General features: G+C 40.5%; 5 protein-coding genes and 2 long non-coding RNA genes across 15 annotated transcripts in view; 3 read left to right on the forward strand and 4 right to left on the reverse strand.

Moving 5' to 3' along the window:
* LOC144699538 (putative cleavage and polyadenylation specificity factor subunit 4-like protein) overlaps window positions 1-15661 on the forward strand; it is a 16495-nt gene extending 834 nt beyond the window's left edge. Inside the window, exons 2-8 of the mRNA XM_078570585.1 lie at window positions 1405-1455; window positions 2799-2951; window positions 4418-4513; window positions 8216-8309; window positions 10160-10202; window positions 14829-14924; window positions 15587-15661. Coding sequence (XP_078426711.1) covers window positions 1405-1455; window positions 2799-2951; window positions 4418-4513; window positions 8216-8309; window positions 10160-10202; window positions 14829-14924; window positions 15587-15661 — 608 coding nt within the window. The remainder of the gene's footprint in view (window positions 1-1404; window positions 1456-2798; window positions 2952-4417; window positions 4514-8215; window positions 8310-10159; window positions 10203-14828; window positions 14925-15586) is intronic.
* A 10180-nt stretch (window positions 15662-25841) lies between these two features.
* On the reverse strand, window positions 25842-38038 carry LOC144699779 (uncharacterized). Of its 4 annotated transcripts, XM_078571010.1 has the most exons (5): window positions 37876-38038; window positions 34063-34411; window positions 30941-32715; window positions 26822-26938; window positions 25842-26536 (listed from the first exon to the last, which is right to left on the reverse strand). In XM_078571010.1, the coding sequence occupies exons 3-5, from the start codon at window positions 32430-32432 to the stop codon at window positions 26508-26510; spliced, it is 1638 nt and encodes a 545-aa protein (XP_078427136.1). In that variant the 5' UTR covers window positions 32433-32715; window positions 34063-34411; window positions 37876-38038; the 3' UTR covers window positions 25842-26507. The 4 variants fall into 4 exon arrangements, with proteins under 4 accessions (XP_078427136.1, XP_078427134.1, XP_078427137.1 ...); XM_078571008.1 differs by lacking the exon at window positions 34063-34411; XM_078571011.1 differs by lacking the exon at window positions 34063-34411 and having other exon boundaries at window positions 37793-38038.
* Window positions 38039-38292: 254 nt separating this feature from the next.
* LOC144699780 (uncharacterized) lies at window positions 38293-46556 on the forward strand. 2 transcript variants are annotated; one of them, XR_013580613.1, is made up of 4 exons: window positions 38293-38468; window positions 42480-42803; window positions 43702-43813; window positions 46530-46543. It is a non-coding gene; the product is annotated as an uncharacterized LOC144699780 (long non-coding RNA). The 2 variants fall into 2 exon arrangements; XR_013580614.1 differs by lacking the exons at window positions 38293-38468; window positions 42480-42803 and adding an exon at window positions 38482-38645 and having other exon boundaries at window positions 46530-46556.
* Window positions 46557-53955: 7399 nt separating this feature from the next.
* tepsin (TEPSIN adaptor related protein complex 4 accessory protein) lies at window positions 53956-88061 on the reverse strand. Of its 5 annotated transcripts, none has more exons than XM_078571012.1 (14): window positions 87930-88006; window positions 83616-83781; window positions 83419-83491; window positions 81728-81819; window positions 76430-76523; window positions 69831-69898; window positions 69538-69622; window positions 61448-61519; window positions 60004-60204; window positions 59523-59691; window positions 58689-58802; window positions 57588-57666; window positions 56693-56827; window positions 53956-55457 (listed from the first exon to the last, which is right to left on the reverse strand). In XM_078571012.1, the coding sequence occupies exons 2-14, from the start codon at window positions 83658-83660 to the stop codon at window positions 54690-54692; spliced, it is 1995 nt and encodes a 664-aa protein (XP_078427138.1). In that variant the 5' UTR covers window positions 83661-83781; window positions 87930-88006; the 3' UTR covers window positions 53956-54689. The 5 variants fall into 5 exon arrangements, with proteins under 5 accessions (XP_078427138.1, XP_078427139.1, XP_078427141.1 ...); XM_078571013.1 differs by having other exon boundaries at window positions 87926-87943; XM_078571015.1 differs by lacking the exon at window positions 83616-83781 and having other exon boundaries at window positions 87930-88061.
* Window positions 88062-88130: 69 nt separating this feature from the next.
* ndufaf8 (NADH:ubiquinone oxidoreductase complex assembly factor 8) lies at window positions 88131-91680 on the forward strand. Its single transcript, XM_078571018.1, has 3 exons — window positions 88131-88292; window positions 89967-90077; window positions 91221-91680. The coding sequence occupies exons 1-3, from the start codon at window positions 88212-88214 to the stop codon at window positions 91236-91238; spliced, it is 210 nt and encodes a 69-aa protein (XP_078427144.1). The 5' UTR covers window positions 88131-88211; the 3' UTR covers window positions 91239-91680.
* Window positions 91681-102885: 11205 nt separating this feature from the next.
* On the reverse strand, window positions 102886-225008 carry slc38a10 (solute carrier family 38 member 10). Its single transcript, XM_078571019.1, has 16 exons — window positions 224727-225008; window positions 219189-219306; window positions 214402-214447; window positions 205932-206025; window positions 204852-204995; window positions 199705-199829; window positions 193548-193650; window positions 191753-191938; window positions 191264-191375; window positions 173372-173478; window positions 160299-160452; window positions 111948-112103; window positions 110295-110759; window positions 108532-108669; window positions 107330-107497; window positions 102886-104918 (listed from the first exon to the last, which is right to left on the reverse strand). The coding sequence occupies exons 1-16, from the start codon at window positions 224814-224816 to the stop codon at window positions 103690-103692; spliced, it is 3435 nt and encodes a 1144-aa protein (XP_078427145.1). The 5' UTR covers window positions 224817-225008; the 3' UTR covers window positions 102886-103689.
* LOC144699784 (uncharacterized) lies at window positions 139892-159772 on the reverse strand. The gene is made up of 3 exons (XR_013580615.1): window positions 159720-159772; window positions 146559-146610; window positions 139892-139974 (listed from the first exon to the last, which is right to left on the reverse strand). It is a non-coding gene; the product is annotated as an uncharacterized LOC144699784 (long non-coding RNA).
* Window positions 225009-288358: the final 63350 nt, after the last annotated feature.

Genomic DNA, 288358 nt, shown 5'->3' on the forward strand with positions numbered 1-288358 from the left:
AGAAGGGTTGGGGTAATGTTTTCCAAAACGTCTGAAATTCCTAAAGGAAAATGATGCCTCCTCTTATAATAAGTTATCCTATTATTCATTGGTTCAGATTTCATCCATTACTTTAAAGCTGAGTTTCAGATATTTAGAGTGGACGACAATCTCATAATGATACCATCTAACTAAAGTCCACAGGATCTGTTTCCCCATATCCAAAACTCCTATAAGCTTGGACCCCCTAATTCAGTTTGTATTTTGCTTTAGCAACAATTCCTGAGTTATTTCATGAGAAGAGGATCATATTCAAGGACCAATTCCAGCTGTTGTAAATTGGGTCATTTAATGTTAATTTGAGAACAGAAATTTGAACTAATTAAAAAAAATTCAGGTTCTATTTTCTTATTGTATGACAAGCATCAAATAACAAAAACAACAAAATGCCAGTTAATGATTATGGTTCCAAACTATTCAGCAATATTAGTTGTCCCTTAGAGGATGTTGTTCTCCTTGGAAACAGGAATTGGGCATTAGAGTCTTGTTTGGGCTGGACTGACTCCAAGGTGATAGGCCTAGAATTAGATGGTTGTAAACAAACCTAACCTTTGTGGCAGGCTCGTTACATCAAGGCCTAAGTCGCACAGATCTGGAGTAGGCCACTGCACTTTGGCTGATTGTCCAGCCAGTTCAGTTTATCGATGGGGAGGGATTCTAATTTTTTGGAACCCCAGAATCCTGCAAGCCAATTCCCTAAAGCGGAGAGCACTATTTGCTAGCAGGAAACTTACTAAATGAGCTGTGTGGTTGTGTTCCGTTAGACATCAGCAGTGTCCCAGCACGTATTTCAGAAGTCACTGAACCTTTACTCTTGGATCTTTGATATAGATATATGTTAGCTGTGAAAGGAGAGACTGTGGACTCCATATTAAACAGTGAAAATTCAAGTTACGTGGATTTCTTAGTCATTTTTAAACTCTTAAATGCATTTTTGTGCTTGTCCTGCAAAAAAAGTACTTATTTATCCTCTCTTATAATGAGATGCATCTCAACTGAGGTATAGTAGAATGTTAGATGTGTAAGTCTGTATGCATGGGCAGAGTGCAAATTTAACATCTTTATTATGCGCTTAAAATGGTTTTCAATGGTTTACTTTAGGACAGTGTTAGAACCTGTAGAAGGCTGCTGTCTCTATAATGCAGTGAAGGGAATAGCTATAGATGAATGGTACAAAATGTTTGCTGGTAGTAGGTGTTTGCAAAAAAAGTTGGTGTCAGGCATTAACTGCAAAGATGTGAAAAATCCATTAACTTAGGTGCTATATGGAAACTCGCTGATTAATTGAAATATATGCAGAACCAAAAGGCTGGGTTGAAGTCAGTAATCTTGCAACCCTGTAAATATTATCATCTTTCTTTGCAGAATCTAGTTCAGCAGTCTGTGAGCTTTTCATTAAAGGTAAATGCTTGAAAGGTAAGATATTAATTGATATGAAGAACATCAATCAAGTACTGGGAGTGTGACCTCTTTATGTTTACAAATGTGTCTTCAATTATAGCATTACTTTTGATTCAAGTTTGAATCTTGAATGGAAAAGCCCCCACAGATGTAGCTTGAGTTGCTCTGTGACATTGTCATTAACATATGACTTTAGGAATATAAGAGAAATGTTGACCCACATGCTAAGTCTGCTTGATGGTGTCACTAGTGCAAAATGGAACTACATACTATTTTTCAAAGCAATTTCATTGGTCACCAGTCATTTTGGTTACCGTATTTTTAGAAATGTCTTTTTGAATGGGGAATTGGTAAAATAAAATACATACCCTTTTCATGAAACATGTGATATATAGAATTGCTAGTGTGTAGAGTTACAGAAACATGGATGTGGAGAGTATTTGGATTCTGATTTAACCATAATGAAATGTTACTGGCTTATTATAGGTTGTTCTGCTCAACTCTTTATTTAAGAAAGGTATCATAGTTAAGCATTGTAGAAATGTACATTTTCACTCTGTGTACCTACTATTACTCCCCTGGGTGATATTAGATGTACTCAGGGGCTGAACCATCTTAGCCCATTTACTTCATATGATAACCCATTCCAGCACCTTCCAAAACCTCAACAACCTGGAAGGACAAGGGCAGCAGATGCATGGGAACACCTGCAATTTCCCCTCCGTATGATACACCATCTTACTTGGGATTACGCTGCCGTTCCTTCACTGTCGCTGGGTCAAAATCCTGGAACTCCTCCCTAACAGCACTGTGGGTGTGCCTACAGCACATGGACTGCAGCAGTTCAAGAAGGTAGTTCACCACCACCTTCTCCAGGCAGTTCGGCAGGACCATAATATCCCACCGGGCGGGAGGGGCCATAAAATCCTGGCCCATGTTTTAAAAATCAAAATCAACCTTAAACCATCGCTTTGAAGTTAATTGCGAAGGGTGACAATTATAAACTACAAAACTAATTAAGGAAGCATTTGATACAATTTACTAAACAAATGATTGCTAATTAATTCTTCATTGCAATTCCTATGATCAAGATTACTGTCTTAGTGACAGAAAAGGTCAAATTCTGGTTTTATTACTTGCAATTACAGGATTATTCAATGTTTTGGAAAATTATATTCCATGAGTGTCAACATTTCAATATAATGAGGCCATCCCCATGACATCATCTTAGTAATGGGCCTCACTGCAGACTGAACCAGGTTCATTTTTCTCCTGTTGCCTTAGTGCACCCGTTCCAATACTTCTATGGTATTCCAGTCTTACTGCAATTGTAGCTAATGCTATCTTGGTTATTGCAGAACAAATGTGCCCGTTTCGACACACTTGTGGTGACAAAACCATTGTGTGCAAACACTGGCTCCGAGGTCTGTGTAAAAAGGGGGATCAGTGTGAGTTTTTACATGAGTATGATGAGACCAAAATGCCACGGTGCTACTTCTATTCAAAATATGGTAAGATTTATTTCTATACATAACTTTAGGATAATAATAGTGACTGACTTGAGATGCTTAAGGTTAAGTCTGTAAGGGGGGTGGGGGGGGCGGGGTTTGAAAAGAGATTTTCCTAAGATCTGAAAAGACTTGATAGGACTGCTGAATGAAAGTAGTCAGCAGAGAACACAATCAAAATTAGTTGCTATAAGCTTCTAATGTTGAACCCTATAAATAAAATAATAGGGGTGGAATTTTGCCCATTGATAGCTAGAATTTCTATCTATTAAATGTCTCAAGCATTTAAATTAGTACATTTCTATATTGTGATGCAGAAAATAAGTCTAAGTGTACATAATTAATTTTTACACTTCCCTGACCAGGATATACATAAAACGGGAAGCTTATCAGTTAGTGTTTCTGTAAAGAGTCTGATTTACTTCTTTAGTACAGCTCCTAATTGACCAGTATCACTAGGAGGAATTCATTGGTCTGAGAGATTTTACATGAAGTATGTTCATGAATAACTTTTATTGTATTGCTCTTAAATAGAACTTAAAGAAGTTTTTAAATGCTTCAATGGCTAAATACCATTTGGTGTTGGTATTAAATTACACAGACTGCAAAGGCTTCAAGTTCAATTACCATCAACCTATACCCAAGGTGGCATTGCGGCACTACGATAGGCATCTAAAGAAGAGAAAAATCAGCTAAGATTGCTGTCCATGATCATTATGAAGTAACTTATACAAATTTGATGAGGCAAAATAGAATTGGAGTTGGCTGCGATGGCTTGCTGCACTTCAACCTAGACTCAACTGATGAGAGAGCTCCTATTGGAAAGCTGAGCATATTTCTCATTATTTTCTTTCCAATAAAATTAATGGACAGAAGTCATGAGCAACACTTGTTTGATTTTTTTAATAGGTACATCTAGGTGACAAAGCTCTATACTGGGATGATGGTGAAAAGCTAGGCCGTATTTTTAAGTGCACGCATGACAAATGGGTCTAGCCAGGCATTGGAAAACTTTTGTAGCTTGTGGATCTTTACCCCAGCAGGAGTTGTTGCCTTCAGAGATGGGGAAAGGAGAGAAAATTTTGATTTTTTTATTTTTAAAAGTTAGAATTTCATAGTGCTCCTCCTTTGTCTTGCTCCTTTGCAGAGATGGTGAATTTAAAAAAGGAAGCTGTAGCAATTCCAATTAGGCCAAAATTATCTGTGGAAGAGGAGCATAAAGAGCTATATGTTGTTATCATTTGCATCATCCAATCCTTTTTCTAAAAATAGCTTGTTCAAGCTGTTCATTGCCAGGAATCAAATTATCTTCATCTTTCTTTCTCGACTACTTCCCAGAAGACCTAACTAAGATTGAACTTTTGGTACGGGGAATAGAGGCAGAAATCTGTTCCATCACTATCATTGCACAGAATAACACTGGTACACTGAAATGCTGATCCCACATAACTTTCCTCTTTTGGATGCAGGTGAATGCAATAAGCAAGAGTGCTCTTTCTTACACATTGATTCGCAGATAAAAATTCAAGACTGTCCCTGGTATGACCGAGGATTTTGCAAACATGGTAAGTAACTGCTGATCTTATCTTTCATTATGGTCAATTTCGTGTTCATTACCAATTTCTCTAGAGATTCAAATATGTTAAAAGTGCTTGCAAAGACTAACGGGCTGCAGATTCCTTTTTATTCTCTACGTAAAATATTTTTCATTCTTAAGTAGGATTGTCCAGCAGCTGATAAAATTAATAACATCAAAGAGGCAGATTATTTTTTTCTGTTGCTATTCTACTTTTGTTTCTATTCATGTGTTACTAAAAATGAACAGTTTTGACTCATACTGGCTGTCTTCAGAGCAAGTACATAGAGCTATGATATCACACATTCAATCCTTCTGGAGTTTGGATGTGGAAATAATATGGTGCTAGCCTGGATGTTTGTTCAAGTGTGTTTACAGGTAGGCCATTCTAAAGCTGGCTTCAGGTTGGGCACTATCAAGGTGTATAAAAATGAAGACAAGGAAAGAATATAATGATGGGTGTTCACTGTTGTCCTATTGCTGGCAAGCTAATGAGAATTGAAATTAGGAAATCGGTAGGCCAAAGAATGATGAACCTTTACAACAAAGAAGGAAGTTATTCAGCCAACCAGATATCATGCTGGCTTTTTGCTGGAACAATTCGGAATGAATGACACTACCCTGTTCTCCTCCAATAGACAATTGACTATCAAGTGGCACTTGCTTAGCAATAACCTGCTCACTGATGCCTAGTTTGGGTTCCGCCAGGGCCACTCAGCTCCTGACCTCATTACAGCCTTGGTTCAAACATGGACAAAAGAGCTGAACTCCGGAGGTGAGGTGAGAGTGACTGCCCTTGACATCAAGGCAGCATTTGATCGAGTGTGGCATCAATGAGCCCTAGCAAAACTGGAGTCAATGGGAATCAGGGGGAAAACTCTCCGCTGGCTGGAGTCATACCTAGCACAAAGGAAGATGGTTATGGTTGTGGTTGTTGGATGTCAGTCACCTCAACTCCACAGCATCACTGCAGGAGTTCCTCAGGGTAGTGTCTGAGGCCCAACCATCTTCAGCTGCTTCATCAATGACCTTCCTTCTGTTATAAGGTCAGAAATAGGGATGGTCGCTGATATTTGCACAATGTTCAGCACCATTCGCAACTCCTCAGATACAGAAGCAGTCCATGTTCAAATGCAGCAAGACCTGGACATGGGCTGACAAGTGGCAAGTAACATTAGCGCCGCACAAGTGTCAGGCAATGACCATCTCCAACAAGAGGGAATCCATCCATTGCCCCTTGATGTTAAATGGCATTACCATCACTGAATCCCCCACTATCAACATCCTGGGGGCTACCATTGAAACTGAACTGGACTAGCCATATAAATACTGTGGCTACATGGACAGGTCAGAGGCCAGGAATCGTATGATGAGTAACTTACCTCCTGACTCCCCAAAGCCTGTCCACCATCTACAAGGCACAAGTCAGGAGTGTGATGGAATACTCCCCACTTGCCTGGATGAGTGCAGCTCCCACAGCACTGAAGAAGCTGGACACCATCCAGGATAAAGCAGTCCGCTTGATTGGCACCACATCCACAAACATTCACTCCCTCCACCACCAAAGCATAGCAGCAGTAGCAGTGTGTACCATCTACAAGATGCACTGTAGGAATTCACCAAGGCTCCTTAGATAGCACCTTCCAAACCCATGACCACTACCACCTAGAAGGACTAGGGCAGCAGAGAGATGGAAACATCCACCACCTGGAGGTTCCCCTCCAAGTCACTCACCATCCTGACTTGGAAACATATCACTGTTCCTTCACTGTCACTGGGTCAAAATCCTGGAACTCCCTTCCTAACGGCACTGTGGGTGTACCTACACCACATGGACTGCAGCGGTTCAAGAAAGCAGCTCACCACCACCTTCTCAAGGACAACTAGGGATGGGCAATAAATGCTTGCCTAGCCAGTGAAGCCCACATCCCGTAAATGAATTTAAAAAAAAACATCAGGGGTTATTGAGCGTATTATTTAAAATTTTCAGGGTCAGTGACAAATTTTGGAATATTATTCAGCTCATTTCTACGTCTGGAATATACATAAATGAGAAATCTCAATGCTTAGCATGAGGTCAATTCAGGTAAAAATTACACAATCATCCCTTTGAGACTATAGATTACAGCAAATTCCTGCAAATTTACCACAGTTGGAAAGTACCATTCCTTCTAGAAGTTTGGAATACTGATTTTGAAATACTAAATATTTGAGAATTCCTCTTCACACAGGTGCTGAACAAACATGGCTTGTAGTGAAGAAAATGCTGATAGCCATTAATTACGATACTCCTGCTGTTCAGTTCCATGTATGCAGTATTTTTTATTAATCCCAATGTGCTTTCCTGCTATGCTGTTTAATAAATCACACTAGTTACTAGTAAATAGAAACAACTTTATAGAATATAGAATAGTATATAGAAAGAAATCTGCTTCCACCACACTCTCAGGAAGTGCATTGCAGATCCTAACCAATCACTGCGTTCAAAGGTTTGTCCTCAGGTTGCCATTTCCAGTCACCTCAAATTGGTGTCCCCCTAGTTCACAATCCTTCCACCAATGGAATAAACTGTTTCAATTTCCACAGACTGAACCTACAATTAGAAATTGCTTACAATGTTCGTGAAATTGTTAAGCCTAGCTTGATTATCATTCCCATTCACTGAGAAACACCATGTATATAATGAAACCAGCAGTCTGGCTAGCAATTCAGATGAACGCTGAGCACTTGTACATTAGTTTCCCTCAACTAAATACTTCAGTAGAAACCTTTAAAAAAAAACAAAATCCTTCTAGAAAAAGACCAAAGAAAACTTTATCCTTTTTATATCATTAATCTAAGTTTGCTCAGATTCAACTGAAGGTATTTATACAAAGTAAGATGGGTGTCTGTTGGAAAGGAATTTGCATGGTTGCTTAATAAATCACTTGTATATTGTAATCAACTCTTTTTTTAAAAAAAATCATTTCTTTAAGAATATTTCAGACTATGTCGTGTTCTACGCATTCGCATTGCTAATAAATTTGCTTGTTTGTCAAACTCTTTTCGAATCTCTTTAGCTTCGGACATTTCAAATATAAAAACAGAAAATTGTCATTTGTAGAGGGACATGACAAGTTAATGTTTCTTGTTGAGATCCTTTAGTTAGAACTTTAATGCAGGGTTTCAGTACAAAATAGCAACTTCTCTTTGTTGGCTGACCTGTGCATTCCCAGAATTTGTAGTTTTTCTTGTTTCATCTTGTATTTATTGCAGATGGTCTTAGTTCATTGGGAATGCTGACAAAAAACCTAAATTTCATGTTATTTGTTTTGCACTTTGAAGAAACCTTTTTTTAATTTTCATTCAACCACGATCATAGTTTGATCTGCTGAATGATGGTTCTTTTCCTGTGTTTATTATTAGTAAATTGTATACTGGGGACTAAGAGCAGCATCAGTCACAAACAGAGGGCTAAATTTAAGATGCATTTGACATCTAGACTTTGTAATTAGCATTTGTTCAATAGTCTTGGTTATTAGACAAGGATTGAAATTTATCTATGCAGCTGCACATTTTTTTAAAGCAACAAAGTGGAAATTGACAAAATATTGATTTTTTTTTAGAATGTGTTAAATTTTAATTTTACAAAAAGTGAGAATTTACAAGATAATATATGAAATCCACCCCACTTGAACTGTTTCTGTGGCAGGCCCACTTTGCAAAAATAAACACACCAGGAAAGTAATGTGTGTGAATTATCTGGCTGGTTTTTGTCCTGAAGGAACAGCATGTAACTTTTCACAGTAAGTATTGTACAAGTTATATTAAATAATGCCCTCCTTGGGTTGTTGAAACAGCTATGATGCTAGACCAAGGTCATGTATTTCAGGTGATATCAAGTTAGGTAGAATCCTACCATGTAGTTCAATGTTAAGGAAATCTTATTAAAATGTCAGATGACAACTTCAAATGTTTTATTCATCAAACATTTGAGCACATTATGATGTGGCAGGTGGACCAAATCCACAAGGGAAATCTGGCCACGCTATCACAATGGTTTTGCAATTTGTATTTATTATGAGATTTGTGCACTGAATTCAGAAGTAAGAGTCCACTAACACCTTTAGATATTTCAAAATAATTTAAAACATTTATTAACAAAATAAACGAATTCAAACACATACATTAGTTACTTGATATTATAACAAATCCCAAAATTCCTAATTAACCTGGCTCCCAACTACACACCCCCTTTAAGGCAACAGTCCAAAATAGATTTTAAATTTAAATAAGCAACCCAGTAAGGTTACGGGCCATGAAGGCTCGAAACGTTAACTGATTTCTTCTCCGCCGATGCTGCCAGACCTGCTGAGTTTTTCCAGGTAATTCTGTTTTTGTTAAGGTTAGCACAGCACCCACTCGACAGTGGAATTCCAAAGGCTTTTAGCACAACTTTAGTTACTGGAGCAGTACTTCTTCAGAGTGGCTAGAGGCTTTTCCTAAGTCTGGTTCACATGGTGTACCTTTCCAGATTTTCCACGGCCACACCCCACTGAGCCATTCATCCTTTCTTTATATATGCTTTTCTCTCTCTTTGATGTGTAAAATTCCATTGTTCTACATGTCTTTAGAAATTTACTTTTCCCATAACATAAAAATCTTTCATGTTGTCAATATGGCCTTTTCCTTTTGGTGAAAATAAACATATTGCTTTGCCTCACTTATCTTGTTAGTTGTAAATATTATATAATCCCTTTGAAAATCAAACAACCCCTTCACTTATCTAAAATTGCAAATTTCCTTCACACCCCATCTGTGAAACCCTGATCCTTAGCTTATCCATCTCCATTTCAATAGTCTGCTTTACACCTAAGTTTTCTGATAATTTCAATCTTTACTTCCAAGCGTCTCTAGTCTAATTAAATCAGTCACACAGACAGAATCATCCACACACACATCCATAAGCCTACAATAATATTATGAAAAATATGATAGCTCTGTGACAACATGCTTGGTGGCAGCTTGGATCAATAAGCAACAAACACATCTGACTAAGAAGGTTGTGGGTTCAAATCTGATTTCAGTGCTGAAATGGCATGTCAGTACACTACTGAGGGAAATGCTGAGTGCTGCGTTGTTGGCAATGTTATCATTCATATGAGATGCCAAACTTTTTGGAGGTTGGGGAGTTCTCCCTCAGCCGACAAGAATTGGTCATTTATCTCCTTTGTAGTTTGTGGCATCCTGCTGTACACAAATTGGTAGCTGTTTTTGTCAATTTAACAAAAATGGCTGCAGTGCAAAAGGAAGTTAATCAAGTGTGAACTGCTATTGAGATGTTCTGAGGGTGTAGTAATGGCCACATAGTTACAAGTTCCTACTTCATACATCATATTGTAGAATGTCTGTCCTGGCTGCAAAATCATAGGAATGCATACATTTCTTCCGTTATCTGAAAAACGCATGCCCAAGTACCCATCCCTCTTCAATTCAACTGCTGATGGCAACATGAATTTAGAGAGCACCTGAGGAACCTTTTAACTTACCAACAGTAAAAAAAGATGCAGGAAGAGGGGTTAAAAAAAATCATGCTTTAGTGCAGCAATGATTTTCTTCTGATGCCAAATAATTATTTATTTTCTACTTTTATCAGTCCAATTAATGAATTCACTGACTGGAACAGCAATCTAAACAAGGTAAGTTTGAAGAATATATTTTCCCTTGAACTGGCTTCACTGAAGTACTGGTTGGAGAACCTATGTATTGTTAGCAATAGTAAAATTAGGTTAAATGTATTTAATAACTATCAAAGTTTGGAGTTAGAGATACGCTGACAAAACAAAAATGTGTGCATTTAAGATGTATGCAAATGTACTTCTTTAAAATTGGATTCAGGGACAGCCAATTCAACTAAGAATCAAGTGTGTTACTCATTTAACTGTGGAATGTAGTGACTGTGGAGCTAGTTGTGTTGCTTTTGGAATCTTAATGCTGATGGCTAAATGTTCTTTTACTTCATTATATATGGTACACGAACACTGCAGAATATATGGAGAATAAATATATAAGCTTTTGAATTAGCAGAATGCTAATTTATTAACCACACAAGAGTCAAGGACAAGAGCCAGGAGCTTCCACTAACATGACAGATTGCTTCAGCATATTTATCACTATTTCTAATGTGTTTTATAATTATTTTTCACTAGTTTTTAAATTTATGTCTGCTTTCCTAATTTGAAACCCTTAAATTCTAATTTTGATCTAGCGCAAATGCCTCATTTCAATTACCACAAGAACAGAACCAGTAACATAATTCAGCTGGTTGTTTAAATTACACCACAGTCATCTCAATCAGTGGCATTCATGCTGTTTATTTCATTAATTTAAAACAAGGAGGTGGCAAAAAAAAATGACACTGCTCACCCCCACCTTCAAGTATCAGTTGGAAACATTTCCAACTGATACTTGAAGGTGGGGGTGAGCAGTGTCATTTTTTGTTCTCTTTGGGGGAAAAGGATTAAGGCAAAATCCTGACATGGAAAAAATAAACAAAGATGAGGACTGGAGTTGAGTAAATGTCGAAGGGTGAAATAAACAAGGAAAGCAGAAAGGACAATAAGTTTCCAAAATTAAATTGGATTACAGGAGTGAAAAGACTCTGGTGTGCACACACATACAATCAGAAATACATTTTCACAGTTAGAACTAAACTCCATGCTACTTATATAAAAACAAAAAGCTAAAAGCTACTGCGGATGCTGGAAATCCAAAACAAAAACAGAATTACCTGGAAAAACTCAGCAGGTCTGGCAGCATCGGTGGAGAAGAAAACAGTTGACGTTTCGAGTCCTCATGACCCTTCGGCAGAACTGAAGTATAGTTAGGAGAGAGGTGAAATATAAGCTGGTCTAAGGTGGGGGTGGGGGGAGAGAGAAGTTGAGGGTGGGGTGGTTGTAGGGATAAGCAAGCAGTGATAGGAGCAGATAATCAAAAGATGTCACAGACAAAAGGATCAAAGAGGTGTTGAAGGTGGTGATATTATCTAAGAAAAGTGCTAATTAAGAATGTATGGCAGGATACTCAAGGTACAGCTCTAGTGGGGTTGGGGTGGAAAGACTAACAAAGTATTAGTTGTAGATTTAAAAATAATGGAAATAGGTGGGAAAAGAAGAATCTATATAAATTATTGAAAAAAAAGGGAGGGGGAAGAAACAGGGTGGGGATGGGGGGAGGGGGAGTTTAAGATCTAAAGTTGTTGAATTCAATATTCAGCCCGGAAGGCTGTAAAGTGCCTAGTCGGAAGATGAGGTGCTGTTCCTCCAGTTTGCGTTGGGCTTCACTGGAACAATGCAGCAAGCCAAGGACAGACATGTGGGCAAGAGAACAGGGTGGAGTGTTAAAATGGCAAGCGACAGGGAGGTTTGGGTCTTTCTTGCAGACAGACCGCAGGTGTTCTGCAAAGCGGTCGCCCAGTTTGCGTTTGGTCTCTCCAATGTAGAGGAGACCGCATTGGGAGCAACGAATGCAGTAGACTAAGTTAGGGGAAATGCAAGTGAAATGCTGCTTCACTTGAAAGGAGTGTTTGGGCCCTTGGATGGTGAGGAGAGAGGAAGTGAAGGGGCAGGTGTTGCATCTTCTGCGTGGGCATGGGGAGGTGCCATAGGTGGGGGTTGAGGAGTAGGGGGTGATGGAGGAGTGGACCAGGGTGTCCCGGAGGGAACGATCCCTACGGAATGCCGCCGGGGGTGGTGAAGGGAAGATGTGTTTGGTGGTGGCATCATGCTGGAGTTGGCGGAAATGGCGGAGGATGATCCTTTGAATGCGGAGGCTGGTGGGGTGATAAGTGAGGACAAGAGGGACCCTATCGTGTTTCTGGGAGGGAGGAGAAGGCGTGAGGGCGGATGCGCGGGATATGGGCCGGACACGGTTGAGGGCCCTGTCAACGACCGTGGGTGGAAAACCTCGGTTAAGGAAGAAGGAGGACATGTCAGAGGAGCTGTTTTTGAAGGTTGCGTCATCAGAACAGATGCGACGGAGGCGAAGGAACTGAGAGAATGGGATGGAGTCCTTACAGGAAGCGGGGTGTGAGGAGCTGTAGTCGAGGTAGCTGTGGGAGTCGGTAGGCTTGTAATGGATATTGGTGGACAGTCTATCATCAGAAATTGAGACAGAGAGGTCAAGGAAGGGAAGAGAAGTGTCAGAGATAGACCATGTGAAAATGATGGAGGGGTGGAGATTGGAAGCAAAATTAATAAATTTTTCCAGGTCCCGACGAGAGCATGAAGCAGCACTGAAGTAATCATCGATGTGCCGGAGGAAGAGTTGTGGGAGGGGGCCGGAGTAGGACTGGAACAAGGAATGTTCCACATACCCCATAAAGAGACAGGCATAGCTGGGGCCCATGCTACTTATGCCTGTATATATGTTTCTAAAATTAAATTACTTCAATTGTTGTTTCATTGTGATTGTTAAGTGAAGCTGATAGTGGAGTTTTATAAAAATTACTCCCATACCATTTCCATTGGTTCTCTCTATATACATATATGTCAAAAGAACCTCCACAGCTGTATTGTTGCTGGAATCAGAGAATCGAGATATCAAGAAATCGTCAAGTGGTGATGTAGCAAACTTAGAGAGATACCGTTGTTAGGGGGAAATCCAGAAAATTCATTGTTGTGAGCAGAGGGAAAAGGGAGAAACACATGTTAGAAGATGGAGGAATAAAAGTGACAGATCGTTGACTAAAAGTAAAACTGGTCCTATTGCTTGACGGAAGGTCATTATATCTTTTTTTTTTTGAAAACCTGTTTTCCTCCATGCTGTGATTCCTGTGTTTAGTGTGTGGATGGATGCTGAACCAGGACTGGGTGTGGGCACAGCAGGAATTGGCCAAAGGTCTCTGCCCATGCCCCAGGGCACTGCCAATAGTGCAAGATGACAGGAATTGAAGTATCTGAAGCTGCTAAAAATGTAGGGCTTCTAACAGATAGGTTTTTTTCAGTGCAAGCAGCTTTGAATCTGTGCATCTTTGGAAAACTCCAATGCTAGTCAGATGCAAGGGATACTTGGTTTTAAAGGATACACAAAGCTTCACAAACTACACATACACAAAGTAGTACGCCATCTTACTGCAGCCTTAGCTTTTAGTTTCTTAAAAATAACAATTGAGTAAATTAGTAAAGGTTTATGTGGGAAACCAACAGGATACTTCCTTTAAACAAAGATATTTTACTGAGCTTTGCCAATTCATTTAGCCAGTACAAAAATAATTATCTTTCAGCCATATTACAGGTTGGAAAGTTTCCTGTTCAATTAAATTGAATTTTTGAAAGCCATTTAATGTTTGCATCGATTCGCTGATCTCTGGCACTCAACAGTGTCAATCATTAAATATTAACATGGTGTATCGATCCAAATATGCATTTTCATAATTCATATTGATAAATACAAAGAATCTCACCTCCGGTGGGAAAGTGCATCGGTAAAGATTTTGCTCAGGAACAAATGTAAAATTGGTCTATTTTAAGAGCGAAGATTACTCTTAGCAGGAACTGCAGCTGCTCTGAATCTTCAAACAGCGTTGTCTTAGCATATAATGATTAAATCATAACTCAATGCAAAGTCTGTAGGAAGTATTTATTTCCCTGGCAAACTCAGGACACTGGCTTTGAAATAGTTTTGAACGCCAGTATCAGAACGATTTCAGTTAGTGCAGGTATTTACACAGACATACATGCCGCCCATATTATACCCAAAAATACCTTGAACACAAGTAAATAATCTTACGAACAGATTTGTGGAAAATACACAAAAAAGGCTCACTGGCTTAATATGCATTTAAATAAAATAAAGTGCATGAAACATGATCGAAAGCAAACATTCATCAACGCTCTTTAACTGTGCCGCTTCCAAATCACCACTATTCTTGACATCAGCTCTCCAACAAACTTTAGCGTATATTCGCCAGAGGAGAATTGAGGTGCAAAGGTCTAATTTAGGGTGTTCAAGGACAAATGTTCCATTTTTTAAAAAAAACAGACTATGTATTATCATGATACTCTTCCAAAATCGATGCTTTAGAAAGTCATACTCTGGAGAATGTAAGAAAACTGCTGCAGATGATGATGATGATTTCACAAAATATTCTGAATTCCACAGTTGGAATTTAAAGTAATAATTACAGCTAGTCTGAATTTAAGATTGGAACATGACCATGATAATCATAGAACAATGGTAATAATGTGGCTTCGAATATTTCTCCTAAGACCCATGTGGCACTGATTTTATCTAACAGTAAAGGCAAAAATTCTGTTCACCTATAGGAAATGTCTGAGATCTCACTTTTCGCAACAGACAACACACCAGAGGCAAAGATTTTCGAAGGTCACAAGTCTATCGATAAAGTGAAGTGCTTCAAGGTATACAATGTTTATTTTGCATATCCCGGCTATAATTTCATGTTGACTACAAACATGCTGTTTTAAAATAAAATATATTTGCCATCTACTAATTGTTGATTTAACAACTAAGTTAAAACTTTTGCTGCAAATGTTAATGCTAGTTATTTGATAGTGGGGCTACTTGACTCATCAAATCTTAGCTTACTAGTTTAAATAAAGATAATCATATCTCTGATACAGCTATAATCCTACCGATATTGAGGGAGGGAGGAAAAGGAGGATTATGGGGAAGAAATCATGGGACGTTCAAATGGTTTTTGGACAAGTGTTTGCCTCCCACCTCCTCCTTTGCATCCCTGATTAGTAATGAGTTTTGTAACAAGTTGAAATTACATCTAATTGTTTTGAAGGGGAACAATATAAGTGCTTTATTCTTTGATGAAGCTGTGCTCATATCATGTACAGTTAGGAAAATATGGTACATCTAAGTTTGTCTTTGTAACAAAAGGAATTAGTTAAATATGATTCATTAAAATAGCTGAAATAAAATGGTTCCGTGCAAATATACATGAAAATAACAGCAGTCTATAAGCTAAGCAAATGTAATTTCCTAAATTAAAAGAAACACTATTGTGTAACTCGAATTTCTGATTCTTCTCTCCCTCTTTCCGTATCTTTAGTGTAGGGAGAAGGGGCACTATGCTAACAAGTGCAACAAGCGTCAGACAGTAAACAAACACTTTCTTGTTGACTAGAGCAACTGTGTAAATGGATTTGAAATCCAGGACTCTCCATGGATCTAATGAGCAGAATGACCTTTCTCCTATATCCAATGTTACAAAAGTTCAAAAAATTATCTTTCTAAATTGTATTCTTCTTGCCCTTAAGCAAAATAAAAAGAGATTAAAAATTCCATTGGAAACTAGATTATTGCACTTAATCATGGTTTCCATCTTTTTCTCTGTTTTACCAATTTTCTTGCCTTCCCTCAAAGGTATGGATTTGTTGATGGAGTAGTTTCATGACTGGGCCCTCACCCAAGTGTTCATTATCCATGATGACAAATGTTGTCAGACTATCCAAACCGATTCTCACCCAATACTGTGCTCCCTTACAATGGTAGTGCACTTATCACCAAATCTCACCTTAGCCCCACCCGCTACTGCTCTGGCAATTTCTCCCCCTTTCTAGCATCTCGCCTTGTTCCACCTCTCACCTCTCATTCGAAATCATCATTTTCTATTGCCTTCCCCAAGTACGATTTAAAAACAAACTTTCTCACCAAGATATCTTTACTGCTTTCCTCCCTCAGCCTCTGCACCAATCGACTTCTCGTTCTGTGATTTCAAACCTCCATCTCAAGTCATCATGCTCTCTCTCCTTTGTGTTCACTGCCCTCTTATTCTCTCTCTCAAGATATGAACTCCTCAATACATTCACAGCCACACCTTTGACCTGTGATCTCACGTGGTCTTGCTAAGCCCATCATACTCAATCAAAATAAGAGCATTTCTGATCATTTCCATGTATCACTCTCCACCCACAAACCCCATCCTTGCTCAATCCTTGTTTAGGGTTTTGAAAATGCAATCTTACTAAGTGTACTATTTGGCTTGCCATATTCATGTGACTCTGCCATGAGGCAAGCTGACTGTAGGCTGCAATTTCTAACTAGTTCAATAAAGCCTCTAACAGAGATGAACACTGATGATGACTGCTGTCCTTATACACAAAATATAGTGTCAGGAAGTGGAATAAAAATAGATTTTTGAACCCTGGAAATGATACAGAAAAGACACTAAACCCAGGAACATAGGTTCAAATCTGCAAAAAAAAAAAAACTGCTGAGAAAAGTACAAAAAAACCACTGCAAGTAACACAAAGGCTATAGAGAAGACAGAGCCTAGAAAGGCACATACAGGTTTAAATCTACAGAGAGCTACTAAATATAGGAGGAAGGAAAAACATTGAGCTGCAGAAAAAGAACAAAGGAAACACAGACAAAGGCTCCAAGTAAATTACTGAGTAAATAAAATGGCTGCAGTAAATTTTCCAATCCTATCTCCAGTCGAACTGAAAAGTGATGCATGGAAAAACTGGCAGTTTTTCCACTTACAATGGCAAAACTGAGATTGCAAGAGACTTGATTAACAAGCCTAAGCCAATAAGAATAGATACACTTTTTATACTGCTGGGGAAGGACTGCCGCAAAGTGTATACTACTCTAAATCTAACAGATAGACAAAGAAAAAAGACAACTGAGATTTTTAATACCTTGAACACACATTTTGAACCCCAAGTGAATGTGTTCAACACTAGAGTTCAAAGTGAAAACAAGACTGTTGAATGGCAGTAATTCAGCTTTGCAGGATCATGTGAGTTTGGACAGTTCAAAGATGATCTGATTAAAGATAGGTTAGTTTGGGTGTGAGAGACTCCTATGTGAGAGCAAGTCTACTGAAAGATGAGAAACTGATGCTAAAGAAAACGAAAGATGTCTGTTGAAATGCGAAGTTGTGAAACGTCAGCTAGAGCTTATGTATGGCAGAACAGACCCAGGAGATGCATCATGCTGAGAGATGGTCTAAGCTGAAAGAGCAGAGTAATCTAGAGACAGGGCAGGATGTAAATACTGCGGAGGACAGCATGCATAGGGAAAGGAGGATTGTCTAACATGGGGAAAGCAATGTTTTAACCACAAGAAGCAGACTCATTTCACACACAAGCGTTTGGCTGGAAAGAAGCAAAACAAGACTATACAGATGGCCATGGGAGAGATATCGGCAGACGAGTCTAATGAAGAACTATATACCATACAACAGGCTGGATCAGTCAAGTCTGTAGGCACCAAATGGTTTGTGACTGTTACCATGATGACCGCAAAAGGAGAGTATCAGGCAAACAAATGCCAAATATACACTGGTGCATCATGCAACACAATGACCGTCACAGGTCTGTGTGAAGTGGCTCAATATGGCAATCAGAAAATGAAGCCCTTGAAAGTAAGATTGAGGCATTATGATGGCACGACACTCGTACCGAGTAGACAAATGAGTCTGACAACCCAATGCAACAGCAAGAAGGAAGATCTAGAGTTCCAGATCATAGATGGAACACAATGACCACTCATTTCAGCTGAAGCAAGTCTAAAGCTTGGACTGGCAACTCTGAACGTGCCAGCAGAGATTCACAATGTGTTACAGCACACAAAACCATTGATTGCAGAACAGATCCTAGAGGAGTACAAAGATGTGTTTACAGGGTTCTACCAGGAGAATATCATCTAGAAGTAGATGAGTGTGTAAGACCAATTCAGCTGCCCTCAAGTCAAGCCTAAATGACAAGATAGAAAAGCTGAAAAAGAGAGGAGTAATCAAAAAAGTGACAACTCCCACAGACTGGATTAGCAGCATGGTAGCAGTGAAACAACCTGGAAAGCTGCGAGTCTGCTTAGACCCAAAGGATCTAAATAAAGCACTGAAGTGATCTCATTAACCATGCCAACCATTGAAGGAATTTTTCTGCAACTTGTCAAGGCAAAGATACTTGCTATACTAGAATCGAAGGATGGTTACTGGCAAGTGAAGCTGGAAGAAAGCAGCAGCTTTCTAACGACATTCTAGACACCATGTGGGAGAAACAGCTGGTTGTGCATGCTGTTTTGCATCTCCATAGCTCCAGAAGAGTATCAAAGCAGACAACATGAGATCTTCCTGGAGTGGAAGCCATAGTGGATGATCTACTAGTCTATGGATGTGGAGACACAATGGAAAAGGCCATAGGACTGTGATCAGAATTTAATACGACTGCTGGAGAGCTCGCCAGATGACTCTGAAGCTGAAGAATAAATTGCAACTGAAGATGCCTTTATTAAAGTACATAGGTCATGTACTGACAGCAAAAGGTCTTCGCCTGGATCCTGACAAGGTGAGAGCTATAGCAGCAATGCAATGACCAACAGATATGAAAGCAGTGCAACGATTTGTTGGATTCATGAATTATTTAGCTAAATGTTTGCCAAATTTGTCAGCTGAGTGGGAACCAAGCTCACTGCCAAAGATGTACTGTGGTATTGGGAAACAGTACAAGAAATGGCGTTCACTAAAATCAAACGACTAGTGATGACAATGCCAGTGCTGAAGGATTATAATGTCAATGATGAAGTCAACTTGCAGTGTGACGCCAGCAAGATGCGTGTGGGAGCAACTCTGATGCAGCAAGGACAACCAGTCGCATTTGCATCCAGGGCACTAATGCAAACAGAACGACACTATGCTCGGACTGAGAAAGAGTGCCTGGCTATTGTTTTTGCTTGTAAGCATATTCATCAGTACCTGCTTGGGAGAGACAAAGTAACCGTGGAGTCCGACCATGAGCCCCTTCACAGCATTTTTCGCAAACCGCTACTATCTGCTCCAAAGTGACTGCAAAGAATGTCACTTCGTTTACAAAGATATCATCTGGACATGAAATACAAGCAAGGAAAACAGATGTACATTGCAGATATGCTGTTGAGAGCAGCGATTCCCATGAAGAAAGTTGAGGAGGCTACAACAGAATGCAACATCTTCCAGATTCAATGTGAAGCAACAGCTAGACATGATTTGGAAGCCATCAACCCAGCAGGGACATTGAATCTGACGGACAAGTGCCTTGTTCAAATCAAGTGAACTGCCCAACATGATGCAACACTATAAGCACTACAGGACGTAGTGATGAAAGGATAATCTGAGAGCATTAAGGACACACCTATGGTCACAAGAGCATATTTGACATACCAAGATGAATTGACAGACCAAGATGGTATCTTGTACAAAGGAAGCCAAATGGTTTCCTCCAAATCATGAAACTTGGGTCATCCAAAATTCTGCTGCCTGTGGCTTAACTTGCACCAAGTCCCGGTCCTCCATCATCCAGGCATTCGTTAACTTACATTGGCTTCCAGTCAAACAACATTGTGATTTTAAAATTGTCATCCTTGTTTTCAAACTTCTCCATTGCCTTGCCCCCCTCCTATCTCTGTAATCTCCTTCTCTCGCCCCTCCAGAATATCTGCTCATCTAATTCTGGCCTCCTGAGCATCCCCAATTTTAGTCACTCCACCAATGGTTGCTGTACCTTCTGCTGTCTGGGTCCTAAGCTCTGGAGGACCCTCTCTAAACATCCACACCTCCCTACCTCTTTCCTCTAAGACATGTATCCAAATGCAGCAAGACCTAGACAGCGTAAGGCTTTGGCTGATAAGTGGCAAGTAACATTCACACCACGCAAATACCAGGCAATGACCAGCTCCAACAACAGAATCTAACCATCTCCCTTGACATTCAATGAATGGGTATTACCATTTCTGAATTCCCCCACTATCAACATCCTGGGGGGGGGTTACCATTCATCAGAAACTGAACTGGATCAGCCATATAAATATTGTGGCTACAAGAGCAGTCAGAGGCTGGGAATTCTGCAGAAAGTAACTCGCCTCCTTACTCCCCAAAGACTGTCCATCAGCTACAAGGCACAAGTCAGGAGTGTGATGGAATACTCTCCAACAAGACTCAAGAAGCTCGACATCATCCAAGGCAAAGCAGCCCATTTGACTGGCGCCCCATCCATCGCCTTAAACATTCACTCACTCCACCACTGATGCACAGTGGCAGCAACATGTATCATGTACAAGATGCAATGTACCAACTCACCAAGGTTCCTTCGACAGCACCTTCCAAACCCACGACCTCTACCACCTAGAAGGACGAGGGCAGCAGGTGCATGAGAACACCACCACCTGTAAGTTCCCCTCCAAATCACACACCATCCTAACTTGGCAATATATTGTCATTCCTTCATTGTCACTGGGTCAAAATCCTGGAACTCCCTTCCTAACAGCACTGTAGGTGTTCCAACAACACATGGGACTGCAGCAGTTATGGAAGGCAGCACACCACCACCTTCTTGAGTGCAATTAGGGACGAGCAATAAATGCTGGCCTAGTGAGCGACACTCACATCCTATGAACGAATATAAAAAAGACAGTCCGTAAAGCCTAACTCTTTGGCCAGGCTTTTGGTCATTTGACTTAATATCTCCTTATGTGTGGCTGTGTCACTTTGTTTAATAATGCTCCTGTAGAGTGTCTTGGGGTGTTTTATATATTAAAGGAGCTATATTAATTTAAGTTGTTGTTACCTACACAGGTGCACTTAAAGCAGGGGTCATTGGATGGTAATATGGGGTTAATCTCCCCAGCTGATTTTTTTCTTTCCCTACCCTAACCTGATAACAATGAGGCCAATTCCAAAATTCCTGTAACCATCCCCTGTTAACTAAGTAGACTCTTGGTCAAACTACACCATTAGGCTCTACGCTGCTTAGATACACAATGGATAAACTTATGGAGCCATTTAAGTTGCTATGATTTGTATTTTGAATATACTTAACCCCCATAATACAATCTAGGAAGCCCAATCATGTGAGAGAAATATCATTTGAAAAGATTTGGAGAGGCAAGAGTTCAATACTTCAATAAAATGGTGCCTCTTTCAAACTAAGAAATATGATTTGTAGGATTAAATTCATGTGATAACCCAATTCCTTGCTTCAGGATTTTTTTTTGGATTATTCTTTACTTATTTTCATTGCCAACTGTCCTATTTTTCTCCATTTATAAAACATCAGGTGTGAGAAATGGTTTAATGGTACAGTCCCAAATGACCTGACAATGGGTTAAGTGACTAGAACAGACCTTCTCATTTTTACTTATCCAATTGACTGCTCATCGTGTGAGATGGTCTCATTTCTCCTTCTGGACACTGATTGCAACACCTGGATGGTAACGCTGGTACTAGGTTTCAGCGAAATGTGATTTTTCTTTAAGCTAGAAGTTTCTTTAAGCTGGAAGCATCAAAAGCTTATTCTAACGTGAAGCCATGTATCACAAAAAATAAACAGCTGTTGGCACCAGCTGCATCTTAGGACTTGTTCACACCAGCTGATGAATATTTGATGTGGATATGTGTCAAATAGCAGCAGTTACCAGGGTCAACAGTCAATGAAAGTCAGTTGGCACAATTACACATGCACCATCAGGAAAGGTAATTCCAGCCTATGACCTGGCCAAATGCCAGTTACAACACATGGAGTGATTTTTATGCAGTGTCCTTCTGGCACTAACTTAGTATTTTATGTGGCACTATCAAGTTATATTTCTCATAGCTATGCTGAGAAAATAATGCTAGAGCCAACCTAAGGATACTGGCCTCAGAAAACAGTGTATCTAACTTGTAATGGTTGTGCCCGTTTTTCAAATGGTTCGCATTGCTACAATCCCCGTAGAAACTGATAACTTTTAAAGAGTGACCAACTGAAAGGATCACATGACAAGATGTCAAGTTTTGAGACTTTAACTGTAATAAACAAACTTTGTAACAGTATTTTTGTAGGCAACTTATACTCTGAAATTTAGAAAAGTTTCCCCACTTAACTTTTAAAACAACTGAAAATCCCCCTCCACAGTTATACTTTACTCAATCCCTTAAGTAGCACTTCATTCTCTAGGGACCAGTCCAAAGCTGTTCTAGGCTCCCAATGGCTTGCTCCTTTTCCCTTGTGCAGCTGGATGACTTCTCATCCCTAAACCGACTTTCATGGTGACATTTAGGCCAGAGATCCCTCCCTCTGGCCAAATCAAGATGAATCTTCCAGCCTCGTTTAAGTCCTCATGAATTTGGTCTCTTCAATCGAGCATGTGTTCCCACCTGCATTCTGTGGGGTGAACAGTAGCGACTGGTTGCCTCTATCTCAGATATTTGCAGATTGACCTGTCTGAAAGATTCAGGGAAATCTTAAGAAAATCCTGTAGGCCATTACTACAATGGCTTTCTAAGGCCTGTCCCCTCTCAAGGCCCATCTTCGTGGCAATGTGAATCACATTGGCCTTGTATCCAGGTTAAAAATGCTGATTAACTATCTTCTGAGCTGCCAACTACGTTTTACCTTGGAATTAAATCGGTCACAAAACCTTACATTCCTAACCCCTCCCTGTGCGACTGATTAACTGTCTATTAACAGTCTATCCACCATCCGCACAGTTACCCTAGTCATTGTTTACAGGTGTGAATTTCTCTCACGTTCTTCCCAGTAAGACAAACTGGGCCCCCATTTAGCCTTTAACAGCCAAGCCACCAATGCTTGTTGTCAAAAGAATTCATACCAGGTCACATGGTCTTCGTTCCTCCACTTCACCCTAAATTAAAGAGACCATCCCAAAACTTAAACTTATAAACTTTGTATTTAGAACATTGTGTTCACAGCTATTCCAGTTCTGTTCTTGAAAAATGGAACTGCAGTGTATGGGGTCTGGTATGAAAAGCTACTCACATTAGTTAAATATTAGATATGCTGAGGTCTAGAGGTGGTCATTTACCCTTCATAGTAATGTGATAAAGGAATGCTCAAGGCTGGGAGTATCTCAGACCAGGCCCTAGACTCCTTTATATCAAACCTGTAAAGATCCTGCCAATTTCTGTCCTGTGCTGTCAAATTAAACCTTGCAAGTCTAAAGCAGTGACATCTAACTATCCTAATCAGGAACTATTCCCTACTAGTTCTCCAGTTGTATTGATTTATTACATATGTTTGTAATAGTATACCTTTTGTGAATCATCTCAGTCCCAGGACATCGCTGCAGGAGTTCCTTCGGATAGGTTCCTAGGCCCAACCCATCTTCAGCTGCTTCATCAATGATCTTCCTTCCATCATAAGTTCAGAAGTGGGGATGTTCGCTGATGGTTGCAGTCACAACTCCTCAGGTACTGAAGCAGTCCGTGTCCAGAAGCAGCAAGACCTGGACAACATTCAGGCTTGAGCTGATAAGTGGCATGTAACATTTGCACCACACAAGGGCCAGGCAATGACCATCTCCAACAAGACAGAATCTAACCATCTCCCCTTGACATTCAATGATACAGATTCTTATCCTGTCACACGATGCAACTCTCCTCCAGAGGTCCCCAGCATCAAAGATGCCAGTCTTCAGCCAAATTGATTAGTTCCACTTGATATCATGAAACGGCTGAAGGCACTGGATACTGCAAAGGCTATAGGCTCTGACAATATTCCAGCAATAGTACCGAAGATTTGTGCTCTAGAACTTTCCACGCCCCTAGCCAAGCTGTTCCAGTACAGCTATAACACTGGCATCTACCTGGCTTTGTGGAAAATTGCCCAGATATGTCCTGTACACAAAAAGCAGGACTAATCCAACCCAGCCAATTACCGCCCCATCAGTCTACTCTCAATCATCAGTAAAGTGATAGAAGGAGTCATCAACAGTGGTATCGAGCAGCACTTGCTTAGCAATAACCTGCTCACTGATGCCCAGTTTAAGTTCTGCCAGGGCCACTCAGCTCCTGACCTCATTACAGCCTTGGTTCAAACATGGACAAAAGACCTGAACTCCCGAGGTGAGGTAAGAGTGACTGCCCTTGACATCAAGGCAGCATTTGACCGAGTGTGGCATTAAGGAACCCTAGCAAAACTGGAGTCAATGAGAATCAGGGGGGGAAACTCTCCGCTGGTTGGAGTCATACCTAGCACAAAGGAAAATGTGGTTATTGTAGGTCAATCATTTCAGCTCCAGGACATCACTACAGGAGTTCCTCAGGGTAGTGTCCTAGGCCCAACCATTTTCAACTGCTTCATCAATGACCTTCCTTCCATCATAAGGTCAGAAGTGGAGATGTTCGCTGATGATTGCACAATGTTCAGCACCATTCACGATTCCTCAGATTCTGAAGCAGACCATGTCCAAATGCAGCAAGACCTGGACAATATCCAGGCATAGGCTGACAAGTGGCAAGTAACATTCATGCCACACAAGCCAAGGCAATGATGAGAATCTAACCATCGCCACTTGACATTCAATGGCATTGCCATCGCTAAATCCCCCATAATCAACATCCTGGGGGGCTTACCACTGACCAGAAACTGAACTGGACTAGCCATATAAATACTGTAGCTACAAGGGCAGGTCAGATGCTAGGAATCCTGCAGCGAGTAACTCACCTCTTGACTCCCAAAAGCCTGTCCACCATCTACAAGGCGCAAGTCAGGACTGTGTTGGAATACTCCCCACTTTATTGGATGAGTGCAGCTCCCACAACACTCGAAGCTTGACTCCGTCCAGGGCAAAGCAGCCCACTTGGTTGGCACCCCTTCCAAAAATAATCACTCCCCCCACCATCAACGCACAGTAGCAGCAGTGTGTACCATCTAGATGCACTGCAGAAACTCACCAAGGCTCCTTAGGCAGTACCTTCCAAACCCACATCGCTACCATTTAGAAGGACAAGGGCAACAGATACATGGGAACACCACCACCTGGAAATTCCTCCAAGCCACTCACCATCCTGACTTGGAAATAGGACTTCACTGGGTCAAAATCCTGGAACTCCCTCCCTAACAGTGCTGTGTGTTAATCTACACCACAGGGACTGCAGCAGTTCAAGAAAGCAGCTCACCACCACCTCAAGGGCAATTAGAGATGGGCAATAAATTGTGAATTTATTATTCTAGCCAGCGAAGCCCTCATCCTGTGAAATGGATTTTTAAAAAATACTGCCCATTTTAATTGTAAACCAGAGTTTTGTTATTTCTCACTCCATTGCAACACTGAGAAAAAGTGTATGGTAGCAGAATTTTTAACACTTTAGATTCCAATCGTGCAAGTCCATGGTTCCGCCAGCAATGTGATGGTGTTGTCAATTAACTAATATGTTCTTCCGCATGTTAATAAAAGGTGAACAGTAAGGCATCACCAACATTGGGCATGCATAGTGGCAAAAGCCCCAATGCCATACATAGTCCAGAGATGATTAAATACAAAATAAAATCCAATAAAACTATATTTATAGAACATAGAAAATAAATATACAAAAATAAATATACAAGTAAAAACTTTATTGGAATATAACACAGTCAAGCTCCTAGTACAAATCTTATGAAAGCACAGGGCAATTTTCCTCGATGTTTCAGAATTTAACCAACTCCATCGTGCATTTCAGTGAATTTTAAGCAGAATGCTCTATGCTGTGCAGGTTTCTTCTATCTCAAGAAGTAATGATATTGCCTACATAATGCTGAATTTTCCTAGACATCTGGAACAAGGTTGTATTGGGGTGGTAGAATGCCAAGAATCTTGGAAGCAAGTAGATTTTGCTTATTGCCATTTAAGTAATACTCACAGGTCAGTTTTTTTAATACATGGTTAAAAGTCACAATTATTTTTATGATTTAAAAAAATTATGTTCTTATAAATACATATACAGGTAAATACATTTTTGAATCACGTTATATAAACATCCGTACAAAATTAATGACAAATGTGGCAGCCTACAAATAATATCTTTATTACAGCTTGTAATTTTAAAATTGCCTTCACAGCGAAGCAACTCAGGTATACTCACCTTATCCTTGCCCTCTCCTATACCAGGCAAGGTTCAATAACTAAAACCCACTGTAAAATGTTTGATATCTTTTCTTAAGGGAATGTCTCCATCATTTTTATTATCAGTGGAGTGAATCAGAAAAATAAACGTTGGTCTCTGGTTTTCAGTGGTGTTTTCTCCAGTAATCATGTTCTGAAAACAAAGGTTTTAATACTTGTTAAAACTTCAATGGCTTTTAGCAAGAACCTTCTTTAATACGTCTTCCAGATAATGTACAGGAATTGCCGCTTTGGATTTTTAATCGGGGGTGAGGGGATAGGAAGACTTGCAAAATGGATGTTAATTTATGATCATTCGCACACTAATAAAATAATTAGAAATAGAAAATTATAAAATCAAATTCCAGTATGATGGTTTAAATTAAAAATACATTTTCTACATTCCCATTGGACCATCAAAAGGTACAGATGAACTCACTGATGCAATTATAATTCCAGATGTAGTTGAATGTTGCACACCCCAAAAACAAAGTGATCACACCTCCGACGACTCCTCTTCTTGCGCTGATGTATTTATTGTAATACTTGCGATAACCTGCAGGAAACAAGTTCAAAATAATTCGCTCCAGTTTTACTGACAAATTTGTTTTTATTGTTTTTTTTCTCCCATTTCTTATCTTTTCCCCTGCCCCATGATGAATTTGCCAGCTATGGAGACAGATTGTTACCAGCTATGGAGTTTCAATCATCAATCAACTGCCAGCCTCTGCGCAGTGGTAGCACTTCTGCCATTTTCCCCTGAGTCAGAAGGTTGTAAGTTCAAGTTCCAATCCACAGATTGAGGGAGTGCAGCACTGTTTGAAGTGCTGTCTTTCCAATGAGACAAATGGTCCAGATCTTCCTGTCAGCAGCAAAGTTGTGGCTTACGTCGCTCACTGCATGTTCCACTGTGATTTTTGGTCGGCTGCAGTGGGAACTTCCTGGTCCAGCTGCAGGGTGGAACCATCGTCGAGGTGGGCCGGGGGGCGTAATGGTGAAGCGTAGTTGCAGCCAAGCCACCCCCCACTTTGTCTTCATGAACTGAAGGCGCGCCCCTTGAGGCCTGCCTTCAGTTCAGTATTTTCAATGTAATTTTACATGTATCCATCATTCCATCTCCTCCCACCCTTTCCTAGTGCCACTCACTCCCCTCCTGTCAGCATTCGCCACTATTGGCATGGAAAGATCCGAGCCATTAATCAGGGTCTTTCAAATCAATGTAAACATTCCCACGGTACGATCTGAAAGGTGGGGGAGCTCCCTTCTGATGTCCTGCTCAACATTTATCCCCCCCCATTGACATTACTAAAAGAGATTATCTGGTCATTACCTCACTACTGCTTGTGGGAGCATTCCACACTCAAATCTGCTGCTGTTTCCTACATGTGACTATACTTCAAAAAGTACATCGCTGTCTGTTAAGCATTCTGGAACACCCTGAGGTCACGAAAGACACTCAATAAAGTATTCATAAGATTTGTTTTCATGGGGCTGAGTATTCCAACAAGATTTTCTGAAGTTAGGGCAGATAAAAATCAAAGCTGAGATTCTGTAACATGTTTAATCCACAGAGCTTAGTTTAATATTTCCATTTCCACCCTTTTATAAGACTACAGCTTTTATACTGCATGACCATTTCAGCAACAAGAGGGAAAAAATGGCTCCATTAGAACAAAAAATGCAGAACCACTGATACTTAGGCCACTTCTGTTCCAGCCACAATTCAGCCAGGTTTCATAGAATACAAGACACTGCCTCAAAGGGATAAGGATAGACACGACAAGGAGTGGGTGATGCAAATCATATAGATGCATTTAAGGAGAATCTAGACAAATGTATGAGAGAGAAGAGAATAGAGAGTTATAATGATAGATTTAGATGAGGAAAGATGGGAGGAGGCTCAAGTGGGGCATACATAGCAGTATGGACTGGTTGGGCTGAATGGATTACATAGGATATATGTCACAGAAATAGGCCAATGTAGACATAATTTTCCACTACAAACTCATACTTCCACGTTAGCAGACACATATAATATCATTAACAAAGGGAACACTACAACAAATTTCAAAGTTCACTGGAAAAATGATTTGCAACAATTAATCTTTGATTTGTGATATTTGCAGTTAGAAATGGGTGCCATTTTTTGTTGATTTAAGTGTATTTGTCACAGCGTTCAAAAACTGCAAACATTACTACTTCAAAGATGCAAGGTATTGTATATACTTGAGTAATAGTTGATCTCGTAAAAGTTGACCCCCTGGGTTTTGGCCAAAAAAATCCTTAATTTTTCATATACCTTGTGTATAAGTTGGCCCTAGTTTTTGAGGGGTAGTAGAAAGATGTATTTTAAAATGTTTTTTGATGTACAACACCACCTAAGTTGTGTAAACACAAGTTGCTACCAGTAATAATAATTTCCTGATGTTATAGTTATACTACCAATACTACAAGATTACCTATGCTTTAATCACCATATTCTCTGGTACCACACTCCATATAAGGATACCCAAGATAAGAAATACCATCAGTTATGAATCCAGTCAGAGGCAGGACTCAAGAAAAACAACAACAGATGCTACAACGGTGTTGCCAGGTCAGAAACTGTGTTTCCGCCAATCCTGCCCTCTAAAGCAGCCAATGCTATGATAAATAACCAGTTACTACCAATCATTTTAATTTTCCACTATTATGGTCGCATCTACTAATTCTTTTGGATTATGATGACGATGATCCATGTGATGCTGCAATTCAGGAACCAGATTTGGACGAGTTATTTGGTGCTGAAGACGAGGAGGAGGGTGATTATTATGGATTTTAATACACGTTCAATGCCAAGTGGTATTTTTTTGGTACTAAGATAAAAACTGAATAAAATTGTGTACATTTGTATATGGATTTTTGGCTGGATAAATTTATTGTACACAAATTAATGCATGTCTCCGTGAAGGTTATTATTTTATAAATAAAAATTCAATAACTTTTTTCCACATCATCCTCTGCTATCACAACTCACATTACATCTTATTAAACTGTTTGAAAGGAGAAGAAAAATGTTGCCATTTGGCTACTTTTTGAGGGCGGGGTTGACAGGGGCAGTCTCCAACCTGGCAACTCTGTGATCAGCTGACATACTGCCACAAACAGGCAGGTAGTGAGGTGATGGGAGAGGATGGCACAACAATTAACATAAATTAAAGTGTGAGATAAATCTTTGTTTGTAGATTTCAAGTGGAATATGGCAATTGTGTGTGGTTTTATCCTCGTTGTAGCCAAGAAGAAATCTAGGCTACGGCTACTGCTGCTTAGCCTACTGTAAGCATGGTGTGATTGGTAAATATGTTTTATGTTTTAAGATAATAATTGTCCCTCCAACATGCATGGATTTCAACCTCTCGAAAATATTACTCATGTATCAGTTGGCCCCCTACTTTTTGCCTGAAGATTTGGTCTAAAAAATTCGACTTTTATATGAGTATATACAATTTTTAAAAATTTATTCTTTCATGGGATGTGGGTGTCGCTGGCAAGGCCAGCACTAGTTGCCCATCCCTAATTGCCCTTGACCTGAGTGGCTTTCAAGGCAATTTCAGAGGATAGTTGGGAGTCAGTCACATTGCTGTGAATCTGAGTCACATGTAGGCCAGACTAGGCAAGGATGGCAGATTTTCTTCCCTAAAGGACATTAGCGAACCAGATGGATTTTTACAACAATTGGTGATAGTTTCATGGTCACCATTACTGAGACTAGTTTTATATTCCAGATTTTATAAACTGAATTTAAATTTCACCAGCTGCATGGTGGGATTTGAAACCTGTGTCCCCAGAGCATTAGCCTGGGCCTCTGGATTACTAGCCCAGCGACATTACCACCTTGCCACCATCTCCATGTATCTCAAACATTACGTCCATAATTCTTGAAAGGTGCAATGGCAACTCCGAAGTGCATATTAGCATTACATGAAACAGGTTTTAAGTTCTATATAAATTGTACAAATTAAGTAAGATGTATAAAAGTGATTACCCAATACAAAAACTGATCCAATACAGCTTTGCATTTCCAGACTTCCTGACTAACCCTGTAAAGAAGTTTGGAAAGTTGACCTCTGTGGATTTTAGGAAGCAGCAGGAAGTATTTCCTTGATAGAGAAAAAAAAGAATAGCATGTGCTTGCAGCCAGTGGACCAGAATAAACCAATCCAACATGGTTCAGTTACTTACACAATAAGCACTTGTGTATTGCATTGGTTGGATTGGTTGTCAGGTCGGAGGGATTACATCTTTCTTATAAATATTTGTCCACCTGAGCATCCACAGTAAGGAAACACAGACACCGGTCAGTAAAACAGATGACAAAGAGATAAATTACAAGATACCGTGACAAAATATAAAATTAGATTATTTTGGAATTTAAATATTTGAAAATTGCATTTTTCCCCCCAAAGCAAATATGATTTTAAATGTGCGATTAGGTTACGTTACAGCAGGTAAATCATCAGCAAATACACAAACATGGCAGAACCGTAGTGAAACATTCTAAACATACAGCTGAATGTACCTTTTGTATTTTCACACCGGGAGGTGGATAGCCTTATGAGTGTTTCCAACTGTTTTGTTTGCTCAGGAAGCATTCTTAGTCCAATGCTCTGGTACCCTGGATAAAGTTCAGGAAACCAATCCATTCCTATCTCAGTTTTTGTGGAAAGGCTTGGGTGAAGTTCTTTAATCCTTCCATCCAAACACACTGTTTTACTGGAGCTTGTTGATAAAAACATGTCTTTATTCCAAGCATTTTCTTTCTGTAACAAATGCAAATTTTCAGACTGGACAGCACCATTTGTGTTCCAATCACTTGATTCTATTTTCTTCACAGCCACATAACCAGTACGTAGATTTCCTTCATGTTTATTTAAGCCCTTCGCATGCACAGAATCCATAATTTCGCTGCAAACGTGATTGTTAGTGGATGAGTTACGATGACTAGTCTCTAAATTGTCAGCTCTATAATCATCTTCCTTCACACTTGTGTTCACTTTCAAAATAAAATCCTGCTTTGCACTGGTGGTTGTTCTACACAAATTCTCTTTAATGTGATGCCACACACTAGTTTTGATGTTGGTTAGTGGACTTTGTTCAGATGTTAGTTTATTTGAGACCATTCCTTCTGTGACTTCATTCTGGTCAGTTTGACATCTTGTGTCAACCGGAGGAACCATATTCTCTTGGCTTATGAAGTGAAGTGAATGTGTTTTGCCAGCGCCAGATGACTGAGGCACGGTAACATCGGCCTGCAGATCCAACACAGCTGTCTCCTTCTCAAATTCTGGTCGAATCTGAATATCTTCTAAATTAAGAATTGACTTGACTTTTGGAAAAAATATATTTTTTGATATCAAGTCAGCACATCGTTTTTCATTCAGTGGGAGCCTCGATGAACTGTCCACACTATTTTTTTGTTCTTTCTTTATAAAATTATTACGTGCAATCTTTTGAGTACTCTTCACTTTTGCCCTGGTAGTGCTTTTTAACTTCAGATCTACATCATCTTGGTCTTGTTCTAAGGAATGTTCACTTGACTTTGTTTTTATGCCCATTTCTTTTTTTACCTCTTTAGCTTGTCCCTTCGTTGTCCAATTAACAGACTGTTGACTTTTTTTCCTGCTTTGCTCTCTTTTGTCCATCAAATCTCCTTGACTAGAATGTGGTTCATTAAAACCCTTACTCCAAACAGTTTGATCAGAAGTCCATGATTCATTTCCCACACCTATTGAATTATTCTGCTTTTTTGTTGATGCTGTTTGTTTTTCCTGTGTTGAAGTCTTTGCTGAGTTTGCTTTAACTTTCATCTTCTTGCTAGGTGATGCTGGAGATCCAACTGATTTGCAATTTAATTCTAGCTGTGGAACTGCAATAGGTGTCTCTGCCTCTTTGGAATTGGATTTACCATTCACATTTCTGGCCTTCTTACAGTGAGGAAGATGTGCTTTTAGCCGCTTAAAAGCTTTACCACAAAATGGACACACTTGCATTGCGGGTGAAGTATTTTCCATGATTAGACTGGCAAGAAAGACAGAATAGTCTTAAATCGAAAGTGTGATGATTGTTCTGGAATGATTAGTTGAAGCTGCTGACATTTTTGATATTTGTAACAATACCATGTTTAAAGACGAGAGTTTCCTCAAATCAGTGGTAGAGGTTTCGATATTCTTGCTACGAAAGCTGAATCTGTCTTTTTCCTCGGAGTTTTCATTAATATACTTCAAGTTTAACAAATGACCTGTTCGTCTAATATTTCTTCATCACAATATGACTGTTTTAGGATCAGTTCCTCCCCTGAAGATTAAATGTTTCCATTAAAACAGAAAGGTATATCAAGTTTAAGATAATGACTTAATGGATATGTCATGACAACTAGGTTACAGTTCAAAGCCACACATCATTCTTATCCACACTGTTGCACTTTCATTTTATATACCATGACTCAGATCTCTTGCACAAACAGGAAAATTCCAGAATCTGGTGGTGTTCTAAGAGGTTTTCAAGCAAGAATCATGTCCTTCACCGATCTATGAAATCACTCTTTTAACAACTTATATTTATATAACGCCTTTAGCATGAGAAAACTGCCCAAGGCACTTCACAGAGGCATCATAAAACCAAATATGGCACCAGGCCACATAGGGAGAAATTAGGGCATAGAGTCAAACGCTTGGTCAAAAAGGCCAAGCAAGTTAAATTCAGGGCTGCTCAAGAGGCCAGGATCAGAGGAGTACAAATATTTTGGAATGTTGTGGGGTTGGAGGAGATTACAGAGATAGGGAGCGGCAAGGCCATGGAAGGATTTGAAAATAAGCCCGAGAACTTTAAAATCAAGGTGTTGTTTAACCAGGAGCCTGTGTGAGCCAGTGAGCAGAGGGACGATGGGTTAACAGGATTTGGTGCAAGTTCTGGATGGCCTCAAGTTTATGGATGGTGTAATGAGAGAGTCCGGCCAGGTGTCTGTAAGAATAGTCAAGTCCAGAAGTAACAGAGGCATCAGTGAGGGCTTCAGCAGTAGAGCTGAGGCTCAGGCAGAGAAGCGCAATGTTACAGAAGTGGAAATAGGTGGTCTTACCAACGGCAGAGATCTGCGGTTGAAAGCTCTTCTCAAGGTGAAATATGACACTGAGGTTGCAAACAGCCTGGCTCAGCCTCAGACCGATGCCAGGGAGAGGGATGGAATTGTTGGCGAGGGAGCGGTATTGGCGGTGGGGACCAAAGCTTCAGTCATCCCAATATTTAAATGGAGGAAATTTCTGCTCATCCAATACTGGATGTTGGAGAAGCTGCTTGACAATGTACAGACACAGGAGGAAGTCGAGAGGGGCAGTGGTGAGGTCAGGCTGGGTGTTGTCAGCATAATGTGGAAACTGATGTTGTGTTTCTGGATGATGGCACCAACGTGCAGCATGTTGAACAGTTCCATGTGGTTCTTCTTTTCCCTATTTGCAGGCACAATATTGGCTAGTGCAGACCATGAATTCAAATTTGCCAAAGGCCAGGGCTTGTTATTTTGTACAAGACTTTGCAATTTAGAAGCCATCTTTCTTGGAATACTCTTTGATTTTACCATTCAAATGCCACAATGGGCGGAGTAACGCTTTACCCAAGACAGGATAAAAAAGATATTGAAAGCAATACCTTCAGTATTGTCAGCCATGCCTCAGTTGGTTGCAATATTCACTCTGATTTTTTTGCGTTGTGCACAGCCTGTTCACTTGAATTGTTTGCATAGTCATGCTAGTACGGTATCTTAAAAGGGACAACTTGTGACCGGCCTGTATGGTACCTTCCAGGTTGCCGCACAGCCGTGCACATGCAGCTGACAGGTACCATTGGTTAGTAGCAGTCGGGTTTCTGAGTCTGAAGGCTATGGGTTCAAGTCTCACTTCAGAGACTTGAGCACAAGAATCTAGGCTGACACTCCAGTGCCATACTGAGGGAGTACTGTACTGTCAGAGGTGCTGTCTTTCAGATAACCGATGCTTATCTGCTCTCAACAGGGCACAAAAGATCCCATGGTACTATTTTAAAGAAGAGCAGAGAAGTTATTCCGTGTCCTAGCCAATATTTATTCCTCAATCAACATCACAAACATAGGTTATCTAGTCATTATCACATTGCTATTTGTGGGAAATTGCTGTGCACAAATTAGATGCCACATTTCCTACGTTACAACAGTGACTCCATTTCACAAGTAGTCAATTGGTTGTAAAGCACTTTGGGATGTCCTGAGGTGGGGAACAATGCTATATACAGGTAAACGTAAGATTTTCTTTTTTCAAGCCATATTAAAATAGGAAGCAAAGAATGAGGAACAATTCAACATGATTGCAAAGCATTTGTATCTTTTGTGCAGTCGAGTCAGGTCGATGTTTGCTGTTCCATGTGGATTATTGGTTGATTATTAAAGGAACAAGAATATATTTGAGCATGATTTTCGGTAGAGCAAAGAATTCAAGGGGAGTGAGGGACACATAGGAATTAGTAAATCAATAGTAGCAAGGAAATGGGATGTAATTTGATTTACACAAAGGTTAATAGATTTGTGAAGTAGGTTCATGGAAGATTTTGCGGAAGGCAATTTAAATGATTTCTATCAAAATGGAATAATTTTGTGGCGTTATATTCTTACCATCCTGGGCAAAAATGGCAACTACCTAGCAGCTTGAGGTCTCGTAATCAGCTGGTTTTAGCTCTTAACCAATTTTAGGCTTCTCAAATGATTTAAGATCCTTTTCTATTCTTCAGCCAAGACTGTCAGCATTAGTGAGCTCAAATCCTAGTCAATCACTGTATCAGCCAGTGTGGAAGAACTTGGAGAATAACCAAACTAGCAAAGAAGTTAAGTAATTTTTGAATCAAAGGCTGAGGTGATTAAAGAACTTGGATAAAGCTCACAACCTGGCCAATTATCCCTGGTTGGTGGAGAGAACATATTTGATAGGACTTTTCTTATTTATCTTTCTCGTCATTCTACCCTCAACCCTATTCCCACTAAACTGCTGACCACTTAATCTCTCCTCCTGGTCCCCATACTAGCTGATATTGTTAATGGTTCTCCCTCTTTGCATGTGGTCCCTTTCGCCTTTAAATCTGCTGTTACCACCCCTTCCTCAAAAAACCGACCCTCGACGTCACCATCCTTGCAAACTGATACCCCATCTCCAACCTCCCTTCCTCTCCAGAGTCCTAGGTCATATTTGCCTCTCAAATCTATGCTCATATTTCCCAGAATTCCACGTTTGAATCCCCGCAATCAGATTTTCGCCCCTGCCACAGTGCCTAAATAGCTCTTATCAAAGTCACAAACAACATCCTACGTGAGTGTGACAAAGGTAAACTATCCCTCTTCATCCCTTCTTGACCTGTCCACAACCTTTTGGCATGGTTGACTACACCATCCTCCTCCAACTCTCCCCACTGGCATCCAGCTGGGTGAGACTGTTCTCATTTGGCTCTATTGCTATCTATATAATTGAAGCCAGATTATCTCTTACAATGGCTTCTGTTCCTTCTCCTGCACTGTTACCTCTGGAGTCCCCCCCAAGGATTGATCCTTGACCCCCCTCTTATCTACGTGTTGTCCATTATCCGAAGGCACAGAGTTAACTTTCACATGTGCACTGATGACACCCAGCTCTACCTTACCACTAACTCTCTTGACTCCTGCACTGTTGCTAAACTATCAGGCTGCTTACCGACATCCAGTACTGGATGAGCAGAAATTTCCTCCAATTAAATATTGGGAAGACTAAAGTCATTATTTTCAGTCCCTGCTCCAAATGCCCATTCCCTAGCTACTGACTCCATCCCTCACCCGTCACAACAGTTTGAGACCAAATCATTCTGTTTACAACCTTGGTATCATACTTGACCCCAAGATGAGCTTCCGACCACATATTTCTCCCATCAAGACCGCCTATTCCACCACCGTAACATCACCCGACTTCACCCCATTTCCGCTCATCTCCTGATGGCACCCTCATTCCTGCCTTCATTACCTCTAGACCCGACTATTCCGATGCATTCCTTGCTGTTCTCACATATTTGACCCTCTGTAAACTTGAGGTCATCCAAAACTCTGCTGTTTGTGTCTTAACTCGCACAAAGTCCCATTCACTTATCCCCCCTGTGCTCGCTGACCCACACTGGCATTCATACAAGCAATGTCTTGATTTTAAAATTTTCATCCTTGTTTTCAAATCCCCCATGGCCTCACTCCTCCCTATCTCTGGAATCTCCTGTAGCCCCAAAACCCTCTGAGATATATGTGCTCATTCTGGTCTCCTGACCATTCCTTATTTTAATTGTTCCGCCATTGGTGATCATGCCTTCAGCTGCCAAGCCCTAATTTCTGGAATTCCCTCCCCAAACCTCTCCCTCTTACTTTTCTACATTCCTTAAAACTTACACCTTTGACCAAGCCTTTGGTCATCTGACCTAATATCTCTTTATGTGGCTCGGTGTCATATTTTGTTTAATACCACCCCAGTAAAGCATCTTAGGACTTTTATTCTATTAAAGGTGCTGCTGTAGTCCAGAGAGTGAGATCCCAAATTTCCTAATACTTTGGCTCAGCCACTTTCTTCGGTCAATAATCCTAACATGTCTCTGTAAAGGACATGTTGTAAATATGGGCGGGGAATGAAAGAATCCAAATACATGGTACCTGGAACACATGCATTTAGGCCATGCTGCATCAACCTTCATTTAAAAAATAAATTTTGTGGAGGGGTTTGGCGAACTACTCAGTTAAATAGACATAATTCTCAGAATCAATGAATTGTTACAGCGCACAAAGACACCATTCTGCCAGTCATGCCTGTGCCAGCTTTCTGCCGGACAACTCAGCGAGTCCCCTCCACTGCCTTTTCTACGTCATCTTGCAATTTTTTTCTCTTCAGATAATTATCCGATTCCCTTCTGAAAGCCATGATTGAATCTCCCTCCACCACTCTCGGTCAGTGCATTCCAGATCCTAACCACTCGCTGTGTTATAAAGGTTTTCCTCATGTGGCCCCTGCTAATTTTGGCTATTCACCTTAAATCGGTATCCACTGGTTCTCAGCCTTTCCACCAGGAACGGTTTCTCCCTATCTAACTCTGTCCAGGCCCCTCATGGTTTTGAAAACCTCTATCAAATCTCCTCTCAACCTTCTCTTTTATGAAAATAAGTCCCAGGGCTTCTCCAATCTACCCACATAACTGAAGCCCTGCAGCCATCCTCGTAAATCTTTTCTGCACCCTAATACCTTCACATCCTCCCTTAAATTGCGATTCCGTTGATGGTGTTTCTCTTATTGCATCTCCAGCCTGGCTCCCAACCACTGACCTCACATCTTAAACTAAAACGTATAAAAACTGTCACACTTTAAATCCTTTCAATTGCTATTCCATTGTCATTTCTGACTTTCGCACCGCTCTTTAATCGCCTTTTTAAAACCTGAATACCTTTATTGTCCCTGCTTCATTTTGTTTTGAAATCAACGAAAGCTGAACTGCGAGTTTGTTTTAAAACAATGAAGCCATTTGTCTTCGACACTTGTCACCCATTAGTCAGCGGGAGAAGCGGAACCTTCGCAAAACACCGGGGGGGGGGGGGGGGGGAACTAATCCAGTCGGGAAGCTTCCGGTCCCGAGGCCAAACATCCGGTCCGCACGTTTTCGGCTCCCCCCCGATGGGGCGGGGGGCGCATGCGCAGAGGGATGTAAACAGGAAAGTCGGAGATTGAGAGGAGGGAGGGAGAGATCCAGAGTTGAAGACAGAGTTACAGCCAGCGGAATCCTCTCCCCGCGAAGTGAAGGCCGCCCTCGTTCTTTTTCGGTTTTATTTTTGATTGAGGAGTTGGCGGGCGGGCGGGCGGGGGGGGGGGTAGGGTGGGCCCCCGTGCTGACTGCGCAGCCGCATGATATGGACGGCGTACACGTCACTATTAACGCGTCACCGTGCGTGGCCCCGCCCCCTTCGCCTGGCCCCGCCCCCTGGCTGAGGGTGGCTCAGACACAGCGAGCAGCAGCCGGGGGTAGATGTTATCAGACGGCAGGTGAGCGCCAGCTTGGCTCCTTCACCGCCCTCCCCCCACCGCCCCCCAACTCCAAACCCAACCTTCACCACTTTCCCCTTTAACTCGTCCCGCCGCGTTCCCTCCTCCCGCTCCGTCGAGTCCCTGAGGGAAGAGGGTCGGGTCATAATGGGCGGCGGCCGGCTTGGAAAGGCCGAGGTACAATCCGGGGCCCGTTGTACCCGGAGGCAGGGGAGAGGGGCCCTCGCCCCTGCTCGGATTCCGGGGCTGTGAGCCGGAGGGGAGGCCGGCCTGCGGCTGGAGCCTGTTCTTCCCCCCGCCCCCCTCCCATTCCGCAGCGAACGGCCTTGGGGAGGCCGATGTACCGAGGCCCAGTGGCGCAGGCAGCAGCTTCTGTGTAAATAAATGTCTGCAGGAAACCTTCTGCTGATCAATCTCATGTCACATTTACCCCCTGTCCACCACCCCCCCCCCCCCCTTACTCTCGCCTCCAATGGAGATTTGTCAAAGGGACGTTTCCCCCTTTCCAGCCCTTGGAGGTATTGTCTTGAGTTCCTTTCTCCTCCTCCCCCAATATGGTGGCAGCTCATTGTGAGTTTGGGTTTTGACCAGTCTGCACGGTACAAACGATGTGTTCCTGCCTCTGTGGTCTTGGGTGGGTTGTCTCCAAGCCCGACGCTTGAATAAATTGATAAGTTGTGTAGTTTTAAACGACCAGGGTCACCTTTGGTGTCCAGCGATTTCCTAATGGATTTTGCATCATCATTACTTTCACTTTATTATTGTTCTTGGATTCAGTGGATGGACACAGCATGTTTGCAGGCAATCAATAAAACCCTTCCTACTAAATTATCAACTGGGCAAATTAAGGGTGACTAAGATTTTCCCCCCCCCACAGGATGAAAATGCACTTTATCTTGATATGTCATGTCACGTTTCAGCAAATTGTTTAGACATACCTCATGCTCCCCAAATCAAGGCTCACTCAGTTTATTTTCCAAAGAAGATATTTTGGAGGTGCAGTATAGTGGGCTTGAGTTTCCTTCGGAGAGTTAACTAGCTAGCTTCTTTTTTTTTTGGGTATTCTCACTGAGCAAAGGCTAGGTAATGTCAAGCTTTGGTCAACCTCTTCCTCATGGGCACGCATTGGACGAAAGGGCATATTTGATACTCCCAACAATTATATGTTTGATCATCAGGAGTAATGAATAAGTGACTCGACCCCATTGATGGGTACAGTTTCAACATCCCCAAAATTTTATTCATGTTCTGTGTTGCAAAATGGATCATTCGTTTTGTGGTGCTCTGACATTCAATTGCGCAGAACAAATCTTGGAAATCCCTCTAATTTTTACCCTCCAATCTTTGCTCGACCGACGTGGTTAAGAGGATGGTGCCAGCCTTTTTCCCCAGGATGCAGATTTAAATCCAGCACAGAATGGTCAGATGAACATGTAAGAACAATGCAAGCATGAGCAGAATTAACCTGCCTGTTCATTGGTTTCAAGTCCAAAGAAGATTTTTTTAATTGAGCAGCAGTTATATGGTCTTAACAGCAGAATTTGAGTCAGGTTTAGTTATGAGTGTTCTGAGGTGAGAATTTGTGCGTCTGACATTTGGTATCTCATTTCTTAGTGCATAACAACAGGATTGAATGTCCTGTACAGTTGAGATTCATGAATAGCACTTTGTGTCCGATGGTCTCAGCTTCAAAACTCAACCTGGGCTTGGTTCTCCAAACTTAAGCATCCTGCATTCAGGTTTATCATTGTATTCAAGTTTATCATTGTATTCAAGTTTATCATTGAAAGAAATCTTGTTGTGATAGTTAAAACCTTTTGCTTTTGCCAGCATCAGGCTTAATTGCACCACATTTAACACATGGCAGAGAACTTTCTACAATGCACTACACATTTTAAGTACGGAAAAACCCTTTCTGCACCCTTGTCATATTTCTGCTTTCCATCACCTTTTCAAGGAATAGTGCTGTGGACTTGTATCAATCAAGAGCTAAATTTAGGTTTCATAATTTATCTATAAAATTGCCATATTTTATTCCAAGATCCTTAGCTGCATTCAAAGCTGTGTTCCAGGGATAAAAGTATAATGATGTAGGTATGAATTATTCAGTCAAGTTACCAAAAACATCATTTTTTTTTTTTGTTTCAGTTGTACCTGTTCATAATTCCTAGTAATCTTCCATTTTTTTTAGGATAATGGGTGAAAAGAGTCTGCTAAAAATATGAAATATCCTCAATATTTATGACAGTGTATTTTGCTGTATTTATACTATATAGAATACAGAATTTCTTCTTTAATTCCCTCATTTGTATGGGGAACTGCTGAACCAAACTGCTTAATAGAGGTTTTAGGATTGTAAAATGCCAGTTGGATAATCAGTTATGGGATTGGTGCTACAGCTATCTGCGCATAAATTCTGTAATATATCTTGACTGTAATTTGGAAGATGTAAATGAATGGCTAATCTGGATCATGTGTAGCCATATACTCAGAGTAAAATACCTAGATGGTCAAAGCTCCTCAAAATGAAAAAATAACTTTTTTAGGGGACTGATCAGTTTTAAACATTTGTGCTAAATGACCAGTGAGGGGATGTAATTAACCTTTGACAGATACAAAACTCAATTCAGGCAGTTTTTGCTTCATCAGACAGGAAGGAGTGGAGCTAAAGAAGCTCCAACTATTGCAATAGTTGGCTGAAGGGTCAATGATGTTGGACATTTTCACAGTGAGAAATGATTATATGAATAATACAAACATTTGGTGATGAGTTCTGAGGTACAATTGTGTCCTATAATTAGACTGACATGATGACTTGTAAGTAATATCATTTATGAAGCATGGAGAGTTCCTCAAGACTCCTCACTGTCATTTATTTGGCTCGTCTCTTTTTAAAATTCATTTGATTTCAGATTTCCACTACCCATTGTTGAAGAAATGCTTTCTGTCATCACTCCTGAATGGGCTAGCTCTTAATTGTATGTTATACTGGCTATTTTATAACCAGTAACAATCCTATTCATGAGCACAAGGTAAAATCATTTTGCCACACTACAATAAGATGAAGATGTATGGAACTATAAAAATTAAACATAGTTAACAATCAGATTGCAAGAGCATGGTTAAAATGGTTTTTTTTTTAATAGTTTGACAACAATGGTAGAGCTTGTGGCAATTCATCAATTTTACTTGGAAGAAAGCTAGTGGTTTCACCAGTATACCACCCAACACTGAAGACTTCTAGTGATAACTCATATCCATAAGGACTGTTGTAATTTGTAGGGCAAAGACATTGAAGCTGTATGTGGGGGAGAAAAATTGCAGAACTGCCAGATGATAGTGATTTCAGGGTCCTGCATTTTGTTCGCATGAATTCATCATTTCCATAATATAAATTAGTCTCACAACTTCCAGATTTTGGCAGCATTTTAAGTTTTTGACACATGTCTCAATTGCTTTGAAGTTTGTGTTTGTGCAGAAAAATTAGAGCTCATTGCTTCAGAAAAAAAATAATTTGGAAGCACTAAGTAATATCAGACAACGTAACCAAACATTTTTGCAGCCGATTCATGCCATTCTTCAAGCTTTACCAACATTTTGAGGAGGAGGCAAAGATTGAAATGTTAAATAATAAAACTTGGGGCCAAACTGCAATTGGAAAAGCAGGAGAAAACAAAGTCATTCCAAGTATCCTTGCTAGCCAGGTTCAGCACTAGAATTTGGGTACAGTATGTACTTTCCAAGTAAATGATGCAGAATGTTCATTTGTTTCATCTAAGGAAATGCTCCTAAAACTACAATCAATCATGGTTGAAGCATTCTAGAGACTTGAGTTAAAGAAACAACTTGCATTTATGTTTTACCTATCACGACGTTGCAAAATGCTCCCTAGACAATGATATACCTTCGAAATGTAGTCACTGTTGCAACATAGGAAAATTGGCAACCAATCTGCACACAGCAAGTTCTCACTAACAGCAGCGGGAATAACGACAAGATATTCTGTTTCAGGTGTTATTTGAAGGATAAAGATCGGCCAGGAACCAGGGACAACTCATCTACTTTTTTTCAAATAATGCAATGGAGTCTTTTATGTCCACCCGAGAGGGCAGAACAGGCCTGAGTTTCGTCCAAAAGGTGGCAGGCAGTTTGACAGCGCAGCACTCCCTCAACCAGAGTGTTGGCAGGACATTATCATCCATAACAAGCAAAAACAACTAGAGATTGTTCAACAGAGCCAGCTGTTTCCTTTTTTTTTACTCTTTCCTGGGATGTAGACGTTACTGGCAGGGCCAACATTTGTTGCCCAGCCCTAATTGCCCTTGAAAGGTGACGGTGAGCTGCATTCTTGAACCGCCGCAGTCCACTTGGTGCAGGTACACCTACAGTGCTGTTAGGGAGTTTCGGGATTTTGATCCTGTGAAAGTGCAGTAATGGTGATACCAAGTCAGGATGGCGTGTTTCAGCTCCATCCATTGAATGCAGCCCAAATAGGACATTTTTCACCAAAATGGACACTAAGGGAATCAAGGACTATGAGGATCAGGTGGGCAAAATGGAGTTGAGGTGGAAGATCCTATTGAAAGGCAGAGCACACTCATGGGGCGGTCTAGCCTCCTCTTATTTCTTATGTTCTTCACCCCATTCAACAACTCTCCTTCCTGCAGTCACAGCTAAAACCCAGTGATGGGAGCTGGGTCTGGTTGACTGTGGGGTAGAGGGAGAGGGGTTGGAATCTAGATTTGGCAGAGTTCCAAATTCCTACTACTCTTTGTTTTTCACAGACAATGCAGTGGGTACTGGGTAATGCCAACTGACCCATTCCTGGGAACAAGATGGAGGCTAACTGACCTCAGAATGATGCCAGGGGCTGAGGGGGTCATAACCCAACCATCCTCTGTGACTTAAAAACCATTGCTGAGCACCATTTGGTATTGGGCTGGACAGCCTGGTGTTACTCTACAAAATGATCAGCTTTGTATGACACCAGCTCTGTGGGCATCTTCTTTCATAATTAACTTCCATGCTGAGCCTGAATAACTTGCTATTCTAAATCTTTAAAATTGCTGAATTATAGTTTTATAATTGTGTACCATCCATTCAAGGACCATCTTTTGAGAATCTCATGAAGCCAGTAGTTAAGCTGAAGGAATTGTGCACCTTAATTGGTATTTGTTGATATAACTTAAGGCCTTCTCTCTCTCTTCCACCACCCACCCCCACTCCATTTCAGGAAGCGAAGACGGAACTGTAACAATGAAGAAAACCATTCTGTCCCACCGCCGAAACGCCTCAGCAACAGTACTTTGTTGCAGGATCTACCAAGAGACACCTGGGACTGCGAGGTTAGAAACAAGTTGCAAAACTGTAGTATTAAGTAGCGTCCTTCAGTCAGTTTGCCAAAGCTAACTGTCCATGAATAGACACTTGGTTGAGGGAATGGTTTACTCTCGCTCCAGAAATAAAACCCAGCATATGTTACTATCTTTAAGAAAATGAAGGAGGAAGCCAGAAATATATATAATAAGACATACAACCCCATAATATTAGAATGGGATTTGGAATTTAACCATGTACAGTGAGCTGCTTTGGTAAACTTAAAAGTCAACTTCTGTCTTTTTTCTTTAACAACTTTTTTAGAAAGTACATATGGAGATGCTTTTACTAATTAACCTTTTCTCAAGCATGCTGTTCTGCACAATATGCAGTGAGTTTTGTATGGCCTTTAAAGGATATTGGTGAAAGTGTTAATTATGAAGATTCAACTCTGAGAACTGTATCAGAATCTGGATAAGAGAGTGGTTGAGGATCAGCAGTTCTTAATATTTGGGTGTCTTCATTTCAATTAGTTTGCACATTTCTCAGTGGGTACAAGTCCATTATCACAACTGACTGAACATTAGAACAGTGAACCTTGCAGCAAGTTCTAGGTGGTGCTGTTGTCATCTTCTAAATACAGTTTGAAAAGACTTTGTCTTAACCATGGAATTTGTATGTAAAATATGATGGCCTGGAGAGGTTTTTGTTCCTTTCTCTCCTCTTCATCCAGGAAACAAATAATAATTTTGATAATTCAGTGCACATTTTTGTTAACTGTCCTCATCTGTAATATTTTTACCTCGTCTCCTTCTGTACCTAAAATCAAACACGGGATAGATTTTGGACTTGGGTAAATTGGATCAACTGAGCTTAGTACATAAAAGAAAGTTAGGGTGGGAAAGATTGTACACCATTCCTGGAGCCCATCCCATACAATGTTAGGACCCCTGTTCTTCCTGATATTTATTAATGACCTAAACCTTGGTGTACAGGGCACAATTTCAAAATTTGCAGACGACACAAAACTTGGAAGTATTGTGAACAGTGAGGAGGATAGTGTTAAACTTTGAAAGGACATAGACAGGTTGGTGGAATGAGTGGAGAAGTGGCAGATTAAATTTAATGCAAACAGGTGTGAAATGATTCATTTTGGTGGAAGAACATGGAGAGGCAATACAAAATAAAGGATACAACTCTAAAGGAGGTGCAGGAGTAGAGGATTCGGGGCATTTATGTGCAGAAATCATTGAAGGTGGCAGGGCAAGTTGAAAAAGAGGGTAATAAAGTATGTGGGACGTTGGGCTTTATAAAAGCAGCAAAGTTATTTTAAACATGTATAAAACACTGGTTTGGCCTCAACTAGAGTATTGCATCCAGTTCTGGGCACCACACTTTAGGAAGAATCTAAAGGCATTAGAGAGAATGCAGAAAAGATTCACAAGAATGAGTTCCTCATCCCTGGAACCAGTTATGTAGATAGATTGGAGAAGCTGAGACTGTTCTTCTTGGAGAAGAGAAGGTTGAGAGTAGATTTGAAAGAGGCATTCAAAATCATGAGGGATATAGACAGAATAAATAGGGAGAAGCTGTTCTCATTGGTGGAAAGATCGAGAACCAGAAGGCACTTTTAAAGTCATTGGCCAAAGAAGCAATAACGTCATGAGGAAAACCTTTTTATGCAGCGAGTAGTTTGGATTTGGAATGCACTGCCTGAGAGTGTGGTGGAGGCAGATTCAAACATGGCTTTCAAAAGGATTATTACCTGAAAAGGAAAAATTTGGGATGGGCTACGATAAAAAGGCAGGGGAGTGGGACGAGGTGAGTTGCTCCTGCAGAGAGCCAGCACGGGCATGGCAGGCCAAATGGCCTCCTGTGCTGTAAGTGTTCTATGTCAATTCTGCTTCGCAACTTGGTGAATTTGGGATTTAGATTTGCCAACAAGGGAGCTGTTTTTTTCCAATCCTATAGGAGTGGGAAGTTCAGAAAGTGAAACAAATAGCATAGGAATCATCAGTGAGCCAGCAATGCAGAGTGGATGGTGGAGCAGGGTAGGCAGCATTAGCGAGTGCATCGTAGAGGGGGGAGGTGGGGAAATGTCTCCATATGACTGCCACATGCAGAAAGTCACCCTTTTCCAGTGCTCTAGTCTCTCTGGCTATGGACTGCAGTGAACAAGAAGTGGTTTCCCTCCAGCCTGCCAAATTTAGCAGATGTCAGCTTCGGAGCCAGGTTCCTGATGACTCCACCACTGCCTGCCCCACTTTTGTTGTCTCTACTTTCTCTACTAATTGCTTGTTCCAATGTAATTTTTGTAATTATGATGCCAATAAGCTTGATATTCTTCAAGTGTAATGTTACCTATCTGATTGTGTTTCTTGACTAAAGTATTTAGTTTCTTAGTGTTGAAGGTTACCGTTTGGGCTCTGTCTAGTTCTGAATTTACACGGTGCATTGATGAATTGGTTCTGGGGAAACATGTGAAACTATGCTGCTGCCATTGACTAATCTTGCATCTCCACAAAGGAATGTCTTGTTTCTCTTTGCTTGAGAATGGTATTGGTAGCCAGCTGGAGGTAAGGAGGTTTCTGGAAATTCACGTTAGGCATATGATGTACAGGATGCTAGTATATGAGGAAATGTGCACACTTAACTTGTGTTTAAAGGTTTCAACTGTATGAACAATGTATGTTAGAGTAACATTCTAGAGTTTCTCTCACCAGCTAAACTTTTTTTTTTCTGCAGTCCTCAAGCAGTGACAGCAGCAGTATAGTCAGCAGTCCTGACAGACCGAATGGACAGTTTCCAGCTGAAGCCAATCTAAGCCGGACCAAGCCAGGCAACAGCTCGACTATGCTTCAATTTTCTGATTCCAGTGAACAGTCTGCACAAGGCCCGTACTTCCAAATCAATCAGATCCTGAGAGAGGCACACTTCTATAGCTTACATCAGCGTGGACACCAAACGTGACCAGAATGTGGGACTGTGTGCCTTCAATGAAGGACAGGGACTGTAAATGTAATCTTTTGGAGTGGATGTTTGTACTTAGATGATTTAAATTGCACAATCTTTTCCCTTTTTTGCTCCATTTGGTTAAAAATTTAACATCTTTTCACTCTTTAAATACCCTTGGAGAAATGTAATATCAAAATTGTGGGGACTATAATAGCACAACTGTAGCCTTGATTGCTTCATTTACCCTGTCTGGCACAATTCTAACTTACTAAATTTGTTCACTGTGGAATGAATCTGTAAGTGAGCAAAGTCCTCCAGTGATGTTGCAACAGGGCTTGTTGAAGAAACAGGGAGAAGGTGATTATCTTTCAAATGCAGTAGGGTCAACTTGGTCTAAGAAGCTTTTTTGCATTCCCACTGCATTTTAAGAAATTATATGAATCTGGATTATGACCAATGTGAAGGTCTTTTAAAAATGATCTGCTGTATTAAGCCTCCAGCAGTTTCCCTGGCATTTTACAACCAGCTTTTCCTTGAGACTCTCTAATGCTGTAGCTGCAAAATTTCACTTATTGTGAAATTGCAATCGTCGTTGGGTGGATGAAGCAGATACAGTAGTGGAACTTGTGCACTTACTGGAGTAAAATCTAATGTTTCTGCAGATCTAGACTGAGATCAGACTTTCCTATGGGGCTGGTATAAAGATTTGATCCAAGAACCTGTTTAACCAAAAAAAACAAAGTTCTGTTAATCTAGGCTTATATAGTTCTTTGTACAGTTCTGGGATTGCATTTGATACAGATCATTTTAACCTGTACTAGACCTGAACACACCGTTAAACGCAAAAGTAGCTTAAAAATTGTTTAAATTGTGGCTCTCGTTATAAGCAGTTTCCAGACGTCTGTATTTTGCTGCTTTTACATGCAAATGTAATTGTAAGTGTGAGACAGACAGCTATTGTGAGCTTTCTTGATGGCTGAATGAGCGCATAGTGAATAGCTGAGTCACACAGGCCATGAAGGTCTGACCCCTGGTCTGCGTTGTTAATTGTTCTCAGTTGGGACAACAGTATAGGTTCTACTGACAGAGAACCCATGCTGGAAATGTGCATGCGGCAGTAGGCTCAGGCAAAGTACAGCATGAGGTTCAGCTGCAGTGACCCCTGTGGTCAAATAGGCTGCTGACAGCTAGGTGACATACCAGAGGATGCCTTTGGAACTGTATCCTTGCTCAGAGCCACACCTTTAGGAGAGTGCAAGGGGTAGTTGCAAAAAGAAAGAAAAAGATTAAAATAACTGTCTTCTATTTTTAGTTATTTCTATGTTAAGATTGGGTAAAAGTGTAACACAGGTATGATACAGTTAATGACATTCCTTATTACTCGAGAAAACCTCAGGGTACACATGCCTGACTCTTGATTTGGAATGGGGCTGGGAATTTGTTCGTTGTCAGGGATTTTTTTTAAAAATTTGTTCTAGAGTCTGAGATTTTATTTTATTTGTAAGCCTAAAGTTACCAAGCTTAACCTTCAGAAATGAGTACAAAAATTATTGTAACCATTTACGTTCAATAAAATTAATGAGATCATTTGAAATGCAATCAAGAATACAGTGATGTGGAAGCCCACCGTACATGAACAAAATCTTTCATAAAATCTTCAGCACTAAGTAGCCATGAAATCAGGTATTGATGCCCAAGACACTTTGTGTGCTTTTCTTTTCCAGCCTACAACTCTATCTTTTTATATACTGTTTGCACTGAAGCACAGGTTCAGTTTGGAGCATTTTATCCAGAATTTTATAGTATAAGATCCTGGACAGCTTGCTCTTAGGTTTTCCATTCTTGGCTGATTGTGGAAGCAGCTTGACTGCTAAAATGTGTCTGTTACTTATGACCAGTGATTTACTGATAAATAAAATCCGTCAGTTTGAACCTTTTTATGGTTTGTGAGTTTTACAGTCCAATTACACTTTTATTTTTCAAAAAATCACTGATCAATTAAACGTGGAACAATTAACTTTACACTTGAGCTGTACTTTATCTCCAAACTAGTACATGTTGATGGATAACCGAGGAGTTGGTCTTCTGGAATACAGGTAAAATGCTGTATTGATACCAATTGTTTTTAGTTTGTGGAAGGTGGCAGAACCCGAGTTTCACAGTTGTCTTTTTGAACATCTAGGACAGTATTACAACAAACAACTTGAAGATCCACAATTGCAACTGATGCGTTTTCAAGGAATATTCTTGGAAATGCTGTAACACATTGCAACACAGAGTGGTCTGGTATGGTTTCGTACGTGCAATTCCTTACAGTGACCTTTTAATTATATCATTGGGTAGTTGCCAAGTGGAGGCCATGCACATCAGAGACGGCAAGAAAATAAATTTCATGGAAAATAGTTCTATTAAAAATAGAGATGTTTCCTTTGCTGTATTTAAAATGGTTTTAGTCTTGCTTCAACTGCATTTCTTTTTCTTTGCTGTAAAGCAGTAAAGTGGGGGAAAATAGTACTTAATTCCAGCTCAATTAACATTACATAGGCAGGTCATCATTGGAGCTCAGTAGAGCAGTGTCTATGGAGGGTCACTTGAAGAGGGAGCAGGCTACATGATGAATACTGTGCATTTGGACCTTAAATGTGGAATTTAGAATTGTTCACAACAGTTCCTGGTGGATAGGAAAGCACATGTGGCATTTTAGCCTGGTTTGTTTATATCAGCCACTTTGATTCTTGAATCTCAATCAATTTTGAGCCAGTGAGGATAGTTTGGGGAATTTTTTTTTTTGTTTGCCCTCAACCAACACACCTTAAGTGGGTTTGCAGTTTAGAGTTCAAATTTAGTGTTCTGAATTAAAAATATGTCTGACATTTAAGCTATAGCAAAGATCATGGCTGTTCAAGATCTCATATTGTTAAAGCCAAAAATGCATCTGTTTCTTATAGAAGATTCAAGTTTCTTTTTCAGAGAAATCCATTTCTTGCTTTCAACAATTTTGAAATAAAATTTATTTTACCTAAATTTCTGATGACTCAGTCTTTGATTTCAGAGTTATTGAAAGCACTGTCAATTTTATGATGCTGCACCAATTCAACATGTTTAGCCTCGAGATGCCTTGGTTCTGTGCTTTGTAGAAATATAATTCAGCCTACTAATAGTGGTTATGATGCACTTGCATTATGTTTAAAGGTTATGAAGTAAGTAATTGTTAGGTAAGACACTTGAGGCAAGAGAGATTAAATGTGATTTCTTAATATCAAACTTTGATATGTGACAAGTTAGATCTGATGTCACAAAAGAAAACAACTAACTGCTCGGTTCCTCATATGGACTAAACTGGCACAAAACCAAATTGGGGGCTCTCACAGGAGGAAGGGGAAGGAAAGTCAAATTGATGAAAGATAGGTGGTGATTTGTGCACTGAATTACAGGACTAATGGGTACAAAAATTATATAAATACTTGTGTGGACATGTTTGAAAATGAACTTGTGTTTTAGAGATTTTAGTGCATTCTCACCTCTAGATATAGGTTCCAATGTAGTCCAGCCTAAGATTACTTTCTTTGGTTGCAACAAAGCAGCTTGATTTATATTAATGCAGTTTTCATAGTTATTGGGTAGACTGACACTAAGTTGCATATGGATAATGGAGACAGATGGTTGGAAAACAAATGTTGCAGGTGCAGTAACTTGGGCTTAAGGAACATTTTTGATGTGGACAGAGATGTGTCCATGCTACATTTGATTCTAACTGACTCCAGAAGAGTCAGAAAATGTTCCATCTTTCACTCTGAGCTGCACATGGAGCTCATGGATTTCACAGTTGCTGCTCGCCTCAACATTACAGAGATTATCTGGTCATTATTACATTGCTGTTTGTGAGAGTTGCTGTGTGCAAATTGGCTGCCATATTTCCTACATTACAACAATGACTACATTTCAAAAAGCACTCCATTCACTATAACGTGCTTTCAGATGTCCAGCAGTCATGAAAGGCGCTCATCAACACAACTCCACTGCTTCCCTGGTGTAATTGTCACCTCATCCACGGCTGCTGGCTTGAGGACACATGACACACAACTGAACTGGGTCTAATTCACCTCCAGTAATACTGCCTTTCCCTCTGACTTCCTCCACCATAAACTACTCCCTCAATGACTTTAGCCCACTTCCTCTATCGATGCCTCCAAAGTATGAAAAACTCACTGATTCTTCATCTAAGATTAAGGCTATTTGCTTGTCCAAGTCAGCCGCCTCCTCACCCCATCCCACTTCTTCCATAAGCTCCAACCCTGACAAAATGCTGTACCTTCACTTCCAGGTCTCCCATGAAACACACCTCACAACCCAGTGTCTCTGACTATTCAACTGTCTTGTCTGCCCAATATGTGGTGACATCTTTGTTCACATATATGTATCACTTAAAAACTGTCATCAACCCCTCCTTGGAGGCCAACATTGATTCCTCCATTCACTTCTAACAGCTTCCAATCCCACTTCATATTCATTACCAAAAACACCTGTTTATATCTGAAACATCATCTGCCTCCATTCCTACTTCATTGAAACTCATCAAAGCCACCTTCTGGCTTAACCTTTTCAACATTTTTCTCACCCTCCATTCAGTCCCACCCTACAGAAACTCTTAATTAATCAGAAACATCAATGGCCTCATCTTAGTCCTTACTAAGTCCTGTTTCTCCATCATTCCCATCTCCACTCACTCACTGATTTGAAAATAATCTCCTTCAGAAACCCAGTCACCAAACCCCAATGTCTACAACCAAAGTTCGTAGCCTTGGATCTTCTGGCTTAAAGCTATTGTGCATTGTTCCTTCCCTCCAACCCATTGAATTTATAGGCGTCTTTACCATTGTAAAATGTTTCAAGGCACTCCATGAGTGTAATCAGAAAAATTGAGCGCGCCAAATAAGGCAATATTAGAGTAGGTGAACCAAAGCTTGGTCAAAAAGATATGCTTTTAAATGTCCTTTAGGGAAGGAAATCTGCTGTCCTTACCTGGCCTACATGTGACTCCAGACCCACAGCAATGTGGTTGGCTCTTAAAAATGCCCTCTGAACAAGGGCAATTAGGGATGGGCAATAAATGCTGGCCTAGCCAGCGATGCCCACATTCCATGAATGAAAAAAAAAGGTACCTTCGATGAGTAGAGGGGAGATAGAGATGCAGCAAGGTTTAGGGAGGAAATTCCAGAGCCAAGGGCCTAGACACAAGAAATAGGAGTAGACCAGGCAGCCCATCGAGCTTGCTCCACCATTCAATACAATCATGGTTGATCTTGGGCTTCAACTCCATTTAATTGCCTGTTTTCTTTATCCCTTAATTCCATGAGAAACCAAAAATCTATCCCAGCCTTAAATGTATTCAACAATGGAGCATTCCCAAACATCTGGAGTAGAGAATTCCAAAGATTCACAACCCTTGGAGTGAAACAATTTCTCCTCCTCAGTCCTAAATAATTGGCCCCTCATCCTGAGACTGTCCCCCTCAATGTTTCAGATTGTTTCTGCTGGTTGGGTAATCTCTGGGTGTCAACCCTATTTATTCCCTTCAGAATCTTGTGCATTTCTGAGATTGCCTCTCATTCTTCTAAACTCCAGAGAATATGGGCCGAATTTACTGAGTCATCAAAGAACAACCCCCTCATCCCAGGTACCAATTTAGTGAACCTTTGTTGTACTGCCTTCAATGCAAGTATATCTATTTTTAGATATGGAGACCAAAACTGCACACAGTATTCTAGATGTGGTCTCACCAAAGTCCTGTACAATTGTAGCAAGACTTCTTTATTCCTGTACTCCAATCCCCTTGCAATAAAGGCCAACATGCCATTTCTCTTCCTAATTGCTTGCTGTACCTGCTTGTTAATTTTGTGTTCTTTGAGTACATTTAAGTCTCTCTGAACATCAACATTTACAAGTTTCACACTTTTAAAAATACTCTGCTTTTATCTTATGACCACATTGAATAACTTCACGCTTCCCCACATTATGCTCCATCTGCCATCTTCTTGCCTACTCACAATATATCTATATCTCTTTGCAGCCTCAGTATCCTCTCCACAGCTTACCTTTCATTAGCAAACATAGATATGTAATTCTGTCTCTTCATCCAAGTCATTAAAATAGATTGTAAGTAGTTGAGGCCCTAGCACTGATCCTTGTGGCACTCCACTAGTCACAGCCTGCCAACTTAAATGCCGTTTATGCCCACTCTTTGCTTCCTATTAACCAATCCTCTATCCATGCTAATATATTATCCCCAACCCCATAAGCCTTTATCTTGCCTATCAACCTTTTGTGTGGCACCTTATCAAATGCTTTTTAGAAATCCAGCTATGCTACATCTCATGATTCCCTTTTTTATCTACTCTTGACTTGTTTTAATACTATACTGTTCTAAGCATCCAGGTAACTCTCCCCCTCCCTAATGCCCTACAATGTCTGCAACTCAGCCTTCAGCTCAGCAATTTGAGCCAAAGTTGCAGACACAAGCTGCAAATGTGGTTGCCTGGGATTGCAGTGCGTTCCACAGATACGCACATGCTGCAATCACAACATTACACAAACCAACTAGAGGCATACAGTGGAAGCAATGAGGTATCACAACAATTTAGTTCACACTGAAATTTCTCCCAAACCCCCCCTCTGCCTTGCTTCATCTCCACTGTCAAAAATCTCCACTGGTATCTCTCTTTGGTCATCTCCCTGGACTTTTGGCAGTTCTGCTCAATGCCTGTTTCTCCCTCCACCCTAAATTTGTGAAGCACCTTCTATCAAAGGTGCCGGATAAATGCAAGCTGTTGGAATAAAGTTGCTGTTGATCCCTGCACATATAAAATTGTTTGGCATGCACGAAGCAAAAAAAACAGTATTGTCTTTACAGCCAGTTGTATCAAAGTTTAACACATTGGCAGGCTTAAGCCACTCAAATGCCAGTAAAAAAGAAACAGCCCCACCCCACCCCCCGCTTCAAAGGCAAGATGTGGTTGGCAGCTCTGAAACGGAAAACTCTAGGCGTATATTCACAGTATTTCCCTTACGCAGTCTCCAAAAATTCAGATTCAGAGTTTCGCCCTTCGAGATAATTAAATTTCATCTTTGGCTGCGGCATCTCAGTGACGCAGAATTTGGTTTGGCTTTAAGTACAGAAGCTGTGAAACAGCAAAATAAGGCACAACAACCTTCAATGGAACGTTAAAAATTGTACTTTTATTCATCAGCAGCATTTGTAATACATTGAAACTATTCTTTAACTTGATTAGGCAGACACTTGTTATAAGCAGACAGACTTTTTTCAGAAATGATTTTTTAAAATTTTCACACACCTGCAACAAGCAGCTAACCAACAGGATCACAGCAGCTGGAAAAATGACAAGTTGGCAGCACAACTAAATCATTGAAATCTGCACTTGTACTGTTTTTGGTTTATAGTATTTAGTGTCATATATTCTAAGCATGCTTTGGTTGTTATATGATGTGATATGAAATTAATATATTTCAAATGCTTTCCAATTTCACTGATATAAGATAACAATTGACATACCACAAACATATTGTTCCTGAAATGTGCTGTGGAAGAATGTATGCCATCCAATTAATTATGGTTTTGCAAACAATGTTAGACAGCCACCATAAACACAGTCACATTTAAAACTGCTGTTTTGGTTGGTTTGAAGGCACAAAATTCATCAATTGTATTCAATAGTGACTCATCTTAAGACACCAGTTTTGTTCTCAAGTTGGCTGCTTGATAGTGTCTCTGATATCACCACAAACACTAGATTCTGAAATCAGGATTTTGATAAACAAAACTATGCCTCACCTGCTTATGTTTATGACTGGGCAGGATCAAAATCTAAAATAACTTGTGTGAAAGTACCAAACTGGTTTCATTTTGGTTAATGGTTGAGTGAATACAAGAATTCAGATACTGTGTGAAGAAGAGGATGTATTAAGAAATGAGAATACAGATGTTTGGTTACATTCAGAGTCTGTATGTCCTAAGTTACCATGTGGTGTCTTCACCTCAGTTGTAATGCATACTGGTATTTTATTCTGTTCTGCTAATGTGTGCATTTCTCTGGATGATCCTTGGTTAAGACAGGGGTTCAGAGATGAAGGTGTTTCATGTACTACAAGAACCATGTCAGCAAACAGAGAGAGTTTACTGTCTGTTGTGTCTTCAGAAGCTGTGCTCTGGCACTGCACAGATTGTAGCTTGGGTTCTGCTGTTATTCTCTTGTGCTGTTCACAATGTAAATTTTGCTCAGTCATAGAAGTTTGTGTTACAGTTACAATTTGTGCTTCTGAACGTGGTTGACTTTTTTCAGTATCCACTGCATCAGATGAAATTTCAGTCACTTTTTCTGTGTGTTGAGTTTTAACCTCTGGTGATGAAAGAGATGGAAATACCGGGCCCTGGTTTTCCCGTGAGATTGAAGTTTCTTGTGCTAATGGAGGTAAACACAGTGATGATCCCTGGCTTTTCTCTAATACTGGAATCTTCTCTAACCCAGGATGAAAATGCAATGGGTCAGTCAACGCTTTCCCTTTCAGCCCCGAAGTGAAGTTGGTTAAAGGTGTCACAGCATTACATGACAGGGTGTCACTGGAAATAGGCAGAGCGATTTCCAATGCTGAGCCCCGAGCTGCCAGCTTACTTCCCTCCAAAGCCTGAAACTGCCTCAGAATCTTAAAAAAAAATAATGAAGAAAATATTAATGTTATCCGTACCTTTGATGACTGCACCTTGGCACCTCTTTTGGTGCACACTGCTAGGATTTTCCACCTTCCACAATGACAGTCTTTATCCCATGCAAATACTGGCCGATTTCAAGTTAAAATAGGCTTTTTTTCTTCTTCCCCCAATTTTCCCTCCTTACCAGCATCACCAACAACAGGCATTTCGATAGCACTTTTAACATAGTAAGTCCCCCCAAGGCACTTTTCCCTCCTGTCCTCCATATCATGTCACTTTCAGAGCAATAGTAAAGGATCAGAGTTCTCCCAATTGAGGGAGAGAGCCTAGTAGCAGCTACACCTCACTCTATGCCGAGCCCAGCACTTATTCGCAGCAGTCATTAGTGGAATCTTTGCAGGTACCTCTGTCCTTTTAACTTCACCACCCCTTCGAGTGTAAAGTGCCAGGATTTTCCACCCGTGCTGTACTCCACCTCAAAGAGGTAAACTCCCACCACCATTAAGAAGTTACGTTTATATTGCACTGTTTAAAGTCCGCAGAACATCTCATAGCACTTCACAATCAATGAATTTGTTTTGAAGTGCAGTCACTGTTGCAAAAGAAAATACAGAGGCAATTGCACAGAGCAACCCATAAAGAACGGGTGATGAATAGAGGCCATCTGGTTTTGGTTCGGTTGGTTGAGGGAGGAATGTTAGCTTAAACACATCAAGAATCTCCTGTTCTTTTTCAAATAATGCCACATCCACCTAAACATGCAGGCATCTCATTCCAGTGCAGCACTGCCTTACACCGTGCTGAAGTGTCACATTATGTCTTGAGCGCTGTATTGTGATAATCACAACTGAACAGCAAGATGAAGTCAGCTGTCAGTTGTCAAAACCATGATATATCAAATTGTTATTGGACACTGAATTCTGAAGGGGCTGAAGCTATGCTAGACTAAACTATAGGCAGCTGTGGTGAAGCAGGAGGGAGGCTGGGCCTTAAGAGAAGCTAATAATAAGTAAACAAATATAAAGTACAATCATGGGAAATAAAGTATGAACAAAATTGAGTAATTTCCAATAACTAATGTATGTATTATATTACAAACTGATTATTATTTGAATCATTTAACCTATTCTCAAGATTACAGGCATACGACAATCATTTTAAATTAAGGTTCCTGGGGGAAACATTTTCTTAACTGCAGGAAAAGAGATGATTTTGACAAGTAGCTTACCTTGGTGGCTCGATTGGTCACAGGCCCTGGTCCACCCTCACTCAACTGCTGCAAGCACTTATGGGTAATTGCAAATATCTGGTCATGTGATAACAGGTCAGAGCACATTAGGGTGGAGAGGATGCTCATTGACCTCTACAAGATTAAAAAAACACCATGAAGAATATATTAAAAAAAGGGTGAAAATAGTTCCTCCAAACATGATATATAGACACAACAATTAAAGGCTGTACATCTGCTACTTCTTGCTTATGAACAAACTACTAAGAGACTTAAACACAAGTTGAAGGAATCCAAGATGTTTGTGAAAATGTCTGCCAACCTCAGTCTAAACAATAACCATGTTCGGGAAAAACTCAACCTTCATAGGAGCCTCAGAGTTAGTGGTAACAGTGATTCTTTTAATCTCATCGAAAATTAATAGCCTAAAGTACTGCAGCTGCAAAACAGTCATGATAGGCCCTTTGCTCATGTGAAAGAAATCCTGGAATTCCACACCACCTGGGAGAGATTTAGTGTTATCAACTGACCTCGAATCCCTGTTTGACGACATTTTTAAATAATTGATTGGAATATCTTTTTACTCCTCTTCCGTAAATGTAACCAAATCTATTTAGATTACCCTGGCTATTATTCTATACATACACTGTGGGATATTTAAGTTCTTTTCTTTTCCAATTTAGCAGCTGCAGGTATTACACCTCACTAACACAATTTTTTACAGAACTGGAAATATTCAGTGTCAAATCCCAGGGATCATTCAGAGGGTGTTATCAGCCTGACTGATTTTTGATTAGCAAGCCTGAAAAGCAAAAAGGAAGACATGCATTCATCTTGTGTCACATTTCAAAGCGCTTTGAGTATAAGGAATTACAATGGAACTCATAGAAAATACCATGTTGACAGAGTCAGAGGGGTCCTTCATTTTCTCATTGAGAAGCTCCACGACCACTTCACAGTTGAGTAATCCACACCTGAATTTGGTAAGAGAAAGACACTACTATAGCAAAATGAATTTTACAAGAAATAAACAGTGTCCCAGAATAAAGTTTAAAACTGTTCAAGTAGGTAAATTGGTTGGTGCTGAAAAACATCATCTAGGTGCAACATAAGTAGTAATTTATTTTTATTAGCAAGGGTGATGTCAGATGGGAGGGGGACCATGGAGTGCATAGGTTGCAGCAGGAAAGTATGGGACAGACTTGGTGGACTAGCTGGCCTGTTTCTGTCTGTCATTTTCATATGTACGTTTATTTGTTTAACTTTTCCTATAAGAAACCATTGCTCATCACCATTGATTCGATTAATTCCTCTGAAGCACCAGGTGACTTAGGCCCAAGCTTAGGATCAAATCCTGGAACTCCCTTCACTGTAGTGAACCTGCCAGATGAGTTGCAGCAGTTCAATGCTCACCACCAGTTTCACAAGGGCATTTAAGGATAGGCATCAAATGCTGGCCTTGCCAGTGATGCCCACATCCCATGAAAGAATTTTTAAAAAAGCTACTTGCACTGCCTAATTAAGAAATTCCTCAGTTTTGCAACTATCATAGGGGACAGTGGGGAATGCAGCTACAACGTGAATCTAAATTTAGATAGTTCAGCACAGTGGGCACTCTCTCGGATTTCAACTTTGGAAGCCATGTTGAGAGCCAAATTAAGAAGAAAGTACTTTAATTGATTTCTTTTTGACAGAAGTATTTCAGAACAGGTCTCACTATGGTCTTATTCCATAGAGTTTTCTTAAGAAGATGAGCGAATATATTCAAAGTGTCTTATTAAAACTGTACTATTCAAAAATTCAACCAGAAAAGACAGGGAACACTGAATTAAGGAGTTAGGACTATATTCCTGGATTTTAATCTTACAGGCATTACATTTTCAAACAATTGACCATTACAGTGCCCGTCAGAAATTTAAAAGTCTGCTGGTTGTTATCTATCTCAAATTCAATGAAGCGGTTTTATCAAATGGCTTATTACCAGAATCATACTCACTCTTTGATAAAATGAAGCATTTCATCTCTAGTCAGAAATACTTTTGACCCTTGGGTCAGGTTGTTTACCAAGGCTATTTCCTGCACGCAGTCATTCAGGTTTATTGATTCAACTCTATTGAACAGAAATCAAAGGCAACTATAAGTTTCATAATATTATCTTCAAAACATTCCTAAGGTAAATTCAAATTATAGTCGTGTTCATATTGGAAATTATACTGAACTATATGGAAACTAAAACATTCGCTGTTGATTTTAAATAAGTAAATAAGGAGGTTAGCATTATAATATTTTATCCACTGAAAATCAAGCTATGACTTAAGAACTGAACTTGTTAGGCAGGCAAGTTGAACTTTTACATGCACATACATATAATTAACAGCTCATCAACACACAAAATTCAGACAAATTAGCACCACTAAATATGAAGTTGTTCTAACTATGGGGATTTTTAATCTTTTATATGCACATACATTGTATTGAGGTTCTGTCTGTTCGAATGTACAATACTGTGTGGAAACCCAATCAGACATTGATTAAAGGCAATGAGCTGAAAGATGTTAAGCATTTTCATGCAAAGACCAGAATAAAGCAGAAGCATGATTTGCTTTACATAGTCCTCAGAGCAAACAAGAAACTCCTTCAGCAAGCTCTTAGGTACCTGGCAATGTGTGGGAACATATTTTTTAATGTTTTCAAATATATCTGTTGTTGCACTGTGACCAAAAGATAAGTTTCACTTCAAATGCACAATTTGTACTTGTATTTAACTTCACCGTTTAACTGGCACTAAACTGGCTCATTAGTGGTCTGTTAAATTTTCATATACTTTTACCTTTCCATCAAGTCTCCGCTCTCTCTGCTGCCCCCTGATTGGCTGTCTGTACCTGTTTTACTATTGCTGCCATCTGAGATATAATTGGTCTGTGAGGAATCCTGGGAACTGTGCCCACTGTCACTTTCTTCCCAGCCTCCCCCTGGCAGACCAGGTTGATGATGAATTGCTGTAAAGGAAAATAAATCATAATGATACTAAAACCAAAACAAAACCAGAGCAAAAACTGCTCCTCCTCTGCGTACGATGTTCTAAAGTTTTTCACCTTTGTTTCAAGACAAGCTACCACTTTAGTTTAATCCAAGGCAGTAGCAAAAAAAAAACATAAAAATATAAATTCTAGTTAGCTTATGCCGTTATGGGAGAATGAGAAATTGAGGGGGAATTACTTCACAGCACTTTAAATCTGTTCAGAAGTGCATTGTTCAAATGAGTGTTCATATATGAATTAACCCATTGTAACTCCAGAAGACTAACTTACCTTTTGTACTGTGTCTAGCAACAGGACTTTTAGGAACTGATTTCAATTCTTTTGCTTCAGAAGCAGTTGATAATACTGGCTGGTAGCCCTCAGCATGATAATGGTTTCCACGATTTTTGGGGCAATCTTGAGGAAGTACAGCATTCGCCATAGCTTCTGCTGCTTTTTGTATCTTATTAAGAATTGCATCACTGGCAGAACCTGATGATAATATAAACATTATTTTTAATTGCTGACTATGATTTAGCAGCCAGACTTGGTAGTAACCACAAGATACAGTGCCAATAAATCTGCACAAGTAAATTACTATACTGTACTCTAATCTGTATTCTACTGGTACTGCTATTCCTGTTTAATGCAAATCTAGTTACATGAAGCAACTTTTTAGTCTGTCGCCAATTTGTGCAGAGGGAAGCATTTATTTTTGTAGTTTTATCCATTCCTGGGGCCAGTACATCAGAGACACATCATTTAATTAAAGAATGTACGGCTGAGGACATTGTTCAGACTAGTGCAAAAAAAACATTATTTGTGGAGCTTCAATAAACAAACCATCCTGCAATATCTGGTACCATTCCGATTGGATCTCAGAAAGCCACAACTAACATTAAATGGCTTGTTTTTCCAAATTTATATTGTTGATAGAAGACTTTTCTTCTCTAGATGTGTGCACACCCTAGTTTCAACCCAAAGTTTCTGCTAATTTATCAAATGTTAATCTAGTTAATATAACTATATAAAATGCATACCTAGTCCAGCACAATTCAAGGTCATCCGAAACAAGACCATGGCTAAATCTGATAGGCTCCTTTGCACATCTGATTTCATAACCAGTGTTTCTGAATAACACTGAAAAGGCACAGGGAGAGTGATCAATGTCCCAATCACACAGCTACAAAGCTGTTTCTCCCAGGTTCAAGGTGCCTGGTCTGGTTTAAAAAACACTGGTGAAATTAAACAGGGCATGTTTTCATCTCCGCTGCTTGGATGGAATGAAAATCGAATGAGCTGTACAAAGGGCAGGCGATTGCGCTGCCTCAGTGCTGCTGAGGCAAAGGACAAGTCACAGGACAAATCACTTTAAACAAAAGAAGTGAAAATCCCTAATAGAGTTTTGCAGATGATAACAACAGTGCATGGCAAGAGATTAGAATTTTATTAAATAAACCTCAAAACAGATAAATGTAGACTCAGTAAAATATCCCAAAGAAGAAGAATCAAGTGTGTATGCAGCAGCACAATCAATACTAATAAATTAAGGCTGAAATAACGCAAGTTTGGCCTCAGTTCAATTACCATCTAATGATGTCTGGAAAATCAAGAAATGGAGCCTATGCCAGGTTTTCCTAGACAAGAGAATACACAATTCATGATTGAACCACTGACTGCATTCCTTTAGACAAGACTGGAGGACTCTGTAGCAGAGATCTGTTTTTACGTTTACCTGAAGGTATTTTCCCTGCTGTGTGCCCAAAGCCTTGCATTATGGAGCCAGATGAAGGACTTGAACCCATTCCTGTAGAGAAACATAACAAAAATTATCTTCCAAGTTCCACTAACCTTTGCATTGCATTTTACTTCGAAATGTATACTCAGTTGGAGTACTGAGGTTGGCATTTGATCTTAAAGCATTTTAAACTCAGATCAGTTTTAAAAAGTGAGTCTTTTATTTGAAATGCATCAGTGATGAGCAAAACAATTGCTTTATCTCATCGTTGCCATGAACTACTACTGAACGCTGGGAATTTAAAGGATCCCTAGAAGATTGTCTTTAAAAAAAAACAGGGAATAGGCAATTTCAATTCCGAACTTAATTACTGGATGCTATTCCCTGTGCAATACTGACATTTAAGAAGCAATCCACTGAGCAATCAACAATAAGAAACGCAAGGAATAGAATCAAAGTTTTACACATTATTACATTTTACACATTAAATGTCAGAGAAAGATTTAAAATTAATCCCAAGTTAATGTTGGATTGGCTCATAGAACATGAAAATCCACCATTTCCCAACATCCTTATCATTGAGAAAACCAGGTAAATGATTAAAATTAGGCGAAGCATTAATTAGCAGAATACATGATTTCAATAAGGTTCAAAAGAATGATAAAGAAGGCACCAACAATGGCTTTTAAAAGTTTGTAGAAGTACAAAAGGCTGAGAGATAAGGTCCCTAAAGGAGATAAGAAAAAACAAGGTAAAGACGGAGATACCAAATTGAAATCCACTCATTATTGTAAGAATGAAGGGGAGAGGTGTATACAGTAGTAATCTAATTTTTAAAAATTAGGTATTAATCTGCAATAAAGCATTGCAGAATGCAGGCAAAAGACACCAAGTATGAGAGTTAAATTTAACGTTACTTGATAAGCAAATACTGTGAATGCTGGAAATCTGAAACAAGAACAGAAAATTCTCTATCTTTCTTTACAGATGCTGCCAGACCTGCTAAGCATTTCCAGCGTTGCTGTTGTTATTCATGTTAATTGATATTTGTTTTCCAGAAAGCTTGTCCCAAGCAAATCACACCTGTGACAAGTCTTGTTATCCCAAAAGGCTGGAATCTTAGATAATGGCAAAGACTGACAATTATTTTTCAAAACTTATTAACTTTAATCAAAGTTAATTTTTAGTCTCCAATTTTTCAGTCTCAAATGTTACAGAAAAGCAACCGGGTTTTGTAACATACAACTCATTGCAGCTCTTACCGGCATTTCTCCAAGTTAGAGTAATCTATTGAGAAGAAAAAATCCTGAGACAATAGCCCAGTCTTCTTGTAACCATTGGCCACAGAATACTTTCCCAAGTTCTATCCCTCAGGTAGGAAGCTTCAGGTGAAATGCATAAGCCTTAGGCTCAAGGAGCTCTTTTGTCTGAACAACGTTCAGAAGCTAGCAACAAAAGAATCTACAGCTTCCCACTTCATCGACCCTCAATAGCACATAGCACGCTTCTATTTACTTCCCAAAATTCACAAAAAAAATTGTCCTGGTAAGCCCATCGTTTCAGCCTGTTCCTGCCCCACTGAACTCATTTCTTCCTATCTTAACTCTTTTTTTTCTCTCCGTGTCCAGTCTCTTCTCTACATTTGTGATTCTCCTGATGCCCTACGACATTTCAACAATTTCCAGTTTCCCGGCCCTAACCACCTCCTCTTCATTATGGACATTCAATCTCTGTACACCTCCATCCCCCTCCAGGGTGGTCTGAGGGATCTCTGCTTCTTCCTTGAGCGGAGGCCCAAACAGTCTGCATCCAGCACCCTCCTCTGCATGATGGAACTTGTTCGCTTATTGAACAATTTCTCCTTTAATTTGTCTCACTTCCAACAAATACAAGGTGTTGCTATGGGTACCCTCATGGACCCCAGTTATGCCTGTCTTTTTGTGGGATATGTGAAGCATTCCTGGAGCAGAATTTATAGGTCAGCGTGCGGGCGCTCTCCTGGCACGTCCGAGCGAGAAATAAAGCGCGTTGACGTCGGCCAAGCGTGCCAATGTCAACGCGCACTCTCGCAATATTTCACTAGGCAGGCGTGCGATGAAAGTGGAGGCGCCCGCCATTAATTAAGTGGCCAGTTAAGGCCCTTAAGACACCAATTGTCTCAGAGTTCACGTAGCCCATGCGATTTTCAGGCCATCACATGGGCTAAACGGGCAGGCGGGCAGGCCACATTTTCAAAAACCTCATCCACGGGCAGTATAAGAGGGGTCAGTGGGCTTGTAAATGTGAGTAATTTGTAGTTTAGAATATAACTTGCTGCTTGTGTGAACAGGACATCTTCATTTTGCTTCAGAGCTGCTTTGACAGAAATAAGAGGCTTCAGTTCAGGACTCAGTGTTGTTTTCCAGGCCCCCGGAGGATTCATACTACTTGGGGCCTTCCAGGTATCAGACAGCCTTTCCTTACCCTGCTAATGGGGATTGTGATGTCCATTGGAGGCACCTCCTCTGAGGAGGAAGAGAGGCCAGGTGTCCCAGTGCAGTTTCCAGGGAGCGACCCGTGGGAGGAGAGGTGCAGTCACAAGGGGCACAGGCCAACAGGAAGTCCAAGGCGGAAGCGGCCGCAGAAGACGCAACTATCCTGCTTCCAGGGTTTACAGATGGCGAAGCAGCTACCTCAATATGTCTGAGGTGCAGTGCCAAAGGAGGCGCCGTCTCTCAAGGGAGACAGAGACCTCCATCTGTCAGAGGATCGGCCCTGGAGATCAGCTCCGACTGTGTGGGTGGACACCCCATGCCAGTGGCTCTGAAGGTCACGGTGGCCCTCAACTTCTATGCCTCCGGCTCTTTCCAGGGGTCAGTGGGGGATCTGTGTGGAGACTCCCAATCAGCTGTTCACAGTTATGTCAAGTTGGTGACAGACACTCTGTTCAGGTGTGCATTGACTTTCATTCACTACCGCACAGACGAGGCCAGCCAGACAGAGCAATCCAGAGGCTTTGCAGCGATTGCTGGGTTCCCCAGCGTCCAGGGTGCAATCGACTGCACACGTGGCCATCAAGGCGCCAGTGGGTGAGCCGGATGCCTTCATCAACAGGAGGGGATTCCACTCCATGAACTTGCAGATACTGTGCGACCACAAGATGCAGATTCTGCAAGTCTGTGCAAGGTACAATGGCAGCTTCCACGATGCTGACATCCTGCACTCCCAGGTGCCGAGGCTCTTCAGTGCTCCAGCCCAACTGGATGAATGGCTGCTGGGTGACAAAGGCTATCCCCTCAGAAGGTAGCTCATGACGCCTCTCCGCCATCCAAGAACAGGCCGAGCAGCAGTACAACAGGAGCCACGCCTCCACAAGGGCTGTGGTAGAGAGGGCCATAGGTCGTCTCAAAATGTGCTTCCAATGCCTGGACCGTTCAGGGAGTACATTCCAGTACCCCCAGATCGTGTATCACTGATAGTGATTGCGTGCTGCACTCTCCACAATCTGGTGCTGGAGAGGAGATGCAGTGGAGGAAGATGATCTTGACACAGCTACTCAGGCAACAGATCATGAGTCCAGTGGTGAGTCCGAGGACAGGATGATTTGTTTGGTCAACAACATGCACTATGTGCCATTTCAATAAAGTTTAATGAGAAACAAGTCAGTTATAACATCATGGCTTACCCTGCACCTGCAGAACAAATGAAGCACCCAAAGGCTTGTTGTACTAAACCACATTTAATGAAATGGTGCCCTGGCATACATTCTACAAATTAACATTGACAGGTGTTATCCATCACACCAATAAACAATAAACTTAAAAATGGGGGAAACAAATATCACCCATGATCAGGCCAAGTTGTGACTAAGGTGCTTTAAGTTTGCGCTTGTGGGTGCTATGTCTAGGCGCTCCCCCCTCACTGGCACCGGCATTGGAGACAGCCTGCTCACTCTGCTGTCCTGTTGGCCTTGGTGACTTTGGTGGGCGTCCTCTGGCCTGTGCAGCATGTGCTGGCCCCGCCTAGGAGGGAGTGGCCAGTGCCATGGCTGTCATCTCCCCAGTCGCAGCAGCCTCACTGGATGCCACGGTCAGAGGGGCGAAGGAGCTGTTGCCTTCATCTGGTGCGCCCTGAGAGGAGCCCGCAGAGACTACAGGCAGCTCATGCACCAACGTGAGGTTGCTCTGGACCTCCCTGCTCACCATGGATGGACGCACCTAGCTGGGATACTAGGTGCCCAATCCATCTCCCACACTGACAGTGACCACCTGAGGTCATTGCCGGTGTGAGGACTTGCAGGTCTGAGCGCATCCCCAGGAACCCCTGATTCAGCTCCTGGAGGAGCCTCTCCATGAGAGTCGCCACTCTCTCCATGGAGGAGGCATTGCACTTGGTCATGACAGTCAATGCATTGCTCCCGCTCCGCAAGGACTCCTCCACAATGGAGACCAGGGCACGCATTCCCTCATGTATCTCCACCAGATCCTCCCGCACACCCTGCTGGATGTCCAGCATCTTCTGCCTCATGGACAACTCCAGAGGCACATCATCAGCCACCGACTGAGCATGTTCCTGGTCCCCAGCATTCCTCCCACTGCCGGCGCCCTGGGAACTCTCTGCCTCCACCTGCACCTCAAGTGTGTGGGAAGTGCCCTCACCAATTTGCACCGAGATAGTAGCCAGCGATCTAATATCCACTGAGGCGCTGGTGCCTGCTTGGTAGAGAGGGTGTGAAGAAGGTGCATTCTGATCGCTGTTGTCCTCAAGGGTCAGGGGTGGGCCTTAATGCTCCTCATCCCGATGGGCTGCTGGTGAGCCTGAAAGGAAGAACGAGGACATGTCATTAGTTGAAGTCATTACACTGTTGCCTGGCACCCGGATGAGACAGAGATAAGCATCAGGGTGCCCTTGTCTTTCCATTATCAATGGGGATTCCAGGTTCAAGGCTCACATCAATTTAGAGACTACAGTGGAATGGTTGTAATTACCGACATTCTGACCTCAGTGCACTGCACTTTTACCTCCCTGTGGCACCCCAACCTCCCCACGGCCAGTTGACATAGGCACATGGCGCCTCTCCAGCCCCAGGGTCTCCTGCTCATGCCAAGTGAGGATGAGTAGGTGGGGTAGTCCCCCGCCAGTCTGCGACCTCTCTGCATTGTTACAGGATGTTTTCTCCTGAAAGGATAGAGGAGCATTGATTATTCCAACCTGTACCTGCAGTGCCATTGCAACCTGGCCAACCCCACCTGAGGAACACCTTGCAGGGCTCAGCCAATTTGAGAGCCTGGAGATGCAAGACACTCAGTCCAAGCAGCCAAGGCTCAGCACCTTGCCCAGATGCTGCCTTATTGATATTTGCCACTAAGACCTCTGACGTCCAATGGGGGGATGGGCAGCTCTTAACTGCTCTGCAAAGTGACCCATGCCAACATGATACTCACCATTCCTGATCGCAGGAGATCATTGAACCGCTTCCAGCACTGCACCCATGTGCGTCTCACCACATTATGGCTGCTGACTCTGGATGCCACCTCCTCCCAGGCCTTTTTGGTGAGGTGGGGAGGGCCTCCTCCTCCTGTCCCTGGGGACAAGGATTTCTCTCCGTGCTGCCACCTCCTCCAGGAGGGCTGCGAGACATTCATCAGAGAAATGTGGGGCCGAATGCCCTGCCGAACGGCCCTCCCGCCTGCCGAGTCCACTCACAATGCTGTCCAACATGAGTTCAACGTCCTTCACAGGCAGCCTTCCAAGGGCTGCCGTGGCTGCATTTGAATCGGTCGCCTGGTTGCCATTGGACCCGGTGGACATTGAGCACCTGCCCCTTCGCACTCATTCCACAGCTGTGTCTTATACTGGGTGGGCCTTTATTGGCCCGCCCGCATAAAATCACAGTGCAGAGCTGAACGCGGGTGAACCCGACCGCCCCTGCTGAGCACCCCCACCAAGGGCAAAGTCCTGCCCCTTGCTCCAGTCCTACCAACTCTTTTCCTGGTACGTCAATGACTGTATCAATACTGTTTCCTGCTCTTGCCCAGAACTTGAAAAGTTCATTAATTTTGCTTCCAATTTCCACCCTTCTCTCACCTTTACAGGGTCCATCTCCAACACTTCCCTTCCTTGACTTCTCTGTCTTCATTTCTGGAGCTATGCCATCTACTAATATTTATTATAAGCCCACCAACTCTCATAACTACACTTCCTCACACCCTGCTTCCTGTAAGGACTCCATTCCACTCTCCCAGTTTCAGTCTCCATCGCATCTGTCCTGATGATGCTACCTTCCAAAATGGCACTTCCAACGTGTCTTCCATTTTCCTCAACTGAGGAATCCTCCCCACTGTGGTTGACAGGGCCATCAACCATATTGGATCCATTTCCCACACTTCTGCTCTCACCCCTTCCCCTCCCTCCCAGAACATGACAGGGTTCCCCTTGTCCTCACTTTTGACCCCACAAGCGCTGTGTTCAAAGGATTATCCTCCACCATTTCCAGCACCTCCTGCGTGATGCCACCACCAAACATATCTTCCCCTCCCCTCCCCTGTCAGCATTCCAAAGGGGCTGTTCCCTCCACGACATCCTGGTTCACTCCGCTATCAGCTCCAACACCTTGGCACTTTCCCATACAAACGCAGGAGGTGTAACACCTGCCCTTTTACCTAGCCCCTTCTCATAGTCCATGGCCCCAAACACTCCTTACAAGTGAAGCAGCACTTTACGTGTACTTCTTTCAATTGAGTATACTGTATTCAATGCTGACAATGTGCTCACCTCTACAGTGAGGAGACCAAACACAGACTGGGTGACTGCTTTGAGGAACATCTCTGTTCAGTCTGCAAGCATGACCCCGACCTTTTGGCTGCTTGCTATTTTTGCTCTCAGGCTCATGTTTCTGTCCTTGACCTGCTGCAATGTTCCAGTGAAGCCCAACACAAGCTTGAGGAACAGCACCTCGTCTTCCAATTAGACACTTTACAGCCTTCCAGACTCAACATTGAGTTCAACAACTTCAGACCATGAACTCTGTCCTATATTTTGATTTTTTTTTGCCAGTGCCAGTCTGTATCTTGTTTTCATGTTTTGCTTTCATACAGAGCTGTCCTTTATTTTGTCTTTAATACTTACTTTGGGCCCGTGCTTTATTTCTTATCACCATTACCACTCATTTTGCCTTTTGTTCCATGACACCTTTGTTATTTAATCTCTCCTGCTCTTTAGCCTATCACTGAACTTTTTTGTTCCACATGACCCCCTCCCCCCACCCTTTTCTCAACAACATAAAACCTATCACATTTCTACCTCTCCTCAGTTCCGAAGAAGAGTCATATTGTATTCAAAACGTTAACTGTTTCTCCACATATGCTGCCAGACCTGCTGTGTTTTTCTAACACTTTGTTTTTATTTCAGATTTCCAGCACCTGCAGTATTTTGCTTTTAACCTACAGGTGGCCCCTGATTTTGTCCTTATAATTTCTTTGAAATAATTCCCTAACGTGAAGGATTTTACGTAAAAGTGAGATAATATTTCCGAGCTTTCGGATATTGGTTATGGGTTAGTCAGTTTTAAAACAACAACAAAACAAAACCACAACTGTGCAGTTTTAAAATTATGAAATTCACATAAACAAATCCCAATTTTGAATCCAATGACTGAGACTATTTACTGAATCCCAATGCATTAAAACCTTCAAAACACAGAGCTTGACATTTAGTACATTAACCTAATTGACTAAGCTAATATCCCCAAGAACAAAAGAAAGCAAACCACTGAAGAAAACAGGCATCTGTTTCCATTTTTGATAAAATTGTTTTCCTTGATATCACTACAAAATGACAAAAAAAAGGGGCTTACTAATTTCTAACATTATATATATATATATATATATGTCCCATACAACCCCTTGCCTTAGAATAACCAGCTCCCCTTAATGATGCTGTGAGGCATTTAGGTTGCGAACTTATAAAGATGGCTACCCATAATATCCACAATTAGCTGACTGGAGATACTGAGAGAGCATTATTTCAGTGTAAGAATATGTAGGATGAATTACAAAATTATCTTAGGCATTTCAAACCTTACCAAATTTATGAACAGTAGAATTTACCTGTCTGTGGGTATGGTCGGGAAGGAGACAAAGTGCACGAGGTTTGATATGGCAAAGCGTCAGAGAATAACAAATTTGCTAAATCCTGCCAAAAGAAAAGGAGACATTAATCACTGGTCTCAGGGTCTCCATGACCCCTTTGCCGTGCATCTCTCAAAACATGTACATAAATTAGATTAATCAGCATTGCACAGAACTGATATTCTCTTACGTTTCTAACACTAGCCATTTGAAAGCCATTAAAATTACTGGTAAGCTACACTGGCTGATCCTAGCCTTAAGAATATAAATACCTCTGCAGTTGTTCGCACCCTCTGGTATAAGGCATTTCCATGAAGCAGGTCTGGAGGCCCACTAAAAACTAGCAGGGAAGAAAAAAAAAACAGTCCAATAAATAACCAGAAGCTACACGATAGAGAACAGTCAGGGGCATGAAATTTATTCCATGAATGAGAAAAACCTTATAAATGAAAACATAGTTAAATGAGTTATTGTTTTATTCATGAAAAATACTATGAACATTTTATTATGGTTTTCTTTCGTGTTTCAACTCAGACCACATTCAAAAAAAGAACACAAATTAGCATGATATTGAATAAAGGACTAATTGTAGATCTTGGAAAAAACCTACAATGAATACTGCCAGATAAGGAAAAGGGAATTGCTGTGCCAGAAGTAAAGCTGAGCACCTAGTTTCTCAAATCACCACTTTAAACTAATGAAGGAGGCTATTTTGAGATTGCCTCTTTAGCAAGCTCTGACAGTAAAGGTACAATTTCAATACTCAAACATTCTTCAACAGCCATATGTTCTAACAAAATAACAACAAACAAACATTTGGATGGAATATAATGTGGGCGACAGGAATCCCACCCACCGGCCGGAAAGCCAGCGGGAACACCGCGTTGCTTCTCTCCGGGAGGCCTGATGCTATTAAGAAGTAATCAGGCACCTAGCTGGCGACATTGGGCCTCCCATGCAATCAGGTCCTGTGCAGGGTGGAAATCTTGCCCCAGAGAGCTTCAGGCCAACCAGAGACCAGCAGCTCTCCAGTACTTGTAGTGCCACCGGGAGCGGTGGCCAATGCCGGCACTACGCTTGGGCCAGCAGGAGGGATTGACCATGGATCCCTAGATGGAGATAAGTGTAGGCAGGATGGGGGTCACGGGGGGTCACCAGTAAGGGGGGGGTCACCGGTAAAGGGTGGGGGGGGGGGGGACGGGGACGGGGACATCAGAAGCAAGGGCAAAGGGGTGGCTTTCAGCGGGGCTCCTCCTTCCCAATGCTGGGTCCCTTGATCAGGCATAGAGTGCCTGAGAACAAGGGACCCCCCAATTAGACCAGAAACAAATCCAACAGGCTTTGCCGGGTGGTCTTCCCACATGACGATCCCCCGTTCACTCTAGTTGAATGCCAGCAGCGGCAGTATGAAGGCCTTAAGCAGCAATTGGCTTCCGGGCGGAAGGCAGCCCGCCACCTTTCCCGCCCTGAGCTTGATCAAAGGGAGGCGGGAAGGCAACGGGACCTCCACCCGCACCCTCCCATCTGATCAAGTAGCTTCCACTCACCCTGCCACCTCCAAATTTGCCTCCAAGGATGGGCATTCAACTTTATCCATTGTCACACTTTTAAAAATTCAGACAGCCAGTACCTTTCTTTTCACTTTTCTGTTTTTTTGTTAAGCTACCAATGTTCCATAATAAAGGCTGGGGTTCCTTTTCATTGAGGTTGTTATTCCTTCATTATCAAAACTAAATAACTTCTTTTGATATTACATTAATTTGATTCTCTTCTGAAAGTTTATCTTGTGTTATCCCAGCGATATTTTGATTATCATTACTCTTGGCATTTAGCTGTCTTGTCCCATGCTATAGTTTTACGCAATACCTATCTGTTGGCTAATTTTACTCAGTACATTCTTTAATCCTTAATTCACATTCACTCTGGCTTTGAAATTACACTGTGGGATAATAATGTGCTGATATTTTAAGCATAGGATTTTTAAATGTGTCAGTTTAGCAGGGGAGTTAATCTGAAATAAATGGGTAATAGCTCCTCCAGAACAGTGGAGAGGGGTATTCCGTTCAACTTGTTAAACAGCCAGATACTATAATACAACAATGGAGTTTACAACCTAAATTTATCTACAATGTTCCAATTCTTTACACCACTTTTCTTTCATTTTTCTGATCCATTACCCAAGAGTTGATCTTCATGGTTCACATCCACTGATTTCAGCTTTTTAAAAAAAAGTTTTGCTTGTCTATTCTTTTCTTCAGCTTATCTTTTGATAATGAATGTTTAAAATCCCCCTTTTTAGACTGTACTCTCTATATTTTCCTAAGGCTTCTCTTTAACTGATGCTAATGGATTCACCTTTTTTAAAATCCTTCCACATTCTCCTCCTTATGCCACATGGTTCTTCTTTTGTCTTTTGACAGTCATGGGCCCCACTCGATATAACATCGTTGTTTGCTCCAAGCCCTTACATGACGACAATATAAATGTCTTCAAATGGCTTTTTATATGTATTTTTACAAGGCATTTTGGCCTCCTTGTTTAATCTGGCAATATAGCTGAGTTCCTTTGTGCCACAGTGAACAGTCACAACAATGTAATTATGATCTCAACCACAAATCATTGTTATTCAAAGATCTAATTTACCTAAATTGTGAAGTCAGCCATGTTTCACAATGTTATCTGTATTCTATTGTACAACATTCAGCATAATTCTAAAGGAGGAACACCTAAATTCTGTGGAGCTCTTTCTAAATTTGAAGGCACATGAACCTATATCTTCTTCACATTTTTATCAATGCTATAAGGAAACCTTGTGGTAATTTCTGTGGAATATCTTCACTTGGCCGGACATTAAATTGAGGTAACTGCTGAAATCTGATAGGGACACGGAAATATTTCATTTTCTGTGAACTTACAACTTTTGCCTGGTAAAAAAGAAAACTCGACATCCTTCCTGCCACCTATCCCCTTCTAATCGCAGTGAAATATTTTAATTGGACATTTGATAGTCGCTGAAGGATTGATTATTTTAGATCTTACTTTTCTCAGATATAAAATGCATTTTACGTAGAACTTGTATTTATATAGCAACTTTAACATAATAAAACATCCCAAGCTGCTTCACAGAAGCACTATCAAACAAATTTTTGACACAGAATAAAACAATATTAGGGCAGATGGCCAAATGTTTGGTCAAAGAGATACGTTTTAACAAGCACCTTAAAAGGAGAAAAGAGTTAGAGAGATATTGGAGTTCAGGGAGGGAGTTCCAGAGCTTGCAGCCTTGATAGCTGAAAGCATGGAATGATTAAAATTTGCGATGCTCAAGAGGCCCAAATTGGAGGAGCATAGATACCTGGGAAGGTTGAGGGCTGGAGAAGATTACAGAGATAGAGAGGGGCAAGGGCATGGGGAGGATTTGAAATCAAGGCATTGCTTAACTGGGAATCAATGTAGGTCACAAGCACAGGGGTGATAGTGGAATGGGACTTTGAGAGTTAGGACACTGCAGCAGAGCTTTGGATAACCTCAAGTTAATGGAGGGAGAATGTGGAAGAGCAGCCAAGTGTGCTTTGGGACAGATAAGTCTAGAGGTCATCTTGGAGTCACATATGATACTAAGATTGCAAAGAGCCTGGTGCAACCTCAGAAAGCTGCCAATACTTTTAAAATAGTTTAGCTAGTACAGTTCACTCAGAATAGCTCCACCAAAAATCGCAATTGTTTTAGTCATAAACCCTGGAAGCTGAATAAAATGATAAATACTGTACAGTATTAATTTCCTCGTGCGAGGCCCTTTTACCAAATATAAAAGCAACATTGATTTTTTTTTTTCAATTTTTACATAACAGAAGCCAAGCGTGAAAAAATACAACAATACACAATAGCCTGGCTGCTTTTAGCACTGGGAGCATCCCAGCTGCTAAATCAAAGGTCACTCTTCTGTAACTGTCAACCTGAACAATTTATCAATGATTTAGATATATACCGAAAATGTCTGTCAATACCACTTATGAACATCCAAAAGTGGCTGTCAGACAAATTTTGTTGTATTAAATTGTGGTTGGTTAGGAGAAGGATTCTGACAAACTGAGCATCACTGTAAAATTCATAAAAGATAAGTGGTCTTATTTAGCCTCAGGTTCTTTCACTGCCTGTGCTGTTGGGAACTTAGATTTTAACAGGACAAAAGTGATTGGATCCCTCTTACTTAATATAACGAAGAAGTCAAAAACGTGTCAACCCAGTGCTGTATTGCTCGGAGCACCAACATACTCCACTCTACGTACTCCTTGTGATCTCCGCTTTGGGAAGATGCCAAGGTGAGACCACCTGCTTTCCCACAAGGAAGGAAGTTTCACCCTAGGCTGTGGTAAAATATCTCCCAGTGCTTGGTGTCAAGGATCTGGTAGAGATCTTTTTAACAACTTCATTCAATTTTAAAAAAAAAGATAAATCTTTCCCCATCTCCCACTCTACATTCAATGTTATCAAAGTTTATCAAAACCCAACCACCTCTGCTTTTAAAAGTGGATAAGGGTTGGATTAATTGCATCCCCACCTAAAACTTGCTTCTAACATCTGCTGGTTTTTATTTGTCCTTCTCTTCGGGAGGGAAATGCGCACTCTCCTTCATTTATTCATTCAGCTGACTGCCAACCATTTCTACACTTTTAACCTGTGTTCAGTCAGCTTTAATCGCAAGTTTCATTGTTTTATAACCACTTATTTTTTTCTGTTTTAGGAATCTCGCCTCCATCTCAGAATTTACCCTCCTGAGAAAAAAAAACACCTGAACCAAGCAGAACAACCCCCGAGTTTTATCTATTAATCAGTTTTAGGCCCTGTTTCCACAAAATCTGACTCCAGTTTATATATATATTTCAATCCATCGTTTGTTCTTTTCATATTCTCTCATTGGGTTTTCTCTTTCACCTGACTAATGAACACAAGCATATTAACCGAGTTTGTATTTGCATTGAGGTGTACCCATTAAATACAGCCAACTGCATATAAAACATATGTATAGGGATAAAAACAGGATGTATCTACTGGTACAAACAATGGCAGATGTGGAGAAGCTCCTGGCTTGGTGGAAAATCTACACAAATGGCTTTGAATGTATGTGTGCCTTGCATAATTTTAGACACAAAAATCAAAGTTGATTTGTTGTTGTAGTCTTACCAAAGCAATACATCTTGTTGTACGGCATGCCCGAACTGGCAATGTGTGTTGTGCAATACATGTAGATGTATAGCAAATATAAAGGCCTTCACGGATGAATCACTGGATAAATGCACAAACCCAATGTGATACTAGTACAGAAGTGTCCCAGTTAGATATCTAGGCTGCGCAAAATTAGCCATGTAGGGTCAAAGGGCGATAAGCGTGCCTCCAACATACGTTGGAAGGGTAGAATACAGTTATCCAGGTTTCCCCACTCCTGACTGCCATTCAGTGACCCCTGCTGGAAAGTGCATGTTTGCAGACATCACATGAAGCAGGATCACGTTGGCCATGAGGCAACTGAAGGCAGCACTGTTTCATCTGCAGCATTAAAAAGTTGATTCCCATTTAGTATCAGCAATGACATCAATGGAAACAAAGTACTAAGCTACGATAAACATTAATCACGACATTAGTGTGCGTTTGTCAAAGATGCCTCCACTTTTTGACAGGATTATTGTTCAACACCAAGCTTCACATGAAATAAAACAAAAATAATAAGTGCTTAATTGTATAACTAACATATATACAGAAAACAACTGTGTTACAAGGTGTCCGTAGAATCTTTGTAACAAGAGAGGAGTGTCTCAGAAGCGAAAAGGTTGAGAAACCCTGGTGCAGTACATTTGGCAAAAGAGTTGGCATGATGTGTGTGATAAGGACAAAGACAGTTGAAGGGTTCTGATGATACCAAACTAGTTTGGTTCACACAAACATAAAAATCTTAAAACTTACAGTTTAGATATTACTATACCATTTTTTCTTTACAACTGGTTACTGTGCTCGAAGGTTTGGTACTGTGTACCATGATGACCTTAAGACAATGATGAATGATGCCATTTATCAAGATGAGGCAGTACTGAATGAAAAATCTCAAGGTGCAGCTTTTCAAACAACTGGAACAGCCAGTGATACTGGAAATTTCACAGCTCACAATGTACTTTAGTATAATTAACTCCATAAAAAAATTGAAATAGAATGGGTAACCCAGTCACTGAGTGGTTCCAGACTACCTTCCCAATTAGATGACAATATGTTCGAGTCCCATAATGTTCCTTACGACTGGGATAAGTTCACCAGGTCACTAAGATCACGATCAAACATTTCAATTGTCAAATAAATTAATTAGCTTGGTCCATCTTATCCCAGCACAGAATTCAATGAACCAAGTATGAAGACTGTAAAGCCTGGGCCATCTTCCTTTTAGGAGAGACTGCAAGGGGGCAGGTTACCTTACTGAGGATAAAAATCATCTTTTGAATAATCCAGGGAAAATAACTGACACTGATTGTTACTGATCTCCCAGTCAAGAAGGTTATTACAAACAGGGATGTGTGAGTGTGTGGTGACAACTACAAAATAGGCAGTGATGCCGATGGCTTACATTCACTTTTAGAAATTAGAAGTGGAAATATTGGGTGGAACTTCCAAATTCAGAGGGTGGGGAAGAAAATAGGAGGAAGCGGAACGGCCACACATTAGACACACTGCCCAACCTTCCATGCAAATCCAATGGGTTGTATAAGTCGGCCGATCTGCTACCACCTGTTTTACGAACCAAAGTTGAAGGTGCTGCTCTCTTTTGTTACAGACAATACAATGGGCCTTACATTATAACAGCTTACCAGCTATTTTTAATTCCTACCTGTTACCTCTTGAATGAGGGTAGCATTCCTCCGAAGCTCCAGAATAAATTGAGGTGAACCATGATTACATACATGCCGCAATATCTTGAGAACCTATCAATAAGCACAAAGATGGAGCAGACAGTTTTACTGCTCTCTGAATGTAAGCCAACATGCCTCTAACACAGCACAATGGCACCTTTTGTCTACTTTTCTGTGTAACTGAGCAGACGAGTGCTAGTGAGAATATAACCTTTTTGTTATTCATGGATCAACACCCTGCCCGATTTTTATGCAAGCTTGCAAGTTATGACACTTAAGACAATTTGAGTGCTACCAGACCCTATGTTTTAAAAAAATTCACATTTCATAGCATTATTTAGCAAGACTTTTGCAATTGGCTCATTTACCAGCTGCTCCTTAATTGTATTTGTCAGGCAAAGATGGAAAGAAATTCCAGAGTTCATTGGAAATCAAGAAACCCATTTAGTTTGGCTTTTATTGGCAACTGTATATTTTCTTTGTTTCACAAAATGCATATAACCCTTTTTTATTCTCAGCTTAGTCTATTATTTTGTTAGCAGTACTTTAATATAAAATGGCACCAAAATTTATACTTTTTGGAAATCTCGAACCCAATTGTTGCTATTATGTTAAGTGATTTACCAGATTTTTAGATTGAAATGCCCATTTAAGAAAACCTTCTAGACTGTTCAGGAGAGGCGAGATCGGGATGTAAATTAAATACTCCTCAATCCATTGTCCCCTCATCCAAAGTGTGCAATGTCCTTGGACAGCAATTTTTTCTCAGGGGGCTCAAGAACAGCAACTTGCATTTATAAAGTGCATTAATGAAGGCGCTTAAGATTTTTGGCACTTTTTTTGGACACCAGGCCACAGAAGGAGAAATCGGGAAAGGTGACCAAAACCTGATCAAAGAGGTAGGCTTTAAGGAGCATCTTAAAAAATGACAGGAGAGGTTAAGAGGCAGAGAGGTTAGGGAGGCATTCCAGAACTGAGGTCCTACTTAGGTGACTGTAGGCACAGCCGCCAGTGGTGCAGTGATTAAAATCAGAACGCAAGAGACCAAAATTGGAGGAGTGCGGGTATCTCAAGAGAACATATTGAGCATATTGTACAAGTTAAAAATAATAGATAAATAAAATCAGGAAAAAGAAGCAAGAATTTGGCAATGTGTTCAGGTAACACAGCAGCAAGAAATATGAGAGTTTTGGTAAATAGGTCATTAGAGCCAAGTTCAGTGTTTGCATCTCAGTCAAATGAGGTGATGCAGAACTTGCATCTGGCCGTGGTGAGGCTACAAATAGATTACTGTGTTCAGTTTCGATTTCAGTACTACTGGGCAGAAGTAGAACTGCTGCAGGGAAATTCCTCTGAGGAAAAACTTAGAGGGGCAGAGTCTTGCAGAAAAATCATCTACAGAGGGGATTAACTCTCTTGAAAAAGGGAGGAGCGTACCTGATGAAAGTCTTTAAGCTTTACAAAGGTATAGAGAATTGAATCCAAAAAGTTTCTTTATTGGACACAGGATGCAAAGACGAGAGAGCATAGTGTAAAATTAAGAGTATCAAACAAAAATGGGAAATTTAGGCAACATTTTTTTCAGTTAAAAGGTAATAGAATTGTGAAATATATTACAAGGGAGTTATGGAAAAGAAAATCAGGGCAATTTCTTTATATATGATCATTGCTAATAGGAAAAAAAATACATGATTATTAGTTCTGGGATTAGGGCAAGGAGACAGATAGGAGATTTGGAAGAGTAAGCTAGATGGTGTCCCAAAATACCATGGAGGTTAAGTTGGATAACCCCCGAAAACAGAGGAACAGAGATTGCAATACTCGTTTAACCTACACTCATCAAATTCTTGCTGCCTGTTGTTTTAAATGATTGCTGTATGTAGCCAACGCTCCCTGTGTTATTCATTGACTACATGCATTAGCACAGGGCCTGATACCATGAGTGCTGGTGCTACTTAAAGGCACCAGTACCTCTTAAAAGGGAAGGTACATTGTTGCTGGAATAGGTGCTAGCAGTTGTTTCAAAAGTGAATCTGTGCTGTAAAAAAGAGTGACGAATGGCTGACCATAATAGAGAGCAAGATTCAACATTTTCTGAAAATGTGCTGGAGGCCTTGAAGGATGATGTGGAACGAAAGAGAAATATCCTGTATTGGTGGGGGGGCTAAGGTGTAGAATATATCTAGCAACATGCTCAGGAGGCAGTGGGAAGACATAGTGACAGAGGCCAATGCCAGAAGTGTTGGTCCTCGAACATTGATGCCATGCATGAAGAAGTTTAATGATGGCTCACAAGTTGTCAAGATGAGAGCGTGTTCATTTTTAAATTATATCCTACCAACTGCATCACTAGCTTAATTCACCACATCTCCATCACTCAGCTGCCAACAGTCTCTATCAATCAGGACTCAACCCTACTATTCATTTGCTTTACCTAACATTCACACACTTAACATGGTTGCAAGCCTAGCACCCACAACCTGGCCACACACTCGCAGCTGTTCAACCACATCACCCTAACATATTGCAGGACACTCACTAGCAAATTTACCTCTTTTTTTTGGCAGAAGGTAGCATAAAACAGGGGGCAGTAGTAAAGAGCTGGAGGGGGACAAATGCACTTCCATGTTTTAACTCCCATGTGGAGACAGAGCTGGCCACCATGGGAAGGGGAAATTGCAGAGACCTTGGCCACTGATGGGGCTAACGCGATTGATGAGGAGAGTATCGGCATACTTAATCCTCCTTCTCTTATCCCACTTCTCCCATATCCCACAATCCCTTCTGAGGGAGAAGCTGCTGATGGCGTAAGCACACACTTCTTACTTTCTCCTCTCCCTTCACCACAACCTCACACTTGTCCCTTTTTCACTTCAGATACTCAAGAACTGAAACCTGTCCAGTTAGTGGAACCAGGGGAAGAAGAAAGTGAAGATAAACAGACACCATCACTCGATTTCAGTAACAGCCACCAGCTCAGATACTGATGCTGTGCCCATTTTAGAGGCTAGGATGAAGGAGGGATCAGTCTGCCAGAAAGCCAATGCCAAGGAGTCCAACAGCAACTTGGCACAGGATATTGTGCAGAGCTTAGAGCCCATCCTTTCCAACATGGTCACATCCGCCACCGTACCTGTGGAATCTAATGGGCGATGTCTCAGCTTCCAATGCAGCACAAGCAGCTTCCACCAGAGGTCTGAGTGCTGCAAAGGAAACCTAGACTGCTGCCATCAAGCCTCAAGATACCATTTCAAAGGAGGTTAAAGGACATCAACTCAGTCCATCAACTTTTCTCCAAAAGATTTCTAGGATTGCTGAAGCACTGACACAGGAGGGTAGCAGTGGCTTCATGGAGTACGAACCTGCAGTCCTCCCTTAGGATGACAGCATTCGTGCTCCCACCCCTGCCATTCTGCCAGTGCACTTGTCTTTCCCTGTCAGACAACCAGCCCAGGCTACAACAGTGCAGTATGAAGTCAAACCTTTTATGCAGAGCTACTCAAGGTCACCCTTCATGGGCACATAATTTGGAATGGAATGTGCAGTTACTGTTGTCTTTTATTTTTGCACTGTGGCAAAGAGGACAATGTGATGGTCAGTGATTGAGGACAGGCGAGGGACATGAATAGTGAACGGGGAACTGTGGTTGAGATTATTTGATCACATCAAGTATGGGCAGAAAGGGGTTGTCTGGATTGTATCCTCCTTTCCTCTTCCTGTTCCTTCACTTTCTCCTTCTCATGCCCCTGTTCTTCAGCTTCTCCATGATCGGTGCTTACCAAGGCTGTTCCCTCATAATGGCCAACTTGTGTAGCATGCAGAACAAAGTATACCTTGTTCCTTGCTCAGCTGAATACTACACGGCTCCTCTGGCCCAGGCAGAAGCGTTGTACCAGGATGTCGATGAAGATGGAGATGCCTGTGCTCTATAATGTTCCTTGTGGCAGCATGGCTCTCATTATATGCCTATTGTGCACATGTTTGAGGGTTCCAGACTAGAGCCATGAACTATGTGATGAGTAGATAACCTTGGTCACCCAGTAGTCTTTGACTTACCATGGCAGGTCAAATGCATCTGGCACAATGGACTGCTGCAGAAGGAAGGAAACCATGACTGCTGCCAGGATAATGGGCATTGACCTGAATGATGTCCTGCATATGCCAGCTGCACGCTGAGGGTGTGGAATTTCTTTGAGCTCAGGAAAACAGCACAGTTCAAATGAGGTGTACGCAAAACAAGGTGCATGCAGTCAATGACACCCTCTGCTGAAAGGAAGCCTTCAATCCAAGTAAACCCTTATGCTCGCTCCACCTACTTGTCTTTAGCAAGAGAGAGTGAGATAACGCTGTTTCTCTTTGTTTAGAGACCTCCCTTGTGCAGCAGTGTACTACAAACTACGAGATGTTGCTAATATCCCTAGCAGAAGCCTGGAAAAAGCCAGATGCATAAAAGTTGAGAGCCACAGTCTCCTTGACAGCCACAGACAATACTTTTTACGTCCTATTTTGAGGTTTCAGCTTTGGCTGCAGTAGTTGGCAGATTTCCATCATGACCTCTTTAGTGAGCTGGAGATGTCTCAAGCATTGGTCATTGCTCAAGTTGAGATAAGAAAATTGCTAGCTGAAGGCCCTCAGTGGATATGGCCTAGTGCCAAAAGCACTTCTCCTCACCCTGCCCTTCCCTCTTCTAGCAGCTTGTCCTGCTCAGCCTTTCTTTATTCACTCAGTCATGCTCAATTACAAGAAACAACCCTACCAGGCCACCCATGGTTTGAAAGCAACTTGTTTCAGCATAAGCTTTTAAATTTCAGAGTCACAGAATCATAACAGTACAGGAGGCCGCCGTTCAGCCTGCTGAGTTACGATAAAATAGTCAGCTCACTCCCAGCAGACTATTGATACCTTAGACAAATATAGAAAAGCTCCAAAAATGCACCACTAGCCAGAAGAAATAATACAGCAACTAAACTGTAAATAGATCATGATTCCTTTAAATGGCAGGCAGGGGTGAGGGGGGGTCATTCTTTGTGCAAAAGTGTTCCAGAGATCAGAAACTCAGTATGATGAAAATGCCACCCTCACCCTATATCATATGATGTTGGTACACCACTGTGCTACACTACTGGTCACCAAGAGTGTTTTCTTTAATATAAGTCAAATAAATAGATCAAAAGGGGCTTGTTTCCCTATTTTTTTTATCAGAACTAAGAGCTTTACAGTCATGCTGAATCTACACTGGGCAAGTAATACATGAAGTCAAAAGGAGTATTACCCACCTTCAGTTTGACATAACAGGAATTGCTCTGCAGTCGCTCCAGCAGGTACTCCAGTAGGCACTGACACAATCCCACAGACTCGTGAGAAATTTCTGCAGTTCCATTCGGTTAGGAAATAACTCTACCATTAACGGCAAACTTAAACAATGTAAGACTGATTATTTTCTCATGGTGGACAATAAACCAGTAACTCCAGCTTGATGACAGGTTCTTATCTTTTTAATATACTAGACTACAGGGTTGGGTAAATAACAGCAACAAATATGGTGTCTGTAGCAAAAAAAGAATCCCAAGGCACAAAATAGTAAAAACAGAAATACCAAGCCAGAAGAGGTAATTTAAGAGGAGTGGTTAAAGGCTTATGTGAAAAGACAAGGTTTGAGAAGGTTTTATAGGGAAGTAAAGAAATAAAGGGTTTATAGAGGGAGTAGGGCCTTGGGAGCTGAAATCTCTGCCTTCAATGATGGAGCAAAGCGAGGAAGGGTGCGTCAAAGGTCAAAGTTAAGATGACTGAAGAGTGTGAGAAGGTAAGGAAATCTGGAGGAGGTTTCAGAAGCAGGATGGAGTAAGGCCATGGAAAGATTTTTAAAAACAGGCATTTTAAAACTGAATATGTTAGTGACAGGGAGCCAGTGTCGGTCCAAAAGTGATGGGTGGGCAGAACATGGTGCTTATCAAGGCCAGTGAGGAGAGCATTAAAACAAATCAGTTTCCAAGTGACAAAAACACAGATAAGGATTTCAATCATTAAAAGTTTCAAAGGTGGAAGGATTGAGGCATGGGGTGAAACGAGCAAGGTTGTGGCGATGGAAAAAAGTGATCTTGGTAACAGAGAAGAAGTGGGTTACGAACCATTGCTCAGGGTTGAACAGGACAAAAAGGCTTTGAATGGCCTTTTTTAGCCAGTGGAAGAGATCAAGGACTGTGATGGAATTAGTGTCAATGGGGCAGAGTTTGTGATAGGGGCTGAGAGCAATGTCTTTGTTCTTCTCAATGGGAAGTTAAAATTCATCCAAGATTTATGTGGAACAAGTGTCTGACAATGCCAAGGTAATTTGTGATTTGAGGGAAGTGATCCAAGTGCAGAACAGAATATCATCAATATAAATAAAAATTAAACCCATGTCTGCAGATTTTGTCAACAAAGGGGTAGCATGTAAGTGAGAAAACGGGCACAAAGGTAGATCTGTTGACGACTCCAGAGGTTATTGTACAGAGAGGGAAGGAGAAGCCATTGCTAGAGATAAAGTGACTGGGTCTGGATAGGAGGGAGTGGCACAATTTGGGGTCAGTGCCATATAGCTGGACAATGGAGGCGAGCTGGTGAGAGAAACAGCATGTTCAATTGTATCAAACTTTGCAAAAAGATAGTGGAGGACAATAAATAAGACATTCCTGGTCACGGTCACAGAAGATGGTACTGGCCAGGGAATGGGTAGAAGTCAGATTGGAAGGTTTGAATACATATTTTTGGGAGAGAAGGTCTGGAGCTGAAAGGTGATGGGACATTTGATGACTTTAAAAGGAATCCATTCAAAATCAGCCCATTCCTGTTGTTTCTCCAATGTGTACAAACTTTGCAATTTACTAAAACCAAAAATAATTTGCTTCAAGGATCCATTTTTACTTTTCCAACAGAAAACTGGGCAGTTAAACTCAGAGGAAATTGTGAATGCACCATGTAAGGATACTGGCAATCTCCTCAAATAGATACCCAGGACATGGTACTTCATCATCTGATGTTGCTTTCATCAACATAGGAAGCTGGAAAGAAAAAAAGTAAAAATAAAATAAAAGGGAATTTAGTTACAGCAACCAGTTTCGCACAAATAAAGCTACAAGGAGGAGTATACCTGTTGATAAGCTGTGAAGCACACAGTTTACTTACTGTACAAGACAGAAGGCCTAATAATCTTCGAGTGATCAAAGCCATTGTCCACAGCTGACACCACAATTCAAGGTGTCAGTACACAAATGAATAAGGTTATTCCGTTGCTTCTTGTGATGGTGGTATCCCATTCCAGTCCTCAGCTGAACTTTTATCACTGAAACCCCTAGGAGGATATCAAGAGCTCATCTCCCATAATTAGTTCTCAGCCTGGCCACTAAATGAAGCAAAGTAATGATGCAGAGCAATAGTTTTCCTTGTCAACATAATTGGAATTCACAGCTAATTTCTCAGGTACATTTTGTCACAACTACTAATGGAAACTTGCATAAAGAAAGCATTTTAATGTAGTGAACATCTCAAACTTTACAGAGAGATGGAATAGACATTGAGCAACAACAAGCTAGTTAGGAAGATGACCAAAGATATGACTAAAGAGGCTTTGAAGGCGGAAGAGTTAGCATGATTGAAGGATTCAAGGAAAGGGTTCCAGAGAGTAGGAGCAAGACAGTAGGTGTTGCCACTGTTGATGAGCAGAGGAATAGAAGATTAGTAGGAAGTTAATGCTTCAAACAGCAGAGTGCGTGGCCTGGGATGCAGTCCTGAAGAAGATTAAGGTGTAGTGAGACCACAGAGGGATTTCTGACTGAGAATGACAGTTTTGAAAATGATGAGGAGAATGGCATGCAGAAGGTTGATGAGCATTAAAACTTGGAATAGGACAGAATTTTGGACAAGTTGGAGGTTATGTATTTTAACTGCATCATCGAATCTGGGGAGAACAATGAGAGAGAGAAGTCTTGGCGAAGTCAAGCGTGCTGGTCAGGAAAGCATGACAAAGGGTTTCAGTCTTGTTAAGTAACAGTGCCCAAAATTCAGGAACAGCAACAATGGAATAAACAAGAAAATCCAACTTCTAAAGTCCAAAATGAGCGTTCATTATTTTGTGAAAACCAGCTGCTGCATTTCAAATTAGAGAATAAAATCCTAAAAAGATAGCAAGTCAGACACTATAATTAAAGGCACCAAAGTGAAAGAATTAAGAGCTTTGTCAAACTTAATTCTAGGAGGAAGAAAATTTCATTATTAATAGTTGTCAGTCATTTTCACATATTAACCACTTATGGAGTAATTAATATCATTTTCAATTTTTAATGTACACATATTTCTATGAATATCCAGTGTGAAGTAACCTCAGATTTTCATACAAATGCATCACTGTACTTTTGGATCAGAAACAACTTTTAAATAAATCTATTACTTTAATTGTTCTTTCTGGATTGCTCACTGTGTAAATTAACAAGGTATGGTACTGAGTCATTCAAACCAAAACAATGCTGAGAAACAAAACTAAAATAAAGACCTAAAAGCAGAAAATGCTGGAAATGCTCAGCAGGTCAGGCAGCATCTGTGGAGAAAAAAACAGAGTTAACCTTCAGGTCGATGACCTTTCATGAGAACTGGGAAAAGTTAGAGATGTAATAGGTTTTGAGCAAGGGGTTGATGGGACAGGGACAAAGGAAGGTCTGTGTTAGGGTGAAAAACAGGTGAGATTGAATGATAGAAGAGTTAGTCTTCCAGGGCCAAAGGAAATGGTGGTGGGGTAGCAAAAGAAGTGCCTAGAGCAGATGTGCTGCTGTCTGAAAGCAAAATAAAAAATAGAAAAACCAAAACGTGCAAAGAAAAGGAAACAAAATTGGTGGGGTGGAGGAAGAAAGTTTACAGTCTGAAATCGTTGAACTCAGCATTGAGTTCAGAAGGCTGAAAAGTGCCTAATCGAAAGATGAGGTGATATTCCTCAAGCTTGAGGATTACCTATTACATCTTTAACTTTTCCCTGTTCTGGTGAAAGGTCACCGACACGAAACATTAACTGTTTCTCTCTCCACAGATGATACCTGACCTGCAGAGTATTTCCAGCATTTTCAGTTTTTATTTAAGAGTTCCAGAATCTGCAGTATTAATTGTTTGGCCCAGTGGGAAAATAGGGACTGTAAATTCAAGGACAATTATAATTCCACTTTCTCATCGGTACAAAAGGTGACAAATATTATTCCAGAACCGTAACACAATAAGGCCAAGGGTTGAGAGAAACCCTCATGGACGCTGCTAGTCACTGCTTGGGCCCAATACTGCAAACTACAACTGAAATGTTAGCTTTGCCTTAGTGGCAGCTTTCTTTCTCCACGCCAGAAAACCATGGGTTCATATCCCACTCCAGAAATTGGAGCATATAATGTAGGCTGACAATTCAGCGCAGTACCAAGAACGTACACATTGTCGAGGGTTGCAACTTTTGAATGAGATTTTTAACCTGAGGCTCTATCCGTCTTCTCAGATGGGTGTATAAAGACCCTATGGCACTACTTGAAGAAGGGCAGGAGTTCTAGCCAAGAAGAGGTAGGAATATCGCTGTGACATGTTGTCTTTGACTTTATCTTAGGCAGGGAGTTGGATGAGTGCGACAATTGAGGTAACATTTGGGAAGTGATGGTTTGATTTCTTGTTGAAAATCAAAAGGACTTTTTTAAAAAAAATTTAAAAATCCATTATTAGGAAGCATAAAAGTGCTTAAATGAATTAGAATATATAACTTCTAATGCATCTCCTCCTCAGAAATGAACCACCAATTATGTTTCTTTAACATTTGACAGTAAGCCTTCATGTACTTTTTTTTCCTCCAACCTCTAATATAGGTGAAGGAATTTTAGGAATATCTATAGCTTATGTTACAAACCCATTCTGTGACTCGTTTGTACAAGTCATAGGCTAACCAGGGCTATTCTTGAATGGCTTACATTTTTTGAAGCTATCAGGTCAGATTTTCCTATATATATATATGTGTCTGACTTAAATCTGCAAGTGAAAGAAGTTTAGAATTAGTAGTGGAGTTCCCACAACATTGCATTTAGAAGCTCAGATTCACTGAACCTTGATCAAGCCACCTTTTAACATTTAATGGCTCACGGTCCCGAAACTCTGGGTGGGGGAGAATAGCAAAGGTGCGCACTTGACTGGCCATGGTACGGAACCATTGCTGGGAAAGGGTCTGATCAGATGGCAGGCTAAACTGGGTGGGGAGGAGTCTAGCTGGCTGGGTATCAGCACACAATAAAGGTGGCCCAAATTCTTTGCTCATTAGAGCTCCCGGATAGCTGAAATTGAACTTGCAGGCTGCAGATATTTGAGGCGGTCAGCTTGATGCCACCCACACACCTGCTGCCACAGACCAGGGAGGTCAAGGTGAGGGACTGGGATAATAGAAGTTGCTATTTATGGAAAATAAATTTGATTATTTTTTCTCCCTGAAGATGACAGGCCTACCAAATGGCATTAACAATAATACAAACATGCTTTTGTGATTCCTTGGACTAGTCAAATCAAGAAGACAATGGGGGTTATATGATTGGTAATAAAAGACACGCAGACAAGTGCAGGTCAATCAGAGGGACCGAAAAGAGAAAAGCCATTCAACAGTTTTATTGGTAGAAACATTACATCCAGGGCCAGCACAAGCAGAATGAACAGCTCCTGAAACAATCATACCTAACCCCAAATGAGACTTGATCAGGATCCCCCAGCACTAAAATGTGTCAGCTACCGCATTATCTTCAGCAAGAGTCAACGAAAAGGTCAGACTTCAAAAAAAGATTTTTTTTTTTTAAAAAAGTTAACTTGTTTTTAAAATCGGGGCAAAAAAAAAAAGCAAACACACAACCCAATTCTACCTATTCCATGTCTTTGTAACTGTAGGTGCTGGCATACCTGGTGCATCATCATTAGCGTTTTTATTTGATAAACAGATGAACAAATGCGTTTTAGTCACTACTTGCGACAAGCTGACACCAACAGGTGATCACATCAAAAAACAAACCTCTCAGCTGTCTGCCTAGAAAGTTCGAGAGTAAGTTTTAAAACAACCACCACTTGAAATAATAAGAAATTAGAAATAATCCCCAAACAGCAGCACAGATGTGGTATGAAAATGCACAGAAACCACACCATGCACCAGTCGGATTACAATTTTACCGCACACATCATACACACTGTCTATATGTAAAATATATAATTATATAAAATATCGAGAGCAGTGCGACCCTGTGAAAATCTGCCTGAAAGGGCTTTAATCATTGACAATGCCAATCACTGGCCGCTGGTCCAGGGCCTTACAAACAGGGGCCGGGTTTCAGCCATCACTTTCCACTCCACACCCACAGCTTTGCTCCCCCCCGCCCGGGGCCTCGACAAACAAGCCCCGGGTGCACAATGTGCCTGACACCCCCGCCGCACTGAACCGGGCTCCAACTCACTCACTCGCTGTAGGAATCCCAGCTTCTCCCCCACCGTTGCCATCACCTCCAGCCGCCCGTCGACCTTTGACTGACGGCGGCCTCCGTCCAATCAGTGGCCGACCTTGCCCCACCCGGTGACGTCCGTCCTTCCGCCAATCAGCGGCCAGCTGGTGGGTGCGTGAGTGGGTCCCCTCCCTCCCTCCCTCCCCCCCACGGCGGAACCGGAAGCTCGTCACTGGGACCAAGATGGCTGCGCCCAGGCTGGGCCGAGTGGCGGCTTCACCTCTTCCTGACCGACAGGGCTATGCCGGGGAAGGAGATCTGGATCCGCACAAGGGATAAACTCAGGAGCTTCCCTCACTTCATGGCAGCATGTGCTGAAGAAGTGGGTTCAAATTTTATCCAGTTATTGTCTTTCAGAATGTCGGGATTGTACAATCTCTTTTGCTCACGAGTCAACAGGAGGAACTTGGATTCATTAAGTTGACCTCGACGTTAAAAGAAAAATCTTCCCAAGATGTTTGACAAATGGAAGTTAATAGGAGGTTGAGGATCCAGCTGTTACCAAAGGATAGAGAGAGCGAGGGGGGTTGTACAGAGGAGGGCTGAGGTGACTGCAAGTTCTACGATTAAAGGTGGAGTTGGAGAGCAGAGGATGAGCATCAGACCCAGCTCATAAAGTCAAAGCACTGATAGGTGCAGGAGGTTGTAAATCTGGAGGAGGTTGAACAAGAGGAGCTTGTTAAGTATGTGTGGGAGAGAAAAGGAAGTCATTGGAGCTTAGTAAGGTGCAACGGGATACAGAACTAAGGGCTATATGTTAATAGTGGAGCAGGCACTGTTGTTGAAGTAGAAAGAGATGGTACTGGTGATGAATAAGATGTTGGTGGTTGAAGCCAAGACCTTTATTGAACAAGACCCTAAGGTTTGCAAGGTCTGGTTTACTCTGAATCAGTGGCCTTGGGGGGGGAGGTGATTAAGTCATTGAGGTAGTAGAGTTTGTGGAGGGTCTGAAAATGATGGTTTCTGTCTTCCCTAATGTTCTGTTGGGGCAAAGTATGACTCATATGCAAAGGAAGATGAGTAAGGCAGTCTGACAGCATGAAGGTGGTCACAGTTTTGAGAGGGGTGGAGCTGAGTGTGTTCAATATAGATACGGAAACTGACTGTGAGCCTCCAGATAATGAGGCTGACAAGCTGATAAGGAAGAGGAGGCAAAGAAGAAGCCAAAGATACTTGGTAATGTTTCCAACAGTAGTCTTCCACCAGGGATTTTCACAAAGTGCACAGTGAGTGCAGTCAATGGTAACATTAATTTAGAGTTCAACGGATTTTCCATCCTTAGAGGGCATAGAGATTAAGTGGAAGGTTGTTCCAGTCCTTAATTGATAAATGGTTGAGTAACTCTGGAGATTAAAGTGAAGAGGCAAATATTAAAAAACAAAATTGTTTGTTTCCAATAAACAAAACTTGTCTGCTATACAATGTTATCAGCAAAGCGTAAGGAATAACATGTTATTTTGGGCACTTTTTAGTTTTCTGGTCTGAATTTATCAATGCCAGACTTGAGTTTTTTCTCTTGCTGTGACTGGTGAGCCTATTTTGTATTCCAGCATTTCCTGTTCTCATTTTTGAACCCCTGAATCTTTTATTTTAATCACTTTCTTGCCATTATGGTTGCATGGATTTCTCTAGTACTTTTCATCATCTTACCTACTTGCATTTAGTTTTTGTCCCCTTTTATTGCCTCACTATAATCTATTACTTTATTAAGCTGACTGCAGCATTCAAAGTGTTAATTTGCTCTCGGTGATTAGTGTTTCTGTTATCACCTATTTTCTTCTTTCACCCAACTGCTTAATTACTTTTCAATTCTAAGAGTCGTATAGCTAAAATGTTAGCCCTGTCGTTACTCTTTACAGCTGCTGACTGACTTGTGTATGTTCAGTATTTTCTATTTATTTTCTTATTTTTGTGTAGCTTTTCGTTAACACATTTCTAGCTGGTGTGATCTCTTCTCTCTAGTATATTTATTCCATCTCCGATTTTTGATTTGAAGGCATCAGCATACGGGAGATGTGTGGCTGCAAATACCCAGGGAAGCAAGGACCTCAGAAAGGACATGTGTGCAAAAGAGTTTCAGGCACTTAAGAGCTGCTTTACATTAAATGTAAGTTTTTTTTCTAGCAGAGAACGAAAAATGAAGTGCAGCAACATTTCACCTGCAAAATAGTCTGAAAACATGCACACTATGCTAATATCCATTTTCCATAACTGAAAGTCTTAAATATTATGCACAATTGCAAACTGAATTATAACTGGCTGCAGTAAACAGTGGTACATCTAAAGGTCATTGCAGCTACATTTGTTGTACTTCTCTAGTCAGTACATTATTTTTAATATTGGAAGCACCCAAAGATAAAGTTCCAACTAAATGGTTAATTCTATTTGGAAATAACAACTTTTCTTCACTTTTTTAACATTTAAATAAAACTAAGCTGTAAATATAATGTTGGCCACAAATTAATTAAAATGTTTAGTTCTGGGTGAATAGTACACAAATGTGTCCTTTCAAAATCAGTTCCAGATGTATTATAATTGTCTTCACAGGGCTGTATAAGCTGCAGTTATTTAGCTTAAACCCCAAATACTGGATTTTCCATCTCTGCTATCCAAAGAGACATTGTGTGAGGCAAATTGTAGAACTATGGAAGCATAATAAAGTATTTTGCACATGAGTCATTGTTCCCACTCAAAATTTAACAAATCTATGGTATACATAGAATACTCAGTAACTGATAGTTAACCTGTGTAATAAGGTAATAATTCTTCATCATACAAGGAACATTTGTGTGTAACAGAAGAAGCATTAATGGCTTGTAAAAGTTATTGTATCTTAAGTATTTTGTAAGTCTTCACTTTTTTAATAACTCCAATACCAGGCAAATGCTCGGACTCTGAACAATCATTACAACAAGACAATTTTTGAAAAATTCCCGTTTGAGAAACTGGATTACTGCATGCTCACAAGACTTTTTGACAGTTCTACTCTCTACCCTACACTAACAGCAGCCCGGATAACCTGGCCTCTGACTTCTCTCTCCTTTTTCACCTTGTAAGATTAATCTTCATTGTACTCACTGCTACCCTTGACAGCCAGCTTGATACTGGGAACTCAATGATGGATGAAAACCCATCTGCTTTCATATGATGCTTTTCACGTTATGCAGCAGTACACTTGACCATCCTCATTTAATGTTTTACTAGTTTTTTTTCTGTAACTGTAATGTACATTTTTATTTATTCCTCTCAGGCCAAGAAAGCCAGGTAAAGTACAAGTGCTGATCTCTGCAAAGTTGTCCAAGGAACATTGCTGCACAAAAAAAAAGTCCCATCAATGTGTTATCAAATAAATCTGAACATCAGCATCGTGTAACAGGCATATCAGGATTCAGCATGATATTAAAGAGTAGAACGAACTCAAATAGACCACTATCTTTTTATTTAATTTTCTTGGCTTGATGCATTTTTAACCTTTGTAAAAGATGTTTGAAAATGGAACGTTTTACTATTTTGCGTCCAGTATTTCTAAATGAGGCATTACTGAGGGCGGATGTGATGTGCCGATCCTGAACCCCAACTACAATTTCTGCACTCTGTGACTTCAGAGTTCCCACTGTTCTTAATACTTTGTTTTTCACAGTTATCTTAATTACCACTGTTGTTTACAATAATCGTTCTATATGTACGATAATTAAAGAGATGGAAATTCACTTTGGTTGACATTATTGTTTGTCTTAGCTTTTCGCATTGCAGATTTTGTCATACTTTATATAGTTAAATAATGTTCTGCCTTGTCACACATCTGAGGTGTTAAGTGTTTGAAGCCTCTTACTGATATTTTATTATGTGTGATTGACACTTACGGGGTTATAGGAACAGCAGATTTTTTTTTTCAAGAACATTTCTGAATGGATGTTTTCGTTTATCAGCCCACTTGCCACTGCTATATGGCTCACTGGTTATGTACTCTGCATTTTGGGTGAATGGCCCCTTGATGTTCAATGGCATTACCATCACTGAATTCCCCACTATCAACATCCTGGGAGTTACCATTGACCAGAAACTGAATTGGATTAGTTATATAAATACTGTGGCTACAAGACTAGGTCAGAGGCTAGGAATCCAGTGACGAGTAACCCACCACCTGACTCCTCAAAGCCTGTCCACCATCTACAAGGCATAAGGTAGGAATGTGATGGAATACTCCCCACTTGCCTGGATGAGTGCAGCTCCTGCAACACTGAAGAAGCTGGACACGGTCCAGGACAAATCAGTCCGCTTGATTGGTACCACATCCACAAACATTCACTCCCTTCACCACCGATGCATACTAGCAGCAGTGTGTACCATCTACCAGATGCACTGCAGGAATTCACCAAGGCTCCTTAGCACCTTCCAAACCCATGACCACTACCACCTAGAAGGACATGGGCAGCAGATAGATGGGAACACCGCCACCTGGAGGTTCCCCTCCAAGTCACTCACCATTCTGACTTGGAAATATATCGCCGTTCCTTCACTGTCGCTGGGTCAAAATCTTGGAACTCCCTAACAGCACTGTGGGTGTACCTACACCATATGAACTGCAGCGGTTCAAGAAGGCAGCTCACCACCACCTTCTCAAGGGCAACTAGGGACGGACAATAAATGCTGGCCCAGCCAGCGAAGCCCACCTCCCGTGAATGAATTTTAAAAAGGGGCATGAATTGGTACGGAGGGATATGGGGCCATGGGGAGTAGCAGCTGGGGGCATGAGTTGGTATGGACAGTATGAGGGGCCATGGGGAGTGGCTGCTGGGTGTGGGTAAGAACTTTTGAACTTGCCTTTCAAATGGTTCCCGAATCCTCATGGAGAAGCTGGCCTCACTCCATGAAAATGCAGGAGGCTAGGCGATGCCTACCCTGTAATAGAACCAGCCAGGTTGGGAGTGCAGGGTGTGGACACGCTACACACACCCATGTGTCATGCTAGAGAAAATTGGCAGTGCTGGGAATCCCAGAATCAGGTCCTGCTCGTCATTCTTAAATGGCTCTGGAGTCATGCTGAATCCACAAAAACCCAGCTCCAAATATCAGGATATGAAATCAGTCCCACCATATAAATTGATTTGAAATACCATGCGTGCCCTAGTGAAGCCTCACTATTTCAATGGGAATTCCCTAAGCGATGAGAAATCTCAAATAGTTGTCAACAGCAACGTTCTATGATTGACAATAATAATCATTCTGCTGTTCAATAGGAAAAGAATGTACATAATTTCAGAGAAGGAAAGGCAAAGAAGGAGGAACAGCAGCATAAGTTGGTATGAGGGGCCATGGGAAGTAGCTGGGGGCATGAGTTGGCATGGAGGGCAGAGGGGCCATGGGGAGTGGCTAGGGGGCATGAGTTGGTTTGGCAGGTAAGAGGGGCTATGGGGAGTGGCTGGGGGCACAGGTAAGAGCTTTTGAACTTACTTTTCAAATGATTCCCAAATCCAGACTATGGTTCCTCATTAAGAAGCTGTCCTGACTCCATGAAAATTCAGAGGGCTGGGTAAGGCAAATCATGGGAACTGACTAAGCTAATGGGAGGTAGGGGATGGAGATACCAAAGATGAATTAACTCTGGGTGATACAGATAGATGAGGAATTGATATCGAATGATTCACAACTCGAGCCAGAGGATATGAAAACAATATACCTGAGTTGAGGTTTAAGAAATATCAGACCCTGGCTATTGGGACTTCAGATGATGATTGCAGAGGTATTGCCCTGAAAAGACAAATGCTTTTAATGCATCAGAACCATAGGAAGATAAATCCTTCTGAGGATGCGTGGCAGATGGCAGGGATAGCAACAGGGCCCAATGCAACTTTTTGTGGCACTATCAGAGGGGGTTTCTCTACCATGCAGTGTTCTGGTGTGAGTGGTAGTTCTGGGAACTTGCACAAAATACCAAAGAACACATAGGCCTCTGGTTTCTTGACACACTAAGGAATGATCTGCAGCCGTTTGGTTACGTGTGGGAGGATCTGGATGTCCTGTCCTGCTATCTCACAAGCCTGGCTTCCAAGGTTACATGCTGTTGCTCTTAATCTTACTGCTCCAAAAACTAAATGTTAACGATAGGAATTTTCCTAAAATTGCCCAGGGGCAGACTGCTAAATGAAGCTTGGAATCCCCAAAATAAAGAGCAAGACCAATTCTGATAAAAGATACATCTAAGGACAAATTCTAAGCCTCTACTAAACAACACACTGAAACATGGCAAATCAACTTAAATATCCTATCCAACATCAGCTTTACCTATGTTAAATTTACCTTATTTCGTAGAGGTGCAAGTTGGAATTTTAACTCAGGATACCTACACCCATCATTTGCAAGGCTGTACCTTAGGTGGACTTATACCCAGGCTCAGTGGATTTCAGGACAAAACTTAAAGGTGGTGCAAAACGAGCGTATCTCCACTGAGTCCGAAATATCAAATCCCACCAATTAAATCGGGTTTATGCCCCACCAAACCAGGGAAGCAAGTTTACATTGCGATTTGTAAAGAGTAAAAATCCCAAGGAGCTACACAGAGGCAGATTAGACGCTGAACCAATCGGGGAAGAATTAGTAGGGGTGGCAAAAGGCAAGGTTGAAGGGGAGACTTTCGAAACTGGGAAGAGATGTAGCAAGGCAGAGAGATCAGGGAGATTAGAAGTAGAGTAATATTTGGATAAGACAAGGATCAAGGGAACCAGCTGCACCAGTACAAACAGTCAGCAGACTGTGGAGGGATGGTTGTAAAACCTGGACTCGTGAGCATCTAGGATGGGTTTTGCAAGAAGTGGAATGGAAATCTTGAAAGACAGGGGAGCAGCACCCAAGGAGAGTGAGTTTTTCACAATATTAGCAAATATCGGAATCCAGGACATTAATGGTGAGGTCAGAATTGAATTGAGATTGAGAAGCATGATCTTTCTCCTGTACAATTTTTTTTTTGTGTGGGAGGTGGAACTGAAATGTGGCATTTTGAACACAGCGGTTAGCGATACTGTGGTGAAAACTTCTGTTTTAAAAAAACACACACCAAGACCTTGTGTTTTTTTTTTTCAGTATCCTGCTCACATTCATTGAATTTTTAGTACTGGTGCCATCATGTCTGCTACTGGGCTAAACCTCACAGGGTGAGCGAATGCCCAGTCCATCAACAGAATGCAAAGGATTGATAAGCAAAAGAAAATATAGCATTGGTCTGGGTAGCCACTGTGAAGACAAAGTGTAGACATTTGGGAAACAAAGTCTGATTATGGTAAAGAGAATTCTTTTTGCTGAACTTTTCAGAGATGGGTAATGGTGGTAGTAACTGAGCTCGTGATAAGATGCAACACCCACTCCTTTAACTTCAGCACGAATGCCTTAGTGGAAAATTTTCCTTGATGTTTGGACATTCTCATTCATATATTTCTGCCATTCTACATTTATTGCTGTTTGAAAACCTGATATTTTAAAGCTCGAATTGAGGACATTTAAAAAAAACACCTAGTGTTACCATACATTCAAAAACAAGCCCATTAACAGTTAGGTATAACATAAGCTTTCTTTAAAGGTGTCCCATCTCAGCTTTAACACGTCAAAAGAGGCTATTATCCTATTGCTGTGGTTTGGAGTAAAACCCAGTTCCCAGGGGTAAAAGGAAAATGTACCAACTTGATGTTATCCACTTTACCCAGATCTATAACCAACGTTGAATTTCAGTCTCTAAACCATATTCTCTTTCTGCAATAATACATTTACTTTAGTTTTTGATTTGTACATTTTCTCAGATTTTAATTTTCCCTTTGGGGATTAGCAACATCATATAGTTGTGAAAAATAAGTTGCACTAATTTTGGATGTACATTCGACAGTTCTTCCACTTCAAAAGCTTGACTGTTAAAAATCCTATGTAGACATGTTACCCTCACTATCATTTGAATGATTGATTTATTAGCTCAATATTTCAAAGAAGTGAGACTTCATTCTGTTCCTGCGTACGAACATATGAATTAGGAGCAGGAGTAGGCCACTCAACCCCTCGAGCCTGGTCTGCCATTCAATAAGATCATGGCTGATCTGACTGTAACCTGAACCCCTTACATTCCTGCCTACCCCCAATGACCTTTCACCCCCTTGTTAATCAAGAATCTATCTAGCTCTGCCTTAAAAATATTCAAAGACACTGCTTCCACTGCATTTGAAGAAGAGTTCAAGACTCTCAACCTTCAGAGAAAAAAATTATCCTCATCTCTGTCTTAAATGAGCGGCCCCTTATTTTTAAACAGTGACCCCTAGTTCTAGATTCTCCCACAAGAGGAAACATCCTCTCCACATCCACCCTGTCAAGATCCCTCAGGATCTTAAAGGTTTCAATTAAGTCACCTCTTACTCTTCTAAATTCCAGTGGATACTAACCTGACCAGCCTTTCCTCATAAGACAACCATTCATTCCTGGTGTTAGTCTAGTACACCTTCTCTGAACTGTATCTAATGCCTTTACATCTTTCTTTAAATAAGGAGACCAGTACTGTACACAATACACTAGATGTGGTCTCACCAATGCCCTGTACAACTGAAGCATAACCTCCCTACTTTTGTAATCAATTCCCCTCACAATAAATGATAACATTCTATTAGATTTCCTAATTACCTGCTGTACCTGCATACTAACCTTTTGTGATTCATGCACTAGGACACCCAGATCCCTCTGACTCTCCGAGCTCCTCAATCTCTCACCATTTAGATAATAAGCTTTTTTTTATTGTTCCTGCCAAAATGAACGATTTCACATTTGCCCACATTATACTCCACATGTCTTTGCAGTTGATAAATCTGCAACAGTTACAGCTCATGATTATAAATACTTAAATATACTACTGCTCCCAAATGAAGTTGTTGGAATTAGACATAAGGATATACAAACAGTTGTTTGGTAGTACAGAACTTGACTATTGCTAAAAAGAGAGGCATGTTGTTTAAGCTTTTTGTCTTGCACTCATCAGGACAAATGCAAGAATGCCAAGTTTCAAACAATAAAACAATAGTATAAATTGTTGCGATAGTTTGAAATTTGGCATTCTTGCATTTGTCTTGATGAGTGCAAGGCAAAAAGCTTCGGCAACATGTCTCTCTTTCCAGCAATATATAAGGATATGTTCTGGTCAGTAAACACTGGATAACCTGCAAGCAACAAAATCTTAAGTGACTGATGTGAGCCTTATGAATGGAAATATTTCACCACTGCTATCTACATATCATATCTGGCAGCATTCCTCATGGAGATTTCCCAGTTAATCAAGTTTAGACCTTCAAACATCTAAGTCCCAAAGGTGGCATCATAATAAGGTTTTCCTATTAAGAACGCTCAGTCCTGTGTCACATTTTTCAGTCACAAGCACTTGGTTGTGATTCGGCAATTTCCTATTAATAATCTTCTTTTGAGCCTGCCGCACTTCCATTTTCTGGTCCCTTGTTAGCCCTGCAAAAATCCTGCTTCATCTCCGTTTAGTGGAGGTGTTGGTGCAGGTCTGTTTTGATATAATTCCATTAATAATTGTCCCCAAGAATACTAAGACACGCTTTTTGAAATGCCACGGTTAACCTCAGACCAGCCAGAAAGTCTGCTGCCTCTTTTAGCAGAATAATAAAATATACATTATGAGCGGAATTCATGGTGGTGGTGGCATGTCCACAAAATGCGGCGAGCCATTCATAAGCCCATTGACTTTGGCAGGACTCTAAAATTCTGCCCTATATCTTCCTTGTTATAAAAGTGCATCCTTTGAGTTAATATCATTTGCTGTCCTCCGCATCATTCAGATATTTTTGGTAGCCTCACAATCATGAAATATCCGCTAGTATGATATAAACTTTCTGCAGCTGCTAGTTTCAAAGACCAAATGCTGAAGAGTTTTCAAATATAGGTTGAGAAAACAGTGGATAGGTCCTCTTTAATGAGCCTCTCACAACACTGCCAATGCAGATAAATTCTTCATGCTTTTGGCTTAAACTATCTCATATCATGCATATTTCATTCACAGATTGTTGAAGCTCATAAGATTACAGTAAACATTTGAAAGGTCTGTGTTGCAAATTTAAAATAAATATTCACTCACTTACCTCTGACGGTCACTCTGAATCAGAAAGTTGTACTCTCAATTCTAAATAATGGTTCAACTCCTAACTCCAGGAACTCGGTGTATAATCTAGGCTGGCACTTCACGCAGGTACTGTATTACTGGAGCTGCTGTTTCTTTTTGTATGAGATGTTAAATCCAATGTCTCACCTGCCTGTAGGTGTTGGAATCAAAGGATTCCATGCTGCAATTCAAAGATGAGCAAGGAGCTCTCCCCTGGCCTAGCCATTATTCCTTAATTACCACCACTAAACAAAAAAATCAGATTAACTGCTCACCCATCCCAGTTGCTATGTTCAATTGGCTGCCAGTCTGCTCAAAAATATTGGCTACACTTTAAAAACGATACATTGTTATTGAAATTACTTTGGACATTCTGATTCCACGATGAAGCGATTGCTCTCCCTTTTTCTTTCAGATTGTTAGTCTTCATTATTGTTACAAAGATCGGCAAGAGATATTACACGAGTTGCCTGTATTTTTAACTGCAGCACAACTATCACTGTCTGCATCAGGGTGATGCTGCAATGTGAACACACACATATGGCTAAGATCTTCTGTCAAATTGTAGAGCATTTTTGGCATGGGGGTCAGAGACTTTCAGGCCTATGTCAATGGCTTCCAAGCTGCTAGCAAAATTGAGATTGAAAAAGAATAACTTCTGAATCTGGCACAGGTCAGAGAGCGACTGTACATTTGCTCTTGACCCCTTGTGAAATTACACAGGATATTGAATAATTTTATTATCCAAATATAATGCTTTCTACAAAATGAGCCCAGATCTTCTGTGCACAACTAATTCCTTGGCTGACAGAGATAGGAAACAGGATATGACTGGGCTCTGCCACACCCTGCCTTTAAAATTGAAAACCTTTTCCACCAATAGAGCACAAAACACTGAGGCCTAACAAGCACCCCTTGCAACCAGCATTTCTTTGTGTCAAATGATGGAAAACATATTAGATGACATATTTCTGTTCTTTGAATATCATTGCAACATGCCCATCCATAGTGGTGAATGTATTACATGTTTCATGACTCTTGGCTGGAAATCTGAATTGCAGGAAATTAGTTAGAGACACAAAATTTGGACTCATTTTATATATATTTATATCTGCATAATAAAAAAAACTAGTCAATACTCTGAAGTTACATGGCGTCAAGACCAAATGCAGTTCCCAGGTGTGGCAAGATTAGAGGTTGGAAGACAATTAGGCATTCACAAGTAGGAATAATATTCAACTTCCGTTCTGCTTTTAATTTTGATTTCATAACTTTATATTTAAACTGTAAAATTTGTCACTTGGAGCTGCAGAATTATTTACAACATAAGGATTGCTCTGCAGTACACTACAGGTAAAAGGGTGGCAAGTTTATATTGGTTGCTTTCATTCTCAATGTGGATATAAGTTATAATAGCAATAAATTGACAAGAAAATTATGAGTCAAGATTTTTGCAGATGGAATTATGTGCTTATATAGGATTTTTAAAGATTATACAGGAATTAGGTGTCAGCCTTGGCTGTGACAGCACTCTTGCCTGAGTGCGAAAGCTGTGGAGTTAAGTGACTCCACAGATATGACCACATAAATGGGCACACCAGTGCAGTACTGAGGGAATGCTATACTGTCCAAAGTGCTGATTTATGACAGACACATTAAACATCTTCCCTCAGTGTTGTGGAATCTTTTAACATAATGTTTCTTGCATTACAGCTGTGATTACTTGACTAGGAAGTGCTTTGGAATGCCCAGAACTTGCGAAAGGCTTTGTACAAATGCATGTTCCATCTTATTAAAGATATTAAAAATATATATTGCATGAACATCCTGGAGGTGTCAGTTTCTTCCTGTCATGGTTGTGGTTACCACTTTGTTGATTTGTGCAAATTAGTACAATAGTAAATAAGTGACAAGGTAGGGGATGTACGAATCAAAATTGGCTTGAAACAGCTAATGAGAAATTACCAACGATTTATGAAAATAGACAATCTCGAGATCAGTTGAGAACCAGCCAAGAAAAGAATGAACAAATCAATTACTTTTCTTTCAAAATGCTTTTTGAAATCATCTGCCCCCCGCCCACCACCCCCATCCCCAAAATAAAAACCCAGCAATTGAAATTTTTAATGCGTAGGATAAGGTTTTGCTTTTATTTCATTCTTGGGTGTGGACAGGAAACACAACTTTCAAATCATTAAAATTTTCAGTGATGTTTAATTAAGGAATAGCTAGGTCTATGTGGATGAAAATGCATAGCATAGGATTTATATAAGTAACTCCTAAGTAACAACTGCAAGTTTATCATCAACACCATAAGATACGGTTTATTTCATGTTTGGCTGTTTATGTTATTCTTACACTACAAATTAATTAAATGAAAATTGCTCAGTGAACCACAGTTCATCCGGTGATGAGATAGTAATTTTTTTTGCTACTACCCAATAGCAACATTCCATGAAATATGAAGAAGAAAAATCTATACCAGATGTTTTTATTAATTGCACTTTATTGTTAAACCAACCGTTTATAATAGGACAGAATACAGAGTGCATCTGCAAGATATGTTCCATTTCATTTTCCATCTGTAGCTAATATTCATTTGGAATGTTATTTTAGATTGAGCTCATCAGTAATATTTCCCCAGCTTAAACTGCCAATGGCTTAGCCCACCTTCACCATCATCTAGTTTCATTTTGTAGGTTCTTGGACTTAACTACATTCACCCCTTATTTCAGACCTGATGGATGACTCGTTGAAGGAAAATCTAACTTAGGATGAATCAGCTTGACTGAGGAATACAGCTTCAGATACTGCGATTTCACACAAGACCTAACTGCAAGCATTCGGAGAAAATTTTTTATAGTACAGTAAATTATAAGCAATTCTAAAAAAAAGCATGGTTGGATGAAAATGTAAGCATCTTTTAAGAGGATTGGGAAAAACACACTATCTAAACTTTACCAAATTCAGGTGAGGTAACAAACTGGAAGTTTGACTAAGTTCTGACCTTTAACTTTTGACCTCATCAATGTGTTCATTATTGTTTAACCAATACAGCATTTTGAAGGCAATAAAACATTTTAACAGTGAAAAGAATAAAAAAAGTGATAAATAATCAGACATTTCAATCACTAATACCAGGAACCATTTGGGAATCAGATTTCAGTACTTATTGAAACCTGCAGTTAGAAGTATAGTTTACAATCCCCATATGATGTGCTCACAAAACTTGGCTGGACCTCGAGAGAAGGCATCAAGTGGAACTCAGGCACTTATCTACAGGACACAAGGAACTCCAAAGGCTAAGGCAACAAATACAGTGTCTGCTCATCTCCCATCAGGTATCTTAAGCAGCATTAGCCAGGGTCTAGGTGCAGACTCATCCTCTTTGTTGAGATGGTGCAGAATATAATTTCATGTAAAAGAAAACTAACTGTCTGATGATAATAACAGATGCTCTACAGTTTTGTAACATTGCTGCAAGATAAATACCGAAAAACACATGCATCAACTTAAAGTACATTTAAAATGAGACACAGAGATAACCACGATAATTGGTACATGGACAATTGATCCCTTAGAGCACTGGTAGTGACCAGATACCAGCTATTATAACACTTAAATATGAATAGGACGTAAATATTTTTCAAGAAAAATTCAGCTAATGGTTATGTTTTTGATTTGGTGATGTGCTAGAAAGTTGAGTCATTGGAAAATGTCAATGGCCTAAAAATATTTGCACAAATAGTGACTATGTTTAGGCCACATTAATTTGGATATTTACAATAACCTGGTCCTCTGACCTGATCAATTTTCATAAATAAAATTGACATTCCAGCAAAGACGGTTCTGCAATTGAAAACCTACTACCTATTCTTAGCCCTACAGGGAACGCATCAAACTATATGCTTTAATACTATTATTTACAAGTGTGCAGAGTTTATATAAACTGGTTACTTTCAACATTAGATGTTTGTAGTTTGTTTTGTAATATATTAATAAATTATATCTATGGGAAGCCTCTAAATGGGAATAACTTGATGGCACCAGCAGCATGGGATTATTTGAACAGTGATGTACTCCAGCAGACCTATGATTATGTTTTGAGATTCATTCTATTATATATTTTTATATAAATTTACCTCCCTGCCTTTGCCTAAAAAAAAACATGGTATCTGCTCTCCTGTCCTTGATGCATTTCTGCAGGCTGGGTGTGGACACTTGATGTTTTATCACTGATCCTTAAACTGCTACATGTTTCCATTGAATAGCTGTGGAATCTCATGATCAGTCAGATTTGAGAACCCAAGTTTTCAAATTACAATTAAAAATGGCAGCCAGACTGGGAGGTCAATTCATAAGGGCAACTTTTTAAAAAAAAGTTAATTCTTTATAAAAAATAAAAATACATAGAAATGTATTGTACAAATGAACACTTTAGGGAAAAAAACATTGCGTAGAGGACCTTATTCTAGATTATTTAAAACTGATCTTAACTAGTCTCCATTTTGTGGACTTAGATGACTTATACAGTCTTGTTTATGAGTACGCTGTACAAAAATATTAGGTAAAGGGCCACAATTAAATATTGCACCTTTAACCCCTCCTAGGATGCAATATGTGCAAAAAATTACATTGGCGAATAATTTAGTCAGGGTTCACAGTATCAAAATTACTATAGGTGCAACTCCAGTAAAATTCAATGTGCTTAATTAGAATTAATGTTGCAAGTTAGGAGAACAGACCATATTTTAAAGCATAAAATATGAAAGGTGCTGAATTGGTTTATTTTATGCTGAATTGGTTTATTTTAGCTGGAAAAGTTGAAATCTTTGAAATCAAATTTTGAAAAAATCAGCTATTATAACGTGTAGGTCTAGGAGTTTCTCGTACACACATGTAAACAAATTAGGCATTAATTGCATAAATCTTTACATTAAAATACACAATCAACTGTCCTAATGAACAACCATTTAGAAATCCATACAACAAAAAGCCTACCGTTTACAATGAAACAGCATGTTGCCCTGAGAGGAAAAAGAAGACACTAGTAATGGCATTTCCAATGTTTGAAACAGACTTTCATACAATCAATGGTACATCTAACTGTCAGAGTTCCAATAGCAAAGTCATTTTCATTCATTCTTGGTTGCTTCTGGTTGCAGATGCACAGAATGACAGGAACTGAAGTTTCCTGTAATTCACAGTCACTTCCTTTAGAATTTCCTGGATGTGCAATGCCTTATGGTAATCAGCTTTTCAGTACAAGTAGTATACTGAGCTACGCAGGTAGAGTTATTGGTTAATCTCCTTGTAGAATATTCATTATTTCAGCAGGTAACTAAATTCTGATAACTATTTGCTTTTCTCTGAATTCTTTTGGCCTGTTGTTTCAGAATTCTTCTTGAAGTCCTATTGAATTCATCTGCTTTAAGTGGGTTTTGTTCACACAATGCAATGCAGACATGACACTGTATAAGATGCATATAGGACACCAAGGTAGCTTGATACCATCCAGGAGACGTTATTCAAACTTCAAATCTGGAAATGTGATGGGTTGGAAAACAGATTAGTTGAATCACGTATCTTTTTCTGTATCTGTCACTTGCTTTATCTGTCGGCTCTGAACTATCTGGAATGATGCTCCTGCTACCTGTTTCAGTTGGCTCTCCAGTGCACTTCGGAGATTATCAGTTTTAAAGTTTGGCACTGGATCAAGGCTGATGATCAATTTACCACTGTCATCTTGATAGCTTTCATCCATACTTGACCTTAGGTCTCTCTTCCTTCTACGAAGGTCACCACCTCCATCAAGTTTCAAATCTTTGTATGGCTCACCATCCTTCTGGCTTGGGTTCTTTTCCTTGTGTTTTGGTGGTGCATTTGGGTCCACATGCTGAAGGTCAATGTTTTCATCTAAAACCTTCTCTTTTCTCTGACTTTTCATTGCATCTTCCTCAATTTTCCTTTCATCAAGCTCTTCTGCTCTGTCAATAAAATTTCCTCCTTGAACTTTACCTGCATTCACAGGCCGGTGGATCTTTTCCTTCCCATCTTCAATGTGTCCACCTGGCTGGTTAGGCTTTTCCTGAAATGCACCTCTATCCCTGACTTTCACTTTCCCATTCTTCTCGTCACTCCCACGTTCTTTTACTTGCTCAGCTTTTAAAGGTTTGGTGTCAACTTTGGAATCAATCTTATGAACTTCGTCTTTTGATTTTGCTTTAATACCGAGATCTTCAGAAATCTTTGGGACTTTGGCCCCATTATTTGGAACATTTGGATTTCTATTTCCAGCTTCGGGTCCTTCCCTTTCAACTTTGACCTCATTCTCCAAGGGAACATTTGGATTTTTAACTCCATGCTCGTGGGAAGCTTTTGCTCCTTCATCATGTTGGACAACTTTTGGGACTTTAGCATCAGGTTGTGGCACCACCCTTTCAACTTCCTTGCCCTTTGAGAGAAGGTTTGAAGTCCCAATTTTTTGGATGACTTCTTTAAATTTGTCTCTAGACTGAGGGGCAACTTTGTGAGCTTCAACATTAGCTCCAATTTCACCATCCTGTTTGGAGTTATGATTTTGATCCTGGTTTTCTGGGACATTGCCCTGAGCTTCTTGCAAAGTATCTTTAGGTTCAACATCATCCTTATCATGGTCAGCTGCTGGTAGATCCTGACCAAGTTTAGGAGCGTCACCCTGGGAATCAGCATTAGGCTTCTCTGCCTTCTGCCCATTCATAGAGTCAACATTTTTTACTTGATCTTCATTTTCTTTACCTGCCTGTTCTTTTGCGGGGTTTTCACCATCTATAAAGTAAGAAAGAAAGGGTAATGCAAGTGTTTTACAGAAACACACAAAGGCCAAGGCATGAGAAAAAGGTCAAAGCAGCTCAATATGATTCCATCTTTATTCTTAGAAATGTCTATTTCATTCATAGCTCCACTTTTAACCAGGAATCTGGCAAGCTATATGTTGGCACACTCAACAGATTCAATATTTATGTCACTTGATGGCAGCTTATTCTACAAGTTTACAATATTAGTTGACTTAATTTTAGTTCAGTTTCTTAAAACTCCAAATCTTCTCCCCTTGTTTCTTTCAAACATCCTAATAGCCACTTCATCTATCCTCTTCAATACAAATTTAAAGCTCATATGGTCCCTCAAGGGACTCTCCTAAAAGGAGAAAAAATGTCTCCAGAAGTCTCTTGGTACAGCTCCACAACTTAAGTACCATTGTCTTGTAGCCTTCCTGTGCATATTTTTTTAAAGACACAGAGAATTAGAAGGAACCATTTTAAGACTGTACATGTACACATAACTAACATCTATTAATACTGCTAAACACTCATCTGCTCAGGGATCAAAGCTGGAGAACTATTTAAATTGGATGAAACCTCAACCATCTAGTCAATTTTTATATAGCTGCAAAACACAGACACAATGATGATTTCTCAGCAATGTCATTAATAAACATTGGCCCCAAAATTTGCCCCAGAGACAGTGCTGTGACAGCAGGATTGCCAGCTGCTGATTCACTCCAGTGTGGCCCCTTCCACTGAATGCAGGGCTAGCTTATGCATACTAGCTCCTGTGCAACGTAAGAATACCATGATAAAGGGAGAAGTTGGGGATGGGGGGCGGTGGAAATTTCAGGTGCGGCTTAAAACAGCAAGGAATGGCTGAAGATTTCAGGAGGTGGCTGGGGAAGCAGCAGATAATTAATTCATCTTTGAGAGCCTCAGTTGATTGGTATAGATGGCTCATGTAAGATTTTGTGGTATTTTTAAAGAAACCTTTCAAACATATTCAAATTTACTCATTATCCCTTACACTCTTGTTCTCCACTAACCACTTACACCTTAGAAAATTTATTGCACACTGTTTGCTTTCCCTAAAACTGAGTTCAAACCTAATGTCTTCACTTCTTAGTAATAATGCATTGCTTCAGCAAATTCCATTGGTTCAATAACATCTACCCTGGCAAAAGAAAAGTCTGAAGTTTTTAAACTATTTCTTTAGATAATTGTTCCTTTATACGTATATCCATTACCTACTACTTAAGATTATGTCACTAATAGTCATTTGGTAGCATAGAACTTAAGTGTTACTGAAAAAAGACATTTTGTTGAAGCTTTTCATCTTGCACTCATCAGCACAATCAAAGGTTTGACATTGGTATTCTTGTGATTGTCCTGATGAGTGCAAAACGAAAAGCTTCAGCAAAATGTCTTTCTTCAGCAAATATGTCACGAAGTGAAAATGCTTCATGATCACCAGAGCAGATACTACTTCAAGGGAAGGAATTCCAAACTGGTGTATATTTGAGGAGCCCACATAATGGCTAAGCTGGAGCATATTGCAAGGTTGTGAGGTAATCAAAAAGGTTAAAACGGTGAAAGGTGCAAGACAGTGTTTCAAATATATCTTGTTCCAATAGAACTTAAGATAACATGGGTATGATACTTAGATGCTTATGAATAGTCACAATGTTACAAAATGTTAATACTTCCCTCCATGACTATCTTGATATGGTGGTTATGACAAACGATGGGAATGAGGAATACAAGAGCTGTGATAAAGGATTGATACTATATCACATCATGCACAGGACTGGCCAATAATGAAGAAATATTCTTGCTAGCATAATCACTATATATTTTAAGATGCCACTTAAATTAGACTGATTGTAATGAAGTTCTTAGTTCAATGTACTTACTGCAGTTTATCAAATATTGATGATTACCTTTCTTTTCTCTTTTTACAGAAAAATGTCACTGAATTCACATGGGAAATATACAACTGAGAGCTAATAATATGCCGCAAATTCGAACAGCTCTTTTATGCCTATTCTATAGAGCTCACGCACTAATGATGGATTATTTAAAGGAAGATATATTGTAGTATAATATATTTTAGTACCTAGCTATATATCAAAAAAGGTAAAAATTCAGGGTATAATGTAAAGTTTACTTTTGATTTCTAATGCTAAGGAATCTGCCACTTCCTTTTTACAGCATTAAGCAACTTTGATGACAAGTTGATGTGACATTAATAAAAAGTTGAGTAGTTGGTCTCAATCTTTTCCCTTATATCAAATAAATCAGTAAAAGCGATCCAGATTAAGGAATGCTCGATGAATCTCTCCATCGAAGCAGCGGTTCCCAGTATAATAAAGCATTGCTTAGTTTGATTCTGTTCTTCATAATGACTCTTACCCTGCTGTCCTTTGTCCTCATCATCAGCCCTTTGCTGGTGGATCTCCTTATGTTGCTCCTGAATGACGGCTAACAGTTTCTCTTGTTGGTCTAAAAGTCGCTTCTGCTGTTCTTGCTGTTCTTTAATCACGTTTAATAGAACTATATGATCCATATGTTTTTCATCATCTGCATTAGAGAAAGGGTAAACACGAAATCAGCATTTTTTTCTGCTAAACAAAGTGATAGCTGAGTTTTTGCTCTACACTTTTAAACCTACACAATTGTTCATTTTAATTTATAACTTAGAATTTATAATTTTTTTACAAACAAAGGAACAGGATTAGGCCATTCAGCCTCTCGTGCTTGTTCTGCCTTGCAGTTTGGTCATGGCTGATCTGTACCTAAGCTCCATTTACTCTATATCTCTTTGGTTGGGCGAGAAGGAGAAGGGGGAGAAGCGGGGGATATAAGCATGTTAATGTAAAGACTTAAATTTAATTCAAGGCTTATTAATACAATCAACATTTCACAGTAGAGTACGTGTTTGCCACTCAGTTAATTCTGGTGAGATGATCTAATACATTGTGCCAAGATGTGGTAGGAAATGGGGTCATGTTTGTGATTCCCCACAGCAAGTAAACTATAGATATTGTTCTACAGGAAGGAAGGATACACCATCTGCCTGCAAATTGCCTCTCCATCTCTTAAAATAGTAAAGGTGCATGTCATTGGTGAGGGGTGCTAAAGCAGAAAGATAAAAGATAAATGACTCAAAACGGATGAAGTAATTCAATATATGCAAATCCTGTGAGTACAACTGTGGAGTTTTCAAGTTTCATTTCTTATCCTGCTCTGTTGAGCTACGATTCATAAAGGAGAAAGCCACATGCTGAATTGATTAGCACTGTGCATTCTGTTCATTGTGCAAGTAAAACTGTTACAGGCCAGAATTTTTCAAAAGTCACTTCATTTTGTTTTGTAACTATGAACTAAAGCAATTTATGATGTCATGAGAGCACAGTTTTAACAAAAGAACAGTGATGTTCCATTGATAAATACGCTCAAAAAATGAAATTGGTAAAGAGAGAGTGGGAGAGACAGAGAGAGAGAGAGAGAGAGAGAGAATATACAGGACAATGGAGACGAATACACCATAACAAGAAAGTATTTCAATACCTTAAAAACATGTACAGCTCAACATATTTTCTGTCACAACTCACCCTCTCCTCCTTCAGCTGGTTTTCCATCTTGCTTTTCTTCTGAAATTACATTTTCACTGTCCCTCTCATCACGGACATGTGGTTGTAGCACTTCAGCTGCACCAACATTTTCCAGGGCTGGCAAATCCCTCTTGTTACCTTATTGGGGCAGGGTGAAAAAAATAATAACCTTCATGTGTGGCTAATTTATCTACAAATGTTAATAGAAATCTTGGCTGGTACAATACAAGGGCACAAATTTGCCTAAAATATTAAAGCTTTTTTTTTCAGTCAATCGCAGAAACAATTTTCTAACACTAGAGGGCTTCAATGTCCTTCATAAATTCAAATGCAGTGAATATAAAACTGGTACGCAAGATTTAATGACATATTTTAGCCAGTAGTCTGTAGTTCTATTTTTTCTGTCAATGGATAGCTCTTCTCTATAAATATTAGAGACTCTCCTGTGGTGGGGAAAGTGCTGACACGGATCACCTCCTCTGGCGTCCAGTCGAAGTAGAAATGTTTCCCTTCCTGTGAGGCATTGAAATGACACTTGTTTTCAGAACTTGACTTTGCTGAAATGTAATTCCCAACTTTAAAAAAAAAATTTAGAATGAGATTGTATAAAATCTTTCAGTGGAATATGATGGAATGAAAATTATGGAGAAGTTTCTGTGAAACTTGTCTGGTGAATTACTAAAGAAAACTACCAATTAGAAAGAACAATCCAGATAACCGATGAGGATCAAAACTGACAGACATAAATGGGCATAAAACAAATGACAGACTCAACATACGTGACTAATGCGAGAAATATTATAAAGATGACATAAAATCTCCTTGCATCACAAAATGCTGGAGAACAGTATTAAGAGATATTGCTGTTATACCCTTTTAACAGATTATCACAGTATCTGGGCTGATTCATCTGAATTAAATATTTCTCCCCCCACCTCCACAACTCCAGTTTCTGCTCAGCCACAGGGAGATTAATCAGGCCTTATTAAAGGATGCCATTTTGCTGATGTTAGCTGCATAGCAGAAATTTAAGTCAGCAAATTAAGGTAGAAAACCATCTTTGCTATCAGGTTAACTGATACTAAATACTTCTGGCCAAAGAAAATGTCAGCTATCATTGAGAGGAAATGCCCAATTTTTGCCAAAAATAATTAGATGAATGGATTAATTTGATTATCACAGCCCAAATATGAAACATTGAAAGCCAACATTCAGGCTGCTGCAATTTCTTTTAAATATATTAGTTGATTTCCCACGCCTTTGCATGAAGGGGAGTTAAGAGTGAGTGCAGCTTTCAGTTTAAGGAGAGTTATATATCAGGGAATTCACTGCACCATGGTGGGGAGGGAAAAGGAGTAGGAGTAAGAGTAGTAGTAATCATTGTCAAGTTCCCTACTGTCAACACCAAGGAGGTTGGCACCATTGACCAGAAGCACAACTAGAACAGCCATAACAACATTGTGGTAAAGCAGCAGAGCAGAGGGTGCATGCTCTTGACTTCTCCAAGCCTATTCACCACCTCAAAGGCTCAGGTTAGAGTGTGATGGAATGCTCACCACTCATCTGGCTGGGCACAGTCATAACACAAGAAGTTTGGTAGTACTCAAGCGAAAGAAGTTCACTTGATCGACGTCCCTGCCACAGGACTCAATATCCATCCTCCACCCCACCATTATTGCAATGCGGCTATAGGATGTACAATTTGCAGGATCCACTGCAGCACCCATCAGGGTTTTAGACAGATCTCATCAGATACTGCTTACCATTTTCCAACTCTTTGTTCTTCATGTTTTCTACATTCCCTTCTGGATTATGAATCACTGCATCTTCTCCTCCAGGAACTTTGCCATGGTTATCATTCAACTTTTGCTGATGCAGTTCTACACCAGGTTGAGGTACAGCACCTTGAACGTTCATCTCCGGTGCCATCTTGCCTGGCTGGTCCCTTTGTTTTGAATCAACCGCTGGAGCATCATTGATGTGGTTGACCATTTCTTTTCCCTGCTCTTTTAATCCTGGATTAACCATCTTTTTCTCTTCCAATTCTTTCATCTTTTCATCAAAATTGATTTTCCCCTCTTGTTTTTCATCATTTGGCTGCTTAGCTTTCATTGCCGGGAGCTCCTTTTCATTTGATTCGTCACCATCCTTTCCTTCATCGACAATGACTTCATCATGTGGGATGGGTGGTTCATGTCGATGAGCCTCTCCCACTGGATGAGCAACCCCTGCAAAGAAACATGATGAAAAGAAAAGGCTAGATGCAAATTCTATAGTATTCTTAAGCAAACTATAATAGCAGCTGGAAATCTGGGGTTTTTTTTTAAAAACAGCTGTCACTCAATTATAACTTAAAAAAATGTATTTTATTTTTATTTGGAAGTTATTCACCATTCCACAATTCTTCTCACCATACCATTTCCAAATGACAGACAATGCAGATAAGTTATGACTTATAATAGCTGTATACAATTATGACTTCCAAAAATATTTATGTTTGTGTTCCTGTTTCCGATCAGCCAACATGAAGCTGTAATGTATCAATCACTTGGTCAATACGGGCTCATTGGACTCGAAAGCAAGGTGATTAATTGATTTTATTCCAATAATATTCATAGATCTCGTCCAAGTAGCGACTATCGAGTTCATTGACCCAACAAGCTGGATACTCCCATGAGGTTGCTCAGGGGATCAAAAACCAGCCAGCCAGCATGAAGGACTTAAATAACCAGCTGATAACGTTTTGAAAAAAATATACTAGGCTATTCGATCAGTTTACTTTCTTTCTTTCTTGGATGGACACTCCTTGCTCTTCACACACAAATTGGGGCTTCCATGTGTGCTTGGTTGTTGCACATTGGTGAATATCTGCTGTTTTGCTTGTTTTAATACACCTAATGACATCTATCTGTTTTTCTCATCACACTACTGTCAATTCATTATCGCATTAAAAATATTTAAATGATTTTTTTAATAAAACCTAATTTCTGATTCATCAGTGGCAATAAACATCAACAGGAATTTTGATTTATTCAAGACATTTTCTTTCATTGGGTTATGAGCCTTTTCTCAAGTAATGCCTAATTTTTAAAATTGAAGAGGAATGTCTCTCTCTCTCTCCCAAACACTGAATAAGCGTCATGCTAAAGCTTGGTACTTTCCTACATGAGAGGGGAAAATGGAGAAGAAATGATTGCTGGGCCACTTTTGTAAATCTTCAAGGTCAGCTTGAAGAACACTGATAAAGGAGCAAGGACAGGACAAACAGAGGCTGCCTTGTTCTTCAGTACAGAAATAGAGCAAATACGAATTTGTATTGACACCAGGAGCAAAACAACCAAGCTGTCAGTCTATAAATAGCAAAATCTTCAATTTCAATTCAAAGTGAATTCTCATACAGCCACAACTTGCAGTACCTTGGTTGGGACGATCCAGCTGTACTTCCGCGCCTTTGTCATTACTTTCTTCAGGTGGCTCTATTGGGACCTTTATCTGAGGTTGTTCTACAGCACCCTTCTCTAACTTCAGACGATCTCGATCATCACCAGCTTCTTTAAGTACACTGTTTTGAACTAACAGCACATAACATTCATGTTACTGGGACATTATTGTATTTATAACAACTCTACAGGCAATTTAAATGGTTATTAATACAGAACTGACTAGTGCAAAATCTTTATTTAGCAAGAAGTTATTTTTAGCTGGTGTTTTGAACACATCCGGGGAAATGCTTAGATATTTGGCATTGTTTTTACATTTATTTTTCTATCTTTCTGCATCAGCATAATTCTATTCAATTCCACAAAGTATAACTTGTTCAGATTGGCTTCTGTAAGTGACTCCAGAGAACTTTTGACTCTTAAAATTCCACGCTTAGATTACTAGAAAGTATGGTTGACTATTTTTGCAAACCCAAATCAATGTTCACTTTAAAAGGCGTGCATGCCTTGTGCTGATCTTTACAAAGTGACTAGTTCAGCGTTTGTAAAGTTCTATTTGGGCTCCACCTGCTTTCAGTTAGCTTGTCTGAGCTGAGTTAGCAGTCTTTATTGAGCTGAACTCAGATAGGTCTAGACATAGCAGTGTTAAAACATCAAGACACTAGGTCTGAGGCTGCTCAAATTAATACATTCTATATAACAGAGCCATGATCACTAGTATAAAAGCTGAAAGGCACATTTGACTGTAAAATGAAACTGTGTTCTTAAAAACCGCAATATAATAATTACTGAATTGATGATTAGCTAGAAAATGTTAATTAGTCTCTTTAAAATTATTTCTTATAGAAAAGATATTTCCTAAAATGATCAATAGGTGGCAATGTACACCACTGCAAGCATGGGGTCTCAGCAAATACTATCTGAAATACAACATCTAAATTTCTATCACTGAATATTTAAAACAGAATTAAAAATGTTCAAATCTACAGAAATTTTAGATATGAAACTGTAACTTTAGAATCCTTTTTATCAGCCCTTCAGGGGAGCCATTTAAAAAGAATTGCTGTTCTAATTTGTGCCAACCTGTTCTCTGAAATTTCAATTTTACTTTGACCGGTTGGCAATCAGATTCTTCTCCCCCAATCAGATTGGAAGACAAATGGATTGCCATTCCCTCATGGCTTATTCTCCCATAAGCATCACAGACCACATGTGTAGTACAAACCAGGCTAATGGACCATAGCACAACCATGCACTGGGGAGTTTACTGCATTTCTGATGGTTTCAGGGGCAGGTTTGTCTATTTACTGAAAGTCTGTCCATACACATCCAGCCATGATTTTGGATCCAATATTCTACGTTCAGCTTAGCAAAACCATATCTATTGTAACCCTCCTATGACTTTACTTATAAACCTTTTACTAACTAAATTAACACAATGAAGAAAACAAACAGTTCACTGTTTATTCTCTAGGTATACCATTGGCAATATTTTATGTCATCTATAGTTCTGCTCTGCAAAAAAAGTCACGTCAGGAAAATGCTACCCTTTAACCAGCTGCTCGGGAGGGAGGACTTTCTGCCTATCTCCTCTTACTGAGAAGATTTAATCATAATAGGAACACCATTTTTAAGAAATTATGGCACAAGCCTGCACTATACCTTGTGTGCTAGCCAGTTACATATTTGCCATCAAAATTCACTTTCCAAGGCTGCAATTAGAAAATTACTTCAGCAGATTTTTATTTCAATTGTCAGTCCAGCAGCATTATGCGCTGCATTGATTATTTTTTTTTAAAATGGTGTGCTGTCATGATTTGAGCTACAGAACATTTAAGATTTGGAAATTAAAATCCTGCATAGTTTCTAACATGTCAGCTTTCTCCAAAATTGTAAGCACGCGCAAAGGGGCTGATTTATTTTAAAGAAGTTTTGCTGATAACCGATCACCCTTATCTCCAGCAGAACAAGCCCTTAATTTCAGGATTATTAATACAAACATAACATTAAACTACAGCGAAGGACAAAGTACAAATCTAACAATTTGACTGAATATCTGTAGGTCCATATCTCTCTACAGTCCTACCTTCATAAGCAGTATCATGCAAGTCCTTAAACAGCCACAGATCACTACAATCTTAGAACAAATTAAACAAATATTTCTTTGCTAGTAGCAATATTTTCTACATTGGACAAAGAACTTCATGTTTAAAGCTTTCAGCAATTACTCCTGTGCTTCGTCAGCTCCTTCACCCTGTTCAATACAGAGTATGTATTAAAGTTACATTATTCGTGTTGCTGTGGGATTAGAGAACAGTATTTCAATCTCGTTGAAAGGGCAAATACTTTCAGTGCTGAAGGCTTGAGAAAGTTAGTAGCTATCAGTGAAGTAAACCATGGGAAGAAATGCAGAGAATTTCTATATCACAATAATACAAATTGATTCAGAGAGAATTCTTTCATTTAAAGAAAACATAACTTTTGCTTCACTACGTTCCTTCTATTATACTATTTTACGATTTTACAACAGAAAATAAAAACAAGTCTGAAAGCTGATAAATTTGACAAATCCTTAATCTGTCAAAAAAAGAAAACTAACCAAGTATCAACGTCCGCTCCAAAACTGGTGATTTGGAAATGTGTAATAAAAGGAACAACTAGTATGCATCTACATTAGTTACAGCGTAAACATAGCTGACTCCAAAGTCAGGTTCCCACTAGATTAAGAGCAAAGTAAAATGAGACTTCTTGGAAGTATTAGTTTCACATCACCTCTGGCAGTTCGGGATGCTCAAACATCTTTTCACCAATGCTAAATTTGTACTTTGAATGCAGTGTTAATAAAGTGAGCTTGATGTACTGAACACAACATGATATTTTTTCACTTTTCAAAAGCAAACAGTCACAGGTGAATAGGAAGGTACCAAGAAAAACAGAAATATCTCAAAACGGCAACAGTTGCTAACCAGTTATCAAATGTTTCCATACAATGGAATAATTATCTTCTAAATACTTAAAAGTTATTGAAATGATGTCAAATTCTAGTACGGATTATCATCCCTAATTTTTATGTTGGATTAATGCAGCTTTCAAAAGCAACCCACATGATTATGGCATACATCTATTTACTGAGTGCATTATAAATTCAAAGTTTATTTAAACCATTAAATGGGGACATTAAAAAAAGTAATCTGCCATGTTCATTTTAAAAAAGAAATCTATACAATTACAAAGTACATCACCACATCCTAGTAGAACTGAATTTGGTAGACATCACATCAAGTAAGGGCTAATACTAAAAAAACAAAATAATACTGACAGTTGCCACCAATTGGAGATATTAGGGGTTTATTTTTAAACACTAAAGAATCACTAACCAGTAACAGAGAAAGTCATTCTATTTAGTTTGGCACAGATATACCAAAGGACTTAGGGGTTGAAATTAAAAGCAACTGGCCCAAGGACACACTGATGGATGGCAAAAGAAAGTCTTATAACAAATCTCTGGTCCCAAGTCTAGGAGAATAGCAGATTGAAGTATCAGTGCTATATATCACTGATTGTATATAAACTCTTGATCTAAGGAGCAACACAGAATGGGGAGGGAGGGGTAGACAGGCTTAAAATTTAAAAGCTCCTAATTTGAGGAAAAAAGTTTTTAAAGTTTCAGAACTGCTCAGAATGCAATTAATTTCAAAATAATATTTCTATTAATGTAATGTTATGGAATTAAAAATAAGGGATAATGCTTAGACCCTGAAATATTCACATATCAGTATGTTCATTCACATCAGCTGCCAACAAATCTGAGTATCCCTTTGCAGCCTTTTTGGTTCAGAGGCAGCAATAAAACAGTATATGAAAAAATGTATTTAGTCTGATGAAACTCTAAACAGTCCACTCCCTTTATTTAGTTTGAAAACTATAATGCTGTCTTCAGAGGGCTAAAACAGTTTCCTTTCTGGTAACTGTAAGGAGAAATAATTTGGAATTAAGTAGATTTTTTAAATCCAACTTCAGGACAGCAGTTCAGATTGTTGTGGTGTAATAAAAATGCCTAACAGTGAAGTTCAAATGTGCCAACAGGCCTGCAGGAAAACTGAAATGTGTATTTATTTTTAAACCCCAGTTCTTCCAAGGGAATTTTAATTCCATGACAGAAAAGTATTATTTCTCCTCTATGTCCCTAATTCAAATAATTCTTCCTAGTCTTCACCCATTAATCTTCCTCACTAGCTCAGAAAATGTTTCACTTCTGTGGAAGGGGGAACTCTCCTGATAATTCGATCAAGATTCAGAACTTACTAAGGTGATAATTGCCAGGTGGCAGCACCTGCATAAAGACACAGCATCTTCAATTTCTTTTTACATAAACAGCAGAGGGATTGGAAAATACTGTACTATTCCACCGCAGGGACTGTAGGTTTACATCTACAATACATATGGCTGTTCGCAATTGCAATCATGCCCTCTGAAGGCATGCAGCAGAGATAAAATACTTTCCAAAAGGGGTGATAGGACAGACAGTGAATCACCCTGAACAAGTAAATGCACCTTGCTCGTTCTCAATCGAGGCTAAGAGGCCTAGGTACAGGATCTTACAGCACAGGAGATCATTTGGCACATCAAGCCTGTGCCGTATTTCGAAATAGTTATCCAATTAATCCCAGTTCTTTGTTCTCCCTGCACAGCTGCATTTCAAATATTTATCCAATTCTCTTTTGGAAGTTACTATTGAATCTGCATCCAGCACCCTTTCAAATAATGAACTTCAGGTCATAAATTGCTGCATAATTCGCATCTTTCCCCTCATTATTTTGTCAATTATCTTAAATCTGTCTCCTCTGGTTACCAATCCTCCTTCCGGTGGAAACATTTTCTCCCCATTTAGTTGATCAAAACCCCTCAGAATCTTGAACACTTCTATTAAATCTCCCCATAACCCTTTCGGTACTAAGGAGAACAAAAGTCCTTCATCTCTGATACTACCCTGGTAAATCTTGTTGACATCTTCCCCATACTTGCCAAAAGCGCAGCGCTCAGAATTGGTAACAATTCTCTGGCTGGGGCCAGCCAAGCCAATTATTTATAAAGAGTTAGTACAACTCCCTTGGTTTTGTACTCTATGCCTCTTTGGCTTTATAAATCCTTTGTTTTTCTTTTTAAAAAAAGCTTTAATCAACTTGTCTTGCCACCATCAAAGACGTGTTTGTACATGCCCAGGTCTCTGTCCCTGCATCTCTTAAAAATTGTGCCATTTAGTTTATACAGCCTCTCCTCATCCTTCCTTCCAAAATGCATCACTTCACGCTTCCATGTTAAATTTCATCTGGCATGTGTCTGCCTGTTTCACAAGTCTGTTTGTGTCCTGAGTCTGTTACTCTCCTCCTCACTGTTAATACATTTCCAAGTTTTGTGTCATTTGCAAGCCTTGAAATTTGAACTCAGAGGAGAAAAGATTGTTTTTTATGTTAACTATTTGAAATCAATAAGAAATTTGCATTATATATTACCTTCCAATCTTTGGGATGCACTGAAGTCAGCTGTGGCTCAGTTAAAAGCACTCTCACCTCCCGAGTCAGAAGATTGTAGGTTCAAGTCCAGAAATTGAGCACAAACTTCAAGACTGACACTGCAGTGCAATACTGCGAGAGTTCTGCAGTGTCAGAGGTTCTGCCTTTCAGGTGAGATGTTAAGCCAAGGTGCTGCCTATTCTTTATGCTAGATGTAAAAGATTCCATGGCACTGTTTCGAAGAATAGTAGGGAAGTTATTCCTAGTGCCCTGACCAATATTTATCTCAATAAACATCAGAACAACAGTTTAGCTGGCCATTATCACATTGCTGTTTGTGGGAGCTTACTGTGCACAGACTAGATGCTGTGTTTCCGATATCACAACAGTGACTGCACTTCAAAAGAAGGTACTTCATTGGATGTAAAACACTTTGGGATGCCCTGAGGTTGTGAAAGGCACAACAGTATATAATGGAAGCCTTTCTTTCTTTAAAGTGATTACAATGAATTACTTTTCAAGCATATTCACAATTGTTTTGTGGAGAAACACAACACCAAATTACACATATCATGTCCCCCAGATAGCAAACCAAGATAACTGTCCAGCTAATCTGTTGTAGTGATGTTGATTGAAGGTTGGATGTTGAAGCAGTGCTCAAAGATATTTATGCCCACCTTAACAGGGAGTTAGGGGCCTTGGTTTAACATGTCATCCAAAAGACAGCATCTCTAATCAATGCTGCACCCCCACCCCCAACACCGCAAATAACACAAATAATGCGTCAGTCTAGATAATAAACTCAAATCCTATAGTGGAGCTTAAATTCACAATCTCCTGACTCAGCCACGGCTAAAATGAAATAATTAGAATGTCAGTGCATTGCCCACAGCGCTGAAGCACTGAACTTTCCGCTCATGCTCCCATCAGTCGTTACTCAGTCTCAAGCTCCTTTCAGTTAGCATGTCACTCTAACTACCGGTGTGTTCACTGAGGAAGGAGGGAAATCCATTCAAAAAGGGGTCAGTTTCTGCACTGCCTAACTCATCTGATGGAGATATTCAGAGACTGATCCCTAATGATAATGATAAAATTGCAGGAGTTTCCTTTGAGGACGAGGAAGAGGAATAAGAAAATCAAAATAACTAGAATGCACAAATCACGCCAACTTCCACTATTGTAACTTTTATTTAGAGAAAATACCTCAACCTCCCTGTACTGACAACACAGAAGTCCTTTCAAACATGTGAAGGGTAACCAGCTATATAACATTACTGGTGTGATCACTTTTTTTTAAAAACCTTGTTCTGTTTATATTACTTTCTAAGATTTATTGGAGAAAAATTCTAGAAACCTATTTTTTTAACGCTGTTTTAAGCTGTTTTCTGAAAGATTTTAAGAATATTTAGTAGGCAAAGGGTTAAGCATTAATAGAAAAAGAATTAAAATGCCAAGGCTTCAAGTGAATTAACATGGACAGATTTCAAGGAACTTAAGTGCGCACAAAGCTTAAAACAGTATGAACCACACACTGTTCTGAATCTCAGCCACACACAAAGAGGAACTTCCTGACCAGTCAACCTTTGGCCTTTTCATCAAGTGACGTACATTCAGAATGACATATATGGCTTTCATACACATTCTAACGAGGCCCCCACACTGAAAAAGGGCAGGAATCTACACAAAACCAGAGTTCTTTCTGCATTACAAAACAGAAAGGATGATTAGAACCAAGAAATCCTTCACTATGGTGGATTCCTCTGAGGTGCTGCCTCATAACACATTTGTGGATATAAAAGCTTTCTAAGAATGGATAAGCTGTTCTTAAAACCTATATAATTAAAGATAGGTTTTTGTGGTCTAGAAGGAAACAGGGTATGGCATTGCTTTCAACTCAATATGTCGAAGACACCCACTGCTACCCAACATTGCCTATGCACCTAAGCTTTCCAAGATGTAATTTTAACAAGCTGTTTTCCTCATATTCTGCCAACAACATTTTCCCCCAGAGGGAAGGTGCTCCTCTTGTCTCAAATCTACATACGTGGCAAGGATTCCCAAAGGTACTTTTAGTGAAATCATTTTTCCCTTCCTTAGGCTAGATTCACTAGTATATATGTGGCAACTCACAGGACTTTTACTGGAGTGATGCTGTCCTATATTTTAACCTGCACCAGAGTATACAATTAGTTGATTTTAGTAAGACAGTTCTCATTTATTCTTCTCAGAATACTGCATATCCTAGCTATGCCCTTTTTGGGGGGTATTCAGGCATCAACATAAACAGCCCATCAGATTTGGTTAGCTTCAAAGTTGGCCACTCGTCACGTATCGGCCAAGTCTGCCCCTGAATTACATCGTGGATCAGTTGTACCTAAATCCTGCACTCAGCCAAAGAGTTTACATACATCAGTAATTCAGAAGTAGCAAGGTTTTGTGAATGTTGTTTACATTTTTACTAAGTATAGGCAGTATGAATAGCCCAAGATATATTGAAAAGAGCTCTTTAATCTATAAATTTGTTAAAGGGTTTAACGCCTTTATCAACATGGTGTCTTTTTAAAATTAATAAAGTATTATTTAAGGGTACACTGATGGTTCAGTGCTCAATTTCTAATCAGGCAGTGATGATTCAAGTTCCAGCAGCCATTACCCATGTTCAGATAATCTGCTGTAAGCAAATACCACACTATAGCGTAGGGTTCCATCTGCAAGTGATGCTCAAACTTTGTACCTCCTGATGACATTGTAGAATTTGCAGCCCAGACCTTATCAACCTAATTAGAATGGTATGTACAATGGCAAGGAACCTACATGTTGCAAGTCTGTTGTTACTCAGAGTTGTATGCTATAATACCAAGCAAATATCACTTCACAAAATCAGAATAAGAGCTTCATAATGAGAACATCTGGCTGGTAAGCAAAGCAGTTTAATATCAGGAACAGGTGGATAAAACAAACAGTGTAGAATGGGCTCTGTGTAAATGTTTATTCCCCCTTACAAACTGTCCATAATTCTTTCAATGATCAATTGTGATACTGAAGAAATATGTCTTATAAATTATATACAGATTAGAAATATGAATGAATGCTTTCTAGTGTGCAGTCTGTTCAAACCTGTTCAGTACACGTTTATGTTGGTGAAGGGGCCAACAGGCTTCTATTGTAATAACTTTGTTAAAACAATGAAACCCAGGTGGCAATTTGTTACTCTTAATAGGTACTAAATCTAGCTGACTCTACAGAATTCAGTTTAACGTTATTCAGACCCATTGACCTGTATCTGATTCATGTGCACTCAGGGCAAAAAAAAAAAATCAGACTGTCTCACAGATGACATTCTACCAACGGTGTAAATTAGAACAAACCTGAATGTGGATTTGTGGCATGTTAGATCGTTATACAATACTACTAGAAAAAATGTTGGCAGGACTAGAACAGAATGTGATTTAAATAAAACTATTGATGGTATAATCAATGTAAAAGGAGGCTAACTCGAAGCTTCTTCCTTATCACCTGCAAGTCTTGCTTATCACAAACTTGTGTCCCTGAATAAGTGTTTTTAAACCTGACAGCAGGAGTTGAAAACAAGACAAATAGATGGGATGCTAGTGAAGGTGAATGGGAGAGGGCAATAAATTACATTCAAATCAAACTGGATATAACAGAGTAGCTGTAACACACCCATTTCTTCCCCCCACCCCCACATTCTACACACGATGCAATGCAGTCAGAAAATAAACTTCTGTTTAGAATCCACAATATTTCAAATCTTACGTACAAGAAAAGCTTGTTACACTGCAAGGATATGACAGGTGATAGTTACAAATATGAATTCTTGCAAATGCAGTCATAGACAACCAAAACTCTAAAATTATGAAATTACTAAAATGCTCAATGGTTCTATTACTTCACCTGGGCAATACCAAGGCTTTGGAAAATGTTCAGAACAGAAGAGGGACACCTTAGCTGTCCAGATCGGCTAAAAGGGCTGAGTCCATAATACCTTAAAGCGTGAACACAGGCGATTTGATTGCAGTTGATAAAATGAAAGGACTAGATTATGTACAAGTTGACAAATTATTTCAATTAAATAGGCTGGAGAGGACAAGGAGCATGCATATAAATTATACAAGGGAGCAAATAGTTTAGATATTGGGTGTTCTTCTTTTCACAGAGAACAGCAAACCTATGGAACAAGGCGCTGCCTTGTGTAATGAGTGCTGGTTCCCAGTATATCTTCAAGAAACAGCTGGTCTGGTTCTTGGCAGTGGTGAAGATCACACCAAATAAAAGGTAAGTAGCAAATAATACAATCATGGTGAATGTGGTCTTAAGGATTAGTTTTGATCCTAGAGGAATTTTCCAGTTTTTCCCCCTGAATTGACTTTGGATTTTTAAAATCTTTTTTCCCTCTCCTGGGAGACTTCACAGCACCTAGAGGGTGATGAGTTTCTTGACATGATAAGCAAGGAATCACAACTGTATGGGGCAGGCTGCACCGAACAGCTTTTCTTTCTGTGTGACATTTTCATATGTTTGGTGTCAAAGTGAATCTCTGGTAAGGATCGTGAAAATATATGCAGTTTCCTTAAAATTAAACTACAAAGGCAGCAACAGCTTAAAGACCACAGAAATCACAGATGCCAAGTAATAACAAGGTATGCAAACGAAGCTACTTAGCATCAAGGAAATGAACAGTAACAACAGGTGGTTGATTTCTGTTATAATTTAGGACAAAGGAAATACTGCAACTGTGAGGGCCCAACATGAACTGTATCAAAGAATGGTTCATTATGAATGAATTCTGCAAGTGTACAAAGCTCCTTCATTTTGCTTAGAATGTAGCCTCATGGCTGCACCACTAAAAGGATAACAAAGGAATTTTAAATGTGGAATTTACCCCAAACCACCTGTTATCTTCTTGAATATTTGCCTCTCTAACAGCATCTTATGATTCATCAGCATAGAGTAAAAGCAGTGCACAGCTGGTTAGTAGTTAAGCAGAATAAATGCATGGTTTAATAAGAAAAGGAAAAAATACAAAAGGTGCATAAATACCTGGAATTAATGTCAGGCCCCAACATAGATACAAATTCAAAACTATACCTTGAACATCTCTGCAGGTCATCCTTTAAATATAGATTTACAAGGTTGTTTTCCCTCATTCATGAAAATGGCCACTGTTTTGTCTATGTGATTTGACTCCAGACAAGGACTGGTAATGAAGAACGTTGGTGTGATGTAATAGAAAGTAGCTATCCACCACCAGAGATGAAAAATTACAGAAAAATAACCTGCCCGTTCTGAAATAATGGGGTGTAGTTTCCAAGTACATCATTGTTAGAAAATATAAGGGACAAAGTATACAAGTATAAAACAGTAATTTTTAGACCACATATAGGAATAAATATTGATGATAGTTGAACGTTATACAAGTGCACTGTTACTCCAATGGTTAGAAAATTAAGTGCATTTTTAATTACCACATATTTTACATTTTTTTTCAATCCAATGGGCAACAGTTTATTACATAATACCAGCTAGTATTACACTGCAATTTTCTTTATATTTAAATGATACTGGGGAACAGTGTCCCTTGATTTTGGCATGTGTTTTCATAGGCTTACAACCTGTGCCTTTCACATCTGTCACGTAGTCTATGTTCTAAAGCTGTAATCTCAACAAGTACCACTCAATGCCTGTAGATGCCAATTAGGAGACAGCTGCAGCAATTACTGGCTGACACATGCCAACTCTTCAACAGTTACATGTGTGTTCTGGTCCAAATAAGGTAATTTTTTCCTTATCCTGCCTGTACTCCTATTATCTCCAATGGGAAAACAAATTTGGGCGGGTGCTAACAGCCTGTGTTTATGCCGATAACTAGGGAAACATAAATGTTTACTCCAGGTAACCCTCAACCCCGAAATGAAAATTTGCATTACTATCTCTGCTGGGAAATTCAGATCTGGCAGGTACCAGTGACTGTATTCCACATAACTACAGTATAAACTGTAAACAACATTTTTAATCGAGACATGCATGTCTGCCATAGCATAAATGCAAAGCTTCCAGGCAATGGGGGAAGTGATAGTACAGATATTGTTGGGTTAAACAAAAAAAAATGGCCAATATGTTTCCTTGGTTGCAAAACGTGAACTGAAACCAATTTACATTCCTAATAAAGTTTCCAAAAAGATTTTTATATTAAGGTTTCTGTAATCTTGATCATAGTACAATTATAATTAAAATCCACGGATTGCTGGATTAAGAGCAGCATGAAATGAGGACATTCCAAGACACAGGATTATCGTGCAACTCTGATCTTAATGCAAGCTTATATATTACTTGCGTGTTAAAATTTTGGATCATTAATATAAATTTGACATTTCTAAACCAAAGTCTTCGATTCTTCCAATGAAAAATATTTAGGTTTATTCCTGAAATTTGTAGCCCATTACAAGAAACCAGATAAATTGTTAGCCATAGACACTGCACAACAGTAACATGGGAAATGCTAGCAGGTTTTAATAAACTTAATTTAAATTTTAGATTGTAAATTAGACTTTTTGGTTAAAGAATATGCTTTAGGCACTCAAAGCCATCACTATTTATATCAAGGATATTAAACCATTTTTTAAAAATCCTTTAAAAATGTATAAACTGTACTGTGACTGTACAAATTTCTCTCAAGCTAGCCATTTCCGCAGCAGGATGTAGAATTAAAGGGAGCAAGAGGATATGAAATTAACATATTCTCAGAGTTTAAATGATCTTCAAGGAGCTATATTCATCTTATATGAAACAATCTGAGTTGGAATGCACAATAATTATGGTAATCTAACAATCACCCTGGAGGTTGTTTTGTATAATGCTGGCAAAATAGTGTAGCACTTAAGACTTTATGAGTGGTGTCAGGTTTTACAAGCTGAGTGTGTTGGGCTATAAAACCTGTGTTCCCCTGGAATTACAATCAGCCAATTCTCACAGGCTAAGCAAATTCCAGAAGCAGTGGTTTACAAACACACACGCACCATGTACTTGAGGGCTGTTTCAGTATTGTTTACCGGCTTGTGCGCAGATCTCAAATTAATATTATAAACAGACATAAAAAAATTGTTACCAAGTATAATAAAAGTTTTGATATTTATCAGAGGCCTAACTTCTGAATTTTTGCTTCATACACTTCCAGTTTTATACTTGCAGAGCATTAGGAAATATTAGAATAACCTTTGTAGATGTGGCAAAACATACATATTTAGAGAGCCATAAAGAAGTTTGGGCTTGAAAAGTAACTATCTTTTGGATAATATTAAGGGGTAGTAGGTCTCTTATTGGGGTAACCACAGTGCAATAGTATGAATAAGGACTAAAAGTAGAACAGCTACCTCTTGTGGAGCTGTAGTAAAGTTGTAGGTGAACAGCCTCAATGTCACCGTAGGTCGGATAATGTACTAGTCCAACTCTAAACCTTCATACAAAAGCAAAATATTGCAGATGATGGAAACCTGAAATAGACACAGAAAATGCTAGAAATTCTCAGCAGGTCTGATAGCATCTGTGGAGAGAGAAACAGAGTTAACATTTCAGGTTGATGACCTATGAACTGGGAAAAGTAATAGATTTTAAGCAAGTGAAGGGGAGAGGGCGGAAAAAAAACAAAGGGAAGGTCTCTGATAGGGTGGAAGGCAGGAGAGATTAAATGACAAAACGTTGATATTGCAAGGCCAAAGGGAGTGGTAATGGGACATGTAAAAAAAAAGATATGTCTAGGGGAGGTGTGAATGGCAAAATCGTGAACAGCTGCCATCCAAAAGCAAAAAAAGAGAAAAACAAGAGAGAAAGACCAAAATCAACAAACACAATAGGGGCCAATATTACAATCTGAAATTGTTGAACTCAGCGTTAAGCCAGGAAGCTTCTGAGGTGCCTAATAGAAAGCTGAGATGCTGTTCCCTCTCGTTTAGGCAGAGCAGTAGGCCAATTGCAGAGAGGCCAGAGTGGGAGCAGGATGGAGAATTAAAATAAACCATCATGTCTGCCACTATACTAGACAGTATAAACATCAGCAAGACATGGTGAATAAAGGAACACTTTGTCATGGCTATTAAGAACTTAAATATCTTCAGGAAGGATAAGAATATAAATGATTAAAAATTAACTGTCCATTAAGATTTGTACTAAATAAAGTGAAAGTGAATGCTCCAGAAATATTCAGTTTTTTGAAAAATCCCTTTAAAGACCCGACACCAAATCCAAAAATGTGTTTTCTTATCATTAGTGCTGTGATTTATTTTTCCTTTTTGCTCTCGACTTAATTTGTACTTTATAATATTCGGCACTAGCAATGAACCAACAGGTGCTACATTAAAGAAGTCTATTTTGAATGCTGAAAGCATCTCAGTACAACGTGGTTCAATAATCATAGAACACCTCAGTGTAGTGAATGATATGCTTAAGTCATTCAAATGAAAGTGGGTGATTTTTTCAGTAGGCTAATACTTCAAAAAAGTTAACCATTTTACCAAAAAGTATGTGTTACATTCCTTTCCACGTGAAGAGATTAATGCCAGGAATGGGTTCAAAGGGCTTGTGAAAGACACCAGGGCCCATTCATAGTTTCGGGTTGGTAGTTTCATTTTTGTTAAGGTCATAGTTTCAACAGCTCGTTTTATGAATGAGATTTCAGTGTTTTGGCCCTGTTTATGTTACTCTAGCAGTGCTCCCTGTTTTGGTTCACAGTACTTTCCACATGCTCTTTTACGTGCATTTTTCAGAGGCAAAAGCTTCTGCACCGTGTATTCTGTGCACGGCTCCCTAAGGTTCCTGGGTGAATGGGACTGGGACATCGGCAGCTATGAAATCTGGCAACAAATCTCCCCCGTATAACTTTTTTGCCTGCTAAAGCGCAAGAGTTTAAATTCAAATGATTTTATGTTTCAACAAAATAAATTAATTCTATATTCATTAAAATAGGTTTTCTGCACATTCACGGAAATAGATTCGCTATTCGCTAGACTAGCCTACTACTTCAGCACAAATTTATTCATCACTTATGCAAAATACTTCCTCTATAGTAGAGATCCATCCATTGATTTTTTTTTACTGGTTTTCCTTCATACGCTAGGTATAATTTCTCCTCACCAAGATACTCTGGGCAAACTAAATGCATTACGAATACAATTCATAAGATTACTTCAACAGCATTCAAAAGCATAATTAGAAGTTGCTTATTAATATTCCAAAGTACAGTATAATAGGCAACTGTAATTCATATTCAAATCTAGATATTCGCAGTTGAAAGTTTTGTTGGTTTTCAGCAAGTTACTAGTCACGAAACTTCATAAATAAGTCCAGCTCAAAGGAGAAAACATTGTAAGGAGATTTGTCCATATCTTTGCCAAGAGTTCCTGCCTCCCATTAACTAATAATTATCAACAGACAATCAAATTTATCTGAACGTCTAAATACCAGATTAGCTTTGGATTTTACTGCAGGCTATTATTTAACCATTAAGATTAGACATACATCTACAAACAAATTACTAGATATGTACAAATAAAAAAATAATAGACAGACAATATGCAGAAGTACTGAGTTGTACATGAGTCATAATCTGATTCTCCTTGTTTATATGCCAAAGTGCTGAAAAATTTTACACTACTGTGAATGAAGTTCATTACCCTGCAAGGCATAGCTTCCGTTCAGCACCAGAATTACTCCAAGTATTCATTGTCACAAAGAATTTAAAATTTCACAAGGAGAAATAGACAACATGGCAATACTTTCCTCACTGTTTGTAACTGTAAACTCTTCAACATTTTACTGTCTTGCACAGGTTATCAATTAACCATAATTTACTTTGAAGTATGACTTGCATCAATAACTCCTAGTACAAAAGATCAGGGTAGCTAATGCTAAATAATAAACAGCCTTTCAGGTATTTGTAATACCTTCTATTTACTGCAGTTTGGCTGAGTGCCTTCTGTTGCAGGCTGCCTGAGAATCAATTTATACCTTGTGATGGATGGTGCCAAATTCTATCAATTCCTGGTAAATGCTCATTTAGCCTGTTCCTTTTATTCCATTCCTGTTGGCGCAAAGTATATGCTCTGAACTCCTTGTGGAAATGCAAAGACCTCAACATGCAGAATCACTGACAACATGCAAGGAAAACCTTGTGAAGTATAATCTTATTGTGGATTTGCTTTTACTGAGCCCAAATCCACCCAAATGTTACACAATCAAGGCTCTAGAAACACAGCAGCACAAGAGCTCAAGCTCCAGGGACATCAGAGCACACCAGAGGTTGTAGTAACTTACCTTGGTGTTTCTGAGCACTCTCTACGCATCCTTCTCTGGCCACCTGCATACTACAGTTTCCCCCTATAACTGGTGGAACATTGTGCATAACTGTAGCTGAAGTCATGACAAGTTCAAGTTAATCGGCTTTTCAACTGTAAGTTTCTTTTTGCATGCCATACATGAGGCCATTGGGTTTCAATTTTCACAGAAAAACAAACCGAATTGTGGAATGTGATCCCTAAACACAAATAAAAATCCTGAATTCCAATGAGAAAAAAAAGAGCCATTTAACTTATTTAGTTGACTTTAGGTCTTTTTACACAGGCGCATTTTTTAGCTTTACTTTCTTTTTGATTTTGAAGCAGTGTTAGCTTTTATTTTTGAAGCTGTTTGTCAGCATTTCTGAACTTTGTAGTGTTTTCTGTATAAGGAGTTCATAAGTTAGATAAAAGTTCAGCAGAGACTTTATTTTGTGTAACTTTACACCTGCAAACCAAAATTAGAATTCTTATCCAATAGCATTTTACAGTCATTAACTAACAACAGTTCTAGTGTGATTTTTACAAAGAATCTGTTCCTGTTGAGAGTTCCAGTCTGAGCTGGTGACAACTAGTTCACATCACTTAATGCACTGGCTTGTTGTGAACTATTATCAACTTCAGTTTACAGCACAGATAAAGGGTCTTCAATTATCAGATTTCACGATTGTTTAAGAGCTTGCATTAAAATTTTTATCCAGCTAAAAATCAAAAATGTGCTTGAACACATTGAAAAACCTGAATACCAGACTAAGGTTCAACAAAATATTCTGGATTTGTTTTTGTTTGCTCTTATTAGTGAAGCTGCGATAGACTCAATGTATGTCTTGGAAATATAGGAAAACATTTCAGAAAATGTTAAGTATTAATTACATCAAGTATTACTATATTTTTTTAAACATGGGTTGAGGCCTCGTGTAGGATTCTGGTAGTTCCATACCAAATAATATAAAAATAACAATTTGCATCACTAAAAATGAATACTGGGATACATGAAACACTCCTTAATTTTAATAAAGTATCACTGCTAGTAATTCTGTGACTTTGAAATAGTGTACTACACAATATTGCAAAAGAATGCTTAATGAAAAATAAAACACAGAAGCTTTCCCATTACTTTTCTTTTATTCATTCATGGGATGTGACCATTGCTGGCAAGGCTAGCATTCATTGCCCATCCCTAACTGCCCTTGGAAATCTCAGAATAATAAGTCCAGTATGAGAAACAGTATTTTGCTGGCATCACAGAATTAAACAGTTAAGTAGAGATGCCAAAGAATTAGCTGACTGTTATCAATATATTTTCTCTAATCCTCATCCCATCTAACTCCATGCAAATACTACTGTCACTTTCTGCTTTGGATTATTTTCTTCCGTTTCTTTCTTCAGAACAAAAACGTTTTCTCTTATTGTGGATTGCTTAGCAGCATATCTCAGAATACAGGAAGGTTTGTGTTAGCACTTTTTCCCTTAATGTGTCTCCTTGATTCCATTCTTTGGAAAAGGAAAGAGAATGGAAAGACAGATAGATAATACCCATCTCCCTCTCCTTTTCCCATGACACCTTCCTATGCAAGCAGGAGATGCAACACCTGCCCTTTCACTCCTTTCTATCAACTGTTCAGGGCCCCAAACACTCCTGCAATGTGATTTACTCATACTTATTTCAATTTTGCATATTGTGTTCACTGCTACATTGGCAGACCAGATGCAGATTGGGTGATCATTTTGCTGAATACCTCTGTTCTGTTTGCAGACATGACCCCAAGCTTCTGATTTCTTGCCATTTTAATTCTCCACCCTACTCCCATTAGCTCTTTGCCCTCTCCCTCATAGACTGCTCCAATGAAGCTAAACAGAAACTTGAGGAACAGCAACCAATTTTTCAATTAGGTACTTTGCAACTTTCCAGAGTCAACAGAGTTCAACAATTCCAGATCATAACCACTGCTCCCATTTCCTCAAGTCAACAGGTGCTGATAAATGATTCTACTGATGTAATTTACAGCTCCTCTAAACCCATCTTTTATTTTTGCACTTTCCTTTTCCCGTTACCATCCCTTTTTGCCTTGTACCATTATTCCTTTTATTAATTAATCACTCTTGCCTTTCACCTCATCACAAACCTTCCCTCTTGTTATTTCCTCCCCCTATCCTCACCCAATCTTTCCCTGCTCCTGTATTTACTTAATACCTCTTACATCTGTAACATTTTCTAATTTTGACGAAAGATCAGCAAAATGAATTCTTAACTCTGTTTCTGTCTTCACAAATGGTGCCTGACCTACTGAGTATTTCCTGCATTTGTATTTCAGGTTATGCATTGCTCTGGCATATGGAACATGGGAAATGGAACATCCTTGGCACTGCATGGCATCAAATGGTCAACTAATGAAACTCACCTGACTGATACAGCACTCTTCACACAACCCTTTCACTACAATGATTGATGAAAGAGTTTGATTGAAGATTCAATGCTACACCACAGTTGGGTTACTAGTATGATCGATATGTTCCTCCCATTTCCACTTTTGATTTAGGAGGAAAAGAAAAAGTATCAGATGTCGACACAAACCCACTGAATGTCTGTGAGCTAGAAAAGGAGTTCTACTCTGTTGTCAAATTCTAAATGCCCCCAATAAAGTTAGAAATGTCTCATTAAAAAAAAATTAATATCGTAAAATTTCCACACTCCAGATGTAGTTTGGGAATTTTATCTCAACTTCATTAAATGCGTCCTGAAATGTTTTATAAAATCAATACGTATGGTTAGAGAAGACTGACTTTGATAGTTCACAGCTTAAACTTCCAAACAATGCCTCCAAATCTTTGATAAGCTTTTGTATTGAAAACAATAAGTTAAGTAGTGAATGGCGAGATCTTACAGAACCACAAGGGAGAGATGAAGACTAGCACTCAAAAATTACATCAATTTCGAGAGAAAATGACCTGTAGTGACCAATGTAATCAACTTTGTGTACTGAATTTTTCAGTTGTAACATCCTGCCAATTCCCATGTACTGCTACATTGACAGTTTTAACATAATCTGTTCCTAAGAAATTGTGTGGGTTCACATAATATTGTGTTGTAGTTGTGTATTATATTTAATTTCTGTCACTGCCCTACAAACTAATCTGACAAATTATTTATGCTGTGTGGATAACATAAGCACAACCATCTGTATTCAAATCTAGTATCTGCAAAGAAAAAAAGCCATTTCTTTTTCTCCTATTAATTTTAAGTATCTGACTTATACAACATATCTACCTCCAATTTGGATCCAGCAAAAATGTCTCTAATTTCCCCAAGTGCCTACCTTTGTTCCACTTCCAACCTAATTTATTCGATTAATCTATATATCCTCCATTCATTCAGCAACCAGATATTGATAGCCACACTCGGCGTAATCCACAAGTGAAAGCAAAGTAATGCGATTAGAAAGAATACAAATGAAAACACTCTACTAATGACAGTGGCAAAGAAGCTCTTTTCAATTGCCTCTCTGGATAAATTCATTCTTAACAGTATTCGTTTGCTTAGTCTCAATGCTTATACGTGAGGGAACAGTGATGAATTCCAATTTTCTTCCCTTCCTTCCTGAACTTTTGACTACTTATGAACACACAATAAAATGACAGATAGGAAAGGACTTGATGATGTACAGTTCTATGGGTTCTAGATGCCCTCCTATACCTTGCTCAAAGGACTTGGGATTTATATGTAACATGAATCTAGATCGTAAGCATCAGCAGGTCATTCAGCCTCAGGTATCCTCACTTGACAATCTACATGTATACGCACACACACACATACATACATACTTCTATAGTGGCCATTAAATCGGGTCAAGAAATGATAAGATGATTTTCCTTTGCCCAACCCATGGATATTGAGATCAATTGTAGTTCCCTTCTGTCAACCTTGACTCAAAACAGGCTGGGGATGGAATCCCGGACTTTCCTGATCTGAGCTACTCACTGAATTAAATTACTGAGTTATTTAACATTTACTTAGTTTAAAGAAGCATTAATGTCTTGACAATCTCATTTCCATACTCTACTCGGTTCAGGCTTCATCACAGGGAAATGCTCAACCAACTTAGCAACAACTGAATTGCAAAACAAAGTTTTTCAAATAAATCTTAGTCATTGAACAGAGAGCCTTGCCACTTCATTACATTCATCAGGTGCAGTATTATTGCTACAAAACTCCTAAAACTGGCTTTGAATCAGTCACCACACCTTGAGTTACTGGACAATCTTCTAGGGGAACTGTATCAGCCTGTCAGTTAGTGACATGGAAACCAAAGATATGCTTCTTATTCTCACAGTTGCCTGACCAGGCAAATGCTATAAATTGGAACACCTATCTAAATATGACTGCCTTTAATTATGGCAGAAATCCATTCAATAATTGTAACAGCAGTTGCCTTTACAGTAAGCATTCTAGAAACCAATATGGAATACCTTCAACAAATATAAAAGGCTCCAGAGTAAAGCCAAAGTACTGGCGAGTGATTAGGACTTGGAAAAGAAAATCAAGAGGTAGGCTCTTTCGTATGGCCTGAAGGCACCAATTAAGAAAATCCTGGGGAGTTTGAAGAACAAAAGAAGTTCCAAAATAGGAGAAATAAAAAGTAGTAACTGGTGTAGTTTACTTTTATGAATTAAGAGCAGATTTACCTGAATTAAGGAATCAATTTTGCACAATTCTAACTTCTAGGGGTTGGAATTATCCAGCCATTTGAGACACTCTACTCTTCATGCACTTCAAATCTGCCTGTGGCTGAATATTTTAAACTAGGCTCATATAAATACTGCACCAAGAGTCAGCATTACTATCCTCCACCAGTAAATCAACAAATCAATAGCAGCAGTTAGGAAAGCCCTCAATGTCTGGAACTGGTGGTTCCACAGAAGCCAACAACACTTGGCAACAACATGGAGAAACTTTAAATTTCTTGAGTAAATTCCATGGGTGCTTATGAAGAAGAATTGGTCTTAGTCTACCTTTTTTTTATTGCAAGGGTGTGGAGGACAGGAAGGAAAGGGGAGTAATTACAAGGTAGTACAGCACCCACAATAAAATTCTGACAGCCTTCCTTCTCCTATGCCAGAATACAGTTAGAATGTGTCTTGGTATTCAACATTCCGCCTCGTTACGTGACAACAACTTCATGCATGCACGGATAGAGCTGCTTAAGACCAGTGTACAATTTATCCTCATATAAATAGCCCTGGCTTTAAAAATAAATTGCATACATGCACTCAGGCATGTATTGTTTACCTTTCAACAAGAGGAGAAAGTTGTGATTCCGACTTTGCCAAATGAATAAAGGAAACTTGATATTAGTGGGGGAAAGTACAGCAGAAACAATCAAAAGTTTGACGCCAAGTGACTTGTCCTTTAAAAGGAAATAATTAAAGCAAAACCATGTGCTCATCCTTTCCACAATTCTCATCACCATCTTCTCAAGGGCAATTAGAGATGTGCAATAACTGCCAGTCTTGCCAGTGACGTTCTAAACCCATGAAGAAATAATAAAACAAAGCTCACTTGTCACATTGTTAGTTCTCAGCTGGACTTTCAAAGTTTCACAATTCACAGTAGCAAAGCACGTCATTGAAGAATAGGAAAATAACTGATATTCCCCCTGTGCCACCCCCAACCTGCAAATGTCACCAAGGGGGAAAAATGTGCTACAGGTTGGGCTGGTAGACAGGGGTGTCATCAAATGATCTAGAGGATAAAGAAATAATGAAATAGGATTGGGTATTTAATTTCCTTTCAGGTAATTCACGTGTAATATCACTCACAATGAAAACAAATAATTTGCTTTGCTTAAATAGGTGCCAGTTACACTGGCAATTACTTTTATGAATTTAATTATTTCCCCAGATTAATTGGGTTGATTAAAAGAGCTGTTAATAGCAGACTAAATTGATAGGAATGATGGCACAACAGCAGGAACTGAGTAAAGTAAGATGCTCAATTTATGCCATACCACTATGAAGTGTGTATGGCTTTGCTATTAAGTCACGTGCAGACAGACTGTAGACAAAATTCCACCTACAGTAATGTGTATACGAGCAATGTTTCTGATTTCAAATTAGTCTCAAATGTAGTTCCAGACAGGCTTTGTAGTTGTCCACCACCAACTTTTATCCATGCAATGCATGTTTCTAATCTCAATTATATACACAAGCATTGTAACGACGTCTCCTTCTGTGCTTTCTAATACGAAAACAACAGATTTTGAAAAGGTGGGGGTGGAAGGAAGAATTTTCTCTCCCCTCATCATTTGCCATTAAGCAGCGCCAAATAGTTATGAGCAGGTTGGCTGCTTTTGTTTTTATTCTTCACTAACAAAAACACTGACCAATCCCATGAGCCAACTTATTAATTAAAAATCAATCCACAAAGCAAAAACAAGGTACTTGTTGTTCAAAGTGAAAACACATGTTAAAATAAAACAAGCTTGTGTAAACTGAATGGGAAACAGATGTTTATTGATTAAGGGGGCACAGGTGATGGAAAGGCTGTGCTGGTATATAGTGCACATGCTGTTAACCAGAAAGCAGCTGTTTCCCAGATTCTAAGGCCACATCCATAATGGCTGCAATTTCATGTTAGGACAGATCTGATTATACCATAACTCACCCTGGCTGGTAGCCATTTGGCTATTTGAGTACTTTTCCTCTACAGGGTTGAAGAAAAACGCAGAGGATGCACGGGGTGAACAGAGACATGCCAAGATTAATCCACTAATGAGGAAGACTTTCAAAAAGTCTTACTCATATGTGGAACAAATATAGTTTTCTACATTGTTCCCATGGTGTATTGTTTGTACAATAGAAAACATGTATAAAAAAATCTCTCTCATGGGACACAATTGTCCAGAGAATCTGATCTCAACCATGCTCTTTAATTTCAACCTAAAAAATGCCTACTACTGTACAAGTGTGAATATTTCCACTTCCCTCCCCAGGCATCTGACTCAAATGAATTATGACTATTTATTTCTATCAAATATGCTATGTTTTATACCATGGGTCATAACTGAGTTCCTCAAACTCATTTAACTTGGATCTTTACAGTTCTTGGAAAGAGCCCTCCATTCCATCAGTTTTACCTAGATTCTACCATGTCATGTGGTTCAGTTTTCTTTTAATTAATGAAAGGCCAAATGGAAAACATTTAACTATTCATTGATGAAATAGAATTTGAATTGATTTTTTATTTCACTGGTTTCTATAGATATAATTAGTTTAAGTATAGAGTTATCATTTGAGATGCAACTCTAATTTAGTTTTTCAGCATTTCTTTTAGCTACAGGTTACAATATAGATCCATAATTTCATTATATGTACAAGAGTTAGCTGGAAAATCATTTGCAGTGGGCATGCAATTTGTCTATCTCTTCCTCCTAATCAAAGTCTGACAAGCTAATCTAGAAGTGAAGAAACTGGAGAAAATTTAAACATATTTTAGCGAGAAATTCAGAACCTCCATGTTAAATGCAACAAGTTGACATCTCGCACCTGTTTTTGGTTCAGAAGTTCTTTGAATCACCTCATGTCAACACAAAGAATGCAAGCGTTCCAACCTGATCTATTTACTGAAACTAAGCTTGTTTTCTACATTTCATCAAACTGCCAGTCAAATCCAAACATTGAAAAAAATTGTTCTGGGAAACAAGATTCAACTGCTAAAGGGTTCTATTACATAGTTCTGCTTTGATCAGATATTTTATGCTGAACACAGCCACAAGGCAGTTACACATTTGTAGCCTTGGTATAGTGTCTACTGACCTGTAAGGTTACCTTGGAGGGCACCATTAAACGCAAGATATTAAGTATGCTTGCAGCCCTTTTTTAAATAATGCCTTAAGTATGAGGCTTGGCTACGCATTTTAGTTTTTACTAAACTTCCAGTCAGCATTTTCCCTTCCGGTAGCTGCACACTAATGAACAGGGAACATCTCCGGATTGCAATTAATACTTCCATTAAGTGCACTTTATTATTTATCCCCTTGAGGCTGACTCAACTGGGACTTTATTTGTTTACCACTTTTTTCAGTTTTGCCATGTGTTACTCTAAATACATCTATGGTAATGGACACAGGCAGAGTGATGGAACTCATAACGAAATATAAGTTAAAGTACTTACTGCCAATAAAAGGCAAATGCATTGCATCAACCCACTTTTTTTTAAAAAGGTAAATCACTATACTTACAGATACCAAAAACATAATGGCCCAATATTTCGATAATTGGTCAATGAACTGCAACCACTGTTAGTTAGACGTGCCCTTGTCTCGCAAAATATCATGGAGATTAAAAGGGCAAGTTGCTGGAAGTGCAAATACACGTTGCCATCTACAGAGCATCTGGGATTGATCTGTATGAACAGGGAAAACAACTGTGTATTTCCTTAACTAATCAGATTGAATGATTGTGAAATGAACAGTGCAAGGTCTTAACAAGAAAGTGCAAGTTAGAATGGATGAATTCAGTGTCAAATCAGGTACAAAGAGAAAGAAATATTGAATTGAGAGAAGTTAAAAACTGAATTTTGTTTTTAAAAAATATCTCCAACAATCAAAATCTGAAGGGGTAAGACTCTGCCTGTAATAGTTAATTTTCAGTATCAGTGGTTGACTGGTAGTAATTAACACTTACCACATTGGTAAAAGGGTGCATAAAACTTGAAATGACTTTGTTAACTTTGTGGCGATTTCACTTTGTTTCTACAAAGTACAGGAACTTCATAGTGTTCAATATATTTAACTGATGGGACAGACAGGGAAATGTAATATTCTTGAAGCTGAAAGCAACTTCTTCTAGCATTGCCCACACCTCAAGCTGCTGTGGCATTTGCACTAAATAATGGCAAGCGCCATTAGCTTTGCTGTTATGTTGACAAAGGTTTTCAGGCTATTATCTCTGGCCATTTATTTGTTTGATGTGGAATTTGCTACGTGTAGCTTGGCTGCCACATTTCCCTCAATAACAGCCGCTACACTCAAAAATCAATTAGTTGTAACACACATTGAGATGTCCTAAAAAATATAACGCATTATGCAAATACAAATTCTTCCACCTCCATATTATTCACCAGTGCCGATTCTTCTGATCAATGGAATTTGTAAGCCTTGTAACCTTTTCCTCAACTTGCTGATCAACGGTTTTGAAGAGTCAACTTGGTAATTGATAATATATTAATACTTCTCTCTAATATTTAAGATCATGTGACAATTTAGCAGAATACTCTTCCATAAAAGATTTCAGGTAAAGGCATGAATTGCTCTACTGTAACAATAAGAGATGCAGTGCTAGCTCTTGTTTTGGTTAATGAGCAGAACAAGCAAGTTTCCTTAAGAGTGAAGTAGCGACTATAATCTCATCAAGCTCAATTTGAAAACACAGGGGCAAAAAGGATTCCAACAAAAAGATGCTAGAGTTGAAATTAGCCAATGGGCTAAATCCAGATTGACAGCAGGCTAGCAATGGAAGATGTTTCAACAGGGAATGAATAAAGTACTAGTTAACTTGCATTCCAACAAGGAGTAAAGATGGTACGTCAAAGGCTGGGGTTGCATAGAGATTGTTTTTCAAAAGGTATGATAAAAAAAATGGGAATAATACAGAAAAAAACAAAGAAATATAAACAGCATTGTGGATGTAAAAGGAGAAATTAGGAAGGTTAAGGAAGAGAATGAAAGAAGATGACAAACAAAAAGTAACAGCTTTAACAAAAATAACATATACAGAAGGATAAATCAAAGAAGATGTAGGACCACAGTTATGAAGGGAGGGAATGGTAGAGATGCTAATAATTATGCTGCATTAGATCTTAACAGTTCATTGTGGAACCATAGGAAGTGCCTGAGTATATGGCAGAGGAACTGCTGGAGATAAATATTCAGAAGAAAATTACATCTAAAAATAGTGAACAGGATTAAAAGTACCTAGGCTCATATAGATTCAGAGCACTGAAAGGAGTTTGGGAAGGGAGTCATAACTTCTTTGAAACAGGAATTGTGCCAAAAGGATTAGTTGGTAACAAATAGATCCCTGTACAAAAAAGACAGAAGTCAAGAAATTAAAGGCAATTAGTCTTATTTCAGTTGTGGGTAAACTTCCAAGATTCCTATGAGGAAATGAAATTAGTGTACATATAGAAAGTTATGAACTAATCAGGACAGTAGAGCATAGATTTGTAAAGGGCAGCTCATGCTAGTCAAATTCAATTCTTTCAAACAGTGATAAAAGGAATGTGGTCGATATTTACAAATGAATTTTCAGAAGGCACTTAATAAGGGACATGAAAATTAAAGCACATAGTATGAGGAAAATATAGACTTATGGTGAGAGATGGCAGGGAACTGAAAGCAACATGTGGGATTAAACAGCTTTTTTTTAAGATTGGTGGGATTTGGTGTTGATGTATCAGGCATTTGATCCTCATCTATATGAAAAAGATTTGGACACAATCATAAGAGCTGCAGCCTTGGCAATCCAGGTGCTGATTTCGGCATCAAGAGACAGGTTGCTGGTAATTGTTGATTCTAGGTTTATGAAGCTGTCGATGACAACCTCACTCTGGAGGTCAATGTTATTGGAAAGCGGAGTCTCTGCATCCTGGCCCATAACCTTGGTCTTCCTGATGTTAATCGCAAGTCCAAATTCCCTGCAGGCCCAGGAGAACTGATCTACAAGCTGTCGCAAATGAACTTCAGTATGGGGTGCCAGCGCAGTGTCATCAGCAAACAGCAACTCACGGACTAGGGCATTATGCACTTTGGTCTTGGCATGCAGTCTTGCCAAGTTGAACAGCTTGCCGTCAGCTCTGGAATGAAGGTAGGCACCCTCATTTGAGTCACCAAAAGCATACAATAGCACGATGGAGAAAAATATGTCAAAGAGAGTTGGCATCAGGACAAGTGGGAACCACCAACAAACTACCAAATGTACAAAGCTCCCCGTGTACCAGACTTGTTTTCTCAGCACCCTTCTTTACAGTAGTGAGGCATGGACAACATATGCAAACCAAGAAAAGCATCTGAACAGCTTCCACCTCCACTGCCTCAGATGAATATTGGACATCTCCTGGCAAGACAAAGTGCCAAACATGGAAGTACACCAGCGTGCAGGGGCCCTCGCATAATTCCCTCCAGTCAACTCGAAACAACAGTGACTCTGTTGGCTGGGACATGTGAGCTGAATGGATGACGGCCATATCCCCAACCCAAAGACATGCTCTATGGCGAGCTTGCGATCGGCATGAGACCAACAGGTCACCCATAGCTTCAATACAAGGATGTCTGCAAGCTAGACTTAAAAGTTGACCAGATCAGAGTCCTTGCATAGGAAGTCTTCGCTGCTGATCAGAGTGTATAGAGACAAACAGTCAAGAAGGGTGTGGAAAAGCAGGAGGCAAAAGAAATGACCAGATGGCCAAAAAGAGAGTCCAGAAGGAAAAAATATCAGTTGACTCGGGCCAACGCTATTCATCTGTGCCATCTGCGGAAGGAGCTGCCACTCATGAATCAGTCTCTACAGCCACAACAGACATGTTCAATGCAGAAGTGACATACACCCTGGCGCAGTCCATCATTGTCCAAGATGGACAGATGCCTAACTGACTAAATAATCACAAGAGGAATTATACTGAAGCTAGGAGTATGGAAAACTATCAGAAATAAAGGAGGTTGCAGGAGGGCATAGATTAGCGGAGTCGTCAGTTAAAAGGTGGATACAAATCAGTGTAGAGAAATGCAAACTAGTATATTTTGAGTAAAACAGAAGTAAACAATAAAGGTAAGACTGGTTAACAGAATGAGGTACAGAAAAATCAAGGGGTGTCAATGCATAAATCTTTAAGTGGTGATAGTACAAGCGGAAATAGCCATTAAAACCAAATGGGCATTAAATATAAAATCAAGGAAATGTTGTTGAATTTCTACACAGCAATACTTAACTTATATATGGGGCTGAGTCTTCCAGTCGGCGTGCGGGGGTGGGCCCGACATGCCGACGCGTAAAATAATACGAGATGACATCGGGCGTGCGGCCCACCAACGCACGTCATTTCAATATTTCGTTTGGCGGCGGCTGCACACCCGCTGAACTGTCAACGGCCTATTAAGACCATTAAAAAAGTAATTAAACTTGTTAGGAACGCTGCCCGTCCAACCTTAAGGTTGGTGGGCAGGCAAAGAGCCCAAGCTGCCTTCGCGTTTTTCAGGAAACCTCATCCACGGGCGGGATGAGGTTTCCTGAAGCTTTTATAAAATAAATAAATAAATTTTCCTAACTTCACAAACATGTCCCAGCTCGTGTGACACTGTCGCATGAGGGGACATATTTAAATCAATTTTTACTTAATTTATTAAAAAGTTTTCTCATCCATTCAATCTCTCTGAGACAGCTCCGTGCCTCAGGAAGATTGCTGCGCTTTTTCACACGCATGCGTGAAGACTGCCCCCCGCCCCCCCCAACCCCCCCCCACGCCCCTCCTCCTCCCTCCCCGCACAGGTAGCGCTGAGCACTACTGGCTGCGCGGGCCTTAATCGGCCCACCCACAAAAAATGGCGGCACGCAACCAATCGCTGGCGGCAATCAGCTCCATAGCCAGCCCGCCTGCCATAGAAAAAATTCTCTCCATAGAGTATTGCGTACAGTTTTGGGCAGGATATTATATCAATAGAAAGGGTACAGTGAATATTTTTTTAAAAAAAGTATACCAAGAATATTTCTGAAAGAGACAAGTTGTTGAAGCTTTTTGTCTTGTCTTGTGCTCACATAAACAGGAGTAGGCCATTCGGTCCATCAAGCCTGCTCCGCTATTCAATTAGATCATGGCTGATCATCTACTCAGTGCCACTTTCCTGCTCTATCTCCATGTCCCTTTATATCATCAGTCGCCAGAAATCTGTCGATTTCTGTCCTGAACTTGCTCAATGATTGAGCTTCCATAGCCCACTGGGGACAATGAATTGCAAAGATTTACCACCCTCTAAGTGAAGAAATTCTCTCTCATCCCAGTCTTATATGGTCTACCCCTCATCTGGATTGATTCACAATACCACCAAATCTCAATTTATGCTTCAGTTCACAAGCATAGGCATCACTATTCAGGGAAAAGTGAGCTATCCCGCTGGGATGGGCTCCGCTTGAACCGGGCTGGGACCAGCGCCCTGGCCAATCATATAACTAGGACTGCGGACAGGGCTTTAAACTAATGGGATTGGTGGGTGAAGGGAGGCTTAGAAATCCAAAGAGAAAGGTTGAGGTTTCAGAATAGCATAGTGATGTGGGTAATGAAAAGCAGAGTGTGACAGGAATGGACAGAGTTTACCAAAAAACGTACGTCAGTGAATAAGTTCATTGCAGGGAATGGAAGTAAAAAAAAAATGAAATTAAAGCTTCTTTATTTGAATGCACAAAGCATCTGCAATAAGATAGTTGAATTAGTCGCACAAATAGAGGTAAATGCTTCAGATCTAATCACCATTTTAGAAACATGGTTACAATGTGATCAAAGTTAGGAAATAAATATTTCAGGATACACAATATTTCGGAAAGACAGACAGAATGGCAAAGGAGGTGGGGTAGCCCTTTTGGTAAAGCATGACATAAGGACATTAGTGATAAAGGATCTGGTCTCTGAAGACCATGAAGTAGAATCAATATGGATGGAAATTAGCAAAAGCAAGAGTCAGAAAACATTGGTGGGAGTAGCTTATAGGTCGCCTAGCAGTAGTTATACCATTGGCATTAAACAAGAAATTGTTGGACCCTGTAACAAAGGAAATGTAATAATTGTGGGGGAATTTAATCTTCATACAGACTGGGACAATCAAATTGACAAAAATGGTCTGGAAGATGAGTTTGTGGAATGTTTTCGTGACAGTTTCTTGGATCAGTAAGTAGTGGAACCGTCTAGGGATAAAGCTACCTTAGATCCAGTATTGTGTAATGAAATGTGGTTGACTCTTAACTGCCTTCTGAATTGGTCTAGCAAGCTACTGAGTTCAAGGGCAATCAGGGGTGGGCAGCAAATGTTAGCCTTGGCAGTGAAGCCGCAGTCCATGAAAGAATAATAAAAAAATTAGTAATATCCTAATAAAAGATCCACTGGGAAATAGTAACCATAATACCATTCAATTCCATGTTAAGTTTGAAATTGACATATTCCAATCGCGAACAAAAATCTTAAACAAAGCCAATTACAAGTATGAGGGGAGAACTGGCTAAGATTAATTGGGTAAATAGACTAAAAGGTATGGAGGTAAATGAACAGTGGGAAACATTTAAAGAAACAATTAAAGACATTCAACAAAAATACATTCCATTGAAGAACAAAAACTCAGCAAGAAGGACCCACTCATGGCTCACTCAGGAAGTTAAGGATAGTATTAGATTAAAAGAACAGGCTTACAATATTTCAAAAAGCAATAGTAAGTCTGAGGATTGGGTGTGTTTTAGAAACCAGCAGAGAGCCACCAAAAAGTTGATAAAATGATATAAATACAATGAGAGTAAACTAGCCAGAAATATAAAAACGCATTGTAAGAGCTTTTATAAGTATATAAAAAGGAATAGAGTAGCTAAAGTAAACGTTGGTCGCTTAGAAGCAAATGCAGGAGAAAAATCGGAAACATGGAAGTGGTGGAAGCATTGAACAAATATTGTGTGTCTGTCTTCAGAGAAGATGACAGAAGCTCCATACCAGAAAGAGACAATAACCTAAGGGCTAAAAAGAGTGAGAAATTTAGTGAAATTAATATCCACAGAGAAAAAGTATTGGAAAAACTTAAGGGACTAAAATCCGACAAATTCCCAGGACCTGATGGCCTATACCCTAGAGTTCTAAAAGAGGTAGCTATAGAGATAGCAGGTGTGCTAGCTATGATTTTCCAAATTTTCTTACGCTTAGATTTATCCCACTAGATTGGAAGTTGGGAAATATTACACCACTTTTCAAGAAAGGAGGGAGAGGGAAAGCAGTAAACTACAGGCCAGTTAGCCTAACATCAGTTCCTGGGAAATGCTGGAGTCTATTAAGAAACTCTTAATGCACTTACAAAAGCATAGTATGATTAGAAATGTCAACATGGTTTTACTAAAGGGAAATCCTGTTTGACAAATTTATTAGAATTTTTGAGAATGTAACTAATGGGGTAGATAAAGGGGAACCAACAGATGTAGTATACCTGGATTTCCAACAGGCATTCAGTAAGGTGCCGCACAAAAAGTTAATAGGCTAAATAAGGGCTTATGGAGTTGGGGGTAATATATTAGCATGGATAGAGGACTGATTAACGGATAGAAAACAGAGTGGGTACAAACGGGACTTTTTCAAGTTGGCAGCCACTGAATAGCGGTGTGCCGCAAGGATCAGTGCTAGGGCCTCAGCTATTTACAATCTATATTAATGACTTAGATGAAGAAAGAGAGTAATGTATTTAAATTTGCTGATGATAGCAAACTAGGTGGAAAGGTGAGCTATGGGAAAGGCAGAGTCTGCAAATAGAAAAAGACAGGTTAGGTAAGTGGACAACAAGGTGGCAGATGGGGTAGAATATAGAGAAATGTGAAGTTATTCACATTGACTGTAAGAATAAAAAGCAGAATACTTTTTAAAAGATGAGAAACTTGGAAGTGTTGATGTTCAAACATGCTTGGGTTTGCTGTACAAGGAACACAAAGTTAGCATGCAAGTGCAACAAGCAATTAGGAAGGCAAATGGAATGTTGGCTTTTATTGCAAGGAATTGGAGTACAAGAATAAAATAGTCTTGCTACAGTTGTACAGGATTTTGGTGAGGCCGCATCTGGAGTAGTGTGTGCAGTTTTGATCTCCTCATTTAAGAAAGGATACACTTGCATTGGAGGTGGTACAGCGAAGGTTCACTAAATTGACCCCTGGGGTAAGGGGTTTGTTCTATAATGAAATGCTGAGTAAATTGGGCTTATATTCTCTGGAGTTAAGAGAGGCGATCTAATTGAAACTGACAAAATTCTGAAAGGGCTTGATAGGGTAGGCGCAGAGAGATTGTTTCCATTGGTCGAGGAATCTAAAACACGGGAGCAGTCTCTGGATAAGGGACCGATCATTTAGGGCTGAGATGAGAAATTTCTTCACTTAAGGGGTTGTGAATCTTTGGAATTCTCTAACCCAGAGAGTTGTGGATGTTCCATCGTTGAATACATTTAAGATTGGGACAGACAGATTCTTGGTCTTTCAGGGAATTAAGGGAGATAGGGAGCAGGTGGGAAAATGGAGTTGGAAGGCCAAGATCAGCCATGATCGTATTGAATGGTAAAGCAGGCTTGAAGGACCATGTGGTCTACTCCTGCTCTTATTTCTTGTTATGTTCTTACTGCAAGAAGAGGGTGCTGATTGGTTGGCAAGTGGACTCTGATTGGTAGAGGTGTTGCCATGGCGAATGCATGGAGGAAACAGTTAACTGTGAAGCTTTTGTTCAAACTCAAACCAAGCTAGTCAACTCTGATTGATCAATTGCATTGGGAAATGAACCAGGGAATGGTTTTGCTGAAAAAGGTACAATGCATGGATATGTTCTGTTTGCAAAGGACAGGGTCCTGTGTGTAGCTTCCAGTGCACATACGGGAGCCACTCTGAGCCCAACTGAACCCCAAATTGGTTATTAGTGCAATTTTTAGCACAATCGGGATTGCGTAGTAAGTGTCCTCCAATTGTGGAATCACATCTCGTGTTGGACACCATGTTTTGAGTTTTGCAAGCACAGGCTGGTTGAGTACATCAGTACTTTGCCTGCTGCAAACAACCAAAGGGACATGCTGTTTGATACAATCATCAGTCATTGGGATGTGCGGCCTACATACCTGGCATCACACAAGCACTGAAATTCATATGCCATATTTCTCATTTGTGTGGGAGGCAGAACATGTTTTTGGCAGCATCCTGTTAGTGGAAATTAGGGCTCGTGTTGCTACTGCATAGTAGCAGGTGAAATGACTAGCTTTACCTGTTGCTCAAATTTTTGACACACCTTATCCTTCCAGGATAATCTGAGGTACACTGAGCACTCTTCAGGACCAAACATGGAGGCCTTAGGCCCATTCATGAGTTTGTGCAATAGCCGTTTACCTGCAGGATAGCTTTGATGCGCCCTATTTCCGCAACAAGCTTGCGCCGTGAGCAAATGGCTCAGGCCCCATTTACGAGGATGCTGATAAGGCCAATCTTATAGCATATGGAACTGCAGGAATTCCAGCACGTATGTCGACCAGTGAAGGTGGGCTTGTGGTAGACAGGAGTAGATAACCCACTGGCAGATCTCTGAACTAGCACATCAAGGAAAGGGAGCTCATTTGACTGCTCCATTTCAATGGTGAATTGGAGTGCATGATGTAAGGAAATTCTTACATGCAGCTACAGATTCAAATATAGCAAACATATCATCTATGCGCGAGTTGCTGAGTTCATAAGTTCAATAAATGCGGATTCAGAAAATGGCGGCATGTCAAGATCACCATGATATAGTAATGTGGTGCAAATGTCTATGGATTCCTTGAGTAGTACATTAGTAAATAAGCTAGCAATGTTGAACTGGCATATGGACACGGCATTGCTATCGATATGCAAGTCCTGTATGGTCTTTGCAAAGATTTCCTTCACTGTGTATGTGGAAAATTTGCTCAGAACCGGTTGTAACAACTCGCACAACTATTCAGACAATTCATCTTGTGCAGAATCAGTCATGGATAAGATAAGGCATAAAGGGGCATCATTTGTGTGCATCTTGGGAAGCCCATACATTTGTGGACGAAGTGAACCGTGAGGTTGAATCCTATCATATAAAAAAATCAGGCAACTTGTTAATCTTACACAAGTCTAACAAGCATTTTTGTAACTTGCCTTCAAACAGGACTGTGCGGTCATGCTTAGTAGCAGGTCCAAAGAGTACAAATTTGGACCCGTCATTAAGAACGGCCTGCATTTTGTCAATATAGTCACGCCTGTTAAGCATGACTACTCCAGTCCCTTTGTCGGGCTTACAGATATGTATATCTAAGTTGCCCTTGAGGCCTTGCGACGCTACCAGATATTCGTGATGCATGTGAAAATCGGCCAAGTCATTGGGTATCCCGCAATATGTGTGCACTAGATCAGCTCAGTGTGCTTTCAAGAACTCATCGTCTTCATTGGACGTTGGTTTGTGGCAGGATAGCTGGGAATAGAGGAGTTTGAACTTAGCAAACATGTCCTCCTGTTTGATGTGGGACGAAGGTACACTAAAATTGAAGCCATGTGTGAGAACAAACTACTTATTTTCAGAGTGCATGGTCAGAGATATTGACTAAATATTTGGCGGCGTCATTAATTACAGTGCCAAACCACTTCCGCATAAGTGAGTTTACATTGCAAGCATGTTTCAAGCGTGCATTTTTTATCATGTGGTCATCTATTGAGGCAAAATAGTGGCACACAGATCAAACTGAAAAATGAAAGAAATTTGCGTACCTCAGGCCAGACACAGTGTAGGACATGGCATAAATTAGTAAACCTACTATCACTCTGTTCAGTCTCATCCTGCATAAATGCTTGCTCTATAGTAGGACTGTGTCTCACTTTAGCATTATCAATAAACTTGGAAATGAACAGTGGCACAACCTTGGGTCTAATATACCCGCGGAGAAGTTCGATAGATAGCTTACCTGTTCTTAACTTACCAGTGAGTCGAACTATGTTGTTGATATCCTGAATTCAGCCTTTGTTGTACCTCTGTCTCGGGTATACCAGGAAAAGGAGATTATAATTATTAAAACAGACGTTAAAAAAGGTGTCTTTTTCATTGAGGGATAAGCTTAGAAATTAACTGAAGTTTTCAAAATAGCAAAAACTTAAGAAAATTGGTGGTGTTATGATCTAGGGAGAGACCAGTGACGTTTTGAAATTTTTTTGGAAGTCTAAAAGCCCGAGTATTTACTAAAAGAATGAAACCACGAGGTTCATTGTTTAAAACAAAAGAATTTTACTACACCAAAGTCAAAGAACATGAATGCTGATAACTACACTCTGTCTTAACTAGTCAGCTACGTTAAAAATAGAAGTACAATGAACACAGCTACTTACACTGTAAACTGTATTTTTTTACTTAAATTTCCTTCCCATTTGACGCTTACCAGAAGCTGGAAACTTGCCCACTTGGTCTGAGTACTGTTTCAAAGATTCATAAAAGGGTTGAGATTTCTTGGATCCTCCACTTATTTCACTAAGGTTGCACCTTCAAATCTCTTCCAACTGTCCTACGGTTTTAGACTCCCAGTTCAGCACAGGTGTCACTAATGTCTTAAGCGTAGCCACAGAACTCTCATGGTTCTAATGTTCTTTAACTCTGGAGTCTTGCATCTAGGATCTCTCTCTCTCTCTTCTCAGCTTGGCTATCCCAGTTATCCAACTTACTGTACAGTCCTTCAGTTACCAAAGGATTTAAACCCTTTTAGCCAGCACACAAAATTTCAAATGAATGCAGCTTGAAACTTGCCAGCTTGAAACATTCCAGCTTACTTGTTCTAAACTCAACTGCTTTAAAACAGAACCACACACACAAACAGGAATCTATCTCTCCCCCTCCTCTCCTCATAATTAACTTCTTGTTTAGCTTTTGTTACAATTGTTTATCCCCCAGGCAACTTGGTACATGATCAGTAACTGGAAGCAAGTTGCTTTTCACAAGAAATCTTCTATAGAAACCTAGTTCTTAAAAGGGACAATTGCCCCAACATAAAACAGAGTTTCCCCCAAAAGCACATGGGTTATCACGGTGGTGAAAGATCGTTTTCTGCTTGCTATTAAATCAGTAACAAAAGGGTATAGGTTCATGATCTGTTCTGAAAAAGGGAGTTAGAATAATTTATTTTGCATAAAGACAATTATTAGAACATGAAATGTTTTACAATATTCACCTATTAAGACAAAATACCGATTTTATTTAAAACGGAATTGGACAAGTATTCGAAAAATAATATAAAAGGTTATAGAGAGGTTACAAGAAAATGGGGCTAGCATCCACAAGGCAAAAACCTCCTGTACTGTATTTTGTTCGGTTATCCCCATCTCCCCAATTATAGCTGCAACTATAATCCAATGAGTCATCAGTAAGCAGTTTTATGTAAGGTGTAAAGCAGGCCATGGGACTGCTTTTGTTTTGCTCAATGTCATTCATGCACAACTTCTTTAGCAATCAAATGGCTACATCTTCCGAAAGCAAAACTAGTTCTTGTGTTTACTGACCTATTGAACTTTCAGGAGATTGTATGCAAGTTTTCTAGATTTGCAGGGAGTCTTATACAAAAGGGATAAGCAGCTTGGGATGTGCCTGTCAAATACCATTCCATCAAACTATTGTTAAATGGTTATGTTTGGCAGAAATACAACATTATAGATCATTTATCTTGCACATTTTTTAAAAAAATCAAAAGACGTAACTCTGTCATTCACCATTAATTTTACAACATTGAGAACGTACAAGAATTTGAACTAAATGTTTCTATGGTGTTTGATAATCATTCCCAGCTTTTCATACATCAGAAATACAATCCGTTCATCCTATTTACATATTATTTACTGTTAGATGACCATATAGTGGGTTTGGAAGTCAAAATGAGGATTCCTGTGCATTAAGAAAATATGAAAGGTATTCTGCCTTCTAATCAAGTTCCAGTTTTAAAGACACCCCCACTCTGATAGCATTCTGACAATTGCTTTATGTGTAGTTTTCTTTATGGTAGTGTTGCCAGTCAGAGTGAGCCTTGGTGCGGTGGCAGCATTCCAACTTAAGCTGGAATGCTATGGGTTTGAGCTCCTCTAGATAGATGTAGCAAGTTCCAGCCTCTGAAAACTGGGTTGATATTCAACGGGAGGAATGGCAATCCATCCTATCGCATTTAGTCGGGTCTCTTGGTGGAAAGTCAGGAGTCAAGCTAGTGACCTGTTCACGTAAGAAAATGGTCTTTGCTATGAAAACAATCCAGAGTGTGATCTGCTGGATGTAAAAGCAGTGAAATAAATGGGATGTCTCAAGTGGGCTAGGCAGCAGACAGTGCCAATACACAGAACCGCACCGCCCAACATTCTCCATCATCACCATTTTCACCAACTTCATTGTGTAAAATTATTGAAGTAAAAGTGATGATGGTGATAAAGGGTTATAGAGGAACATCGTTATGTACTTACTGGTAGCCTGATTTGAGCAGAATTGGGTAAAATCTAAAAAGCCAAGCCTTTTGCTCAGGGATGGTGCAAGGTCAAAGAAAAAGGAGACACCATACCTTAAAATGTGGCAAATTATTTTCCCATACGCTGAGTAATGATACAGCTCAGTATAGTACCAAGGCAAAGAAACCAGGAGGTTTCAAGTTTCATGTTCAGCCAATGCTGAGTTAGCTCATTTCATTTGGCATACTACAATGCCTTCAGCACCCCTCGGATAGAGAAAGGATAAGAAGGAAAAAACAACCAAGGTTTTCATTCTTGATTGCTATTTATTGACGCCTCCTTCCAACCCACATAAGATCATTAGGGAAGTTGACTTTCCCCCTTGAGGCATCTTCTGTTTTCACCTTTGGATCTGCATGCATCATCCAACCTACATTTAAGATTTTTACCAATTTTGCTCAATAGACAGAATGAGAACAGGTTTGCACTTGGCTGCTATGTCCTCTAACAATTAAATAGCTAGCTGAAAAGCAATATCAAAATTATCCATGAAGAATGGACAGTTGGGCATTCTACAGAAACGCTACCCAAGTTCCCAGTTAACCAAACATGCAACAACTGTTGCATTCAGAGATGATGGGAGATATAGGAAGGGGAGGAAACTGGAACAATGTACATCAATTTTTATTCAAAACATTATGAAAAGGCCGTGAGCTAAAGCAGTAAACTACTGATTATTGAAGTTGTTAAGCACATGCTCTATTCAGAGCAGAAACATATTGGTAATGATTTGGTAATGATTTTTGAACAATTTTTTAAACCAGGGAATTTCATTTTGAGTTGCATGAAAGGGTTATGTTTTAAAATAAAGTGAATTTGCACAGGCTTAAAAAAAAGATTTTCCACACAAACAGCAGGGAGTTTGATGTGTTAATGAACAAACTCTGCTGGTTATCTAAAATGGTCAGGGTTATGAAACAACCCTATATTGTAGAAGCTTTAGGCTGTGGCTGCTCAGTCGCTGAGTATGTACAGGGCTGAGGTCAATAGATTTTTGGACACTAAGGAAAGAAAAGGATATGGGGATTGGGCAGGAGTGTCAAAGGGTATCAAGGGTAGGCAGGAAAGTGGAATTGAGGTCACAACCAGGTTAACCATGGTTCTATTGAATGGTGGAACAGGCTTGAGGGGCCCAATGACCTACTCCTAATTCGTATGTCTATATGTATGATGTTGAGGTTGAGAATCAGCCATGATCTTATTAAATGACAAGCAGGCTCAAGAAGCCAAGTGGCCCACTTGTGCTCCTTGTTCTTAAGTTACGTTCTAATAGCCTAACAAACAACCAGACCTATTATGATGAGGATAATTCTGTCCATGCCCAGCAGGAGCTATCCACTGAGAATATGCTCCTAGGAACAGGAGCAGCTGGTTTGGTTGAAAGGCCTACATCCCCTGAAAGGGGAAGTCAGGGATCCCATCTTCAGAGTATACAAGAATGAAGACTCTGGGGGCAGTCAGTCAGAGTTTATATATTTCTCAGTATTCATTTTAAAACACAAGCCTCAAATATAACTCATTCCTAAATCCTTACTATAAAGGAAACAAAGATCAAAAACCCCAAAACATGAAGAGCACTATTGCAAACAAGCCTAATTTGCACCAATGTAATTACGTCATCACACTTCTCAAAAATATCTATCAATGCTTCACATGCAATGAATTACCTTGAACTGCAATGTTTTACAATACAAATGCAGCAAGCATTTTGTATGCAGCAAAGTCCCACAAACAACAGTAAAATGAAACATCTGTTTTTGATGGAATTGTTTGAGAGAACCACAATAGCACACTGCTTGGAATAGTGACCATAACTCTAAGATTTAAGGTAGTTATGGAAAAGGACAAAGATGGACTGGAAATAAAGGTCCTGGGTTGGGGGAAGGACGATTTCAATGTGAAAAGACAGGGTCTGGCCAAAGTGGACTGGAAGCAACTACTTGTAGGAAAGTCTATATCAGACCAGTGGGGGTCATGCAAAAAGGAAAGTGTGCGTTCAGGGCTAACATGTGCCCATAAAGGTGAAGGGTAGGACCAACAAGTCCAGGGAACCCTAGGTGTCAAGGGATATAGAGGATTGAATAAGGGGAAAAAAAGGAGGCTTATGGCAGATAGAGGGCTGAAAACAGCAGAAGCCCTACAGGAGTATAGAAAGTAATTAGGAGAGCAAAAAGGAGGCATGAGAAAACACTGACGGGCAAGATAAAGGAAAATCCCAAGGCATTTTATAAATATATTAAGGGCAAGAGGATAACCAGGGAAATAGTAGGGCCCAAAGTGGCAATCTGTGTGTGGAGCCGGAAGACGTAGGTGGGACTTTGAATGATTATTTTTCATGTGTGTTCACTATGGAGAAGAACTATGTAGGTGTAGAAATCAGGGAGGGGGTGCTGTGATATACTTGAACAAATTAGCATTGAAAGGGAAGAAGTATCAGTGGCTTTACTGGGCTCAAAAGTAGATAAATCCCCTGGTCCAGATGAGATGTATTCCAGGCTGCTATATGAGGCAAGGGAGTAGATTGCAGGGATTCTGACCCTAATTTTCAAATTCTCTCTGGCCACAGGAGGGGTGCCAGAGGACTGGAGGACAATGAATGTGGTACCATTATTCAGGAAGGATAGTAGGGATAAACCAGGTAATTACAGGCCAGTGAGTCTAACATCAGTGGCAGGATTAATCGCCACTTGGAGAGTCAGGGATTAATCAGGGATAGTCAGCATGGCTTTGTCACAGGGAGATCATGTCTAACAAATTTGATTGAATTTTTCAAGGAGGTGACTAGTTGTGTGGATGAGGGTAGTGCAGTTGATGTAGCCTACATGGGCTTCAGTAAGGCTTTTGACAAGGTCCTGCATGGGAGAATGGTCAAGAAGGTAAGAACCCATAGGATCCAGGGCAATTTGGCAAATTGGATCCAAAATTGGTTTAGTGGCAGGAGGCAGAGGGTGATAGTTGAAGGTCGTTTTTGCGATTGGAAGCCTGTGACGAGTGGTGCACCGCAGGGATCGGTGCTGGGGCCCTTGCTGTTTGCAGTGTACATTAACGGTTTAGACTAGAATATAGGAGGTTTAATCAGTAAGTTCGCAGATGACACAAAATTTGGTAGCGTTGTAAATAGTGAGGAGGAAAGCCTTAGATTACAGGACGATATAGATGGGCTGGTAAGATGGGCAGAGCAGTGGCAAATGGAAATTAATCCTGAGAAGTGAGAGGTGATGCATTTTGGGAAGACTAACACCGCAAGGGAATACACAATGAATCGTAGGGCCCTAGGAAGTACAGAGGATCAGAGGGACCTTAGTGCACATGTCCATAGACCCTTGAAAGCAGCAGCACAGGTAGATAAGGTGGTTAAGACGACATATGGGATACTTGCCTTTATTAGCTGAGGCACAGAATGTAAGAGCAAGGAGGTCATGTTGGAGCTGTATAAAACACTAGTTAGGCCACAGCTGGAGTAGTGTGTGCAGTTCTGGTCGCCACACTATAGGAAGGATGGGTGCAGAAGAGATTCACCAGGATGTTGCTTGGGCTGGAGCATTTCAGCTATGGAGAGAGACTGGATAAGCGAGGGTTGTTTTCTTTAGAGCAGAGAAGGCCGAGGGGGGACCTGATAGAGGTATGCAAAATTATGAGGGGCATAGATAGGGTAGATAGGAAGAAACTTTTCCCCTTAGCAGAGATGTCAATAACCAGGGGGCATAGATTTAAGGTAAGGAGCAGGAAGTTTAGAGGGGGATTTGAGGAAATTTTTTTTCACTCAGAGGGTGGTTGGAATCTGGAACACACTGTCTGAGAGGGTGGTAGAGGCAGAAACTCTCACAACATTTAAGAAGTATTTAGAGGAGCACTTGAAAAGCCATAACATACAGGGGTACGGACCAAGTGCTGGAAAATGGGATTAGAATAGATAGGTGCTTGACGGCCGGCACGGACACGATCGGCCAAAGGGCCTGTTTCTGTGCTGTATAACTCTTATGACTCAGTATACCATGCTCATTTATGCTCCATTTAATCCAGGAGGAGAACAAGCAGGCACAGCTTCAGTTTACAGTTCTGCTGAAAGATCATCTCGACCTGAAATGTTAACTCTCCACAGATACTGTCAGGCCTGCTGAGTATTTCTAGTAACCATTGTTTTTATTACAGCTTCAGTTTAATGTTTCATTTGAAGGAGAGTACACCAATGCAACACTCAATTTGGATTATCCACTCACATGACATTCAAATCTATAGTCTTGATTCAAAAAAGTGCTAACTGAACAAAATCGACACTTCTATACATGAAGGATTAATAGTTTAGCTTGAAGTCAAAAAAGTATATTTATTATTTGTTCCAATACATTTTTAGACTCTATCCTTTTCAAAAAAAAGTGAGCAAGCCTTGTTCTATACTTTGCACATGAAGTATTATTTCCTCGCATTACAGTTCTTCAGTGAGTCATTCATATTCAAGATTTATTGCTGATGCAAACAAGCATTCAAATTCTATACAAGAGATCAGAATATAGATATAAATATGAAACAGAAATTATGGATTAAGTTGACATATAGTGATGTCATGATATCAAAGAAGTGTGATGTCTTCTCAAAGCAATGAATAAAACTCTCATTCTCTTATCGCTGTCATTACAGAAAACATTTTAGTTCAGGTATCTCAGCACTGGTAGCAGCAGTGTTACTAGGGAAATACGTGTTAAAGTCACAAGTGAAGGGAGTTATCAGCTGTTGAGAGTTGAAACAGAGGGCACATTCTGCTATGCCCTAACTAGAATAAATAATTTTTAAATTTAAAAAGTTTGATGATGGCGGTTCTCATGAATTGAGCAATGCAGGCCAGGTGAAAAATTATTTTTGACTATCAAAACAATGGAATACAGCTCTTCAAAGGTTACACCAATTTAATTCTTTTGGCTCAACTTCAAGTTATCATGAAAAGTCGATGACTGCCACGAATTACTTACGGGCATACTGAACTTTTTAAGGAAGACTGGCGTGTTTTTAAAGAAATACAAGCAAGGACACTGAGCAAAGGATGGCTGATAAGGTAAAGTGACCACTTTTTGGAAAATTCCTATGTGGATTATACTGACAGACTTGTCCTGAGAGAATATGGAACGTCGTACCTGAAAAGGTATCATGGCCTTCTTCAAGCAGAGACACTGAAAGGGAGATAGGAAAGATGCAAAAGACAGAACTTTAACCTGTGGTTGCAGAGACAAAAGACTGATTTGCACATCTCAGCAATCACCCCAAAATCCATCATCTGTTGATTTTTTTCCTCCGGTTTTAGTAACTAATAAACTTACTCTTTGACTCAAGAAAGTCTGGTTAAATTGGCTCCTTCTTAAAAAAATGAATACATTTGGTCTGGGAAAGGGTATCCAAAGGAGAGGAAGGGATCCCTTGTTGCAACCAACCTTCATAAAGGAAGGGAGGCAGCACATTTCCCCTCACCCGAGAGCATAACAAAATTAGGGGTCCCATTCGGGAAGCTAACAAATTGGGGGACTTCGCCTGGGGACCAGTCGTAACAAAGTTTAATTATTATTCACTCCCTGGCATGCTTCAAAAATGTGAAGGATCTTATTCAAACTGGTGTGTATAGTAAAGCAGAATACTGCAGATGCTGGAAATCTGAAATACTCAGCAAGTCGGGCAACATCTGCGGAGAGAGAAACAGAGTTAATGTTTCGGATCAATGACCTTTCATCTGACAATCATTACTGGGTTTACGTTTATTCTTCCAAGGCTAATGTCTGTTTGCTACTCCAAAAAAGTACTGGATTTATACACTCTGGGGGAAAAAAAAGGATCATTTCTGATAGCAGAAGAATTATTACAGATCAAAGGAGTAAGGCTGCTTGGTAGTGTTCAAGAACTGCTGTGAAGTAAGTCTATGTGATCCTTGTTACAATATGCAAGTATTTTCACCCAAGTATAGAAACTGCCAAAGAACCTTTCTGTAAATGGAAATATCATTCTTGCCCATCAGCAATTTATTGAAAGGAAAACACATACCAGCTATTAAATACAAGAAAATGTTGTAGATTTCCATTATTGATATGAGCCTCAACTCAAGCCACATTCTCTTCTGCTCTTCCACAGAAGAACAATGAGATTCCCTCCGAGAAAGTCAGGATATGTCACGTGAAAGGATTTAGGCACAATTAACATAGTGACAATTACTGCCACAGCTCGTACAATTATCACATTAAACATTACCATCATTATGCTAAAAATAATCAATATTTTGTCTCATCAGGGCTGGTTAATTTGGTAATAAATTATTGTGACAGCCCCAATGTTAGGATAATCCCCAGGACGCGTGTTTTACGTTTGTTCCTTTTGAATGCAGAATTGGAGTATTTTTGCATCAGGAAAAACAGGACACAGATGGTGAAGGTCAAAGCGGGGTCACATAGCACCTGCTTAAAAAGACCTTGCTGACAGGCTTGCACTGAAGGGGGTGCCCAAGACCTAAGTCTAACTTGTAGCTCGCTATTCTTTTAAGCAAATTTTGAATAAGCAAGATCTCCAGCAAACTTGGAAAGTTCCAGCACATCTGACTGGCAACCATTGTTGGATCTTCAATAGAACTTTAGATATTGGCCTTTGTTTTGTTACCACTTGCACATAAATTCTAAATTATTTTATTACACCCCTTAACATGATACCAGAGAGCTGAGAACAAAAGTTAGATCTGAAATATCCAATATCATCAGAATCTATGTTATGACTTTGCAATGAGATAGTCCAAATGTAATTATTCACAGTTGATTGGATTATTACACACTTTCTATCAGGTTAAACTGTTATCGCAATTTGGGGACTACAGATATAACAGATGAAGTAATGTCTGAAATGAGGCATTTTCTGAAAAGCTCAAATTGGGGGCATTAAGATTCTGGGATTTGTTGAGTTGTTTCTCAAGCCCTAAATTCAGGGAATCCTATAGTCATGTAACTGTTTTCTTTAAAGTCCTTTGATTTTAATTAGTAATATTGCACCAAGAAATTTTTTCAGGCAGAGAGGAAAAGGTTAAAAGAATCCAACAGGGTGCTTAAAGCAGGGCAAGATCACAAATTAGCCTGAGTGAATATATAATTATTGCACTTATATGCTGGTAGCAAAACTACATAATGTGATCTGTTGCTGAGATAACTATACAAACAAAAGTATAATATTCATTGTTTTCTTCAGTTTACCACATAGGGGTTAAAAGCACATTTGTGGATCTATCAGTACCGTAAGAATTTAGCCACTGTTTCCCTTTCAGAGGAAAAACTGTACAAGTCAGTTGCTACCACTCGTGTCGAACCTAAAAGCTAGCACAAGTGCAGCACTGTCAGAGCCAGAAAACAGATTGCCTGCTTTCCTTCTTGATTAGAACAAATATATTTTGAAGGGGGCATAGGGAATACTTAATTTTGGCTGGGAAAAAAAAGAGTACAACCAGCCTCCAATCAGTTTATAGTCATGTCAATGACACCAACATTTTGGAACACATGTGCTCCAAGAGAATTTCCCTGCCATTTATCACCTCAGTGCATCCTCTCCACTGTTCACTGAAAATTACATCTACGGTTTCACAGCAGAACTCAGAAAATCTTTTTTTTTTTTTAAAAGAGATATATATTTATAAACAAACCAACAAATGGTTTTAACCTATAAATAAATGCTGGTACCATTGACCCTTTTGCTAGGCCAAGCTCAGGGTATCAAATACACAGAACTTCCATACCAGTGATCCATCTGACTCTGCCAAAAAGAAATGGAATAGTTTATCATCTTACTAAAATTGGGCCAATGAAATTATCACACAAACACAGGCTCCGTTGGAAAAAATCTTGGAATGATTACTAGGTTATAATCTCCAAAGGAATGCATCTTGGAACCGTTCCTCAAGTACCCATTAATCTATAAATACTTTTTGTTAAAACAGTGTAGGAATATTTTTAAAGCTGGTACATTAATTGTTTATTGACTAGTCTGACAGCACACAACGTCATAACGACATGTTTACATATCAATGACAATTTATATAGATCGTAGCATGGTGCTTCAGATCGGATTTTTCCCATCTGAATACATCAGAAACAAGAATTTGCAATGAAATCATGTAGCATTGTGACATTTGTAAAAGAAAATGTCAATTACTGGCTAAATCACACTGGTAACAGAAGATTATAAGTCAAGATTTGTCACAGAGTTTTATGCCGTGAATACAAGCAATGAGCGTGTTTCATACACTTTTAAATTTTTTTTACCTATAATAAATGTCAATATGCCAAAAACAAAATGCTGTTTATTTCAGATTTCCAGCATCTGCAGTATTTTGGTTTTAAGTTAATATACTATACATATACCTGAACATTGCGCAGTTTTGCATTAACAGGACTACAATAATAACATTCAAACAAATAAAGCAGATCTTATTACAAATGACCTATGCCAAAATACTTGCCAGAAAAGTATAGTCTATGACCTTTTTAAACAGTCTCTTTAGTTTCACTTTTAAATAAAGAAAAAGGCATTGGCTTTTAGATCCTAGAACAGAGTAGTTCACTGATTTAAATACTTAATTCAATCAATGCGCTAACAAGCAAACAACAAGGTTTCCTGCAATCAGAATGGGCTAAATAGATTAATTTTGTAACTGATGTTTCCTTGAATCTGTGGGGCCATGTAGCAATTTGGAATATGCAGTGCCAGGAACAAACATGCCATGCACAAGCAACATTCCCTTTAAGATATGCGTGTATCAATCTTAAAAGGTACCATGCAGTGCACAGCAACAGAAGTTAGAGGGAACATAGTGTGTAAACATTAAGGGGGTTTGGTCACCCTTTAGCCAACAGAACAGTTTACCTGAAACTTTTGAATTGTGTCAAAATTGGCAGAAAAAATGGATTTTGCTGAGTAAAGGGTATGAAGTTAACATTGTATTTATGAATAAACTATATATGTATACAAATTGTAAGCAGTGTGTCAACCTTTGACCAGGAAGCAGTAGCAGTAAGGAAAATGTGCAATTTCTTTAAAATGTCTAGGGAATTTAATTGTTTTTAAGAATGTTTGAAAAGGACGTTTAAGAAATAGTATCAATTGTAAAGGGATCAATTGTAATTTTCTTGGATAATAAGAAATACTGGTCTATGTGACCTGGCAACCCTTGATCTGGAAGCAGTACCAACAGGATAGAAGTTGGGACAGAAGTCATGTAGCCTGAACAAAAGACAGCTAGAAGCAGTGGAGCTGGAAGGTGAAGGCACAGATGCAGACACAGAGAAAGCAGACAGAGACAAAGAGGAATACACTGAATTCTTGCGAGTAGAAAAAGCAAATTACCCTCAGGAAGAGGTCAATTTTTCTGTTTGGCAGAAAAAGAGTCAAGAGGCTTGGAGGCATGTCTGAGTTAATTAAAAAAGGTATAAAATCTGGAAAGCTGTGTGAATAGGTCAGAGGCACTAAAGAGCTGAGTGTTTTCCCAGAAGTGGCCAAACCATGAACTGGATGTTATTGGTTGGTTGGTTGAAAAGGAACTCTGGAAAGGTACACCATCAGGACTGTCATGACCCGAGGGAGAGAGGGTTCATAGAAGCGACTCTTGTTGACTATAATCGTACCTGTGAAACTTGGAGGTAAAAGCTGTTGTCAGATAGGATTCCTGATCTACCTTACGTCAAAAAAGAACAGCATTCTGTGAAACTGTGTAGCTTGGTAGTGCCATATTTATGTGGGGAGTGATGGGGGTGCTTGTGTTGCGCAAGATGCATTTTTAAAGTGAAATTTACCTTTTTATTTGAAGTATTATTTATCTGTTGTTTCATGTTTACGTTGGTTCTGATTCATGTTAAAGTAAAAGCTACAAAAAATGGATTCTTGTTGGAAATTTCTTTATCTGAGGAGTCATTCAGTAATTTTGGTTTACAGTACCCCCACAGGAAGTGCAATAGCATTTGTCAACTTTATTTACGAATATATCATTAAGATAGTCTTGGAAACCTGACTTCAAAAGAATTAAGGGATTAAAAGCAGGTCTCCAAAGCAGCACCAAAATATATTCCAAGGTCTGCATCAGGTCAAATTATTCCACTACACTATTTGTGGGTTACATTAAGTACAATCCAAAGCATAGGATATATGCCAAACTTGGAAGTTTGAGATTTTATTTTGATATAAAAAAAGCATTCTTTCAAATAGCAACTGAGCCAATATGATTTTTTCTTGTATTTATGTTATATCCTTGTCTTTTTTGTGTCATCTAAATTAACTTAAATCTAAAAAAGTTTCTATTCAATATTCACCAATCCATTGAATGGTAGCATACCATTAGATTATGTCTAACCCTGTAAACAAACTAAGAGTATCATGTCACACAAATCTGCAAAGGGCAGATTGCTAAAGAAGATCCCAGGTCTTAGTAGGCAAGGGCAGAAATTGATAGTGAATAGTTTAGGGAGAGAATGGTTTTGTAAGATGTCTGAAATAGATTAATACTGTTCATTGCATGCTATTTTAAAAGTAATGGAAATCTATAACTAACTCAGAAATTATTATAGTACAGATTTCTTTTAATTTTCTAAGTTCAATTATGTGTTTTATACCTGCATTTGTTACTGGAAAGCATAAGGATGCTTATCTGCTCTCCCCAGGCCCCCCCATTCCGATATCCAATGGCTTTCTTTTCTGTCACCCAAAGATCAGGGTATAAATAAGGTCAGCTGGGTTTAGAACCATTAGTGTGCATGGTTATGTGCTATTATGTCAAGAACATTGGTGAGGGTGGTGGTGGGGATGCAGAATGAAAGACAAGTTTAAAAAATAACCATCGATTGCTCAAAAAAATTTGTAATTCATGACCCAAGTGTACACACATTAATGTTATGCTCAACTGAAAGCCTTTCTGGCACTTCCCTCTCATCTCTTTCGATGGTGGAGTGTAAATTAGTTTTGCATAATTAAGTAATCAGTGAATGACAATGCCACTAATTTTCCTTTACATCATCTTAGTCTTATGCAGTATTTATGTATTTAAATTTCTTACCTAAATAACTTGTTATACTTTAACAAGACTGTATCTGCTACCCATCCATAAAATTGTGGTTCACGTTTCTCAGTGCTCAGATATAACAAGGCTTGACACTTTAAAATCACCAAGGTCTCTTCTCCACTCCCACACTTACCTGAGATTTTCTGTTGCTGGTCCATTTCATTTTGTAGCTTTTCATGGTTAATGTCCTGTGGTGGCTTTTCAGGTGTCACCGGTTGTTCACTTGTTGCAGTCAGAGTAGTAAATGTGCTGATCACCAGAATGACTAGGCCAACCCAGAGAATAATCTGAAGAAATTCAAACATATCAACAGATATGTAGTATTCACAAACTTTCATAACCATTTGAAAGATACATACTTTGTTTTATTTAAAATGGGGTGTGGTCAATAGTAAAATCCAATAAGCAATAATCGTTGTTTAACTATGTAATGGTAGGCATTTTCAGTCCTATAAACATTTCTCATTTAAATGCCAGAAGACACAGCTTAGGGGCCATTAATGCCAAAAGTATCAAAATACATGATCTTTATTTGATCAAAACCATCTTGTATTTTCCACAAGGGATATTCCAAATTCATTTCCACTTCCTATGCAAGAAAACACTTCTCAAACAATGTTGTACATTGCTGAATATTTAACTGGCTTATGTCATGATAATGAAGGGAAAACACCAAACTGCGACTGGAAATATTGGACTTTAAAAATTAGATAAGAGTTTTTAAAAATGCACAGAAGCCACTGGCTGGAATGCTGCAGGGTGAGTCCCGAAGAGATAATGGAACACCACCCTGTTGCCAGGCAAGGTACTTCTAAAGACATCCAGAAACTAATTGATCCCTCTGGTAGAGACAATAGGCCATAATGGGAGATGAGTATTAGCTCATCAAGAAATCCTGTGAGCAATGCCCAGGCAAATTTGTGAATTTGCTTCCCACTTGGAATATACAAAGAAGAGGTTAAAAGTGAGCTGAAAAACTACCCCAGTGTCTGTCTGTTGGTGGGTGTTCTGAGAGAGAGCAAATGCTGTAAGTTTGACTCAGAAGTAACTGCCACAGTAACCCTGCAAATCGCCATTTTCTCTCTCCCTCCCTATCGAATTCAACACTACTGGAGTCTCAAAACCGACTATTCGTCTACCGGAGTCAACTCTACTGGAATCTCGAATTGCAACGGCCACAACACTCAATCACCTACTCCCGAGTCAAGGACTGTTCCATATACCTTTTCTTAAAAGGTACATATATGTATTCACTTACTTCAAACTAAATTCTTACTTTTAACCTGTACGGCTGTATATGCGTGTGTTTTATCCTTTCTTGCCTTTTGTAGTTAATAAACTTACTCCTACCTTTAACTCAAAGTCTGATCAAATTGGCTCCTTCAAAACCAGAACGATTGGGTCTGGGAAAAAGGCATCTGCAAAAGGGATCCTTTATAGATTGAATCGCATTGCAACCAACAGGGGAGGCTGAACAAAGACAGGGAGCCAGTTCATTCCTCCTCTCCCGTGCTATAACAATTTGGGGTCATCCCAGCCAGACGGTGACAAACTGAGGGGTCTTGCCTGGATCAACAACTTTGGGGAACCTTACCTGGGGGTGGGTCAGAACACTTATTACAGAGTTAAAATAAAGAGTTCAAAAGAATCACCATTTAATAGATAGAGTAATTACAGTGGTCTCTGGTGCTGCACTTACATTGGAGAATCACTTCTTAAATGGCCAGTTTTACTGCACCACCTTTTAGCATTCATACAGCCATCCAATGCAGGAATTCTGCTGCAGCCATAGGCCTCTGTCAGGAATAATTCTACATGTAATTTACCAACCTGCCAACAGCAGACATGATTCAATGGTAACCTACTAATGTTTATACATCAAGATTTTAAGAGATGTTAGGTTTAATAATTATTGCAGGAAGCAAAAATGAGGAGTGCTACCAATAGCCTACACTCGATGAATTGTTCAGTTAACATGATAAATAAGAAGCCTGAAAAAGCTTTTCAAGGAAATTACATTCTGTGCTTACTAATTACAAGGCAGTAGTCTTAAGTCTGCTTAGTCTTAGGCAGAAATACATTTTGTTCCATAAGCAGTCTGCTTGTTAAACGGTAATTATATATATTTTTTTGAGAGAGAGTAGTTTCGTGACGTTTTTTTTAAGTTAAGGATGTTTTATATTGTAGCTGCCATTCTGACTGCCAGGCTCTGAACCAAATTTCTGGGGCCAGCAGACAGCTGAGCTGTTTATAAATCTAATTTGACATTATCCCACATTGTATCAAACCCAAATAATATGAGATGGCCTGCAACAACCAGTATCAAAATGCTGAGTTGAGTGTCAGATCAGGACCCAGCTCTATGGTTACATAATTATGTTGTACCAATATGATTCCAGGGTGACAGGAAAGAAGTGAAAACATAATGTTTCCAAACCATCACAGTCAACAAAATAGACCAACAGACCCTGCCAAAGAGCACTTGTTCATCAATACATTACACAAAGTAAAGCAATCAGTAGGGTATTCAGAGTTTTATTTATTTGAGAAAGCAAATTCTGATATGTGCCACAATTACATTTGAAGTGTGTGAACAAGTACGAGTCCAGATAAGCAGAACTTTTTATTTGTACCTGGGATGTGAATACCGCTGGCAAAACCAGCATTTGTTACCCATCCCCAATTGCCCTGGAGAAGATGGTGGTGAGCCATCTTCTTGAACAGCTGCAATGTGATGTGGGTAGACCCACAGCATTGGGAAGGGAGTTCCAGGCTTTTGACTTAGTAAGAATGAAGGAATGACAATGGTGTGTGGCTTGGAGGGGAAGCTGCATGTGATGGTCTTTCCATGCGTCTGCTGCACTTGTGGTAGAGTTCACAAGTTTAGAAGGTGCTGTCGAAGGAGCCTTGGCAAGTTGCTGCAGTACATCTTGCAGATGGTACATGCTGCTGTCACTGTATGCTACTGGTGGAGAGACTGAATGTTTAACGTGGTGGATGGGGTGCCAATCAAGCAGGCTATTTTATCCTGGATAGCACTGAGCTTGAGTTTTGTTGGAGTTGCACTCATCCAGGCAAGTGGAGAGTATTCCATCACTCTCTTGATTTGTGCCTTGTGTTGTGATCCCCGAGAGGAGATAACTTTTATAAAAGATATTTGAAATCCCAGTGACCAACTTAAAAAGGAATTGCATGACAAGATTTCCAAGTTTTAAGACTTTTACTGCAACAAACTAAAAAAACTTAGTCGATAAATAATACTCTAAACTACACAAAAGATAACTTATTAAAGTCTTAACAAAACCAAGAGCCCCACAACGCATGACAGCACACTTTCTGCAGAATTGCAGGTCTTTCAGGAAACAGTCTAAAGTCACTCCCAGCTTCCATTTCTTCCCATTTTGCCATGTCATAACATCCACCAACCATTGAAAATCCTCTTCGTCAGTCTCTTGAGAATCCCCAAATTGACTTTCAGCAGTAAGACTCACTCCAGTGATTCCTTCTCCTGGCTTCGCCAGAGCAAATCTTACAGTATCCTTAAATCACTGAGTGTTCCTTCTCTTCAACCAGTGGTCAAGCTTTCCCCAGCATTCTGTCTGGTAGCTAACAGTGAATACAGCCTTTTTCCTTTGAAGACCACAACAACTGCTGTCCTGGCTCGCTCAGTCACTCTCTCTGTTCCTGTTCAAAGTCTCTGAGGCAGAAAGTCTGCAATAAGAACATCTGCTTCGGGCTTTGTTTTCAGGTATTAAACCTGGCGTGTGAATTTCAATAGCACTCAACCTGGGCCCCCCAGCCACCATAGTAACCAAGACACACAGGTTTGCTGTCACGCAGAACTCTTGGCAGATCACATGACTCTACTCATTACTGCATTTCACTTAAAGAGACAGTCCAAAACAGAACCATCCTACCTTGGCATCACAACACTTGCAGATGACGGATAGGCTTTGGTGAGTCAAGTGGTGAGTTACTCGCCACAGAATTTCTAGCCTCTGACCTGCGTGACAGCCAAGTCCACTCCGGTTCTCACCTGGCTGTTTCAAGTGCACAAATCAACGGAGGTCACTGAATGGCGGTCAGTCAGAGTCTGAATGGCGGTCAGTCAGAGTCTGGATGGTGCTCAGCGTTGGCTCAATGGTAGCATCCTCACCTTCAACTCAGTAGATTGTGGGTTCAAGACCAAGTCCAAAAGCCTTGAGCACAAAATTGAGACTGACATTTCAGTCTAGTACTGAGACAGTTCTGAACTGAAATAGCATCTTCTAGAGAAGACATTTAACTGAGGCTCCATCTGCCCTCTCAAGATGTAGTAAAAGATCCCAAGATCAGGGTATCAATAATCAGCTGGATATTTAGAATCATTAATGTGCATAGTTCCACTCTATTATGTTGAAAATATTGCTGAAGCTGTGGGAAGGGGGGTGGGGATAAAGGACAAGTTTAAAGAATAACCATCAGTTGGTCAAAATATCTTTAATTTGGGATCAAAGAACTCACACAGACCATTAGTGTTGCATTCAACTGAAAGGGCCTTTCTGGCACTTCTCTCTCACCTCTTCAATTGGTTGAGTGTAAATTAGTTCTGCATAATGTTACACAGCTAAGCTTTATATAGAAAATGACTATGTTAATATTGGACTAAAGCCACTGGTTGAGTTTTTTTAAAAGACTGCACAACAGCATTTCAGGTAACTTAAAGCTCAGCTTCTAAGATGGCTGAACATTAACATTGCTGTACCTTCCAAATTACAAAACTGTTCTAACGGTGCTAGCCTGTTTAGAAGAACCCACCAGAGATAATCAACTTAGAAGAATGTGAATGGCCCATCTCATGACCCATTTACAAAACATCCTGGAATCAACTTGCTATGACCATGTTTGGGTAATTGGTCAGCTGGTGAGAGGGGATCATGCAATGAGCCAATTAACCTTTTGTTTTAAGGAACATAAGAGGCGCAGAAGGTGCTGGTCCCAGAGTGGACACTGCGTCTCTCTCTCTCTCTCCCCCAATCCATCTTGCAAGTTTGAGCCCTGCCTGTTTGGCCAGTTATATGCCACAGACAGCATCTAAAAACCAACCTAGCAGCTGCTGACTCCAGGAATCCAAATGTAAATCTTCTATCGACATCTTTAAATCATCTAGTTGCAGAAATCTAAAGGACCTTCAGTCCAGTCTGAAACCATCCAAGGCATCAATCTACCGAATCATATATAACTGGCTTTTTTGGACTTTTGATCTACTTAACCTATCCTCCCCTTTGTAACTTGTGTGTGTGTGTATGATAGAGAGAGCTCTTGAATGTGAGTGCATCGGAGCACTATTATTCTTATTTAGATCAGGTGTTGAGTATAATAAATACTATTCTCTTTTTAAATACTTAAGAAAACCTGTGTGTTTTTTTCCCACAGTCACAGCAGGCAAGCATATCTTTTTTAAAATACCATGTTGCACTCAAATGAGAACTGGGAGAAGAGGGAAGCCATTTTACCCCTTCTCACCTGGTCACAGCAATAAGTATGAGCAATGAAACGCAATGCCACTAATTTTCCTTTACAGCATTTTAGTACTATGCAGTATTTATGTATTTAAATTTCTTACTCAAGTAACTATGTCCCATTTAACAAGTCTATCTGTTATGCTGCAGCACCCATCCATAAAACTGTGGCTCACTCTTCTCAATGCCAAGATAAAATAAGGGATTTAATACTTCAAAACCACCAAGGTCAGGTACTAAATAAACAAGTTAAAGTAGTACCTCATATGTGAACAAAGATGAGGGAAAAACAAAATACAGTTAGTAAGTAAAAATTCAGTACTTGTCCCAATCACTCCTCCTGAGGCTAAATTCCACACTCTGCTGTACAAGGCCAATGTGTAATCTTGTGCTTATTATGAAATCAGTTAGCCACTTGATGCTTCTTGCTCATTGCTTTAACACATCAATAATGCTTGATACACTACACGGTTAGTTTAGTAAGTATATTGCATAGTTTATTTGGATAATGAACCATGTAAACTAGGAAGGTATTAGCCTTGATCCTTAACCAGCCCCGGTATAATCAGAGACAGGGCAGTGATCAGAAGCAGTAAAAAGTGTCTTTTGCATCCATGACTATGGAGAGGAAGAATGAAAAAGAAAACACAGACTTTCACTTTAGGTCATGATCAGATGAAAAAGGCTGTGTACATACACAGGGACCAGGTTTGTCTATGGCTCCTTCTTCCCACCATGATTCAACAGCCTGCAAACCCTCACATATAGGATGGCCACTGAGCTGCTGGAAGACTGCTGGTGCCAGCATAACAGCATGCTAAGGTGTCTTTGTGCTTTTTGTGTCACCAAAGAGGCAGGAGTACAAAAAGAGGATAATTTCTTACTATAAACTTAACACATTTAATAGCTTAAATGGCATTTTCTTCTTCTTAGCCTCTCATGTTCACAGTAGTATGAATTTAGAATTTTATCTATATCTTTACTATTCCTATATCCACGCTTTACTTGACTAGTTTTGTGCTGTACCAAATTTTTGCACAAGTTATAACAATGAACCATCACAATTGTAATAAAGGTGGCTAGAAATCATTTATATTATACTAGTTAACTAATGCCTAGAAGGAAGTTAGCAGTCAAAAACCAATTTTGAAGTAGAGATGACATTCATAAACTGCTCTAACTTTGAAGTTTATGCAGCCATCTCAAACCTTGAATAGTGTTACTGCCTAATATGTCTACCCTACCCTTCAATTACTATATACACTCTTCTATTAAACAGGATTGGTTTACAACCTGTAATTCTCTCCCCAGTATGCAAGAGAAGTAGATTCGTAACTTTTTTCCAACATTATAGTTTTACTAAGATCCATAATTGATAGATATTATATAGTATCTTCTAGCATGAGGGTTCACTTTCAGCAAAATCATAATTTAAAAATTCTAATGGTGGGTGAATTTAAGGCATAATTTTTCATGTGGATTCAACGGTCCACTAGTCTGGTTTGCCCCCCAAAGCAACGACTTAATACATGTGTCAACGTATTTTGCAACAGTTTACTGCATGGATGCGACTTCCGTGTTAGAAAACGAAGCAAAAGCTGGAAACCAGCTGTCACAAAAACAGTTGACTGATTTCTGGCAGTAATACAGCAGTTGTTCAGCCAAAAGAAACATCTGGTTTTCAAGGCAGGAAACAGAAAATCACAGCAAATAATATGCCATAAAGCCATGCTTTTCTTTTAACAATTCCTTTATAAATTGTAACATGATATATTTTCAATTTGTTGCATGCAATACCAATTTTCAAAAATACAATACAATTTTAATTCCATAAATACAATAGCTGCACCCAACATCAAGTTAATGGAATAATCGTGGCCTTTGAAAAGTGCAGGTTCGATGAACCAACCTAGGTTTCCAAATTTTTAAAGGGGCAACAAGTAAGTCCACACTTTCTTCTATCAGGGCATCTTGGAAAAAAAATACACTGAGTGAAATTTTAAGATGACTAAGCTAATAATTGGGAAGCCAATAAATTTCTCTAAGTTCCACTTTTGCTTGTCACTCAAATTCACCTGCTAATTGGGATTAGTATAATGAGCAAAGTCAATAAGAATATCTGGAAATGGTTGACAAGCTGCTGTTGACCTGTTGAACAGTGTGGTTATAATCATAACAATATGAACTCCATTATAAAAAGCATATGAATTTAAAAAATAAACAAGAGGTATTAAGGCAGACGTTGATATTTGGGCATTAAGAACTAATGTTCAGGATAAACCAAACCTTCCTCTTTACACCAAACCCGGATAGGAAACTGTCTGAATTTCATTGGTGCACCCTGTACTCACTACCAACATCCAAAAAGCATTTCAACCTCAGCATTGGCTGCAATACCAATTGTCACAGCAATGATAAACAATAAATATTTCAATTTGACAATCATTATAAAGGTAAATGTAGCATGGCTAAGGTGCCACTAAAAGGATGGTGATATAGACTGAAAAAACAATGTATGCCCACCCCCCCACACACACATACAGACATATATATGAATATATAGCATTGCATTAATGTAATTTCTTCCTTATGCACAAAAGATTCAATTTCGGAATGAGATTTATGAGGGACAGGATAAAGTAAGAATTCTGATTTAGGATTCAACTGTCTCCAAGTATCAAGTTATTATGACCACTGGTCAAAGCTATTATTTGTCTGTAAAAGATAACCTCAGCATCCCTGATGCATTGTACAGTTTGGTGAGGCGTGCACAAAAAAACAATCCCATGCTCAAGGGACTTCAAACTGGGAAATCCAAACAAGTACAACTTCCATTTGGTTTTTTTTTAAACAGATCAAGTGCTCTCCCTCTAGGGGGATGCCTCATTTAGCCCAAATCCAGAATAATTATATGCAGGCCAAAGCTTAAGGGCCTCAGAGTTGGCACATTAGCAATACTACAAGGATGTAACTAGCTAAACCCATGCAGGTCCTCAGCACACTGCACTGGTAAGTTTCCACCCAAGGTTTTAGGGAATTAAGTTAGACGGTTTTCTAGGGTCAATGTGGAAAAAGCCACCAGTGGCAAATCCCACTAAGTGGCATTAATGACCTAGCCTTCAAATCATCAATAGTGCTCCACAATACTGTGTAACTGTCTGGCTCAAGTATTAGATTACTAAGTTGCTAAATATCCAATTTGTCATCATCAAGCATGTTAACTGAGCTGATTCAACCCCTAATAGATCTTTCTTATTTTTCTTAATTTGCTAGTCTGCACATGTCATTCATTGGTCATTGACAGCTAACTGACATGGTGTTCTTGAATCCTTGTTAGACAGACAACAGGTACCAAGAACTCCTCTCAAATGGAGATCGTAAGCAGCTTAATTCACCACTAAAAATTGAATCCATTGCATTACTGCCTGCCCCTCCCCCCACAATAGAATAGGTATACACTGTACTGTTTAATGCTAACCAGAAGAAGAAGATAGATATTTTTGGAAAATTTGTTTTCAAATTAAGAACTGTTTTCCTTAGAGAAAAGACAGCTGAAAGGAGATTTGATAGAGGTATTCAAAATCATGAGGGGTCTTGGACAGAGTAGATAGGGAGAAACTGATCCCACTCGTGAAAGGATAGAGAACGAGGGGGCACAGATTTAAACTAATTAGTAAGAGAAGCGAAAGTGATGAGGAGAAACTTTTTAATGCAGTGGGTGATTGGGGTTTGGAATGCACTGCCTGAGAGTGTGGTGGAGGCAGGTTCCACTGAAGCATTCAAAAGGGAATTGTAGACTGTTATCTGAAAAGGAAATATGTGCAAGGTTACGGGGAGAAGGTGTTGGAATGGTACAAGGCGAGTTGTTCATTTGGAGAGCCAGTGCAGACACGATGAGCCAAATGGCCTCCTTCTGCACCATAACAATTCTGTGATTCTTCACTTGTTTAAGCTCAAGCTTTGAAAGCCATTCAAGAAGGTGCAATATAAAAGGTTGTTGCATAAGATAGAAGTTCACTGTATTGGGGGGGTAATGTATTAGCATGGATTTAGGATTGCTTAACACACAGAAGTTGGGATTAATGCGTCTTTTACAGGTTGGAAAGACGTAACTAGTGGAGTGCCACAAGGTTCAGTCCTAGGGCCTCAGTTATTACTATCTATATTAATGATTTGGAGGAGGGGTCAGAGTGTAATGTATCCAAATTTGCTGGCGAAACAAAAATAGGTGGGAGGGCATGTTGTGATGAGGACATAAGGAATCTGCAAGGAGATATAGATAGGTTGAGTGAGTGGGCAAAAGGTTGGCAGATGGATTTAATATTGGAAAGTGTGAGGTCATCCACTTTGGTAGGAAGAATCAAAAGGCAGACTATTATTTAAATGGAGAGAGACTCCAAACAAGTGCAGCACCGTGGAATCTGGGTGTTCTTGTGCATGAAACAAAAAGTTAGCATGCAGGTGCAGCTAATAATTAAGATGGCAAATGGAATTTTGGCCCGTATTGCTGGGTGGTTGGAGTTTAAAAATAGAGAAGTCTTGTTACAACTGTACAGGGTGTGGGTGAGGCCACACCTGGAGTACTGTGTAGAGTTTTGGTCCCTGTATTTGAGAAAGGGTATATAGCATTGGATGTAGTTCAAAAGAAGTTCACTAGGCTGATTCCTGGGATGAAGGGGTTGACTTATCAAGAACAGCTAAACACATTAGGCCTTTATTCATTAGAGTTTAGAAGAATAAGGGGTGATCTTTTGAAACACAAGATTCCGAGGGGGCTTGACAGGGTAGATGTTGAGAAGGTGTTTCCACTAGTGGGGGAATTGTGAACTAGGGGACATAGTTAGTAAGGGAACACTCATTTAAAACTGAGATGTGAAGGTATTTCTTCTCCCAGAGGGCAGTGAATGTCTGGAATTCTCTACCCCACAGAGTTGTAGAGGCTATTTAAAGAGGAGGTAGATAGATCTTTTAAATAATCGGGGAATTGAGGGTTATGAGGAGCTGGCACAAAAGAGAAGCCATGATCTTATTGAGTGGCAGGGCAGGCTTGAGGGGCCGAATGGCCTACTCCAGTTCCTATTTCTTAAGTTATGTTCAATGCACCAGTTTAAAAAGCCAGAGAGAGCACCCAGAGCAACTAGTCCACTGTTGATGCATGAACCTTGGCAACCATGTTGACAAACTATTTGAATGTATGAATGTCACAACCAAACCCAGTCCTTTCCTCACCAGTTATCCACAGGCACGCTCGATCCCAATCAGAAAACCTGGCAAACCTTCCTCCTATCTAAACTAAGGGGACTGGCACCAAGTATACTTGGCTGCCTCTGTCCTACCTGAAATCAGTTGACTCAGGACAGACTGCGATTAAACTTAGACTTTTCTTGTTCGTGTGCCTCATTTAGTCACTGCATAAACTTGCAAACAATTTGGGAAAGCACAGTTAACAGATGAAAGAGTTAGCAACAAAATATGTTGAAGCCAGTTCAAGAAGACAGTGGAATTAAATCTGTCCTTTTCTAGAAAGACTGCATCATTTCAGAAACACTGGTACAGTCAAGGCCTTAGTGAATTTACATCTCATCACCTTGAATAGGGAAATTGGTTAGTTTACAAGAAAGAATTCCTGATTAATGTCCCAAGTTGTGTGGACTGCCCTCCTCCCCCGTGCCATCTGTCACTGCAAACCTGTTGACCAGGCAGTTAAATCATTCTACTCTTAGAAAAACAAAAAATGTCTTTAATTTAAACTTCTTACGTGCTAAGCAAAGATCCGGCCACTAAGAAAATATAACCAGCTGGCTTACTATAAACTATACAGTCTAAATAAAGTTTAAGTGACTAGATCAAAGAGTCTTTTCTTATTTCGTTCTATTTATAAAATGTGTTCCCACATCAACACACTAATATGGGACATTGAAAAAAAAATACAATGCACTTTTATTAGGCCACAGTACAACCATCAAGAAAGAAACTCCTTCAACATTTTTAAACATGTTTCAGCTTAATTAAAACAAAGGGTAACAAAGTACCATGTGGCTTTAATCCCGTAAGAAACTAGGCAAGCCTTTGCAACATGTTAAGTAAAATGTACATTGCAATACAATATTACACATGTAAAAGAAATGCAAGAGGAAAAAGGTGGTGAAGGACACAATTTACAAATGAAAAAAGTAAAGTTGCAACACTAACCACGAACACCATCAGGCAAGATTTTCAGCCGTTCAGGACAACTGCAGAATGTTATTGGATACTACACATCAACTTCTGTCACAGTCAACTGTTCTAATAATTTCCATTTTATAGTTTGCTCCACTTTTAAGTGTACGGAGTTTAATTTTAAGTACTGTAAACCCTACCCCAAAGGAGAGGGGGAAATAATTAATTAGAGTAAATTAACATTCTAGGATTCATTCTCTTTCTCCAACTCTATTTGATAATTTAAACAAGACTTTTTTTTTGCTGTCATATGATTAAATACATGCATGTATTTTAAAAGCTGTCAGTGAAATTCAGTCCTCATGGCACTGCAGCTGTATCATTTGGGACAACCAAAATAGCTGCTTAGAGAATTTCTGGTTGCAATTGCCCTAGGAGAATTAAACCAGAAAAATTATGTACGTATAAATCTAGTATGACAGTGATGTAATTCAAGCTATTGCAAATGAAATAATAATACCAGTTATCTTTCATTGCCATTTTGTCATCTTGACTAGAATTGCCTTTGGCAACTACCATAGGGCTTACGTAGCTCTACTGATAATAGAAAAAGTGCTGTGCAATTTTATTTCAAACTATTTTTATCCCCAGGTGTTCCCCATCGCCTACTGCAAAAGTAGCTCAGCTTCACAAAGTCTCTTTCACCCAAGCTGGTAAAGCAAGGCAGGTGATTGACTGCTAAAATGCCACTCCACGATCACCCAACAGAAGGACATATTTGCAGTGGAGGGACAAACCTTCAATTTCCCCTTTGCCACGAGAGAACACTGCACAACTGCAGAACGCTTAGTTGACTAGGAAAAAAACTAATTTAGCTACCCCACTGCGAAAGATCGTACAAAATTTTCCTCAACTGATTGGGAAATCAGTGATTTACTATATGCAATGCTGGATTTCTAATGACAAAAATCCTTTACTTGTCAGAAACTAACTTGAACTAGATGCAATAGATTTTAAATATAAATTTTAAAATATCTTTTGTAGGGACAGTTGGAAAAGGAAGTGAAATACTACATGCCGCTTCGAAGGATTGATGCCTGAAAGCATGTGGAGGCAACAGAGTGGGAGTTCAGCCATGGAGCAAAATATTCCAGTATTAATCATGATGTTAGTGAGGGGCTTTTTTTGCCAAACTGAATTTTCTAGCTTTTTCCAGGAGTACAGAATTATGAGGGGGATAAGTTCTGGTGTATTATAAATACATATTTACCACATATTTGAATGATGTTCCATAAAAGGACAGAAATAGCAATCAAAATGAATCACTGCAGCATGGATGAATAGCAAAACCTACAATCCCTCTGGTATAGCATTAGGAATTTTAACACTGTTCCCTTCCCAACCGCTATCTTCAGAAAGGGAAGTAGAGACTTTAAGGAATTACAAAATTAAGATGTGAAAGTGAGGCAGAAGTTATCTTCAGAATTGGAACTGGGTGGGCAGAAGTAAAACGGCTTCCCGCTTCTTTATGAATTAGAAAACTAACCTGTGCAGTGAAACCATTCTTCTGGATTTTCCTGTAGATAAGCGCTGGGCAAACAAAACAGATGAGGCTCCCCATGGTGGCACCTGTCAATCCAAGGATCGTTTCCACTGACAAAGGAGGAACAGTAAGTGTTAGAATATAAAAATGGATCAACCTTTCTGGTCTAATGCACGTGCAATAACAAATATGGCTTCCCTTTTGAATTCATAGATTCTATTACTGAAATGAATAACTGATAGTCTGAACTGCAAGCATACTGTTGTCCACGATTGTGGTTGTTCTCCCCTTTTGACTGATATATACAAATTGCCCTACTAGTAAACTAAACAAAATTAACAAAAATCAGCAACATTCCTTTAAATGGGAAGTATATCAACTTTATCTGCATAGTACTCTTACTATGTTAGTATCAGCTTGCCCACAAACGAGGCAACTGATCAATTACTTAGTTTGTTGCTATTCACATTAAACTGGTAGGAACTTAGTATGAATCTGAGCATTCAATACCACTAAATGGCTTTCCTGAAATTGTTATGCATCTAACCGTTCCTTCCACCAATATAACGCATACAATAATCTTCCACTGACTTTCACATGCACAACAGGAAAATGTCATCAAGTATATACTGTATCATTAAGGAAGAACTGCAAAACAATAACTTTCGTGGTCACAGAAATAAATTGAAATGCAGTAGGACCATCTGAAGTAGGCAAATCAAATAATTATCAAGCTTTTCTACACTAACTTGTGATGAAAAAGATCAGAAAACTTTATTCAGCTGTAATATTGATTTACTGCCAATTTAAACAGTTTCTGTCTTCTGTAGGTTATGTGTAATTAGTTTAGAGTCTAGTCATCTGGACTTGGGGCATTAGAATTGCCACTTTTCTCCAATGCATTTTTTCTCCAGCTGGATATAATTTTCTCAAGTGCTGTCATGAAACTTTTAGTGCTCATACAGTATTAAAACACACCGGCGGGGCACGGCATAGCCACTAGCAGACTGCAGCTCCTTTCTATACTGACGCATCTATGCCTGAAAAGCCAACTTTAAAAGAGCACTGCCCACTACCTAAAAGGTGATATATCAAATTCCCAAATCATCCATCATAACATCATTCTCGAGTATTAATGCCAATCTGTGCTAAATTACACCAACTAGTTGAGTGTGGATCTGTACTGGCTAGAAGCTGGCAAGCAGCTGCCAAAGTTAATTTCATGTAGGACCCTTACAACCAGCAGAGAAAGAAAACAGTTTCAACAGACGGTGATGATTGGTACTACTTTTTTAGGGTTGCTGATTGAAAAGGGTGAAGAGATGAAGGGATTGAAGCAGAGGGTCAAAAATTGACAAATTGGAGCCATTGGTCAGTAAAGGCAGAGTGATGGGTAAGCAGGGCTTGGTCAGTAGGAGGATACGGTGTGACAGTTTTGGTAAAGCTGGCATTTACAGAGGGTGAAGCATGGGGTTCTAATGAAGACAGCATTAGATCAGTCAAATCTTGATGTGACAAAACCATGGATAAAGGTTTCAACAGCAGATGGGGAGAGGTGTGGCAAAGGCAGGCTCTGTTATGGAAGTGGAAATTGGCGGTTTTTGTGAGGGAGAGGTTATGGGGTTGGAACTTCAGCTTGCAATTGAATAGGACAGAGAGAGCTTGTAAACAGGCTATTTCAGTTTGAGAGACAGGCAAGTATACAGAGTTTATGACAGGAGACAAAGGTGATGGCTTCCATCTTCCAAATGTTTAACTGGAGAAATTGTAATTTATCCAAGACTGGTTGGCAGACACACAAACTGATAGTAGAGAGACACTGAAAGGTTGACGGAGATCATGGAGAGTTAGAGCAAATGCCATTGTAAAGATGCAGAAGCTGACCTCATGTCTGCGGTTGATGTCACCCAAGAGCAACATGCAAAAGTGGGACAAGGATTGATCTTTGCGACTCTGTAGGTAATGGTTGAATTCAAACCCAGTGCAGATTTTCAATCACTGCAGCAGCCAGCTGCCACCACCATGACTAATTCTGTTACTGTTTCTTCAACATTTGCCTATGTGAACATAAAACTTAAAACTCAATAGTGTGACTCAACAGTTCCACAGAGCTAGGAAACAAGTGATTAAAAATTGCTCACATGTAGGTAATAAAACCTATCCTAGTTCTGTGCAGCGCTGCAACAACTTGCGAAAGGTTAGCAGTTTGACCATTTAATTTAATGTAAAATATATTAGCAGATTACACAAGGCATTGTGAATAAGTCAGGGAATACTCAGTTTTATAAGGGCAACAGCCTTGTGCCATGCAATACAATGTATCATTCTGCTGAGGTGGCACTGTATGCATTCTGCCCTTCCCCTCAAGACCCACAAATATTAAATTGCAGTAAGTAGGCACAAAATGTGGGCAATTCCTCTTAAGACACATTACAAGGTCATTAGGCAACTATTTCTCTATTGACTGCATAAGTGCTGATAAATTACTATTTCCATTTTACCTACAGATTGGAACATGCTCATAAGATCTTTTGCTCTTCCCAAAAAAGACCATAAGATGTAGGAGCAGAAGTAGGCCATACGGCCCATCGAGTCTGCTCCACCATTCAATGAGATCATGGCCGATCGGATAATCCTCAACTCCACTTTCCTGCCTTGTCCCCATAACCCTCGATTTCCTTACTGATTAAAAATCTGTCTATCTCAGCCTTTATTTTCCTTAACAACCCAGCCTCTAGAGCCCTCTGCAGTAAAGAATTCCACAGATTGACTACCCTCTGAGAAGAAATTCCTCCTCAACTCTGTTTTAAATGGGCACCCCCTTACTCTGAGATTATGCCCTCTGGTCCTAGACTTTCCCACAAGGGGAAACCACCTTTCAGCATCTACCCTGTCAAGCCCCCTAAGAATCTTCTATGTTTCAATAAGGTCTCCTCTCATTCTTCTAAACTCGAAGTACAGGCCCAACCCACTCATCCTCTCCTCATAAGAAAATCCCTTCATACCCAGGATCAACCTAGTGAACATTTTCTGGACTGCCTCCAATGCCAGTATATCTTTCCTTAGATAAGGGGACCAAAATTGTTCACATTATTCATCACATTGTAGTCTAAACTAGTGCCTTTTATACTTTTAGCAAAACTTCCCTATTTTTATACTCTATTCCCTTTAAAATAAAGGCCAACATTCCATTTGCCTTCCCTATTACCTGTTGAACTTGTATGTTAGATTTTTCATGCATAAGGACTCCCAAATCCCTCTGTGCTGCAGCCTTCTGCAGTCTTTCTCCATTTAAATAATATTCAGCTCCTTTATTCTTCCTGCCAAAGTGCATAACCTCACATTTTCCCACATTATATTCCATCTGCCAAGTTTTTGCCCACTCACTTAGCCAAACTATATCCCTCTGTGGACTTCTTGCGTCATCCTCACCACTTGCCTTCCCACCTATTTCTGTGTCATCCGCAAACTTGGCGATAGTACATTTACTTGCTTCATCTAGGTCATTAATATATATTGTAAATAATTGAGGCCCCAGCACTGGCCCCTGTGGCACTGCACTAGTTACAGGTTGCCATCCTGAAAATGCCCCCTTATCCCAACTCTGTCTTCTATTAGTCAAGCATTCCTCTATCCATGCTAATATACTATCCCCAACACCATCAGCTCTTATCTTATTAAGTAGCCTTTTGTGTGGTACCTTATCGAATGCCTTTTGGAAATCCAAATATATTATATCTGCTGGTTCCCCTTCATCTATCCTGCTTGTTACCTGCTCAAAGAATTCTAATAAATTTGTAAGGCATGATTTCCCCTTCATGAAGCCATGCTGACTCTGCTTGATTAGATTATATATTTTCATTGCTCTGTTATTACATCCTTTATAATAGACTCCAACATTTCCCCAATGACAGATGTTAAGCTAACTGGCCTATAGTTAGCCGTTTTTTGTCTCTCTCCCTTTTTGAATAAGGGTGCTACATTGGCCGTTCTCCAATCCTCTGGGACTTTTTCAGAATCTAAGGGTTCTTGGAAGATTACTACAAGTGCATCCACTATCTCTGTAGCTACTTCCTTTAATATCCTAGGATGCAACCCATCAGGTCCAGGGGACTTATTGGCCTTTAGCCCCATTAGTTTCCCTAGTACTTTTTCTCAGTGATAGTTATTGTATTTATTTTCCCCCCCCCCCCACCCCCCCACCCCTTTGCCCGTTGATTATTTAGTATTTTTGGCATGCTATTAGCGTCTTCTACCGTGAAGACTGAAGTAAAGTATTTATTCAATTCCGCTGCCATTTCCTGATTCCCTATTATTTCTCCAGTTTCATTATCTAAGGGGCCTATGTTCACTTTGGTCTCTCTCTTCCTTTTTAATATATTTAAAGAAGCTCTTACTGTCCGTTTTATATTATTTGCTAGTATTTTGTCATCTTTTGCTGGTTTTTAAAACTTTCCCAATCCTCTGGCTTACCACTAATCTTTGCCACAGTGTACTTTTTTTCTTTCAATTTGATACTGTCCTTAACTTGCTTGGTTAACCATGGTTAGTTTACCCCCTTCCTTGAATCCTCCTCCCTCACTTGGATATATATCTTTGCTGAGAGTCATGATCTATTTTCTTAAATGCCTGGCATTGTTCATCAACCATCTTTTCTGCTAAACTGCTTTCCCAGTCCACTCCAGCCAACTCTGCCCCCATTCCATTGTAATTACCCTTACTTAAGTTTAGCTCAATTGTTTCCGGCCCAAGTTTCTCACTCTCAAACGGAATGTTAAATTCTACCATATTATGGTCACTGTGTCCTAGGGGATCCTTTACGCTGAGATCATTTATTAAACCTGCCTCATTACACATTGCCAGGTCCAGATCCCTGGTTGAATTCACAACATATTGTTCTAAAAAACCATCCCGGATACACTGAATTCTTGCTCGTGTCTACCTCTGCCAATTTGATTTTCCCAATCTACATGAAGATTAAAGTCACCCAAGATTAATGTACTGCCTTTTTACATGCCCTCATTACCTCCTGATTTATTCTCTATCCTACAGTATAGCTACCGTCAGGAAGCCTATAGACCACTCCCACTAGTGTCTTCTTCCCCTTGTTATTTCTTACCTCCACCCATATGGATTCTACATCTTCCCATCCAAGATCCTTTCTTTCTATCGTACTTATTCCATCTCGTGCTAACAAAGATACCCCACCACCCTTTCCTTCCTGCCTGCCCTTTCGAAAAGTCACATACCCCTGAATATTTAGATCCCAGCTTTGATCTCCTTGTAACCACATCTCCGTAATGGCTATAAGATCATACCCATTAACCTCTATTTGTGCCGTTAATTCATTTATTTTGTTCCGAATACTACGTGCATTTAAGTAAAGGGCCATTAATTTTGCTTTTTTACCATTTTTCCCCCTTTGACCCTATTTGTTGTTATTTTTTTAATGTTTGTACACTGTCCTTCCTGTCACACTCTGGGTGTCATTACCTAAATAGCTGCCCTGCAAGGCTGTCGTATCATTTTGCTTTGCAAGCCCACGTATGCCCTTTCCAGAACCCCTCCCTCTCCTCCTCTATTTAGATTAAAGCCCTCTCTACAGCCCTAGTTATTCAGTTCGCCCTGGACACTGGTCCCACCAGAACAGTTCCCTTCTGCTGGTGGCAGTGCCCCATGAACAGAAACCCATTCCTCCCACATCAATCTCTGAGCCACGCATTTAACTCCTTGACTTTACTTACACTATGTCAGTTTGCCCGTGGCTCAGGTAGCAATCCCGAGATTATTACCTTGGGGGTTCTGCTTTTTAATTTAGCTCCTAACTGTTCAAATTCTTTCAGCAGAACCTCCTTTCTAGTACTATCAATGTTGTTGGTAGCAACATGGATGATGACAACTGGATCCCTCCCCTCCCACTCCAAGTTCCTCGCTAGCTCTGAGGAGATGTACTTAACCCTGGCACTGAGCAGGCAACACAGCCTTCGGGACTCACTGCAGAGAACAGTATCTATCCCCCTAATTATACTTTCCCCTACCACTACTATGCTCCCCATTTCCTCCCCCCCCCACTCCCCCCAACTTGAATGGCTCCCTGTACCATGGTGACGTGGTCAGTTCGCTCATCCTCCCTGCAGTCCCTGCTCTCATCCACACAGCTTGCAAGAACCTTGTAACTGTTGGACAGTTGCAGGGGCCGAGGTTCCTTGATTGCTACCCCCTGGGTCCCCACACCTGCTTCACCTGCAGTCACACCCTCCTGTCCCTGATCACAGACCAAATTTGAATTACCTAATAAAAGAGGTGTGACCGCCTGCTGGAGCAAGTGTCCAGGTAGCTTTCACCCTCCCTGATGTGGCACAATGTCTGCAGCTCGGACTCTAGCTCCTTAACTTGGATCCAAAGTTCCTCAAGCTGCAAACACTTGGTAGAGATGTCTTTGCTCCGGATCACCTTGGTATCCAGCAGCTTTCCCACATGCTGCAGCAGCAACGCATCACCCATCCAGCCATCGCTATTGTATTTTATTCAATTTAATAATTAATTACTCTAGTATCCCCACTCCTTATACTTTATTATAATTAGTTTTTTTATACACACCAGTATCGATCATATACTTAACAAGCTCTCTTTAAGAAAAAGAGGAAAAAAAGACTAGAGGTCTAAACATGTAGTCCTGGACCTTGGAATGTGCCAGTCTGCAACACTCAATCGGGGACAACTCATTGCACTGGAAGATCAACAAGTTTTGGGCAGACCAAAGAGCATCTTTCACCGAGTTCATGATACTCAAGCTGCAGCTGATGTTTGTCTCGGTGTGTGTCTCTGGGAACAGCCTGTAAGAACACAGAGTCCTGTGTCACGGAGCTGCTCGGGATGAACCTTGACAAAAACCATTGAATCTCTCTCCATACCTTCTTTGCAAACGCACATTCCACAAGGTGGTGGACAACAGTCTCTTCCCCTCCACAGCTACCTCGAGGACAACATGCAGAGGGGGTGAAACTCCTGGCATGTAGGAAGGATCTGATGGGGAGGGCCTTTCTCACCACTTGCCAAGCTACATCTTGGCGCTTGTTGGAAAGTTCTGGTAATGAGGCATTCTGTCAAGTGACTTTGACAGTCTGCTCGGGGAACCATCCGATAGGATCCGCCATCTCCTTTTGCTGCAGGGCCTCTCGGGCATTACGTGCCAACCACTGCCCAATGGACTTGTGGTCAAAGGTGCTTTTCTACATATACTTTTCCATGAGGATAGGTGATATGGCACGGTCCAACTGCTTGGAGCATTCCGCATTCCACAGTAACGTGGCCAGACCCATCCTTCGCAACACCGGGGACAGGTAGAACCTCAGCACATAGTGACACTTGGTGTTTGCATACTGAGGGTCTACACAGAGCTTGATGCAGCCACACAAAAAGGCGGCCTCAGGATGAGGGCGATGTTGGGCATGTTATTTCCTCCCTTTATCTAAAGGTTTGTACATCGTGTCCCTGCAAACATGGTCCATTTTTAACCTCTAGATGAAGCAGTAGATGGCTCAGGTGATTGCCACAGCACAGCAGTGAGGAATGGGTCAGACCTGCACCACATAAAGCAACACAGAGCGCCACATACAGCAACACAGAGTGCCTCACACCTGATGACCAGGTTCTTGCCCGTGAGGGAGAGGGAGCATCGCTCCCACATGCTGAGTTTTCTTTCCACCATAGCCACTCACTCCTTCCAGTTTCTGACGCATACCCTGGTCCTTCCGAATCATATCCCAGCACCTTCAGGCAGTATGACCTGACAGTGAAGGGGACAGAGGATCGGTCAGCTCAGTGCCCAAAGAACATGGCCTCACTCTTGCCAGAACTTATCTTGGCTCCTGAGACCAGTTCAAACCGGTTGCAGATGTTGATCAGTCTGCGCACTGACAGAAGATCCAAGCAGAAGACGGCGATATCATCTGTGTACAGGGAGGCTTTGACCCGAGTGTCTCCACTGCCTGGGATCGTCACTCCTTTTATGCCCCAATCCTTCCCGATGGACTCAAAAAAGGGTTCCATGCAACACGCAAAAAGGACAGGGGAGAGGGAGTAGCCCTGCCTGGCTTGAGATTTAATTGGAAAGTTTTCTGATTCTCACCCATTAATTGAAACTGTGCTACAGTTGTTTGTGTAGAGCAGTTGGATCCAGTTGCTGATTCCCTCCCCAAACCCCATTTTGGAGAGCACAGCCACATCTCTGTGTGCCTTTTGGAAGAAGAAACGTGAACACGTCTCATCCTGCTCCACAGAACGGACCAAGGACCGGAAGATGATCTTGGAGGCCTCCGAGGCAAAGTGCGAGGCTTGCTGGCTCTACACCTCTTGGAAGTCCTCCTTGACACCAACCCCAATCGGTTGCAGCCAGAGCAGATTTTGCATGTTTTTCTGGAGTCGGGAAATTATCCCCCGTCTCTCTCTCCCTCTCGCCTTCCGAATACCTTTGAGGATGAACGCCTCTACATGTTACGAACAAAGACATATGAACATACGAATTAGGAACAGGAGTAAGCCTCTCGGCCCCTCGAGCCCACTCCGCCACTCAATAAGATCCTGGCTGATCTGATTGTAACCTCAATTCCACATTCCCGCCTACCCTAGATAACCTTTCGCCCACTTGCTTAAAATATTCAAAGACTCTGCTTCCACCGCCTGTTGAGGAAGATAATTCCAAAGACAATGGTCAGAAAAAACCCACCAGAAAATGACTTATTTTTTACATTATATTTTTGACAGATTATTCTGCATTTCCAAAGTGTCATGAACTCAAAACATTTTTGTATTATTTGTACATAGAAACGCTTCCAAAGTGGCTGAGAGGTTGCTGAAATCATAAGTGTGTGGACGTGTCATATCACTGCTCTAAAGCAAATAGAGGCAGAGCACAAAATGTGTCTCGTACATATTTACAAGTACAAAATCCAATCCTATTTCCAATATATACTTTAAATGGTGAATTTTGCAGCAATGCAAATTTACTGTAACATTTAGGTTACACTGTTAAACACGCTCACATGAACTAAAAATTCTGTCATGAATTTGATAAATTAAACTTCTAAGAGGAAATCACCTATAGGTTTAGGTACAATCTAATGAAGTCTTGAATTTATTGAGGTCAAAAGTCAATGTTTATAGGCCATTGTGTGTAACAAGCGCATCTCATGCATTGCAATGAATCCCTGAGAGAAATAACTGTCACAGCAAATCCCTACAAGGAATAAGGATGGTCTGGAAAATTACTAAGAAATAAGAGAGCTGTAGAAAGAGGAAAGATCAGCAAGCTGATGGTACAATCTATATTATTGTGCCAAGCCTCTGGGAGAAACAAACATACTGTTGCAAGATGACGAAAAACTAGTGTCATGATGGATTTCTGCAAGAAAACAAGGCTATTACACTAAGTCACAGGCATTACAGGGTAGGTGTTGCAGGAAAGGAGAGCATCACATCAAGTAAATGTGAAAAGAACATTATAGAAAAGCAGGCAGATCACAAGGGTCTTCAGGAGAAAGAATGCCACAACTGTTGTGGTAAATTGTAGAGTGAATTTGAGAAGCAAAAAGGGAGTAACCTTGGAAACTAAAACATCAGTATGATGAGAAATTGATACATGTTTCAGTGCATTCTGAGAAATAAGAGCATCACACTGAATCATTACTAAGAGTTTCAGAGCATCTGCTGTGAGTCACTGTGAAAAATGAATGCACACAGTGATTTGTTGGAAGGAATGACCATCCTGGGGAAGTCTTTAAGCATTCTTAACTGACACAAGAAATTAGTGTCACAAACAATCACTGCAAACTGTACTTTTTATGATAGAGACACAAAATGGCCAGTTTCTAGCCATCTGTTTTTGTTAGGCTTAAATGGAAAGATCTCCTATCCAGAAGCAAGATTTAAATTATTGTTTTTCCTCATCTTTCGGCAGGGTGGGGGATAAAGTAGCGCTTATTGGCTTAAAATACCATTGTTACCCAGATAAGCTCCAAATGCTAGGTCTACTTATTTTAGAAAAGCATAAGCTCAGGTAGGGATGTTGAGGGGTTGGGAGCAGTGCTGTTAAAGGTGCCAGGAATAATTACTGTATTCATATAAATAATTATTTCGACGAGAGAGGTCAGGAAGGACCGGGTTCATGTATTTAAGTTACAGAAGAGTAAAACTAGGTTAGATGTTAGGGGATCCTTCTTTTCTAAGAGGACAGCGGAGCTATGGAACAAGCCGTCAGCCCATGTGGGTCACTGCATACCTTCAAAATAGGGCTTGGTTGGTGCAGAGAGCGTAACATACAATAGCCAAGTGGAATAACAAGCAATATGAATGAGATCAACATGCTCTGCTGAACGAGCTTTGGATTGCTGAAGGTGGACAGAAAGGCATTTTATTTATCTTTCTCTCTAAATTTGCCTTGGAGTTTGCACCTTATTAGCTTCTCCCAGGAAGAAACATGAATACTGGTGGGAGTGAGCAATGTAAATCATGATAGTTAGGACATTAAGTCTGCATGGGGTAGACTGGATGGACCAGCTGGTCCGTTCTTGTCATTTATCTTTCGTATGTTCATAGACACGTACCCAGTAACATACAGAGAATAATGAGCATCATGGAATTGATTGCCAGGCAACAATTCAGTAGCCAGTAGCTCCTAAATTTCAAGAACATAGCTGGACCAATCAACGATCAATATAACCCCTGGGCTGTATTAATCAAAAGAATAAGGTGCATTCGAAAAACACAAGCTTGCATTACAAACTTTAGCAACTGCTGACTTATTAACATATATTTGCTTTTCCATTCAGCTGTATTATGTTTTTCTGCAACTTGTGTCACATTTTAACAAGTTTGTCAAGAAACTTTTATGTGACAAGAAAAAGAACAATCTTTCTTTGGCTTGGCATCCTTTTATTTCCCTAGACCTCTGAAATGCCTTGGGACTTTTTTTTCTACATTAAAGACATTATATAAATGCAAGTTATTGAAGAAGTCTGTAATAAATAGCTCTAACAGCATCATAAACCACAAGGACAATGGCTTAGCAGTTTGAAAATGTCAGTGCCGTGAAGTAATTGAATCACAGTTTTGAACTCTGGCCAGAAGTTTGCATTGGACAACTAAATATACAACAACGTTTATTCTTCAAGTGGAGATGACCATATAACTCACCAGCAACAATCGTAAGTTATACATGTCTCTTCCATGAGTGGAACTGTAGTCTGTCTTCTAATGTTTAATGCAGCCTGAAGCTTTTGTACAGCAAAGCATAACATTACAGACAAGATAAAAATATAACCTCTAATACCAAGGAAAATGATTTGCAATATCATTTTCCCACTACTTGGCAACAGCTGCTTTAATGTGCAAATAACATTGTTCTCATCAGCCTTGTCTCTGTGGTAGCACTCTCATCTCAATCAGAAATTTCTGGGTTCAAGTCCCTTTCCAGAGATGATTTTAGAATTTAGGCTGACATTTCAGTGCAGTATTGGAGAAGTGCTGCACCTGTCAAATGAGACATTTAACCAAGTATGTGTCTGTTTGGACAGATAGACATAAAAGATCCCATAGGACAATTCGAAAAGAAACAGGAGAGCTCACCAGGATCTATTCACTCCCCCCAGCAACAGCACAGATAGATTAGATAGTCTTGCATTTAGGCAATCACAATTTTGTTACCTCAGTGTCACGCTTTTATAGTGTATGATGCTGTGGACATACAAGATGGCTAATTATATCATTTGAACTTTAATATGAAATGGTGGAGTTTACTTTATTTTACAGTTCAGAGAACTCCAGATTAAAGGACAGCCATCATCACAGTAATCAATGTGACCGCTTGCTGTTAGGCTGAAGATTATGCAGCAAAACAGTGCGCATATATTTGTTATAAGCACTCCACTTACACGGGGAGATTAATTTGATGATTCTTTATACAAGTTTACTGTGGATATAAAAGCTAGTATCCAGCACTGTAATGCTCCAGGAAACTTAGGTGTTACAAATGTGAGTTTAAAAGATTATGTTTTGGGATTGTGTCTTTAGCTTAAGGTAAAATGAAGGAGAATCATGTAACCTGTTCTGAAGTCTGCCTGCCAGCAAGCCTCAGATGATTGTTAGAGATTAACGTGGGCCCAGATTGTTTTACTGGGAAGAAGGTGCAAGGTGTTTACAGATGGAGACAATGCAGCAGCTTGTGTTATGAACAGTGGATAGACTGAGTCTCTCCAAAATCCCAAAAAAGTGTTCAGAATGTTGGGTTGTAAACAGTTGTGCTTTAAACTATCCATTTACCTACAAAATAAAAGAGAGAGTTGGGGTCTCAAGGATAGCTAATCAGCAGTTCTACCTGGATACAAGGTTCGTGTGATTCATGTTGCCATGGAGATGGGCTTTGAGAGAGGAAGGGTATAATACATCCATGTAAACTCACTGACAAGGTTAGTCTGTCAGGATTCAGAAGAGGGAGAGAAGCTTTATGTAACAAGATGCTGTAGTTCACCACGCAGGTGGGAGCTCGTGCTTGGATTGAAAAGACCAAATCCAAGAGGACTTAAAACAAGGCTGGAAGATTTGCCTAGTTTGTACAAGAGGAAGAGTCTCAAGGGAAAAACCTCACTGTGAAAGACGGTTCTGAGATTCAGGAGCTAAGAATCACCTTGGGTTGCTTCCAGGAGAATTGAGTGCGTACTTAAAGAACAGTGTAAAGTATATCTGTGAAGTGTGTTTTCGGTTGTGCTAAAAGAAAAAGGGGACTGTTCTGTTTTGTGGTTTAAAGTATAAGTTGCCTACAAAGGTAGTGTTAATAGTCCTTTTAGTTCTTTATTACAGCAAAAGTCTTAAAATGTGAAATCTTGTCATGTCATCCTTTCATTCGAAGTTCATTTTTTTAAAAAGTTACCAGTCTCCAGAGATTGTAACATAGATATAAATATGCCAAGGTTACAGCAATCATTCATTGATGCAACGTAGGAGTGTACAAAGCTTACAGCTTTTAGAAAGATAAATCTGATTGAGTTAGCATCTCATAATGCCTCAGTGGTTAACTGAAAAAGAAGCCAATAAGTTATGTCTGGAGCACAATTCAGTCTATAGATGTTGATTGTAAAGTTATTTTTCTCAAAAACTAGCCAGCCCCTTATTTTAACTTGTTTATGCCACAGGTTGACTGATTTTCAAACATGGAGATAAACGGCCTGGGGGATTAAAAAAAAATCAGGGGGTCATTTCAGTATCAGATGCAACCCTCCAAATATTTCCAGTACCCATTTAGGGAACTGTCGTTTTCTATCTCCTCCAGATATACAGGTTTGTAGAGGGATCAGGAAGCATCTGCATTAACAAACTCAGAAATCACCTTTCAAAAGTGTACTTATACCTGCAGCGCTGATATTTGCCAATTTGGCAACTATGACTCTGATGTGTCCTTAACATGGCTTTGTGGTAAGCTTGAAATATGTCTTCCACATTACATACTATATACTTATCATATTTTATAAATTGGGCAGAAGGGGTGAAAGTGCTTTGAACTGAAAGTAATCCCAACGTAATCATTCTCCACCAGCCCCCCATCCAGGGCTATCTGTCACTTGTTTCTATGTTGTACTTTGACGCTGACCCTTGTTCTACTATTAACCATTCTGCTATCTTAACTTAATGCCATTATCAGCACCTTCTTTAGTCTTTAACACTACCATTAACACTCCCATTGTCTTGTGTCCATGACATCTTTGTCAATCTCTCCTGAGCTCCCATTTATCCCTGACCTTCTATTTTGCTCCACCTGCTCCACCCCCTCTTAAGCAGAATAAAATCCATCCCATTTCTACTGCTCTTTAGCTCTGAAGAGTCATGCACACAGACTTGAAATGTTAACTGTTTCTCTCTCCACTGATGCTGCCAGGCCTGCTGAGTCTTTCCAGCATTTTCTGTTTTTATTTCAGATTTCCAGCATCTGCAGCATTTTATTTTTATCTTAGCAATTGCTCTCTTAAACTTTTTATTAAAGTCTGCGACAACATGATAGATTTATTCTATGGGGACACGCCCTCAAGCAGAACTGCTGAATGCAACATGACACAAATACGCTGAACTGAGGTGGTCACAAGGCACTCAAGAGTATTCAGTGTGGAGGTTGCTGGCTGCTTGCACATTACAGTGAACATTGCATGCAACTTTTCTGATGCCTTAGTGGTATCAATGCTGGAAATACTCAGCAGGTCTGGTAGCATCTGTGGAGAGACAGAGTTAACATTTCAGGTCAATGACCTTTCATCAAAACGATTATAATGAAAGGTCATTGACCTCAAGCGTTAATTCTGTTTCTCTCTCTCTCCACAGATGCTGCCAGACCCGTTGAGTATTTCAAATATTTTCTGTATTATTTCATACTGCCAGCAGCCGCAGTATTTTGCTTTTGTTTTTTCAAGAGCTTGCTCGTTTTAATGGTTAACTAACTAGTGGAAAAAGCCAGAGTAAGAGAACACTCTTTAAAATAAAGCAATTATTAGGTATGCAATTAACTATTGCACCACACTAGTTTGGAAGTCAAATGAATGACAGATTCAAAAAAAAAACAACTGTGTAAATTTCAGTCTACAAGCAGTGTATAAAACAATGAAATTAAGAGCCAGCATAAATCTGCCCCTAATTTTTATTGTAATTGTATTTTTGGTAACTATTTGATGTGGTGATTCCAAAAACACCTTGCAGTTATTCCACTAACTCTATCAGCATCAAGCCAAATGTCAGTCACAATCAACATATGGCACCAGAGCTTGTCCCATCCAACTTTCTCTTATGAAGTTCTTCAGGAATCACTGTGAAGTACATTTTGCCAGGTTGCAAAATTTAGGTCCAGTCTTCGGTTACTGACTATCCCAGCAGGATGGCCATCAACTTACATGTAACTTTTGTTATCAGACCTATTCTTCACATGTCTCCCACACAGTTGGCATCAGGGCTGGAGACCGGCAGGTTCCTATACTTACTTAGTCTTACAAGTTCCTCAGCCATCAGGCAGACGGTCATACATAAAGAACATAGGAGAATTGGGCCTCAGTGTCAGTGAGGAAGGAGCTGTGGCAAATGTTTTCAATTATATGAGCAAGCTTTTAATAGAGAAATGCTACCTGTTCATGAGAATAGGTACTGACAAAACACGTCAAGGAATTTAAACCAACTGCAAACAGTATCATACTGTAGTGAAGACAACCTGGCTAAAGGACATCATTGGACTTACTTTGAAATTGTATTTAAATGGGGAAAAAAGGCTTTTAACTGTTTGTTAACATATTATAATGTCTTTTAATGTGGTTGCCATGAATGAGTAGTTATATTATAGATTTTAAGGACAACTGTTTTAACACATTTGTGTTTTCAACCTTTATATCGAGTTTAAAAAGCCCTTTTCAAAATGGAAGTATGGACAGACACTTTGACATTTTTGTGTTTGTTCAGTTCTTATCAGACTCTTATCTCCAGAACTGATCACCGAGTCATTAAGATGCAAGACTCCTCCAGGGCTATTTTCTAAAAGTGTGAAGACTCCTTAGCTTCTGAGAGAACAGGATACAGGAACGGACTTCCAAGAACCTCAACATAATTAACTTCTTTGTCTGGTGGAACAATGGCTCATTTGAAATTAACATAACAGCCATTTTGCTTTGGTTGTGATAAAGACAGGCACATAAGCCATGTGTGCAGAACCCCCAGGAAGAATTCTGAAAGACATCATCAGAGAGGATTCTTGGCCAAGGGAGAACAAGGTATCCAGAAATCGACTGCCATTCTGAAGAGAATCTAAGCAATTTTCAAGTGTCATAACCGTAGAACTCGTGAGGAACAAAAAACCTTCCCTCTCTCCCAAAACCTGTTGACCTGCTGAGTCTACCCGAAAAGGCAAAAATTGACTAATTGGCTACAGAAGAAATTGCAGCTGGTGATCACAACTCTTCAACTTCAATCCTTCACTCCAGGCAACCAACACTTCAACTACAAGCTACGGGCCTGCAATGATATCTTAAAGCACTGAACCGAATTTCATCTTTATAAGTATCTTTTATCCTTATCTGCATTTAACCTTTATATATTAGTAACTTCATCAGTAAGTAATTTACAGCAGTAGTTTTGCAATAAGCAACACTTTTTCTTGTTTAAGGCTAAAACTTTGCTGCTGGTTATTTCGCAATTGAATCACTCAAAAATTTAAAAGGGGCTACATATACACACACACAAATTCTTAGCTCACGGACCACTCTGGGGAAACACCTTTTATCTGGTCGTGATAGTGATCATGAAAATACCTAGGTGACTCATTAATTGTACCGCATTTTGCTCATCACTATAGTAAAAGGTAGGTTTCAGCCCTGATCATATAATAGCATGCATAATGTAACGAGTTTGTAAAGAGTGGCCATCTACATTAAAATGCTATCAAAATAAATAATTTTGCCCAAGGGCACTTTTCAACCACTGCAAAGTTAAAAGAAAAAGGTTTTTTAGGCACTAGCTTGTAATTTAAGCCTCATTAACAAAGTTAAGGCCCCTTAAACTGAAAGGTTACAGTAAGGAGACTTCACCCATAACACACAAAAAGGGCCGTTGCTAAGCTATGTATTTGCAATTTCATGAAAAATAATGGATTAAGTGAAAGGGCAAAACTGTATCAAATGGGTTTCAATATAGACAAATGTGAGGTTATCCACTTTAGGCCAAAAATAATAGAACAGGGGACTTTCTAAATGGTGACAAGCTAGAAACAGTGGAAGCCTAAAGAGACTTGGGGTCCAAGCACATGGATCATTAAAATGTTATGGACAGGTGCAGAAAATAATCAAAAAAGCTAATAGAATGCAGGCTTTTATATCTAGGGGAATAGGATACAAGGGGTTAAGAGTTATGTTTATATTATACAAAGCCCTAGTTAGACCACATTTGGAATACTGCGAGCAGATCTGGGCACCACACCTTAGGGACAAAATATTGGCTTTGGGGGGAGTACAGGGTAGGTTTACCAGAATGATCCCTGGTCTCCAATAGTTAAATTATGAAGAGAGATTATAAAAATTAGGGTTGTATTCCCTGGAATTTGGAAGATTAAGATATGATTTGATTGAAGTTTTCAAAATAATTAAGGGGAACAGATAGACTAGATAGAAAGTATTTCTGTTGGTTGGGATGTCTAAGATGCAGGCTTAGTCTACAAAGTACAGCCAGGTCTTTCAGGGAACATTCTTCATGCAAAGGGTGGTATAAGTTTGGAACTCTCTCCTGCAAACAGTAATTAATGCAAGATCAAGTGTTAAATTTAAAACTGAGCTTGACAGATTTTTGTCAACCAAAGGTATTAAGGGATATGGGGCAAAGGCAGGTATATGGAGTTAGGTTGCAGGTCAGCCATGATCTCTCACTGAATGGCAGAACAGACTCAAGGGACTGATTGCTGTTCTATGTTCCTAAATGTCTGCATTAAACTCAACTGAAGATAATGATTTATGGTTCATATGCTTTCTGGAAACTATACAGCAAAATTCAGCCCTCACAAAATGTGTAACTATGGAAAAAAAACAATGTGAAAGATAAAGGTGCACATTACTGTATCCTGCTAGTACAAAATTACCATCATTTTGCAGCAATATCCGGAATGAAGTCATTGCTGATGAAACTGCTGAAAACCACTTTGCCAGTTACTCTAAATACTTTTCTTCATTACCAAGCTGTCAGGCAAGGGACAGCTGGGAAAGTGTGTTCTGCCACTGCCAGCAGTGATCAGAGTTTTTGCTTTTCTTCTCTAAAGCACAATATTTTTGCATATGTAAATAAAGTGAAACTCAATAAATGTAGAGCAAAACTATAGCAAAGTCTTCTTACCATTAGGAATCAGGATTCCGCCCAACATGGTGCCAAACACTATACCAGCTGTGATGAGCTTAAACCGCAAAGGTGGCATATACCCTCCTGCAGTAAAAGTACCATCTTTCTGCTGAAATCAAAGGGGGTGTAAAAAAAAAAGCTGGTGAATTATTCAATACTCTTCAAAAGGAAACATTCTATCGTTTTGTTAACCCTACTGAATTTTTCTTGCTGACATCAGCTTAACATCTGTAAGGGATTTCACCTCCTTAACAAGCTTAAAAGGTGTAGCCCAAACCACCAATGCTATGGAGTAAACTTGAGCAAATTGTGACGTAGAACAGTGGGCTTCAAGTAATTTTAAAACATATATATATATATATATATATATATATATATAGTAGCCATATTTAAAATCAACTTATTCCTTCCCTTCTCCACCCTGTATTTCTGTTATGTATAGATAACTTATTTTTCAAAAGTGATACATTTGTACTGTGTACTTACTTGCAACTGCTCGAAGAGAAAGGTGTTCAGAGCTTGTCTGCAAGGAAGAATCATCATGGGGAATCCCACAGCAACGGACATCATAAATCCTACACGAATCATCTCTGTCACCAAATTGGAGGGAAAGTTCATCATCACATTCCCAGCAATGTTGTCAAGGTAACCGATATAACCAAAAGAACCAACCTGTTGGATAATAATAATGAGGATGATTATACACGCTTTACAACTCTGCTGTTTTAGCCTTAGTATTTGGCAATTAAATTTAATATCCATTATCATGTTCATCTACAAGTCTGCAATCTGAACAATGTAACCAGTGCAAAAATATCAGCGTTAGAAGCACAGATCAAGTATCCTTTATCCAAAACCCTCGGGGCCAATTGTATTTTGGATTTCAGATCATTTTGGTTTTTAGATACTGTGCAAATTTATATTACAGTAGCCTAAGCCTAGGCTAGCTATAGTCTAAAGTAAATAAAATGGTTAGAAAAGTAAGATGTATCACGGAATAATAAATACAGGGTACCTGTAATAAGTTTCTTTTTGACATGTTTACTACAAAAATCGCAAAGTAAACAGTACAGACAAACAAATAGACTTCCCACGCTAAAGGTCGAGAGGTTCAAGGAAATTGTGGTTTCTGGAAGGGCTGAGTTTTTGGATTTATGGATAAAGGATACCTAACCTGTACTGATTCACGCTTGCTTTTTAAAAGTGCACTTTTTTGTATAACATATCAAAAACAATAGTTAATTTTCAATACTCTATATATCGTAAAGAATGATTATGAAAATGCATTATAAAGATAATTACTGAAATATGTAATTTGCTCCCAAAATTAAAAAGAATGAACAACAATGCTGCTCAAGATTATTGTCACAAAACAGGTATATGAAAATATCAAGATAATCTCAGTCCTTGTAGAACTTCAAAGGTTTTTGGTTAAGTTTATGTTGTATATAAATATATTTCAAAAAAGTGTGCATTTTTAAAACACATGGCTTAAACTATACATATTTAAATTATTTCTTTTGTTATTTTGTCATATGACCATTAGATCCTTCTAGATTTACTGTGCCCATGCAGATATAAAACGAAACTTTACGTAAAAAAATTTGAATTAGATGCACATGTATACACTCGTTGGTTGAGATTGTATTTGCGCTTCATGAATTGGCCTGAACTGTATGCACATATTAGTTATCTGCTACAATCTGGAATTATATACCAATTTCCATCATTCCCAAGATGCAATAAAGGATTTTTTCCTAGCAAAATGAATTATAAAAATATCGGAATTTATTTTCTTCAACACCTAAAGTTAATCAATAAGACTCATGCATTGAGCCTGTCATATCTACAGGAATAAGTCAATTTTTTTCAAACTGCCCCTTAATCAGTCCACCGATTGAAAGTACTAAGTGGAAAGAAGTTTTCCTTCATTAGATCTGAAGATCTAAAATAAACTTTAAATAAATTATCATTGCTCAATCTTTGGTTTGTGGTATTTATCAGGAAAATCTACTGAACATAATTGTTCTAGCCATACCAGTGAAACATTACATTTAAACAAAGTTATGCAAGTGTTGAGTTAAATTTTAGTTACTCAAAATGTTTTTTTTTCTAATTTTAACAGTCTAGCATTGCCACTGCTCACAAGATTTAATAATCTGAAATGTTGTAATATGTAACATGCTCTACAATTCGTTCCTAATACAAGTTGCTCTATTAATTTTCACAAGCCATTGCAGAGTTGTCTAGTTACATGCAGTATAAATCACCAGAGACTTACTGTTATGTAAAACATATTAACCACATTCAGGGCTGATGAGAAGATAGTGCTCATCCGTTTAACAGAAGGCTCATCCAAACTGTCATATGTGGGCAGCACTTGGCTATGAAGAAATTGTGAAAATAAACCTGTAAGTCTGAGCAACATATTCTTCCCTCAAAACAAAGAAATCTGAAATATCCCTAATGTACAAACAAGAATCATTCACAAATAATCCACTAATACTTCTTTTCTTTATTAAATCTTGGTATATCATACTAGGTAACATTTTTACAAGTCAAGAACCAAGAAATTGTTAAATTAAGAATATCACAGGTGAATTTCATCACAGAGCAGTAAGTCACCTGAAAAAAATAATTAAAAATTAAAAATGACATGCCTAAACCATAATGAACCCCACAATTATTTAGACAGCGAGTTTACAGGTTACATTGAGGTTTAACAATACACTGGCACAACAACACTATGTATTGTGTTTAATTTCAATCACTCTACACCATGAAAAAAGAATGTGCATGCCTTGAAGAGGGTACAGAGTAGGCCAACAAGAATGTCCCCTAATATAAAGGGACTGAGCCATTAGAAAACAAACAATCTCAACAGCTTGGAAAGAAAGCCAACTCATAAAATGGCATAAAAATAAAAAACTACTGCGGATGCTGGAAATCCAAAACAAAAACAGAATTACCTGGAAAAACTCAGCAGGTCTGGCAGCATCGGTGGAGAAGAAAAGAGTTGACGTTTCGAGTCGACATGACCCTTCAACAGAACTGAGTGTAGTTAGGAGAGGGGTGAAATATAAGCTGGTTTAAGGTGGCGGGGGGGGAAAGAGAGAAGTTGAGGGTGGGGTGGTTGTAGGGACAAGCAAGCAGTGATAGAAGCAGATAATCAAAAGATATCACAGACAAAAGGATCGAAGAGGTGTTGAAGGTGGTGATATTATCTAAGAAAAGTGCTAATTAAGAATGGATGGCAGGACACTCAAGGTACAGCTCTAGTGGGGATGGGGTGGAAAGACTGACAGGGTATTGGTTGTAGATTTAAAAATAATGGAAATAGGTGGGAAAAGAAGAATCTATATAAATTATTGAAAAAAAAACAAACAAAAGGGAGGGGGGGGGGGGAGTGAGTTTAAGATCTAAAGCTGTTGAATTCAATATTCAGCCCGGAAGGCTGTAAAGTGCCTAGTCGGAAGATGAAGTGCTGTTCCTCCAGTTTGTGTTGGGCTTCACTGGAACAATGCAGCAAGCCAAGGACAGACATGTGGGCAAGAGAGCAGGGTGGAGTGTTAAAATGGCAAGCGACAGGGAGGTTTGGGTCTTTCTTGCGGACAGACCGCAGGTGTTCTGCAAAGCAGTCATCCAGTTTGCATTTGGTCTCTCCAATGTAGAGGAGACCGCATTAGGAGCAACGAATGCAGTAGACTAAGTTAGGGGAAATGCAAGTGAAATGCTGCTTCACTTGAAAGGAGTGTTTGGGCCCTTGGACGGTGAGGAGAGAGGAAGTGAAGGGGCAGGTGTTGCATCTTCTGCGTGGGCATGGGGAGGTGCCATAGGTGGGGGTTGAGGAGTAGGGGGTGATGGAGGAGTGGACCAGAGTGTCCCGGAGGGAATGATCCCTACGGAATGCCGCCAGGGGGGGGTGAAGGGAAGATGTGTTTGGTGGTGGCATCATGCTGGAGTTGGCGGAAATGGCGGAGGATGATCCTTTGAATGCGGAGACTGGTGGGGTGATAAGTGAGGACAAGGGGGACCCTATCATGTTTCTGGGAGGGAGAAGGCGTGAGGGAGGATACGCGGGAGATGGGCCGGACACGGTTGAGGGCCCTGTCAACGACCGTGGGTGGAAAACCTCGGTTAAAGAAGAAGGAGGACATGTCAGAGGAACTGTTTTTGAAGGTAACGTCATCAGAACAGATGCGACGGAGGCGAAGGAACTGAGAGAATGGGATGGAGTCCTTACAGGAAGCGGGGTGTGAGGAGCTGTAGTCGAGGTAGCTGTGGGAGTCGGTAGGCTTGTAATGGATATTGGTGGACAGTCTATCATCAGAAATTGAGACAGAGAGATCAAGGAAGGGAAGAGAAGTGTCAGAGATGGACCATGTGAAAATGATGGAGGGGTGCAGATTGGAAGCAAAATTAATAAAATTTTTCCAAGTCCCGATGAGAGCATGAAGCAGCACCGAAGTAATCATCAATGTACCGGAGAAAGAGTTGTGGGAGGGGGCTGGAGTAGGACTGGAACAAGGAATGTTCCACATACCCCATAAAGAGACAGGCATAGCTGGGGCCCATGCGGGTACCCATAGCCACACCTTTTATTTGGAGGAAGTGAGAGGAGTTAAAGGAGAAATTGTTCAGTGTGAGAACAAGTTCAGCCAGACGGAGGAGAGTAGTGGTGGATGGGGATTGTTCGGGCCTCTGTTCAAGGAAGAAGCTAAGGGCCCTCAGACCATCCTGGTGGGGGATGGAGGTGTAGAGGGATTGGACATCCATGGTGAAGAGGAAGCGGTTGGGGCCAGGGAACTGGAAATTGTTGATGTGATGTAAGGTGTCAGAGGAATCACGGATGTAGGTCATATTGTAAATACAGATGATTTGAAAGTTAGGCAGATTAGAACAAAAGGTACAAAATCAAAGTTAGTGAAATTAAAAATTCAAACAAATACTAGGAAGAACTTCTTTACCTGATGTTCAATAAAAAATTGGAATAACCTGCCTGGCTAGTTCAGATAAAAGCCTTCAAGGATTTCAACAAGCAGTTGGGTGGCAAACTGGATGAGTTAAAATTTACTGAAAAGATAAGCTTCAATGGCCTAAAAAATCTCAATCGTGATTGTTCTTGATCATAATATTGAAAATACAGCAAAATCATTTGAGGAAGTTGAAGCTTTATGTCGGAGTAACTGGGCTTAACTGTGAAGTGCAACCAAGTTTTCAACTGTGCATTTAGTTGATCTAGACAAAAAAAAACACATAGTGCCACCCATTCCCAAGAAATGAAACCAAAAAACGATAGGTAACTTCTGAGAGAGAAAAGCAATTACAATTCACCAGCAACTGGCCTGGATTTTGTGATGGTAATGAGTGTGAAATTGTCAGCGCTCATCTTCGTTATTCCACAAACTAATAGCAACTTTGGGAGTCCACATATGCACAGAACAATGTGGAAATCCAGAAGTTGCAGTCAGTGATTCTATGCTTCTCCAGGGGGTGCACTGTTGAGGTTCCTCAAAAATCCTGACCATTCAGTGCACTAATTGTGGGATTATGCATTTGCCTACAAGGCCATGAGAGCAGTTCAAAGTATATCAATGCACATAAAGTAATTTTGAGATGCACGACATCCAATGACACAAATTCTTTTAATGATTAAGTCACTTTACATTATAATAGAGTTGAATCTGAATGTTTAATGAGTTTAGATGCTATCCATTTGAGACACTGGGTCAGAAGCATGTGAGTTTCAACAATTATGGACAGGTAGTCAGTGAGAAAGGTTAGTAGGAATATATAAATTCGTTTAAAAGGTGCAAGCTCTGTTTTGGCATTTGTTTGAATATAGAACCATAGAAAAGTTACAGCACAGAAGGAGGCCATTCGGCCCATCTTGTCCATGCCAGCCAGAGGACACCCAGGTGCCCTTTCTAATCCCACCTTCCTGCACCCAGCCCATAGCCCTGCAGCTTACAGCACTTAAGGTGCAGAGCCAGGTACTTTTTAAAAGAGTTTAAAGTTTCTGCCTCTACCACCAACTTGGGCAGCAAATTCCAGACACCCACTACCCTCTGCGTAAAAAAGTTCTTTGTCATGTCCCCCCTACACCTTCTGCTACTTATCTTGAATCTATGTCCCCTGGTTCTAGAATTCTCCACCAAGGGAAACAATTTTATCCTGTCCACTATCTATTCCCCTCATAATTTTGTACACCTCAATCAAGTCACCTCTCAGCCTTCTTTGTTCTAAGGAAAATAACCCCAACCTATCCAATCTCTCCTCGTAGCTACACTTTTCTAACCCTGGCAACATTCTTGTAAACCTCCTCTGACGTCCTTCCTGCAATGTGGTGACCAGAACTGCACACAATACTCCAGTTGTGGCCTCACCAGTGTTTTATACAATTCCAACATTATATCCTTACTTTTATATTCTATACCTCTGCCAATGAAGGAGAGCATTCCATATGCCTTCTTTACAACCTTGTCTATTTGAACTGCTGCCTTCAGGGACCTGTGTACTTGTACACCAAGATCTCTCATTTCATCTACCCCTTAGTATATTCCCATTTATTTTGTAACCCCTGTAACTGTTTGACCTCCCTAAATGTATGACCTCACACTTCTCTATGTTAAAATCCATCTGCCAATTTACCGTCCACTCCACCAACCTATCTATATCGTTTTGAAGATTAAGGCTATCTTCTACACTATCCACTACTCGGCCAATCTTTGTGTCATCTGCAAATTTCCCAATCGTGCCCCCCACGTTCACGTCCAAATCGTTAATATATAACACAAACAGCAAGGGTCCCAACACCGAGCCCTGTGGAACACCACTTGAGACAACTTTCCATTCGCAAGGGCATCCATCGACCATTACCCTTTGTTTCCTGTTACAAAGCCAACCTTTTATCCAGTTTGCCACATTACCCTAAATCCCATGGGCTTTTACTTTCCTGACCAATCTGCCATGTGGGACCTTGTCAAATGTGTTGAAAAGTCAACTGGGTTTGAAAATATAAATCAGCACCTAATTTTTTTTGCGCAACTTTAATAAAGTTCACCTAAACAGATAAGCAATAATACATTGAAAACACGTACAACTCAGTTACAACATCTCATTCTCATTGGATAGTTGAATATTTTGAAGTGTAATTTCACAAGAGCACAAGTGTAGACGACACAAAGTTCTAACTCAATATTTTTGACAAAAATTGGTTCATTTTAGCTTTTCAACAAATTTGAGATAAAATGTATTTTTATGCTTAAGCAATCTCCATATGTGGCACAGAATTTTGCTAAAAATTACCTATCATTTTTTTGGTTTTATTTCTTGGGGATGGGCGGTGCTGTGTATTTTATTTTGTCTAGACCAACTAAATCCACAGTTGCAAACTTGGTTGCACTTCACAGTTAAGCCCAGTTGCTCCAATGTAAAACTTCAACTTCCTCAAATGCACTCTTGTATATATAAAATTCAAGGTAGTGAAGAGTTTTTAGTGTGGCCAGAGTTACTGCAGGTTTCATGTCTACCATCTTCTTTAACTGAAGTAGAATAATATGGAATATAAACTGGAGGGCCTTTGGTTAATTGGCGTAGTTGCTAGCTAATCTTGGCACAACTGGTGCACTGTTACCCATCAGTTTGTAATTGCAAAGAGTATAACATAGGATAATAGCATGATATTGCATTTAAAACAAACAGTCCCTTGTGAAAGTGGCATCACACTGGCGTTATCACACAAACTAAATTTAGTCCTTAGATAATAGCTACGTAGATGACTGAACCTGGATTTCATATGATCATGGGATTTTATCTTACTGTATAATGTTAATTCAGCAAAAGCTGTAAGGTGAGGGTGCCTTTTGTGTGGAGGACAACTGCAAATGGGAAGGAAGTGGTTTACATTACACTACAACAGCTACAAACACAAAAATTGGGCATACTAAGATGAAAATCTCTCCAGTTCAAATCACAGGATAATATAACCATTGCACCAAAATTATATCACCAAACATGCTGGCACAATAGCCTCCATTTCCAGTGAACAGTTGATGTAAATTACTTAGAAATGCCATTTTAACAACCTGCATCACTCCTTCATATGAGATTTTTAAAGTTACAATTTTAAGGGTGAGGGGAAAACTGGGTCACTGAACTTACCCTCCCCTTCTCTCCCCAGACATTTGGTTTTGCACAGGAAGACTCATTCATACAGGCTGCCTACTCTGAACTGGTCCATTTCTACAGCCATCGAACATTCTTGGTGACCTACACTGGATCCTGATCTTCCAATACCTCCAGTTTAAAATTCTTGTCCCCGCATTTAAACGCCTATATCATCTCATCCCTCAGTATCTCTATAACCTCCTCCAGCTGAAAAGTTCTTACTGCAAAAACAGCACAATGCAATTTAGAAAGAGGAACCAAGTACTTACGACTGGCAGGCAAAGGACATTCCATAGATAGGAATACACTGAAAAAAGCCTTCCCAGCGAACGTAACTGACTCGGCTAAGCCACTGACCATTAAAGAGGCCATGTTTGAAGGAAGATAGCACGATCTGTGGTGAGGGGGGAACACCAAGATTAACAATCAATATATACATCATTCTAAGCATTACCTCCAAGGATCACAAGATTAAACAAGATTAGAAGGACATTATAAAGGAGGAAGGTTATTTGGCTCTTCTTAGTTCTTCCATCTAGACCAGCCCTGTAGATCACTGCAACGTCTAATGCTTCTGCATGATTCCAGGATTTTTATCTCCGCCAATGTATCTGGGAACCCATTTTACACTAAAAAAGCAAGACACTGCAGATGCTGAAAATCTGAAAAAAAAAACCCAGAAAATTCTGGAAATACTTAGCAGACCTGGCAGTATCCGTGGAGAAAGAATTAATGTTTCAGGTCAAGGACTTTTCTTCAGGACTGAAGGAAGATAAAAGAAATAGGCTTTGAGCAAGTGAAAGGGGGGGGGCGGAGGTGAAGAGCAAAAGGGGAGATCTGTGATAGATGGAGGACAGGAGAAATTAACTGACAAAATAATTCATGGTATAAAAGGAAAATACAGTGGTAATAGCTGTAGTAAAGAAAAAAAAAAGATTGGTCCAGAGTGGATGTGAATTGCAGAATAATCAATAGCAGTGTCCAAAATGTGAAATCAACATTAAGACTGACACATGCAAAACAAAATATAGGGGGTGGTGGGGGGGCAGGGTTAATGGTCTGAAATTATTGAACTCAGTATTAAGTCCTGAGGGCTGTAAAGTGCCTAATTGAAAGATATGGGGCTGTTCCTCGAGCTTGCGTTGAGCTTCACTGAAACACTGCAGCAGGCAAGGACAGAGATGAGTATGAGAGCAAGGTGGAGAATTAAAATGGCAAGCCACCAGGAGCTCGGGGTCATGCTTGTGGACAGAGCAGAGGCGTTCTGCAAAGCGGTCACCATATCTGCCTTCGGCCTCCCCAATGAAGAGGAGACAATGCATTGTGAGCAGCAAATATAGCATACCAAATTAAAAGAAGTGCACGTAAACTGCTACTTCACCTGGAAGAAGTATTCTTAGTCTTGGATGGTGAGGACAGTGGAGGTAAAAGGGCAGGTGTTACATCTCCTGCGTTTGCATGGTAAGGTGCCATGGGAGGGAGATGATGAAGTGTGGGCCAGGGTGTCATGGAGGGAATGATCCCTACAGAATGCTGACAGGGGAGGGGAAAATATCTTTGGTGATAGCATCACACTGGACATGGCGGAAATACCCAAGGATAATCAGTTGGATGTGGATACTGGTGGGCAGAAGGGGAGGACAATGGGAACCCTATCACAGTTCTGGAAGGGAGGGGAAGGGGTGAAAGAAGTTGTGCAGGAAATAGTTCATACACAGTTAAGGGCCCAGTCAACCATGATAGGGGGAATCTTCGGTTGAGGAGAAAGGAAGACACAGATATAAATCCCAAAGCAAAAAATCAAAAATAGAAATATCCATAATCATTCAGCTATTTCTTCATCATACAAAATTCATATATAGAAATATCTTAAAACAGCTGTAATCAAAGGCAGGTAAAATTTAAAAGGCAGAACGCCGAAATATTAATTTGCAGATAGGCCCTGGTGTGAAATCCACCACTCCAATATCCTCAACTTTCCCCGCAGAGATCCCTCATCTTGGAGGAGTTGTATGGGGTACCACAAGTGAGGAAAAACAAGCCTGAAGAGAATTCCAGCTTAGACCATTCAGCGCGCTTGTGGGCCAATTGACCAAGTAGCAGCTTCAACACAGCTCTGCAAATGTCCTCAGGCGAGGCATCCCAACTTTCCCAACTGGCATTATAGATTTATGGGATTAATTTGAGGAGAGGAAAATGAGAGAGAAATTAAAAAATCATGCATATGGTTATTACTCTTAAGAAAAAAAGCATTTTTTGGATTTCCATTCAAAATTCCTATTCTTTGGCCGAACTAAATAGGGTTTACATAACTACTGCATACTGAAAATGAAAGTTTTACATTCATTAACATTTATATTAAGGTAATCACAGCATTCAAAGAGCTGAAAAAGCTGTATTTATTCTCATCTATGGTTTCACTTGTTGCAGTTAACAAAGGGCAACATAGATTGTTGGATTTTTTAAAAAATGTAGTTGTTTGTAGTGCACACAGCAGTTAATGATTGAGAAGCAGATGTTCAAAACTGTTTTTAATTTTTTTAAATTAATCTGTACTCTAAATATTAACATAGCAATCCTTATACATGGTCAATTATTTTGAAAGAAATCATTTTATAGTTTGCACTATGCGGAAGCTCAAATTATATTGCAAGTCACTGAGGCTAAGAATGTCCTTCTTAGTGTACAGTATTAATCGAGATGGATCAGATGAAAAGGCATGGTTTGCTCCACCAGAATTCTGTCATTACTTAGATGTGACCTTGTAGATGAAGCTCAGTGATCCATATAAGTCAGCAGCACATCAAACTGGTCTCAGCAACAAGTGGCACTGGATCAGAGAATGGCAATGGTGGTCATAATTGTAAAGTTTGCAAATCAATTTGAAAGTTTACATTGGCATGTAAGTGGTCATCTTCTTCAAAACATCATGCATGCTTTTCAATCCTTCCATCTCTTTCCCTCCATTGTCTATGTTATGCTGCGTAAGAATGATGCAGGATTCTATCAACATCCTGGAATTACCACTGACCAGAAACTGAACCGAACTAGCCACATATATACAGTGGTTACAAGAGCAGATCAGAGGCTAGGAATCCTGCAGCAAGTAACTCACCGCCTGACTCCCCAAAGCCTGTCCACCATCTACAAGGCACAAGTCAGAAGTGTGATGGAATATTCTCCACTTGCCCGGATGAGCACAGCTCCAACAACACTCAAGAAGCTCAACGCTATCCAAGACAAAGCAACCTGCTTGATTAGCATCCCATCCACAAACATTCAGTCCCTCCACCATCAACGCAGTGTGTATCATCTACAAGATGCACTGCAGCAACTCACCAAGGCTCCTTAGATAGTACCTTCCAAACCCACGACCATGACCACCTAGAAGGACAAGAGCATCTGACACATGAGAACACCACCACCTGGAAGTTCCTCTCCAAGACCACACACCATCCTGACTTGGAACTATATTGCCGTTCTTTCACTGCCACTGGGTCAAAACCTTGAAATTCGTTCCATAATAGCGCTATGGGTGTACCTACACCACATGGACTGCAGTGGTTCAAGGCGGCAGCTCACACCACCAATAAGGGATGGGCAATAAATACTGGTCTGACCAGCGATGCCCATATACCATGAATGATTTTTTTAAAAATCGTCACCTCATACAAATAGTACTTGCTTTTTGTGAGGGTGTTCGACCTTCCTATGCATCAAACGGAAAATTGCACCAAATCATATTTTTAATTTGCGTTGACTTATTGCCCATGTGATGGCTAGCCATTCCATCGATCATTGGGAGTCTTGATGTGTTCGGTCACGCCTTTTGGAGTTGCCTCAATGTTGTCCTCGAACTTCTGAACCCCTCCCTTGTGTTCCTCATTTGCATCACATATCCTCTAGCACTAGCTTAACCCAAATGAAATCTCACACTCAAGGTTATTACTATCTTGCAAGAAGCAACAGAAACAAATAATATGTTTATAACTGCATCTACAAGTATTTTCATTGGACAAGTTGTTTCTCTGCTCAGAATTAGAAATTAAGTCAAAAGCTTCAAAGCCAACGTTAAAGTATATAAGTGTGCATTTACTTTTGCTTTTAAAAGTAAAACATTTACAGCATTTTCAAAAACCTGAAAATGAAGTACAGTAATCACCGTACTTCAGATAAACTTCCAACAAATGACTAGGTCCGGATTGGAAACCAAAGCAGCTCATGATCTTATTTACTAAATATCATACAAAATGATCACCCACAGATAGTAATGATATGGGGGTTGAAAGAGAAGCATCATCTCAAGTTCATTACTCCCATACGAATGAGTAGTTGGTGAACACAGCAATGTAATATTACTATGTTTATAGTAAAGCATCACAAAGGTTCCACTGCAGCAATAGCTATAATACGTTGCTCAATTCTGTCTCTATTCCAGAATAAATCTACACATTTCAACAGTACAACTGCAAAGGAAATAGTTTCACACGCATTCACTTTAAGGCTACATCATCCAACAAATATTGTGGCTACTAAATAAAATATGCTACTGCAGCACTTCGAGAAATTAAAATTAAATACTTACTAAACTAACTTTAAAGCCCTGTTTTATTTAAGTGCTTGATGCATGCTATTAATGGAAGTAAAATTAGAAAGGGAAGCTGCAAATCTGAAATAAAATCTAATACATGAACCTGTCTCTTTTATAGATGTGTATTGCCAGCATTTTCCACCTTTTGTTTCACTTAAGCCTTGCTGCAAATTTCTTGTAATGTTTTTTGGAGAGATTAAATGGCTATAGGAACTTTGGGCAATAAATTACGTGATCTTTTAAAAATCATTTTTGCTACTTAGAAATATTTACGTCATTATTTCCATTGTAAACTGTTTTCCAAAGTATAAGTGATTTTTAAAAATAATTAAATTTATTTTTTCCAGAATGAAAAATTTTTGATTTGTAGTTTTTCTGCAAACTCAACAGTAAAACTATAATCAAAACATCGTTATACTTTGCTAATAGGTACCAATTTTGTTCCAATTTCATTTTCCAATGTGCATCTTAGTCGGTCGTTAATGAAAGGATAGTTCTATTAAAATAGCTTAAATGATCAGTTCTGGGAACAAAATCTTGCACAGTACTTGTATACAGCAATGTGGAATCTATTCTTAAATATAAAAGTAAATGCATTCATTAATTTCAAGTTCAATTTTATCCTATTTTATGCAACATATTTATAGGTTTTATTCTAGAAATGGACAGTACACAGCATTACCACTGAAGGTTCAACTACCACCAGACTTAATCCAAAAAAACTATTTACAGTCATGTTTAAAACCTGTTACAAGCAGAGATAAACGAGAAATTAAAAAACTTTTTGGAAAATTAGACAGCTGAACATAAATTAAAGGTACTCACCACGAACATGAAGAGAGTGTAGAATATTAGAGCCATGGCACTGAAGGACTGAATCGAGGCCATCATGTTCCTTTGCAAACTCAGTGGCAGCACTATAAATAGTGAGACTGCAAACAGCAAAAACACACGAAATCCCTGCGTTGCCTAAAACAGAAAAATGGCAGTAAAAAGAGCAAACAAATGTTAGAGTCCCATCATACCAACAGGTCAAAGCACAAGTGGATTTCTTGTAACAAGGTACAGTCCAGTAGTAAATAGATCACAAGAACTAAAAATGCAATATACATGAAAATATAAATCACTGAAGTAATAATATTGTAATTTAATCAGAGAGTGCAAACAAGGTCAGAACCAAGCAACATGAATCTTGAAGGGTTTATGGTTGTCACTTGAAACCCAGATTAAATTGCAATCTTCTATTCTTCGTTCACCATCTTTTTTTTTAATAAAAAAATAACTCATCAGTTTTGCTAAAGGGAGAACAATAATAATGTCAGTTACAGGCAGCATCAAAAGTATAATAACAGCAGTCTATGAGAGGTCACTGTAAGGTCATCACTGAAGATTATTACTGTCACAAAATTCAAAGGAATAATAGAACTCAATAGAAATCAGGGAGTGGGCTACAAAGCTGTCATTCTGTTGAGGGGCTCAAATGACTTCACAAGCATTCAGAATGAAGCTCAGTTTTTGATGGACACTTGCACCCCAAACTGCTGCGTAAAGAAATCTGGTGGCTCATTTGTATGCATAATTTTAGCATCCACCAATTATAGTGCAGCAACTTAAGTGTTGATATCAAAATGACAAAATAGAGACGCAGCACAGATCAAATTTTACACATTTTATGCTCTGCATAACGCAGACTACATATATTATAAAGTCACGTAGTGAAGTTTGTTTCTACCTGCAATGGATAATACTCCTATTAGTCATTGCTTCAGATAAACTCGTGGACCACAAAATGTTCCATATTTTACTTGATTAGAGATGCACAACTACCTTACTGCATTTGTGTGCCACTTTTGAAAGTAAACTTTTCTTGACCTCAAATGAATGCCATATGCAAAGTCCACTTACCTGAAGTCCAAGCAAGTGAGCAAAGAAATTAGATCCTAAATCAGCAATAACAACGTAAAAAGCAATACAGGTCCCCAACATCAAGCCAATCAAGCTAGAAAGTAAACAGAGAAACCATAATTAATAACCCTGCAATAAAAATTTACCCTCACCACCCAGCCCAAGCGCTAGTAAGCTCAGAAGATAAATGCTCCCCTTGTGTGATACGCACCCGTACAGAGCAAGACACACCAAAGGTTTTACCCCTCATCTGCAGGGTGTTAGAGACTATTTCAGTTGGAATGACAGCAGGAATGTTCAGTAAACCTTAATAAAATGAGCTGAAGAATGGAAAAATACAAAAAAATTGCCAACTAGCTCATACGCCTGATCGCTATCCAGAAACCTTTGAAGGAAAGTGCACATATTCAGGCATCAGATGAAATTGGATTATATTCAGCTGCAACACACCCACTGAATAGCCTGTCAAAACCCACCATCGAGGTGGATACTTCACGATTGCCAATGTCAGCTGCAAACAATAAAATGCTTTTCAGGAAACATGTAAAGTAAAATGTTTGCAATCACAGGGCTATAGGATCACTGGAACCAAGTACATCAAAATCCCAAACCATACAACGGCCTGAGGCACTTATTCCACAAAAGCAGACGAATGCTGAATATGATGTTCCTTTATCTGCTCTTGCATCTACTTTTAAGTAGGATAATGTCGCCATTGAAACAGACAGATTAATATATATACACAAATGCATTAAATGCTCATCCACTAATGTGTCAAAAGTAATTTCTAAATTCCTGCTCGATTTAGGTTTGCTCCTCTTGTCAGTCACAAAATACTTCCACATAATCCCACTACCAAACAAAGTTCATGACAAGCCAAATCCACTCTATTGTACTTCTACTCTAATACAATGCGTTTTTCTTCTGCTTTGCTGGAGAATGAAATGGATCTTTTCTATACAATAACATGTGTACAATTAACCCTTATGATTTTCAGTTTCTAGCTCATAATTACTTGTAAAAGATTAAGTTAAAATTCAGATTAAACACCCATACCCTAAAGTACAAACTAAATGTTAAGAAAGAAAGATTGCCCCTTCCCTCCCCATAGATGATTGAGATGGCTCACATCATACGTGGTAAGCACTTCCTTTTTGAAAAAGATTCCCATTCAATGGTTCAACAATTTAGCTTTGTGAAGCATCCCTCAGGTACAGCACTGAACGCGAAACGATCAGGAGGACACAGCACGGATACATCACTGACAGGCCCCACGTTTGCAGTCTCTCTGACTGAGATTGATAGGTTTTTGTTAGATAAGATTATTAAAGGATGTAGAATAAATGTGGGTGAATAGAGTTGAGGTAAAGATCAGCCATGATCAAATTAGATGGCAGAACAGGTTCAAGGGACTGAATAGCCTGTTTCTGTTGATATGTAGAACTTCCCTTTTATACAGCCTTTCTTGACAAAAGTCTGCTCTCCTGAAATGCAATCTCTTAACTGTTTTTATTATACTTTCTGTCCTTATTTCAATCTTAAAAATTAATATTATGACCACTGGACCCCAAATATTCCCTTAGTTCAACTTGGCTCATAGCTCATTAGCAGGGAGTAAGAAGCAAATCCACTTTACCTTACGCAGATTCTTAAAGTACAAGATGAACTCTCTTATGGATACAGACTGTCCCAATGTCAAAGTCAGGAAAATTAAAATCTTCCACGATTACATCTGAGGTGTTACAACAAACATTTTTATGGCCTCCCAGAGTAATACATCAGTGTTACGTGGTGACCTGCTACATACTCCTACCACCAATTTTTACCGTCTTCCAGTTCCACCCACATACTCTATGTTAATGCCCAACTCATTCCTTCATTTCAGCAATGTATAAACATTCCCCTGCTAAACACTGCCATCTCATCCCCTTTATTTCCTTCTCTGTCCTTCCATAACACCATGAAATTTAGCTCAAGAAAGTGAATAAGGATTTGTTCCCACACATCCTCGCCCTTTAATTAAGTTTAAGTAATTCCTATAGTATTTATTCAATTCCTGTGTATCACTACTTTAACAAACCCATTACAGTTCTACTGGTCCTGACATTCATGTAAATGTATCTTAGTTAATTTCCTGCCATCCTTGCTACATCCACATGACTCTTTACTAATAATTGGTCCATTATCCCTGCTTTCCTAGTTTAAATCCTTCCCAACTGTTTTATTTGTCACATCAGTCATGATGTTTCAGTTTGGCCAATTCTAACCAACATCCAAAGAAAAATACACACACGTACATGGAATAAATAAAAGTGCTCAATGGAACTTATTTTACTATTAAATAAGCCACGTGATGCAATATACCGAATTAGTAATAGTTTGACTCTCAGCAAGATCCACTGTATACCAGGTTGAGGAGTAGATGTAGAAGTTTAATAAAATGTTTCCTTCTTTTGTAATGCAGCTTTCTTATGCAAAACAGTATATTTCACAGGTAAAAGATACCGCTGTAAAAAGGTTAATGTACATAAAGCAGGTTAAATATGACTCGGTAAGCCTTCTGCAAAAGTAACAGTAGGCAAGAACAAACAGGACTGGCCCATGAAGAGGGTGGAAACAGTTGAAACGAAAAAAATAGAATTGAGAAGAGGAAGAAACAGGTATAGTGATAAAGATAAAAATCACTAAATAAAAATATTTATACCAGCTTTTTGGTGGCAACTTAAATTTCATTAGCAGCTTTTGGTCACATGGAGTTAGAAGTTTATAATTAACATTCTAATTCCCGACTTTGTCTTTATAATGCTAATATATTAATGATTAATTTGAGATCTGAAATAATTTCTTCACTACTGAGGGCATCAATTTAAATCAAAAGTGGTCTCTTAAATGATGCAGCTTTTATTTTCAAATATACCTACAGTGTACCCTCAAATCTTGAGGTATAATAGTGCATCTGTCAGGGAATTCAAAATTAGCTAGGCAGCATTTTAGTTGCAGATACTATAACAGAAAATTCAGACAGCAGACTTTACAATATAATAGCTTGAAGAATATCCACATGAATTCTGAATGGTCTGGAGTCTTCAGCTGTCAAATGTTGATGAAGATAAAGTAGTCTAAATTTATGGTGTAGGTTATAATGCACACCTACAGGCAAAAAAAGTTATACTGCAGTCTGCCCAACTTTAGTGCTCAACAAACATCTCAGACAAATGTAACTTCTGTGCATGTCTATTTACATACTTGTGCAAAACCTCTCACTTAATAACTATGAAAAAGAAATCTGCCTTTGAGGGTGCAGGTGATAGCAGTCATACTCTGAGGGGATTAAAAAAGCTCTGGTTTAGAAACATTCCAGACTGCCTGGACCTTTCTGGGTGCAGGCTCACATTAGTTCTGAGTTGTAGAGCACAAGTGCAAAGCCAGAGGAGGGTAGTCATCCACTGGAGACAATTTCATCTTTGAGACAAAATACCCAGAGAAGTCAAGTTAGCTTTACATCAATGGGTACGTGACAGTCTAACAGCAGCCCAATACACCGTTATAAAACACAATTTTAAACACTAATCTTTTCTGGAAGCCTCTAAGATTTCAAAATGCAGTATCTCAACTGAAGATGTTAAAAAAGATGCCAAGCAGTAAAGACCTGTCTTTTCAGTCTGAGTCAATTACACTCTAATTACTGAAGAAAGGAAGTCCATAATTAGTCAAGAACAGTGCTCTACAATTATTCGGTGGCATGGATTAGATGTCAAGACTGAAATATTACAGTTTAAATTGTAAACGACCTTTAGAGTAATGTGATCAGAGTTCTAATAAGATACAACTATTAAGCCTTGGAAGTCCAACATTGAAGGTTTGATTTTATGAGCTTTTGCATGCTACTCTGTTATTTCATTTATTTATTTTGTCCTTTCCCCTCTGTGGAGCACCTAAGGATTTTATTTTTAATAAGTATAAGGATACCACATACGACAAGTTGCATTTCTTCCAAATTTTAACATGCAAAAAATTATTAAAGACCAACTGGCCCATCAAGCCTACTCTACGTTGGCATGGTGTACCTTCTACGTAGTACTTCCACAGGAAAAAATTTTTTAAAGAGAAAAAAACTTAGGGTGACATAGGAAAAATACTCCAACCTAGCAATTAAAGAAGTTCCACAATGACTGGGTAGCACACCATGCAATGATCAACTTTCCTTCTATATAGTTATGTTGGCCACTCTCAGGAACTATTCCAATGTTGTCTTGGCTATAAATTTTCATAAATTTTAGTTCATCTTAAACTCTGCTGCCTGTGTTGCCACCCTCAAGTTCCACTTACTCATTACCCCTGCTCTGACGTACATTGGCTTTCGGGCCTCCAAAGCTTCCAATTTTTAATTCTCATCCATGTGTTGAAATCTCTACATGACCTCACTCTTTTCTATCTGTAACTTCCCCCAGTCCTATAACACTTCCAAGAACTCTGCATTCCTCCAACTCTCGCATCGAGCATTCCCCCACTTCCTTCATTGGCAGCCATGTTGTCAGTTTACAGAGCTTTAAGCTACAGAACACCCTCCCTAAATATCTCTGTGCCTCGCTCCTTTTTTAAGATCTTCTGTGATACCTACCTCTTTGATCAAGCTTTTAGTCCGTCATGAAAGTGGGCTTATGTCAAATGATGATTTTTAATCCACTGGCTGGAAGCATGAATTGAACTTTTAAAAACAAACTGTTTAAAACACAGACAAAAGGGGAATTAAGAGTGCAGCCAAAGTTGGCTACCCCAATGTGCATTACCATGCATTCCACATTCCAATTCATTGGAATAGAGACAGTCTGCAAAACCCATCAAAGACAAAGGCTTCAGGAGAGTGTGAAGGACTCTCACCTCGTGTCTCATTAGCAAGGCATCTATGGCAATCACCTGAGATATTCGACTGTTAGAGATTATTAAAACTAACCACTTGGACAATGTGATCCTGGCCAAGATTACTTTCCAGACATGAGCCAATCAAGTTACCCTTGGGATACACAGACAATGACCTTATTTGGATTCCCCTAGCAGCTGGAGAAGGAAGGTCACATGGCAAGTCAACCCTTTGTATGTTTTAAGCACATGTTTTCTCAGCAGAACAGAGGACAAACAGATGGGACAGAAGATCCATTTGGGGTCCTCCTGCCTCCCTTGCTCCCCAACCCATATGGCAAGCTTTGAGCCCTGTTTGCTGAGCATGACCATCCAGGGATGCCCTTGTTGCAGACAGAGGCCAGGATTTTATGGCCTTGTTGTGAAGGGGCCTGCTGCGGGAAATTCGGCAGCCCAGCCAAGAGTCCCTTGGCTTTTGGTGGGGCCAGACAATGCTGCCCCAAGACCTCTTAAAAGAATTCAGCCCAGCACTACTGTCTCCAGAACAAACAAATCAGCCGGCTAAACCTTTAAATCGGAAGCATCGGGACCACTGAGGAAAGTCTGAAGCCAGCCAAACTACAGACTGTATATTCATTTTTACTTTTTATGGACTCTAATTTGGCCAATCTACCCTTCCCCGCTCTGTATTCTATATTTGTGTGCAGTGTGTGAACTTTGAGCGTGTGTACGTGTGCAAAAGTCAAAGTGTATTTTACTATTTAACTTAGAACAGTTTAAGTATATTCAAGCCAACCTTTTTCTTTGTTAAACTATGAAAACCTGTCCGATTGGTTCTTTTATGACCACATGTGTAAACAGTTAAGTGCTCACTAAATTGGCAAGTTTTCAAACAAAGGACCTTTTGTGATCAAACGAGGGGAGGGAAAAGAGGGGAGCCATTTGATGACTCCTCACCTGACTGTAACAAGTCACTTCTACTATCTGTCAATTTTTGTCTGACTGAGCTTTTACGAAGAGCATTGGGGCATTTTCTACATTTAAGGCTCTGTACAAGTTTTTGTTGTTGAATTCATCCAGCTCCACTTCGAATGCATCCAGAAAATCCAGACTCTCTCCAAGTTCTAATAACTATGCGTGTCTCTACACAAAGTACCTCCTAACATCTAACCTAATTCTATCTTAAGTAACTTGGCTTATATCCTCTGATCTTCCCTAACCAATTTAGCTCAAATAGGCTATCCACTTATCTGAATCTAAACCTCCCATTATTATAAAGATTTTAGTTGAGTCTCCTCAAAGTCTACGCTATTCCATGATAAAGAGCCCCAGTCTCTCTCAATCTATTGTGTCAACTGAGGGCCCGTAAACTAGTAATTAATCTGCTGGTTCTTCTCTGAACCTTTTCCAAAGACTACATATGTCATCACCACATGAAGGAACCAAAGCTGGACACAGCATTCTAGATATAGCCAGAGGAAGAATATTTTTTGTTTTACAAATGGGGGGGGGGGGGTATGGTGGCACAGTGGTAATGTCGCTGGACTAGTAATTCAGAGTCCCAAGCTAATGCTCCAGGGACGTGGGTTAAAATCCCACCATGGCAGCTGGCAGAATTTAATTCACTAATAAAATCTGGAATTGAAAGCTCGTTTCAGTAATGGTGAAACTATAATTGATTGTGGTAATAACCCATCAGGTTCACTAATGTCCTTTAGGGAAGGAAATCTGCCAACCTTACCTGGTCTGGCCTACATATGACTCCAGATCCACAGCAATGTGGTTAACTCTTAATTGCCCTGAAATTGCCTAAGGATGACTTACCTTGCCAACAATGCCCACATCCCATGGAAGAATTTAAAAAAGATAATTTTCTTGGCAGTACATCCAACACCCTTATTTGCTCTTACAATAGCTTTGCTGTATTGTTCATGGGCTTCAATGACTCATACATTATTACATCCAGATCCATCTCCCACTCAGCAGTCTTGAGCACAATACCCAGCAGTGTACACATGCTTGGAGTTGCCCCTATCTAAGTGCATTACGTTGCTTCTATCCATAGTGAAAGTTAAATGACAAAAAACAAGCCCGTTCACCCAAAACCAACCCAAAATCTGCACACTAATTCCATAGTACTCAACCTTGCTTATATGCACCGTGAGAATCTTCCTAAGCTCCTACTAAACATCAGTTCAAGAAGTCTAGAACACAACGGGTAACATCCTGGAAAAAGTTTAAACTGTCCGTAAAACGAAGGATAAAATCCTCAGTCAGACTGGTTAATGAATTAATCTTTTGCCAAGCACCTTACAAATAAGCAAACTAGCAAGATTTACAGTACTGATAATTTATTGCTAGACATATTGCTTTAAAAACCAACTAGAAAAAAGTGGTCCAAAGTTCTGAAAGTCTCCAGTAAGCCCATTTTCAAAAGTAGCACGGAGAACGTTGACAGTTACTCAACAAGTCTGAAGAAAGATCAAACAGGAGGTTGTGAAGTTACAGAATACAGTTTTTTTGTAAAAAAGCCCATGCGACCACATAGAACATGTTCATTTATTAAAGGAAAACAAAGTTTGTTTAAGGTTTGAGAGAACTGATTTTAAAACATTCAACTGACATCACTTTTTAACAGGGCAAAATGCCAGAGTGAACAATGCCAATTTTTGAAAAAGATTGAGAGGTCTGACCAAATGAGAGAAAAGTACTTAAGAGCTATGTTTAAAACATGATAAAAGCAGATGCAAGTTTTTTTAAATAATGATTTTTAAAACCATGTTAGCTGTGGGAAATGGAAATTTTCCACTCCAGGCGTGGTGTGTCAAAAGCAAGCATTCCCATGTTAGTTACAGCAGTTAAATGCAGCAAAGCTCCCTGCAGTCTTCTCCAACACTGTTGTATAGCCCCAATCTCAACAGCACATCCTCCCACCAAACCAGCATGACATTTTTCATGCCAACAATCCTTATAACCTCTGAATGAGTGTGCCAATTTAGAGGCTGAATTTCATGCCTATGGTACTTTGAGCTGTGGGCCCGTACCCACAAAGAACAAGGTTGTGTCTTGTCTTCACCCATTTCAATCCAGATCCTTGCTGTTAAACAGAAAATCATTCATTCTTTCAAACCGATTTGATTTTAACCCAAGTCAGAGTTCGAAGGCCAGTAAGTTAACTCAAAATGGAATTAGGGCCCGGAGGTTACAGTTTCCCAAGAAAAACTAATCAGTCTTTACATACACATGGCCATAGCAAAAATCTCCTTGATCCTTTTCTCTATTATGAACTGTATAGTTCAGTTACTTCAGAATTACAAGGTTCTCAGTAATCAGAGATTTGAGCTCTACAATGACAGACCATTTTTGCGACGTTCTCAGTTCTGATCTAAAATAACAGGCCTTATTTAAAGAGGAAATTAGTGTGGGGTGAGGACTAGTGTGACAATCATCTCTTTGGTTCAAGTTGGTTAAACGCAACTTCTGCTGGGTAAGTGTGGCACGACACGTTATCAAGATTTTATTTATGACACCTGTAAACTGTGGTCCAAGTATGCTTAATAAAATAGTATTATTGTTTAAAAGACAACCTTGAATTGTAACTTAAACTTACCTGGTCTCAACCAGCATTTTGCCTGCTTTTCCGTAGGCATGAAAAGCTAAAAATTAAAAAGCAACTGATTAGAAAGCACAACAGTACAAGCACTTGGAATAGATTTGAATTTATTTTCCATTACATTTCAGAATAAAATGCTTATGTAGTAATTGTGACTGCAGTGAAAGAATTTTGAAACATATACAAATCCCTGAAGTGCACCATCAAGCTTTGTTATATTTTGTTATATAGAGTCAGCATCAGCTTTCTAGAGTTTCTAAATTTTGGTACGAGACACTGAAGCACTAAATACCATTTAATGAAGAGGGTAATTCCACAAGGATACATAATTGCTAATTGATGCTCCTAGTTGCAAATAATGTTTAAGTATTTGCTTAAAAATTTATCTATTATGGTACCTACACCACATGGACTGCAACAGTTCAAGGCAGCCGCTCACAACCACCTTCTCAAGGGCAATTAGGGATGGGCAATAAATGCTGGCTTAGCCTGCAACACCCACATCCCAATGAATAAAAAAAATTATTCCAAGACCAAGATGAAGAACTCTACGAACAAACACCTATAAGCGATGGTACTCCCCATGGAATTATCTTCCCTTTAAAGAATAGTGTATTAATAAATTCCAAAACATTGAAATATCCATTATTATTTGGATTAGATATTAGGCACAAGTCAGCAGAACTGCAGTAAAAATTCCATTGCTAGGTCAGCTATCTTGAGTACAGTAACTCAAGATGGATAGCTTCTATGAGATATCAAGACACCTAATATGTGGCAAAGTACTCACACATATTGTACTCAGCTGCAATGACACTTCCTGTTTACATCAGGAATAGATTGACAATGGTCAATTCGTGAATTCAGAACTTACTACTTTAAATAAAACAGCAGGGAAGGAGAAAAACACGGCCCATTGGCTGCACGTTATGAAGATTCTAGCATCTTCTCAAAAGCTCAAGGAGATATGCCACCTACTGTTGCATGATGTTTATATTGCAGCAGTATTCAGTCAACATTACAGATATCAGCAGCAATATAACCTAAATGGTTAAATTCTCAGTGGAGTGTAGCAACAGAGAATTTAAGTGGTTAGTGGAAAGGAAATTATTACATCAAGAGGAACTCTATGGGTAAAGATCTATTAGTTATGTATTGTCTCTGTGGAAATACCTTTCCTTAAAGAACATACACTGATGATGAGTAGTAGGGCTCCAAGTGGAAAGTCATAAAAATAGAAAACAAGATTCAGGGTTATTTTACACATGTGCATACACACAGATCTGATGAAAAATCTGTACAAGGCATTAGGTAGGTCACAATGGAGTGTGTTAAATTTCCACCTCTCCTCGTTCCTCTCCTGTAAAGTCCTCACTTACTACTGTTTTCCTAAGCACCACTGTGATTTCTGCACTGAGCACTATTCCGTACTCTCCTCCATTAACCTTTACACCCAGTGACTTCTCATCCATGGTGATTTCAGTCACAAACTTCTCCATCTCCTCTTCTTAAGCTTTATCTACCTCGCTTAACCTCAACCTGCCCCAAGTACACACCCTCAACACCGCCATGAATTTATCAAACCTGTGACTCTGATCTTTTAAGAAGCCACCTCAGATAACCAATTAATCCCAACACTAACACACCAATTGCTGTAACTTCTAACAATCTTCCACCCCTTGGCCCTCATCTGCTCAGGGCTGGTGAGGAACTTTGGGGGGGAGGAATGGGAGGGATCCAGTCGTCGTGGTCCATTTGGGTACCAATGACATGGGTAGGACAAGGAAGGAGATTCTGCATAGTCAGTATGAGGAGCTAGGTACAAAATTAAGCAGAACCTCAAAGGTCATAATCTCTGGATTATTACCTGAGCCACATGCAAATGGGTTCCGGTTCATGGGCACCGGTACTGGGGTAAATGGGGCTGTGCCATTGGGACGGTCTACACCTGAACCATACTGGGACGAGCGTTCTTGAGAATCGCGTAACTAGGGAAGTAGAAAGGGTCTTAAACAAAATCATGGGGGCAAGGGATCAAATGTGGGAAGGTGTGCTAAATTAAAGAGTAGAGACAAGGTAAGAGAGGAAGGTATTAATTTTGGGAAATGATAAACAGGCCATGACAGGAAGGGACCGAGAGTACAAGTCAAGAGTAAACCAATAGATAAGGCTTTAAGTTACAAAAATAATAAAAAGGACAAAACTTAAGGCTCTGTATCTGAATGCACATAGCATTCGAAACAAAACAGATGAACTAATAGTGCAAATAGAGATAAATAAGTACAATCTAAAAGCCATTACAGGGACATGGCTACAGGATGGGATAGATTGGGACCTGAACATTGAAGGGTGAGAGACTTTTGGGAAAGATAGAAAGTTAGGAAAAGATGGAGGGGTGGCTCTGTTAATTAAAGACGACAATAACACAATAGAGAGGGATGGCCTAAATGTAGGAAACCAGGATATAGAAGCAGTTTGGGTAGAGATGAGGAAAAATAAAGGCAAGAAGTTACTTGGAGTGGTGTACAGGCCCCCTAACAGAAATCACATGGTAGGATGGCGCATCAAAGAAGAAATAGTGGGAGCTTGTCAGAAAGATACTGCGATCATCATGGGGGATTTTAATCTACATATAGATTGGAACAACCAGATGGGCACAGGTAACATAGTTGACGGATTCATAGAATGTTTTAGGGATAATTTCTTAGATCAGCACGTTCTGGAGCCAACCAGGGAGCAGGCTACACTGGACTTGATATTGTGCAATGAGATAGGATTAATTAAATGACCTCAGTGAAGGCGCCTCTAGGTAGCAGTGATCATAATATGATCACATTTTACATTCAGTTTGAGGGTGGGAATACTGGGTTTAACACTGGTATTTAAAACTTAAATAAGGGCAATTACGAGGGCATGAAAGCAGAGCTAGCGAAAGTGAACTGGTAACTTAGGTTAAGGGATAGGTCAACAGAGATCTAGTGGCAGACATTTAAGGAGCTATTTCAGAATAGGTACATTCAAACAAAAAAGAAAAATTCCAAGGGGAGGATCCACCAGCCATGGTTAACTAAAAATGTTAAAGATAGTATCAAACTTAAAAAGCATATAGTTGTGCAAAGATGGGTGGCAGGTCAGAAGATTGCACAGAATATTTAAAAAAACGGTGAAGAATGACTAAAACATTAATAAGGAAGGAAAAATTAGAGCACAAGAGAAAGCTAGCTAGAAATATAAAGACAAAATATAAATATAAAACGTTGACGGACACATCTTTGTCCTTTGGTCTATGACATCTTTGGCAATTTCTTCTTTGCTTCCACCTATCACTGGCCCTCTATCCAGCTCTACCTGTACCACCCCCTTCAACCAGCTTATATTCCACCTCATTTCTATATTTCTTAGTTCTGATGAAGAGTCATACGGACTCAAAACGTAAACTATATTCCTCGCTGCAGATGCTGTCAGACCTGCTGAGTTTTTCCAGGTATTTTTGTTTTTGTTTCAGATTTCCAGCATCCACAGTATTTTGCTTTTAGTCTGGATAGAAGATTGGCTAACTAACAGGAAACAGAGTAGGCTTATATGACTCATTTTCTGGTTGGCAGGATGTGACAAGTGGTGTGCCACAGGGATCAGTGCTGGGGCCTCAACTCTCTACAATTTATATAAATGATTTGGATGAAGGTATGGTTGCTAAATTAGCTGATGACACAAAGGTAAGTAGGAAAGTAAGTTATGAAGAGGACGTAAGGAGGCTACAAAAAGATATAGTTAGGTTAGGCGAGTGGGCAAACATCTGGCAAATGGAATACAATGTAGGAAAATATGAAGTTGTCCATTTTGGCAGGATGAATTAAAAAAAAGACATTATCTAAACAGTGAGAGATTGCAGAGCTGAGATGCAGAGGGATCGAGGTGTCCTAGTGCATGAATTACAAAAGATGAATATGCAGGTGCAGCAAGTAATGTGAAGGGAATTGAATACAAGAGTAGGGAGGTTATGCTTCAGTTATACAAGGCATTGGTGAGACCACAATCTGGAATACTGTGTACAGTATTGGTCTCCTTATTTAAGGAAAGAGATAAATGCATTAGAAACAGTTCAGAGAAGGTTTACTAGATTAATACCAGGAATGAGCAGGTTATCTTACGAGGAAAGGCTGAACAGACTAGGCTTGTATCTGCTGGAGTTTAGGAGAGTAAGGGGCGACTTGATTGAAACATATAAGATCCTGAGGGAACTTGACAGGGTGAATGTGGAAAGGATATTTCCTCTTGTGGAAGAATCTAGAACTCAGGATCACTGCTCCAAAATAAGGGGTCGCCCATTTAGGACAGAGATAAGGAAAAACCTTTTCCTCTCAGAGGGTTGTAGGACTTTGGAATTCTCTTCCTCAAAAGGTGTCCTCAAAGAGTCCTTGAATATCTTTAAGGCAGAGGTAGATAGCTTCTTGATAAGCAAGGGGGTGAAAGGTTATCGGGGGTAGGCAGGAACGTGAGGTTAAAATTAGCTCAGCCATGATCTTACTGAATTGTGGAGCAGGCTTGAAGGGTGAAGTGGCCTACACCTGCTCCTAGTTCGTACTGCATTAAGCACAGCTATGATGCTTGTTAGTAAAGTAGAAGGTTGACACTTGGCACAGCAGTAATAAATGGCAACTTGCTACATTCCTACAGAGGAAGTAGTATTTGAACTTGCTGTATTTTGGTACAGTGATGCAAAGGGTAATTCCTGGATTTAGAAACCGAGCCTCTTTTACTAGCACTAATGAAGAATTTCTTACCAAGGCCTGGGTATGTCCTGCGCTTACTGGTGTTCGCTGCCTTCACCAGAAACATACAGGATTGGTGAGTCATCCAGGAACAGAAGAGGAGTAGGACAACACCCAATGCAATTCCACACTACAAGGTAAAAAAAAGATCAGGAGATAAGATATCCATTCTAATTTGAAAGAAGCATCAGCAAGGTTATGGACCACAAAAGAATTGATCCTACAGTATGTGCATTAGCAAGTTTAAAGTACCCATCAATAATTCAGTCCAGTGAAACTGTGGAGCACCTCGTTCTGAAATCATCCTGAACCAGACCCAACCAATGTCAACCAACAGATCAGTATTTGATAGAACTATATTTTAAGCTGCAGACTAGAATATGAATTAAAAATAACTTTCAATTCAATTAATCAAATTTGATTTTAGTTTCCGGAAAAAAACATGTTTATCAAGACAATTCTACAACCCATTTAGTTTATTTCTTATTTACCAAGGGTAGCAGGATCATTTGAAACCTCAGGGGGTGGTTGTCCCTGCCTTTTTGCATAATCAACCCAGACCCAGGTAAGGGTCCCATGCTCAAGATTATGGGCCATGGCCAACAGCTGAACCAACAAATTTACAGAAGTGATGGCAGAACAGCTAGGATCTTGAGGGACAACGGCTGTTTACCGGCTGAGGATCCTTCAGGAAGAGCATTTATGATTCCTTATTTATGATTCCTTTAAGCACAAAGGGAAGGCAACGTGAACCCCCTCCCCACCCCCCCCCCCCCCCGCCCCCCTCCCCCCTCCTCCCCCCTCCCAAGTCATATTGCTCATTGAAGTAGAAAATAGGAGGCTCTTACGAGCAACTGAAGAGGAAAGCACAAGAGAAACGAGCAGAGGAGTTATCCTTGGGCAGATCCCCACTACACATTATTTACCACAATATAAAAGAATGAAGCTTTAAAGTCTTTAAAGTCCAAAAGTGAGATTTTCCTGACCTTTACCGCAAGGGAAAACCCATCCCATACGTGCAAAGGCAAGGAGAAAAGGAGGCAAAGGCAACTTATGCCGTATCGCCACACCTTTATGGAGGTCTGTGTTTGCTAGGGATTCCTAGGCAGGGCGAAACTCAGCACAAATGCGCAATGGGCACAGACATAAGGTAGAAACTCTAAGGAGGCAGGAAGCAATGTCCCTGACTTTTGTTTCTTATCCCTGGACTAGCAGCCACAGGGCAGTCCAAAATGCCATGTTGGGCTTGCCCCAGTCCCTCCAGTATGAATAAGCCCATCAGCAAGACAAAGAGGAAAAAATATTTTAACTTGTTTTTGAATTTAGTCATGGAATCCTTCTAGCCTTTGGCTCTACAAAAGCAGCACAATATGTTAAAGCCAACATCCAAGAAAGCAGCTGTAGGCTTTTCAGATCTACAACTGTACTATTTCCTGCCCAAGCTATGAATGATGTGGCACAGCCAAGCTGTGGTCCTGTGCCAGGGGTGTTGGTCCATTGGTAATGACTAAAACAGGAAATATTTGCCTTTCAGGGGGGGGAAAAGTGGGATACACAAAGGGAAAAAACAGCCCCTGCATATTTTCTTACTGGTCCAGTTAAGTTCCTGGTCAATGGTAACCCCGAGGATGTTGATGGTACTAATCATTATTCTAGCTTTTAGGTTTGTGCAAAACCAAGGGAAAAGCTAAAGTCACACGATGGGAGCGAGGGAGTCCAATGTTCAGATTTACCCAATTTGGCACAGCACAGCCATGGTGATTTCTTCCAGAGTGACAAATGGGAATTTAAAACCTGGGCAAATGATTAGCAGTCAGTTTTGGCTGAGTCCAGGCACACAAAATTGGCTGCACTGATGGAGGATAATTATGTTCCCACACCTCCCTCCTTCCCTCTACTGCTGAAATTGTAAAAATGCAAAAGCCATTTTAATGCTTCAAGCAATTTCTGACACCAATGTAACTTTACCCAGCTGGATACAACTAAAGTGACTGCTGGTGCTAATGACCTTTCTGCTTAGCCACAATTATAATGCAGATATCTTCAAAACAGCCACTAAGACTGCCTGGGTGGGGAAATGTATGCTGCACATGGGGCTAAAAGTCAACAGAAAACATAGGCTAGGAAAGATTATAGGCAATCAAAATGTAATCCTTTTGAATGCCAAGGATCAGATTGTGCTTTTGAAACAGATAATGTATAACAAAATAGAAACTCTTGGCGTCACACATTTCAGTAGAACATTTCTTTTTTGGACGCAAGAGAATGCAGATTATTTTACTGTAAAAATGCCCTCTTTTTGTCATGTGAGCTGAAACCAGGTGGCAAGGCAGCAGCAACAATGCCTGCGATATACCAGTTTTCTTTGTTACCACTGTCAATAAGAGAAGATATAACCCTAATGGCAACAACGGTGTATCCATTAAGAATATACATGATGGCTGAGAGAATAGTGGACTGTAATATGATCTTAGCACATAAACTGTGTGAGGAGTTTATGTTATTGCAACCCCTTGATTATATTCCCTGAGAGTTTTTATTCTCAAAACGCACAGATTTTCTCTGATTATTAACTTTGAATTATTTCTTGAGAAATCTGTGCTGGTGGAATCACATCCTTAATGCATCTTGTGATTATAGCCATCACATATGAAGACACACGGGACACTGACAGCTTGTAGCCACACTGGCAGCACAAAAGGGAGATAAAACATCAAATTGAAGCTGCATCTATGATAAACAATATGATACCAGGGAGTAGCTTCAAGGTTCCAATCTAATTCAGGGATTCAGATGATGTCAAAATGCGAGAAAGAAGCCATTTATAACAATTGAACTCTCAGATTCCTTCCCTGATAAGCTGTTTTTAGTCCCTACAGTTTCAATCTTATTACAGATAGCAAGAAATGTTTGTAAGGCTGTAAAACTAATCTCATGGTTAAGGTACAGAAGGAACTTGAATTTATATAACACCACATCATGCCCATCAGAAATGTCCCAAAGCACTTTACATACAAAGAATCCCTTTAAAGGGCAGACATGGTTTTACCGGTAGATGAGCACAGCACCCTCTTGCTTGTGCACAGTAATCTTGTACAAAAAGCAATGAGAGAAATAATCAGTGAGCTTGGTGCTGGCAACTTTTATAAATAGTGCCATGGGATCTTTAGCATTCAAGTGAACCAATGAAATGGGCAGAAGTTTTTCTCAGTTTAACATCTTATTTGAAGGATTGCACTTCCTACAATGCAGTGCTCCCTTAGTGCCAGATTTGCCTAGATTTTTCTGATCAAATTCCGGAGTGGAGCATCAACCCACATCCTCCCGACTCAGAGTAAAGAGTGTCACCATGTGAACTAAATAGGCAGTTAAACTGATTAAGATCACAAGTAAATATAGACAAGGAAGGGTTTTCAGCACATCTTAGTTGATCCAAAAACATCTACAATATCTCCAGCACTGAAATTGTCCCTTCAGTGGTACAAGGTTTTTGCCTTGGCTTTCCTACCTGGAGGACCATTTGTTTTTGATCATTCTACGTAAACAACAACGTCCTGACGTTAGTGCATGTGAACTATTACCTCCTTATCCTAATGCTGCGGTTTATCTTGAATTAGCATTCACAACCTGCCTTTTCCATACAGTTTACTATCTCAAACCCTTTTAAGAGTTCCATCTCCTCTGCCTCCATTCAAAGCTGAAGAGCCCAAGCTGCTCCAATCTTTTCTTGTGCTTCAGCCCTGTCATGTGGGAATAGGTTTGTAGCTCTTCTCTGCACTACCTCCAGAGATTGTAATACAGCCACCAATACTGGACAAAGTACTCAATGGACAGCTGGCTCCGAGTGCTGTTTTACATTTTCAAACCAACATGCTTGGAGTTGAACTCCACTGACTTAAGACAGTTCAGAAATTTTATTCACTTTGTTGATTGTTGCTCGACTGTGACTTGACAAGTGTAGATCGTACTCTACATGATGTGAGAATATGAAAGCTAACTTGTTTTCAATGGTATAGCCAGTGTAATTAATGCAAAGCTAACAAATCTTTATTTCCATTTTATTATAATACTATAACTTCATTACTAAAACATTTGTTCAATTACTCACAGCTTGACCCTCAAGTTTTGCTCTTGCAGTTTAGACCACTTCATTTTCTTAATTCATTTGCTGCTTTGTGATAACATCCATGCAGAGTACTTTAAATTATTACAGGATGTATGCATGTTTAACAAAAATACGGGTGTAATTTTCTATTAATATAAAAATCAACCCATTTTTGAAATGCATCCTCCTCCCCCCACCCGTCTGGATCACTTAAAAATAACAAGCAGGCATTTATCTCTTAGTTTTATGAGAATGGTCTTAAGCTGGGCACAAGTAAGCAAGGGCAACCCTGAGTAATGTGCCGTCAAAGTAATTCTCATACCACATCACACTATGGATAGATATGGCATCTTTGTAATCCATAGGTACTTGGCCCAGTTGAAACCCAAGATTCATTGAGTGGTGGGACGTAAACCTCTGTTCATAAGCATCATATTGTTTTCACAAGTAGGAACTATCTACTTTATTTAAAGAGATTTATCTGTAATGAAATAAATATGATTTCAATTATGTAACTTCAACAATTCCACATATTGAATAAATGTTTTAATAATTAACTTATCGTATTATAATCACAAAATAGGTATGAAGTTTTATTAGCTTTGCATTAGTTACATCATAAATTGCATATCAATCTCTTACTGGAAAAATGTCATTTATCACAACCTAATCAAGGAGAGCAGAGTCCCTCATTCACTGACAACAGTATAAAACACCTTTATTAGAACATATATGAGCTTCCTAAGGATAGTGAAGATCACATGTTTTGTAATTTCGAAAATACACAGCACAATTACATATATTGTGCAAAGCTAGGTGCTGGCAACAGTCGGTATTTGTGGTTACTATATACAAGTATTAGTGTTCATGTCCTGGGACAAAAAGCAAAAGTGGAACATAGAAAAAATGTACTTGTATTTACAGTATATCTTTGATGTCCTCATGAAAAACACTTCAGAGCCAATCAATTACTGGTGAAGCTGTTTTGTAAGTAAACACAGCAACCAATTTATCAATAGCACAGTCCCACAAACAGTAGGTGAAATACATGCTAATAGTCTGTTGATTGAGGAATAAATACTGACCAGGGCACAAGAACTCCCTACTTTTTCTGAATAATGCCATCGATTATTTTACATCCACTTTTAACAGGTCTATGGGGCTTTAGTCAAATGGCAACACCCTGCAACTATGCATCACTTGGTCAGTAGTGCACTGGTGTCAATCTTGAAAATGTGCTCAACTCCCAGGATTGGAACTTGAAATCACTGCCTTCTGACTCAAGACACAATATGCCAGAATCAAGCTGAAATATATTTATTAGCACATTTAGTTAAAATAAAGAATGCAAAGGTGCACGTTTTATACTTGTAAAAACACCTTCAGCACATAACATGCTGCAGTACAATAAATGAGACACTTGCAACCTAGTATACTTCACTCACCTGTTTGAAGCAGAACGGCATGGTGAGCACACTCACTCCCACGATACTGTTCACTACGTTCATGATGAAGCCCCAGTTTGAGGCAGTCATGTTTGATTAGTTTTTGTAATCTCAGATAGGAGCTTTAAAAAAAGACTGACTTCACTGTGGATTACTTTTTTTTCGACGTTGGCAGAATGAACAGTTAATGACCAGCCCAATGTCAAACGGGAAGCAGCTGCCTATGGAGTCTTGCCCGTATTGGAAAACTAAATATCAAACGTTGTTTTCTAAATCCCACCTGAACAGAAAACTGAACGTGCTAGCTTGAAATTTATTGTAACTTAAAAATTCTGCAGTGACTGCCTAGAGAGAGAAAAAAAAATCCCGGTGTTGCAAGGAGAATAACGGCACTCTACACAAAAAAGAGAAACCTCACCTAGGACGGGAATCGGTCGGGTAATAAGTGACCCTGCAGCGCAAAGGAGTAGGGTTATTGTACATCAATTAATTATGGGGGGGTTGACTGGGGTCAAGTCGGCTGAAATAAAGGTGGGAAAGGTCGATAACGGAAAGGGAATGACAGTTTAAAGAAATCGAAGGAAACAAAATGGGACTTTGAAGTTTGGCATAATGTGCAGCGACCGCAAACAAACACAAGGGAAATGAAATCACAAGTTGTTTGCAGCTAAAAGCGTGAAGGCTGCAGGAAGTGGGTGGAGGGTAGGGGGGGGGAGATAAATGCAAGGTGAGGACAGGGAGTGTGGTAGTGGGGAGGCTGAGGGACACCAGGACTTTTCCGTGACGTGGCGGATCCTCGGCTGCAAACTCTGCTCCTTCACTCCAGGGGCTTCTGTTGTTTACCGCCAGCCCCCGCGCTGCCTGTGCTGTCAACCGAGGTTCCTCAACGCCGACCGCTCCGGGGCCACCGCTCTCACTCCCCCTCGACCATTTTCGGCCCAGGCGCTTTCCCTCCGCCTCAAAACAGCCGCCGTCCGCCCCCAGCAACAACAACAACAGCAGCAGCAGCAGCAGGCGCCGCTTCTTCTCGTTGGTCGCCAACTTCTTGCTGCCGGAGGATAAAGGACCGAAACTCAGTCCGACCTGCACCGGTCACCCTTCCGTCCCTCTCTCTCCCTCCTTCCTTCCTTCAACTTGCCGCCCATTCAATTCCCAACCCCTTCTCTGCCCAGTTCCTCCACTTTCTCTCTCTCTCTCTCTCTCCCTCGCTTCGCTCTTGCCAACTCTCTCTCCCTCCCCGTCTCCAGGAAGTCAGCCTGACAACGAGTGTGCCCCGGCAACGGATGGGCCTCCCCCCCCGCCCCCACAGCCACGGTCCTCCGAGCCCAGCGCCGCCCGTGAGGTCGGGAGGGCTCATGACACCCTCAGATGCTGGAGCTGGTGAGGTGAGGTGAGATTTTTTTTTTGTAAAAATATACTTTATTCATAAAATATCTTCAATCACATTCAAAACCATTTCAAAAACAACATTACAAGGGTACAATCCAGGTTAAACTTTTACAAAATGTATCACCAGGTGCATCAGTACAAACAATATTACAATCATTTACAGCCTTTCATTTTGATCTGTACAGCCCGAGGGGCTCTAAACAGTTCCCAGTCTCTCGGTGCGCTGTGGTAGAAAGGTCTTAGACAGCGACCCTTCCCCATTGCGCCTTTGCGGCAGCTGCCCCAAGCTTTAGTGCGTCCCTCAGCACGTAGTCCTGGACTTTGGATTGTGCCAGTCCGCAACAATCGGTCGGGGACAACTCTTTGTGCTGGAAGACCAACAAGTTTCGGGCAGACCAAAGCGCGTCTTTCACCGAGTTGATGATCCTCCAGCTGCAGTTGATGTTTGTCTCGGTGTGTGTCCCTGGGAACAGCCCGTAGAGCACAGAGTCCTGTGTCACAGAACTGCTCGGGATGAACCTCGACAGCGACCACTGCATCTCTCTCCAGACTTTCTTTGCAAAGGCACAATCCACAAGGAGGTGAACAACGGTCTCTTCCCCACCACAGCCACCTCGAGGGCAACGTGCAGAGGGGGTGAGCCTCCTGGCGTGTAGGAAGGATCTGACGGGGAGGGCCTTTCTCATCACCAGCCAAGCTACGTCTTGGTGCTTGTTGGAAAGTTCTGGCGATGAGGCATTCTGCCAAATGACTTTGACAGTCTGCTCGGGGAACCATCCCACAGGGTCCACCCTCTCCTTTTCCCTCAGGGCCTCTAGGACGTTACGTGCTGACCACTGCCTGATGGACTTGTGGTCAAAGGTGTTTTTCTGCATAAATTTTTCCACCAGGGACAGGTGGTACGGCACGGTCCAACTACTTGGAGCGTTCCGCGGCAGCATGGCCAGACGCATCCTTCGCAACACCGGGGACAGGTAGAACCTCAGCACGTAGTGACACTTGGTGTTTGCGTACTGAGGGTCTACGCACCGCTTGATGCAGCCACACACAAAGGTGGCCATCAGTATGAGGGCGATGTTGGGCACGTTTTTTCCCCCTTTATCTAGAGGCTTGTACATCGCGTCCCTGCGGACACGATCCATTTTCGACCTCCAGATAAAGCGGAAGATGGCTCGAGTGATCGCCATCGCGCAGGAGTCTGGAATGGGCCAGACCTGCGCCACGTACAACAACAGCGAGAGTACCTCACACCTGATGACCAGGTTCTTACCCGCAATGGAGAGGGAGCGTCGCTCCCACATGCCCAGTTTCCTTTTCACCATAGCCACTCGCTCCTTCCAGTTTCTAACGCATGCCCCGGAGGTGAGGTGAGATGGCCCAACCCCGCCCCACCCCCCAAAACAATTTCTCCTGCACCCACGCTGACTGCCTGCTGCTTTTAAATCAGATTTCCAACTTTTGCAGATGCTTCCTTTTTTTAATTTTATTTGCAGCTGTTCAATTGTTAAAGGTTATCAGGGTTAGGCGGGAATGTGGAGTTGAGGTTACAGTCAGATCAGCCCTGATTGTATTGGATGGTGGAGCAAGCTCGATTGGCCGAGTGGCCTACTCCTGCTCCTAATTCGTATGTTCACATGGGGCTGAATCTTCCACTCAGGGAGCGGCGGGGCCAGCTCGCCAAAGCGTGTGTCCCAACGTCACCGCGCGTCTTTTAGATCTTCAATTCGGCTCAGCTGCACGCCTGCCGAAATGTCAAAGGCCTGTGAAGGCCATTAATGAACTAATTAAGCCTATTGAGAAAGCTGCCCGTCCAACCTTAAGGTTGGCGGGCAGGCGAAGAGCCCAGGCGGCCTTCGCATTTCTCATGGAACCTCATCCATGGGTGGGATGAGGTTTCATGAAGGATTTATAAATTAAATACATTTTTTCATTAAAGTTAATTGACATGCCCCAGCTCATGTGACACACTGTCACTTGAGGGGACATGTCTTAAATTTTTTTTCTTCTTCATTAAAATTTTTGAAACTTAAACTAATCTCCCTGAGGCACATTGCGCGCATGCGCGAAAGAGCACAGGCCCCAACTCAGGGAACTTCCCCCACCACCTGCACAGGGAGCACTCAGCACTTTCGGGGACGCGTCACGCTCGGCGGGTCTTAATTGGCCCGTCCATGTAAAATGGTGGCGCGGGTGCCGATCAGGTCTGCGCCTGACCCCGCATAACAGCCCCCCCCCCACCCCGGACAGGGGGAAAATGGGAAAATTCTACCCATGAATGTATGTTCATCTGTAAAAAAAAATCTTAAGTTTCTTTTAAAACAATGCAGTTTCTATATCCAAGCAATAATGAACTAAATATGTGATTGTAACAAGTTTTGTTGCTTCACATGAGATAAAATTAGTATTACACTAAGTTTGACATTGTTGCACTAATTGAAACAGGTAATGGTCAGATAATCAGACCAGAGGTTCCCAAACGGTGGGCTGTGATAGATAGATTCTTGATTGACATGTGAGTCAAAGGGGGTAGACAGGAAAGTAAAGTTGAGGCCATATCAGATCAACCATGATCTCATCAAATGGCAGAGCAGTCTCGAGGGGCCGAATGGCCTGCTGCTCCTAATCCGTATGCTCGTGACGAGATAATCAAGCAGGGCGAGGACGACACCGGGTCTGAGCAAATAGAAATTAAATATTAATATATGGCTGCAATCCACAAGTGAAGGGTGAATCTTGTTGCTGTTTTCTTCAGCTGGGGAAATGCTGCCAGTGAAGGATTGCCAAATCTGGTTTGACATATTCCTGGCAGTTTCATCAAATGACTGCCTACCCACGACACTTCCATGACTGGTCGCCCATCACACCCATTCACATGGCTCACCTTCCTCCCATGCCATTTGAAAAGCACACAGTCTCTTTCTTACCAGATTGGAAGGTTCTTAATTGTCTCCTCCCATTTCCATTTTTTTTTGTGAATGAGGAAAGCGTCCTTTTATTCACTTCTCTGATTTGTTTGTCTTGTTGCACACAGCAGTCAGTATCCTGGAGATTAGTTGTTAATTCCAGGAGACTCCAGGCCAACCTGGAGGGTTGGCAACCCAGTGAGCCATGTGTAATCATTATGGCTTGTGTTCCAATCGCAGCAGTCACCAGGGACAAGCCGGACTCAATCTGGAGTGCATGGGACTTGCAGCCTGGATCCCAGTGGCCGAATATCTCCTAATGGACAAGATGGCAGCAGCCACAGATGGGGCAGTAGTCACAAATCAGTACACCCACAGAATAAAGTTGTGGATCATGTGAAGCCTGGTAGAGTGGTTCCAGAAAAAGCAGCATTCTTGATGATGTGTGTATACTTCTTGCTGCTTATAGGCCCCATCCAGCTCTTACTGCAGCAACTGGTGACGGGACTCATTTGCAAGTGGAGAGGTTTCAATGTGCACAGAGCCAGGATAACATTCACAAATGTCTCAGGCACAGTAAGATCTAGGTCCTAAATCCTAGGCTAAGCCTTGGTGATTTTTACTGGAGGAGGGGGATACTTTAACAAATAATGTCCATTTAATTGTGTAATGACTGCCTTCGCACGGACCAAGCTTTAACTGGTCTTTAAATTATACACTGCAGTTTGACACTGGTACCATTATTACTGTAGATACTATTTTGACCAAAGAATTTATTACTGTAGATACTATTTTGACCAAAGAATTTAAATACCCTGTTCAATGCAAAAATATTGGGCAGCATTTTCAATTGTAGTGGAAAATGCAAAATCAGTGATACCAGATCAGCTGCCTGTTAGAAACCCCGTCCCAAGTATTTAAGAGGTGGCTGCCTGTTACCATTCTTTTTATGTTCCTAGAGTTTAATCCACTGTTTCTTCAAAAGAGGGGGGAGCCCATGGGACATGAATTTTCTGAAGCAAATTCAGCAAAAAAAAATATAGTTTGGGAACCTCTAGATCAGACATTTTGATTATTTTTACACTTGATAAAGCTTTCTGTAGAAATAACGTGAGATAAAAATTATTAATCAATGTTGATCCTAATTGATTTAATTCCTAACCAAACCCAGTCCCAGTCTTCACAGAAATAAATGAAATGGCATAATTTTATTTTTCACTATATTCTGTTTACAAAGGTAGGCTTTTCTGAGATCGAGTTAATAATTTCTGAAAAGCCCAGGGGAATAGTGAGTGGTTAGAAACTCAAGAAGTATATTAACACAATGGCAAAGTGCCCTCGCTCCTCAGCTTTTCCCAATTTTCTAGAGTACATATATATAAACTATTTATACTGTATATAAACTGATTACCTTTTCCTAGTGAAGCTGCTCAGTAATTATAAGCAGAACGTATTGCAGCCAAGCACATGACACGGTAAGTATCTCCACTCATGAGGCTAATTATAACCATACCGTGACTGTGTCGCACGAGTTAGCCAGTCAGTCTCCCTAAGAAAGCTACTTGTCATAGCATGTGGCAGGCCACTATATATCTTGCATCTTAATTCTTTTATATGGTGGTGTCAGAAACAGTTGCAGTAACAGGGATTTGTCATTCAAAACACCTCAGGATATAAAATATTCACATCACTAAAGGTTATAGACAGTACTTTCATAACAGCTATCTTAATTGTCTCCAATAATCAATGGGATAAATCATTGCCTTTCTTCGAGCATTGTTGTTTCCTTAACAATTTCATACAGTAAATTAAAGGATGTAGTACATTCATTTTATTTCTTGAGCACCAATGTTGACAGAATGTCCTAGATCTCACTTTCCCCTTTAAACTCATGCCATGTGTGGCATTCCATATGGAGGATATGAGAAGCATGATAAAATGAAAAGTAACATTAAAGGCATTCACAGTCTTGTCCTCAAAGTATGTGTTACCTCATCAACACAACTGCCACCTTTCCTGAACTCATCATTTTTTATTCCAAGAATATCACCACAATCTTTCATGAGGATGCCAGCATTTCCATCCCCAAGGCCACTATTACCCACCACAGCTCTCCCATGCAGAAATGAAATGTTGAAAACATCTGTTGTGCGGTTGCCAATTACCGGCATTATTTTTCTAATGTTTGGAAGATAATAAGGCCAGAAGTTTCAAGATGGATTTAAACAGGCTGTGGGCTTTTAAAATAAACACAGGGCCATCTATCACTGTTTTGTGACTGTAACAACCCTGATATTGAAGCATGTAAAAGACTAATCATCTTAATTGAGTTGTCAGTGCACATTATTGTTATTTTTGAAAGCAATATTTACTATATTGTATATGTAAGTTAGTATAGATGTAACTTAATATTCATGCAAGTGTATGTTTAAAAGCCAGTTCAGATCAAAGATCCAACCATAAGGAGGATAAGGTGCTGCACGACACGAAAGACTTCACCAAGCACACAATCAAGGTGGACCGAACAAATTCCCTCTAGGGTCTCCTAGTGTGCTCGGCATGGGCCTGAACATGAATATGTTTCTGGGCTCCTTTCTAAATACAAGCAGAAGAGATATAGATAACAGATAAGATAACAAAAGAGTCGATGAGGGTTGGAACACTTTGGAATAAAAGTTCAGAGAAAATCATGTATCTGCTAAGGCAAAACTACGTGATTTTAAAAAATCTTAGTCTTCTTACAGTCATTGGCCAATGCATCAACAGCATCCCCTACATAGCTTTGGTACCGTGCAACTGGTAGACATACCGGCCTGGGTTTCTGCCGAGTCAGGATGACTTGGAAACCTTTCAAAAATGGCAGGCAGATCCCAATTCTGGGATCCCCGACCCCATTCCCAGGCTGTGAGATTTTCAGGAATGCCTTTTAAGGGTCCAGGCTGGTTCGTACCTTGAGCCCGCACCCTCCAGCCTGGATCTAGCCAGCTCTATTGTGGGGATAGGCATGTCCTATTCCTCCGCAACTTTCATGGAGTCAGGCAGGTTTTTAAAGAGTCGTAGTCCATGGCCCCTCAGAGGGGTCATGAACCATAGTCCACGTGAGGGGACCTTTTAAAAGGGAGTTCATAAGATCCTCCGCATGGCCTCTCTGCCTAGCTATGCCCCGCACCCTCCCCCATGGCCCCTCATGCCCCCCTTTGCTAAGCTATGCCCTGCCCCCATGGTCCCTCATGCTCCCATGCCAAGCTATATCCCACCCCCATGCCCTTTCATGCCCCCATGCCTTGCTATGCCCTCCACCTAGCCCTCGTGGCCCTTCATGCCCCTATAGGATTAATTGGTTCTGCATCGTGTATAGTATGTGATTGGGCATGGGGGCGTGAAGGACCATGGGTGGGGAGACAGCATGGCATGGGGGCATGAGGTGGCATTGATGGGGCATGGAGAGTGTGTGGGGGCTGAGGGCTGACTGCAGCCCGTACCTGCCACTCCATCACCACTGCACCCCCCACCCCCTGGCAACCTGGCAATGAAGATCATGCCTTTGCAGGCACATTCTCTGGAGGACCGAGCCCAGAATTTTCTCAATTCCCACTACCCACCTTGTCAATGAAAATCCAGGCCTGCATGATAACTACTAAAGTCCAACTAATACAACCATAGTTCTTGTGAAGTAAATTTATGGGCAAGTGTAGAAGTACAGTGAACCACATCCTTGATTCAGTCTCCAGGATCATCTACAAGGGAGGGCAGAGGGAATTCCAGACAAAAGGAATGGCCTACTCACATTCTTAAATTCCTAGTTTGCCCATAGAATCTATTTCATGCCTCTCTCGTATGGTGTATATCCATTCGATGTCACACTCAATTTCCATACAAGTTTTCCAAAGGGAAAATTGTAGTTGCCATTCTTGAGCTTTGCAAAGCTGATCTAATAATTTTATCCCTGCCAGAAGCACATAAATTATTAAAATGTAAAGTGATCTCACTGTATCTGGTACGGTCAGCTCATCAAGCCAGTTGTGTGAGTTCGATCCTGTTCACAGTGATCCTGTAACTATTTCCTCTGGGGCTGTGAACCTGACAGAGGCTCTGCTTGGTATAATCAAATCCTTAAAGCACCCAGGACCTGAACCGCTGCTGTGCTTCCTGGATTTCCATCCTTGTTTCTTCCCTTGCTTGCAACAGGAAAAAAAAATAGACGATGCTGCAACTGCTAAATCTAAAACACACGGCGTTCATTCCTGCCAATCTGTTCAAATATTATGATTTAATAAGATTTAGTAAGCTGATAAAATGTATAAGATAATAGAGGAACACTGGGCTGCAGTGACATTTTGGAGGGGAAATGGAAAATAGGCAATTTGGGACTGGAAGTCAAAGCTGTGAAGTCAATTTGGGGAATATAATCCAAAGAGGTTACTATTAATCAAATAATCTTCAACACTACAGTGAAACCTAGTTCTTTATTTTTAGATTCTTTTTAAAAGATTTCTAAATTTGTACATTTTCTAAAGGTTTTTGTTATTTGAAAATACAATATCATGCTCTGGTAAGCATTTTACTATTTAGCAAGACACAGAACAAAACACTGTAAAATGGAACGTCCATTTTTTTCATCTTTCAAGCAAAGCTTGCCCTTATGAATGAAAATAATAGATGTCTTGTCAGCTAATTTGTTAACCTACAATTTCACTCTTCCCAGAGAATTAAGTACTTGTGTCAGCATCTGTGGAGAGAGAAACAGAGTTAACGTTTCAAACAGGGTTCCGAAGGAGAGTCATATTAGACTTGAAACGTTAACTCTGTTTCTCTCTGCGCAGATGCTGCCAGACCTGCTGGGTTTCCATCACTTTTTGTTTTTATATCAGATCTCCAGCATCCGTTTTGCTTTCACTTGTTACGACCAGTCCCCGGGGGAGGTACCCCAATTTGTTATGATCCCGGACGAGATACCCCAAATTGCTATGCTCCTGGGTGAGGAGGGATGAACTGGTTCCCCTTCTTTATTCAACTCTCTTGGTTGATCGCACCAAGGTTAATTTAAAAAGGGTCCCTTTCCTCGTGGATACCTTTTCCCAATCCAAATGTATTTATGTTTCAGAAGGAGCCAATTTAACCCGGCTTTCTTGAGTCAAAGAAAGAGTAAGTTTATTCGTTACTAAAAACTCAAGGAAAAAAATAATAAAAATGTAAGACATACACACAGATTAGAAATGAGAAGTTGAGTCCAAAAGTAAAAGTTAAAAATTATATGAATCAGTCTTTGGCTTGTCTGTGAGGAGTAGATGGTGAAACTTTGCAGCATTAAGCAGGGTGATTCTGGTAGAGCTGACTTTAGCAGTTGAGCAGTTGGTTTGGGGACACTTGGTTCTACAGGTTAGCTGAAGGAGTTGTCCTGTTTCCTGTTTGACTGTGGCTTTGCTGACTTGTGACTTGCCTCCAGCAACAGAGAAAGACTTCTTTACCTGCAAGCTGCGGGGATGCCTAGTTGACGTTCTTCACCTGTGATCTTCACTGCACACACTAGCACACCAGAACTAGTTCACCAGAACTAGAACACACAGACCATGTTTGCAGCTGGCTTTTTAACCCCATTTCTTTTGTATTCCTGGAAAGGAAAAACAAACATGTCTTTCGCCCAGAATCTTTCTTTCAACTCAGGCCATTTCCACATTCTAAAATTTACCCCAACAGGAGATGGTTTCTGCTGAGATAGTAATCAGTCTCCATTGTCTCCACAACCACAGGAGATTAGAGTTCAACCATTTGTATTGCACCTCTCCCTTTCAAGTGTCTCTGAAGGAGGCCTTGACACATTTTAGGTGCGACATTCCTTGTTATCTGGGCTAGTCAGTCAAGTGTAATCCACATAGGAATTTTCCAGCAAGTGGTTACTTTACATTCTCAGCCAGCTTTTGCTTGTATGTCTTTTGAAAAAAACACATATCTTATTTAAAAAGTTCAATATGTCCATGAGTAATTCGGGGCTGTGATCCGCTGTCATGACACATTAAGCATTTGCGGTTTTTTAAATGAATTTTCAGAAAGTTCCACTCACATTCATACTTTATGAAGAGAATGGTCATTTTGATTGCACATCTTGATTGCTCGTGGGCAGCGTACACTGATACATTCAGGTTTCTTGACATATCTGTTTGTGCTAGGAGCAATATGAGTCAAGGGCTGAGGCAATTTGGTTTGTTTTGAACTGTCAGGATTAGTTTGACTTGGAAACATGGAGGCTGCGTACTCATGGCTTTGTCAGTTGGGGATGTTTTCATTAGGGAGGGGGAGATTGTTACGGCCAAGCAGAGGTTCAAGCGGAAGTTTGTACTTAGTGAGCCTCTAAAAAAGGACCTTGGACATTTGGTATTTCCCCTGTTGCAGAGAGAGGCCAAACCTCACTTGTTCTGACTGACACATAATCCTCATGTGTTTCGCCCACATGTTTGAAGTGCTGCAATTCACCAAAGAAAAAGGGTGCACGACTGACTTGGTGCTGCATGTGAAAGTATCAATTTTAGTCAACCATGAAGAGATCATACCACACATTGTACAAGAATCAAATCACTGCAGAGCACCAATCTGATTCGTAAAAGGTTCTTTTTATCTTTGGAAGTGTTTAAAACATTGTTGCCTCCATTCATTCACAGATGTAGAACGACTTTCTATAATTTGGTGGCCCTTCATTTAACAAGCCAACACACAACAGGATTATGTGCTGCAATTACAGGACATTAAAATGAAAGCAGATTAATAATATACTACCATTAATTCTTGTCTCTATCAAAAATTGTTATTCCAACTCTTTTCCCTCTCCCTTTGTTTAAAAAGTTGCAACTGTACTTGCATCCGTATTTGTGAGGTGTATCTTGCTTTTTATAGAGACGTGGTTCCTTTTCCACATCAAGGAGATAAGTATTGTGCCTAACAACAATGACAAATGGCATTTGTACATCACCTTTAGCACAGTAAAACATCCCAAAGCACTTCACAGGAGCATTATCAAACCACACAAGGAGATATCAGGGCAGATGGTCAAATGCTTGGTCAAAGAGGTAGATTTTAAGGAGTACCTTAAAGGATGAAAGAGAAGTGGAGAGGCAGAAAGGTTTAGAGAGGGAATTCCAAAGTTCAGGGCCTAGGAAGCTGAAGGCCCAGCTGTCAATGAGCAATTAAAATAGGGAAAATACTAGAGGCCAGAATTGAAGGATCACAGAGATGTTGGAGGATTGTAGGGCTGAAGGAGATGACAGAGCTAGGGAGGGACAAGGCCACGGAAGGATTTAATGTCGTTAAGGGATGATGTCACCGAGGGGCAGCATTTGCATGAGAAATAGGAGGGGCAAGAATCAATCCACTGGGGGGCAGGAGGTATTGGTACAGGAGATGGAAGAGAAGCCATTGCAGGTGATTCTCTAACAATGACTGGATAGCCAGTAGCCAAGAATGAAACCAGGTGAGGGCAGTCTCGACCTGCAGGATAACAGAGGAGAAGTGTTGGAGAGGGAAGGTATATTCAACCATGTCAAAGGTTGTAGAAAGATAAGGAGGGATAGTTTACCACAGTCACAGTCAAGTCACCTTATTCAAAAAACAAAGCACTAAAGAAAAAGATTAATTGTAATTTCTAATTAATTAATTAATGGAATGACAGAAGTAAAAGCAGGAAGTGCTTACAATGTATCTAAAATGTTAGCCCATGTTTCTCCTGCAGCTGCTGATTCCTGGCACTTAGTGTTTTTATTTCCGATTTATTGCAAGCATTCTTTTCCTTTTTAGCTCATTAATAACATATAAATTGACTATTATTCTAATACATTTTGATTCCGAAACAGGCTCCAAATAGCAGAGCTTGATAACATAATCCATTTTTTGTGTTATTTCACTGTCTGTTATCCCACTGAAATCCCAACAGCTTTCAGACTAAGCCTGAGGTCCTGAGATTGAGGCTATGCCAAAATCCATTTATTGTGGCATTTTAATGTGAATCGAATTGTACTATTTTTACTATTTAGTCATGAGCCAAAGTTAAAAGCTAGCAGATTTTGGTGGGTTTTCTGGAGCATTTTACTTAGTCCCAAATTACAGTCTTGGAAGTTAAAAAAACAAAAAGACAGCGATGTTAAAATCTTGAGCGTGACCTTTCTGATTTTGCATGGTTTTGCTCCCTTCATAGTTATTTTTATATATAGATCAAACAAAATAATGAAGGCCCCTGTTGCTCTGTTACAATGGGGGTTTACATTGAGGGTTGTTATATTTCAGACTACTTTCCTTCCAAATAATAACATATATTAAAAGCATTTAACCCCTATAGTCAACAAAACGTATTTTAACATAGAATAGAATCATAGATTGGTTACGGCAGAAGTCGGCTTTTTGGCCCGTTGAGTCCATGCCTGCTCTGTGCAAGAGCAATCCAGCTGGTCTCACTCTTTGCCCATAGCCTTGCAAATTTTTTCCTTCAAGTCCTTATCTAATTCCCTTTTGAAAGCCATAATTGAATGTGCATCCACCACTCTTTCAGGCAGTGCATTCCAGATCATAGCCACTTGCTGCATTAAAAAGTTTTCCCCATATCAGCTTTAGTTCCTTTGCCAATCATTTTAAACCTGTGTACTCTGATTCTTGAACCTTCTGCCAGTGGGAACAGTTTCTCTTCATCTACTCTGTCTAGATCCTTCATGAGTTTGAACATATTGTAAGATGTATTAAGTTTGGAAGGTGAGGTCCAGTTTCAATGACATGAAACAGGAATATGTAACTTTGCTCTTCAGGTCAAGGCCAAGAAACACTGAAGCTTTGTCTTTTTTTTGTTTTAAAGCAGTGTCCTTTGTAAGGGTCCATTGGAGCACCTACCTGCCTCTTCTCCTCCTTGGCTGGAATTTGTGGGCATGATGTTTGGTGCCTCAGATGTGCCCTTAGCACACCAAGCATCTAAATCATGGAAACTCCCCCATACTCCATGAACTTTGTTGAAAGTCAGCAGCAGAGGTCAAGGGTGGAAGCATCTTGGCAATTGTGCTGAGATGCGATGCCCTGTGTTTCCGATATACTTATAATACTGTCATTACAAATTTCTCCTTGAAATGTCAAAGCAACAAGGGTTTGTCTCCTGTGCAAGCCAACAACATAAAATGGATCCCTAGAATGGAGTTGCCAACTTCTTACATGGCTTTGCACTACCATATCGCATTCTGATTAAACCTGACACTCCTAGTTCCAGACTGACTGGAAGGCTAAATGTAGCTGGACACAACAGGAACTACAACTACTTGGCTGAAGAGCTGTCTATCAATGGGACCACAAAGAATTGTAGCCCTGACACCTCAAGGATCTGATTCAGTCTTCATCTCTGTCAATTAAATCTATTAGTTTAAAAGATTCCCAGAATGTCAATTGCATACCCATATTTGAATTGAATAGGTGACCTCCCCCCAGCCTTCTGAGAAACATATTGATCTGTTCCAACCCTCTGATCAGCCTCTGATTAAAAGAAATTAACCTGTGTCCAGATAGCCCTTAAGGACACGGCTGAACAGAATGATACTAATGGCTCCGGACTCAACATACATTGACATTTTTAACTATCCTTTGTCTCACAGGGATGATCTACATATGCATAATTATGTTCTTGGCATACCCGAGCATAATGTATATTCTCTGCAGCCTGAAGCAGTTAGCAGTTAGCTTTGATCAACAAGAAAGAATCTAATAAATAGTGCAGATTGCTTCATTTTTGTCACACCTTGTCAAATCCCTTCATTAGTTTAAATGCTTTAATTATCCTAGTAGATTGCTGCTAAACTCCCTGCAAGGCCAGGATATCCTTCCTGAGATGGGCACGCAAGGTTGCAAATGAGTTCCGATCAATGCTTTGAATAACAACAGTAATACTGCCTTGGTTTCATATTTTATGTCTTGTGATGAAGCCCATTAAACCATTAGCTTTAGTGATTGGTTTTGTGCCTGTGAGCTGGCTTTTAATGACTTATGTACCTAGACCTCTAGGTGTCCCAGTTCCTTCCATATTTAGACTGTATTCCCACCTGCCATTCTTACATCCAGAGTGTACTCTAACTTTGTTATGTCAAAATTCATCTGCCAGAATATTGCCTACTTACTTAATCTATCTATGTCCTTTGGCAATTTTCTGCTCATTTTACAAGTCTCTTTGGGGCTTGTAGTGCAATTCCATTATCAGCCCATGCACCACTTAGCAAGCATCATCTGTAAATTTGAAATACGCCCCTTATTCCTGAATCCAGGTAACTTATATATAGAGTAAAAGTTGGGGCACACCGCCAACTGCTGAAGGACAGTGTCAATAAGTGAATGCTCTTTTTATATCTATTCTCTTTCACCTAACCAATTTCCTACCCCATCATGAGGTGATGTCCACTTCTATCAGACTGATTTTTACTGCCCACACAAGGCGCAAATGCAGCATCAGCACTCTGATGGTCTTGGGGATGGGGGTGTGAGGAGGGATTCTCGATACAGAGTGGGGCCAGGGGTGGGGTGTCCGATGATGAGCAGAGAGTTTGATTAACTTGGGGGCAGGCGGGCGGGGGCATGGTGGTGGTGCGGGCAGGAGAACTACTTCTGCTTTTCCTGGCCCACAAACAATGCTGTAAGGGCCCTTGATTGTTAGATTGTCAGCATTTTCAATTTCATTTTATTTGTGTGCTCAAAGCCACAGTTGTGTCTACTTCTCCTTACTGCACATTCATGTTGGAAAACCACCTCTTGACCCATTTTTCCATTATTGCTTTCCAGTCAACAACAACAACTTACCTTTCTATAGCTCCTTAAACATATTTTGAACAGTCTAAATACTATAGCCTCTGCTTGGATGATTGTTCACTTTCTATGTAAGACTACTAACTTGGGCTACTCCATTATGCTGTCTAATGGCTCTTCTAACTATATTGGCTTAATATGCTTCACATACACATTATCAAATAAAATTTGACACCGAAGCCCATAAGGAGACGTTAGGGCAGAAGCTTGGCCAAAGAGGTAGGTACTAACGAGTGTCTTAAAAGAAGAAAGGGGGGTTCAGAGATGGAGACATTTGTTTGGAACAAAGCAGAAGCCAAAGGTGGAGAGGTCAGGAACAGATTTGCAGAGGTAGCAGAAATCTTTGACAATGTGGTCTCCAATATCTGCCTTTGGTCTCCTCAACGTACAGGGAATTGCACTGTAAGCAGCAAGTACAATGTACTAGCTTAGCTGCCCAAGTGTAACATAATGTTTCCATCAAATTTCCACCAGAAACTATAAACGAAAGAGCATCAACCTCTCCTCTGGAAATTTCAACAAGATAAACAAAGCAAGATTCTACAAAAGAAAAAAACTAAGAACGTGTCACCATGCCAGGCATATTAATTACATGTATAATTCTGTAGGCATAAGACTTACAAGCCAATGGACAAATCTGGAGGCAGACCAATTGCACTTGGCCAATAAAAGTCACCTGCTCTCTGGTTTATAAGGTTATATGTTGATACTTGAAAAACTTTCAACATACTCTCTCCATACTAGATGCTGCTGCTACTTGTAGCTACTCCTACTAGGAGATCTGCTATCAAGGCTTGCCTGTCTTGCACCGTCCTCACACATCCAAATGTTTTGCCTCATCTCCAACCACTCTGTGATGTTAGTCATCCAACTATGCTTAGTTCGACCCCTCTTTCAGTGGCCCTCCACTTTGCCCTCTTGCAGAAATCTCTGTAGCTTTTCAGCTCTGATCAAATGAATGAAATACTGACATTTTCTTTTCTGGATGTCACTCTTCAGAATTCTCTTTGCTCTTGCAATTTCAAGCACCTCTTCATTTGTTTTATGGTCTATACAGAGAATTTTTAACATACATCCTGGCATCCACATTTCAACGGCCTCTATTTTCTTCCACAGACCTTTATTTATTGTCCAGGTTTCTGAGGCAGGCAGGAAAGTGGATAGAATGTAGCATCTTATGAGATTTTTTTTCCTTGTTACAAGCTTGAGTTTTCTTGTTGTTAACACATCTTTCATCTTCATGAAATTACTTCTGGCTATCTCTATCCTTCTTCTGTCTTCGGCATCGTATCTATCATCTTCTGTTATCACTTGTCCTATGTAGACAAACTTATCTACTTGTTCCATTGTGACACCATCCACTTCAATCTTCACTCTAGTTTCTTCTAATGTATTCCTTCCGGCTGCCATTGTTTTTGTCTTTTTGGTGTTCATACTTAATCCATATTCTAAACCTCCAGATTTTACTTGATCTGCAATATATTGTAGGACCTCTTGTGATTCTACAAGTAGTAATGAGTCATCATCGTGCCACAAGTTTGTTATGTTTTGCCTCCAATTTTTACTCCTGGAAGTACATCTAGTTCTCTGAATATCTGTTCTGTGTACAGTACACAGCCTTGTCATACACCTTTCTTCACTTGAAACATATCTGATCGTCCATTTTCTAGCCTGACGCTCACTATTTGCTCCCAATATAGGTTCTAGATAAATCTCACATCTTGACTGCCAATGTCACATTTCAGCAACACGCCTATTAGTTTTTGGTGATAAGCTTGTTCAAATACTTTTTCATAGTCCATGAAGCATATATAAATGTTCTTATTTACTTCTAGATATTTATCAACGATTGTTCTTATATTAAATATTCCCTCTCTTGTTCCTACTCTAGGTGTAAATCCATACTGCATTTCACCAATTTCTGCTTCAAATCTATTATTATTTCTTTCTTTTATGATTTCCGACATCACTTTAATGAGATGACTCATTAAGCTTATAATTCTAAACTCATTGCACTCCATTGCTTTAGGTTTCTTAGGTAACTTAACGAATAATGAATGTCTCGAGTCACTTGGAATGTATCGTTTGGTATATATTTGTTCACAAATTTCTGTTATCACTTCTAATTCTTCTTCTCCAAGGGCTTTTAGATGTCCTGTTGTTGCTTCATCTACGCCTGGAGCTTTTCCTGTACTCATCAATTTCAAAGCATTCTTTACCTCTGATATCATAATGTTTAGTCTTTCATTTGCCTCTGTATCTTGAGGGATCCGACAATTTGGGTCACCATATAGTTCACATATATTCTGTCCATCTTTTATATTCTATCCTTCTTCTGAATTTGGCACCCTTTTCAAACAATATTTTTCCATCTTTATCTTTTATGTACCCACTATCTGCTGTTATTCCTTTCTATCTGTCAAAGATTTCACCTTCTGGTTCATAGCTCTCATTTTGTGATATTTTTTTCCAGCTCTAATACACATATCTCATTATACCATTTCTCTTTAGCCTCCTAAGTTACATTCATTATTTTCTTTTTAATTACATCATAATCATGTGTGCTTCTTTTCTTTCCCCTTTCTATCATCATTGCTAGTATCTCATTTGTCATCCGCTCCTTGGGCTGGATGTTATGTTGAGGGCAGGTCCCTGCACCCCAGTGTAAATTTCTGGGCAAGCCCCCCTTCCTCTTAGCCGGCTCACTCACTTCAACTTTTTGGGTGTTGGCCCTTTAACTAGTATTCTGTCCACCTCCAGGAGGACATACCGCCTCATAGAATCGTTGACCAATCGGAGGCCAGCAGCTCCGCACACTGGCAGCAGCGCTGGCCACTGCTGGGACTGCAGGGAGGCCAAGGAGGTGGCATTCAGGTGGACCTGGACTTTTGGGTACATCCGAGATCTAGCTGGCAGGCCCCAGCAAGGGGAGCGGGGGGGAACATGTTGGACAGGGTAGGGGGGAAGGGGGGATGTGAGGAGGCAAAACTGTGGGAGGGAGGGGGTCCCCCAATTGACATAGAGGGCTTTGGAATGAGGCACTCCACCTTTTACTGGTCGGCAGCCTGCAGGGTTAACCCTGCTGGGCTACACATTGGACGCAGGCCCCTTCCACCGCCGTTATATCGGAGTGGCGGTGGGGTGATGCCCTTAATTCGGCATTAATTGCCCACTTAATGGCCTCAGCTGGGCACAGTGAGCAATCCTTCCAACTTCTCCCTGGCGGCTCATAAAATCATGGAGGGGTCCGGGACAGGTGAACCAGCAGCAGGTATACCGCCGATGGCGTGGCACCTTAATTTACGCCTGTTTTCCTGCCTGCATGTGGCCCATAAAGTTCAGCATGTTGCCTCCCTTTTTCTTTTAGGCTTTGGTAATATTTCCTTTGCAGCATGTTGTATACTGTCTTTCATGTTCTTCAAATTTGCTTTCTACTGCTTGCTCAGAGGCCTCAGATTGTTCTGCTTCCTCTAGCAAGAACGAGCAAAACCGTTGCAAGACCAGTACGTGGACTGGAAGAAGCTTGGTTATTCAGACTGGTGGCTATCATGATTCATGGTCACCTTTTTGCTTTATAAGGACAGCAATGCTTTAGTGAGAAGGTCTCGATGCTCTGATAGCACTCAATTGATTTCATGCTTTTGATACAAATGTACATTGCACTGATCTGTAGTCATATATGGACAGAATTGTCCCAGATTTGCACTAAGTGTGGCAGCGGGCATGAAAATGACGTTTTACCCGTCGGCCGCAATGGCGGGTTTTCACGTCATATCGTCCCCCTCCCGGTACGTCCCCCTCATTCATAATATATTCATGGGAAACACACTGCATCATTGGTGGATGGGCCCAGTTGTGTCTGCCACGCTTCCTCGGTCTGGGCGCCATATTTAAAGCGCACCAGAGCGCAGCCTACTCCATGTCTACAGACCAGGACTGCTCCAGGCAACTGATGGCCCTGAAAGCAAAGAAGACAACAGCCCCCAAATTTAGTGACACCTCTCTGGGGTGCCTGTTGGATGCAGTATAAGGTCACTGCAATGTCCTCTACACCCGCTCTAGCCGCACGAGGTCCAGCAGAGTCACCAATCCAGCCTGGGAGGCCGTGGCAGCAGCAATCAGCACCACTGGAGCACAGAGGAGGTCAGCCATCCAGTGCAGGAAGAGGATGAATGATCTCATCAGTTCTGCCAGGGTAAGTCAACCACCTCATCACTCTCAACTCACACACTCACAAACCCATCACACATCCACAGGGATCTCACACCGCAAGGGACAACACACACAGCCTCACATCTTCATCAGGCTCGTACCCTCTCGAGCTCGAATCCTCATCCCGTCCATGGCTCCGCTCACCACACAAACATTCTGTACTGCAGGAGAAGCTGGCTCACAACAGCAGGGAGAGGTCCCAGACTGTGGGTGGAGTGGCCCACATTAGGCCCGTCACTCACTTTGAGGAGCATGTCATCACACTGACTGGTGAGGATGTGGACCCTGCCTGTGGCGACGGTGTGGTCGGTGACGAACACCCATCTGAATATACTGCACCACATCATTCCTCTCTCAACACAACTGTGAGTGCTCTCTCTCCTGCTTTTGATTCTGCTGCCATGCACTAATTATCTCTACTTTAGTTCACAGGGAGTTCTGCCAAATAACCGACACCCTCAGCCAGACAGTCCCTCAGCTCCACCCAGGTCGTCACTGCCAGCCAAGAGGACACCTCCTCCATTGAAGAGCTGGAAATAAGCAGCCTGGAAGACCTGTCACAGCGCTTACCCACACTCTCCATCAGCGCAGAGACACACCTTGGTGGGACCTAGATCTAGAGCAGGCTCAAGTTCACAATCTGGTGGTCACCACACAGACACATGTCCACAACAGGAGGAGGCAGGTTTTGGCGAGTTCCCTGGCACTCAGAGGACAGCTGGGGAAGTGGTATCCCTGAGGTCTGAGTCATATTTGGCCTTCCAACTCATCATGGAGAGTCAGCAGAAGGTGGGGGAACATCACACGGCGCTGTTGGAAGCCTTCAACAGGGTGGCATGTAAGTCAGAGGAGTGCGTCCGCCTGCTCTCTGATGAAGTGGTGCCCACATGTGCACGCATGGATGTCTACATGGGAAGGATGGCGGATGCCATGGACCCTGGTCTAGCAGAACCTGGAGATGTGCGCAGACTTGCACTCCATTACAGTGGCAATGCGAAATGGAAACATGGCACCTCGATGTCCCTCCAGGTGTTCCTTCCCCTCAAGGAGTCAGGCCGGGGCACCTGAATGGAGGAGGAGCGGCAGCTGGACACCCCTGGATCATCCACTCAGGACTTTCAGAGGCTGTCCGCTCCCTCCAAGTTCCCTTTGCCTGTGACACCTTAACCTCATCATCTGTCACTGCAAAGGGAGCAGCTGGCCCACAGGAGGACAGCCAAAGCAAGCCAGGAACCTCAAGGCCTCGGCTCTCCAGGGGACACACACCAAAGTCATCAAAGGCAACAGGGACAACCATTGCAAAAGCTGTCTCCACCCCTGCTACGGATGCCAGGGCAGCACCTAGAGGACGTGGTAGACCTAGAAAAGTTAAAAAATTTTGATCACAAGTAGTTTCACAGGTGAACACATTTTGTCACTTTATAATCTGCAAATATATTCACTTTCACTGAATAATGTGTAATGTTGTCTTTCAGCTTCATTGACAGACTTCTCAAATCCTCTCATTGCATCCCCACTCACCTACCTCCCAGTTCAGCTGCAGACAAATGGACCATGAGTGATTCTGGAGGGAGAAGTTTGTGTGTGGCAGGGCCTTTCAGAGCCTCATGCAAGCACTCTCCCACACATGCGGAGCCTTCATCAATCACACTCATCTCACTGTCCTGAGCATTTTCAATGCTGCTGCTGGGGTTCACTTTCAGTTGTCCATCTGAGCTGACCTGCATCTCCGCCCACCCACTGATCACACTCCCATGCAGCACCTGCACCCGTCCAACATGAGGCTCCTCTCACTTTCGATTTTGACAGCCATGGTCATGGTCAAGTACATCATCAGCTCCCCCATCCTTTCCCCTCCCCCAGTCACCCATGTCCTTTCCCCATCACTGTGGAAACACCCTGCCATCACCTTCTACCTCCCCACTGCCACCCACCAACCCGAACCCTTGTCATTCCACAATGTCCAGGTGAACTTGCACATTCCCTACCTTCCTGAGAATCCCACCCCCATCCACAATGACCTCCTCTGTCCCAGCCCTGTGTCTACCTCTGAGTCCCCAACAACCACCCTCTTCCCTTCTAACTTTACCAATGCACCCTCACCCTCCCACCCTACCAACTCCCTCTGCCCCCTCTCACCATTTCCTCCTACCACACCCAACTTCAATTCGCTCCCCAGGAAGTAGTCATTGACTCTACAGACCCCTCCCTTGCACATTCACCTGGACATCCACCCCCCCTTCCCCCCCCATGCCACTTACTCCTTCCTCCACCCTTACTCCTTCTTCCCCCGGACACCTTCTCCACTCCGACCTCCCTCTCTTATATCTTCTTCCCCAGTTCCAGTATTCTCCCCCCGCCCAACCTCATTCCCCCCCATACCTTTGTCCTACCCCTTCCAACCTCACCCCCCCAACCCCAACACCTTCATCCTCTACCCTCCCAACCTCAGCCCCAGTACTCCTTCCTCTCCCACACACAGGTAGACCTTCCTCTCGCACCCCTTCGCCGATCATCCATAGCTGCCCATGGCCAAGACTGTGACGTTCCGAAGTAGGCCTGAAGCATCGACGGAGACATCCCACCTTCCGAGAGCTGCTTTGTGGCGGAGCCATGTCCTTGAGGATCCACCAAGCATGTGATGCACGTGTTCCTCCAGGGCCCGGTAGCTGTAGGGCTCCAGCATCTTCCTCTTCTCGGACGTCTGTGATCTGAACAAGGCCTTAAAGGTGAGTCCCGACTTCTGCACATCACGCTTGTCCAGACGTGTTCTGGGCCGGTGTGTTTTCACACCGGCATAATGGTAAATCAGGCTTTGGGGGACGATGCCGGCCGGGCCTTACTTTGCAACTCATTACCAGGTTGCAAATCGGGTTCACGCTGGCCTCCAGCGGGATTCACGTTCCGCCGTGGTGTACACCATCAGAAGATCCGGCTCTGATTTCACGCCGGTGTAAAACTGATTTCTGCCCCTCATGCCGAATTGTCCCCCACTGCCCGCCTTGACGCCCGCCGCCAACAGAACCGGGCAATTCCGCTCTATGTTACAAACGTCACTATTTGAAGCATAAATGTGCACTCCCAATCTGCATTCAGGCAATAATGCAAACTGTGGATAAATAACATCGCTCTACGTAAATCTGTATAGCTTTCACAAATTCTGTAAATGGCTTCCAAAACATTGTTGAAACAAATATTAAGCAACCTGAGTACCGTCATTTGCGTTCGCACTATTTCAAGTAGATTTGTAAAAATTTATACAATTACTGGCTTTGCTAATTGATAAAAGAAATACAAATGTCATATTTGGCAGAATTTCAAAGCAAAGGCATCATTAAAAATGTTTTCTAAATACACAGTTTAAATTGAATATGATTTCAAAAGATGATGAGAGATGAGTTCAAACTCACCAATTGCATTAGAATATTTTAAAGATAAATAATTTTGCAATATTATGGTTATTCAATTTTCCAAATATTAATGTTCTCACAAAATGTAACCCATTAGGATTGAGCCTCCAAGTGAGTGGTCCTTCAATTGACTAATTTAGCACAGGGTGTAAAGAAAGTATGAATATGTAGGAACACCATGTTTCAAATCACAGCAGATGACTGATTATCAAACCTTTATACCCACAAAATGCGTCTCTCGGGTCCTATAAGAAATAAGCTGTTCGCCAACGCTGATCAAATACTTCAGAGCTACAGTAGCTAAACTTATGAGAAATTCACACTGAACTCATGCTGAAGTCAGGATCGTAGGGTCTGTGGTTTGGAGTGCACTGTGCCCTATGGTGGCAGATGAAATTTAATGCATACAAGTTGCTGCAGTCCCACACAGGAAGGAAAAGTAGATGGCGCATGCATTCCATCATTCATGTTGAAGTAACCAAAGGTGAAGCTGAAAAAGACCTAGGAGTTTTGGTAGACTTGACACCAAACATGTCCAACCATTACAGTGCAGCAATCAACAAAGTTAATCGGATAAAATCAGAAACACAGCTGGAAATATTTCAGGTTGATGGCCTTTCACAAGAACTCATGGTTAATACAATGTTGGCCCACATAGCTGAAATAATATAATATAAGTCACACGAGGTAATGATCAAATTGTATAGAACCCTGGTCAGACTAGACCTTGAATATTGCATTCAGTCAGGTCACCAGTAAACATCCCGATATTCAAGCAATGAAGGCAGTCCAGAGAAAATCCAAAAGATCGAATCCCATACATTGAAAGATTGAACATAGGAGAAAGCAGGCACCAATATTTTTTGAGACTGTTTGGTGGAAAAGGTGGAAATGGAGGAAAGGCACTCACAGAGGTACTCACAGAGAGCCAAAAACCTCTAAATTGCAGCAACAGCTAGAAGAACCAGCAAATAACCTGTAAGTAGTTGATCTCCCCTATAAACATCACTGATGGGAGTGGGGGAAGAGGCCCAACATATGTTCGGCTGTGCAAGCCTAAGAGAGGCCAGCACCTGGAGAATTGAGCTTAAAATTGCAGCACTGGGGTCAAATCAGCATTGTACCATGATTGACATATTGACCTGTCTGCTCTGAATACTTCTGGTAGACCTTCACAGTGCACACGCTAATGCCTGCATCACAAGTGTGCGCACACACCACGGACACCATTTTGGTGCTCTGAGGACACTCATAGCACCCAAAAAATTGAGCGCATCTGAGCACAATTCCTTGCTCAAGGAGTTAACTCTGGAACATGAGAGATGTGGGGCCCATTTCCAGGAGCAACTAATGACATTGAACCCATGAAAGTATCTATGGCAGAACTCAAATTTGTAACTTTTCTATTCCCATGGTCTAGGCTGAATCCATTCAGCTTTGAATTTGACTAATAACCTTTCGTCAAATGCCTTCTGGAAATTTAGGGATTTCCACAGCCCCCTCAGTTTGTCATTTCCTCAAAGAAGGGGGGATCGGTGAGGCAGGATCTTCTGCTTCTTAATTCATATGTCCGGTGATTATTAGCTTATTACAAACTAACCTCAAGGTTATCCTGATAATCAACTCCTTCAGTTTACACAGAATGGAGGTAAGACTAATGGGTCTGTTTTCTCCCGCATCTGTTGTGGCTCTTTTTTGAATATTTTCATCCCTTTTCAGTCTACTGGTACTTCCCCAGTGTCCAATGACTGATTCATAGTTATTGTCATAACCATTGGGACAAGTATTATCTAATGTTCCCTTTAATTTCCCTACCCTCTGCATGGCCTATTTGTTACACTGCAAGGCCCTTTTAAGATTGCTGCACAGCTCCATATGCACACATCTTAAAGGGGCTGCTTCCTGTGCATGGCCCCTGCACAGTAAGTTTCTAGACGCCTGTGTGACCAGGCACTTGCCCAGCTTAAAGAGAATATTGCTATTATCCATATTGTTATGATCCCCGTGGAGACCAATAGCTTTTAAAACAGACTTGATTTCCCAGTGACTGACTTAAAGGATCATACAACAAGATTTCACGTTTTAACACTTTTACTGCAACAAACAAACCAAAATCAACAATGGCTGAACATTACTTAGCAGGCAACTAACACACTAAACTACTGAAAAGATACCCCCCTTAGTTTTCTGACACAACTGAAAACCCCATGCTGCGTCTATAAGTTACACCACACTCTCTGCCGAATTGTACTGTTTACAGGAACCACTCCAAAGTTACTCCCAGCTTCCAACGAACTTGCTTCCCCCTGTTTCACTGACCTGTAACACCCAGTGCCTGGTGAAAGTCATTTCTCTCAGTCTTCTGAAAATCCCCAAACTGTCATGAACGTGTAATAATGAAATTATAGATTTTGAGGACAATTGTTTTAAAGGTACGTTTTTGATTTCAAACCGGTAAGCTTAGTTTAAAAAGCCTTTTTCAAGATGGAAGTATGGACAGACATCCTGGCCTCTTTCTGTGTTTGTTCAAACCTTGTCAGACTCTCGAGCTGGACACGAAAAGTCATTAAATTGCAAATAAATCTCTCTCTCCCAAAACCTTTAGACCTACTGAGTCCACCCAAAAAGGCAAACACCAACTAATTGACTACAGAAGACATTGCAGCTGCTGAACACAACTTCAACTTCAACCTTTCACTCCATAAACCAAGGCTTCAATTGCAAGCTATGGGCCTGCAATGATATCTTAAAGGCCTGAACGGAATCACTTTTTAAGTATAGCTTACCCTTTTCTGCAGTCAACCTTTGCATGTATTCAGTTAGTAACTTTATTACTTTTACTCTAAGTAATTTACAGCAGTAGCTTTGTAATAAACAAACCTTTGCTGCTGGTTATTTTTAAATTGAATCACTTGCAAATTAAAAGAGGGGGCTACATACACACATAATTTCTTAGCTTTTTTTTTATTCATTCATGGGATGTGGGCTTTGCTGGCCAGGCCTGCATTTATTGCCCATCCCTAATTGCCCTTGTTCAGAGGGCACTTAAGAGTCAACCACATTGCTGTAGATCTGGAGTCACATGTAGGCCAGACCAGGTAAGGATGGCAGGTTTCCTTCCCTAAAGAACATTAGTGAACCAGATGGGTTTTTATGACAACTGGCAATGGTTTCATGGCCATCATCAGACTTTTAATTCCAGATTTTTATTGAATACAAATTTAACCATCTGCTGTGGTGGGATTTGAACCCAGATCCCCAGAGCATTACCCTGGGTCTTTGGAATACTAGCCAGTGACAATACCATTATGCCACCTCCTCCCCCCACAAAAATTGCAAAGTCTGCTTGGCCTTTTTGCCTGCCCACCAACCACTAGGTTGGACAGTCAGTTCCTCCTAACTATGCGTCAGTTCTGCCGAAGGGTCATGAAGACTCGAAACGTTGACTGATTTCTTCTCCACCGATGCTGCCAGACCTGCTGAGTTTTTCCAGGTAATTCTGTTTTTGTTGTGAAAAGTTTAGGTTAATTGATTATTTAATGGCCTTAACAAGCCTTTTAATTGTTGGCGGGCGCGCTGCCAACTTCGGCGCGCACCCGCCGACTGAACTATTGCATGACTGCAAGTTGACGTTGGCAAGCTTGGCTGAAGTCAATGCGCATCATTTCACGCTCGAGCGGGTTGGGCGCGCCTGCCCACCGAGCAAAAATCTCTGCCCATGATATTTTCCACTATAGCATGGGACACGGTCTTACCCCATGTATTTCAAACTTATTTATCTCAACATTCCACTTATATAGATAAAACCTTGTTGGTCCCCAATTTAAATATTTTAATATGGTGTCCGCCTGTTTCGGGTGAGAACGCTGGCTATCCATTTTGAGTCAGGCGGGCTGTGTGTTGTTAGCTTTTTTTTAATTGCCTATTCTGGTTTTCAAAATGAATGGGATGACGGCTGGATGGAAAATACTGCCCATTAAGCTTTGAGCTACTGCAGTATTTTGGAAGCAAGTCATTCTTCAAGAGTGAACCCAGAATAGTTCTGGCAAAGTGCCCAAGCTGAAGGGATGCCAGACACATGGCTTGATGCCATTCTCAACCAATGTGCGCACACAGAAACTTTCCATCAAAGATAAGAGGATAGTGGTCATTAGAGGAACAGTGGCTGATTTTTCATCTCCCAGCACATGTGCATTTACCCACAGAATCAACAGGGAGGGCATGTAACTGAAGTCTATGAAGTAAATAAAGGTCAGATATGCCAAATAGCCTTTTCCTGTTTCATACATTCCTGCGATCTTAATTGTGGCAAAACGACAAGATAAAGATGTCCATAAATCCTCCTGACTCAGTTATTCCCTCCTACCATGCACACAGAATAGGCTAGGCAGATAGAAATTTGTGCTAAGATTAAGAAATTAATGCGCTGAAAGAGTGGATATTTCAGAGACAGGAATAAGCTAGAGGGAAGTGTTGGGAGTGTTTTGGTTACAGAACTGTGCCTCTTAAGTCTTCATAGCCTTCAGCAGGTTAACTCTTAAGGGCAGAATTTTTCATTCCACAGGCCGGCGCATGCCTGACCCGAACGGGAGTGAAATAGTGCATGATTACATCGGGCAAGCGTCACAACGTCATCGCTCACTCTCGTGATCCTTTGGTCGGCGGGTGCGCTCCTGCCACTCACGCGCACCCACTGACAATTAAGAGGCCTAATAAGGCCTTAAAGTAATTAATTAAGTTGCATTTTTTGCTGCCTGCTCAACCGTTCGGTTGCCAGGCGGGCCAATAGACCAGGCGGGCTTTGCATTTTTAACGAAACCTCATCCACGGGCGGGATGAGGTTTCCAACACTAACTGAAAAAACAATAAAAATATTTTAACATCCTTTTTTGCATGTCCCTCTTCATGTGACTGCATCACATGTGGGGACATGTTTATATCATATGTAAACAGTTTATTTTTCATTTTAAAATGCTTCGGCTCCCTGAGACAGCTCTCTGCCTTCAGGGAGCTGTCAGTGCGTGCTCCCCCCCGCGCATGCGGAGACTTCAGCGCTCGCGTTCCTCCCGCCCCCACCTTGGCAGCGCTGAGCCTCTTAGCGCGCCTTTCACACTGGCTGGCTGTTAATTGGCCTGTCAGCATGAAATCGCAGTCAGAGCCCGAATGTGGGCGGCAAGTCACTCTCGCAACCGATCCCGGGCCCACCTGCCTGATGAGGGGAAAATCCTCCCCTAAGTCTTTATTAACTACTAGAACTATTTACACATGTACAGTAAAGGGAAGAGGCCTCTCTGCTCAACACCTCGCTGACCCCTGGGTCTGGGTCATGTGCCTTCTTACATCACAGTGTGGGTGGTTCTATACTCAGTCCCACATTAAGCCTGTGTGTGCCAGACCCTGATACTACAGGAGGAAATCAATCCAGCAGAGGTGGAGACAATGTGAAATGGGGACAATACAAAATTAAAGGTGAGACCCAAAGAGTGAAAGAGGCAGATCACAGAAAGAATGAAAGGGAGATAAAGTTGATAAGTAAGAGAGCAATGCTGCAGACGGTGATCGCGAGGAAAACACAGCAATGTTGAAGTAAGATTGATTGTTGTTTTTCTTCTCTCTTTTTTTCACTCCTGGAGATAAACCTTGACTTTGTGGGATAATGTAAAACAAGTGATAATGAATTCTCTCATCATTTTAATCTCCATTGACCAACAGGCTGCTGCCTGGCTTTGTCCATTTTGCACTATCGTCCAAAGTCAAAATTTACTCCCAGCTGCAGTTTGCTTTCATTAAACACCTTCTTAGGAAAGGAATGGCCTGGACATCTGTTCTGGGCTTCCAACAAGACAGCTGTTTAACCAACAATGATAAGGAGATTTGCATTCTAATTTTCGCCTCTTGCTTGTAGAGAAGTTTCACTGAGCAGTGACAATATTTAGATTGGGAACTCAACATGAAGATGGAAATAATGTCTGAACATATTATAGTACACCTTATTGGATCTGTAAAGCATTGAATAAGTATGGCTCCACCCTTTATTTAAACAGACCAAAACCTAATTTTAGTAATGCAAAAATCAACTCACATTAGAATTTACTTTTGATTATTTTCTTCCTGCTTTTGTCCCAAAGTGGATTTACAACATTTTCTCAAAATCTGAATATTATTTGTTTAGGCTTTTGGAGCAGCCTTCAAGTTATAATCTATTGTTTGTAGTGCAGTAAGTTTAAATAATTAACTGGAATTAACTGAATGCAGCAAACATGCAGAAAAAAGTCTAGTGTAAATCACACGTGATGGAATTGTATTCGCACCTACAGAATTTAACAGAAAAAGATACATCTCAAGCACCAAGACCCAAGCAGGGTTCAAACCCCAGATACCAGATATATTTATAAGGTACATCTGCAAAAACCTAATGCAGGTGTTTTTAAAATTAAGTATTTCATTTTGTGGTCATGCTTTGTGATTTATTTTCAGAACTTTGTCGTTTTTTTATACCAGAAATGTCGGGGTTGAGAATCAGTTGCTCTTCCACTTGTGCCATAACTACAGTGGGAATAAGGCATGAGGGTCTAAAGTTAGGTTGGGATGCAAATAAGCTGGATGCCAAATTCGTGGGAGAGTTTTTGATCAACATTTTGGAGCGGATCCACTGTGCCACCCCCCACCCCTAACAAGATGAGAAGTGGCGTATAAGGGGATGAAGACCCCCATTGCTGAGAGCTTTAATGTTACTGGATCTCATTCAGTGAGGGCAGGATCAACTCCTGGTGAAACTGGACAGAGCTGCAATTGGTAACCTCACCCCTGCAAGGGTCCAAGCTGGGATGGTGGTCAGAGCCCAGATGAGAAAGTTAAATTACTTTTGTTTAGTATTTAAGTGAGGTTCCTTATCAAAAATGATTGCTGCACAGACATCAAAGTTCTTTCTGGAGCCCCCCCCCCCAAACCCAGACCTCCCCATAGCTGCATATCTCTGTGGCATGTTGGTTGGACTGGCTGAGGAATGATTGCTGAGACATTGGTATGTCTAAACAATAACTGGTTTATTAGATATAACTGAGCTATGTGCAGACGTGCACAGGTGTTACTCTGCTGAAGCTAGGAACATTCTCCCGCTCGATGCTTGGTCATGTGACCCTTACATCACCATTATGGGTGGTGCTATTTACACAGTCCCACACATTAACACTTACAGCTCTAATATTACAATCTCCACTACAAATGACAGCCTCTGAGACAAGAGGCAGAATTTTACGGCCCTGTTTCAGCCGTAAAATGCAGCGAGCCATTATAAACTTCATTGGCTTCAGCGGGAATGTAAAACCCTGCTGCCGTAAAATTTCGCCCAAGGTGGGCATTTGAGCTGCTCTCCTTTGCCAGGGTGAGTGCCTGAGGTCCCAGGCTGGTACAGCTTGGTGTTTGTCTCAGGATGCACCCTCTTTCCTCTCATGAATTTTCAGCCTGAATATTCTGAACAGTGCATAAAGAGGAAGAAAAATGGCAGCAGAAGCACTTTGAAGAGATTATTTGAGCAGTTCAATTGGTAGGGTTCCCTGGTCCAGATTGATAGTGATGGCAGTCATATATTTGAGCAAGTAAACAACAACAACCTTTACATTTATATAGCCCCTTTAACATAGTGAAATGTCTCAAGACATTCACAGTAGTGACACCAAGCCACATAAGGTGATATTGGAGCAGATGACCTAAAGCCTGGCCAAAAGGTTGGTTTTACAGAGCCTTGTAAAGGAGGAAAGAGAGGCAGAGAATCTTAGGAATGGACTTTCAGAGATGAGGGCCTAGGGAACTGAAGGCATGGTCACCAATGGGGAAGAGATTAAAATTGGGAATTCTCAAGAGGATAGAATTGGAAGAGTGCTGATATCCTAGAGGGTTCGATGGTTGGAGGAAGTTGCAGAGATAGGGAGGGACAAGGGATTTGAAAACAAGGATGAGAATTTTAAAACCCAGGCTTTGCTTAATGTAGGTCAGTGAGCACAGTGCTAAACAGGACATGGTGTGAGTTAGGATATGGGCAGTAAAATTTTGGATGACCACAAGTTTACTGAGGGTGGAAGATGGGTGGCTGGACATGAGATGAATTGAAATAGTCTTCTATGAGTAACAAAGGCTTGAATGACTTCAGCAGCAGATGAGCTGAGGCATGGGTGGAGTCGGGCAATGTTGCAAAGAGGTGGAATTAGACAGTTTTTAGATATGTAGTCAAAAGCTCATCTTGGGGTCAAATACAATACCAAGGTTGAGATCAGTCTGATTTAGACCAAATGCCAGGAAGGGGGATTGAGTCGGTGGCTGGGGAACGGAGTTTGTTGCGGAGTCATAAGACGTTGGGCTGAAGCTTCAGAGGATTGACAATCACCATTGGATTGCCACTCCACCCCTATTTTCTTACTGGAGCGCCTCACTTCCCACCCGGACTTCTGAAGTGGGCTTCCTCAAAAATGCAAAGTACACCTGTTCTGTTCCTTCATAGGACAGGATCATCGGGGAAGACAAGCCACGCCCCCTTTTTATGAGCTGCCGTACCCCTGTATGTCCCAAAGCCACTTTGAGAAGCTACGGAAAGAAGTATGTCAGATAAGTGGGTGAGGGATAGAATGGCAGTTAATTGGGTGGGGATAGGGTGGCAGGTGGGTGGGTGAGGGGTAGCATGGCAGGTAAGTGTTTGAGGGGTTAGGGTGGGTCAGGGATAGTGTGTGGTGGGGGGTTAGTCAGGTGGTGGTGGAATAATTGGGTGATCAGGGGTCGGTGGGAGCCGGGTGGTCAGGGGCATAGTTGGGGGGTCCAGGGAGTAGTTGAGTGGTTGGGAGCGGGGTGGGGGTGGGGGGCGGTGGGGTGGAGTTAGTCAGAGGGTCAAGGGGTCCAGTGGGGAGTTGCAACTTCAATAGTGTAGTAACCAAGGAGTTAGAACTGGCTTCAATCCTTCCAACTTTTCCTGGGTAACTATTCTGGTAAGTGAGTCAGAACCTCTGGAACCAACTGTAACTCAGAGTGTTGGAGGGCTCAAGATGCAGGGGTATTGCCCATCGGAAGTCCAAACTTCCTGGGCAGTTCCCACATAATCAGTGCTTGAGGAATTCCAAGGGGTGCCCCAGCTCATCTTGGGGCTACCTCCAGGGTACAACCATCTGGAGACCGGAAGTTCTGGGCCATTAGCTTCAGTCTTCCCAATATTTAGTTGGAGAAGATTTCTGCTCATCCAGAATTGGATGTCAGACAAACAGTCAGAAGCAATGGAGGGGTTGAGAGAAGTGGTAGTGAGGTACAGCTGGGTGTCAGCAATGTATTTGTGGAACCTGCTGCTGTGTTAAAATGGTTAACTGAACAAGACCCTCATTATTTAAACTTGCCACGGAAGTATTGGCAATAGAGCTGGCGGACTTTGAGAAGATCGTGACTGATCTCCATAGCTTGCAGTATTATAGAGATGAAACCCATTTATATACAAGACGCAGGGCCTCTATCTTTGGGCATGCACTTCTGGTGCACCATCAACTTTGCGCTAGTCCTGAGCACAAAACCAATTTCCTGAGTAGAATACACAGTTCATTGTCTATAACCCCCTCAATTGATTTACTCAACTGCTTGCCCAATCCTTCTTAAAATAACTGATGCTCTCAACCTTGATCACCTCCAATACAATCAACCCTTTGTGTGAAGTGGTAATTTCTAAGTTTCAGTTTTCTAAGTTTCTTAGTAATAAGTTTCTTGAGATTTAACTTGTCCAAACGCTGGAGGACTTTAAACACCTCAGTAAGATCCAAGTCAATTTTCTCTAGTGCAGACAAACATATCTTCTGCAGTATCTTCTTGGAGCTCAGGTGCCTGGTGCAAGTATCAGCTAGATAACTCTTCATTGCTCTTCCTGTGTTGATGATGTTGTTCTTGTTGTGTAGCAATTGCAATAAATTTTTTGTGTTATGATTACATTGCTGTTGTGTTCTCTTTCAGCTAATAAATGTCGCTCTTTAAGCATCCTTGGATTTAAATAGGACCAGGAAGGACTATTGAAATATTAAATTCTACAAAGTAGCAGTTTCTTGCAAATCCTTATGACTTTCAGCTAAAACCTGACATCCCCTCTGAGTTTCAATATTGCAGCTAGACTTTCAATCACAACCTGAGCTGCAGAACATTCCAGACAGCCAAACGCAAAAAACATCAGAAGTCTGCAAGAATAGCTTTGCTTAAACAAAAATATGGGTTTTTCAATTCTTTGAATCTTTCCAAGCATTTAATAAAAATCTACTAAAATCTAACTGACTGTGGCTGGCACTTGAAATCCCATTTTCTTCCCGATACCAACCGCACCCCTCAACCCCGTTGCTCCTGATGCTATATGTATATCCTTAATTTGTGTCAAATGTGACTTGTCAATTCGAAGTGAATGTAGATGGCTGTGAATGCCCTGCAGGCTACAAAGAACCAAGTGAGGTCAACATGCAGTCTGTTTGTAGCTCTACTCTGTTGCAGTTAATCGGTTACTGTTATGATTTTGTAGATATTTTCTCATGTTCAATGAGTCCTGTAGGTATGCCCTCATTCCGTACAAACCAAAGTGCGTTCTGTCCGATTTATAGCAAGCCCAGGGTCAAACAAAGAACCCTTTGTCGCTGTATTTTGGCTACTGGTTTTATCATGTGCCCTGACATGATCTTCCTGGCCTTTGCAATGTGCTGGAATAAACATTCTACCAGGCCATGGTGTATACAAGCTGTCAAACAAATTTGTTAAGTGCTCAAATGAATAGCACACTGGCACTGCAAATTTAGAGTAACTATTGACCCAACTATCGCTTCCTGGGAGATAAAAAAAATAACAGTCATGTCTGCTGTGAAAAACTTAAATGAGACTGGATTTGGCAAAACCCCTTGAAATTTAACATTAGATGGTGATCTGCTGATTATCTTCAATCAAGTCTGTCTGGCCTACCTCGATCTTTCAATGAACTCAGACTGCTCAACTCCAAGAAGAGAGGTTTAGATATACTGTCAAAATTTAAAAATGTGTCTCTTAAATTCAAATAGAGCAGAAAAATCAAAGAAATATTCTAACCAAGTGGAAAAACTCACGTATTTTAATTTGAATAGATTGACCTTTCAATCAGATGCCTGTTGTAAATGTAAAAGACCTTGTAGTTTTTTAAAATTTGTTCATGGGATGTGGGCATCACTGGCTAGGCCAGCATTTATTGCCCGTCCCTAATTACCTTTGTTCAGAGGGCATTAAAAGTCAACCACATTGCTGTGGGTCTGGAGTCACATGTAGACCAGACCAGCAGATTTCCTTCCCTAAAGGGCATTAGTGAACCAGATGGATTTTTACAACAATCAGCAATGTTTTTGTCATTATCGTTAGACTTTTAATTCCAGATTTTTATTGAATTCAAATTCCACCATCTGCCATGGTGGGATTCAAACCCGGGTCCCCACAGCTTCATTACCCTGGGTCTCTGGAATACTAGTCCAGTAGTAATACCACTATGCCACTGCCTCCCCATAGCGCAGATTTCCAGATGGGCTGGTGGCTGGGGGTCCGGAAGTCAGACTTTTAGGCTGCAGCTAGGTCTGCCAGGTTGTACCCTAGTTATGCAAAGATTTGAAATTCTGTCTGGTTGGGAGCATATCATCCGCACCATTTCTACCTTTGCTGTCCATCAGGAAATCCTGGGAATTCTATCTGGCTCACTCTGCTGGTTGTGGGTTTGATAAAAGTCCCCAAAGATGTATAAGAATAAAGGTAATTGGTCTCATCCTACTGTTGGCATACAGTTCCCTGTGGGGAACTTCATTTGGTGCTTGCATCTTTGGCCTGATAAGTGCCCTGCAGTTCCCCCCTTGGAGCCGCACTGGAGTAGCAGGGCGACGCTTTGAACTTACTGGTAAATGAACTTATACTCTGTTGTGTGACTACCAGCTCATGGCATAATATTTAAATGGCCATTTCCTAGGATTTGGGACAGGGTCACAGTGAGGACACTACTATGGTCTGAATCTGACACTCCTGCATTTATGCCACCCTGAAAATGTCTGCAGAACTTTTAGGTTAGTCTCTTTTCTGAAGCATCAACACCAATGGGTCATCTTCTTTGCATGAACTCAATTTTTAATCCTATATGCATTATGACAGAAAGAAAGATATCAATAACTTGATAACTATAGAAAAAAAAACTGCTCAAGTTACTTTCAATTAATTTTTAAAAATTCATTCTCGGGACATGGCCATCAATGGTAATTTTAGCATTTACTACCCATCTATAATTGCCCTTGAGAATATGGCGGAGAGCTACCTTCTTGAACCGTTGCAGTCTATGTGGTGAAGATGCTTCCACAGCGCTGTTAGGTAGCAGTTCCAGAATTTTGACCTCAAGATGATGAAGAAATGGTGATGTATTTCTAAGTCAGGGTGGTGTGTAACGTGGAGGGAAACTTGAATGGGATAGTCTTCCAGTGCATCTGCTCTCCTTGTACTGACTCAGATCTACTGTATGATGCAGGCTGGATAACACTAGGCTGCTTTTGATACTGCAATCTAACAAACCTATCTTGGCCATGTCGGACGCTATTTTTCACCTAAGGTATTTGGTGAAAATTGCCCCCTTTGAAAGGGCAAAGTTTTGACGGCCTTGGTCATAGGCTTTGACATTTATATAATTGAGTCAAAGGCCATTCTAATAGGCACTAGAAAACTTGGACATCTTAAAGAATGTAAAAAATAAACGTGTGGCGAAAGTCTCTGGCCGCACCATTCTGAGGGAAAGGATTGTTTCTTCTACTGTTAACACTTTTTTTTTTCAAATTTCAGAAGTAATAAACAAATTGAATGTTGTGTTCTGTAAAACATCCTTTACCTGCTGCTACAAGCTTTCTTTTCAGTTACAAAATTGGATAATTGAGGATCATTAAGAATTTGGTTTGACTTTAATCCGTCAGATTGAAACCACATGATTCATGGTACCAGAATGTGCAGCTAGAAACACAGTTGATTTCAAACAAAATGTTATCGTTCCTGATTTTCAACAGGTCTCGCAACTTTCTGTTTGTCAGTTTTTCATTGCAATCAAAACAAATCTCTTGGCTGTTTTGTGTGCTGAAGCTCCCTCACTGCCTGTCGCCTGCAGTCACTCCCGAGGAGCAGCTGTCTGTGTTCTTTTCCTCTTCAGAATGTTGTTCTTTTTCCCCTCTGCCTCTGCACACCAGCTTCAACCTCCTTCCAAAAACAGAGAAAACACACTCTGTTGAAGCAAATCAGTAAACACAGTATCCTAAAAAAGAAAGCAGGACTCGGTAAATTTGCAACAACCACGCTTGCTGACCACAGGAATGCACACAAAGGCTTTGATGTAGTTTGACCGTTGTGTCTAATTTCCCCCAGGTACCAACTGTTGTAGATTGTGGCAGATAAGTCGACTCGGTGTATAGGGCAGCCCCATTTTTTGGCGTCAAAAGTCATGCTTTTGCACATATTCAGCGCATAAGTTGACCGCACCCTGCCCCCACCAGGCTTTTCAGCGACAAGATGCTATATTTGCATGAGTAGTTGGCATCAGTTTTTCACCCCAGAAATGCATGCTTTACCTACCTTATCCGGTAAGTTGGTGCGTGGGGTCAAGCAAGTGATATGGGCTGCGTTGCAAAGAAGATGCCCAAGAGTTTAAGAGCGAATGAGAGCCCGCCCGCCATCGAAATGGTGTGTTTCCCAGGAATGCAAAAGTAATACGACGGGTTTGGGATGATATGGCGTGAAAACCCACAATTGCGGCCGGCGGGTAAAACATTGTTTTACCCACCCACTACCGCACTTAGTGCAAACCTGGGATGATTCTGTCCAAAATCAAATCATAAGTCCAGCAAGTATTTCAGACCAGCTAATTGGTGTAGCTGCTTTTTGGAACAAAACAGTTGTTCTGAAGATGTGTTATACAAAATATTAATTTATAATGTCATCAGCTGGACATATATTACTTTATAATGTCATCAGCTGGACATACATATACATTGAACCTTTTTGAAAAGAACGCTTTTCCTAAGCAAAGGGCACTGGTTTACAGCAGCTACTAGAACCATAGAACCATAGAAAAGTTACAGTGCAGAAAGAGGCCATTCAGCCCATCATGGCTCCACTGGCCAAAAAAGAGAAAAAAAACTAGCCGTTCATTTTAATCCCACTTTCCAGCACCTGGTCTGTAGCCTTGCCGGTTACAGCACTTCAGATGCAGATCCCAGGTACCTTTTAAATGAGTTGAGCATTTCAGCTTCAACCATCAATTTAGGCAGTGAATTCCAGACGTCCACCATCCTCTGGGTGAAAAAGTTTTCCCTCATGTCCCCTCTAATCCTTCTACCAATCACCTTAAATCTATGTCCCCTGGTAATTGACCCCTCAACTAGGGGAAACAAGTCTTTCCTGTCTACCCTATCTAGGCCCCTCATAATTTTGTACACCTCAATTTGGTCACCCCTTAGTTCCGTCTGTTCTAAGAAAAACAACCCTAGCCTATCCAACCTCTCCTCATAGCTGTAATTTTCAAGCCCTGGCAACATTCTTGTAAATCTCCTCTGCACTCTCTCCACAGCAATTCTGTCCTTCCTGTAATGTGTGACCAGACTGTACACATAATTCCAGCTGTGGCCTAACCAATGTTTTATACAGTTCCATAATTACATCCCTGCTTTTGTATTCAATACCTCCCCCAATAAAGGAAAGCATTCCATATGTTTTCTTGACCACCTTGTCCACCTGTCCTGCCACCTTCAAGGACCTGTGGACATGCACTCCAATGTCTCTCACTTCCTCAACTCCTCTCAATAACTTGCTGTTTATTGAGTATTCCTTTCTCTATTTGCCCTCCCCAATTGCATTACCTTGCACTTTTCCTGACTGAATTCCATTTGCCACTTCTCCACCCACTCAACCAAACCACTGATATATACTGGAGACGACAGCTATCCTTTTCACTATCAACTACATGGCCAATTTTTTGTTTCATCGTCAAATTTTCCAATCATGCCACCCACATTTAAGTCTAAAGCATTAATACAAAAGACGGCAAGGCCTCCAACACTGAGCCCTGTGGAACACCACTGGAAACTGCTTTCCATTCGCAAAAACATCCTTTGACCATTAATTACCCTTTGTTCCCTGTCACTGAGCCAATTTTGGATCCAACCTGCCATCTTCCCCTGTATCCCATGAGATCTCACTTTCCTGGCATGTGGGACCTTGTCAAATACTTTACTGAAATCCATGTAGACAACATCCACTGCACTACCCTCATCAATCCTCTTTGTTACTTCTTCCAAAAATTCTATTAAGTTAGTAGGACATGATCTTCCCCTCACAACCCATGCTGACTATATCTGATCAATCCGTGCCTTTCTAATTGACAGTCTATGTTGTCTCTCAGAATTGTTTCCAATAATGTGCCCACCACTGAAGCCAGCCTATAATTTTCTGGCCTATCCCTCGCACCCTTTTTAAATAATGATACAACGTTCGCAGATCTCCAATCCTCTGGGACCTTGCCTGTATTTAGTGAGGATTGGAAAATGATCCTCAGAACATCAGCTATTTCCTACCTGGCTTCTTTCAACAGCCTGGGGTACGATCCATCTGACCCTGACGATTTATCCACCTTCAAGGATGCCAGTCCCTCCAGTACTTCCTCTCTCACTATGCTTATTGTATCTAGTATTTCACACTCCTCCTCTTTAATGTCCGCATCATCCCTCCCCTTAGTGAAGACAGAGACAAAGTACTCATTGAGAACCCTGCACACATCTTCTGCATCAACACGCAAGTTACCATGTACACCTCTGATAGGCCCTATCTTTTCCTTAGTTATTCGCTTGCTCTTAATGTACTAGTAAAACATCTTAGGATTTTCTTTGATTTTACCTGCCAATATCTTTTCGTATCCTCTCTTTGCCTTCCTAATTTCCATTTTTAATTCACCCCTGTACTTTCTATACTGCTCTTGGCTTTCTACAGTATTAAGTCTTTTATGTCTGTCGTTAGCTTTTTTTCTGCTTTATCTTGGCCTGTATGCTTCTAGATAACCAGGGGGCATTAGATTTGGCAGTACCACCCTTTTTCTTTGTAGGGACATGTCTACACTGTGCAGGTAGAATCTCGTCTTTGAATGCCTCCCATTGATTTGACACAGTTTTTCCTTCTAATAGCTGTATCCAGTCCACTCTCACCAGCTCACCTCTCAGCTTCGTAAAATTTGTCCTGCCCCAGTTTAGAACTTTTACTCCTGTTCTATCTTTGTCTTTTTTCATAATGATGCTAAATCTAAATATATTATGGTCACTATCTCCAAAATAGTCCCTGACTGCTACTTCATCCACTTGCCCAGCTTCATTTCCTAAGACTAAATCTAGAATTGCACCCCCTCTCATTGGGCTTGTTACATGCTGGCTAAAAAAGTTCTCTTGAATGCAGTTCAAGAATTTGGCACCCTCTGTGCCCTTCACACTGTTCATATCCCAATTGATATTAGGGTAGTTGAAGTCCCCAACGGTTACAGCCCTATTGTTTTTGCACTCAGAAATCTATCTACATATTTGCTTTTCTAACTCTCTTCCACTATTTGGGGGTCTATAGTACATGCCTAGCAGTATGGCTGTCCCTTTTTTATTTCTGAGCTCAGCCCATTTACCATCATTTGATGCTTCATTTAGTATATCATCCCTCCTCACAGCTGTAATTGATTCTTTAACAATGATGCCACACCCTCACCATTTTTATCCTCCTCCCTATCCTGCCTGAAAAGTCTATATCCAGGGATGTTGAGCTGCCAATTTTGCCCCACCTTAAGCCAATTTACTGTTACAGCGATGATATCATGCTGCCATGTTATATCTGTGCCCTCAGCTCATCGGCTTTATTTACTATACTCCTTGCATTTATAGATATACCTTTTAACACTGCCAAATTCCTGTGCTGTACATTTTTTAACCTGTGCTGCTTCTGTCTTTCAGAGTCACTCACTAATTCTCCATCTCCCATTCCCTGTTCTGAATTTGCCCTCAGGTTCCCATCCCCCTGTCAGTCTAGTTTAAACTCCCCACAACAGCACTAGCAAATCTCCCTACAAGGATATTCATCCCAGTCCTGTTCAACTGGCTTGTACAGGTCCCATCTCCCCCAGAACCAGTCCCAATGCCTCAGAAATCTGAAGCTCTCCTCCCTATACTAGCTTCCTCATGTATTTAATCGCTCAATTCTCCTTTTTCTACACTCACTTGCATGTGGAACTGGGAGTAATCCTGATATTACTGCTTTAGACACCCTGCTTTTCAATCTCCTTGCTCCCTGAAATCTGCTTTCAGGGCCTCATTCCCTTCATTACCAATACCTAAGTCATCGGCACCAATGTAGACCATGACCTCTGGCTGATCACCCTCTCCCAGGAGAATGTCCTGCAGTTGCTCCAAGACATCCTTGACCTGGCACCAGGGAGGCAACATACCATCCTGGAGTCACATCTATGGCCTCGGAAATGCCTCTCTGCTCCCCTAATTAATGAATCTCCTATTACTACTGCTCTTCCCCTCTTCTTCCTCCCCTCCTGTACAGCAGAGCTGCCTGTGGTGCCACAAACTTGGCTCTGACTGCACTCCCCTGAGGAACAAACGCCCTCACCTGTATCCAAAACAGAAAACCAATTGGTGAGCAGGACCCCAGGCTAACTCCTGCACTACCTGCCTAATTCCATTTCTGCCTCCAGGCTCCTAAGCTGCAGTGTGACCACCTCTCTGAATGTGCTATGCACGTAGCTCTCAGCCTCACAGATGCGCCACAGTTACTCCAGCCGCCACTTGAGCTCCAAAGCCCGGAGCTCAAGGTTGTGCAGCTGGTGACACTTCCTGCACGTGTGGTTGTCTAGGACACCAGTAGCATCCACAGCTTCCCACATATTACAACACGCATTCCACACAACCAAACTGTCCCGCCATGGCTTCAATTTACTTCCCTTGCATTAACTTTATTTTACTTTGGTTTACTTATGCAATTTTATATCACCTGGCATCGACAACTTTATTTCCCTATTGCTTGTGTTTCTTACTTAATGTAAGTAGCCCCTTCTTTTAAAAAGAATGTGTTTTTCTAATTTTCAGCTACTTGAAAACACTCCCTAATAGCAGTTTCTCATCAGCCAATGGACTTATGTTTCTCCTATGATGTTAGGTGCTGCTGACTGCCAGTCCTAGAGTCCTCCTCTCACACTCTCCTGTAGTTGCGGCTGACTGCCTGTCCCAGGGTCCTCCTCTTGCACTCTGCTCTATGTGCTGCTGACTGCCTGTCCCAGGGTCCCCCTCTCGCACTCTCCTCTAGGTGCTGCTGGCTGCCTGTCCCAGGGTCCTCCTCTCACACTCTCCTCTAGATGTTGCTGACTGTCTGGCTCAGGATCCTCCTCTCACACTCTCCTCTAGGTGCTGCTGACTGCCTGTCCCAGGGTCCTCCTCGACTACTCTCCTCTAGGTGCTGCTGGCTGCCTGTCCCAGGGTCCTCCTCTCGCACTCTCCTCTAGGTGCTGCTGACTGCCTGTCCCAGGGTCCTCCTCACATACTCTCCTCTAGGTGCTGCTGACTGCCTGTCCCAGAGTCCTCCTCTCACACTCTCCTGTAGATGCGGCTGACTGCCTGGCTCGGGGTCCTCCTCTTGCACTCTGCTCCAGGTGCTGTTGACTGCCTGGCTAGGTGTCCTCCTCTCGCACTCTCCTCTAGGTGCTGCTGACTGCCTATCCCAAGGTCCTCCTCTCACACTCTCCTCTAGGTGCTGCTGACTGCCTATCCCAAGGTCCTCTTCTCACACTCTCCTCTCAAACTACTATGTTGGATTTGTGAAAGGCACAAGCTGCTTTTATAGAGACACAGAGTCTATGGAGCTCTCAGGGAGAGGTTACATTATCCAGCTCTTGAGTGTAAAAAAGATACTGGATGTTTGGATAGTCAGAGAGAGACTGCCACAGGGGCAATAGCTTTACACCATCTCTCTTTCTTCTTAAACCTTTCTCATCAAAGCTGAGCTCTTTGTGATTTGAAAAACCCACCAGAAGGCCTCACTGCTGCAAGCAGTTCTTAAAGGAGAATTCTGAATCAACACCAGTGAAAAATCTCCAGAACTAGCAACTACTGTGGACAAGGACCCTTTAACTGTAAACAAGCATCTGGACACTCTATGCATATTTTTTTTCTGGCTTTACTTGTTAATTGGCTAAGTTTTTAATATCTGATCTCTGCAGAGTTTTACTTTTGCATACTTGGAGGGGAGGGGGGTTCTGTGTGTGTTGCTTTTGCATTTGTGGGTAATTGGATACATTTGTGCATTTGAGACCTTTATTAATAATTTCTGCATCTTTACCTGAGTATTAGCAATAAAACTAACTCTTGTTTACTTAAGGAAGCTGGCTGGCTTATTTCTTGCAGCGAGCTATACATAGTTAAATACTTATATTGAATTAGCACTGTCACCTCCCTTTTAAATTTAAACTCTGTTATAACCAACTCAGGAGTGGGACAAGGGGAGGAATCAGTTCATCCCTGTTAACCTGGTCATAACCTGTCTAGTGCTGCGAAAGACCAAGATTTCTCAAAGACTACCAAGAGACCTCAATGCCAAAATTACCAGTTTCCAGCGGTTCATCATCAAACAGCGGCAAAAACATGAAGCCATTAAGTCACATCAGCAACATGGATGAAGTGTCCATGAATTTCAATATGCCCAGCAGCCAAACTGTGGCGAGGAAAGATTCAAAAACAGTTATAGTGAAAATGACAGGACATGAGAAGGCAAGATACGTGGCAGTAGTCATCTGCATGGCCCATGGAACAAAATTAAAGCCCATGAGAATTTTCAAACACAAAACTATGCCAAACATCAAGTCCCCTGAAGGAGTTTTTGTGCACGTCCATGACAATGGTTGGATGAATAAGGAGGGAGTGAAGTTATAGATGGAAAATGTGTGGAATAGGCATCTCAGTGGCCTATGTAAATAATGCAGCCTCTGGGGGACATGGTCAGATCCTATACAAACGATGAGATCAAGAGGTGACTGCAAATAAATAACAACTCGCATTGCAGTCATACAGGGGGTCTAACGCCCGTAGTTCAATCTTTGGATGTGCATTTCAACAAGCCCGTCAAGGAGCATGCTCAGCCCGAATGGTGGATGGTTAATGCATGAGTGTGCTGCCCCACTTGTATTTGGTGTGGTTTCATCATCGAATCATGATACCATCAGTGCACAAAATGTCATCAGATCATTCAAAAAATGTGGAATATCCAATTCAATGGATGGAGGGATGATGCTGAAAGGGAAAGTGCCACATCTGATCCAGAGTATGATCCTTATGATGATGCCACAGCCAAAGTGACTCTGAATTAATTTGATGAACTCTTTTGCATTAGATGCCAAAGACAATAGATTTGATGGTTTTAAAATGCTGTGATTGTGGTTAAAAGTTTCTTTGCGCAATTAATTCATTCAATAGGCTGTGCCACTTTAATATGAATGACTGAAGTTATGCCTTTTTTTCACATTTCAAAATGGTAGCCATCTATACTCACGCTAGTGGTTCACATTTTATATCTGGTATCTAAGTCAACCTCCATTTTTGGAAGGATTTTTGGAGGCTTCAAAGTTTGACTTATACGCTGCCATCTACAGTAAATGAATGAGTCAAAAGCCACTGGTCAGATTTGGGGTTTGTTTTGCTTTGAAAATATACTTCATTTGTAAATTTTGTAAAGATACATTTTAGTACAATTTGATGATGCACGTTACGTGGGCCGTACAGATCAGTTAGCTGACATTATATTAAACTTCTTTCTTATAATACCGCCCAAGGAGTTGTGTGCTACAGTGGGAGGGCTCAAAAATGCTCAGATTTGTTTTTATGATCCTGAACTCGGCAAGAGTCTTCTGACTCATTTGTTCACCCATTGCCAGTCTGGAACTTTAAGATGGAGTCATCAGTCTGCTTCTTGTGTGTGCTATGCAAATGTTCAACAAAATTATATATTTCAACAACAGTACGTCTGTTCATGATTAAACTGTTACTAAACCAAGCAGTGGTTAAAGTTTAATCTGACAGTGAACACATCTCTAAATCCTGTTTCTTTCTCGTTGGGATTGTCATTATTGTAATGCAACATTTTACTGCAGAGCTAATATGTTTCATTTTGAAATGCACAGCACAGCAGTCAGCAATCACAGCAGTCAGCAATCACAGCTTACATTTATATAGCAACTTTAACATAATGAAATGTTCCAAGGTGCTTCACAGGAGTATTATAAAAAACAAAATATGACGCCGAACCACATAGGGAGATATTAGGTCAGATGACCAAAAGCATGGTCGAAGAGAGAGGTTTTAAGGAGTTCTTAAAGGACGCAAGTGAGGTAGAGAGGCGGAGAGGCGTAGGGAGGGAATTCCAGAGCTTGGGAGCTAGGCAAATGTAGGTATGTGAACGTTATGTAAATTGAAGACAATCTATAAAATTATACAAGCCCTGAACTTCTGTTCCCTGGGGGGTCGTATCCTGGAGGTATCGCAGAAGATATGCTGGGAGACAACTGGAAGCCCCCATGCAAAAGACTGCACGGTAATTTCCCAGAAAGTTTTAACTTCCGATGGGCAATTATCCTGCGCTGGGAACCATCTGATACTCTGATTTAATTTGGAGACATAGATGGTTCCAACTCTCTTGACAAAATAGTTATTCGGGAAAAGTTAGAAGGATTACAATCACTTTGATCTCCTGGATAACAATGGAACTGACCCCCACCCCCAGCCTCCCCCACCTCTCACCTGACCCCCCCATTACCTCCCCATCCCCCCCACCTACACCCCCAAGCACTCTCTCACCCCTGACAACACCCTCAACCTGCCTCCCCGAATATCCTCGCGACCCTCCCCAACTAATCCCCCCACCCTCACTGGACTGACCCCTGACCACGGTCCTCCTCGATCACCTGACCCCATCACCCACTTACTTTCTCCCTGGCTTCTCAAAAACCTACCTGGTTTAAGGCAGCTAGTGCTGTGCAATAGAGGGTGTGGCTTCACCTCTCCTGATGCTGCTGCCCTGCACTGGGCAGACTCCAGAGCTGCTGTGCTGCACATTTCCCACCAGGCCTGGGACAGAAGATTGGGTGAGAAATGTGTAGCTCCCAAGCTGGGTAAACAAAAAGGAGCGGAGTGGCAATTCGACTGTGATTGCCGCTCCATGGAAGTTCTGGAAGAAGACTAGAAGAAATTCTGGTCTACCTCATGTCTTGCAAATGATAGAATGCAGAGGAATCATGAATATGATTCCTTATTGAACTATCTTGTAGGCTAGTTAATAGCGAGGGAGAACTCTGGATCTGTATACATAACCAAAGGGGCAGCTTTCTGGTTTTGGCACTGAACAAATGGGGAAGTACCCCTGTAAGTACTCTGTGTAAATTTTAACCTCTGCACACCTTGTGATTGTGGGAAATTGATTTTAACATACTTACAGATTATGGAGCACACTCTTACAAACTTCTGACCATGCTTGTTTTCCTTGTACTTCCCCTTTAGACTGTCGCAGGATCTCACATCACATGAGAATGTCACTTCCTTCGATGACATCACAGACTATTATGGTTAACCCTTCATGGGGCTTAGTCTAACATATTTCATTATACTACATCTCCCCTAAGTCTCTGTTTAGACTTCAACATTCTCTGATGTTCCTGGAAACCCAATGCTTCAGTCTCCTTGTCATTCTGAATGTTTCAGTGTTTTGAAGTTTCTTAGGAAATGTAGCCTCTTTTTGCTCTCTTAGGTAAATGACATTTCTTTCTCTCTTCAAGTTCTCTCTTCTCTCTCTTTCCTCCAGCTTTTCAAGGTTCTCACCTTCTCTTACCCCGATAAGTGTTATGGTGCCATCACTGGTCTAAAGTACCTCATTCTCTTCTCGTTTGTGGGGAATAAGGCCTCCTCGTTCTGCTGTTGGTCCTCTAGACACTGTTGAACAGAATTCAAACTAATAGATGGTTTGGGGTCATCTGCTTCAGTGACACCTTTTACATCGGATGATTGCAACCTTTTTAGTCTCGGATTTTCAGTCTGCTGCTTAATTACAACCAAAGCTTTTCAGTTCAGTTTCTCCTTGCTGTGCCTTGTCCTGTCTGAACAATGTTTGATCTCGGAAGTGGTGATTTCTCTATTATTTCTACAAATCTTGATTGATCTCTGATCCAAACCTGTTCTTCCTTATCAAAGATCTGATAATATTTTTGCTCTGTGACTTGTACATGGGTATTGTTTCTTCTAGTGCCTTTGAGAGACCCGACCACCAAACTAAATACCATACACTTGGTAATGCCTAAATGGTGAAAGTCAATCAGGAGACTTCAGAGCCATTTTTCTGGATTCTCTATTTCAATTGTGATAACGTATCTCCTGTGTTTCGTTGTTTTCCTTGAACATATACTGAATGAGTGCCAAACCTCATCAATTTTAATTTAAACCTTGGCATCACTGCAAGCTCTTTTGAATTCAATAGTGTGACTCAAGGTTTGTCACCTCTTTCTATCATAACGTGTAGACTTAAAATATAGTCAGCAAATTTCTCGCATGCCTACATGGCTGCTAATGTCTCCTTTTTGATTATTGCATATCTGTATCTGTTAATAATCATGATGTGTAATAGACTGGTCTACGTTTTCCATCTCTTGTACCTGAAAAAGTACTGAGGCCAATCCTGTAGAGGATGTGTCTGTTGCTATTATTGTAGGTAACTCCTGATTGTAATGTGCTAATATCTCTAACGAAACCAACCTCTCCTTGATTTTTTTGATTAATTTCTGATGTGCTTCCTCCCAACATCATTCCTTGTCTTGGCATAACAACTGGCACAGTGGCCTGTTGAACTCTGTTAAGTTTTTCTTTTAGAAATTTTGCCACTTGAGTGACTGTTCTCATGAATCTTTGTAACTCCGTGATGTTCCTTGGAGCTGGAAATTCTTTTCTGACTCTGATATTCAGTGGAACAACCTTTATTCCTGATGCAATCACTTGGTGACCAAGAAACCTGATTGTTCGCTGTTAAAACTCACACTTACTGTTGAGTGTCAATCCTGCCCCTTGTAGTCTTCTCAGCACTGTTCTCACTCTCGAATCATGGTCAGCTTGAGTGGACCCATGTATCAACATGTCATCCATGTGGCAAACAACTCCACATCAGCCATCTAAAAGATTTGACATTGCTCTTTGAAAAATCTCTGATGCTGATGTTATTCCAAAGGGTAACTTGTTAAAACAGAATCTTTCAAATGGTGTTATGAAAGTTGTGAGAAGCTTGGACTCCTCTTCTAGTGGTATTTGCCAGAATCCACTGTTAGCGTGTAATTTAGAGAATACTGAGCTCGTCCCTAATTTTGCTAAACTCTCACATACCGATACCATTGGATGGACTTCTCTTTTCACAGCTTTATTGAGTTGTGTGAGATCAACAAGTATTCTTATGGAACCATTTGGCTTTGGAACTGATACCATCCTTGACCAACAATTTGTTGACTTTTTACAGGCAAAATGATTCCTTGTGTTTCCACTGAGTCGGCCTCTCTCTTTACCTTTAGAATGAAGGGTGTGGAACCTATCTGGGTGTATATAAGAATATTGGTTTCGCTTCTCAGCTTAATGCTATACAATACGCCATTTTCAGCTCTCCCAGGCCTATAAATAACTTTGGCTCTGAAGTCTCCTGATTGACTTTCACCATTCTTTATTTCTTCTATTTTGCGAATTAGATTCAATTCCATACATGCCTTTCTATTTAAAAGTGAACAACCCTGATCTTGAATTACGTACAGTTCTTCAGTAATTAGTTTCTCTTTGTGCTTTAAAGTAGCTGTTAATTCTCCCAGAACGTTCAGCTCTGTTCCTCCTGGTCCATATAGCTTTTTGTAGGATGGTTGAAGAACTCTCTTGTTGAACAATGGTTCAGCATCTGAAAGAATTGAAATTGCTGCTCCAGTATCTAATTTAAAGTGTGTTCTGTGACCTCATACCAGGATTTCTGAACTCCAGTAGTTTCCCTTTACTTCTTTAATTTCTCCTAAGAAGGGTATCTCAATGTCATATGAATCTTCAACTTCATGGACTTTGTTCTCTTTTGAAACTTCTTCGTTTTGAGTGTTCTGCCTGTTTTTTCTACTGCGCCATACTGCCTGAAAATACCTCATCATTTTGCACCAATGGCATTGTGCCCCTTTGGCAGGGTAATTCCCGCACCCTGCTTTTCTCTTCCGACCAGCTGCTGTTATTAATTGCTTTTCATGCCACACGTGTCTTCTTCTCTCTATTTTCCTTTTCTTATGTCTGATAAATTCAACTGTACCTGTTACTTTGGGATTCGGGCTGTCTCTCTCTCTCTCCTCTGACTACCGATCAGTTTTGCCTCCTGATCTCGTTTTTGAATCACCTTTGCCAGTGTGAAGTATTCTCAGGAATGCAAATTATCTAATAATGCCTCATCCATTACTCCAACAACTATCCTATTGCGAATTAGCTTCTCTTTCAGTTTATGTACTCACAGCTAATCAGCACGAATGGTTAATATATGCGTTGATGCTTTCCCCGTGTCTTTGGGTATGCTTGTTGAACCTTGCGCGCTCCACGATGTTGTTCTTGTAGAGATTGAAATATGTCTCTAATGCATCAATGACTTCAGCATTTGCGGCTTTACCTCAACAATCTCCAGGGTAACAGAAACGTCATCTGCACTATCACCCATTGCATACAGAAGTGCACTGATCTGCTCACAATCTGACTTCGCTGTGAGACCCAATGCGGTGAGAAATCAGTGAATATTTTGTACCACCTTGGCCACACTTCAGCCTGATTAAGGCCTGCAACTTTCTCGAAACTCTGCGGTACAGGTAGAGATTTTTGTAGCACCATCTTTTTACCCCTTGCCAACATATAAGATTGTGATGGAGTCGTTTCAGTGATTTCAGAACACTGTGCTGTGTGTGCCTGTATGCCATTGTAATGAAAAGGTGCTTGGCAGATCAAGGGTTAACGTGGGACTGGAGGAAAGCACCACCTACATTATGAGGTATAGCGTCACATGGAAATTGACTCAGAGAACAGTCTAGAAGGAGCCATGCATGGGAGCAGCACCATGCATGGCAGTAACTGGGATCTGTACATAGTTAAGGATTACCAATAAATGGTTCATGTTTAAACATACAAGCCTCAAGATCTCATCAATGAGATACCAAACGAACCTATCACACATGTTGATCAGCGACAATATGAAAGGTTCCATTTTAATGAAGAACCCAGGACAGAATCCCAAGATATGAAAACTGAAAGCACTGAAGCCTGACCAAAGGGACGTGTGCTTAAGAAGAAAAATTGAAGAAACAGTTGAAGAAGCTTCACCACAAACTTGGAAGTTGAGGAATCCACAAGAGTGAGTGGAGGTCCACTGCAAGACCTGGAGTGATGCAGAGTTAAGGAACCTGGTCAGATCACAAGATGGGTGAGCAAAATTACAAAAGCGAAGCCCTGAGTGATGCAGAGTGAAGGAGCCTGGTCAGATCAAAGGACACAGCAAAGAGCAAAACTACCAAAAGAAGCTGTAGGTATATTGTAGAAAAGGCGGCAGTCCCAGGGGGTCAGCAGGTTGCAAGAATAAAGAGAGAAACCTGCAGAGCACAGTAAGAAAAAGGAAAACTCCTACAGAGTTTAAGAGAAAGGCAACTTTTTTCAGTTGGGTCCCTGGCTTCTTGTACAGAGGAGAAAAGTGTTGCAGAGTTAACAGCTCATAACATTTTTGTAAAATGTGCATGCCCGCCGAAACACCCAAAGCACGGGGCGTTCAAAAAAAAAGGACCTGCAGCGGTAAAAGAAAAAAAATATATAAAATTTCCCAGCAAATAAATGCTGCTATTTTGAAGTTTTAAATGTTTAAAAAAAATGAGGCACCCGATCGCCAGAGGACCTGGCAAAATCATAAAACTGCATGAAAATCAAAAACAGAGAAGCCAACAGGCTGCAGACGGCCTGAGTGCAAAAATGGTTACTGCTTTAAAGGGGCAATGACATTTCAAGCTGCAACTACTGCAAAAAAAAACAGCCATGGACAGAAAATTAGAAGAGCCAGACCCATTTTGAATAAAAAATAGTTAAATGGGACGCAAGATAAAGGGAGGGAGACAGAAAGCAGGAAACTACAGGTCAGTTAGCTTAACATCTGCTGTAGGGAAAACGTTAGAAGCTATTATTAAATAAGTTATAGCAGGGTACTTGGATAAACTCAAAGTCATCAGGCAGAGTCAACATGGTTTTGTGAAAGGGAAATCATGTTTAAACAATTTATTACAGTTCTTGGAGGAAGTACAATGTGCTGTGGATAAAGAGGAACTAGTGGATATACTGTACTTGGAGTTCCAAAAGGCATTTGCTAAAGTGCCACATCAAAGGTTATTGCAGAAAACAAAAGCTCATGGTATAGGGGGTAACATATTTTTCAGGTTGGCAAGATGCAATGAGTGGGGTGCCACAGGGATCAGTGCTGGGACCTCAATTGTTTACAATTTATATAAATGATTCGGATGAAGGGACTTGAAGGGATGGTTGTCAAGTTTGCTGATGACACAAAGATAGGTAGGAAAGTAAGTTGTGAAGAGGACAAAAGGAGGCTACAGATATAGATAGGTTAAGTGAGTGGGCAAAGATCTGGCATGTGGAGTATAATGTGGGAAAATGTGAAATTGTCCATTTTGACAGGAAGAATAAAAGAGAAGCATATTATCTAAATGGTGAGAGATTACAGAGCTCCGAGGTGCAGAGGGATCTGGGTGTCCTAGTGCATGAATCACAAAAGGCTAGTATGCAGGTACAGCAAGTAATTAGGAAAGCTAATAGAATGTTCTCATTTATTGCGAAGGGAATTGAAGACAAAATTAGGGAGGTTATGCTTCAGTTGTACAGGGCATTATTGAGATCACATTTGGAGTAAAAATAGAAAATGCTGGAAAAACAGTCTGACAGCATCTGTGGAGAGAGAAACAGAGTTAACGTTTCGAGTCTGTATGACCCTTCTTTAGGGCCATTTGGAGCACTGTGTACAGTCACCTTATTTAAGTAAGGATGTAAATGCATTGGAAGCAGTTCAGAGAAGGTTTACCAGGCTAATACCTGTAATGGGTGGGTTGTCTTATGAGGAAAGGTTGGACAGACTAGGCTTGTACCTGTTGGAGTTTAGACGATTAAGAGGTGACTTGATTGAAACATGTAAGATCCTGAGGGATCTTGACAGGGTGGATGTGGAGAGGATGTTTCCTCTTGCCAGAGAATCTAGAACTAGAGGTCACTGTTTTAAAAATAAGGGGTCGCCATTTAAAACAGAGGTGAGGTGAATTTTTTTCTCTCAGAGGGCTGAAAGTGTTTGGAACTCTCTTCCTGAAAAGCAGAATCTTTGAATATTTTTAAGGCAGGGATGGATAGATTCTTGGTAAGCAAGCGGGTGATAGGTTATTGGGCGTAGGCGGGATGCAGGTTTCAGGTTACAATCAGATCGGCCATGATCTTATTAAATGGTGGAGCAGGCTCGAGGAGCTCAATGGCCTACTCCTGCTTCTTGTTCATATGTCCGTAAGAGTGGGAGTCTTGGAGAAAGGAATTTTCAGTTTAAAGGAAGATTACCGGATTAAATAAGGAATCAGAAGAAGTACAAGGTGACAAGTTTTTATTTGTGTTTGGTTCACTTGCAGACGAAGTACTCCACAGCCTACATGTAGGTCAATACTCGGTGAGATATTTGGTGAGATTTTAAAAGGCTTTGATAGATATTTTAAACTCCAAGTTGTGGAGAGCACTGACCCTGGAAGAAGGCCTAGTACACCCCAAATAAGTGCCGTGGGCACAAAATACCCCAGACCAAGGGCAAAAAAGTCCTCAGAGAGTGGGTGACAGAAAACCCCAGAGAGAGGGAGCAAAAAGGCCCCAGAGGGAGGTAGAAGACCCCAGAGTGAGGGAGACAATATTCAAGTAAACCATAAGATGGTTGCCAACCATGTCAGTGCAATGAAATGCACAAGCTAAAGAGATTAGTTCAGAAGAAAGAAATGGCTGAGAAGCAGCTGAAAATCTTAAAAATAGAACTTTTTGAAAATGCTGACAGTACCCAAACAGCAACAGCAGATGGCAGTGTGGAGTGAGAAGATGGCTGTGAATGAAGGAAATCTATCTGAGGTAACTCCAAAGAAGCAAATCATGCAAAAAGTAAATGAAGCTGCTCTACAGGAAAATGTTCATATTAGAGCTGAACTGGAAGCTGTGAAGCACAAGATCCAAGCTGAGTATATACCTTTGAAAATGCACGACAAACTGAAATTTTCAATGAACCAAGCTGCTCAAGGCTTGAACAAACAAATTTCAGAGACAACACAAAGGCATCAGGAGGAAGTAAGGACCCTCAATTCCACAGTTGCTGAATCAAAGCAAGAGTTGGGAAAACTCAACCAGATGTACATCCAGGCAAAACAGCAGGCTGAAAAGGCATGCAAAGAAGTTGCAACCCTGAAAGAATCCTTGAAGAATGTAGCCATGGAAAAACATGAGGAGCTAAAAAGAACATTGAATATTACTTCAGCAAAACCTGTGTTGAAACTATTAGTAGCAACAAAACAATGCACTGAAGCCCAGAGTGAGCTGGCAAGAGGTCAACAAAAATTAAACAGTTGAAAGAACAGCTGATTGTTCTTCAAGATCAAATGCAAAAGGAATGCATAACCATTCAGTAACATGAACAAATGAAGACTGCCTTAAACAGGAGCATGGAAGAACAGTTAAAGAAACTCGAGGAGACTCTGCTGAATTACAGAAAAACTCAAGATGAAGCAAGCGAACTTCACAAAGAAAAGGAAAACCTGTTGAAAGACCTTCACATGCTAAAAGGATCCCTCAGGTCAAAATTTATACCTCTGGAAAACTACGAATAGAAGCAAAATGAATTTAACATCACTCTGAACAAATTGAAGAACCAGTTGGCAGAGAAGACTCAGCAATGTTCCATATTCCAGGGGGAAGCCGAAAGCTACAAAATAAAGAGAGTTGAGCTGAAGAACCAATTGAATTAAAAAGAAGAGGCACTGAAAGGAAAAACTCCCCAAGCTACGAGTGGATAATGAAGCCATGAGTAGCACGATTCCGGAACTGAAACAAGTTAAGACTTGACTGGAGACAGACCTGGCCAACAGTGAATCCAAAATGAAGGCCAAAGTTCTGTTGCAGACAGGGAAAGAAAAGACAGAAATGAGATTGGAAAATGTAAACCCGACATTGAAGTGTAAGGAACTAGAAGAAGAAATAGCACTGGATGTCTCAGACATACTGAGAACCCATTGAGTTGTTGAAAAATGAAATGGCTGAAATTGTGAAATAAGTGGAAATGTAGGTTCCATTTGTAAAACGTCAACATGCAGCAAGAACATAGCAGACACCACGGAAAAGAAAATTCAAGTCCGTTTTAGGAATGAATGAAGTGCACATTCCCTGCGGAAGGAATGGGACAACCCCACAGCGTCGGAATAAAGCAGACTGGTTGTTAATAAAGAGAAACACAACTCAAAGGAGCACAAAAAGCAAACTAAACGGAGATAACCAAGTGACGGAAACACAGAGTACTACTACCACTCCTCTAAACATGACAGACCAAGATGCGGATGAACTGTCAAGCCTCAAGAAGCCTGAATATATGAACTCAGAGGACAGAATTTTGCCCTTGATGAGTGGGCGGACCCCACCAGCTCGGCAATGGGTGGGCAGCTGATCGCCGCTGCCGAAACAGGCCCTACTGCCATTTTGAGTGGGCCGCCCGACGGGAAGCGCTATACACTTCCTGTGTGTGTGTGTTGGGGGGGGGGAGGGATTCCCCAACTGTCAAAGTGCGCTCTTTTGCTGTCTCAGGGAGAGCGCTGAAAGTTTTATAAACTTAAAAAATAGAAAAATAAAAAAATTAACGTGTCCCCCTCATGTGACAATGTCACATGAGATGGGACATGTTAATAAATATCACATAAAGTTTATTAAAGTTTTTTAAAACAGACATGAAACCTCATCCCGCCAGTGGATGAGGTTTCATGTTTTTTCAGAAACCCGCTGGGGCTCCTGGTCTGTCCGTCAACCTTAACGTTAGACGGGCAGGGCCATTAATTGGCTTAGTTATCCTGTCAATGGCCTCAAATGGCCATTGACAGGTCGGTGGGTGGACAGCTGATTTCGCCTTCCTGAAGATTTAAATGTACCGGGATGATGTCGGGGGTTCCTCCTGATGTCATTCTGCGTCATTTTCGCATCGGCGAGCGGACCCCATCCCCAACTCGCCGACGGAAAAATTCTGGCCAGAGACTTGGGGTAGGGGAGAAGGGATAGCAGGTAAAGATTGTATTGTAAATGGCTATACTCCCTTGGAAAGTGTTTATTTGAGAAGAAAGGGGGATGTTGTATGTGCCTGCATGCCATTGTAATGTAAAGGTGCTTGGCAGATCAAGGGTTAATGTGGGGCTGGAGAATAGCATAAACTCACACGGTAATAGGCTTGGAGAACAGTCTAGAAGGAACCATGCATGGGTGCAGCATCATGTATAGATGCAACTGGGATCTTTACATAGTTAAGGATTATCAATAAATGGTTCATGTTTAAATATACAAGTCTCAAGATCTCATCAATGAGATACCAAACGAACCCATAATACAACCGACTGCTAGCTGCAAACACTGTGACATTTATTTTAACATATTTACAGATTATGGAGAACACTCTCACAATCTTCTGACCATGCTTGCTTTCCTCTTACTTTCCCTTTAGACTGTCCCAGAGTCTCACAACACATGAATACATCTTCCTTATATGACCACATAGACTATTATAGTTAACCCTCTGTGGGGCTTAGTCGAACATATACCGTTATACTACAGAAATATGTAGCATTTAGTTTATTTTCAGTTCTTACATTTATGATTGCTCTTGAATTGAAGACATTATTTATTAATGAGCTGTCTCTACATTGGATAAATTGACAGGCGGAAACAAAAGAAAAAAATCGAACATAATTAATACTATGAACTTGTATTTTATCTTCCTTCTTATTAGTACATTCAGCAGCAACATCTAAATGCTCCAAATGGTCAGTCGCTGAGTCATTCACTTCTGAAATCTGAGGTTTGATTTATAGGGAGCAATTTCATCTGCCCAGTGGAAACAGGATGAGTGAGCAATTAAAATTGCCCGTGCCTCTTGCTTGCCAGAAAGCTACCAGGAACCCAACATTCAGAGTTTTATGAAGCAAAATACTGCAGATGCTGGAAATCGGAAACAAAAACAGCTGGAAATACTCAGCAGGACTGGCACCTGTGGAGCGAGAAACAAAGTTAGTGTTTCAGGTCAGAACTTTTCTGAATTTTAACCTGCTTTACTGAGCAGGCTGCAAGAATGTCTACTGAAAGCCAGTGTGGTCCTTCTTAACATAGCTATACTGGGTCCCAATGATGTCATCTTGGCCTGACAGCAATTTTAACTGGTGAGCTGAGTGGGGAAGGTGCTGTGTCTTTGCCACCTGACAAAGTCTGTGGGGTGAAGTCCCAGAGCCAGAAGCTGCGATTTTTAACTTGTTTTTTGCATGTCAGGAGGAGAAGACTTACGTCTGCCCTGCACCAGACCCCTCTCCATCCCTTCTCCATCTCGAATACAAGATTTATTTAGCTTGTGTCAACAGGGAGGTCTCCAGACAACATGAGATTCCGTCACTTCCCACTGACTTGCTGCTCATTCTGAGCAGGAAGTCAGCTCATCCTGAGGTCGAAAAGTTAAAATAACACGGCCTCATTTCTGATCATCGGGTGGATTTCTGAATCATCTCGCTGCCCACCTACCCAAAGATACAATTGGAACCACAAGTCTGTGAATATTTGTCTGATTACAGCCAGGGCACTGCAAGTGGCATCAGCGTTCCTGGATTAGACAAGGGGAAATCAGACAGGATTGTCCTGTCTGATCATGATCCAGCAATCCCTGCTAGACGTGTATATGAATGGACTTCACATGATCAGCCTTGTCTGAGTTATTCCTGTGGTCAAATAATCTGATGACACTGCTCAAAGCTCCAATGAATAATGGCTGCTGGGGCAAGGTACAAGAGGGTGCTTGATGCCAGAAGGACTGCGATTGCAATTTAAATGCTTATGTTCTGTATTAGTCAGTCAAAGGACTGTTCCCCAAGATATTTTTTTATCTGTTTCATTTTAAAACGAGCAGGAATGCAGTGAAATATCAGTGCTGTAATAATTTGTAACCCTCAATTAGACCTCCATGTTCATGATAGGAAAGCCAGTTACAGCTCGTTGATCTTTATTGATAAAATACAATTTCAGACCAGTCATGGGGCTTCCAGTTAGAGCATGGGCTATGCTGGAATCTGGGCATCGACAAGTTGCCACCCCCTTGTGTTTCGTACAACTATTTAAGCACCCTTGCCAATAACTGCCCTTACAACAGTCAACTCCATTCCAACCCAGAAAGTTATCGGACTTCTTTTTTTAAAGGAATTTAAGCAGCATATTCTTAATTGCTTTTGACAGGAGTCTACTCCCCCAAGGGAATTTTCTAATCTCTCGTCTTCCTTGAGGTTTGCTAATTTTGTCTTTTAGTTCTGAGATGTATTTGCATTATCCATGCCCAGGGCAAATGATTTATTACTCAAATCCACTTAGAAACCAGTATTTCCACCTTCTCCGAGACCTTTTATGCAAAACTGCAATGCTCAGGCAGCAAATTGCACTACATGTAGTTAGTGTGAAAAATTCATAGAATTTGTCAGCGGATGTTATCCTCTGCCAAATAATCCACCTGATCCACATGTCTCAGCACTTCAAACATTTATATCCTATCCCTTCCTCTTCTGAAATGATAAACAGTTTCACTGTTCGAGTTTACCTCAGTAACTCAGTTAAGAATCCTTGCCTCTACCCTTTACATTAGTGCTTTTTTGGACAGTGTGACTGAAACTGTACACAATATTCTAAATGTGGATGCAGCAATTAAGTTTTAGTGTTTAAATTATTCGACTCATAATCAAATGTTCTGAAGATGCATCCCAATATCTAATTAGCATTGTTAATAACAGCCTCACACTTACTTTGTAATTTCTAAATGTTTCTAGTTCACAAGCCAGACCTTTATATTTATGCCTGGAACACATAAGCTGGGTAGCAGAATTACCTGGAAAAACTCAGCAAGTCTGGCAGCATCGGCGGACAAGAAATCAGTAGCTTTTAGCTTTTTGTTTTTATCTTTGTAAGCTGGGTAGCGGTTGCATCTCAGATCTCTGCATCAATCCTGAGGTCCACATGGAATACCAGAGAGAGGTAACTTTTCACACACCAATTATCATGCTGTTTAACTATCCCTCAAGCACTTCAGGCAGCAGGAATATGTCCTTTTTTATGGAAAAGTGCTAATGCAGAGTTAATAGTAACTTCCAGGACCAGGGTCTACTCAAAGTATCTGGGAAGTTTTGGTGAACCTGTGTTCGTTGCTACTACAGTAGAATGTCTTCCAGTTTTGTCATGTGTACAATGATGGTCAGGGGCAAACCTCGAGACTCCTGTCTACAATTGCCGCCAACTACATCTTGTTAGTTTATCATAACGTGCCGGAAAAATACTCTTAGTCATGATGAACAAAGGACAGAGCCTTGAATTAACAGGTAATAATTTTATGTAAAGGCGTGAAGAGTTTGTACAGTAATAAAATTTAGTTTGATATTCAGTGCTGGAGCAGGTCAAGGACTGGGTCTATGGGCGGGATGAGGTTTCCTAAAGCAAATAAAAATAAAAATTAAAAATTAAAAACTTACATTTAATTCATAACATTTCCCTGCTAATGCGACAGAGCCACATGAGGGGACATGTTTTATAACATTTTTAATTTCTATATATTATTCAAAACTCTTCATCTCTTTAAGGCAGCTGTGTGCCTCAGGGAGATTATGAAGCATGCATTCATGTGCATGTGTGAAGGTCGCGCTCGCACTCCCCCCCCCGCCCGCACAGGCAGCGCTACCGCTCACATTTCATGCCGTGCGGACCTTAATTGGCCCGCCAGCGTGAAATTGCCTTCTGGTCTTGATCGCGAGCGGCAGTCGGCTTCCTGACTGCCCCTGACCTCCCACGCCAAGCCCACTGACAAGGGCAAGATTCTGCCCCAGGTTCTAGGCATTGCTGGCAAAGATGGCATTCACTTCCCTGGAAAGATGCTGGTGGCCTTCATCGGTGGCATTTGATACAACTGAGTGACTTGCTGGACAACTTCAGGAAGAAGGTAAGAATCCATCACTTTTGATCTTGAATCACAGTTAACTATGAAGCCATTCACCAACATTACCTCCTTAAATGGTTGGGGCCCATAGTCTGTATCAGTTGGTCTGTGCGAGAAATTCCAAAATACCATCTGCGCTGTGTGTTAATCCCCTGGCCCTAAAAGGGAATGCAATTAGTTTCACCTTTTCTGTGCACTGGAATGCCCTACATGCAGGGACAAGGGCATTCATCAAAGTAGAAGACTCAGAGAAAATTCGGCAAGCTTTATGGCATCACATAAGACCATCTGAGATAAACTTTAATCCTGGGGATTTAGTAAGCTATAAAAGAGAGGTCAGAAAGAGTGGAAAGGTCTGTGTAAAGTGATAGGGTGTAATGGGAAGACAGTAATTCTCCAACATGGGGTAATCAAACTATTAGAGTCCATTCATCTCAGTTAATCAAGATTGATTATAAACTTTCAGAATATGAGCTACTAATAGAAGTGATGAGGCATCCTGTACCTCACATGCCCAAACATTTGACTGTTGTGAGGATCAGAATATGATAGATGAGGGGCCCGATGATGATAAACAAAGTGATACTGATGCACAGGATAGGGCTGTTGTACCCAAAGGGCAACTGCCTAAAGTCGGTACAAGGGTAACGTACATACCAGAAGGATCTAATGCATGGACGCATGTGACCATTGTAGGGAGAGCAGGGAAAGCCAGCAGCAAATTTAAACATTAGCTAAATGTCCAGGATGATAGACAATAGATAACATCTATGGACTGGTAAAATAAGGTGAAATGGTGGAAAGCAAGAAAACATAGTGTGAGTCCCCGTAGTGGATCTGGAAATGTCTCTGACACTAGGAAATGATCATGCAATCAGAACCTCTGATTGTAGCAGTAGTCCAGAAAGAGATAAGAGGGCAAATAGGGGCCATAGTTTGACTGAGCTTTGTGAGAGAACAACGTCTATAGAACAATCGAGGAACACTACCAGAAGTAGAAGCCCTTATAATCCGGAAGTTTTGGTGGCTGCAAACAAATTAGTTTGACTGTCATGATATGTTATTATGTCATTAGAGAAAAAATGAATAAGAGACAAAACAAAAAGAGCTGGATAGTGGGAAGAAATTTGGTGTTGGCTCTGAAGTATCAGATAGGGGACAGCCAGCCTTATCACACAAGTGGAAATGTACAGAAAAGGTACTCCCTGATAGGGCATATAAGTCTAAAGCAAGACTAGTGGCTCGGGGTTTTGAAGAGAGACTGGGCGATCAAGTTGTTAGACTGAACTCCCCAAGGCAGGAAAAGTGATCTTGAAAATTTTCTTAGCTCTTTTAGCCAGGTATTTGTGGGAATGTCTACTGATTGATACAAAAGCTGTAATTTGCTAAGTGAAAATTTTCAAAGCGAAGTGTTTTTGAAATCACCCAAAGAAGCAAATGATGTAGAAGGGAAGCTGTGCAAATTAAACAAATATGATTATGGATTGAATGATGTGTGGAGGGTATGGTATTTCTCAATTAGGTCTGTCTTGCTGAAATTATGTTGTATTCAGCTCAAAGCAGATCCAGCAATGCTCTGGAGGTATCACAAAGATAAACTCACAGGTATATTTATGATGCATGTTGATGAGTTTCTATGAGGAGGTTCTGCAAAAATTGAGCAATTTATTATAGATAAGATAAAAGGGGAATTTAAGATTGGAAGTCAGGCTTCAGGGGCCTTTAAATAAATAGGCTCAGACATTGATCAGAACAGGTCAGGACTAACCTTGAATCAGCAATCCTATCTAGAAAGTATTAATCGTATCTAGATAAATTGGGCCAGGTTGCCACAGAAAGATGATCTTATATCCAAAGAAGAAACAGGGAAGTTAAGAAGCATGATTGGACAGTTAAATTAGCTACGTACTCAGACAAGACCCAATGCCAGTCATGACATTTTGGAACTTAGTACTATTATGAAACATTCTACAACTGAGGAGGTTTTGAGGACAAATAAAACATTAAAGAAATTAAATTCAGAGGCATGTGTACTCAAGTTTCCAGCCCTAGGTGATCTGAAGGACATGAAATTACTCCATTTTAGTGACTCCTCCTGATGGGTATTTGAGCGCAGCTGAGTTTATAACATTCTTGATAGGTAAAATTGGAAAATGTCCCTTGGCCTGGGAAGCCAAGAAAATAAAAAGAGTCATTAAAAGTACCCTGTTTGCAGAAACGCTGGCTTGAGTAGAATCTCTTTGATTTGTTTTGTAATTGTTTAATTGCTTGGGAAAGTTATTGTTTAAAGAAGGGGGAATCTTTTAATGGCATGTTAAGATACATAGGTGAAGGCATTGTTTAATTAAGTACTTAGAGTGCTTATAAAGAGAAACTCCAACAACAGGTCCAGGCAGTGGATGGTCGAGGGGGTCGTCCAGCCCGATTGTTTGCCCCTCTTCTGTGGCTATGTTCATGGCCGGGTGTCCTCGGAGAGGGAGCAAACGGTGTCACTGGCACACTTGAGGCCTTCCATGGCCGTTGGGCACCATGGGGGCTGGAGTACTTCCTCAGCCCCCAAAATGACATTGCAATTTAATTCAGTAAGGTTCCTTTAAATTTTTCTTTAGCTACAGTGTCCCTTAGGGGCTATCAATTAGTTTAATTGGCTTTTTTTCTCAATTGGTTAATTTGTTGCACTCAAAAGAGTATACAGAGAACCTGCACATGTATAAAACTGCATTCTGTAACTAAATCAACTGTCAAGAAAAGGATTTTCATACTTCACTATGTGGCTTGTGATCCATTTAACATTGATTTCTTTGAAGTTGAAGGGAAAGAGTACCTTGTTTGGTCTATAGCTATATAGCAAATAGATGAATGTTGAGTCTATGCCCAAGACCGCAAGTGCTAAAACTATTGAGGTTTTGGAAGTTGGTTTGCAATTTATGGTTTGCCAGATGTATTGCTGTCAGATAATAGTCCACATTTTACGTCAGAAGAGTTTGAAATATTTCTGAGTAAGAATGAAGCCAAACGTACGCTAATGTCACCATTTCACCCAGCATCAAATGGTGCTGTAGAAAGGAGCATACAGCTCGTGGAAAGGTCTTTGCAGAAGTATTTGCTAGGTGACAAACTAGGCAGTAATTTCATTGTTTCTCTTCAACACAGGCAATTTTCTGTTTTCTTACAGAGTTAACCTGACAGTCTACGTCAGGTTGCTCACCTTACAAGTTAGTGTTTAAACACACTCCTAGCACAAGGTTTCATTTGCTTAAGGCTGACGTCAATAGCAATGTAAGAGAAAAGCAGGACAAAGTGAAGAGGAGTCAGGCATGGAACTTCAAGTTCAGCGCTGGTCAGAAGGTCACGGTGAAAAACCTCTGAGATGATAAGGAGAATTATGTGACTGGAGTTGTTGTAAAGAGACTAGGTGCATGCACACATATCCAGCAAAAAATTAGAGAGAGATTCCATTGGTATCATGTAGATAATTTGTTTGAAAGAGGAAATCTGACAAAGGGAGGGCATGAAAAACCTCCTATAGTCCAAGTTCCTCCTACAGCCCAAAGTGAAAGTCAGAAAGTAAGTGAAAATCACAAAGAAACTGAAAGTTTGCTGGCATCACAGAATCCACTGACAGAGCAAAGTGAGCCAAGGCCTTTGATTAAGAGAAATCAATCAATGTCACAGTCCTAACCATTAAGTGGAGGTGGTAGTCAAATTCAAAGCTCAGATGTTGAGAGAGCAGAACCAATCAAATGGAAATGGAAGGAAATAGCCAGATAAGAAGAGAAAGAATGTAGGAAGGAAGATGAAATAAGTTGTTCTTTTCATTAGTTCTTGTCAAATGACGATATTTTTGTTCAATGCCTACAGGTGTTAAGGTAAAAGAATATTTTATTTACATGCAAATTACTGGTAATTTTGGTTATATATGTTTTGGTTGTGATTATCAGTGAAACAAGTATCTAACATGTTAAATTTTCAGGTATTACTAATGTGACTTTAGTCATATTGTATTCTAGGAACTTATGTACACATACCATTTTATATTTTAATATATAAACTGTTTTTTAACTGGGGAGGGAGTGTGGTATATTGCAAGATCTGAACATTTTGTTATATTGCCCTCTCTGCTGCCCTCTCTGTTGGAGAGGTGTAAATAAATTTAGTTCAATTATGGCTGCCTGTAGCTGAGCACACGTTGCTCACAACACTATCTAAGAACAAGCACAAATTGTGCTAATCTAATTCACCAGAGTAGAATCATATGCCCTGTGAGTATGTGTGGCAGCAGTGCGTGCCATCTATAAGATACACTACAGCAACTCACCAAGGATCCTTAGACAGAACCTTCCAAACCCAGGACTGCTACCATCTAGAAGGGCAAGGCCAGCAGATGCATAGGAACACCACCACCTGGAAGTTCCCCTCCAAACCACTCACCAGACTGACTTGGAAATATATCACCGCTCCTTCACTGTCACTGGGTCAAAATCCTGGAACTCCCTCCCTAACAGCACTGTGGGTGTACCTACACCACATAGACTGCAGTGGTTCAAGAAGACAGCTCACCACCACCTTCTCAAGGGCAATTAGGGATGGGCAATAAATGCTGGCCTAGCCAGTAATGCCCACATCCTGTGAATGAATTTTTGAAAAATTTGCAGTCCATGTCTTGATGCCTGATGCTAAGATTTCACAAATCTTCTCCTTTTTTTCTTTACATTTTTATATCAATTTTTAATTTGTTAATTACATTTCCTAACTTCAAAACTGAAATGTTTGCAAAATTGTGTCAAAAATTTCATACATATATACAAATGTAAATGTTACATTTTGTTTCAACTGTACTTTCAGGAATATAGACAAGTCCATTGATACATTGAGTTGCTGAAATGCGTAATGAACTTCCAGGTATAGTTGTACATATTATGCTACTATTACAACTTGGGAACAGCTATGACAATTCAAAGAGGGAAAGGGTCAGATGGGGAGTCCTGTCTACATTATTTTGTTGCAATTGGTGCCTGGATTCTGGCTGGACGATGTTGCTTATTCATCTTCCTTTCCTGTGAGTGTGTTGGCGTGGTCAATGGGAAGGCCTTCTAGGTTTCTCAGAAGTTGCTCAGACTGTGCTCTGGATGAGGACATGCATCATCTGCAATAACTCTACATATATGATAAAGGATCTGTTACATCTCTTTCTCTTGTTACAATTGCAGGATGCTTCACAAAGTTGGGCATTCAAGCGGACTTGGACAACGTTTGAGTCCTCAGCATCTCAGCCTATTTGCTGAAACCCTCATCCATACTTTTGTTATCTCCAGGCTTGACTATCCCAATGTTCTCCTGGCTGACCTCCTACCTGTCATCCTCTGTAAACTTGAGCCCATCCAAAACTCTGCTGCCTGTATCCTAACTCACACTAAATCCCGCTCACTCATCACCCCTGTGATCGCTGATCTACATTGGCTCCCAGTCCACTAATATCTTGACTTTAAAATTCTCACCTTCATGTTCACAT

This window comes from Cetorhinus maximus, chromosome 24 (assembly GCF_964194155.1).
Source record: "Cetorhinus maximus chromosome 24, sCetMax3.hap1.1, whole genome shotgun sequence".
Classification (NCBI taxonomy): Eukaryota; Metazoa; Chordata; class Chondrichthyes; order Lamniformes; family Cetorhinidae; genus Cetorhinus; species Cetorhinus maximus.

What these genes read in the sequence shown, in the direction of transcription:
- ndufaf8 (XM_078571018.1), top strand. Translation starts at nt 88,212, where the DNA reads ATGCCGGGGAAGGAGATCTGGATCCGCACAAGGGATAAACTCAGGAGC. An exon ending in TGGCAGCATGTGCTGAAGAA is followed by an intron (nt 88,293 to 89,966) that starts GTGGGTTCAAAT and finishes TTTGATTTGAAG; the next exon opens with GCATCAGCATACGGGAGATG.
- slc38a10 (XM_078571019.1), bottom strand. Translation starts at nt 224,816, where the DNA reads ATGACTGCCTCAAACTGGGGCTTCATCATGAACGTAGTGAACAGTATC. An exon ending in CGGAATCCTGATTCCTAATG is followed by an intron (nt 173,479 to 191,263) that starts GTAAGAAGACTT and finishes CTCCTTTGTCAG; the next exon opens with TGGAAACGATCCTTGGATTG. An exon ending in CCAGCAACAGAAAATCTCAG is followed by an intron (nt 112,104 to 160,298) that starts GTAAGTGTGGGA and finishes ATGTGCTGTTAG; the next exon opens with TTCAAAACAGTGTACTTAAA.
- tepsin (XM_078571012.1), bottom strand. Translation starts at nt 83,660, where the DNA reads ATGGCTTTGATCACTCGAAGATTATTAGGCCTTCTGTCTTGTACA. An exon ending in ATGCTTCATTTTATCAAAGA is followed by an intron (nt 57,667 to 58,688) that starts GTGAGTATGATT and finishes TACCAAATTCAG; the next exon opens with GTGTGGATTACTCAACTGTG. An exon ending in CCTCTGACTCTGTCAACATG is followed by an intron (nt 56,828 to 57,587) that starts GTATTTTCTATG and finishes TTAATCTTGTAG; the next exon opens with AGGTCAATGAGCATCCTCTC.
- LOC144699779 (XM_078571008.1), bottom strand. Translation starts at nt 32,432, where the DNA reads ATGGAAAATACTTCACCCGCAATGCAAGTGTGTCCATTTTGTGGTAAA. An exon ending in CCGGTGTGAAAATACAAAAG is followed by an intron (nt 26,939 to 30,940) that starts GTACATTCAGCT and finishes TGTTTCCTGCAG; the next exon opens with GTTATCGCAAGTATTACAAT. An exon ending in CTGGAATTATAATTGCATCA is followed by an intron (nt 26,537 to 26,821) that starts GTGAGTTCATCT and finishes CTTTGTTTTCAG; the next exon opens with AACATGATTACTGGAGAAAA.